Genomic DNA, 288,358 nt, shown 5'->3' with positions numbered 1-288,358 from the left:
AATCACTGCCAAATTCAAAAAAATTTTCTTTTAGCACCATGGTCAGACAATCTCTAATGAATGTTTTACAGCACGGAATCTGATGCAGGTCAATGAACCATAAGGTAGCTTCAATGGCTTCTGCTTGGGGTATATTACTATACAGAGACTCTATATCTAGTGTCACAAGTAAATCTCTGCCTGTATAGAATGACAAGTTCTCCACTCTTTTAATGATGTCGCCTGTATCCTTTACGTACGATGGGGACAAAGAGATATATGGCCTTAGGACTTGATCTAAGTATTTGGAGATTGCTTCAAGGGGGGTCCCAATTGTGGAGACAATTGGCCGGTAGGGCGGGTTTTCCTGGTCCTTGTGGATCTTTGGCAATCCATATATGCACGATGTTTTCCTTTCCGATTTATTTAAGTATTCAAATTCTTTTTTGTTTATTACTCCCTCACTTAACGCTTTTGTTGTTAATTTATTTATGTTTTTAGCTATTTTTTCTGTGGGGTTCGAGTGGATTCTTTTGTAAAAAGTGGTATCATTAAGCATCTTTTGCATATTTTCCTCATAAGTGGTGTAGTCCAGAAGGACTATTCCGCCACCCTTGTCACTACTTTTGACTACAATCGTGTTGTCATTCTTTAATCTCTCGAGAGAGTCATGTTCATCTTTTGATATATTGTATTTTGGTTTGGGGATGAATTTAAGGGCCTGTTCTAATCTTTTTATAATGACCTTTTCAAAAACAGCTACTTCGGGACCTAGTTGTTGTAGAGTCGGAGTAAAATTAGAGGGTAAAGATACAATGTTATTACCTATATTGTCCAGTTCTAATGGATCATTCATGCTAAAAAACTTTTTTAATCTAATTTTCCGTAAGAAAGAATGAATGTCACGATAGAGTTCAAAAATGTTTACTTGTGCATGGGGGACGAAGGTTAAGCCTTTAGATAAGAGGGACACATCAGAGGGTTCAAGGACATGGGAGGATAAGTTGAAAATAGGGATCACATCCCGTTCCTCCAGTATTGCTTGTTCCTTGTCTCCAAATATCTCTGAGGTTCCGGGGTGTATTGGGCTGGCTGGTACTGAACTGACTGATAATTGCCTCTCGAATGGGTTTGAAACCTGACTCTCTGGCGGTTCCCCCTCCCCCCTCGATGACCTAAAAAAGGACGACGGTTGTTTCGTTGTCCATTTCTAGGGTCATACGGTCTATCGTCCTGATAACCCATGCTCCCTTCTTCCTCTGAGTCTATTTCTGACCCTGAAGAAACTGAGAAGTTATGCACTTTATGTTGGTAAGTCTGTGTTTGATTCCCTGTAGCTGGGTCACAATTAAAAAAACCTTCTACAAGGTAAGGGTAAGTTTTCTCAACAGAATAAAACCTTTTATCTTTTGCAAACTTGTCTTCTTTCCTTTTCTTTAAATAATCAGAGAAGGACAGTATATCTTTTTTGATGGAATCCAACTGTTTCTCCGCCTCATCTAAAGTGGTGGACTTTTTTAGTTTATCCTCCAGGACCTCTATTTCCTTCCTTATATCAGCTGCCAATTCTTTTGAAGTGGAGATGATTAACATCATAAGATCTCTCGAGCAGCGGCTCGCTATCATACTCCACTTTTTAAGAAAGGATTTGATGTCCACAAACAGGCCTGGGATAATACGAATCCTTAAGCCCATGGGGATTATGCCGTGCTTGAGGTAGTTCAGCATAAACTCCCCATGTGCTTCTATTCTGACTAACTTTTTTTGAAGATCTAGTAGTTTACTGTAGTCGCTATTATTCCGTTGGTTACTAGTTTGGTTTTCACCGAAATTCACATTTGTACCTACTAAAGTTTCAAAATCCTCATCCGAGAACCCGAAGGTTTGGAGATTTGCCATTATATATAAAAGGGATTAATTAAAGCGTGTCTATCCGAGGAAATGATTCACTAGATTATGGCTATTCTTAGTTTAATTGAAGCTGTATTTAGTTTTGATTGTCTAAATTGCTCACTACTAAGTTTCTTCGATTCTGTATATGTATGGAGATAAAGAGAAAGAGAAAGCCCCACACGGATCAACCGTGGGTAATCTTAGGTAAGTATCAGGGACCCCCTGTTAGGATCTACTCCTGGGTCAGGGAAACAATCATTTTTGAAACAGTATATACCCAGGCAGACTTAGGCTACAAGAGACTGGCTAAATCGCAACACATTTTTCAAGGGCAAAACATGGTAAACACACAAATAGTAAAAACAAATATTACAACAGACTGTTATGATATCAAAAAATATATACTTTTAATCTCGATTTCTTTCTTTAAAACATCGCATAATCAGTGGTTTTAGACAATATTACTGTGTATACATAATGAATATAATCAGTAAATTAATACATTGGTTCTGAATAGCAGTTCTGATATACTGTTAAAATAAAAACATAAAAGAAAACACAATAAAAATTGATTTCAAAATTATTCTTTCAAATTCTGTAAGGCTTGGGCTGTGTCAACGCGTTTCGACAATCTTTTGTCTTCATCAGGACTTTAGAATATCCAGCCACTTTTTTCTAGATAGAATAGAACAAATTTTAGATGGATATAAGGTCAACGTTTTCTAAGTTATATACAACAGCTATTGTTTCTGTTTAACCGAAGTTGACCAATAAATTACAACCATTTATAACAGTCTGTTGACAATTTTAAAAAGTTCTTGATAGACATATATCAGGCATTGGTTCAAAAAAACGGGAAACAATAAAAAGCAATACAAAACAGTTTTTTAGCCAGGCTTGTATGATGCATATAAGTGATGATACAGAATCGTAGAAACCGTAAAGGGTAGAGCAAATATGCACTACCTATATCTGAACTGAAGGGTAAATTTTTCTTGACAGAGAGGTTTTTAAATGTCTTGAAGGTGTTTATTCCAATAAATCTTTGTCTATTTATTGGTCTCTAAAAACCTGTACAATTTAGTGGTCAAGATCTAGTGGACTGTTTTAATAACTGCTAGCTACTTATATATCTAAGTTCTCTCTTAGTTTCTAAAAATCCTTCAAAGTATATCTTACCTATAGACAGAAGAATACTTTGCAGTGACCTTCCACTTTGCTTCTATTAGGAAGGCTATACAAGAAAGATATTGGGATAGAGGCACCTTTCCTATATCGGACGAGCAGTACGTGATATCTGTTGAGTTAAAAAAGAGAACACAAATATAGATATTTACGTCTTTCCATACTTTATTTCCTAGACTAGATTGTGAGACAGATTATTTAGTGTGACTCCTATTTTCTCTCCTAGTTGTTGTTACCTGAAAGAGCAGTATTCTTTGCACACTTTTCACTTCTACCTCTGTTTCCTTCTTGTCCCTTCTAAATCAGAGAAAATGGCCAAGGGTTGATTTCATATGTGCAACGGCCACAGAGCGGTCCACTAAAATAATTTCAAGTGGTACATTCCTGTATGTATAAGAGGGGAAAAAAGGATTCAAATCTATTTGTCTATCGACCATGATGTCAGAACATATTCAGGCAGTATTGTCAAATGATTATTCTTGTTATAACCTGATTTACCTTATCTAGTGAGCAAGATAGCTCTAGATCAGATGGTGAACGATAAAACAACCCGGAAATGAGGCGAGGTGTGGTCTATCAGGTGTGTCTTTCAGATCTTAGCGGTCCCTATGTTGAGACGATGGATGGTGGTAAAACCTCGTAATAATACACAAAAGGAAACTTAAATTCACCCTGCAAATGAGAGGAAACCACCATTCTGTGTTATATCCCTTTAAAAAGTTAGAAAATAAAAAAGGGAATAAAGTTATTCCGATTTGTTTGCAGATTCACATACCAATCTTTTAACGTTTGTTTACCTTTTAGATTAGAAGCGGCATGAAGATAACGGGTTTGTTAGAGAAAGTATTAATCTCCTGGCGGTTAGATTAACACGGTTCCCTTGTGTAGATATAGATAGCGTCGGTCAGGGTGCCCAAGGCGGTGCAACAATGACTCGAAATCTAGGGAAGATGAAAGACTTAATGACTAAGGCAAAAACGAGTATTGCCTCAAAAAACGCATGCAGCTTGCGGCTCGTAATTAAGCCTGCAAAGAGTCAAGCAGACAGGGAGCGGAGTGTGTTGGGCTCTTACCGATTCTTAAGGGCAGCAACGTCGTACGTCTCCTTTCGTCTTGGTTCCAGAGAAGCAAATGGACGATCACAGAAAGTCCTTCTTCCATTGCCTTATATATGCTTCCAAAGAAGGAGGCGGGGTTCGCTTCTTAAAGGGGCCTTACCTATTTTGTGATGATGCCTAGGTCACGGCGGAGGTGGGGCTAAAGTCTTAAAGTTTAAAGAAGTACTGCTTAAATTTATACCCGAAAAGTATTTCTTGTTTAAAATCGGGGAAGGTCAGACTCATTTTATTAAGGGCGACGCAAAAACATGACAGATTATGTGTTCATATTATTGCGTTCTCCCAGGGGAGATCCTGATTCAGACCCTGCTCAAAAGTCCCAAGGGTAAATATCCAATAGACTTCACGCTTCTTCCGTATTGCATTACCACCTTGATTCTCTTGCACATGAATCTTTTCCAGAATGCGCCATCTAATATCCTCTGGTTTATGTTTATATTCTGAAAAGTGATTCACAAGGGGGGCTGTTAGTCGTTTCGTCTTGATTGCCGACCTATGCTCTGTGAGTCTAGTTTTAATCATGCGTGATGTTTCTCCCACATAGCCCAGATTGCAGGGGCATATGATCAAATATATCACGTTTTTCGTTCTGCAATTCCATAGCTCCTTAGCTCGAATAGTTGTTGTTTTGAATTGCATGCTTTCACCAGTAATGATACCATCACATGAGTGGCATGACCCGCATCTAGAGGTACCTTTGACCGCGTTTGTTCCAGTGATTGACTTCTGGATGAATGCGGTATTCACGGTCTTTGGTTTATGGCGCGAATGGACTATTTGATCTTTTAAGTTCCTATTTCGTCTATGTGCGAACATAGGTTTCTGAATTTTTTCTTGGTCATCTGTGGTGTTTAAAAGATGCCAATTGGAGTTGATGATTTGTCTTATTGTTGAATCCATCGTAGAGTGTTTTGTTATACACACTAGTTTGGAATCATTTTTCTGTTTTTGGGAATTCAGTAACATGTCACGATCGTAAAAACGAGCTCTTTTATACGCTGTTCTTACCAATCGGTGCGGGTAGCCTCTCTGGATGAATTTTTCTTTCATTTTGACTGCTTGTATATCGAAATCTTTGATATTTGTGCAGTTCCGTCTGACTCTCAAAAATTGAGAGAACGGTATACTATCCTTTTGGCACCGCGGGTGGTAACTGCTGAAGTGTAAAAGCGTGTTACGTGCAGTAGGTTTTGAATATAGGTCCACTTCAAGGGAGCCCTCATTGTTTTGTATGTAAACATCCAAAAACTCAACTTTTGATTCATTTATATGAGCCGTAAAGTGCAAATTTGCATCAGTCAGGTTCAACCAGAGCAAGAATTCCTTCAGAGTCTGTTCCCCATCGGTCCATACAAAGAAAATGTCATCTATGTACCGGTACCAATGGGAAACAGACTCGAAGAACGGTGCTATTTCATTGTAAATAAACTTGCTCTCAAAAAATATCATATAAATATTTGCTATGGAAGGCGCCATGGAAGCGCCCATGCTTACGCCCTTGATTTGTAAAAACAAATCACTGCCAAATTCAAAAAAATTTTCTTTTAGCACCATGGTCAGACAATCTCTAATGAATGTTTTACAGCACGGAATCTGATGCAGGTCAATGAACCATAAGGTAGCTTCAATGGCTTCTGCTTGGGGTATATTACTATACAGAGACTCTATATCTAGTGTCACAAGTAAATCTCTGCCTGTATAGAATGACAAGTTCTCCACTCTTTTAATGATGTCGCCTGTATCCTTTACGTACGATGGGGACAAAGAGATATATGGCCTTAGGACTTGATCTAAGTATTTGGAGATTGCTTCAAGGGGGGTCCCAATTGTGGAGACAATTGGCCGGTAGGGCGGGTTTTCCTGGTCCTTGTGGATCTTTGGCAATCCATATATGCACGATGTTTTCCTTTCCGATTTATTTAAGTATTCAAATTCTTTTTTGTTTATTACTCCCTCACTTAACGCTTTTGTTGTTAATTTATTTATGTTTTTAGCTATTTTTTCTGTGGGGTTCGAGTGGATTCTTTTGTAAAAAGTGGTATCATTAAGCATCTTTTGCATATTTTCCTCATAAGTGGTGTAGTCCAGAAGGACTATTCCGCCACCCTTGTCACTACTTTTGACTACAATCGTGTTGTCATTCTTTAATCTCTCGAGAGAGTCATGTTCATCTTTTGATATATTGTATTTTGGTTTGGGGATGAATTTAAGGGCCTGTTCTAATCTTTTTATAATGACCTTTTCAAAAACAGCTACTTCGGGACCTAGTTGTTGTAGAGTCGGAGTAAAATTAGAGGGTAAAGATACAATGTTATTACCTATATTGTCCAGTTCTAATGGATCATTCATGCTAAAAAACTTTTTTAATCTAATTTTCCGTAAGAAAGAATGAATGTCACGATAGAGTTCAAAAATGTTTACTTGTGCATGGGGGACGAAGGTTAAGCCTTTAGATAAGAGGGACACATCAGAGGGTTCAAGGACATGGGAGGATAAGTTGAAAATAGGGATCACATCCCGTTCCTCCAGTATTGCTTGTTCCTTGTCTCCAAATATCTCTGAGGTTCCGGGGTGTATTGGGCTGGCTGGTACTGAACTGACTGATAATTGCCTCTCGAATGGGTTTGAAACCTGACTCTCTGGCGGTTCCCCCTCCCCCCTCGATGACCTAAAAAAGGACGACGGTTGTTTCGTTGTCCATTTCTAGGGTCATACGGTCTATCGTCCTGATAACCCATGCTCCCTTCTTCCTCTGAGTCTATTTCTGACCCTGAAGAAACTGAGAAGTTATGCACTTTATGTTGGTAAGTCTGTGTTTGATTCCCTGTAGCTGGGTCACAATTAAAAAAACCTTCTACAAGGTAAGGGTAAGTTTTCTCAACAGAATAAAACCTTTTATCTTTTGCAAACTTGTCTTCTTTCCTTTTCTTTAAATAATCAGAGAAGGACAGTATATCTTTTTTGATGGAATCCAACTGTTTCTCCGCCTCATCTAAAGTGGTGGACTTTTTTAGTTTATCCTCCAGGACCTCTATTTCCTTCCTTATATCAGCTGCCAATTCTTTTGAAGTGGAGATGATTAACATCATAAGATCTCTCGAGCAGCGGCTCGCTATCATACTCCACTTTTTAAGAAAGGATTTGATGTCCACAAACAGGCCTGGGATAATACGAATCCTTAAGCCCATGGGGATTATGCCGTGCTTGAGGTAGTTCAGCATAAACTCCCCATGTGCTTCTATTCTGACTAACTTTTTTTGAAGATCTAGTAGTTTACTGTAGTCGCTATTATTCCGTTGGTTACTAGTTTGGTTTTCACCGAAATTCACATTTGTACCTACTAAAGTTTCAAAATCCTCATCCGAGAACCCGAAGGTTTGGAGATTTGCCATTATATATAAAAGGGATTAATTAAAGCGTGTCTATCCGAGGAAATGATTCACTAGATTATGGCTATTCTTAGTTTAATTGAAGCTGTATTTAGTTTTGATTGTCTAAATTGCTCACTACTAAGTTTCTTCGATTCTGTATATGTATGGAGATAAAGAGAAAGAGAAAGCCCCACACGGATCAACCGTGGGTAATCTTAGGTAAGTATCAGGGACCCCCTGTTAGGATCTACTCCTGGGTCAGGGAAACAATCATTTTTGAAACAGTATATACCCAGGCAGACTTAGGCTACAAGAGACTGGCTAAATCGCAACACATTTTTCAAGGGCAAAACATGGTAAACACACAAATAGTAAAAACAAATATTACAACAGACTGTTATGATATCAAAAAATATATACTTTTAATCTCGATTTCTTTCTTTAAAACATCGCATAATCAGTGGTTTTAGACAATATTACTGTGTATACATAATGAATATAATCAGTAAATTAATACATTGGTTCTGAATAGCAGTTCTGATATACTGTTAAAATAAAAACATAAAAGAAAACACAATAAAAATTGATTTCAAAATTATTCTTTCAAATTCTGTAAGGCTTGGGCTGTGTCAACGCGTTTCGACAATCTTTTGTCTTCATCAGGACTTTAGAATATCCAGCCACTTTTTTCTAGATAGAATAGAACAAATTTTAGATGGATATAAGGTCAACGTTTTCTAAGTTATATACAACAGCTATTGTTTCTGTTTAACCGAAGTTGACCAATAAATTACAACCATTTATAACAGTCTGTTGACAATTTTAAAAAGTTCTTGATAGACATATATCAGGCATTGGTTCAAAAAAACGGGAAACAATAAAAAGCAATACAAAACAGTTTTTTAGCCAGGCTTGTATGATGCATATAAGTGATGATACAGAATCGTAGAAACCGTAAAGGGTAGAGCAAATATGCACTACCTATATCTGAACTGAAGGGTAAATTTTTCTTGACAGAGAGGTTTTTAAATGTCTTGAAGGTGTTTATTCCAATAAATCTTTGTCTATTTATTGGTCTCTAAAAACCTGTACAATTTAGTGGTCAAGATCTAGTGGACTGTTTTAATAACTGCTAGCTACTTATATATCTAAGTTCTCTCTTAGTTTCTAAAAATCCTTCAAAGTATATCTTACCTATAGACAGAAGAATACTTTGCAGTGACCTTCCACTTTGCTTCTATTAGGAAGGCTATACAAGAAAGATATTGGGATAGAGGCACCTTTCCTATATCGGACGAGCAGTACGTGATATCTGTTGAGTTAAAAAAGAGAACACAAATATAGATATTTACGTCTTTCCATACTTTATTTCCTAGACTAGATTGTGAGACAGATTATTTAGTGTGACTCCTATTTTCTCTCCTAGTTGTTGTTACCTGAAAGAGCAGTATTCTTTGCACACTTTTCACTTCTACCTCTGTTTCCTTCTTGTCCCTTCTAAATCAGAGAAAATGGCCAAGGGTTGATTTCATATGTGCAACGGCCACAGAGCGGTCCACTAAAATAATTTCAAGTGGTACATTCCTGTATGTATAAGAGGGGAAAAAAGGATTCAAATCTATTTGTCTATCGACCATGATGTCAGAACATATTCAGGCAGTATTGTCAAATGATTATTCTTGTTATAACCTGATTTACCTTATCTAGTGAGCAAGATAGCTCTAGATCAGATGGTGAACGATAAAACAACCCGGAAATGAGGCGAGGTGTGGTCTATCAGGTGTGTCTTTCAGATCTTAGCGGTCCCTATGTTGAGACGATGGATGGTGGTAAAACCTCGTAATAATACACAAAAGGAAACTTAAATTCACCCTGCAAATGAGAGGAAACCACCATTCTGTGTTATATCCCTTTAAAAAGTTAGAAAATAAAAAAGGGAATAAAGTTATTCCGATTTGTTTGCAGATTCACATACCAATCTTTTAACGTTTGTTTACCTTTTAGATTAGAAGCGGCATGAAGATAACGGGTTTGTTAGAGAAAGTATTAATCTCCTGGCGGTTAGATTAACACGGTTCCCTTGTGTAGATATAGATAGCGTCGGTCAGGGTGCCCAAGGCGGTGCAACAATGACTCGAAATCTAGGGAAGATGAAAGACTTAATGACTAAGGCAAAAACGAGTATTGCCTCAAAAAACGCATGCAGCTTGCGGCTCGTAATTAAGCCTGCAAAGAGTCAAGCAGACAGGGAGCGGAGTTTGTTGGGCTCTTACCGATTCTTAAGGGCAGCAACGTCGTACGTCTCCTTTCGTCTTGGTTCCAGAGAAGCAAATGGACGATCACAGAAAGTCCTTCTTCCATTGCCTTATATATGCTTCCAAAGAAGGAGGCGGGGTTCGCTTCTTAAAGGGGCCTTACCTATTTTGTGATGATGCCTAGGTCACGGCGGAGGTGGGGCTAAAGTCTTAAAGTTTAAAGAAGTACTGCTTAAATTTATACCCGAAAAGTATTTCTTGTTTAAAATCGGGGAAGGTCAGACTCATTTTATTAAGGGCGACGCAAAAACATGACAGATTATGTGTTCATATTATTGCGTTCTCCCAGGGGAGATCCTGATTCAGACCCTGCTCAAAAGTCCCAAGGGTAAATATCCAATAGACTTCACGCTTCTTCCGTATTGCATTACCACCTTGATTCTCTTGCACATGAATCTTTTCCAGAATGCGCCATCTAATATCCTCTGGTTTATGTTTATATTCTGAAAAGTGATTCACAAGGGGGGCTGTTAGTCGTTTCGTCTTGATTGCCGACCTATGCTCTGTGAGTCTAGTTTTAATCATGCGTGATGTTTCTCCCACATAGCCCAGATTGCAGGGGCATATGATCAAATATATCACGTTTTTCGTTCTGCAATTCCATAGCTCCTTAGCTCGAATAGTTGTTGTTTTGAATTGCATGCTTTCACCAGTAATGATACCATCACATGAGTGGCATGACCCGCATCTAGAGGTACCTTTGACCGCGTTTGTTCCAGTGATTGACTTCTGGATGAATGCGGTATTCACGGTCTTTGGTTTATGGCGCGAATGGACTATTTGATCTTTTAAGTTCCTATTTCGTCTATGTGCGAACATAGGTTTCTGAATTTTTTCTTGGTCATCTGTGGTGTTTAAAAGATGCCAATTGGAGTTGATGATTTGTCTTATTGTTGAATCCATCGTAGAGTGTTTTGTTATACACACTAGTTTGGAATCATTTTTCTGTTTTTGGGAATTCAGTAACATGTCACGATCGTAAAAACGAGCTCTTTTATACGCTGTTCTTACCAATCGGTGCGGGTAGCCTCTCTGGATGAATTTTTCTTTCATTTTGACTGCTTGTATATCGAAATCTTTGATATTTGTGCAGTTCCGTCTGACTCTCAAAAATTGAGAGAACGGTATACTATCCTTTTGGCACCGCGGGTGGTAACTGCTGAAGTGTAAAAGCGTGTTACGTGCAGTAGGTTTTGAATATAGGTCCACTTCAAGGGAGCCCTCATTGTTTTGTATGTAAACATCCAAAAACTCAACTTTTGATTCATTTATATGAGCCGTAAAGTGCAAATTTGCATCAGTCAGGTTCAACCAGAGCAAGAATTCCTTCAGAGTCTGTTCCCCATCGGTCCATACAAAGAAAATGTCATCTATGTACCGGTACCAATGGGAAACAGACTCGAAGAACGGTGCTATTTCATTGTAAATAAACTTGCTCTCAAAAAATATCATATAAATATTTGCTATGGAAGGCGCCATGGAAGCGCCCATGCTTACGCCCTTGATTTGTAAAAACAAATCACTGCCAAATTCAAAAAAATTTTCTTTTAGCACCATGGTCAGACAATCTCTAATGAATGTTTTACAGCACGGAATCTGATGCAGGTCAATGAACCATAAGGTAGCTTCAATGGCTTCTGCTTGGGGTATATTACTATACAGAGACTCTATATCTAGTGTCACAAGTAAATCTCTGCCTGTATAGAATGACAAGTTCTCCACTCTTTTAATGATGTCGCCTGTATCCTTTACGTACGATGGGGACAAAGAGATATATGGCCTTAGGACTTGATCTAAGTATTTGGAGATTGCTTCAAGGGGGGTCCCAATTGTGGAGACAATTGGCCGGTAGGGCGGGTTTTCCTGGTCCTTGTGGATCTTTGGCAATCCATATATGCACGATGTTTTCCTTTCCGATTTATTTAAGTATTCAAATTCTTTTTTGTTTATTACTCCCTCACTTAACGCTTTTGTTGTTAATTTATTTATGTTTTTAGCTATTTTTTCTGTGGGGTTCGAGTGGATTCTTTTGTAAAAAGTGGTATCATTAAGCATCTTTTGCATATTTTCCTCATAAGTGGTGTAGTCCAGAAGGACTATTCCGCCACCCTTGTCACTACTTTTGACTACAATCGTGTTGTCATTCTTTAATCTCTCGAGAGAGTCATGTTCATCTTTTGATATATTGTATTTTGGTTTGGGGATGAATTTAAGGGCCTGTTCTAATCTTTTTATAATGACCTTTTCAAAAACAGCTACTTCGGGACCTAGTTGTTGTAGAGTCGGAGTAAAATTAGAGGGTAAAGATACAATGTTATTACCTATATTGTCCAGTTCTAATGGATCATTCATGCTAAAAAACTTTTTTAATCTAATTTTCCGTAAGAAAGAATGAATGTCACGATAGAGTTCAAAAATGTTTACTTGTGCATGGGGGACGAAGGTTAAGCCTTTAGATAAGAGGGACACATCAGAGGGTTCAAGGACATGGGAGGATAAGTTGAAAATAGGGATCACATCCCGTTCCTCCAGTATTGCTTGTTCCTTGTCTCCAAATATCTCTGAGGTTCCGGGGTGTATTGGGCTGGCTGGTACTGAACTGACTGATAATTGCCTCTCGAATGGGTTTGAAACCTGACTCTCTGGCGGTTCCCCCTCCCCCCTCGATGACCTAAAAAAGGACGACGGTTGTTTCGTTGTCCATTTCTAGGGTCATACGGTCTATCGTCCTGATAACCCATGCTCCCTTCTTCCTCTGAGTCTATTTCTGACCCTGAAGAAACTGAGAAGTTATGCACTTTATGTTGGTAAGTCTGTGTTTGATTCCCTGTAGCTGGGTCACAATTAAAAAAACCTTCTACAAGGTAAGGGTAAGTTTTCTCAACAGAATAAAACCTTTTATCTTTTGCAAACTTGTCTTCTTTCCTTTTCTTTAAATAATCAGAGAAGGACAGTATATCTTTTTTGATGGAATCCAACTGTTTCTCCGCCTCATCTAAAGTGGTGGACTTTTTTAGTTTATCCTCCAGGACCTCTATTTCCTTCCTTATATCAGCTGCCAATTCTTTTGAAGTGGAGATGATTAACATCATAAGATCTCTCGAGCAGCGGCTCGCTATCATACTCCACTTTTTAAGAAAGGATTTGATGTCCACAAACAGGCCTGGGATAATACGAATCCTTAAGCCCATGGGGATTATGCCGTGCTTGAGGTAGTTCAGCATAAACTCCCCATGTGCTTCTATTCTGACTAACTTTTTTTGAAGATCTAGTAGTTTACTGTAGTCGCTATTATTCCGTTGGTTACTAGTTTGGTTTTCACCGAAATTCACATTTGTACCTACTAAAGTTTCAAAATCCTCATCCGAGAACCCGAAGGTTTGGAGATTTGCCATTATATATAAAAGGGATTAATTAAAGCGTGTCTATCCGAGGAAATGATTCACTAGATTATGGCTATTCTTAGTTTAATTGAAGCTGTATTTAGTTTTGATTGTCTAAATTGCTCACTACTAAGTTTCTTCGATTCTGTATATGTATGGAGATAAAGAGAAAGAGAAAGCCCCACACGGATCAACCGTGGGTAATCTTAGGTAAGTATCAGGGACCCCCTGTTAGGATCTACTCCTGGGTCAGGGAAACAATCATTTTTGAAACAGTATATACCCAGGCAGACTTAGGCTACAAGAGACTGGCTAAATCGCAACACATTTTTCAAGGGCAAAACATGGTAAACACACAAATAGTAAAAACAAATATTACAACAGACTGTTATGATATCAAAAAATATATACTTTTAATCTCGATTTCTTTCTTTAAAACATCGCATAATCAGTGGTTTTAGACAATATTACTGTGTATACATAATGAATATAATCAGTAAATTAATACATTGGTTCTGAATAGCAGTTCTGATATACTGTTAAAATAAAAACATAAAAGAAAACACAATAAAAATTGATTTCAAAATTATTCTTTCAAATTCTGTAAGGCTTGGGCTGTGTCAACGCGTTTCGACAATCTTTTGTCTTCATCAGGACTTTAGAATATCCAGCCACTTTTTTCTAGATAGAATAGAACAAATTTTAGATGGATATAAGGTCAACGTTTTCTAAGTTATATACAACAGCTATTGTTTCTGTTTAACCGAAGTTGACCAATAAATTACAACCATTTATAACAGTCTGTTGACAATTTTAAAAAGTTCTTGATAGACATATATCAGGCATTGGTTCAAAAAAACGGGAAACAATAAAAAGCAATACAAAACAGTTTTTTAGCCAGGCTTGTATGATGCATATAAGTGATGATACAGAATCGTAGAAACCGTAAAGGGTAGAGCAAATATGCACTACCTATATCTGAACTGAAGGGTAAATTTTTCTTGACAGAGAGGTTTTTAAATGTCTTGAAGGTGTTTATTCCAATAAATCTTTGTCTATTTATTGGTCTCTAAAAACCTGTACAATTTAGTGGTCAAGATCTAGTGGACTGTTTTAATAACTGCTAGCTACTTATATATCTAAGTTCTCTCTTAGTTTCTAAAAATCCTTCAAAGTATATCTTACCTATAGACAGAAGAATACTTTGCAGTGACCTTCCACTTTGCTTCTATTAGGAAGGCTATACAAGAAAGATATTGGGATAGAGGCACCTTTCCTATATCGGACGAGCAGTACGTGATATCTGTTGAGTTAAAAAAGAGAACACAAATATAGATATTTACGTCTTTCCATACTTTATTTCCTAGACTAGATTGTGAGACAGATTATTTAGTGTGACTCCTATTTTCTCTCCTAGTTGTTGTTACCTGAAAGAGCAGTATTCTTTGCACACTTTTCACTTCTACCTCTGTTTCCTTCTTGTCCCTTCTAAATCAGAGAAAATGGCCAAGGGTTGATTTCATATGTGCAACGGCCACAGAGCGGTCCACTAAAATAATTTCAAGTGGTACATTCCTGTATGTATAAGAGGGGAAAAAAGGATTCAAATCTATTTGTCTATCGACCATGATGTCAGAACATATTCAGGCAGTATTGTCAAATGATTATTCTTGTTATAACCTGATTTACCTTATCTAGTGAGCAAGATAGCTCTAGATCAGATGGTGAACGATAAAACAACCCGGAAAATTAGATTAAAAAAGTTTTTTAGCATGAATGATCCATTAGAACTGGACAATATAGGTAATAACATTGTATCTTTACCCTCTAATTTTACTCCGACTCTACAACAACTAGGTCCCGAAGTAGCTGTTTTTGAAAAGGTCATTATAAAAAGATTAGAACAGGCCCTTAAATTCATCCCCAAACCAAAATACAATATATCAAAAGATGAACATGACTCTCTCGAGAGATTAAAGAATGACAACACGATTGTAGTCAAAAGTAGTGACAAGGGTGGCGGAATAGTCCTTCTGGACTACACCACTTATGAGGAAAATATGCAAAAGATGCTTAATGATACCACTTTTTACAAAAGAATCCACTCGAACCCCACAGAAAAAATAGCTAAAAACATAAATAAATTAACAACAAAAGCGTTAAGTGAGGGAGTAATAAACAAAAAAGAATTTGAATACTTAAATAAATCGGAAAGGAAAACATCGTGCATATATGGATTGCCAAAGATCCACAAGGACCAGGAAAACCCGCCCTACCGGCCAATTGTCTCCACAATTGGGACCCCCCTTGAAGCAATCTCCAAATACTTAGATCAAGTCCTAAGGCCATATATCTCTTTGTCCCCATCGTACGTAAAGGATACAGGCGACATCATTAAAAGAGTGGAGAACTTGTCATTCTATACAGGCAGAGATTTACTTGTGACACTAGATATAGAGTCTCTGTATAGTAATATACCCCAAGCAGAAGCCATTGAAGCTACCTTATGGTTCATTGACCTGCATCAGATTCCGTGCTGTAAAACATTCATTAGAGATTGTCTGACCATGGTGCTAAAAGAAAATTTTTTTGAATTTGGCAGTGATTTGTTTTTACAAATCAAGGGCGTAAGCATGGGCGCTTCCATGGCGCCTTCCATAGCAAATATTTATATGATATTTTTTGAGAGCAAGTTTATTTACAATGAAATAGCACCGTTCTTCGAGTCTGTTTCCCATTGGTACCGGTACATAGATGACATTTTCTTTGTATGGACCGATGGGGAACAGACTCTGAAGGAATTCTTGCTCTGGTTGAACCTGACTGATGCAAATTTGCACTTTACGGCTCATATAAATGAATCAAAAGTTGAGTTTTTGGATGTTTACATACAAAACAATGAGGGCTCCCTTGAAGTGGACCTATATTCAAAACCTACTGCACGTAACACGCTTTTACACTTCAGCAGTTACCACCCGCGGTGCCAAAAGGATAGTATACCGTTCTCTCAATTTTTGAGAGTCAGACGGAACTGCACAAATATCAAAGATTTCGATATACAAGCAGTCAAAATGAAAGAAAAATTCATCCAGAGAGGCTACCCGCACCGATTGGTAAGAACAGCGTATAAAAGAGCTCGTTTTTACGATCGTGACATGTTACTGAATTCCCAAAAACAGAAAAATGATTCCAAACTAGTGTGTATAACAAAACACTCTACGATGGATTCAACAATAAGACAAATCATCAACTCCAATTGGCATCTTTTAAACACCACAGATGACCAAGAAAAAATTCAGAAACCTATGTTCGCACATAGACGAAATAGGAACTTAAAAGATCAAATAGTCCATTCGCGCCATAAACCAAAGACCGTGAATACCGCATTCATCCAGAAGTCAATCACTGGAACAAACGCGGTCAAAGGTACCTCTAGATGCGGGTCATGCCACTCATGTGATGGTATCATTACTGGTGAAAGCATGCAATTCAAAACAACAACTATTCGAGCTAAGGAGCTATGGAATTGCAGAACGAAAAACGTGATATATTTGATCATATGCCCCTGCAATCTGGGCTATGTGGGAGAAACATCACGCATGATTAAAACTAGACTCACAGAGCATAGGTCGGCAATCAAGACGAAACGACTAACAGCCCCCCTTGTGAATCACTTTTCAGAATATAAACATAAACCAGAGGATATTAGATGGCGCATTCTGGAAAAGATTCATGTGCAAGAGAATCAAGGTGGTAATGCAATACGGAAGAAGCGTGAAGTCTATTGGATATTTACCCTTGGGACTTTTGAGCAGGGTCTGAATCAGGATCTCCCCTGGGAGAACGCAATAATATGAACACATAATCTGTCATGTTTTTGCGTCGCCCTTAATAAAATGAGTCTGACCTTCCCCGATTTTAAACAAGAAATACTTTTCGGGTATAAATTTAAGCAGTACTTCTTTAAACTTTAAGACTTTAGCCCCACCTCCGCCGTGACCTAGGCATCATCACAAAATAGGTAAGGCCCCTTTAAGAAGCGAACCCCGCCTCCTTCTTTGGAAGCATATATAAGGCAATGGAAGAAGGACTTTCTGTGATCGTCCATTTGCTTCTCTGGAACCAAGACGAAAGGAGACGTACGACGTTGCTGCCCTTAAGAATCGGTAAGAGCCCAACAAACTCCGCTCCCTGTCTGCTTGACTCTTTGCAGGCTTAATTACGAGCCGCAAGCTGCATGCGTTTTTTGAGGCAATACTCGTTTTTGCCTTAGTCATTAAGTCTTTCATCTTCCCTAGATTTCGAGTCATTGTTGCACCGCCTTGGGCACCCTGACCGACGCTATCTATATCTACACAAGGGAACCGTGTTAATCTAACCGCCAGGAGATTAATACTTTCTCTAACAAACCCGTTATCTTCATGCCGCTTCTAATCTAAAAGGTAAACAAACGTTAAAAGATTGGTATGTGAATCTGCAAACAAATCGGAATAACTTTATTCCCTTTTTTATTTTCTAACTTTTTAAAGGGATATAACACAGAATGGTGGTTTCCTCTCATTTGCAGGGTGAATTTAAGTTTCCTTTTGTGTATTATTACGAGGTTTTACCACCATCCATCGTCTCAACATAGGGACCGCTAAGATCTGAAAGACACACCTGATAGACCACACCTCGCCTCATTTCCGGGTTGTTTTATCGTTCACCATCTGATCTAGAGCTATCTTGCTCACTAGATAAGGTAAATCAGGTTATAACAAGAATAATCATTTGACAATACTGCCTGAATATGTTCTGACATCATGGTCGATAGACAAATAGATTTGAATCCTTTTTTCCCCTCTTATACATACAGGAATGTACCACTTGAAATTATTTTAGTGGACCGCTCTGTGGCCGTTGCACATATGAAATCAACCCTTGGCCATTTTCTCTGATTTAGAAGGGACAAGAAGGAAACAGAGGTAGAAGTGAAAAGTGTGCAAAGAATACTGCTCTTTCAGGTAACAACAACTAGGAGAGAAAATAGGAGTCACACTAAATAATCTGTCTCACAATCTAGTCTAGGAAATAAAGTATGGAAAGACGTAAATATCTATATTTGTGTTCTCTTTTTTAACTCAACAGATATCACGTACTGCTCGTCCGATATAGGAAAGGTGCCTCTATCCCAATATCTTTCTTGTATAGCCTTCCTAATAGAAGCAAAGTGGAAGGTCACTGCAAAGTATTCTTCTGTCTATAGGTAAGATATACTTTGAAGGATTTTTAGAAACTAAGAGAGAACTTAGATATATAAGTAGCTAGCAGTTATTAAAACAGTCCACTAGATCTTGACCACTAAATTGTACAGGTTTTTAGAGACCAATAAATAGACAAAGATTTATTGGAATAAACACCTTCAAGACATTTAAAAACCTCTCTGTCAAGAAAAATTTACCCTTCAGTTCAGATATAGGTAGTGCATATTTGCTCTACCCTTTACGGTTTCTACGATTCTGTATCATCACTTATATGCATCATACAAGCCTGGCTAAAAAACTGTTTTGTATTGCTTTTTATTGTTTCCCGTTTTTTTGAACCAATGCCTGATATATGTCTATCAAGAACTTTTTAAAATTGTCAACAGACTGTTATAAATGGTTGTAATTTATTGGTCAACTTCGGTTAAACAGAAACAATAGCTGTTGTATATAACTTAGAAAACGTTGACCTTATATCCATCTAAAATTTGTTCTATTCTATCTAGAAAAAAGTGGCTGGATATTCTAAAGTCCTGATGAAGACAAAAGATTGTCGAAACGCGTTGACACAGCCCAAGCCTTACAGAATTTGAAAGAATAATTTTGAAATCAATTTTTATTGTGTTTTCTTTTATGTTTTTATTTTAACAGTATATCAGAACTGCTATTCAGAACCAATGTATTAATTTACTGATTATATTCATTATGTATACACAGTAATATTGTCTAAAACCACTGATTATGCGATGTTTTAAAGAAAGAAATCGAGATTAAAAGTATATATTTTTTGATATCATAACAGTCTGTTGTAATATTTGTTTTTACTATTTGTGTGTTTACCATGTTTTGCCCTTGAAAAATGTGTTGCGATTTAGCCAGTCTCTTGTAGCCTAAGTCTGCCTGGGTATATACTGTTTCAAAAATGATTGTTTCCCTGACCCAGGAGTAGATCCTAACAGGGGGTCCCTGATACTTACCTAAGATTACCCACGGTTGATCCGTGTGGGGCTTTCTCTTTCTCTTTATCTCCATACATATACAGAATCGAAGAAACTTAGTAGTGAGCAATTTAGACAATCAAAACTAAATACAGCTTCAATTAAACTAAGAATAGCCATAATCTAGTGAATCATTTCCTCGGATAGACACGCTTTAATTAATCCCTTTTATATATAATGGCAAATCTCCAAACCTTCGGGTTCTCGGATGAGGATTTTGAAACTTTAGTAGGTACAAATGTGAATTTCGGTGAAAACCAAACTAGTAACCAACGGAATAATAGCGACTACAGTAAACTACTAGATCTTCAAAAAAAGTTAGTCAGAATAGAAGCACATGGGGAGTTTATGCTGAACTACCTCAAGCACGGCATAATCCCCATGGGCTTAAGGATTCGTATTATCCCAGGCCTGTTTGTGGACATCAAATCCTTTCTTAAAAAGTGGAGTATGATAGCGAGCCGCTGCTCGAGAGATCTTATGATGTTAATCATCTCCACTTCAAAAGAATTGGCAGCTGATATAAGGAAGGAAATAGAGGTCCTGGAGGATAAACTAAAAAAGTCCACCACTTTAGATGAGGCGGAGAAACAGTTGGATTCCATCAAAAAAGATATACTGTCCTTCTCTGATTATTTAAAGAAAAGGAAAGAAGACAAGTTTGCAAAAGATAAAAGGTTTTATTCTGTTGAGAAAACTTACCCTTACCTTGTAGAAGGTTTTTTTAATTGTGACCCAGCTACAGGGAATCAAACACAGACTTACCAACATAAAGTGCATAACTTCTCAGTTTCTTCAGGGTCAGAAATAGACTCAGAGGAAGAAGGGAGCATGGGTTATCAGGACGATAGACCGTATGACCCTAGAAATGGACAACGAAACAACCGTCGTCCTTTTTTAGGTCATCGAGGGGGGAGGGGGAACCGCCAGAGAGTCAGGTTTCAAACCCATTCGAGAGGCAATTATCAGTCAGTTCAGTACCAGCCAGCCCAATACACCCCGGAACCTCAGAGATATTTGGAGACAAGGAACAAGCAATACTGGAGGAACGGGATGTGATCCCTATTTTCAACTTATCCTCCCATGTCCTTGAACCCTCTGATGTGTCCCTCTTATCTAAAGGCTTAACCTTCGTCCCCCATGCACAAGTAAACATTTTTGAACTCTATCGTGACATTCATTCTTTCTTACGGAAAATTAGATTAAAAAAGTTTTTTAGCATGAATGATCCATTAGAACTGGACAATATAGGTAATAACATTGTATCTTTACCCTCTAATTTTACTCCGACTCTACAACAACTAGGTCCCGAAGTAGCTGTTTTTGAAAAGGTCATTATAAAAAGATTAGAACAGGCCCTTAAATTCATCCCCAAACCAAAATACAATATATCAAAAGATGAACATGACTCTCTCGAGAGATTAAAGAATGACAACACGATTGTAGTCAAAAGTAGTGACAAGGGTGGCGGAATAGTCCTTCTGGACTACACCACTTATGAGGAAAATATGCAAAAGATGCTTAATGATACCACTTTTTACAAAAGAATCCACTCGAACCCCACAGAAAAAATAGCTAAAAACATAAATAAATTAACAACAAAAGCGTTAAGTGAGGGAGTAATAAACAAAAAAGAATTTGAATACTTAAATAAATCGGAAAGGAAAACATCGTGCATATATGGATTGCCAAAGATCCACAAGGACCAGGAAAACCCGCCCTACCGGCCAATTGTCTCCACAATTGGGACCCCCCTTGAAGCAATCTCCAAATACTTAGATCAAGTCCTAAGGCCATATATCTCTTTGTCCCCATCGTACGTAAAGGATACAGGCGACATCATTAAAAGAGTGGAGAACTTGTCATTCTATACAGGCAGAGATTTACTTGTGACACTAGATATAGAGTCTCTGTATAGTAATATACCCCAAGCAGAAGCCATTGAAGCTACCTTATGGTTCATTGACCTGCATCAGATTCCGTGCTGTAAAACATTCATTAGAGATTGTCTGACCATGGTGCTAAAAGAAAATTTTTTTGAATTTGGCAGTGATTTGTTTTTACAAATCAAGGGCGTAAGCATGGGCGCTTCCATGGCGCCTTCCATAGCAAATATTTATATGATATTTTTTGAGAGCAAGTTTATTTACAATGAAATAGCACCGTTCTTCGAGTCTGTTTCCCATTGGTACCGGTACATAGATGACATTTTCTTTGTATGGACCGATGGGGAACAGACTCTGAAGGAATTCTTGCTCTGGTTGAACCTGACTGATGCAAATTTGCACTTTACGGCTCATATAAATGAATCAAAAGTTGAGTTTTTGGATGTTTACATACAAAACAATGAGGGCTCCCTTGAAGTGGACCTATATTCAAAACCTACTGCACGTAACACGCTTTTACACTTCAGCAGTTACCACCCGCGGTGCCAAAAGGATAGTATACCGTTCTCTCAATTTTTGAGAGTCAGACGGAACTGCACAAATATCAAAGATTTCGATATACAAGCAGTCAAAATGAAAGAAAAATTCATCCAGAGAGGCTACCCGCACCGATTGGTAAGAACAGCGTATAAAAGAGCTCGTTTTTACGATCGTGACATGTTACTGAATTCCCAAAAACAGAAAAATGATTCCAAACTAGTGTGTATAACAAAACACTCTACGATGGATTCAACAATAAGACAAATCATCAACTCCAATTGGCATCTTTTAAACACCACAGATGACCAAGAAAAAATTCAGAAACCTATGTTCGCACATAGACGAAATAGGAACTTAAAAGATCAAATAGTCCATTCGCGCCATAAACCAAAGACCGTGAATACCGCATTCATCCAGAAGTCAATCACTGGAACAAACGCGGTCAAAGGTACCTCTAGATGCGGGTCATGCCACTCATGTGATGGTATCATTACTGGTGAAAGCATGCAATTCAAAACAACAACTATTCGAGCTAAGGAGCTATGGAATTGCAGAACGAAAAACGTGATATATTTGATCATATGCCCCTGCAATCTGGGCTATGTGGGAGAAACATCACGCATGATTAAAACTAGACTCACAGAGCATAGGTCGGCAATCAAGACGAAACGACTAACAGCCCCCCTTGTGAATCACTTTTCAGAATATAAACATAAACCAGAGGATATTAGATGGCGCATTCTGGAAAAGATTCATGTGCAAGAGAATCAAGGTGGTAATGCAATACGGAAGAAGCGTGAAGTCTATTGGATATTTACCCTTGGGACTTTTGAGCAGGGTCTGAATCAGGATCTCCCCTGGGAGAACGCAATAATATGAACACATAATCTGTCATGTTTTTGCGTCGCCCTTAATAAAATGAGTCTGACCTTCCCCGATTTTAAACAAGAAATACTTTTCGGGTATAAATTTAAGCAGTACTTCTTTAAACTTTAAGACTTTAGCCCCACCTCCGCCGTGACCTAGGCATCATCACAAAATAGGTAAGGCCCCTTTAAGAAGCGAACCCCGCCTCCTTCTTTGGAAGCATATATAAGGCAATGGAAGAAGGACTTTCTGTGATCGTCCATTTGCTTCTCTGGAACCAAGACGAAAGGAGACGTACGACGTTACTGCCCTTAAGAATCGGTAAGAGCCCAACAAACTCCGCTCCCTGTCTGCTTGACTCTTTGCAGGCTTAATTACGAGCCGCAAGCTGCATGCGTTTTTTGAGGCAATACTCGTTTTTGCCTTAGTCATTAAGTCTTTCATCTTCCCTAGATTTCGAGTCATTGTTGCACCGCCTTGGGCACCCTGACCGACGCTATCTATATCTACACAAGGGAACCGTGTTAATCTAACCGCCAGGAGATTAATACTTTCTCTAACAAACCCGTTATCTTCATGCCGCTTCTAATCTAAAAGGTAAACAAACGTTAAAAGATTGGTATGTGAATCTGCAAACAAATCGGAATAACTTTATTCCCTTTTTTATTTTCTAACTTTTTAAAGGGATATAACACAGAATGGTGGTTTCCTCTCATTTGCAGGGTGAATTTAAGTTTCCTTTTGTGTATTATTACGAGGTTTTACCACCATCCATCGTCTCAACATAGGGACCGCTAAGATCTGAAAGACACACCTGATAGACCACACCTCGCCTCATTTCCGGGTTGTTTTATCGTTCACCATCTGATCTAGAGCTATCTTGCTCACTAGATAAGGTAAATCAGGTTATAACAAGAATAATCATTTGACAATACTGCCTGAATATGTTCTGACATCATGGTCGATAGACAAATAGATTTGAATCCTTTTTTCCCCTCTTATACATACAGGAATGTACCACTTGAAATTATTTTAGTGGACCGCTCTGTGGCCGTTGCACATATGAAATCAACCCTTGGCCATTTTCTCTGATTTAGAAGGGACAAGAAGGAAACAGAGGTAGAAGTGAAAAGTGTGCAAAGAATACTGCTCTTTCAGGTAACAACAACTAGGAGAGAAAATAGGAGTCACACTAAATAATCTGTCTCACAATCTAGTCTAGGAAATAAAGTATGGAAAGACGTAAATATCTATATTTGTGTTCTCTTTTTTAACTCAACAGATATCACGTACTGCTCGTCCGATATAGGAAAGGTGCCTCTATCCCAATATCTTTCTTGTATAGCCTTCCTAATAGAAGCAAAGTGGAAGGTCACTGCAAAGTATTCTTCTGTCTATAGGTAAGATATACTTTGAAGGATTTTTAGAAACTAAGAGAGAACTTAGATATATAAGTAGCTAGCAGTTATTAAAACAGTCCACTAGATCTTGACCACTAAATTGTACAGGTTTTTAGAGACCAATAAATAGACAAAGATTTATTGGAATAAACACCTTCAAGACATTTAAAAACCTCTCTGTCAAGAAAAATTTACCCTTCAGTTCAGATATAGGTAGTGCATATTTGCTCTACCCTTTACGGTTTCTACGATTCTGTATCATCACTTATATGCATCATACAAGCCTGGCTAAAAAACTGTTTTGTATTGCTTTTTATTGTTTCCCGTTTTTTTGAACCAATGCCTGATATATGTCTATCAAGAACTTTTTAAAATTGTCAACAGACTGTTATAAATGGTTGTAATTTATTGGTCAACTTCGGTTAAACAGAAACAATAGCTGTTGTATATAACTTAGAAAACGTTGACCTTATATCCATCTAAAATTTGTTCTATTCTATCTAGAAAAAAGTGGCTGGATATTCTAAAGTCCTGATGAAGACAAAAGATTGTCGAAACGCGTTGACACAGCCCAAGCCTTACAGAATTTGAAAGAATAATTTTGAAATCAATTTTTATTGTGTTTTCTTTTATGTTTTTATTTTAACAGTATATCAGAACTGCTATTCAGAACCAATGTATTAATTTACTGATTATATTCATTATGTATACACAGTAATATTGTCTAAAACCACTGATTATGCGATGTTTTAAAGAAAGAAATCGAGATTAAAAGTATATATTTTTTGATATCATAACAGTCTGTTGTAATATTTGTTTTTACTATTTGTGTGTTTACCATGTTTTGCCCTTGAAAAATGTGTTGCGATTTAGCCAGTCTCTTGTAGCCTAAGTCTGCCTGGGTATATACTGTTTCAAAAATGATTGTTTCCCTGACCCAGGAGTAGATCCTAACAGGGGGTCCCTGATACTTACCTAAGACGCATTGCGTGTGGATACACAAGAGCACCTTTGATCCTCTTATCACCAAATTTCACTGGGCGTCATAAGAAACTGACGATCCCTGACCCCAGTCCCGTGCTAATTAGGGAGCATTCCCAATTATGGCTGACAACGAGGTCGCAAAAAAAAGCAATGCACTATACTGCTCACAAGTTGTCTAATTCAGTCTGATTATGCATCATGCTCAGGAATAATTATGCTATCGGTACCTGCATAGAGACATGTACAGTATGTCGGTGTGACACTTTTAACCTAGCAGAGGTGCATCCTATTTAAGACTTTTTGTAATTGTTTTCCACTCTACTGCGTCATCCTTCCATAGCTGAGGAAATATAATTATTTTTTCTTCATCTTGCGTCGCATCTCATTATCAGGACTAATTCCCTTCCTGCCACTCTGTTCAGCTCATGGATCACTGTCCCCTTTGACTCACACCCTTTTTCAGACTCTTTTTTACCAGCTTGTAAGGCATGCTCTCTTTTACAGGGGAGAGAGAATCAGAGAAATCCCCTCCTCCAGGGAGCTCTGCATTGTGGCAAGAAGGTAAACATCAGTGAATTTCAGCCCCACTCCCAGCCACTGTACATACCGTCCTCTATGTGCTCCACCTGGATCTTCAGGTGCACCACTGATGAGATTTTGCAGTCCCTAAACTCACAGTGTGACGTCCTGTCAGCGATCAATCCCATCGTCAAGGAAACTACATTGGAAACTGTGATGGGTTCAGCACTGCTATCAATCACAGGTCTGAGTTCTTAATGTTAACTCCTTCGACGCTCATGACGAGCTTAGCTCGTCATGATGTACACCTCCATACACTCATGACGAGCTGAGCTCGCCATGAACAATGGGAAAACCAAAAGCTCAGCACAGGAGGAAAATAGCACTAGCATCGATGGTGTTAAAGGATTCATGATGGCCACCAACAGATTGGCATTCTACCAACTGACTTTCAGGTCTTCTATGAAATCACATAGGATATGCCACCCATGTATAACCCAACTGGTGGAGGCTGTCACCTCTACTCAATGCAGCTCAGCTTCCTCCACAGAATTCTTCACTGCAGCAAACTCTGTTGGGGAGGGCACAAACCATGCCTCCTCTGAGCTCTTCCCTCCATGGACTGGGAGTTCGTCATGCACCATCTTGAAATGCCACGTCTCAGGGAGATGTCTGTCTGACTGTCTGTGCTCTTGCAGTTTTGATAAACTATGAAATCGTGGGCAACTTCAAACCTTCTTCACAAAGGGAGGTCTGCTGGTTCTGTGTTTACGTTATCTGTGCAGTCCAAGTGCAGCAAACATGCTTCCCTTTGAAGGACCTGTCTAGAGAATAATGCTATGGTACTTGCTAAGTATCGCAACGCCGTTCCATTAAAGGGTGTGTCAAGAGATGTTCAGATTTTTGACTAAGTTGTGCAAAGTCGGAACCGCCTCCGTATTTCGCCTAAAGGGTCTGTTTGCTGATGTTCACGTGTTAGGGTGTTCTCTGCATGGCACAATACACGTTGACCCTTCCATTTAAATTGTCTGTCTCATTATGCTAATTTATTCTCTAAACTGTGAAATATACGATCAACACCCCGCCTTATGCTTGCATGACTTGTTTCATTTTTTCAGAGGTTAGCTAAATTGTGCAAGGTGGTATGCACCCCCATGCTTCCATTTTAAAGATAGACAACAAAACACAATACACTTGAAACAATACACTTGCCAGTGCTGAGGAACTTACTTTTCAAATCCAATTAAAGAAAACAGCATGCATGAATATAACATGGACACTTGCTTTTTGAATTGCAACTTTTGCTTTTAATTTCTTCTGAAGATTATCTTAGTTTTTTAGTCAACTTTTGTTTTGTGCATGGGAATACAAAAAAGGTCTATATACATTTATATACAAACATGAAAAATACAAATGGGTATGTACAATAAATCAAACAAACTCACAAAAAACACATTCTTGGCCATCCATTCATACTACTCCACATCCATGCTGGTCCCGGTGTCAAAAGAACCTATATACACAAAGCTTAAAGAGTCTTTTTTGGTCGTTTTTTGCAATTGTTTGTAAAATTGAAAGAAAAGCAAACAGTCTTTATGTAGATTGCCGTGAAAATTTCAATATGAATTCAAAAGGATGACCCGGGACCGGGTCGGTCGACGCGTTTCGAACCCTGTTAGTGCCAGGGTTCTCCTCAGGACCAAAAGTAACTCTACTCCTGGGTCATGGCTCCAACCGTAAAAACCAAGGCAATTGTATTCCAAGTGAAGGGGAGAGGGAGGTGCTGTGCGGTTGTGCGTAATTACTAAGGATTGTATCTCAAATGGATCGGGCTCTGTCGTGATGTTTCCACGTGAAACGCGTGGCTGTGTACCACGTCGGTTTTCGAAGTCTGCAGCAATTCGTACTCTCCCACTCCTTCAGTCTGTATTGTTTCTCCATTTTAAAGATGTCAGGAGACCTCCATGTGTTTTCAACAAGCACTGCCATCTGTGATGTACCTTCATTGTTCCTTTAAAAGTGTATGTCTTGAAATGTGTTTGTGTGCTTCAGCTAAACGCTGCAATAGAAACATCACTTCGCTCCCCCCTGTCCTGTCCAGTGATGTATGTTATTAAATGAAAGTGTGCCCTTCATGAACCATAGTCATGCTTCCTTTTGTAGGGCCTGTTTAGGAGCCATGCTGCCCATGCATCGAGCATAAACAATCACCCCTTAAAGGGCCTTTATCATGATGTGTAGCTAAATTATGCAACGCAGCAGCCAAGACTCACATTATCTTTAAATGAATTCTCCAGTGTTGTTGAAGTTTTTATTTAAACCGTAGACTGCAGAAACCACACTACCTGAAAGTCTATCAAGTGATGTTTGTCTTTGTGGCAAAATTCAGCTAACCCTTTGCTTCCCAATCAAAGAGCCTTGACTGATGTATATGTTTATCTAACTGAGATTCAGGGAACGGCTCCAGCATTCCCTGTTTGGCGATGCTCATGTATTTCAAACGTACGGAGAAGTGTTTTACAATAGGACATAGAAAGAGCCACGAATAAGGCAAACTGTTCACGATAGTTACTTTATTGTTCATTATTTGGATTAAACTGGAATAGCGTGGATACAGAGGTGCAAATGTAGTACATGAAGGATAAATGTAAATGTATTTGTCATTTGTGATCGAGCGGGATTGGTGTCGGGTACCGGTATGGCGCTGCTAACATGTTAGCTGTACTTTTAAAATAAGAAGCGATAAAGTTTCTACAAACAGGATATTGGCGCTGCTTCAAACGTCTTGTTCTGTGGCTCTGGGTGTGTGGGTGTGTGTGGCTCTGGGTGTGTGGCTCTGAGTGTGTGTGTGGCTCTGGGTGTGTGGGTGTGTGTGTGGCTCTGGGTGTGTGGGTGTGTGTGTAGCTCTGGGTGTGTGGGTGTGGCTCTGGGTGTGGGTGTGTGTGGCTCTTAGTGTGTGGGTGTGTGTGTGGCTCTGAGTGTGTGGGTGTGTGTATGGCTCTGGGTGTGTGGGTGGCTCTGGGTGTGTGGGTGGCTCTGGGTGTGTGGGTGTGTGTGTGGCTCTGGGTGTGTGTGGGGGGCTCTGGGTGTGTGTGTCTGTGGCTCTGGGTGTGTGTGTGGCTTTGGGTGTGTGTGTGTGTGGCTCTGGGTGTGTGTGTGTGTGGCTCTGGGTGTGTGTGTGTGGTAGTAATTGCTGTCTGCTGAGCTCGTCCGTAGGGTACAATAGGTCTCACATTTGCGAGAGATTAAGCTAATGGCAATGTAAATGACAATGCCATTTATTTATCTGTTTTCAAAACCAACACATAAATACAAAATTTGTCATTTACAATTCCAATAGCTCTAACTTTTCCAAAGGCGAAACCATTGCATTGTAAATGCTTGTTTAAAAATGTTAATCAAATAGGCACAGGGGATTGGGTCAGATTGTGTAAACGAGCATCTGAGTTTGGGTGAAGATAAAAATATCTCCTCATACTAATCCAATATACCATACCAATTATATATAAAAAAAGTTGATGAGAGTGCCTAGCAGTGCCAGTTCTTTGTTGTTTGAATGTATGATGATTGGAGGGTGATCTGGCACGAAATTCCCTCTTTAGCTCCTAGTTGAGAACAAACTCAAATCCCAGCTGGCAAATTTACCCAAACTGTGGGATCCTGGGCATATCCCATGCCTCATGTTCTTTAAGCACAACATTTGGAACACCTGATGCATTTGAGAGAGAGTGTGCTATACCAAAATTATTCCATATGTGGTTAATTGACTACATGCAATTTCGGCCGGTGTTCTGGATGAGCGGCGGGGCGGGCGGAGGGGGGCATATGGGTCGTGGGGGGGGATAAAAAATTAATTTTAAAAACGTACATGCAATCTGCCATGTCATGCTCTTCTGCTCCTCTTCACCAGGCAGCACAGGCTCCCATAATGCTCTGTGGCCAATCCTGAAGCTACTCTCAGATATGAGAGCAGCTTCAAGATTGGCCTGAGCGCCCTTGATTTTCACTCCAGGACAGACTGGGGGTCTGTACCTACTCTCAGCTGCGCTGCTGGGTTGGAGAGAGCTTTTACTGCGCATGACGGTTTGGCCGGCCTGAGACGGCCGGCCAAACCATCTTGTGCAGTGAAGGGAGTCCGCCTACCACTCTCTTCAGTGCTTGTCACCCGCCGGCCGCCCCAAGACTTGGCAGGAAAGGAAAAATAAAACAAGTGTTTATTATCGTTTTATTTTTCCTTTCCAGCCGTTTTTGGAGGGGGTGACTCTCCTCCGCCATAGTGGGGGAGCCGCCTCTGACTATATGTTGTTCCCTATATAATTATAAGAATATTGACTAATTTTATAGTGTCATTGTCTGCTGGCTCACTTATAACAATTTTCTCTGTACAAGCTTTCTTAAAACTTCACACGTTTATATTAGTTATGAAATTAATGAAATACTCAATGCTGTAATGTAATCTAATGTAGAAATACTGGAACTACAAACATAATCAACCGTTTTTCAGTTTCAAATAGTACTATAAAATGCTGCACATCACACATCAGAAATCATATTAAACATTGTGCCCTGTGGCTGCATTAGGCGAGTGGGCCTGTTTTGGGCGCCCCTGGGGCAATATGATATTTCAGAAGGGGCCAGAGATGCTTATTTGCCCCCTTCTGTAATACTGATAGCACTGATACACATGTAGCGGTAGCGCTCTCATGAGAGGGTGGAAAATAGGGTGTGGATGTGTTTGGGAGCCTCTTCTCCTTCTGGCATTGATTTCCCATTTTCTTCCTTAGTCAGCTGGGCCAACCCTGTTGCCTTATTCTCGCCATCGAATCACGTGGGACTGGGGCCCTCACCCTCACCAGTATCACTGTCCAGACCTGCTATGAATATCACTGTCACTTGGGTGTGTTCACCTGACCCGGTGGGGGAGCGCCTTCTTCATATCTCTGAGGGTTTGGTGGCCTGAATGCAATGGATGGGGAGGGTGGAGCTTTGGGGAACTCTAGCACTGGGCTGGGGTGGTGCTGGGATTGTCTGTTTAAGAAAAGGGCCCCCTGCAACTGGGCATGATTTTCTCTAGACAGAGAAATTAAATCTGTTATACCAGAGGCAACTCTCATATAGTCATATGGACCAAAATTTTAAAAATACATAAATGGCAGCGGTAAGGAGGTCAACAAAGAAAATATACATATGAATAACTATCAATGCAACAATGATGTTTATTCAAATGTCACTAAAAGATATAAAAATCGGAGGACGATCTCATCATTTCACATCCACACTGCATTCATGTTTACAATCGCACCAATATCATTCAACTTCTAAAAGCAAGGTACACAAGCAAACCATTATTCGAAGAGTTGTGCCCTCCTTACTCCTGCCATATATGTATGTTTGGAATTTTGATCTATATGAATAAATGAGAGTTGCCTCAGGTTTTTGTTCGCTGGCTGGGATTGCCCTGACTTTCTGCCCTGTTCGATTTTCACGCCTTGATCTAATGTTCTGTTGTTCGGTAGGGGACGCTTCAGCTCCCTCAGCTGGCTGGTTGGTGTATCCTAATGCGGGAATAGCCAGCATTGGCGAGACCACCTCCATACTTGCATATGGCGGGGGATATGTGGACACTTTGTCTATTATCTGTATCACAGGATTGTTGGTCTGGGTCTGCTTGAAGATGACCCGCAGCTCTAATAGCACCTCTCTCCTGTACTTTTTCTGTCCTGTGTATTTTGTCCATATGTGTGTTCTCATGTGTTCGAATATGTTGGTGTCCCCTGGCCAAGAAAACACATGTACCTTAGTGTGTGCGTGCCATTTGTGGCAATACTTGTTAAGTGTATTAGTCTGTGTGGGGAACCTCGTGTGCATGTGCTTTAGTGGAGACTCCGTGACAAGCTGGGTACTTTTTAGGGGACAGATTATTATACACAGGGATGGCTGGTTCTAACTACTTACTATGAACTCAATGGAATTTACAGATGCATAAATACAAACATTTCACAAACACAAATAGCAATGCACATGAAGGGCCACAACCAAGAAGAAAGTGCAATTATTAAAACGTCATGAAATTTGGCAGAAATATAGCAGACTTTACTGTGATATGAAATAACGATTGTGAAAATAGAAACACCTTCATATAGCACATTGAGACCAGTTGGATTAATTTACCAGCACTACAGCATCAAATCAAATAACCTAACCACAACATCAAATATACCTTGCATCAATTTCAATACTTCAATAAGAAAAAACTTGACAGAGAAAAAAATTATGACTTTGTCAAAAATACCTTGGCTTCCTCCTAGCACATTCTATCCTGTGACCAGGGGAAGCCCTGTGTGGTACACAGGACTAAATGAGCTCAATAGTATGTTAACCTCATGCGCGCTAGCGGAATTCCGCTCGCACGCTGAGATTTTCTAAAACGCATGTTACGTGACGAGCTGAGCTCGTCATCAGCGTGCGAGGAGGCTACGCCATGACGAGCCCAGCTCGTCATCAGCGTGGAAGGGGTTAATATCAGCTTCGGGATAAAGAAAATGAAAACATTTTCACAGAGAAAAGGACTAACCTGAAGAACAACAGGCCCCTCTTGGCCAAACACAAGCTACACCTGATCTCCTAGATCCAAATATTTCCCTAACCTCCAAATCCCACCCTGTTTCACACCCAGGGGCTTAGTGCACCATCTGTATCATGCCCAGCAGTCCAAGTGAACTACACCTCTCACTTTTTAGGTTTCGACTGGGGAACGGAGCTTTTAGCTCCGCCCCCAGAGAAATCTGTAGTTTCCAGTATGGGTGCCTTGAATACGCCCCTCTGTTTCATTGGCTAGCTCCATAAATGGAGGCTAGCCATTGGAACAGAGAGGCGTCCGTCATGGCCGGACCAGATTCGGGGGCGTTCCCGAGAATTTTTGGCTTTTGGCTACGTCATGCTACGTCAGCCAAAAGCCGGGAACGCCCCCGAATCTGGTCCGGCCGGGCCGTGCTTGCTGCTGTCCTGCCTTCCTCCGTGTCCCTCCTCCCGCCGTCCCCCGTCCCCCCTCCTCGCTGTCCTGTGCACGTTTCCCGCCTCCCTCCCACCGTCCGTGTCCTCCTCTCCGCCCCCCCCGTGTCCTCGTAGGTGCTTGTTACATCCATGCCGAGCTCCACTGCGCGCGCCGTCCTCGGCTCACCTGCACTTTAAGAGACAGATTGTGGCCAGGTTTGATGAGCGGCAGAAACTCATAAACAGCCTTCAGAGGTGGAGGCTGCGGTTTATTAAACGTTCACTTTAGTAAGATTGATATCTGATGCGGTGGGTATTTTTAATGTGCCGAGAGCCACAGGCACTCCAGGTTTCTGGATCTGTAATGTCTTCCGGCTCCTCCTTGAGTCTGGGCGGACGCTTCATGCTGTCAGACCTAGGCGCGGTTTCAAACCAGCCCCCTTTGCGGATTGCGACGGGTCGGGTGTCTGGGGTGCTGGAGCGAGATGTGCAGCTCTGGGGTCAAACACAAGATTGACAGGCTACTTCACAAAGAAGCGGTCACATGGAAGTAACAGAAAAGCCGAAGGATGGGTGGGCTACAAGCCCCTCTATGTTCTTGATAAGCAACAAGATGCAGGAGAAGCTGTTCGAACCAGTGAAATGCGAGGACGTCCCCGGGTGGCAGGCAGGGAGTGTGAGGGTAGGGGGGGGGGGAGGGGAGGGGAGGCGTCCCAAAAATTACGCAGGCACATGCTAACTTACAGTATACGACAAGTAGAGGGTGCACGGGAGTGGCTTAGGGGCAGCGGAAAGGGAGAGGAGCGCGGATTGGTAGGGACGCTAGGCGAGATGATTGATGTACGTGTCGGTGTCCCGACAGCACCCCTCGGGACTTTGTGCCCCCCTCGGTCATACAATCCGAGCTTCTCGCTTCTACATTGGCCACAAAAGGACTCGTTCGTCGTTGTATTTGTTGTTCTGCCATACTATGGGGTATATAATAACTAGTGAGTGGCGTGGATATATATGGTCACCAGCTCTTCCCCTTTGGTGCGTCCTTCTGAAGTTCACATGGTGGCGGGAGGCATGCTTGCGTATAGACCTACCAGTGCCAGCCGCTGCGGGTAACTTGTAACTCTCGTTTCCCCCTCTGTGCCTCTCCACCGAGGCCTCTGGGGCATCGCAGTGCTCCCGTGCCGCGCCTGGGAGGGTCAACCCGGCTCCTGGCTGTGCGGCCCTGCTTGCAAAGGAGGCGGGCGTTGCAGGCGTTCATTAGCCCTGCGGCTTGCAGCCCCTGGGCTCTGGCTTTGCCTACTTAGCCTTCTGGGAAGGGCCTGGCCTGACTGAGCGGGTTGTGTCAGCAGCATGTTATCGCACCAATAAGCCTGCGTCCCCACTGGATTTTGATACCGCGGCTGTTAGGCAGCCGATACATAATATATGGGATGTGTGAGGGTAATGGCTCGTAAACAATTGTCGTGCTAACATATTACTGGCATGCGGAAATGTGTACGCTACCCCTCCTGGCTACATGGAGCACCTGCTCTCTTCCAGGCTGCCGCCTGCCAGGGTCTGGGGGTGCCACACTGGTGGGAAACGGATTCTTGTTTTCATTGCAAGTTTATCGAACGCGTGACTAACAGTACAATTACAGTTGCAGTGAATTCAGAATTCTTTTTCCCTAATACATTTGGAATCATAATTTGCCATAACATTTTATACGTTTTCCTTATTATGCAGCGCAGGTGCGATCATTAATCCGCAGTTTTTCTCTGGACCCTCATGAGTGTGAACAGGGTCAACTGTGGTGCGGAGTAGCTGAACTCCCCTGTGTCCTCTGATTGTGCATCATTGGCACACTTCACTACAGACCGCAGACACCTACGCTCAGCAGCTGTGATAAATACCAAGAAGGCTGTCCAGCGCCGCAGATGGTGATGCATGGGGTTCATTCAGTTTCGGCTCCACCGTGCTGTTTACACGTGTGTGCATGCTGACGATATGTTGCTTCTGTTGCAAGAGGAGCCCTCACTGGCCAGTCTAATCTCGGATACCTCGAATCTTCCCTTCCTTGTCAACTAAGTAAGTGAACCTTGTCAAAGCCAGTGGGTCTTGCCTTTCCTACCAGGCGTTGTACTGTGATTTATTATTTTTATTTTTTTTGCAGTTTTGTGTAGTGCGAACTCGACCCGGAGGTATTGAAGCCCATTAAAAGAGCACCAGTTACATTATATTAAGGTGACATACATTTGAGAGGCGCAGTGTTTGTGTCCAGAATCACTGGATGTTGAGCCGATATTGAAAGTTGAACTTCTCTTCACATTTCCAGAGTCTGCAGCTGGGTCCGAAACGCCATATCCTCTCCAATGCTTGACTGTCCGTGCGTGTTTTCTTGTGTGTACTGCTCTGCATTGTGCAGGAGGCAAAAAATGGCAAAATCAATAGATCAAGCACCCAGTAGCAAAGGCGAGACCTAGTGGCTTTCCCAATCCTTATTCTCAATAGCAATTGAACGAAAACTAAATGGACCCTGTGCCCTTCAAATTTATGTGGACGTTTTTGACCAAACATAATTTCTACGTCATTCTAAATTAGCGAGAGAGTGTTTTTGAGGTGAATGCGTATGTCCTTTTATTTAGTCAGGAACGCAGTAGTGCCTGAGGTCCGAGGTCTACTTATAAATCCTCAACTTGATATTCGTTTCTTTATTTAACATGTTTTTCACACAAGAGGTGAAAATTGCTTGCTGCACACGTCATTATTTGCTTTAAAAAGCGTCGTTAGGCGAGGGTTGTCGAAGATCGGCCCTTCCAGGCCTCGTGCCTGACTCTTTAATTTGATTGGTATTAACACCAACTTAACATAAGCACTATGCCATCTAATATAATAGTTAAAAAAATCTTTTTATTAACGATACAAAAAAGCATTCAGCTGCAAACACACCAAGGTAGACGAGGATAGCAACAGGGTATACAACATGCAGATTCAGATTTCCACTATTAGGCAGGACTCCCCCGCCCTGTCCCATCAACATGATCGTCAAAGTTATCAAGTCTAAGGCTTTCAGCACTAATCAGTACTATTGAGGAGGCCATACAAGGATTCCCCGATAGAAATTCCACTTGCCCTAGACCTGTTCCCACTTTCTGGGACAACCTCTACTTTCGTAGACCACTTTAACGGCCACCATGCATCAATCCATATATTTTTTCCAATCTAGAAGGGATGATGCTGTGGGTTCCTCCCAAGCCAGGGCAAGCACCACCAGCCCCAACGTGGTGCACAGCGGGCCCAGGCACCATCAGAGAAGGAGCAGCAGCAGCGGGAAGCCCAGCCAGCACCACATCTTGAACAGCGAGCAGAGGATGCTGGGGTTCACGTTACACGGCAGCAGACAGTACCAACCCCGCAGAAGTGCCTGGCTCCAACTCCGCGCAGAAGTAGCAGCACTCCGCACAAACAACACAGTGGTTGGTATTTCTGTACAAGCCCAGGATGCCCCGAGCTGGATTCATCGTGCCCTGGCTGGCCCTGGCAGCGCCCAGGGCTCTGAGCAACGATAATTGCGGGATGTGCAGGGGTTCGTCAGTGTGGGGAAACTCCTCTGAAACACTGTGAATCAATTCCTATGATGCTTTTTCTACTCTGGTACAATAAGTGTTTAACAGGCCGCCAGGCAATGGTAGGAAATCTGTTGAGTCTGCCTTTTCTGTGCGGTCACCCCAGATTTTTCACCTTTATCGTGCTCCTATGGGTGCTGATCTAATCACTGTGTCCATTTTGTGACACTGTTGTTCAGTGCCACTGTGCGCGTTCTCTGGTTCTAAAATGGTACGGTCAAAATTGCTTTCACCCCATTGGTGTATTTAACTTTCCCATAAGGTCATGGTAGGTGGTGCAGAAAATACACCAATGGCTCTGGGTGTGTGTGTGTGTGTGTGGCTCTGGGTGTGTGGGTGTGTGGCTCTGGGTGTGTGTGTGTGTGTGTGGCTCTGGGTGTGTGGCTCCGGGTGTGTGTGTGTGTGTGTGTGGCTCTGGGTGTGTGTGTGTGTGCCTCTGTGTGTGTGTGTGTGTGGCTGGCTCTGGGTGTGTTTGTGTGGCTCTGTGTGTGGTAGTAATTACTGTCTGCTGAGCTCGTCCGTAGGGTACAATAGGTCTCACATTTGCGAGAGATTAAGCTAATGGCAATGTAAATGACAATGCCATTTATTTATCTGTTTTCAAAACCAACACATAAATACAAATTTTGTCATTTACAATGCCAATAGCTCAAACTTTTCCAAAGGCGAAACCATTGCATTGTAAATGCTTGTTTCAGATACCACCAGTGTTAAGAAACTGGTAGCACTGAGAAAACCCTTTAGACTAAAAAATAAGAATGAGGTGCTGGCTCTATATCACACCCGGGGCTCATGCGTACCATATGTATAATGCCCAGCGGTCCAAGAAATAACCACTTTCACCCTTCCTAGCGTGCTGACTATCGAACAAAGGTGACCTCTGTGGAATGCCTCGGAGACCGCCTTGCGACTTCTGAGTTCAGATACATAAAATTGGTAACATGGCAGATTTTTATTAGTGGCACGGTGCTCAGGTCAAATTTTTGCGCTTCTACCTAGTTAGCCATACGCCAAATGCTGGGGACTATGGATCAAATATGGTCTCATATCCTTTGACGGCAGCTGCACGATAGAGTAGACCTCTGCCCCACTGATACAGCAGAACTTTCAATTAATTGTAGCGTCTGCTCACCTTTTTTGCTGCACAGATGTGAATCCGTCTCGGCTTCAGTCCGGTCCAAGATACAAATCTCTCCTGGCTGGCTCCCCAAAATGGTGCGCAAGTATGAATTTATCTTAAGAAAAAACAAAAGACAAGAGCAGTTTGGCAAAACAGGAACAGTTGCTTTAATTAAAAACTTCAGCCGGAGCACAGTTACAGAAGCGTGTCTAAGGACTGTCTCAAAGTATAATTAATTGGAGTGAGTTTTTATACAGTTTTTGAATATCATAAAAATACTTTTGGAGCACCTTGTTTGGTAAAGGAATGCAGACCTTGTCTGCGGAGTCATAAGGACCCTAATAACAAATGCAGGTGGGCCTCAAATTTGCATTGTCACAATGTGGGCCAGTGGGTAACATGTCCAGATTTCCGGCATGAGGGGCATGTGATCACTGGGTGTACTGTGTGTGCTGTTTCCTGCTAGGCTATTTATTCCTAACTCTGTGTGGCATCTGACTTTATGATGTTTTGGGTATGTGTGCCTCGCTCCGGCCATGTGTGCTTTATTGGGACTAATCTCCCTGGACCATGGTGGGGTTTCTGTGCTTATCAGGGGGGATGGGCCTCAGTTTCCTGTTCACGCGTTTGTTTGCCGGCTATGTGCTACCACACCTTTGATGTGCTAATCAGTAACCTCAAGCCTATGTTGCAGAGCCTACCTGATCACGTATTTGAGTCAGAGTTGACGGGTGAATTTGTGAATAGTGATGCAATTTCGCTTGTATATGCAAGAGTATCATTCTAAACATTGACATCGATTTTATCAATATTAACATTACCATTTAGGAAACAAACTTGTGGGCATCTTTCTTCGTCTTAATAGTGTTAAAGGGGGGACGCTAGTGGTGCTGTGTGATGCAATATCGTAATTTCAGATCTTGGTATTAGCAAACTCTTTCACATCCTGCCCTGATGAAAGTGCTGTGTGAATTCCCTCTTTCACTATTCTGTTCGCTCTCTCAACTAAACCATTTGAGGATGGGGTGTTATTAACCCCAATGTACCCCAATATAGACCTAGGTATTTACACAACCTTTTACCTACATCTGTCCCACCATTGTTCCACATAACGAGTCTGACGCTGACTTTTTACATAGTTAGGTGCTACATGCCTGTCGTGTGGTTTTCCCCGAAAACTAGCCTCATGTATTATGCATAAGGATTCTCAGTATCACAGCAGGATTACCATATTCTGCATAATAACTCTCTATGAGGGTCACCGCTATTGTCATCCTTGCCCAACATGCTCACAGTACACTTTTAGGTAGAACCCCTGAGGGTACCTTTCGGTATATAAGCACTGCATCCTTGCTGGGCAAGGTAGAGGAGACAAAAGACTTCCATATTTTCACGCCGACGCGAGACGCTGAGGTTCCTGTACGCAGACACTCCAGCACGCAGTGGTCTGACATCCATCGCGGGGTGTCTTTCTTGAGACCAAGACGGGGTCCTTCACTCCCGCACATCAGGTAATGGGGTTGGCTTATCCTAAGAGAATTCTTGGCTATACACTTACATATAAGGAGAAGTGTGGCTCAATGGTTAGAGTGGCAGACCCTGATGCAGAGGTCTAGCCCGGGACCAGGGTTCAATTACCCGCCGCGGCGGGTCTTGGGCTCAAAATTCCACGGACCTGATAATTCTTGCCTCGGTGCCTATTCCATTCATGGAGTCCCACTCTGCAACTCTGGGCAATAGCTTGCTTAATCTCCACAACGGCCCCCACAATGCTAAGGATGCCTGGCCTCCACCTTGGGGGTTCCCAGGAGTGGACGCCTCACAGGGAAAGCCAGGAGGGGTTCCACAGCGGTATTCGTACAAGCGCCTTGAGACCCTTGCGGGTGAGTAGTGCGCTATACAAATATCAATTTACATTTTTTACATTTTTACATGCTAGGTACACTTAGGTACATCTATTTAGGGGTTGCACATTAGGAGTACGCATTATTACTGGCATGTATCCATATGCCTGCAAATATTCATTGTATTAGCACTATGGTAGAATTCTATCTTTTCTTTACTCTGTTGGTGCTAATAACCATGTATATTTGTTTCTGTCTCATGGTGGTTGCAGCACATGTATTTTACGCTAAAATGATGCTGGTTCAATAAATGCTTATTGAAAATGTCCCCACCGTTTATTCTGTGTATCTTTCTAAGATAAAGTGAGCATGAGTGACTGAGCAAAAAGTCCTGTACTGTTTACACTATCCCTTAGGGGTCAGGGTTGTCATGTTCGATAGTTGCCAGAAGCTATTTGCTCCTTAGTAAGAAAAGCTCATAGTGGCCCTGTGAGCTAGCAGGACTAACAGACTAGCATATCCTTTGGGGGTGTCTGGAATCAGTCTGGACAGCAAACCCTTAGTTAATGTTTTCTAAACATGCAGATCTTATATAGATTTGTAGGAAATACACAAATATAAAGCATGCCGTACATCATTAAGACAAAAATATTTGCACATTTTGCAGGACAAGAAATGTATTCCATTGTCGGTAACAATATTTCTCGGTGAACCTTCAACTGCAAACACCTGTTTCAAAAATGTAATGGCATTTCCAGCACTAGGGGCAACACAAAACATATGATACAACTATTTGAAGTGATAATCTATTAGCAAAATCAAATACCTGATGTTGCTAGGTAGGACCTCATAGGGTCCAGAGAAATCCATCCCAACTTTATCCTTTGGTCTTTCTGCATACGGAACAGGATGGAGAGGTGTATCTATCATGTTCCACTTTTTATAGGATACAAGACACTCAGCACAGGTATCAACCAAGGAATCGACTTGTGACTCTAGGGAAGGCCGCCAATCATACAATTTGAATATCTTAGTGGACCCCTAAGTGCCCATAGTGTGCAGCTATTATTATTTCCTTCCTTAAACTTTCCGGCAGAATGAAGAAATCATGACCATGTCATTACCAAAAGACAACTCAGTGGCCACCTGAAAAAAACGTTTTAACTCACCAGACAATGTTCTGCCCTCAGGCCAACTTCCTGTTATAAAGTCCTTGACCTGACTGAGCTTAGAATCCTTTGTGTAAGCTTCCAGCCATGCTTGTTCAGTGACAGGAACACATTCCTCAATAGCATCTAATGCAGTCACCACAGATTTAGTGTCCTCGAGTTCATCCAGATCATGCTCTTCACTCAAGGCCATACATGACAGGTAATCCACCCTGAACTTTTTTCCTCCCAGTAAATGTTTGATGCTGCAATGGTACTCTTGTAGTTTTGACAACAAAGGCACCAGTGTTGCTGAGGCCTTTCCTCGAACACTTCTTTCTAACATATGCATTAGGGGTTTGTCCCCTAATGTAGGCTCTAAATTTGTTGATAGCCAACACACAGGCAAGAGCCTCATGATCTATTGTGCTGTAATGTGTTTCTGATGGTCTCAGCAATCTGGATTTGAATGCTATGGTGTGTTCCTTGCCTGACACTCACTGCCTCAGTACCGCCCCCAACCCAGTTCGGTTTAAATCAACAGTGATGAAGCACTTATAGTCGTCCTGAAATGGATGTAACGCAGGGGCCCCAACAATCAAATCTTAACTCTGTTAAAAGTATGGAAGAGTTCACTTGTCCATGCAAACTTTGCACCTTTCCTCAGCAGGGCTCATAAGGGCTTCACATTTTGTGGGTTCCCATGCACAAACAGGGTATAATACTCTGCTAAGCCTAAAAAAGACCATATAGCATCTCGGTCTTTCAGAGGAACTGTTGTGATATGCCAAAATTGCATTTGTCCTTACTTATCGTCATGCCTGCCTTGGCTAGAACAGACAACACCTCGTACAGGGTCATGTTGTGTGCTTCCCAATCACTAGCGAAAAACAATATGTCATCTTGATAGGGTTAACCCCTGAGATTTCCTTCAAGAGACTGTCCATGAGTTTTTGGCTGACGCTAGCTGCGGAAGCTAGGCCAGAGGGCAATTAGGGATACTTAAATACTCCAACAGGGGTGACAAAGGAAGTAAGGTCTTGCAAATTGGTTGTGAGGGGTATATGGTGATACACCAAGTGCAAGCCTATGATGGAAAACAATTTGCTCCCACCCCTCCAACTTGGAAAGCAAGTTTTGTATCTTGGGGAGGGGGTGGCAATAAACCCGGTTTTTCTTGTTCAAGGAGCGCAAGTTGGCGCAAAGCCTAACCCCCCAGATTTTCGCTACAACAGTGGGAGAAACCCTTTCTTACGAGTGAAGGCACTATGGCCCCCTCAGCACATAGATTTTTAAGTACTCATTTAAGTTGATCTCTTGCACCCAGTGGAAGAGGACGTACTTTGTGAACAATTAGCTGAGCGTCTGACTTGGGACAAATTTGGTGTTCAAAGCCTTTGAGAGAATACACTCTGGCTTGATTAAATTTTTTTCGACATCTAAAGCATGTTGACCACTAGCAACACACGCCACATGGAGGCCCTCCTATGGGTAACGTGCTGAAATGTCACCTAAAACTAAGGGGTTCTCAGATCCCTGCACCAGGTGTAAGCCTATCCTGGCTTAGTCTTGCCATCTGATGATGTTCCGTCCCATGATGGCTACATATACCTTTGTAACAATGCACATACCCAAACACTCCAGATTGGACATGAAGTGCCCCAGCATGTCAATATCAGACTTATCAAATGCTTTGGAGTCCACATCTGTCTGCTCTAGCTTGACTTTGTCACTCCATTTATCAAGATTTGGTTTGACAGTATTTTAATAAGATTAAAAAATACACTCAGTAACCCTAATCCTGCTAATTTAGGTTTTTCTAGTCTTCCCGTTACGGCTGTACCTTCCGCGCCCTCCCTTCCTGTCTCCCCTCCAGTCAACCCTATCATCAACCCTAAACCTGCCAGGCCAAAACATCTTAATCTCCCTATTACTACTGAACTACCTGCTCCCTGAATATATGTTGTTGCCCCCTCCACCTCCACTTCTCTCAGTTGATCCATTCTGAGACCTCCCTCAACACAATTGAGTATAATATTCCCAATACCAACCTTGACATTACATGCTTTCCATCTCCTAGTACCAGTAGCTCTAATCTGATTTTATCTCCTACCCTGCTCACAACTTTAAACCCCAGAACCTTTGCTTTGAACCCTCTAAGAACTTCCTCCTCTTCTATCTCTACACCCATTGCACTGGATACTACCTCAGGGCCCCCTTTCCTTTGAACCCTCCTCGTCCTTCCTCCTCTTGTATCTCTACATCCATTGCACAGGATACTACCACAGGGCCCCTCTCCTTGCAACCTGAAAGATTTTCTCCTTAACCTCTTGCTCAGAACCCTGACACCATCAATGGCAATCCTACCCCCCTCAATAGATTCCATAACTGAGCTCAAGCGAGGGTCTATCTCCCCTTGCAAGCTCTGTGAAGAGAAGGGGTCTCACCCATCATCTTATTCTGGGCAGGTACCTGACAATGACAGCATTCGCCTGATTGAGGAGAAACTGGCTGAACTAAAGCTCGACCTCCTTACTGTAAAGGATAACCTCCAGCCCCTCCTACACTGCTCATTAAAGAATGAGAAGTTGTGAAAACTCTATCCTCCCCCAGGGAATGATCTTCCTACTCCTCCAGCAAGTATTATACGTGGTGGAATGGAAAGGTCTGCTGTCACTTACCCTAGCAACCCATGCTGGCCCTCTCAACCTCTTCCCAAACTTCAATCTAGACCCCTTAGGTTCCAGCCTCAGCTGTCAGATGATAACACGCTCGCACTGTTACTATCGTATGATGACTATGCTGTCTCTCCTAGCATCATACCCACTATTTCATCTGATCTGGATAGAGATCCTAGTGTTAACTTTAGATCCATGAATAAGGATAATGTACTTCAGGTCGCCACGTCTCACCTAGTGCAAGCAACTACAAACTCTCATATTAAATCAATGATTTTTAACTGCAGATCAGCAGTGAAACACGCATCGGATATCTCCGAACTCATCATCTCACAAGAATTGGACATCCTGATTCTTATGGAAACGTAGCTCAATGACTCCTCCTCCCCATTACTCGACATCTTAATTCCCCCTGACTATGACATAATCAGATGCAATAGAGCTATCAAATCAGGGGGGCGGGGGGGGGTATTGCCTGCATCCATCGTTCTAGCTTAGTTTTTTTAGTGTACTAGAATTAGAATAGTAGGCATACGATAAGAATGTTTAGAGAACAACTGTGATAACAAGAATGTTATGATTCATTCTCCAGCTAGCTCCTTCTGAGCTGCTTGCATTTGTTGTACCAAGCTTCTTGAATAAAGCATTAATTCAATTTCCTGCATTAAGTGTAATTTCTACACTTAATTTGGCGAAGAGCGGGCGAGCAAACACCCTTTTAGACTACAAGAGGTTTAACGCGCATCTCCTGACGGATTTACGATCTACAAGGAGAAAGTGGGACGACGTTTAGGAGATCAATTATTTCTTTAAGTGTGGATCGGAGTGTCAACGCTTTAATCCTGTGCATTAGAAGGGAGAAGATGGCTTTTTGGACTCATTTGGATCTGCTTTGACGTTGTAGTAACTGTATTCTCTTTATAATATTAATACGCTTACCGACCAACGGCAATAGGCAATTTTTAAATGACGCGCTGCAGCTCCGTCATTTCAAGGAATCTTTGCTCGTCATCATTCTCTCTCAACTGAGCGTCACAAGCAACGCCGGATCACCGCTGTGAACAAAGGAAGAGGACTACATGTCCCTACGTAATCACTCTATTCTTCACGCATAGGGACCATTTTGAGGGTATTTTATGCATTACCTCTGAGATAAAAGCTCCGTGGTGAAAGGATTAAGCGTTTTACAAGTGTGTGAATAAACTACCTGCAATTTTTGGTAATTCGCCCAGCAGGAAGCCCTACATTACGGTATTTAATTGTGACTTAATATTTTCTAAGGTACATTTACAAGTGCATGCAGTACTATTCACGTGAGGTTATGTATGTATATATATATATATATATATATATATATATATATATATCTATACTACTATTGTAAAGGAAGAAATTTGAACCTTTGAGGCGGGTAAACTCGGGAACCACAGCGCCAATCCACACACCTGATACATCGTTGTAATCGTCAGGGTGTGCAGATGGACATAGGCTATATAAACGTAATAAATATACGTTATTTAAAAAATTTACCGAAAAAAAGTAGTCCCTTGGAAGAAGCGCCGGCCGCGACTTGTGTGCCACGACGTGAGGAGCGCGCGGAGGAGCGGCGTTCAGGAGAGCGAGGAGGACCGGCGGACATGGCACGGGCGGAGCGGTGAGGAGTGGCGGACAGGTGGTGAGGCGCGGCGGACAGGCGGGGAGGAGCAGTGAGCGGCGGATGAGGTAGGTTATTTATTTAGGAGTGGTGAGCGGCGGAAAAATGAAGCAAAAATGAAAATCGTGAGCAAGAGGAAGCAAACGGAGCATTACAAAAGTGAGCCAAACGGTGCATTACTGGAGGAAAAAGTTACGTGTGCAGGTTACAAAAGTGTACATCGTGAACAAGAGGAAGCAAACGGAGCATTACAAAAGTGAGCCAAAAGTGCATTACTGGAGGAAAAAGTTACGTGTGCAGGTTACAAAAGCGTACATCGTGAGCAAGAGGAAGCAAACGGAGCATTACAAAAGTGACCCAAACGGTGCATTACAGGAGGAAAAAGTTATGTGTGCAGGTTACAAAAGCGTAGAAAGTAAACATAGAGGTATAGGAGGAAAAAGTGACGTGTGCAGGTAGCAAAAGGAAGCAAACAGAGCATTAAAAAGTGAGCCAAATGGTGCATTACAGGAGGAAAAAGTTAAGTGTGCAGGTTACAAAAGCGTACAAAGTAAACATAGAGGTATAATACTGCAATATATGGAGGAAGGCTCCGGGGGACCCACGGACAACGTCGGGGCGGGCGGGGGCCCTGAAGCCTAATTGCTCCCGGACAACGTCGGGACGGGCTGCTAGTATATATATAAAACTTGAAGTTTTGTGCCATTCATCTTGGTTTGAGCTACCAGGACAGCGCTATTTACTTGAAGTTAAATACTCATTTGAAGTTAAATACTGGAACTTTGGGCCATTCATTTTTGAACTTCCTGGTACTGTTTTCACTTGGATTTCTTACGCTTTAAAGCGGGATCCACTGGGGTTCTGTTTATTTCTAGTACTTTTATGGAATCTCATTTTACTTTTCTCTAATCATGCCTACTAATTCTTCTAACACAACACCATCAAGAACAAATGCTGCAGGAGATCTCAATGTGTCAAACTCACACATCAATTCTCCAAAGGAATTTTTACCAACACCTGGAGACCTGTAGTAGCGTGGTTAGACTGGAAAGAGTATTTTCTCAATTATATTGCAAACTTGGAAGATGTTAGTGGACTTTTCTCACCTGAAAGAAAAAAAAAGCATGTTGTTGTATTCACTAGGTCCTGAAGGGTTGCGCATATTTAATGAATTACACAAGCATGAGAGAACTGAGGGTGATATGGATGTGTTCAAAATGCCTATTTTGGACCTTGATGACCACTTTTCTCCTTCAGTTTGTATTGCTGTCACGAGACACACTTTCTTTCATAGGAAGCAGACAATTGAGGAATATGTGTCATCTTTAAAAAAATTGGCAAGTAAGTGTAGGTTTGCACAACTACACGACGAGTTCATTCGTGACCAGGTTGTCGTGTATCCTAAAAATAAGAGCTTACAGGATAAGTTATGGGTGGAAGTCGAAGGATGTTTAAAATATATTATTGCGATGGTAAAAAAAGCTGAACTCTCTGAACATTGTGTAAAAGCTACACTTTCTCAAGATAGGAAAAATTCTGAAGAAATTGTGGGGAAGGTCGTAGAAAAAAAGACAACCTACAAAAGTTACAGAGGTGCGAAGACTGATAGAAGAAATTTCAGATAATATTGAGCAAAAGAAACATGGTAATTTGATTTGTAACAGATGTGGTAGTTACTCACACTCTGCAGCATTCAAAGAAATGTCCTGCTAAGTCAAAGTGTTTGAAATGTGGCTTAATTGGACACTTCTCTAGAGTTTGCAGACGCAAGCTTAAAAAAAAGTCTAAAGAAAAAGTTGCCTGCGTAGAAGAGGGAGATGAAGATAGTTCTGCAAGCTCAAGTGATGATGATGTACAAGTCAATTGTGTTCAGAAGAAAAAAGTGGTTCCAAATATCACTAGTAATTCTTCTTCAAAGCCCTTGTGTCTTGTCTCTCTGGGGGGAATTACAGTCCAATTAGCTGCAAACTCAGGATCCCCCTTTACCATTGTTTCCCAAGATGTATGGAAAAGTCAATTTATCAATAATATTGGGGAATGGTTAGAACCAAATGACATTTCTGCTGAGAGTTTCACAGGGGAAAAAATTGACATGTTAGGTTTTAGAACCTTAATATTTAGTTTTAAGGAAAGACAATCTGTTGGGAAACTTTATATAGCTAAGGAAAGACCATCGGTTTTGGGGTGGAAAGACCAGAAGTTGTTAAACATCATTCTTGATCCGAATAGTAAGGAGCAAGTTTTAGTGTCTTGTGAGGGTGAGGACACTAGGAAGTGTTTACGAATGGTATGGGGAAACTAAAGGGTTTTACCCATCAAATTCGCTTAAAGGAGGGAGCTATTCCTAAAGTGCATAAAGCAAGAAATATTCCCTTTATAGTTATGGAGGAAGTTAAAGGAGAGTTGGAGAAAATGCTAAGTAATAACGTAATTGAACCAGTGGAAGCAGCCGAATGGGTTTCTCCATTGGTCGTTGCCCGAAAATCCAATGGAAAGGCCCGTTTATGTGTCGACTTAAGATATCTTAATAACAATATTTTGACTGACCAGTTTCCACTTTCCAGGATTGATGAAATGTTATCCTTGACATGAAATGCTAAATGGTTTTCAACATTGGACCTTTCTGCTGCATATCACCAAGTGGTGTTAGACAAAAGCAGCAGATTACCAGTTCTGCACACCATTTGGTTGTTACAGATTTAAACGAATGCCTTTTGGTTTGGCATCAGCCGCTGCTGTATTTCAGAGGCTGATGTCGAACTTGTTCAGCCACATTCGGGAGGTTGTATTTTGTCAAGATGACATTTTAATAATGGGAAAGGACAGATTAAAGCATGATCCCATCCTTAGAGAGGTTTTAACCATTCTTAAAGACAATGGTTTGATTGCTGAAGGCAGCAAATCCAAATTTGCGGAACAATCTGTTACATATTTGGGTCATTAAATTGGTGGTACAGGCATTAAACCTATGAGCAATTTGGTGGAGACCATCCTCAGTGCCCTTTCACCCAAATCTAAAGACGAACTTCAAGCTTTCCTTGGGTTAACAACTTCTCACAGAAGACTTATGATATGCGATTATAAACGAAAAACAAAGCCACTTTTGCATGGAATGACGCTTGTCAAAGGTCATTTAATAGCATCAAGGAAGCTATTGCCTATGCACCTACATTACAAGAATTTAATCCACTTGAAGGACATCCAGGTGTTTCTTGTGCTAAGAGAAATATTAAGGCATTGTATTGGTGGCCAAGTATTGATTTAGACATAGAAAGATTTGTACGTGCTTGTGTAAGTTGTGAGAATTCAGATAAAGCACAAAAGACACTCAACCCTCCTATGTCGTCACTGTCATGTCCCAATTTACCATGGGAAAACGTCGCTTTAGATATAATGGGACCCATAGTTTGGCAAGATAGAATTTCCAAGTATATTTTAGTACTTATTGACCTTTTTTCAAGTTGGTTGGAGATTGATGTTGTCACGAAGGTAGACACAGAGAGTGTTATTGGTTTCTGAGAAAAAAAAAATTAAGAGAGGGTTTTCCGGCTTCCATATTGACTGACAATGGAGTTCAATTTAAGTCAGATTTGATGAAAAAATTCATGGATAATACTGGTATTGAACAGAAATGTACTGCTTTGTATCATCCCTGGGGTAACTCTATAGTGGAGAGAGCTAATAGCGTTTTGAAAGGTGTCTTACAGTTAGCAAAGAAAGGTAACAAAAATTGGGATGATGAACTCAACAAGCTGATCTGGTCATACAGAATTACAGTCCACGATACTGTGGGAGAGAGTCCTTTTGGATTAATGGGTGGAAGGTTTCCTCATTGCAAAATTAATCCCGGATGGTTGGGTATAAGCAAAAGGTACGACTGGGATTGCGAACAGGTGAAGGAATCCATTATAAACTCTCAGTGCAAAAATAAACTTTATTTTGATGGCAAACATGATACCAAAGAAGTGCGTGTAAAGGTTGGACAAAGTGTGGGAGTTAAGTGTGGAAAAAAGTCTGGCAAGTTACAGCCTAAGTTTTCTGATCCTAGGATTGTAACTAAAGTCATGCGTAATACTGTGGAACTTGATGACGGTAGTATACATCACGAGTCATATTTCTATTTCAGGTGATACTTTGGTTAAAAAAAAGACACATGTTTTGGAAGGAAAAAAAGATTATTGGTGGATGGAAGTTTTGCCTTTTATTGAAAAGGGAGAAGATGTGACTAAAAATTCTGAGTCTGGTTTCCTTGCTGGAGTTCAGAATTATAATTCCCATTTGTTGGATGTTCCACGGGTTACGTCAAGAGCTGATGGTGTTGTGAGTTTTGAAGTTCCTCAGGAGAGATGTAATAGTGAATGTGAGCTGGGCATTAATTCCAAATAGATTGAACCTCTCAATCTTATGAGTGTTGGGGAATCTGGTGTGCAGAATGGTGTCGAAAACAAATCCAGCAAATTTGGAAGACGTATTATAACTCCAAAGAAATTTGAGGAGTTTGTTCATTTTTGAAATTTCTTCTTATTGTATTTTATCTTATTTTTATTTTTTTATTAAGAAGGGAGATGTGTAGTAATTGGCATATCTCTTTAAAGTGTACTAGTATTAGAATAGTAGGCATGCAATAAGAATGTTTAGAGAACAACTGTGATAACAAGAATGTTATGATTCATTCTCCAGCTAGCTCCTTCTGAGCTGCATGCATTTGTTGTACCAAACTTCTTGAATAAAGCATTAATTCAATTTCCTGCATTAAGTGTAATTACTACACAGACTCATAATGATCTGCTGGCCGCCAGGGAGCACCTAGACCCGGGGTCTCCAACCGGTCGATCGCGAGCTACTGGTAGCTCGCGGAGACCCCAGGAGTAGCTTGTGTAGCCCTTCAGTAGTATTTGGTGGTATTTTGGGCGATTAACCTTCCCGGCTCCATTTGCCCGCCCTCACCCAAACAAGCAGCTCGGATTGGAGCTAAGCTGGGGTGGGGGCGGGCGAAGAGGATGATGCTCCTCTCCTGGAGCTGCAGACTCCTCTTGTGAGAGTCTGACTCTTGTGACGTCATCATGTACTGAAAACAGGCTGGCATTGCACTGTCTGCCATTGTGCCAGCGCGGAGCAGTAGGAGACGTGACTTCCACCGCCAGAAGCAGCCAGGAGACGTGCCTTCCAATGCCAGGAGACGTGCCTTCCACCGCAGGTAAGCTCAATGGTGGAATTAGGGATCCCGTGGGAGGGTTGGCTGACAAGGCGTCAGAGAGCACCGGTGGAACAGAAGGCAGAAAGGCACAAAAACAAGTGGAACAGAGGGCAGAAGGGCACAAAAAATGAGTGGAACAGAGGGCAGAAGAGCACAAAAAACGAAGCAAAAACGAGTGGAACAGAGGGCAGAAAGGCACAAAAAACGAGTGGAACAGAGGGCAGAAAGGCACAAACAACGAGTGGAACAGAGGGCAGAAGGGCCCAAAAAACAAGGGGAAAACGATTGGAACAGAGAGCAGAAAGGCACAAAAAAGGGAAAAGGAGTGGAACAGAGGGCAGAAAGGCACAAAAAACGAGGGAAAAGCGAGTGGAACAGAGGGCAGAAAGGCACAAAAATCGAGTGGAACAGAGGGTAGAAAGGCAAAAAACACAAGTGGAACACAGGGCAGAAGGGCACTAAAAACAAGGGGAAAACGAGTGAAACAGAGGGCAGAAAGGTACAAAAAACGAGGGAAAAACGAGTGGCACAGAGGGCAGAAAGGCACAAAAAACAAGGGAAAAACTAGTGGAACAGAAGGCAGAAAGGCACAAAAAACGAGTGGAACAGAGGGCAGAAAGGCACAAAAAATGAGGGAAAAACAAGTGGAACAGAAGGCAAAAGGGGCACAAAAACAAGGGAAAAACGAGTGGCACAGAGGGCAGACTGGCACAAAAAACGAATGGCATAGAGGCAAAATACAGAATACAGAAATATAGGGGCAGCTAAGAACAGAAGGCAGAACGGGCTGAGAGGCACGGGGGCAGCGAGGGGAACAGAAGGGAAAACCGGGCAGAGACACAGGGCAGCGAGGGATACAGAAGGAAAGACCGGGCAGAGAGAGCATGGGGACAGCGAGGGGAACAGAGGGGAGAAAAAGGGGCACGGACCACGTACAGGCAGCGGGGGAAGACAGACAACAACAGTCACAGACACAACAATGATAATACAGGCAATACAATAAAAGCAATAAAACGTTGAGCACCTTTCCAAATGATTATTTGCAGCATAAAAACAAATCAGTTCCACATTGAAGGTAAGATCGCTTTCCATGTATGTTTGTTAATTGAGCTGCATTACAATGATTATTTCAATTACAACTATTACTGAAAGGTCTTAATTTTGGACCTTAATTTTGGACCTATTAATTGAAATGTCTTGAAGCGTCACAAATCCAAAGTCATTCCTTTTGGTGTTCTAGGGAACTCTTAAGTCAGGCCTGTCTTAGGTATTTTGTTCAAACCGCAGTATGGGCTCTGATGAAATTAGGCTTAAAGTCAATGAAAATGGGCGTGGGGGGTCTCTCCGAAAAATGCGCAAGTTGCTTCGGGTTCAGTAGCTCATGACAATTTTCACTGGCCAGAAGTAGCTCTGACTACACAAAAGGTTGGAGACCCCTGACCTAGACACTGAACTTTGGAACAAGGACAAGATTGTTTGTGTGCTTCACATGATCTATCATCCCCCTGGGGATAACTTGCGTTTCTTAGAGCAATTGATGGAATCTATCTCTGCTTGCTCAGACCTCCACCCTAACGATATCTTCCTCAGTGACTTCAACCTTCACTGGAATGACACAAAGTATCTGCTAGTTTGCTCTTTAAGGCTTTCCTCTCCGACCTCAACTTCATTCAGGCCTGCAATGGACCTACCCACTACAAGGGCGCTACCCTTGACCTTATCATAGCTAGAGACCACATCATTCAACTTGTTGACATTGTACCCTGTGATTGGTCGAATCATTACCAAATCTCCTTTCACATTCTGGAAAAGGTTTTGCTCAGACAAGGTCAATCGCTCAAAAACAAACAGCTGGCTCGTAATCTGAGAGACAGCAACATCTCTAATCAATCCAACTTGAGCAAGAATCTGCTGGAACCTCCCCCTAACATGAACAATTTGGAAGAATTGCGTGATCATTACATCAACTCTATGTCAAGTATTCTGGACTCTGCTGCAACCCAAAAGGATTCTGTGCAAACAATCCAAACCCTGGTTCAATGGAACCCTTAATGATGAGCATCGCAAACTAACGCTCTCTGAGAGAAGTTGGAGAAATGCTCCCTCCACCTATTGTCTCAAGCAGTTAAGGAAGATGAGAAGCTCATATAACAAACACATTCACATTGCTAAAACAGATCACTTCATGACTCAGCTAGACAGTGCTAAAAACCGACCGAAGAAACTGTTTGATATCATCAAACAACAGGCTAACCAATATACCAATCACATCCCGGCAAACAAGACGTCTGGCCCCAGTGAGGAGTACTTTTCAGTGCACTTTTCTGAAAAGTCTAAGGGGCATATCATCAACAAACTGCGATAAATATCACAAGGCACGCTTAGCATGATTATTTCTATCGCTGGCTATCGTTGGATTGCATCGCCATGTTAGCGCGTTATTAACAACGCTTAGCACCTTGGCGATATGAAATCCAGCAATAGCGGCGAAAACCCACAACAGCGCTGCAAATCCAGCGATAATTTTGTGAGATAAAGTATAAACTTGCTAATACAGCCCTGTGGCCTTAACCATGCAATCCACCTCCCATTATACATATGGCTAAGTCCGAAATTTAGCAGACGTTAAATACCTGCGATAAAGGGTGCATAGTGCAATTTTTCTAGTCGCTTCGCGGGTCTGCTGCAGGCTTTTTAATATCGCGAAGCCGCGTTAGCGACTATTTCCATGTTGTTTTGCTCTGGAATCCCTACTTTGCATGTCATTAGCGATGGCAAGCAGGGCGATAAAAAAACGGCAGCTAACTCGCGGAAATTAGCGCTAACACGAGTTAGCGCAAGCTTGTAAATAAGGTGATAAAAAATTACCACGTCAGCTGCATGAAAGTGTCGCAAACGCTGCGATATTGGCCTTGATAATATGCCCCTAGGACTACTGATCTGGAGCTTCAATGTGCCGCTGCTAACTTGATGTCTATGAAAGCCCTGGGTTTGGCAGTACCTACAGAAGTGTGTGCTCCTCTATACCCCACAGAGTACACTCCCAAAAACAATGCCTCTTGGAATTCCTTCCTGCTTCCGGATGGGGAGGAATTGTTGCATTACTTGGCGTCTCTTAAACCATCCAACTATTACAGTGATCCACTTCCCGCTAAGTTTCTCAAATATCTCAACGCAGCCATTCTCCCTCTCTGGACCAGGATCATCCATCAATCTCTCATACAGGGAGGATTCCTGACTGCCTTAACCCCTTCACTGCGGCGGCTATTCCACCGCAGTGCTAAGGGGCAGGGCGGCCGCGCGGCGGCCGCATGCTGGTGACGGAACCGCTCCGTCATCAGCCGCCGTTGGGCTGTGCTCATGAAGGAGCGGTTCCGTCATGGCCCCGCCCGCTCAATAGAATGCCCAGCGCAGGCGCGGAATCCACGCCGCGCAGGCGCGGCGGCAGGGCCATGACGGAACCGCTCCGTCATCAGCACACCGCCACCGCAGCTGATGACGGAGCGGTTCCGTCATCAGCATACAAAGGGTTAAGATGGGGCAAGTCACACCCATCCCCAAGAAGCCTAATGCAGACTTAGCGGGTCCCAATAACTTCCGTCCTATCACTAGCATCATGTCTTTAGTGAAATTGCTCGAGAAATGCGTTCACACACAGCTTTGTGACCACATCGAGAAATTTCAGCTCCTAAACCGACACCAGTCAGGCTTTAGAACAGGTCACAGTACAGAAACAGCTCTAACTCACATTGTTGATAATGCCTGTGGGGGCTCTTGACCAAGATGCTCCTTATCTTCTGATCCTTCTTGACTTGTCCTCTGCTTTTGACACTATCAAACATGATAACTTGATTACTCTTCTTCAACATAGGATAGGGTTATCTGGCTCTGTCTTAAATTGATTTTCCTCTTTCCTTCATAACCGAACCCAAAGAATCAAAGTCAACGAATCTCTGGCTGCCTGTACCCCGGTCTCTATTGGGGTACCTCAAGGATCTGCACTCTCGGCCACGCTCTTTAATCTCTTCATGGAACCTCTAACTGCTATTCTGAACTGTGCTAGCATTCAATATCATATGTACATGGATTACACTCAACTGTATTTGAAGATCTCATCTCCAGATGACATTGAAACTCTTAATGGGGTCCTGAAAAAAACTCAACAATGGCTAATGCATAATCATCTGTTACTAAATACATTCAAAACAGAATTTCTTCTGATTACCCCCGTAACCACTCGGCCCCTACGCAAAACTGGATCAAAAAATCCCAGCACTCAACTGAACCCCTCATATGGTGGACTCCGCTCGTTCTTTAGGCGTCACCCTGGACAAATTCCTAAACATGCAAGGGCACATCAGTAGCACCATTAAGAGTTCCACTCATCAGCTCAACACTCTTAGGAAAATCAAACCTTTCCTACCTCCTGAGGACATCCAGTCAGCAGTCCAATCCCTAGTTATCTCACCATTGGAATATGGTTTGGTGACCCTAGCTTGGCATCCAAAGACTAGGTTAGCTCTGCTAGGAGCTACTCTGAATGCCTAGGACAGACTCATCACAGACTCCAGAAAGTATGATCATATTACACCTGACTTAAATTCAACTAAACTGGCTTTCCATTGAAGCAAGGATCCGCTTCAAGATAGCTTGTCTGACACATAAACCTATTTAGTCAATACCCCCATTTGCCTGCCAAAAAAACTCGAGCTCTCCGGTTCCAGTCGGAACTTAAGAAGCTCCAATACTCTACTACTGAAACCTCATTAATTCAACAAAAGAAGAAATTACAACCGCTCCTTCTCAGGGCTGGCTCCAAGAATTTGGAATGCCCTTCCGACAGAGATCAAAGCCAACCCCTCGACAGGTCAAATGGCTACTCTTGGATGAACTTCATCAGCAATAGTCCTGATGACATTTTCTAGTCACTTCCTTCTCTTGCTTGACAATCGTTTTACTTTGTGTTTCGAAATGTATTTTGTTGTCCTTATGACTTAGTGCTTGTTGGACTTGCCCCTTCTGGCAGGTTCACCCCGAAACTTTTTGCTTTGTGAATGTGAATTGGAGGTAGTGATTTTTGGTTTATGCGCACTTTCACTGTGTCCCAGTGGAAAGTGCGTGGCGGTAAGGTTGGCCTGCCCTCCCATGAATGCATGGGGAATGTATGTGTACCTGGTAGTTCCTGATGCGTGGGGTGTGCATGCTCGAGTTTGGTATGTGCAAACTCGTGTGATTGAATGCTTCGCAATGATGTATGTGGCATGATTGTGTCTTGTGCGGAAGTGCCACTTCTAGGAGTTGTACCTATGCCTCCGGGATGTATTACTAAATCACTCAGTAAGACAATAGATAAAGCTAAATGAATTAGTTTTACCAAGACAATTTATTTTGTAAGTATCTTTAGAATCAGTTTTTTTAGATGATTATTTTTTAGGCAAGAGAATCTTGAACATTCATATTAAATGTATTAATAAGAATTTTATGCGAACTAGTGCCGTAGCCGACGCGTTTCGAGTCCTGTTAAGAAAGTCACAGGGCTCTCATCAGGGCAGCATTAAATGGATTCCACGGGGAACTGTTATCAATGAAAAAAATGAAGGATCTATGTTTAGTAAGGGTTCCTCCAAATCCATTAAAAACCAACAACACTAAGCTAAAAAAGCATCCACTGGATGCGTCGTACCTGATTGAGGGCTTGAGTGCGACCTTTTATTAATAGTAGTGTGGCCGCCACTGTGTGTCTCACACTGCAACAGAGAAGGAATATATTCAAATGATTGTCCTTTAAAAAGAAGGTGCCCGCACGCACGCCGTGCTACAAAATAGGGAGTGAAATTACCTTCAGTGAAAGCCTCAAGGGTGGTCTCTTGTCACACAATGAATGTTCAAGTTTAAAAGGAATGTTTAAACTTTGACTCATGTGTTTCTAAAAAGAAATAGTGCACCACATTGTGGAAACTGAATGCATATTTAATATTGGCAAATTCTTTCTGTCCATGATTAACTGTTTTTTGATCATTGAAATGAAATTATATTTATTTATTTATTTATTTATTTGGCTTATAGAGCGCGACAGATACCCAAAAAGGGTTTCCCGGCGCTAAGCAGAATAATGAACTAGCAGAGTAGGAAAGGAATGTTAGTGGGAGGACAGGCAAGTCATTGATTAAAAAGCCAGGTCTTAATGGCTTTACGAAAGTACACATACCTGCTTTCAAGGCGCAGTGGTTGGGGAAGGGAATTCCAGAGTTTTGGGCCAAGGTGGGAGAAAGATCTGCCTCCCATCCTTGCCCGACGTATCTTGGGGACACAGAAGAGACCTTGGGTGGCAGATCTTAGGCAGCGGGCAGGCATATATGTGTGCACAAGGGTCTGGAGGTATTTAGGTGCCTTGCCCCATTTTATCCTGTGCATAAAGCTGAGAGTCTTAAATTTGACCCTGTTTTCAATTTTTAGCCAGTGGAGTGTCTTAAGGTGGCTGGACATACGGTCTCTCTTGTTGCATTTGCAGAGCAGCCTGGCTGCCGCATTCTGGACCAGTTGGAGGCGCTTTGTAGTTGCCTGAAATGCCCCTAAATAAAGGACATTCCCGTAGTCCAAGCGGGAGGTAATTAATGCATTTATCACTGTCTTTTGAGTGTCGTCAGGGAGCATCCATATGATCTTTCTGAGCCATCTTAAGATTGTAAAGCAGATGGCTGAGAGGGCGTTCACTTGAGGCTCCATAGTTAGTTCTCTGTCAATAAAGATGCCCAGGTTGCGAACCTGGTGAGATGGTATTGGCAGAGGGCCCATTTCAGGTGGCCAATGTCTGGAGTTCCAGAGGTTCTGGTCGGGGCCTACTATCAGGACCTCAGTTTTACTGCCGTTAAGTTTAAGCAGGTTTTTATTCATCCACGATGAGATGTCCCTAAGGCCTGCCTGAAGACGTGAAGTAGTTTCCGGGTTGTCGTTAGACAGAGAAAAAACTATTTGGGAATCGTCAGCATATGTATACATGGTAAGGCCAGCAGCTTCAGCGATCTGGGCCAACGGGGCTACATAAAGGTTGAAAAGCAGGGGGCTCAGTATTGAACCCTGTGGGACCCCGTGTGGGGAGAAATGGACCTTGGATGTCGCATTGCTGGACGAGATTTGGAATGTCCTGAGCTTCAAGAAGGATGCAATCCATTCTAACGCTTTTCCTTTTATGCCTATCTTGGAGAGAGAAGTAAGTAATGTTTGATGTGAGATGGTGTCAAACGCCGCGCTGAGGTCCAGAAGGATCAGCGCGGCCGTATTACCCGAGTCGACCAGTTGTCGAAGGTTTTCCACCACTCCGAGTAGGGTGGTTTCCGTCGAGAATCCCGCACGGAAACCAGATTGGGAGGGGTGCAAGATGTTGTTGGCCTCAGTATATTTGGAGAGATGTTCATGGACATGCCTTTCCAGTATCTTGGAGAGTGCAGGCAAAAGGGAGATTGGGCGAAAATTAGCCAAAATCTTGGGATCAGCCCCTGGTTTCTTAAGAAGGGGAGAAACCATGGCGTGTTTCCAAGATGAGGGGACCGTTGCTGTGGAAAGGGATAGGTTTAAAATTTGACATAGCACAGCAAGGAGAGGAGTGTCCAAGAGTCTAAGAATGGAGATCGGAAGGGGGTCAACTGGAGACCCAGATTTGACCTTTTCTAAGATGTCCCGTAGCCCTTGGACGTTTATCTCAGGCCATGAGTTGAGGGGCATGTGGGACAAATGAGTTTGGGTCGGGATGACCTCTACATCAGAGGTGGGGTTATGCATATTTGTGGACTGGGTTTGCTGTTGTATAGTTATGTCTTGATGAATGGTCTTAATCTTAGAAGTGAAGTAATTCGCCAGTTCCTCACATTTCACACTGTCAAGGGGAGGGGGTTTGGAGGTGGTATTTGCGCCTGCAAGCTCTTTTACAAGATTGAAAAGAGTTTTGGATTTGTTAGAGGCTTCAGTTATGGATTTAGTAATGTAGGTGGACCTTGTAAGCTTACAGGCTTTATGGTAGAGCTTGAGCTCACCTTTGTAAAGTAGATTGGCAGCCGGGGAATAGTCCTTCCTCCACAGGCGTTCCAATCGTTTGCTGCTCATTATACCACGGGGCAGGTGGTTTGTGGGAAGTGGTTTTTTTGTAGGTTAGAGGCAGGCAGGTGTCTAAGGCGTCTGTAAGCCAGTTATTGACGTTGGTGGCTGCCAATTCGATGTCTCCAGTGTTGAAGGCTTCCTCTGGAGTAGTCAGGCTTAGAGTGGACATAAGGCGTTCAATGTCCAGATTTTTCCAATTTCTTTTCAGTGATTTAATGGTTCCAACGGTAGAGCTAACGGCTAAGTGGTGGTTACCCAGATGAAATTTTATTAGGAAATGGTCTGACCAATCTAAGGGCAAAGCTTGTTGGCATTGCAGCTGGGGGAAACTAGAAAAAATGGGGTCCAGAAGGTGTCCTTTATTGTGAGTGGGACCAGAGTTCAATAATACGAGATTCATGGCGGCGAGATCATGCATTAAATTAGCGCCTGGTTTGTTGGTGGGATCGTCCAGGTGAATATTTAGGTCACCGATAACGGATAGATGGTTATAGTTCACCCTTACCGATGCAATCCAGTCTACTAGTTGAATGGCCCAAGGTAGACTGGGGCCCGGTGGGCGGTAGATCAGAAGGCCAGTAAAGGTGAATGTCGGTAGAAGTTGAAGCTTAAAGAGAGCCGCCTCACTTGCGAGCAGATGAATAGGCTCCAAAAGGCATTGCAGCGTTTTCCTAAAGATGACTGCAATTCCGCCTCTGGTACCGGAAGGTCGGTCTTGTCGAACGATGGCGTAGTTGGACGGTAGGGCTTCGGCGATATCTGGGCCAGAACTAGCATGAAGCCATGTCTCGGTGAGAAAGAGTGCGTCAAGGGAACTGTCGGATAATAAATCGAAGAGTTCTCTTTTGTGTTTGCAGAGCGACCTACAGTTAAGACTGCCGAATTGCCAGGGGCGAGTTGTCTGGAGATTTTTGAGTCTGGGTCGCTGGCCACATAGTTGCGGGGAATCAAGATAGAAATTACACGCACGACAGACGATGTTATGATCTCTGTAGTTGGTTAAGGTTTCGCAGGTTTGTTTGACAGGAGGACATAGGGAGCGTAAGAGGTCGGGCGTGTAGGAGATCATTCCACCAGCATTTGAGGGCCCTGGGCCCGGCCTGGCGCGGACGGGCGCAGACGGGCTTGCCTTAGGCGCTCCCGCTGCGCTCGTCCGCTGCGCTTCCTAAAGATACACATATTATCTCGAAGTGAGGGGCCGGAGGGGGTGTGGCCTCAGGAAGGGGGCGTGGCCAGTGGTTTCGCCAGTAATGTCGGCAAAGGACTTTCACTTCCCGCGTCAGCGTTAAGCTCCGCTGTGCGGGTGTCGGGGAGGAGTATCAGAGCCACTAAAGTAGAGTGCAGATTAAAACAATACAGCAGGTAAAGTGACACTCAAAAGTTTAAAATAACGTGACAAAATTATCCACTCCCGGCTTTCCGCCTCAGGAGTTCAAGGTATCTGATGACGCTAGTGGGTCAGCGCCTTAAATACACTCGTCGGGGGGCGTGGCCTCAGGAAGGGGGCGTGGCCAGTGGTTTCGCCAGTAATGTCGGCAAAGGACTTTCACTTCCCGCGTCAGCGTTAAGCTCCGCTGTGCGGGTGTCGGGGAGGAGTATCAGAGCCACTAAAGTAGAGTGCAGATTAAAACAATACAGCAGGTAAAGTGACACTCAAAAGTTTCAAATAACGTGACAAAATTATCCACTCCCGGCTTTCCGCCTCAGGAGTTCAAGGTATCTGATGAAGCTAGTGGGTCAGCGCCTTAAATACACTCGTCGGGGGGCGTGGCCTCAGGAAGGGGGCGTGGCCAGTGGTTTCGCCAGTAATGTCGGCAAAGGACTTTCACTTCCCGCGTCAGCGTTAAGCTCCGCTGTGCGGGTGTCGGGGAGGAGTATCAGAGCCACTAAAGTAGAGTGCAGATTAAAACAATACAGCAGGTAAAGTGACACTCAAAAGTTTAAAATAACGTGACAAAATTATCCACTCCCGGCTTTCCGCCTCATATATATGTTGATTTAATGTTCTTTGTATGTCACATGTACATTAGTCCTTTTTTGTTAAGGTCTATTGATGATTAATTCAATGTTTTTTGTATGTTATTTGTACATTAGTCTTTTGTGAAAATTCAGTCGCTAGAGGTTGAGTTGATAATGTTGATTCTCTTGCCTAAAAAATAATCATCTAAAAAACTGATTCTAAAGATACTGACAAAATAAATTGTCTTGGTAAAACTAATTCATTTAGCTTTATCTATTGTCTTACTGAGTGATTTAGTAATACATCCCGGAGGCATAGGTACAATCCCCTTGTTTTATATTATTATTGTGGCCCTACCTACCCTCCGTCCCCTAAGGGCCCACCCCTTACTTTCAATTGCACTTCTAGGAGTTGGCATATTAGTGTAAAATGTGTCTGGCGTGTGATTGGCTGGGGCTGGCTGGGATGCCAGGCTCCATGAGTAATGATGGGTCTGCCCGGTGGTGAGTGTGAGATTAGCATGCTGATGGCTGGGAAGGAGTGCACCTGGGTCCTGAAGAGGGCTGGGCTTTCCCCACACAATGCTGGCTCCGCCCCCTGTGGTGCGTCTAATGACCCTAGCCCCCCAAGTGAATAGAGTGAGGGGCTGAGCACATCAAGGGTGCTCCAAAACCAGCTGCGACTGGTTTCTCCCCCCACCCTGCACCCTGGGACAAAGGGATTTCATGTATAAGAAGGGGCTGTGTCCCCTTACAATTTGTTCTGTTCCAGGATCCTAACTGATGGGGGGCTGCTGCTGCTGGCACCAGGAGGAACCGCCACTTGGGACTGCCTTCCTGCCTGGAGGGCCGAGTGAGCTGGCCCTTGGCCCAGCCTTGACCCCCCCCCCCAACCTTGCTCTGCTGAAGGACCTTTTGCTGGAGCTCTATTTTGCTTTATTTTCCTCTAAAGCACCTGGGAGCACTTTTGATTGCCTTTGGCGCTTGAGAGCGCTTTATTTTGACCCAGCGCTTAAGAGCACTTTATTTTGCGTACAGCGCTTGGGGAGCACTTTATCTGCCTAGAGCGCCTGGGAGCGCTTTATTTTCCTTGCACGGCTGCCCACGCCGCTTTCTGCCATGTGCCAGCCCCGTACTTTTGCTGAAGACCACCGCGCCGCCATTCCCCAGCGCGTCCCGGAGTCAGGGGGCCTGTCCCCAGGACCGCGCGCCATTGGCGGCCCCAAGGAAGCATCGCCGCGCTGTGATTGGTCCCTAGTCGCAGGGACTCCCTTGCATCATTCTTGGGCCGCGCAGGGATTGGCCAAGCCCCGAGGGCTTCCCCGTGCTCACCCAGGAAACCGGCCGGCCCCCCAGAGAAGTGAGGGAGGCATGCGCAGGGCTCTCGGAGCCCCACGGCCCCGGAGAAGAGCTGCAGAGCCGAGGAGCCACACCGGGAGCAAAGAGGAGTGCTGCGGAAAGAGCCCCAAGGAGCGGGAGCTCTCGTGTAGGCCCCGCCCGCCGAGCCCGGTGAGTGTTGTCAGGTGGGGGGGAGAGCTCCGGACCTTGCCACAGGGCCACCGAGCGGCCCCACCTGGTCAGCAGGGCCGCTCCAACGAGACCCCCAGCAAGGCTCCACCTTGGAGGGGGCATTTGTTTAGAGGCGGAGAGGCTCTACCTTGTAAAGGGCCATTGTCGTTTTGAGTCCCCAGGAGGGGGACTCCAGCAAAGCAGGGGCATTCTTTCTCCGAGTCCCCAAGGGGGGACTCCTCCGATTTCCCCACATCTTTGTGCCAGAGCCCTGAGAGGCTCTAGGCGCCCCATTTGGTCTGAGAGCCACGAGGGCTCAGGGGGCACATTTGTGATTTAGAGCCCACGGGAGGCTCTGGGCTCACTTTGTTTGTGTCAAGTCCACGAGGGACTCAGAGAACCATATTTGTGTTCGAGCCGCAAAGGCTCCCCGGGGGCACCATTGTTCTAGGTGTGTTTTCAGAGCCCAGCGAGGCTCCAAAAAGGGGACAAGTACATGTTCAGAGCCTGCGAGGCTCCCAAGTTTGCCCCCCATTCCCTGCACCTGCTGCCCAGCACTTTGTGGGCAGCTGCCACGTTTAGGCCCCTGACTTTGGGACACAGGGCGTCCTAGCCCCCACAAGGCCAGTTGGCCTATGGACAGTCACAGGTGGTGACTTATGTGAGTTTGGCGCAATTGTTCTTTTGCTGCACCTCTGAATGTGTTTTTATGCGTCAAGTGCCTTGTTCTTACACCTCTGAATGTGTTGTTGATGCATCATGTGTTTTCCTTCCTTACACCGCTGAATGTATGTTTATGCATCATATGTTTTGTTCCCAGGCTTATACCCCTACAGGTATTGTGATACTTAGGTGGTTGTTCTTGCTAGTACAGGTGGTGCTAGTGAGGTCCTGGTTCCCTGCGTGACCAGTTCCTAAGGTGGTTAGGGTTGCGTAGGTGGTACTTACCTGTTACCAGTGATAACTGGGTGTGTGCTTTATGTTCTATTTTTTGCTACAGTGATTTATATATTATGTTCTAAGTGCTAATTCTACCAAGTGCTAAGTTCTAAAAGTGCTGATTCCTGACAGTGGTCCAGGTGGCCCTGTCTTGTACATATCCCCTGTAAATTCTGCCCGTGCCTGTTGGCACATTGTAAAGTGTGTGTTTTTATCTAATGTGTTTTGGTATAATACAAAGGCTATTTTTATATATAACCTTGTGTGGAGTTTCCTTTGTGTTGGGCCTTGGGTGTTGTTGCTTGGTGCGCGCGCAAACACTTAACTCACATAGCCTCCAAGTTTAGCCTTGCTGCTCGCGCCGCGTTACCTAGAGGGTAAGCAGGGGTTATCTTGGCGTGTAACTCCCTTGCCCTGACTTAGGAGTGGTGGTCTCTGACTGACTTTGGCGCAAGCCCAGGCCAGCCAGGGATCCCATTTCTAACAGTGCTCTGCTAAAACCACGCCCCCTTCTAGTAGGGCCGTTACCTGTTGATCACTTGCTACTTCGTCTTACCCTGGCACCCCATTTACTTTTTATATTTCAGGTACCTCTTATGTTTCCTTATTGTATTGTACTCATGCTGTTCCTCATGTCAACGTTAGTTATTTTGTACAGCGTTCTGATACCCGTCTGGGTCTTGTTCGCGCTTTACAAAACTTTGCAAATAAAATAAACAAGAAAGATGATTTCTGACAGGATGGTACTTTGGTGATCCCGAATCAGCCATGACCTGAATCTTAACTTCACTAATTACTGCAGAGCCCAATAGTCCATTAACCTTGTTGGAATCAAAGACAGCATTGTCATATAGTTGGTATGACACTATTAAGCTTTTCTGTACACACGTCTACTGAATCTGAAACCTCTATGCTGTTGACTCAGGTGGATCTTTTGCCCGATCTGCACACTACCTGGAAGTTGCCAATCTTTTCACATTATTACCATCTTTAGTCAGTTGCAGTGCAGTTGGCACTGGGTGCTAAGGTGAGTTTTTGAGCTGCATCTAAAGGAAATTGTATTACCATTTTTAAAAGGTTGTTTCCCAGCTCTCCCTACATTTACAGTACTAACAGTACTATCTGCCAAATCATATCCAGTAACATTTAAAGCACTGACCGAGTGTTTGCTATGAATTGATTTTGTTGAAATAATTAAGCGCTCAATTCCCTTTGCTATGTCAATAGACTCCATCAGCGTGGGTTTCCTGCAGCTGAGCAGCTGTTCCCAGATTTTATTTAGAGAAGAAGGCAAACACAAACTAGTCTCTAATATATATGTCAGTATGTGCCTTAAACCTACACATAGCTGCTAGGACCCTTAAGGCAGAAATGTATTCCTCTACACTTTCACCCTTTACGCCGGAACCACAGCCAAACTACAGAAAAAACTCCAATGCATCCAAAACGCCTCAGCCAGACTCATACTAGACATCCCCCGCCAAGCTCACATTTCCGGTCACCTGAAAGACCTCCACTGGCTCCCCGTCAACAAGAGGATAACGTTCCGACTCCTCACCCACGCACACAAAGCCCTCTACGACCTAGGACCCGAATGCCTCAACACGCGCCTGTCCTTTTACACCCCCACCCGCCAACCGCGATCGTCCAATCAGGCCCTCGCCGCAATTCCGCGCATCCATAGATCCACCATGGGGGGAAGATCCTTCTCCTACTTAGCGGCCAAAACCTGGAATTCTCTCCCGAACCCACCACCGCCTTACACAGAACCACCTCTCCTTCAGAAAGCAACTTAAAACGTGGATATTCGATAAGTAAAGTACCCCCCCTCCCACAAGCGCCTTGAGACCCTCTGGGTGAGTAGTGCGCTATACAAATTTTGAACTTGAACTTCATCAGCGCACTGCTTCCTCAAAAAAAAGTTATGTCTCTTAAGCACTATGATTTGTTCTTCAGCATAATGCTTGCTCATGTGTGCCAATGCCTCTTTGTAGAAATCCCAATCCTCACCATCACCAGAACTGACTTGTGGTGGAGGAATAGTGGGAGATTTTCAAGTACCTGCTGTCCCGCAAAGCCAATATAACTGTACCAAATTGCCACTTTGCGTTCAGGCGAAAGCTTGATTGCATCAATGGCTACTAGATAGTTCTCAAAAACTTGCACCCATTAGCGCCATTTAATACTCGGTTTACCTGGTTGCTGTTGAAAGAAAGGCAGTTGCATGAAATGCTGTGCTGGGGCCATTGCAAGAGTAGCATGAAGACACTTAAAATGCCTCAAAATGTGCCTATAACCAAGTGATTTTAATAAAGTACCACAGGTGTGCCTGTCACCTTATGTGCAGGCGGTTAAGAAGAGTCTTACTTGTTCTGTGATAATGATCAGGTGTACCTGTCACCATAAGTGCAGACAAACAAATTGTTTCCTTGATTCTCGCACCGCAGTGACTTTAAAGAAATAACTCTGCAAATTTGGGCCTAACAACCTGCCCAATCAAAGATGTCCACTGAAACATCATGAGGCAGGCTTCTGTCGATACAAAGAGCCTAATAGGCTTCCCAGACATAGATGGCCGCTGGAGCATCACGGGCGTTATGATGTGCATCCTGATATGTGCCCACAGCTCCTCATGTGCACCAGCTTAGCAATGCCCTTAAAGCCAGACCCTCAAATACAAAACACTTGCTGGGATTTCAGCAGCAACACGCATGAAATTACTCACAGCAGAGTCCAACCCAGATGAATGGGTAATGGGATGTGTGCCACACCTCCAAGCAGGCATGGGGCAGAGGGCCACAGGAGTTCCGGAGGGTCAGAGACACCACAAAATGCAAGCTTGGTGTGTGTTTGGCAATCATTCCGCTTGTCGCCTAGTTGTTAGAAAGGGATCACGGAAGCAGTACTGACGTTTTGCAGCTTTATTGTTAAATAACATACACCCACAACCAGGAGTGTCCAGTATCTGCGAAGTACATCCGGCAACTGAATAACGTTGTGGTGAACCAGGCAGGAACCATTCCATTTCAGAGTGTGGAATCAATTATGAATCATAACAAGGTATTTTCGTGCTACAGAGTCGTATGAGGATTCTCCATACTACGCACTGGCTCTTTGGATAAGATCTGGAGGTGTTTGGCAAGGTCTGTTGGGTCCAGTTGCACTCTGAAGTTGCTGTGAATGGCAGTTAGTTTGTTGCTGAACAATTGGGAGACATTGTTGCAGAGGTCCTGTAAGTGGGTGATCGAGTTGGCTGTGGCCATTGGTGAGGTGAAATCCTTCACAATGCGAAGATTTCTTTGCTTCTGTTGGTGCAGGCATCAATGCGATCCACCGGAGTAGCATGTTTTGTGGTCTAGATTATTTGGTCATAGTGTCTCAGGGTGGTTTTGAACGTGCTTCTGTATGTATTGTCCTGCCTCATTCTCCATTTGCACTCCAGTTTGTAGTGGTGTTTCATCAGTCTGAGTTCTTCTGTGTACCAATTGGCCTGGGGTCTAGATCTTGTTGTATTGCTGTGTTTGAGGGCGATCAGGGAGTCAGCACAGGAGGTGAACTAATTGTTGAAATTATTATAGATTTTGGAGGCGGTTGTTGTGTTGTAGTGTTGCAGTAAGTGATGAGAGCCGTGTTTCTGCCCTTGTTAGTGATGCTTTTCCAGTTTTGGTGGGCTGGTCTGGCTGTGGTACATGTGCATTGGACAGGGACGGGTATGCTGAACTTGATGAGGTCATGCTCTGTTCGGGAGACTGGTGTGAGCTTGTCGACTCTGATGTTGTCGAAGGTGGTGAAAATAAGGTCTAGGAGGTGTCCAGCAAGAATTTTGTCAAATCTTCGGTGGGCAATAATATGCAAAATCATCCTTGTCCCCAGGGGTGGCTCTTCCATGTGGGTGGAGGAGTGTCCCCCTAATGCTTTCTCGCACTGCAGGAAGCAGAAACATAAAATTGTATTATGAATACCGTTTGATGTTTCTGCTTCTCGCAGTTGGGGGCGGGCGGGTAGACGGTCCTGCTCTACGACAGGGGAGGAGCGGCTTGCCCACTCCGAGGACGCTGACTGTCAGGCTGACCAAACCAGTCATACGCACTCTCCCTTTACTCCATGTAGGCTGCATGCAGCCTGCATGGAGAAAATGGCCTCGCCATAGACGCCTGCGTGGTCGGCGTACCAGCCAATCTCAACCCTTCCATTGCAGCATTATTATTGGCTTAGGGGAGGGAGGCTGCCTGCGGCTGCTTTCTGTTTCAGCGAGACGACACAGGACCTCCCCCCACGGCCTGATCCCCTCCCCACGCTACCCCACTGCTACTCCACCTGCTAGTCATACATGCTGCGACTGCTGGTCGCCAAAATATGTTGAAGTCTCAGATCCATAGCAGGAGGAAAGCCGATGAGAAAGTTCCAGGAGGAGTTTATTTCCAAGAGTAAGTTATATTCATTAAAGTTGCCCACGATGAGCAGGCAGGAGCCGCTGGCAATGCTGTCGTCCAGTTGTGCTGTCCAGATGGAATGCCCAGAACCAGGGCAACAGAACAGAAGTACATAATAGTAAAAAATACACAAACACTTTTAAAGCAATATACATAAATGCATACCATATACCATGAGCACAATATAATTGCAAAAAAGAATATAAACCACAATACAACAGCCATTTTATTCATTGGGTGATGCCCAGATTCCCTAGGTCTTCGACGCATACACAATCTACGCTGTGGGTATGCTTCTTCCTTCAACAAAGTGGGTGCTGCGAGGGGCTATTAAGAAAAGTAGCAATTTTATTATGCGACTTTTTGGGACTCAAAACTTTATTTTAGTAACTGGCCCATAACTGCACAGTATAACCACTGCAGGGCGTGCCCTCGGAAAACTGAATTCGGCACCTTGGATAGAATTGCGGCCTGAGGGGCTGAAAAAACAGAGTGGATTCCTGCAAGAAAAGACGGAATTCGACGGAATTTATACAAGAAAAGACGGCATTAAAATAGCGAATTACCTCAAGAAAGGGGTGCATTACTGTAAGAAAATAGACGGTATTAAAAGACCTCGGCCTTCATCACAAGAAGAAGACGCCATTAAAGCTGCTTGTGCAGGGTATATTAATAAGTGTATCGTATGTCAGTGAGCTCGTTGCGTCATTTAATATTGTGCTCCTATATTATAGCCCCTGGCTCGTCCCCCGCCCAGCCGAGAGTTGGTCCTGTCCTTCGCCCTCGCTTCCAAGGACGAGTCCTGCTTCTTGGCCTCTACGGACTCGCAGCTGTCACGCAGGATGGGGAGGGAGCGCCGACGTTTCAGACTTCAGTCAGCCTGGATCTGTTCTCTCTCTTCAGACCAGTGGGAGACCGACAGGGTCAACACACCCCCATATCACTGGAGGAGGCTGCGGAGAAGCGACAGCCTTGCGCCCTTCCTGCCCACAGACCACCACTCCTGAATCTCAGGGTGATGATGGTACTGTCTGTGGCCCCACCCCTAGTTGGATTTAATGGTACAGCCCTCTGAGGCCGTTTACTTCTAGAGCTGGTGTGACTTTACTGCCCTGTAGCCATTCACTCCTAGAGCCCCTTCACCCCCGGAGCTAGGGGGGATGATGTTACTGCATGTGCCCCCCGCCACTGGAGTGGGGTTTGATGATGATGCTGCTAAGGGAGGCTCCTCCCCTAAACCTGAGGCAATAATATTTCTGCTCAGGCGCCATTCACCCCTGGAGCTCAGGTAACATCACGGCCCTGAGAGACTCTTCACCTCTAGCACTCGGGTAACCTCCCCTGCCCTGAGAAACCCTTCTTCCCTGGACTGGTGAGGTAAGAATATTACTCTTTGTGCCCCTGCCTCCAGGGGGCACTGCTCTCTGAGCCCCTTCCCCCCTAGAGATGAGTTAACAGCACTGTCCAACCATTCCCTTCACTTATACAATTGTGGTAATGGCTGCACTGTGAGTTCCTTCTCCCGCGGAGCTGGGGTGGCAGTACTGTTCTCTCCCTCTCCATCCCTAGAGTTGGAGTAACATTACCAGCTGATAATATCTTCACCACTGGAGGTTGGATAACCTTACTGCCCTGAGAGATCCTTCACCCTTGGACTGAGGGCGATACTATTACTCTACATGCCCCCACCCCTAGAGGTGGTTTTAATAATACTGCCCTCTGATGCCCTTTATTCCTAGAGGTATTGTAACACCAGGAGCCTGTGAGTCATTCAGCCCAAGAGCCGGGGTAACATTAATGTCCTGTGAGTCCTTCACTCCTAAAGTTCATGTAACCACACTACCAGGTGCACTATTCACCCCTAGTACTGGAGTAACATTACTGTCCTGTGAGCCCTTTACCCCGAGGTCTAATGTAACATTACTGCAATGTGTCTTTCAACTCTTAGAGCCAGAGTAACATTTGGGCCTTGGAAGACCCTTCACCTCCTGGAGCTGGGCTGCCATTACTGTCCTGTGAGCCCTTCCCTCGAAGTGCTGGGGCCTATTACTGCACTGTGAGCCCTTCACCCCCAGATCTGATGTAACATTACTGCCATGTGTGCATTTCATCACTTAGAGCCAGAGTAAAATGTCGGCCTTGGAAGGCACTTCACCTCCTGGAGCTGGGGTACAGTTACCTCTCTCTGAGCCCTTCACCCCTAAATCTGAAGCTACATTACTTCCCTGTGATCTCTTCCCTCCAAGTGCTAGAAACCATTACTGCCCTCTGGGCCCTTCACTATTAGTGTTAAGGACCATTACTGCCTTGTAAGCCTTTCACTTCGAGTGTTACGGACTATTAGTGCCCTATGAGCCCTTCACCCCCAGATCTGATGTAACATTACTGCCATGTGTGCTATTCTCCCCTGCAGTTGTAGTAACATAACTGCTTCATGAACCCATTACTCCTAGATCTGATGTAACATTACTGCCCGTGAGCTCCTTATGTCTTGATCTGATGGAATATTACTGCCCTGTGAGCCCTTCATCCCTAAATCTGATGTAGCATTACTGCCATGTGTGCTCTTCACCCCTCCTGCTGTGGTAACATCACTGCCTTTTGAGCCCTTTACCCCTACATCTGATGTAACATTACTGCCCGGGAGCCCTTCATCCCTAGATATGATTTCATGTCCGTCTTTTATCCTTAAGGCATAGGCGCTGGAAGTGAGCGAGAGGGGATGCTGCAGAACTCCTAGAATTAATCATGCTGCAGTTCAATAGATTTCTTTAAATTGTGTGTTTATCTTGTCACATTTGATTCCAGTTCGAAAACACAGGTGAAATGTTAGGCATCTGACAAAGTGCCGCTTATCCAGAAACTGGTGTATAATTTAATTTCTCTGCTTCTAAGCTTGTTTCTGGTCCAGGGAGGACCTGGCCTGGCAGTTCGGGCTGGACTGTTCCCATGAGGCGCAGGGTCAAGACTGATTTGCATATGGCTGGGTCCAAGCTGGGCTGGCATGGTGAGCAAAAGAACAATGGATTACACCAAGATCTCTTGGCTGGGGGCGAGTGGTTGAAAAGTTTCAGCACTGTCCATAATCTTGAGGTGTTTGCTGGTATTTGCAAAGCTCTGTATTCCCTCCCATGACCTGCCCCAAGGTATAGTTCAAGTTCAAGTTTATTTCAAGTTTATTCGGACCGTTGGTTCACAAACAATACATGTCGCTAAAAAATTCATCCAACAAGTTAAGCAAAACATTTCATTAACACACATAAAACCACCTAAAACATATTTGATCTAAAAGCCCACAATTATCTGATCTAAAAATAGCTATTTGTTAAAACGTGTTAAAAAGATATAAAACTGCCTTCACTTTTTGCATATATTTCCCCATAGCCACAGCAATATCTAAGTGGGCCATTTCTGTCATCAGTATCACAGCCTGGTTCCTAGTTTTAATCTCATATTTCATAAAAATTGGTTTTTAAAAATGTAATACGTAAATCCCAAAACTTCAGACAATCAAACAAGATGTGCAGCATATCACATTTGGACCCGAAAGAGCAAATGCAGCTTCCCTTCTCATTGATCATAGCCCGCTTTACAGAGTTGTTCATATAACAAGGGTTTACCCCAATTCTTACCCTCAGAACCTCATTTCGCAAGGTATTAATAATGCACTGTGGGATGCTCCAACTTCTCTGGAGGTTGGTTAATAATGCCCTGTATGCTCTGAAGGTGGTTTAATAATGCCCAATGTCCCATGCACGCCTCACCTCCTTCTCTACTAGTGTATCAGCATTGCCTTATGTGTCCTACCATCTTCTCCGTTGCGGGTATTAATAATGCTCCATGTGCTCTCTCATCGCCGCCTCTACTGGAGTAATAATACTGCCTTCTGTGTTCCGTCATTTCCTCCACAACAGATATTAATAATGCCCTGCGTGCTCTGCTCCTTCACCTTCTCCTCTACTGCGGTGTTAATATGGCTTATGTGTTCTATCATCTCCTCTGCAGCGAGTATTAATAATGTCCTGTGTGTTTCCGCACTGCTGACGCTGGAGTATTAATGCTGTCTTATGTGTTCTCTCATCTCCTCTCAGTGGGTATGTTTAATGCCCTGCATGCTCCCTCGCCTCCTCCTCTCCTGGGGTATTAATGCTGCATTATGTGTTCTGTCGTATCTTCTGCAGCAGGGATTAATAATGCCCTGCGTGCTCCCTGGCCTCCTCTTCTATTGGGGCATTAACAGTGCCTTATGTGTATTGTCATCTCCTCTGCAGAGGGTATTAATAATGCCCAGGATGCTCCCTTGCCTTCTCCTCTACTGGGGTATTAATACTGCCTATGTGTTCTGTCATCGCCTCTGCAGTGGGTATTAATAGTGCCTAGTGTACTCCGTGGCCGCCTCCTCTACTTGGATAGCGATACTGCCTTAAGTATTCTGTCATCTCCTCTGTAATGGTAATTGATCGTCTTCTGTGTGTTCTCTGGCCTCCGCCTCGACTGAGGTATTAATACTCCCTTACATGTTCTGTCTTCTCTGCGTCCTCCCTTGCCACATATTCTACTGAAGTATGAATACTGCCTTGTATGTTCTGCCATCTCCTCTGCAGCGAGTATTAATCATGCCTTACGTGCTCCCTCGCCTCCGCCTCTCTTGGGGTATTAATACTGCCTTATGTGTTCTGTCATCTCTTCTGCAGGGGTATTAATGCCCTGTGTGCTCCCTTGCGCCTACACTGGGGTATTAATACTGCCTTATGTGTTTTGTCATCTCCTCTTCAGGGGTATTTATGCCCTGTGTGCTCCCTTGCGCCTACACTGGGGTATTAATACTGCCTTATGTGTTCTGTCATCTCCTCTGCAGGGGTATTAATGCCCTGTGTGCTCCCTCGCCGCCTACACTGGGGTATTAATACTGCCTTATGTGTTCTGTCATCTCCTCTGCAGGGGTATTAATGCCCTCTGTGCTCCCCCGCCGCCTACACTGGGGTATTAATTCTGCCTTATGTGTTCTGTCATCTCCTCTGCAGGGGTATTAATGCCCTCTGTGCTCCCTCGCCGCCTACACTGGGGTATTAATGCTGCCTTATGTGTTCTGTCATCTCCTCTGCAGAGGTAATAATGCCCTGTGTGCTCCCTCGCGCCTACTCTGGGGTATTAATGCTGCCTTATGTGTTCTGTCATCTCCTCTGCAGGGGTATTAATGCCCTCTGTGCTCCCTCGCCGCCTACACTGGGGTATTAATGCTGCCTTATGTGTTCTGTCATCTCCTCTGCAGGGGTATTATTGCCCTCTGTGCTTCCTCGCCGCCTACACCGGGGTATTACTACTGCCTTATGTGTTCTGTCATCTCCTCTGCAGGGGTATTAATGCCCTGTGTGCTCCCTCGCGCCTACACTGGGGTATTAATACTGCCTTATGTGTTTTGTCATCTCCTCTTCAGGGGTATTTATGCCCTGTGTGCTCCCTCGCGCCTACACTGGGGTATTAATACTGCCTTATGTGTTCTGTCATCTCCTCTGCAGGGGTATTAATGCCCTGTGTGCTCCCTCGCCGCCTACACTGGGGTATTAATACTGCCTTATGTGTTCTGTCATCTCCTCTGCAGGGGTATTAATGCCCTCTGTGCTCCCCCGCCACCTACACTGGGGTATTAATGCTGCCTTATGTGTTCTGTCATCTCCTCTGCAGGGGTATTAATGCCCTCTGTGCTCCCTCACCGCCTACACTGGGGTATTAATGCTGCCTTATGTGTTCTGTCATCTCCTCAGCAGGGGTATTAATGCCCTGTGTGCTCCCTCATGCCTACACTGGGGTATGATGGAGAACGCCATTGCTCTCTTCTTGTGTGGGGGACTTTTCAGTCAGGACTTACCCGCATACTAATTAGCTGGCACCCACATTTGCTGGGAAAGAGGGATAGCAGGGGGCTCTTCAGGATCTCGCCGCTTTTGGCCGCCATATTGGGTTGGGACCACGAAAGATCATTACTATCTTTAGGCGCCATCTTGCGTGAGGGGCCAGTGGCTTGCCCTCACAGGAATCTCGCGATACCTTGGTATATAAGATGGCCACCTCCTTAGCGCGCAGCGTTGGCGCGCTGGAGGTTCGCCAGAGATAAGCCCGTTTGCACCCGTTTGCGCAACGGACGCGCCTAGGACCGCTCACTCTGTCTCGTCGCCTAGCCCACGCATAGTATTCTCCAGGAATGATCTCTTGCAGCTCAGACCCCAGCAGGCTGCTCCTGTGGCTAAACCAGAGCAACTGCTATGTGGCCTACTGAACGTCCGCTCTCTATGTAAGCACCATATAGAGATTGCCATCCTTATTGAGTCCTGTGGGCTTGACGTGCTCTTCCTTACGGAAACATGGACTCGTGCGGACTGTGAGGTAGAACTGGGTCTGGCATGCCCCCAGGGCTATAAAATCAGGCACACCTCTCGTGCGAATAACAGAGGTGGTGGTATAGGTTTCATTTTTAGGGAAACTCTGGCTCTATCTCAGCTGCATATTAAGGAGGTGCAGGGCTTTGAGCTCATGGGTTTTTCCCTTAAAGGACAGGAGAAAACGCTATATTCAGGGGTGCTTTGCTATAGACCACCGGGCAATGCCCCCTCTACTCTTCCGGCTTTTATTGATCTTATCTATGATCTTTCCAACTCCCACAATAGACTGATAGTTCTGGGAGATTTTAATTTGTGGCCAAATGGGCCTTTGGATTCTGCCTACCATGACCTCTGTCAGGCCTGTAATAACATCCAGCTGCAGCAGCTGGTCTGCTCTGCGACCCATCAGAAAGGCCATGCTCTGGACCTGGTGTTTGCTGACGCCCAACATGTAGTGGTGAATGACATCATGCCCCAATGCTGGACGGATCATGCGCTGGTTCTATTTCATCTTTGCCTTCCTGTAGCCACGGGTGACACAGGGAAGAGCAACACTAAAATAGGTAGACCTTGGTCCCGACTTCCTAGATCCTCGGCCTTGCCCATCCTTCTTCCCGAAGGTTTTGCATTGGGAAACAATGTCGACGAAAGCTATGCCAGTTTTTGTCGGCAGATTTCTGATTTCCTGGATAAGGCAGCTCCATTGCGTTGATCAGGGAACAGACAGAATCGCGCTATGCCCTGGTACACCTCCGACCTTTTGCAGCTAAGGTTGAGATGCAGGCGGGCAGAGAGGGTTTGGAGGAGGCACTATCTAGAAGCGGATAAAACTGTTTTCAAATCAACACTACAGGAATACAAAGCACAGATTAAGTGTGCTAAGGCACTCTATCTGGAGGATATGCTAAACCAGTCAACCAATAAATCTCAATCCCTATTTAAGATTGTGAATGATCTTTCCCATCCGGTTGGTGCCATGAATACTATCCCAGTCTCACAGATTTTATGTGATTCCCTGGCAGCTTTCTTTGAGGATAAGATCTCCACTATTTTGAATGGACTTGCGGAGGAGCCTTTATCTCTATCGACTCCCTTGGACGGTTTATCTAGTTATTCTACAATGGAAAATACGACAGAATCTTCCAGTCGACCCCAGCCGAGTTGCTCGTCTCTCGACTTGGGAGCTCCGGAAGAATGCTCCAGTCGACTCCGGTCAAGTCGTCTGATTCTTGGCCTGGAAGCTCCGGAGGTGACCTACACTCGACCCCAGATGAGCCACCCTTTTTCTGGCCCGGGAGCTCCGGATGAGTCTTCCAGTCGACCCCCTCCGAGAAACTCTTTTCTCGCTGTGGGAGCTCCGGAAGAGTCTTCCAGCCGACCTCGGGAGAGTTACCGGTATCTCAGTCAGGGAGCTCTGGAGGAACCTCCTAGCTCTAGCCATCTTTGTCGGGGATTTCTGGCTGACCCTCCTAATCATCCTCAGTTGAGTTGCTTTCCTTTGCCCTCTTTTGAGGAGTTCTGTAAATTGGCACAGACGGTATCCTCTGGTTCGCCGCTAGATCCCCTTCCACATAAAATCTGGAAAGCACTCCAGGATGAACTCTTTCACCCTCTGTATTCCATCTGTCAGCAGTCGCTTGCTTTAGCAACCGTCCCGGAGAGTTGTAAATTAGCGGTAGTCTCTCCCCCCCTCCTGAAAAAAACCCCACTTGATCTCACCTGTTTGTCTAATTATAGACCTATTTCCCTGCTCCCTTTTCCGGCTAAAATCCTGGAGAAGTTGGCCACCCGCTCTCTATCTTGTTTTCTCGAGGATAACGAATGGTTGGATGTGGCCCAGTTTGGGTTTCGGCCAGCGCATGGGACAGAATCAGCCCTGGTAGCCGTGTTAGACAATCTTCGTTCGCGGGCCGACACAGGTCGGGCAGCCTTTCTAGTGCTGCTCGACATGTCGGCCGCGTTCGACGCGGTCAGGAGACTGGAGGAGAGCGAGGTTACGGGGTTGGCCAGGGACTGGTTAGTCTCCTATCTTGACAACAGACAGCAGGTAGTGGCTCTGCCGCCTTTTAAGTCGGATGTGCGGAAAGTTGGGCAGGGGGTACCACAGGGCTCGGCCATCAGCCCCATACTTTTCAACTTGTACCTCCGCCCTCTGATCCAACTGATAAAATCTTTCGGCATATCGGTGTTTAATTACGCCGACGACACTCAGTTGGTTTTCTCATTGGAGGGCAAAGATGCCGTCTCTCTAGAGACTTTCCACCGCTGCTTGACTGCCACTTCGAACTGGTTGCGTTCCAACTCCCTCCAGTTCAACGGATCTAAGACGGAGGTTCTCTACTGCTCCAATGATCGTGTACCACGTGCTCTACCGGATGAGTTCTGGCCTCCTTCTTTCTCTGGGACGGTGACGGCCGCAGAGTCTGCTCGTAATCTGGGGGTCATGTTTGGCCCCAACCTCCAACTGGATCTTTTCGTAAATAAGTCCGTGGCCACTTGCATGATGCTGCTTCGGATGTTGCGGAAGGTCCTACCACTTCTTCCAGCTCAGGCTAGGCCTGAGGTAGTGCAAGGTCTGATCCTAAGCAGATTGGACTATTGCAACGCACTACTTCTGGAGGCGCCTAAAACGCTGGTGGGCAGGCTGCAGCGGGTCCAGAACATGGCAGCCAAGCTGGCACTATCTCGACCACGCGCTGCCTCGTCCACTCTGGCATTACAAGTTCTACATTGGCTGCCGGTTCACCAGCGGATCCATTTCAAAGCATCCTGTCTGGTCTTTAAAGCTTTACATAGACAGGGCCCAGTGCTGTTACAGAACCTTTTCTCCTGGTATACCACATCTCGGAGCCTGCGCTCCTCGTCGGCGTACTTGGTGTCGGTTCCTAGAGTGCAGAAAGTAAGGATGGGTGGACGGTCGTTTAGTTTTGCGGCCGCCAGACTCTGGAACTCCCTTCCACTCTCGTTAAGAAGCCAGGGTGAATTCCTAGCCTTTAAAAAAGGGCTGAAAACCCATCTGTTTCCCAGAATAGCTTAACTTTGCATCTGTTTTTTAGAGCAGCCTAATTCCGCATCGATGGTTGTGGCTTATCTAGTCAAAGCGCCAGGATGCCCTTTGGGTGACAGATTAGCGCTATATAAGTATGCCAAATAAATAAATGCCAAATAAATAAATTAATACTGCCGTATGTGTTCTGTCATCTCCTCTGCAGGGGTATTATTGCCCTCTGTGCTCCCTCGCCGCCCACACCGGGGTATTACTACTGCCTTATGTGTTCTGTCATCTCCTCTGCAGGGGTATTAATGCCCTGTGTGCCCCCTCGCGCCTACACTGGGGTATTAACACTGCCTCATGTGTTCTGTCATCTCCTCTGCCGCGGGTATTAATGCCCTGTGTTCTCACTTGCGCCTACACTGGGGTATTAAAACTGCCTTATGTGTTCTGTCATCTCCTCTGCAGGGGTATTAATGCCCTGTGTGCTCCCTCGCTCCTACACTGGGTTATTAACCCTGCCTCATGTGTTCTGTCATCTCCTCTGCAGCAGGTATTAATGCCCTGTGTGCTCCCTCGCGCCTACAATGGGGTATTAATACTGCCTTATATGTTCTGTCATCTCCTCTGCAGCGGGTATTAATGTCCTGTGTGCTCCCTCGCGCCTACACTGGGGTATTAATACTGCCTTATGTGTTCTGTCATCTCCTCTGCAGCGGGTATTAATGCCCTGTGTGCTCCCTCGCGCCTACACTGGGGTATTAATACAGCCTTATGTGTCCTGTCATCTCCTCTGCAGCGGGTATTAATGCCCTGTGTGCTCCGTCGCGCCTACAGTGGGGTATTAATACTGCCTTATGTGTTCTGTCATCTCCTCTGCAGCGGGTATTAATGCCCTCTGTGCTCCGCCGCCGTCTACACTGGGGTATTAATACTGTCTTATGTGTTCTGTCATCTCCTCTGCAGCGGGTATTAATGCCCTCTGTGCTCCCCCGCCGCCTACACTGGGGTATTAATACTGCCTTATGTGTTCTGTCATCTCCTCTGCAGCGGGTATTAATGCCCTCTGTGCTCCCCGCCGCCTACACTGGGGTATTAATACTGCCTTATGTGTTCTGTCATCGCCTCTGCAGGGGTATTAATGCTGCCCCATGTGCTCCCTCGCTGCCTACTTTGGGGTATTAGTAACGGCACTCTCTCTGTGTTACAACAACTCTTCTCCACGGTGTTAAAGATGCCCCGTGGGCGCCCTAATTCCCTTCACTCGTTTATTATTGACGCGTTTTGTGCCCCCTAACCTCCTGCGCGGGGGTCGTGTGAATGCGCCGCGTGCTCCTTAACTTCGTCCTCCGGGTATTAGCAACGCCCTGCGTGCTCACTCATCACCACCGCCGGGGAATTAACAGTGCAATGTGTGATCCTCGCCTCCCGAGCAGGTGCAATAATAAAGCGCCATGTACGCTTCACTTCTTTGTGCCAACGCCCCAACTCGTGGCGATGTGGTAGCTAGCCGCCCGTGTAACCACAAGTGAACCCCAACACTCTCGCTCCCGGCCAGGGTATTAAAACTGCCCCTGGGTCCTTCCCTCCTCAGCATGCTCTGTGGGGACAACTTACTCCCTTCGCCGCCCCACCACCCCCACGCCAGGCTCCACCACCCCAGCCCCTCCCCACACACGCAGAGACACCCTAAGACCCTCGGATGCCTCCTCCTCAGACCGTCTTTCATCTCAACTCCTCCCCCCTCAATGTGCACCCTCCGCCCGCCTTACGACGCTTCCCCACCCTCCTACCCCGCGCACGAGGCTTTATTCCGAAGCTGGCTTCAGAGGCGGAGGAGCTGCCGACAGGTAGGGACGGAGCACATGCACTTTACCCCCCCCCCCCCCCCCCCCCCTCTGGCCCCCGGGCCGTCCCCATGTAGTGTGCAGTGTGGACCCGGGGGTAATGTGGAGACGGCCTGCACCGACTGCGCCCCCGACCTTTCCAGAGCACCACACTTTTTCCGTTCCCCACCATTTCACCACTGCCCCATAATTGCCCCTTAAGGTCTCTGATAACTGCCCTCCCTCGTCTGCGTGGTTTTGCCCCCTCGCAAGTCCACTGCTTCGGAACTGAGGGGGGTGACGATTCCGAACAAAGTATTGGTGCAGTGAGGGGGGAGGGGGGGGGGGGGTTACTGGCAATAAAGTATAGGGCGGCGGATTAAGGGGCAGTGAATACAGGGGTCTCTGAACGTGAGTGAGAGAGGACCTGGGGCAGGGAGGGAGTGACTGCCGCTGAATGAGGACGGGTGCGAACATTGAAGGATGTGTCGGGTAGGTAATGAGTGACATGACATCGCGACATGAAGGAGGCGGTGTCAGACCTCGGGCACTGGATTATCGGCTGTACATTGTTCGTATCGGGATATTGAAGTGATTGGGTGTCGTAAAGTGAACAATGAGGTGTTTCGGAAAGGACACGAGGGTTTTCTGGACTGTAAAAGACGGGTTTCTTGATAAAGTTTTTGGGGTAGTTAAAAAGAGGGCTCTAAGGCAGTAAAGCAGGGGGCGTATGGGTTGAAGGCGTTATCGAGGACAGTGAATGAAGTTGTGGATGGGGTTCTTGAGGTAGAGAGTGTGGGGGCATTTGAAGAAGTAAATGCGGAGGGCATTAGGCGGTGAAGTAGGGGTAGCTGGGTCACTGGATGATGGTGTGTCTGGGGCAGGGAACGATCTGAGCGGTGAAATGTGGACTGCCCATGGTAGTGAATGTGGGTATATCTGGGTAGTGAAGGAGGATGTGATATCTAGGATAGTGAATGAGAGGAGGTTCGAGGCAGTAAATGGGGCGTATGTAGGGCAGGTAAAGGGAGTGTATCTCGGGCAGAGAATGAGGGATATCTAAAGGAGTGACTGGGGAAGTCTCCGGGCCCGGGGTAGTGATGAGGGGGTGTCTATTGCAGTGAATGAGGGTAACTGAGGTAGTGAACGAGGGGCATTTGGGACCGAGAATGGCGGGGTATCAGAGGAAGTGAACGAGGATGGATATGAGGCAGTGAAGTGGGGGGTGTCTGGGTCATGAATGTGAGGGTCTCGAGGTTGGTCAATGAGGGTGTAGCTCAGACAGACAGACAGACTGTCAGACGCAGACATTGAGCGGGTATTTGGGGCAGTGAATTAGATGGTCTCTGGGTAGTGAAGAGTGGATATCTGGGGCAGTGAATGATGGGTGTCTGGAGGCGGTACATCAGATGGGAGCTTAAGGTAGCAAATCAGGCATTTGCGGGGCAGTGAACGACGGGGGATCTAAAGCAGCAACTTGGATTAGTAAGTGAGGCGTATCTCTGGCAGTGACTGCGGGTGAGGTGAGGTAAGTGAATGAGCGGTATTTGGGACAGAGAATGACAGGGTATGAGAGGCAGGGAATGAGAGGGTCTCTGAAGCAGTGAATGAAGGGGTATCCGGTACAGTGAATTTGGGTGTATCTGGTACAGTGAATTCGGGTGTATCTGGTACAGTGAATTCGGGGGTATCTGGCACAGTGAGTGAGGGGGTATCTGGTACAGTGAATTCGGGTGTATCTGGTACAGTGAATTCGGGGGTATCTGGTACAGTGAATTCGGGTGTATCTGGTACAGTGAATTCGGGGGTATCTGGTACAGTGAATTCGGGTGTATCTGGTACAGTGAATTCGGGGGTATCTGGTACAGTGAGTGAGGGGGTATCTGGTACAGTGAATTCGGGGTTATCTGGTACAGTGAGTGAGGGGGTATCTGGTACAGTGAATGAGGGGGTATCTGGTACAGTGAATTCGGGGTTATCTGGTACAGTGAGTGAGGGGGTATCTGGTACAGTAAATGAGGGGGTATCTGGTACAGTGAGTGAAGGTTTATCTGGTACAGTGAATTCGGGGTTATCTGGTACAGTGAGTGAGGGGGTATCTGGTACAGTGAATGAGGGGATATCTGGTACAGTGGATGAGGGGGTATTTGGTACAGTGACTGATGGCGTATCTGGTACAGTGAATTCGGGTGTATCTGGTACAGTGAATTAGGGGGTATCTGGTACAGTGAGTGAGGGGGTATCTGGTACAGTGAATTCGGGGTTATCTGGTACAGGGAGTGAGGGGGTATCTGGTACAGTGAATTCGGGGGAATCTGGTACAGTGAATTCGGGGTTATCTGGTACAGCGAGTGAGGGGGTATCTGGTACAGTGAATGAGGGGGTATCTGGTACAGTGAGTGAAGGTGTATCTGGTACAGTGAGTGAAGTGTATCTGGTACAGTGAATTCGGGGTTATCTGGTACAGTGAGTGAGGGGGTATCTGGTATTGTGAGTGAGGGGTATCCGGTACAGTGAATTCGGGGGTATCTGGTACAGTGAATTCGGGGGTATCTGGTACAGTGAGTGAGGGGATATCTGGTACAGTGGATGAGGGGGTATTTGGTACAGTGAGTGATGGCGTATCTGGTACAGTGAATTCGGGTGTATCTGGTACAGTGAGTGAGGGGGTATCTGGTACAGTGAATTTGGGGTTATCTGGTACAGTGAGTGAGGGGGTATCTGGTACAGTGAATGAGGGGGTATCTGGTACAGTGAATTTGGGGTTATCTGGTACAGTGAGTGAGGGGGTATCTGGTACGGTGAATGAGGGGGTATCTGGTACAGTGAATTCGGGGTTATCTGGTACAGTGAGTGAGGGGGTATCTGGTACAGTGAATTCGGGGGTATCTGGTACAGTGAGTGAGGGGATATCTGGTACAGTGGATGAGGGGGTATTTGGTACAGTGAGTGATGGCGTATCTGGTACAGTGAATTCGGGTGTATCTGGTACAGTGAATTCGGGTGTATCTGGTACAGTGAATTCAGGGTTATCTGGTACAGCGAGTGAGGGGGTATCTGGTACAGTGAATGAGGGGGTATCTGGTACAGTGAGTGAAGGTGTATCTGGTACAGTGAGTGAAGTGTATCTGGTACAGTGAATTCGGGGTTATCTGGTACAGTGAGTGAGGGGGTATCTGGTATTGTGAGTGAGGGGTATCCGGTACAGTGAATTCGGGGGTATCTGGTACAGTGAATTCGGGGGTATCTGGTACAGTGAGTGAGGGGATATCTGGTACAGTGGATGAGGGGGTATTTGGTACAGTGAGTGATGGCGTATCTGGTACAGTGAATTCGGGTGTATCTGGTACAGTGAGTGAGGGGGTATCTGGTACAGTGAATTTGGGGTTATCTGGTACAGTGAGTGAGGGGGTATCTGGCACAGTGAATGAGGGGGTATCTGGTACAGTGAATTTGGGGTTATCTGGTACAGTGAGTGAGGGGGTATCTGGTACGGTGAATGAGGGGGTATCTGGTACAGTGAATTCGGGGTTATCTGGTACAGTGAGTGAGGGGGTATCTGGTACAGTGAATTCGGGGGTATCTGGTACAGTGAGTGAGGGGATATCTGGTACAGTGGATGAGGGGGTATTTGGTACAGTGAGTGATGGCGTATCTGGTACAGTGAATTCGGGTGTATCTGGTACAGTGAATTCGGGTGTATCTGGTACAGTGAGTGAGGGGGTATCTGGTACAGTGAATTCGGGGGTATCTGGTACAGTGAATTCGGGGTTATCTGGTACAGTGAGTGAGGGGGTATCTGGTACAGTGAATGAGGGGGTATCTGGTACAGTGAATTTGGGGTTATCTGGTACAGTGAGTGAGGGGGTATCTAGTACAGTGAATGAGGGGGTATCTGGTACAGTGAGTGAAGGTGTATCTGGTACAGTGAATTCTGGGTTATCTGGTACAGTGAGTGAGGGGGTATCTGGTACTGTGCATGAGGGGGTATCTGGTACAGTGAGTGATGGCGTATCTGGTACAGGGAATTCTGAGGTATCTGGTACAGTGAATTCGGGGTTATCTGGTACAGTGAGTGAGGGGGTATCTGGTACAGTGAATGAGGGGGTATCTGGTACAGTGAGTGAAGGTGTATCTGGAACAGTGAATTCGGGGGTATCTGGTACAGTGAATTCGGGGATGTCTGGTACAGTGGATGAGGGGGTATCTGGTACAGTGAGTGAGGGCGTACCTGGTACAGTGAATTCGGGGGTATCTGGTACAGTGAATTCGGGGATGTCTGGGTAAGTGGATGAGGGGGTATCTGGTACAGTGAGCAAGGGCGTATCTGGTACAGTGAATGAGGGGATATCTGGTACAGTGAGTGAGGGCGTATCTGGTACAGTGAATTCTGAGGTATCTGGTACAGTGAATTTGGGGTTATCTGGTACAGTGAGTGAGGGGGTATCTGGCATAGTGAATGAGGGGGTATCTGATACAGTGAGTGAGGGTGTATCTGGTACAGTGAATTCAGGGGTGTCTGGAACAGTGGATGAGGGGGTATCTGGTACAGTGAGTGAGGGCGAATCTGGTACAGTGAATTCAGGGGTGTCTTTTACAGTGAGTGAGGGGGTATCTGGTACAGTGAATTCGGGGTTATCTGGTACAGTGAAGGAGGGGGTATCTGGTACAGTGAATGAGGGGGTATCTGGTAAAGTGCGTGAGGGGGGTATCTGATACAGTGAGTGAGGGGGTATCTGGTACAGTGAGTGAGGGGGTATCTGGTGCAGTGAGTGAGGGGGTATCTGGTGCAGTGAGTGAGGGGTTATCTGATACAGTGAGTGAGGGGGTATCTGATACAGTGAGTGAGGGGGTATCTGATACAGTGAGTGAGGGGGTATCTGGTACAGTGAGTGAGGGGGTATCTGGTGCAGTGAGTGAGGGGTTATCTGATACAGTGAGTGAGGGGGTATCTGATACAGTGAGTGAGGGGGTATCTGATACAGTGAGTGAGGGGGTATCTGGTGCAGTGATTGGGGGGTTATCTGGTGGTGCAGTGATGGGCGTGCGTCTGTGGGTCAATGAGGGTGCATCTTGTAGGGGCAGAGAACGCGTTTAAGGCAGTACTGAGGTGCACCTGATACATTAAATGGTTGTGTGTCTAGGAGGGTGAATGGGGGTATCTGAGGCAGTAACTGTAAGATGGCGTGCCACCCTGGCGCGGGTTCAAGTCTGTGTTCGCTCCTGTCCCAGGCTCGAGCGGTTCCCACCCCCTCTCAGGCCGGCATTGTTCCCCGCTTCCCCATCTCCTGTCCTGTGTGGCGTGTTTTCTGCTCAAGGTCCTCGTGTCAGATGCTCGGCCCCTCATCCCGTGAGTTGATTCCATCATTAATTGGCCGTTGAGATGCCCTTTTCAAGGTGTGAGATGCGACCTACTAGAGTACGTGCGCGAAACGCTCTCTTGTTCCTGTCCCAGGTGTGGAAAGCTCCCTGCCTGTCAGAGGAGAGACGGGCTCTCTGCTTCCTCCTGACCCTTTAGATGCTCTGACCCCCAGGTCCCACGTGGTTTGTCCTAAATCTTAGCCTTTCTCCTCTTTCGACGTGTGAGATGCTGGCAGTCCTTGCTCGAGGTGCGAGATGCGCTCTATTCCTGCGCTTCTTGTGAGATGCCACCTGTCTCTCTTCCAAGAAGATGCTCTTTGTTCCTGTCCCAGGACTGAGATGCTTTTTTTTCTGACGTAGTGTGACGTGCTCCCTGTTTCTTCCCCCGGTGTGAAATGGATTTTGTTCCTGTCCCAGGTGTGAGTGAATCTGTCACTGTCACCTCCAATCTTTTCAATAAATTATTTAAGGATTCGGTCTCTCCAGTCTAGTCCGAGAGGACGCGCGCTCGCGCTGTGCACGATGGGAGCTGCGCGGTCAGCAGTATATGATATGTGTGGATAATGATACCCTTTTGTCCTGTACCCGCTCAAGCTTCTAAAATACGACATTCTACTGGCGGGGAAGGGCAGGAACCGACAGCCCTCTCCTTACCTCAGTTCCTGCGGTGTGTCTATCGGTAGAGACATCCAACACAGGGCGAAGCTCTTTGAAAAGCCCCCGAAGTTCTCCCAGACTGGCCTTTTAGGAGGCATGTTTTGCACCAGCATTTGCACCGATCGACCGTGCAAAATTATATTTGGGCCGTCTGATCAGTGCGAGAACGAATCCACACTCATAGAAAATATACATTTGCACTGTTTAATCAGTCAGTCACCAGTAGAGCTGGAATAGAAAAAAATAATGTACTCCGTGAACCCATTATTTGGCGGTCCAAGTGTGGTGGAGGAAAGAGGGTGGAGTCACGAGGGGCAGAGCTACAAAACCAGAGTTCGAGGGTCAACGTACATTTGTTTTTAAAAAAATCTTCTGCAAAGAAATTGGTAAACAACGATAAATGTGACAGCAAATCTGTTGTAGCTTACTTATCTTGTTACAAAGAGGATGATTTTAACACATCTTCTTACATGGTTAATTTTAGGCTTGGGCGGTAAACCCGGCTTGCAGAGTTTTTATTTATTTATTTATTTATTTATTTATTTATTTTTCCCCACTCGGCGTAGAATGCAGAGTTCCCAAAAACTCTGCGGAGTGGCGCAGCTTGGAGTTTCTCCTCTCCCGCGGTTTGTCAACGCTAAGTTGATTGAGCAAGGAAAATCCAATGCTCGACGGCGAGATTTCTCAACGCGGGCAGTAGTGGCAGGTCGCTACCGTTCATGTTGAGAAACCTTCCGTTCGCTTTGTGGAAGCTGTTGCTCGAGCAGAACATCTACTTGAGCGGCAGAAAGAAGCCGCGCCCTCTTGCGCTGCACATGGTGCAGTTCATGCGGATGCCTGGCGCTAAAAACTCAGGGTGGTTTACCTCACTCCACCGTTTGTGTAACTCAGTGTGGAATGCAGCAGTTTTTTGTGAAATTCCGAGAACTCCGCCCAGGCCTAGTTACGACACCTGTTGGTCAGCAGTTTTGAGGGCATTATAATAGCGGGACGATAACTCTGGTGGTTAATGCAGTTCAAAGAGAGTTCTGTGTTTTGTCCAATCCGAGTTTTGACTCATAAAGTAGTTTAGAGGGTTAATGTCCCTACTGAAAAGCAAATTGTGCAATATGTAGATTACAGATTTGTATTTTATGTAGATAGGTAGGTGGGCTACTGCTTTTGACACAAAGATCATTTTGTTACTACCAGTTCCTAAGTTGCATTCCTTCTCATATAGAACAACAATCTATATATCGGCTTCAAGGAGCTGCATGCAACTGTAATCCATAGGTTTAGATCCCTATTGTATTTTTCTCAATATGTAGTTATTCTAATACTCCAAATAAGGTCTCCTCTTGGAATTACTAAAGTCTTGCTATTACAGACATCCGCAATCACTGTGTTATGTTTTATATCCTGACATTATATTCCTCCCAACGGTTCACTCCTAACATATAATGTCTATAAGTATGGATGATATGTGATTTTTACAGCTTGTTATAACCATCATTGTCTTAGGTAACATTTCCTGTACATTGATTTACTCACTTGTGTGATTTATTGGGTCTCTGTGTGTGATGTAAAGCGTTGTGTCACTGTACACTGGGATGAGTAGCGCTATAAAAGAACAAAAGAAAAAATACATTGGTATGTGCCATTAAAATATTTTTTAGTGTAATTACTAATCCACGCACAAACATTTTGTATTTTTAAAGGGCATGCACATCTCCTACATAGGGGGCCTGAGCAATGTAAAAAACCTGCTTTCAAGTTATCGCTTCTCCAAAGTAATTGTGAACTGGTAAGCTGTGTGCCTTTGTCTCCCTCCATTGAATTGGCATCTAGGTGTTAGCTTGCAGATGGCTTTCATCCTGGATGATAATTATACAAAAGAAGGGCTGATGATGCTTTAAATCAGGCCTTTGTTTGTGCCCGGTAGGAAGAGAAATAAGAAATCCCCCTCGTTGCCTGCTGCACTGAACGGAACAACATGCAGCCATTGCTGAATTGTGTTCCAGTGTAGGAAAATGACACCAGGACAAATTCAGCATATTTCCCTGGGTAGGCCGGATCCCAGATCTGGCCCATAAATAGCTGCTAGAATTGAGATCCCATGCGATACCCCTAATGCCCAGCACTGGTTGCAGAGCTAAATAGCTCAGTCAGCTGCAAAATGCATGTAACCTGGTCCCAGGACAGTATCTGAATTCACAACAGGGATGCCCTGTCCTTTTGCCCTTGGTTATCACTGGGCTCTACTGTCGCTTCTCCCCTATTGATTTCCCTTCTGTAATATCAACTGTGCAACAAAATTCTTCTCCAGAACCCAATCAGCAGTGGCGACTCCTGTAACAAATATTCTTTCTTTTCTAATATTCAACCTTTCAAATACGAAACAGCTCCTTCAGTCAAGCCATGTCTTAATTTACATTAAAGCAAAAGCCATTCAACAATACAGATCAGACTATCCACTAAGTCACAATGTTTGGAACTGGGGAACCAGGTTTGATTCTCGGCGTCGGCTCAACATCCTGTGATTCTGGGCTAATCACTAAGGGCCTCGTTTATGAAAAGTGTTGCATCGCTGCATGAAAACAGCGATGCATCACTTTTTATTCCTTCTTGGAACACCATGGATGCGCCATATTTACTGTACTGCGCTCCATGTGGCAAGGATTTAAAGATACTTCAGTATTCCTGATGCATTTCTATGCGCAAAATTGACACATTGCTGAAGTGTGTCTGAAAACAGACACCACTCCAGCAATATGTCCTGTCCTTTCACATGGGGCAATTCCGATGTGAAAGGGCCTGCGTCAGTCTTATGACTGCTGTGAGGCAGGCATAAGGATTTGAAGCAGTGGTGACCTAGAAGTGGTGTAGTAAAATCTGATAAATTTCACTGTGCCACTTCTACAACCCTTTTTTGCATGGGAACGCCCAACCTGCACTTGATTATACCTGACGCAGGTATAATGTAGCGCAGGGGTTTACAATGTGACGCATCTGCTTGGATGCGTCACTTTGTAAATATGTCGCAGTGTGGCGCATATTTTACGCAGGTGTTGCGTCACAAAAAGCCCATTCATCTTCCCTTGCCTAACTAAAAAAAAGAATATATCGTTGTGTAAAGTAAATAATGCTCATGCAAAGCGCTCCAATACCTTCAGGTCTAGTTCGTGCTATATAAAAACCGAGAAAAAAAACTGCATCACATGATCCTCGTTTTGTTCATTTCCCACGGGTTATCTTTCAATTGTTATGATATTTCAGGACTAGAGGCTGTTAGCAGGCTTTGTGGCTTTCTGCAGTCTGCCAACTTAAGCAGAAAATGTTTCTTAAAAACATTTTCCCCTGCATGGCTCTTAAAGCCACAGTGTTTCTGTTTCTATTCGTCGTAATGCTTCCCTGATGAGGGACCCCCACCAGCCCGGAGACTCAAATGATGCAAATAGAATTGATTGGCGGGGCAGGTCTTCCAGTGACTTTGCTGCCGGCGTCTTTCCTCTCTGGGACCAATATCTAAATCATATTGGTCCCGGAACTAAAAGTTACACAAATGCTAGTCACGTGCTGGCAGGAAGCACCCAGCGTGTGTGGGATATTTGCTCTTTTTTCCTGGAAAAAAGCCTTCTTTGAGAATGTCTTTTAAAAGAAAGTCTGCTAATGTATGTGTTGGGACATGTGGTTGCTGTGCTTTTTTGTTGCAGAAGCATGAAGGTGGGAACTGCTTCAGTGGAAAAAGAGGGGATTGGTAGGGCAGTTGAATTTTGAGGTCTGTCCGCCCGGGCTGTTTGGGGCAGTTTTGCAGTCCAGGTGACTGTGCTGCCCTATTGGTAGTTTTGCAGAAGTGTAGAGGTTTAGGGTTAAGACAGGGTGCCTAATGGGGTGGGGTGCCACTTAAGTGTAGGAAGAGAGAGACTGTGGTTGGAGCTAAGCCAGATAGGTTTTGTCCCCGCCCTTCCATCCCTATTGTTAAGGGTTGAAGATGGGGTCATATGTGGGCAAAAGGTTGGCGGTAATGGGTCAGGTGTGCAAGGAAGGTTACTATTGTATACGGGTTGTCACTGATGAGAAGGTGCTTATGCAGGGTTGATCGAAGTTTCAATGTAGAAGCAGTTTTATTAAAAGTTCAAGGAGTCAAGACGGCTCCTCCCTGAGTCCCACACTATTTAATGTGTACATGGAACCCTTGGCAGGAATCGTACACCCATTTGGGTTTGAAATCATAACCTATGCCGACGACACACAATTAGTAGTGTCCCTGAATCATCCAGACAGCACTCCCCACAATCTGAGTGGCTGCCTAGAAGCCATAACAAAATGGATGACTTTGTCCCACCTGAAATTAAATGGGGATAAAACAGAGTTAATGTTCCTCGGGAACACAGCAGTACCAAGGTCTACCATTGATTGGACTATCTGCATGGACACCCCACCAGAACCAAAGGATCGGATTAAAAGCCTAAGTGTATGGTTGGACGATACACTTAGCTTCAATCAACAGGCACCAATATTGTCTGCCATATGTTTTGGCCTACTGAGGATGCTAAGGAAGGTCCTTCCTCTCCTCCCGTTTCAAGCCCGAAGAATAATGGTCCAGGCCATTGTCCTGTCCGTCTTGATTATGGGAATGCCCTCTATTTGGGCGCCCCCTCCAGCACAATAAAAAAACTCCAAGTAACTCAGAACGCAGCAGCCCGCCTTCTCCTTGGACTCCCCCGAAGACATTCAGGAGCCACCGCCCTGAGAAAATTACACTGGCTGCCCATCCAAGCCAGAGTAAAATTCAAGGCGATGTGCATTATGCACAAGGCCATGTGGAAGAAAGGCCCTGCAATGATCTGTTCCCTCGCCACCCCCTACCATCCGTCGAGATCACTTCGCTCTAGCACAGCTTTTCTGGCCACAACCAAGAAAATCAAACGGGCCAGATGGGGTGGACGCTCCTTCTCACTGAATGCAGCCCTAGCCTGGAACTCCCTGCCACCCACACTGCGTTGTGAACCCGCCCTACAAAAGTTCAAGAAAAACGTAAAAACTCTTCTCTTCCATTAAGGTAGACAGCAACCTCCAACAAAACCTACCGTTCTACAGCGCTACGAGGCCTCCGGGTAGTAACGCGCTCTACAAAACACAATTTCATTTCATTTCATTTCAAAGAAGGTGCATGGGGTGGGGTAGGGTTGTCACATCAGTTATACGCCGTAGGTTCAGGTTTGCAGGAGTTTAAGCATAGTTGTGTGTGAGAGCTTTGGTTATTTAGGGGAGGTGGGAAATGAGGTAAGTGATATGCAATATTTAGTGTGACCTATAAGGCTGAGAGCCAAGGGTGATGTCGTCGTAATGCACACCTGCTTCATTGAAGCAGTCTTTTCCACACATTTTGGTGTCAGGGTTTTTTTGGGACTGCACCATTTCGCCCAAAGGCTACCGCAGCGACGGCAGGCACTCTTTTTGGTGCCCCCACCCCTCCCCTCCTTTTATATCAAACATTAAACGAGCCCCTGAGGCCCAGAGATCTCTTCATCTTAAAGCACACTGCTCTGCACTTTTGTGCCACCTGTTTGACCTTCTGCATAAGGTGTTTCTCAGAACTCCCAGGGCCTCTTTGTTGTTTATACCCCGCTGACGAGTGGCCTCAGCGGTTGAAAGTAAATAGAAGGTGGACCCATACAGGGTCATCCATAGGGGAAGGTGGGTTTGTTATCAGGGGCTTTGTGCCAGGGGTTGTGTGGGGGTCATGTGAGGAGAGTCTTGGACCCATCTTACAGAGCATGGCCCCTGCCTTTGTTTGTGATTTGCTCTTCCCCTTGTAAAGGCTCCTTGTCAATGGCTGGCTGTGTTGGGAGCCCAAATGTAGGCCCAATGTGTACCAAAGCTGCGAGTCAGTACTTCTTCCCCCCTACTCATTGTATATGAATCTGGTTTGGGTAATGAATGTCCCATATGTGATTCAGCCTATATTGTGGCCAAGATTAGGCGAAACCTGACTTTCTGCAGGAATTCTGGGTCTTTTCCACCATAATATGTACATACGGTGCAGTGCAGGGTTTTGAATTTGATTATTGGTCTGTGGGGAGGCAGTAAAGCTCTTTCAGTGCTGGGTTTATTAGAGATAAACAAGTAAATAACTGTTGGTTTTAGACAATGGCTACTTCCTACAATCGGAAGAAGTCCCACTGTGCCCTAGCTAGGCTGCTCGGAGCTTTCACACAAAATAAACATTGTTACAAAACGAAATTAGTCATCGTTCTTTAAGTTTCAATTGTGTTTGAATTCAACACGTTTTCACATTTTGGGTAACCTTTGATCTGTTTGAGCTTGGAACAAAATGTGTATGTTAATTCTGCAGCATATGCAGCAGATGACACATTATGTGGCACGTGTGAATCCCACAATTATGCAAAAAAATGATATGGGTGCAAAATCACCTAATTCCAGTAATCCCGCTGAAAAGTACTCCACTGTGCATATTACTACGGAAAACAGGCGAGCGGAATTGATATTAATACCATCACACTAGAATCATTTTTTTTGTTTAAAAAAATCCACTTGCCCTCTGTTCACAACTAACATGCTATCTGCTCATGTTCCAGGTGAGATGGCTTTTGCTCCTGTCTCCAATGAGCAGTACTCTATGTTCACACCTTAGGAGTAAAATTCTTTAAGCTCAGTTTCTTGATTTGTGTTACTCTACTCCTCTGTGTCGGCTGTGAAATAGTCAATCCAGGAATCTCATGTATGAAATTATTTAGGCTCTTGTCCATAGTATAACACATTCTATCCTGCTCGTCCAGGCGTGAGATTTTCTCTGTTCCGATCTCAAGATAAGATGTTTTCTGCTGCCTGGGTGTGAGATGCTCCCTGCCTCTTCTGTCCCAGATCTGAGGCTCCCTATCATCTTCTCCCAAGTGTGTGATTCTCTCTACTTCTATCTCAGGTGTGAACTGCTCTCTGCTCAAGTCATTTGTGGAAGACGTTCTCAGCTCATTTTTGTGTGCGCCTCGTTCTGTCCTCCTTCTCCAAGTGTGAGATGGTCACCTCCTCTCTCATGGGTGTTCAAGTTCCTAGTTTAATATGCGTTGCCTGATGTGGAATATCCTGTCCTTCTGGCCCTATGTGGGATACTCTTGTCTTGTCGCATCTTGAATGAGAGATACTTTCTGTCCTACTTCTATCACAGATATGAGATGCTGTCTGCTCATGTATTAGGTGCTGTTCGCTGCGTCCCAGGCGTGAGATCTGCTCTGCACCGCTCGCCCCAGGTGTGAGATCCATTCTCCTATAACAGATGTAAGATGACTTCTCGTAGCTCTGGTTTGAAATGTTATCCGTTCGTGTCCCATGTGACAGTTGCTGTCCACCCCACATTTCTCTAGTGCAAGATGTCCTCTGTTCCTGTCCTGCGCTGAGATGATCTCCTTATCTCAGGTGTGAGACACTCTCTTCAATCTCTTGTTTGCAAAGCTCTCTGTTCATTTCCTAGGTGCAGTGCTAGAATGAAGGATGATCACACCGGATCCCGGATCCAGCAGCTATTATTGAGCCAGATCAGGGATCTGTCTTGACCCAGAGAAATATGCTGAATTTTTCCCCATGGAATTGGCCGGCACAGGACACAATTCAGCAGCTCCCGTATTGTCCCCTACATTTTTATTTGCAACAGTAATGTACAGTTGGAGAGGGGGCTTTCTTATTTTCGATTCTAGTGGGTTCCAAAACAAAGGCCGCATTTAAAGAGCCACCAGCCCCCCTTTTGTTCGAATATAATCCTAGCAGGGAACTATCCGGAGCCTAACACCTAGATGTCAATGCAAAGGAGGGAAATAAAAGCACACAGCTTGTTATCAATTCACATGTACTTAACGGAAACTATGATTTGGAGACAATCATTTGGCTTTGTTTATTCCCTGTACAGAAGAGATATATATGCATGCACTCCAAAAATGTCATATGTATGAGTAGTTACACAAAGTACAATTTTAATAACATTCTGTTTTTATTTCGTTTTTTATAGCTTTACTCATCCCAGTCTAGGGTGTCAGAGCGTTTTACATTATATGAACACATTATACATTAACAATCAATCATACAAGTGTGTTAGTCAATCTTTAGAATGTTGCAGAAAACAATGAGAGTTTCATGGTGTAGTAGTCACCCACCGTCTGAAGTGGTAGGGATCAAGGGGCTCATTATGATTTCAGGCAGAATTACTTTCACCCAACAAAGTCTTGAGACCGACTGCCACCCAGTCGGCGGTACCAACCGCCTCATTAGGATGCTACCGAACACTGTTTGGTCGCATTCCTATATTGCACTATGGAGTGTGCATTACAACCGTAAACCAGCCGTAATGCACATAGTGAAATTGGAAGTGCGGTTCATCCCTGCGCATCGTGGCAGGAACCTCAAGGTGCCTGCCACAAGGTGCAAGGATCAACATGGGGGCACCACAGGTGCCCCCGGCCTCTAACTAGAGGTGGTGCACCGAAGACGACCCTGCTGTGGGCCCCCAAAAATGCTTTCTGACATCGGGCAGACCTGCATGGAAACCATGTCGGAAACGGTGATCATAATCTCAAGGGCGGGAAGACCCGTTCCTGAGATTACTTGCCGGATACCGACTGGTGGACGGGCTCTACGAGCCCATCGGATGCCAGCCAGATTGACTGGCCAGTTTCTCTTCCAACCGCCTCCAACATAATGAGGCAGTCGGAAAGGACACCGAGCAGCCGATTACGATGCTGCCCTAAAGACTGCGACCGCAGGGAGAAACAAAGTCAGGCTATAAATGGGGTCTTTACTAATAAGACTTTATTACTACCCAAAGAAACAAAAGAAACTCATTTTAGGAGCCTTATAATAACAACAATAGGCAAATTCTTGATGCTGGTTAATAGCTCACTGTGCTATATTAGTAGGTTCGCAATTTTTGAACTGCAAGTAATAAGGGGATTTCTGTGCCCAAAAGAGTAACCACATACCTGTCTACATAAAATAAAAAGCATGTGATCTACATGTTGCACGATATGCTTTGCAGGGGACACCTTAACCCTCTAAACTACTTCATATGGCAATACTGTGATTAGATAAAACACATATCTAAAGCAAGTACATTAACCATCAGAGTTATCTTACCATTAGTATTATTCCCTGGGATTTACTGGGTGCACAAAGCTCTCTGCAGCAGGTGTCTTCAACTCATAAGATATTTTAAAATGCAGCGGAGGCAACACATTATGCCTGAACACATTTACAGTCATATTTCTCATTGGTGCCAATTTCTGTGTTGCAGAGTTTACAAAAAATAAATGTATACATTGAAGACCAGACTGCACTTTTCTTGGCTCTGCCCTCGTAACTCCACCACTTTTTTTGTAGCCACAGCTTGAGGCCGAATTCATAGGGTCCTAGTGTTGATTTTTTCCAGTTCCAGCACTGCCTGGGTGTGAGCTGCTTTCCGCTCTTCCCTCAGATGTGAGATGTTATTTTGTCCTAGTCCATGTGAAATGCTACCTGCTCTTATCTCATGTGAGATGTTGTCTTGTTCTATTCATCCGCGATGTGCCATCTCCTACCTCAGGTGTGAGATGCCTTCTGTCCTGCTCCTGTGATGACCTTTGCTTACCTACCATATGCGAGCCGCTGATTCTCACACCCTGAGGTGTGTGAGATGCCTTTAGCACCAGCTCTGGTTTCAGAGACTCTCCCCTGTCTCAGGTGGGAGGTAATTTATTCTATCACGTTTGAAATGTTCTTTGTTCACGTGCCTTGTGTGAAATGCTCTGTCCTATCTAGATTTGCAATGACTTATTATACTTCCTGCTGCCCCTCCAGCCAGTGCTGGCCACAACCCCCCCCTCCCCCGGTGCCACGTATCCCTCCTCCACCTGGACTGCACCCACGGGGCTCCGATCCCTCCTCTGCTCTCCCTATATATATACTTATTATACATTTACACTACTGTCCTGTTCCAGGTGTCAGCTATCCTCTGGCGTGTGTCCCGGGTGTGAGGCGCGTTCTGCTATAGATAAAGTTCATATGTTAAGCCTTCTCATTTGCCACAGAAAGCACCCCTACCCCCCCCCCCCCACCGCACACACCCACCCACACACCCAGAGTGTAACCTGTATTCCATCATTGTCACTTCTGTTGGAGCCATCTGTGTGAAATTAAACACATCTCCTCCGCTGTCTCGATATTCTACCAATTTGACCCCCCCCCCTCAATTTATGAGCGTCCAGCCTTCAGCCCCGCGCGGGTGGGCGTGTCAGCTCGGGCGCGCGGCTGAGCGTGTGTCAGGGAATACGCGCGCGCAAGCACGGGAGGGGGCTTGTCTTAAAACACAGACTTCATGGGGGAGAACTCGCCGTCTGATGTGGAACTGACTGGCACTTTGGGACAGTTTTAATGAGATTACCCGCCCTCCACCCCCAACATCTCGCCAGCACCGTCTTTGGTGTGTAGCAGGCCATGCTGCTTTTCTTAATGAGACCTCCAGGGAGGAACCCCACTCCTCCCCCAGCTGGGAGGCTCATTACGCGGCGCTATCACTCGGTGACAGCATTTTCATCCCAAAATTCAGCTGAAAAGTCTGATCAAGCATACGAACATTAAAACAAAGATGATAGTGAGTGTGTCTGCGTGGTGTGTGTATAATGTGCAGTGCACCGACAGTATTATGCTGAGAGTACGGACCCAGTTTTTCTTTGTTAAAGTGATTGTAACATGGAATCTGTAAGTAGCAAATCTGTGCGTGTAGCTGCAATCGGAGGGTCTGTACCCAGCACACGTCTAGCACATTCCCAAGGAGAACTGGAGTGTGTGGTACTGAGCACACGGCATGGCTGAAAGCCAAACCCTCTGTACACCAAGTGCAGTAATAATAAGAAAATAATTTCACATTTGCAAACTAAGAACTCATCACCCCGGAAGCATCCAGGCACTGGGGGGGCGTTGGGGAGATTAGGTGAGCTATTGTCCAGTGTCACATGTAGGGTGACCAACTGGCATGGGTACAAATTCAGGACTGTGAGTGTAAAAATTCAGGACAAAGGGTCAAAATTCAGGAGAGAAATTCAGGACAGGAGGTCGAAATTCAGGACAAAAGGTACGTTTTAAAGACACATCAGAGGAGGTTGCGCAATAGTATATAAGTAAGTAAATAGACAACCACTTAAGTACAAGTGAACTTAAGTTTATATTAGATTGAGCAAATTGGGCCCTTCATGGTTTTTCAGTATGCGTGCAGCTTTGAGTAAATGTGCAGGTCTTTTTGTGGTAACAAAACCGCCCCCACCCCACCTTTCCAGCCTCCCAAGAAAACGCCTGATATCCAGTCTGGCCAGTTCGGCCTTGCAACCACCCTCCAGTGGTGTCCCTCATCTTCACAAATACCCTCTCTCATGTGTTTTTAATGTCTTTTATAGTGCTACTCATCCCAAGTAAGTTGGACAGGGTGTCGGAGTGCGTTACATCACACACATCTTATATAGAGACAATGACCCATATCATGTGAAAGTCAATGTATAGGAAATGTTACTTAAGATAATGGGGGTTACGATGTGTAATCATTCTTTCATCCATTATTCAATCTTTCACCATTCATTCTGCCCTTTTATCTGTGTGCCATCCATAACAATATTCAACCATATGCAAACCTATCCATCATCTATCCTTGTATCCATCCATCCATCATTCCACTCATCTATCCCTCCATCCACCCTTTCACTCATACATCCCTCCATTCATACTTTCACCCCACCCATTCATCCACTCATCCATTCACTCTTCCACTCATCCATCCATTCACTTAACCATCCAGCCATTTCAACTTTCACCGATCCAAACATCCTTTCACTTACTCATTCATCCACCCAGTCACTCATCCTTCCACCCTTTCAGTCAACCATCCTCCCTTTCGCTCTCCATCCCCCTTACACTTAGTCATCCATCCTTCCATCCACCCATCCATCTACTCATCCACTCATGAATCCATCCATTGACCCTATCACTCATCAGTCTATCCTTTCTCTCTTCCATCTACCCTTTTACTCCTTCACCCATCTATCCACCCTTTTGTCCATTTACCCTGCCTTTCACTCACTTATCCATCCATACATTCATCCTTTCACGTATCAATTCATCAATCCTTCCATCAGTTCACTCGCCATCCCCCATTCACTCAGCTATCATCCACCCTTTCACTAATCCATCCACCCATGCATCCATTTACCTGTCCATCTACCCTTCCACCCATACATCCATGTATTTACCTTCTCTCATCCATCCATCCGTCCACTCACTCATCCGTCCATCTTTTCTCTCATTATTCATCCAGTTACCCTTTCATTCATCCATTCATCCTTTCACTAATCCATCCAGCCATCCACCCATCCCTTCACTTACTCAATTTTTCACATTAATTATGAGCTGATCCTTTGTCTACAGAGTTGCAGACAGAAGAGGCCCATCAAGGATTTCACCCCTGCTGTATATCCTAAAGCAAGGGGTGGCACGGGGGAGGGCTCACTATGCCCCTGTACATAAGAAATCTGAAAAAGTGGAAGTCATGAGTCGTGCATGAAGCACTGTGCCACTGACATGGTGTTGTTTCCAAGGTTTTAAGTGGGATGAAAAAACTGGGGGGAGGGGGGTTCTCCAAAGGGGGTGTTCGATGTTATCAAGGGCATACCTAAGCTAAAAGTCTGTGTTCAGCATATTGTGCCACACGACTGGTAATTTGCTGCTTCTTTCATTGCATCCAAATATATATAACACAACAAGTAGTGTTACACCTACAAGCCAGAACTATTGGCTTTGTCAATGGTTGTCAGTTGCATACAATAAAAAAAGCAGCAACTATGGCTTTTTTGAATATGGCAATGAAAATGCGGCCGTTCTATGATGAGACAGTGAACGTTTTTTTTTTTTTTTTACTTGTTTAACCACCTTTTTTCGTGAACTGGATTCTCCTGTAGCAGCATTGGCGTTTTTGTGTATTTCACCTCCTGACTGAATGCCCTGCCCTAGACCGAGGCTGCAGGAGGCCCACCGCATGCATTAAAAGTACACACTGTCCCATTGTCATTCTGAATGTGGCAATCAGCCCCATACAGAATGACAATGGGCGGATGGGGCTTGTCCTGGGTTCAGAGGCTGAGTGAGTGGCAGGGCCATCAGGGAGCAGAAGCTTCAGGCAGGGGAACAGTGATGTTCCCCAATACCAAAAAAATACGGACAAAAGGCGTCCGTAAAAGGGTTCCTCACGGACAACGGACGTGAGGCCCAAATTACGGACGGTCCGTGAAATTTACGGACGGTTGGTCACCCTAGTCACATGATGCTAAGCTGCTGCCGGGGATCGAACGATGAGCCCCACACTCTGGAGTCAGCCGCTGTGGCCGCTGCACCACACCTCTAGGCTGGGCTACTTGGCATGACCATCAGCCATTCCCTTTGTTGATGAGTGCCAGGGTTTGGGTTACTGACATCTGGTGGTGGCATTCATTTATTCCTTGTGCCCAGTGACTGATGGCCGTGGCCTCAGGTTGAACTAAGGGTACTGGGGCACTGGGTACGGTTAAATATGCCCAGTCCTTAGCGTGTGCAGCTGGTGGGATGGTGGGCACTGGATGTCACTGAAGGGTGATCCTTTAGCCAAGTATCCATTGTGTTCAGCTAGAGACGGTGCCCGGCAGCTTCTGAGTGATGGTTCACTAGGCAGAAGGTACGACTAAAGGTCACATTCTGTGTCCTGAAAGAGGGCAGAAGGGTTGTATGTGAATTTATTTATTTATTTAATGCAATTTTATATAGCGCGGACTCTACCCAAAGGAGTCGGCGCGCTTCACAATAGAACCAAGTACGTTTCATGAGTAAATTTACATACTTACACGTTACAGATACAAACGAGATAGATGAAGAAGTAAAATAACCATAGGTGGCAGTCACACAAAAATCAAAAACACAATAGGATTAGGATCATACAGGCATAGATTACATATTTACAACATTGTAAGAACTTCCTTGAGGGATGTGAAAAGGGATGTATTAATTCTGAAAGTGTCTTTGGAAGAGAAGAGAAGAGATGAGAATTTGAATTCAGGGAAAAGCAAACCAGGTGAACCCAGTTCTGACAATTTCCTTCCCTCAAATCAGTTTCCTTGAAATTTTCATCTTAAATGGTATTCCCAAAGCTGACAAACCTAATCTGAAAAATTCCCTTCCTAGTGGAAATTCACTGGGTTGGCTGGTTGGTTTCCCACACATTTGTTTTTGCTTTGTCTCTTTTGTTGGGGGGCTCATACTTGACATGGCTCCTCCTTTTCGTCTCTGTTTACACAGTTTTATTTTCCAATCTAGCCCCTCTTTTCTTGAACTCCCATCTACTTTTCTCCTCATCTGCCACTTTTTAGATGCCATGGGTCCTCCTTGTGGTTTTTGTGTTTCATAACACTTAAACCAACAATAAAGAGGCAAGTTATGGAACCAACCTCTCAGTTTAACACTCAATCAGAACAATCAGTATTGCAACATTGATTTGCCCTCCCTCTTTTACATGCAGTAGAGCTACACTGTATTCTTAGCTGGGGCTTTTGTGTGCCAATACCAGTTTTGGTTGTCACCTGCCATCTTTAAGTTGGGGGCTTCTTGCCCTCCAAAAGATGAATGCCTTCAAAGAACTGGCATACGTGTCACGGCCCCTCCACCATGTCTCCAGTAAAGTCTCTACAGTCTAGAGAATGAATGGCCTTCACAGTTAATGCACTTCGAGAGTCTGGTACTAGCAAGTGCCACAGTAATCATAATCTTTAGCACATCCTAGGAGGACCCTAACAGTTCCTAAACATGCCCAACAGTCTGAGAAATTTGATTCCACTGCAGCTGACACAGAAATAATTCTAGGTTTGAGACACATATCAGATGCAGAGAGGGCAATGGGTGGTGCCATGGCCAATAGAGGAGGGGCGGAATGGGGAGGTTTGCCAGAAGGCGCCCAATACTGGAGCCAGACCTCACTGGACTATTCTGTGAACTCCCATACTTGCTCTCCCATCTCAGCAAAGTAAGGACATGTCCAATTCTACCACTATAGGCAAGGTGGTGGGTAGTGCAGCACACCATGAGGTTATAGAAAATATCCGCATGAACGAGGAACTACACACTGTCCAGCCTCTTATCCCTGACTCTGATTGTAGTGCGGGAGGTATGCTGAGATGGGCCCTCAGCAACTGGATCAGGAGTAGGAGCCTGCCTGCATTGACTGTACAACATTTATACACCTCATGTAAATGTATCAGGCACCAACCTGGGGCGTAGTACTTAATGATCACTCCCTCATATATAATAGAGAGTGAACCCTCTGGTCAGTCATGATCAGGAACGTCTTGCTTATCAAAACACAAACATTAAGATAGTCACCACCTCTCAAACCATTACCTAGAGCTCACTTTAATCCTAATTTTTTTTAATTATTGGAGTCTTTATGAATTTCAGCTGACCCATGTTTCGCAAACTATCACCTCCTCAGTACTGCAATTTTATCACTTAGAATAAATCAATGTAAGGCAAAAAGGTTATAACTAAAAATAAATAACAACAAAGGAGATACCTATTGTTCCAATAGAAATAGTAAAATATATGATGCTCAAATATTTTCTTTATTTCAAGTCTTCATACATTTAAGTGTCATATGTTTCAGGAACATTCTCCTGTTCAGGGCTACTGAACCATATAGTGTGAAACTTCTAACAAAAAATTAGCTGTGCTTTAAGTAAAATATTTTATGACATATCCAACTTGTCAGTGGACAGGCAAATATGAGTTACTTAAGTGTTGTGAGAATTAGGTGGGCCAGCAGACTGTGTGCAAAGAGTGAAGCTTGAGAGATATGGATTCTGTTTGAGATCACAATTAGCCACAAAAAAGAGAAGTTTGCTCTTTAACTATAGAGCAAGAGCCGAATAAGCAGATGGAAGTGCTTTTTCAAGTTATTCTGATTAGCGTAAAGTGATAAATGGCACAGTGGGAGGAATTGGCATCTGAATTATGATGAGCAAAACAACATTCGATATAGAACCGTTAGCACAAAGTAGCTAGGAGGATGGGAGAGACAGAGAACTGCTTACTGCTCAAAAAGGTTGAACAAGAGTTTTCGGATTTGAGTACAGTCTCCGCTGACCAATACCAAAAACTGGTACAATAAGTAAGGTCTCCTGTTCTCAAGCCTTTGGGGTGCTGACAAGACTGTTTAAAGAGCCAGCGACTTATAAGGGAAATAATTAACATTTCCTTAGTAGAAAATAAGCTTCTGAGTAGTAGGAAGGAGCCAATACTAATTCCTCTACCTAAATGAAGTCACTTAGAAGTCTTGGCCAGCTATTGCACAGTGTTCATCTTCACTGTTCAGCAACACTGCTAGGATAGCCCATAATGGCACAAATCTGGCCATTTGTTAATGGCCATGGGATTCTGGATAAAACCCTGGTGGGGATTTGATCAGAGCACAGCACAAAGTCAGTTAATATTGCAATAGGATGGTAAGTCCTGATGCTTTGAGATCTGTCAGCAGCATTTGACGTCATGTATCATGCCATTCTGATCAAGAGGCTGAATGACAAAAGAGCTAGTGGTCTGGCACAAGAGAGAATAAAGACTGTTCTACATTGAAGAACGCAGACACTAACCCCCACGCCTATTTTCATTTCCCCCAAAACAACTGAAATGTGGGGTGCCACAAGCTCCATGCTGTCATCTGTGTGGTTCAGTAAATACATATTGATTGAGCGTATCCACTCCTTTGGCATTTAATTGTAGAACTTACAGATGACTCTCAGATGGAGCTAAAATGATATTCATCGCAACCAGGCACCCTGTGCAAACCTGGGCAACAGTTTGAAATGCCGGGAAATGGAGGTCTGGGTACACGTTCAAAAGGCAGCTACATTTAAATCCAGCCATGTCTGATGTGCGAACTGTGCCGTTGAATAGTGGTCAAAAGACCTACGGCTGATGTTGATGGGGTCAAGTCCTTCTCCATTCCATGGGTCTCTGCAAACAAGAATTTGTCTCTAAAATCCCAGGGATCGTGGGTAATTCAGTCAAGATCTTCCACTTGAAGACAGTCAGGAGATTATTCCCATTCGTGTCCATCCAGTTTTGGACCTAGGACACTTTGACACGGATTCAATCTCGGCTGTGCTTTGCAAATGGTGCCTATTCGGGGATCAACGCGTGTCATAACAAGGCGGCAATTTTTGCTATTAAAAATATATAAATTTACCATTCCAAGGCAGTAGGTGCCCATTTTGCATCGGTATATTTAAAAAAAGGACGCAACAGTGTATGCAGAAAAGATCAAATTGAAGATACTGGCTCATCTAAAAAGTTCGAAAAAATGTAAATAAAAAAGGATAGTAGTTGAGGTGTAATGGAGGAATAGGATATTTCGGTAGCAAGCAAACACCACCAACGAGCAGCGAAGCAACTCAAGGCTGTACTTAACAAAAAGTGAGTAGATCAGGGCAGCACGAGGAAAGCAGGGGTCAAGCTTGGTGTAGGAGAGGAGCATACAGAGTGCAGGTGGCTAAGGGTGTGAAGGGGCAGTAGCACACATGTGCTAATTGAATGGGAAGCAGCACATGGGAGAAAACAAGAAAATACATTCACTTCCATGGAGTGCTTAAAGCAAAAGAATACAAAGTATTTCCTGAAATATAAGCAGTGGAAGGATACAAGTCATCCAGTAAAAAAGATGTTAAAGAAACCATGCTCCAGGGTCATAAACATAAGAAGAGGTAGGAAAGTAATTGAATAAAATAAGTAAATTAAATTCATATTAACGCTGCACCTAAGCCCACTATATGTAATGGTTTTGTCCACAGTAGGTGTTTTGACAACAAAGATCTAAAGCCATAGCTGTCTACAGACGAGACATAAAAATAAACCTTTCCAAAAGTTGATTGTCAATGTAATGGTTGCTAACATAATCATAAATACTGCACAGATTTACAGCAAAGTACAATAGGGAGATATATTTTTAATTATCTCTATCTGCGATAAACGTGACATCAATCTGCCCTGTATTCTGTGTTGTACTAGGGAGCAAAAATGAACTTATTTGTTTTGTATGGACACCCCAAAAAGGATTTTACCAGCACTACTATTGCCCCTCAATCTATGTCCTCCAAATTTGGAGCAAAGAACTCACAGTAAATGAATCAAGCTTATAGGTGATTTGGTGAGGGCACATCAAATAGCTCTGAAGTGATTCAAAAACCAAGGAAGTATTTCCAATGTAAAGCACAGCTCAGCCAAAACATCAGAGCTTAGTACTTTAACAGTTCCCACGCCTGTTTCAATGAATCTTTCAACTGTCGGTAAGGTATATTTTATTGGTACCCCATTCCACCCCTTGGGGGGAGGGGGGGGGGGGTAACTGCAATTTCCTATGAGGTACACTAAGAGTGGGGTAAGCATCATCCCTTGGCGAGACTTCTTCCCTGAGGGTCTGAGTGGATACACTCAGGGGTTTGAGGAGGCAATAAGCAAAGTATAGTTGGGCACTAAAGATCACGAGCCTTAATAAGATGTGATGTGAACTTTTGTACCCCATTCTAACCTGCGGGTTATATAAGCACTTTTGCTATGCAGATGAATCAGTTGGCATTCTTGAAGCAAAGTTAAGGGAAATCGCCTTGAATCAATTAATAACAGCTGCTGTTATTCCTCTAATTCAAAGTATTCCTTTTTTGATTTCATAAGGAAGTAAAGTAGGTCCTAGTGAAATTTAGTTTTACATATTCTTGTGTAATTTACTGTATTTTGCATCCCACTTGTTAAGCAAAATGCCGAAATTATGTCACATTAAGTTATTGAGCTTCAGTTCGGGTAAAAATCCTATGCAGAAACAAATTGACAACTAGAACAAGCAGTTTACAAATGCCTTTGGTTCGTGTCATGCATGATTTAGCACTTTTTTTTTAGAACAAATTATGTCCAAAAAACCACTACGACATATAATGTGCCAAAAATGTGCAAAAAATGCTGAACCTGTGTTTTGCGTAATTTTGCTTACTTTTTCAGGAATTTGACATAGTTGCTTCAAAGGAAATTATGCACAGTTTTCATAAACCCAATGCAAGGTTCAGTACTGATATTTCAGTATACGCTGCAAGTTAAAACGTGGTTCATTGTGTGAGCTGCGTCGATCTGTTGGTTCCGAGGTAACAACATGTACAGCATATCAGGAGTGAGGTGCTTTGTGAGCGCTGTGCCGATTGGGCAGAGGTGTATATTGAAAGCTTTGCAGATGTCTCAGTATTCTGATACCAGGTGTCTTGCAAATTAGGATGATACCTGGTGAGGGTTCTGTGGATGTCCCATCCCCGGAGTAGAAATTCACATTGTGGGTCATCATAGAGTTCTGTATAAAAAATGGTCTGAGCACTGGGAAAGCAGAGCATAATGCATAATCTGGAAATGTGTAGGGTTGGGGTTCTCTAGGCGTCCTTGTTGTGTTATGGCTTTGCTGTGGTAGAAGACTAAGGGGCCGATTAGGATGGCAGGCGGAGCGGTGCTGGGACCGGCCACCAGTGGTGCGGCGGTCCTTCACCTGCAATTAGGATGCCACCGCGGCGGTGGCAACATCTATTCCCAGCATTGTGGCGGGCGGTGCTCACAGCACCGCACATCACAATGCTGGGAATGCACTGTGTGCATTGTCATCCACAAGGTGACAGGTGCCTGCCACCTTGTCCATGACAATGTATGGGGTACCCCCCATGTGCATCCCCCACTCCCAAAACCTGGGGACCCGCAACAGGCACACAACAGCAAAATCTGCATGCCTTTCGGCACTCATGCTAATATGGATGGCGATGTCTAGCAGACACCGCCACCATATCTAGCCCCTTTTCCACCCGGTCGACTGCGGAAAACCGGCAGATGGTCTTTCCATCCGCCGAGGTCCCCCCGCCATACTAATATGGCGGGGGAAATGGGTGGCGGACAAGGGAAATGTAGGGGCGGATTGCCACCGCCATGCGGGTGGTGGCCATCCGCCCTACATCTTAATCAGCCCCTTAATGTTCTCATTGCTAGCTGGCAACTTTTCACGCCTCTCAGCAAGTGGCACCATGAATGGAGGCCTACCTGTTCTACGCCAGGAGATGACTCCCACAGCCACATTTAAAGGCCACATTATGGTCAGGCCTAACTTCCTATTGCACCTTCCTGTACAGACCTAGTAATTTTAGCAACACTAATTATTGCGGGGAGAAGGGGGGCTGGAGACATCATATTATTTTTGCAGCTACTCCAAAGGGAAAACATTCTGATTATATACAAATGTTAAGGATGTGGTGATACTGCCAGCAGAGAAAACAATACTCTGTATTAGTGATACTTTCTCATGTGGTAAGAAGGCCGGATTGGGGAACCAAAAGCAGCTCTTGCCAAATGGTCAAACCAGCCCCACTTTGCCCTCCATGCTCTATTTCACTCTTTCCATCTCTCCCCTTTTCTTCTCCTTCTCTCCTCCCTATCTGATCTCTTTCTCTCCATCTCCCTCCCTCACGCTATCTCTTTCTCTCGCTCTTGTAGTCCCCCTGTGCCTTCTGCTATCAATTTCGGGGAGCTGGGGAAATGGAACTAAGATTTTTAGGTCTCGCGACCTATCAATGCGCGCAAGCGCATTGAGCGGAGCGAGAATTCATGTCGGCAAAATCCTCTTCAAACCACGGGCTTTCAGCCGCGGTTTTCTTTAAGTTCACGTGAATCACGTGATTAAACATGCACGCGCATCGGCAGCATTTCTCCTGCACAAGGCTCGCAAAAGGCTCTCCTCCCTCCCCACATCAAAGGCATCAATCACCCTCCCATAGGCTTCCCCAGCGCCGCCCCGCCCCCTGCTTCACAGCCAGGCCATCTGTTCCCTGCCAGACCTCTCACACCTCCGTCACAGCATGCCTGTGTACTCCAAAGGCTTATCACTTCACACGGCCGTAGGCCGTGCAACCAGAGCACTTCAGTTGGTGCGCAGCCCCCCTCCCAGCACTGCCTTGTTACTCTCGGCAGCCGTGACTCCCTAAACACTTTTTATATTTAATTAGCAGCAGCAGCATTTCTCCTGCGACAGGCCACATCAAAGGCTCTGTGCCACTTTCACCCACACAGCACCACTTTCTGACACGCAACGCCACTCACACCCACGCAAGCCCACTATCACCCACGCAACACCACACTCACCCACGCAACGCCACTCACCCAAGCAACACCACTCACACACGCAACGCAACTCGTCCACGCAACGCCACTCACCCACGCAACGCCACTCACCCACGCAACGCCACTCACCCACGCAACGTCACTCACACACGCAATGTAACGTCACTCACACACGCAACGCCACTCACTCACGCAACCCCACTCACTCACGCAACCCCACTCACTCACGCAGCCCCACACACTCACGCAACCCCACTCATCCACGCAACCCCACTCATCCACGCAACCCCACTCATCCAAGCAACCCCACTCATCCACGCAACGCCACTCACACATGCAACGCCACTCACACATGCAACACCACTCACACACGCAACGCCACTCACACACGCAACGCCACTCACACACGCAATGCCACTCACTCACGCACATCCACTCACACCCACGCAGTGCCACTTTCAGACACACAACGCCACTCACACCCACGCAAGCCCACTCTCACACGCAACGCAACTCACACACGCAACGCCACTCACACACGCAACGCCACTCACACACGCAACGCCACTCACACACGCAACGCCACTCACACATACAACGCCACTCACAAATGCAACGCCACTCACACATGCAACGCCACTCACACATGCAACGCCACTCACACACGCAACTCCACTCACACACGCAACACCACTCACCCACGCAACCCCACTCATCCACGCAACGCCACTCACACATGCAACTCCACTCACACATGCAACGCCACTCACACACGCAAAGCCACTCACTCACGCAAATCCACTCACTCACGCAAATCCACTCACACCCACGCAGTGCCACTTTTTCCCACACAGCACCACTTTCAGACACACAACGCCACTCACACCCACGCAAGCCCACTCTCACACACGCAACGCCACACTCACCCATGCAATGCCACTCACCCACGCAACGCCACTCACCCACGCAACGCCACTCACCCACGCAACGCCACTCATCCACGCAACGCCACTCATCCACGCAACAACACTCACCCACGCAACAACACTCACCCACGCAACAACACTCACACATGCAACGCCACTCACCCATGCAACGCCACTCACTCAAAGCCACTCACACCCACGCAGTGCCACTTTCACCCACACTGTGCAGTGCACAATAGGTCTCGCAGTAGGAAAGTTGGAGCCATTACAATTGCAAATAACAATGCCTTTTATTTTTGTTTTCATTTTAAAAACATAAAGGGCTTTGTCATTTACGAAACCAATAGCTCCAACTTTCCTACTGCGAGACCTATTGGCAACGCCATTGCTTGTTAAACCAGCCTCGAATGGTACCCTGTTTCACACAATTTGGCAGTGTGCGATGCTTGAAAGGTTCTGGCGGGGGTTTTGGCCTGTCTTGCTGAGGTCATGGGGTGGGAGCTCCCTTATTCCCCAAAGTTGGTGTTGCTACACATAATGGAGTGGGTGGGGGGAAATATTTATGAGCACCATCTGATGCTACTGGGCTTTACGCTGGCTAAACAAGACATTGATAGTAAGTGGAAGGCAGGGGCTCCGCCATTGCTCTCGGTATGGAAAAATGGTTTGGATTTCAATATGGGTTTGGAGGTTCCTATTTTTAAAGTTCGAGGTTCCTATTTTTAAAGCTCGAGGGTGCCCATTGAAGCATTTTAAGATTTGGAAGAGGTGGGCGACCTATAGAGGTTTGGACCTAAAGCCCCCAGGATGAGGCAGTTGAGGGTTAAATTGGGCGGGAATTGTGGTTTGGGACCTATAGTTTCTGGCAGACTATGTCATTTGTGTGCGGGCGACTATATGTTATTAATTGTGTGGTGCAAGGACAGTGCATGTTTTTTTTTGTTTTTTTATTATTTCAGTTTTGCATAATGTATATACTAAAAGTCAACGCAATACTGCTTTTGTATCATATGGCAGTCTGTCTCTGGGTTACAGAGCTCTGCATTGTATTTGACATAATAAAAACTGTTGTTAAACAAATATATATATAAATGTTAAAAAAATAACACTACTCATCAAAACCCCAATATACTGTACAACCCATTCGAAATACATAAAATATGTTTAAAATACATATAAGCAAATAATTAAATATTTACCAAATTATCTCTGCATATGAAAAATCGCATAATTAATGCATTCATCAGTTATCATCAATGTACATTTTTTATTTAATCACTACCCAGCCAGGTCCCAAAAAAAACCAGAACCCAAAATTAAAATGTATTAACTATTGTAAAACGTTATTAACAGTTAAATAAATAACTATTTTTAAAAAGTAACATATAAATCAATGAACATTAATTATTTAATATCCTCTAAAAGATGGTACCCACCCACATCCCCAATACATCGCACAAACCAACAATAAAATGCAATAAACAATTAAAAACGTTATTAAACATGTAAACCAGTAAATAAATAATTGTGTAACTAATCAATTACAATTAATATATAACTAGAATGCTACCCACCCAAACCCAGTTTCCAAAAACTCAATTTTTTTTTATAAATTACTATAATATTATTTAAAAAGTAAGGAAACTATATTTCACATAATGAAATAACATATGACACTACAATAGCATAATGAAAAATAATATAGTCAACTATACTTTACAGTTGATGTTTAGATGGGATGCCACTTAGAAGCAACTCAACAGTATATGGAGAGCCCAGCTTAGGAATTCTGCCAGTGGTTAATTTGTAAAAAAAAAATAAGTGCCAGGGCTCTCGTTAGGAGACAGCTTGCACTAGCTCATTTCTCCTGTTAGGTCCGCCTAAACCAGAACCAACTACTAACCATAAAAGTGAGGGGAGGAGTAATGGGCAGAGCTCCCGACTTAGAAGCTGGGAACCAGGTTTGAGTCTCTCGTCAGCTCAACATCCTGTGATTCTAGGTAGATCTTTACACCCCCCATTAATGAATGTGTCCTTAACTGGTGCTCATGAAAAGCTCCAGTGTTGATGATTAGGTTCGGAGCACCGGAAAGCACAGGCTCAAATTAAGCACTGAATTCAATGCATCAATTGAGAGAACACTGGGGACTGAGTCCTTCGCTGAAGTTCGATCTTGTAGTACTTTTCAGACCGCTTCTTCCCTGAAGCAAGAGCCTGGTTTTCTTCTAATGTATTCATTGCTCTGATTGCTCCCAGAGCTGGAGCTTAGATGGGACCGCTTGGACAGAGGATAATTGCTCCTGTTGAATCAGAAAAGATATGTAATTGGGAATAAGTTATTGCAGTACAGTTGAGATGTCGTTTTCCCTGTAGCAGGCACATTCTCCTTCAATAATGTAATAAATGATGCCCTGCATGTCTCACGTGTCCCTAAGAATTATTAAGTGTGGGACAAATTGCTTGCTGAGGCAACCGATTTTTACTCTCAGGTCAATTGACCATAATTCACCATCAGTAGATACCTGGTCCCTCGCCTACAAAGAGGGTGTTAAATAGGATCTCTGCTTCTCAGGGAAGAGGTGCGTGCTCTGGAGCACATTACATTTAAATTAATCCTGCCCCCTTTTCTCAATTATTTACTTGTGCCATTTTCTTTTCTCTTTTCCCAATGTTCTTGTACTTTTTGAGTTGAATGTATTCCATTTTTAAAAGAAAAGGGGTTTTATTAATTTGGGAATTCTCCTAACTGAAGTTTCACCTGCCTCGTGTGGCCAGGTTGGTGTTTCTGTTTTTGGATTTTCTCTGCAATTAGTTCTATCCATTGAGAGCTCAGTGATTGGTTATCTGTGCTGTGCTAGATGAAGTATGCAAGTAAATCATCTCATTTGTTCAGTTTACAACAAAAATGGTAAGGGCATTAGCGCAGGAATTTACCCTTATTTTCTGCTATGACTGGAGTGGTGTTATGAGCCTACCGCTCATGAAAACAAAAGGCAGTGCTTAATTTGTAAAAAATTAAGTTCCAGGGCTCTCGTCAGGAACCCACTGCAGCTTGTGCCACACATTGCCCCTGCCAGCGCTGCCAATGATGGTAACAACACAAATACTAACAATCACACTCCTACAGGTGTGACAATTTGGACTACTTCAGGCCCCAGTTATAACAAGCATTGACATAGCCAATTGGTCTCGCCTTTGGGACCACATAAGTGTTTAGACAGAGCTATAAGCTATATGCTTTACCAATGTAAAGCGGAATGTAATGTAATTCTCAAGCGGAAACTCAGCGATTGTCCCTGATGACTGCTCACCAGAACTGTGTGACAAAATTGCAGACTTTTTCTCAGAAAAAATAACAAAAATCTACTCAGCATTCCCTACGCAGCCCAAAACCGGGGCAGACTTTGTCGAAAGTCCTAGGGAGTGGGGAGATAAACCTAGACTTACCAACTTTGTTACCCCTCCCACGGAAGATCTTCTAAAAATCTGTAGATTGGTGAAGTCGGGCTCTCCTCGAGACCCAACCACTCCCAAACGCCTGACGGATAGTCTAAGGGTACTAGAACCATACATCCGACATCTACTTGATGTATCTTTTAGCACCAAGACAGTACCCAGGGATTGGAAAAGGGCGGTTGTTCTGCCCCTCAGGAAGAAACCTACCATCAGTTTTGAGAAACTAGACAATCTCCGCCCAATCTCACTCCTGCCCTACCTGGCCAAGGTGGCTGAAAAAACGGTCAATATACAACTCATGGACTTCGTGGAAAAGGCGGCCCTATTGCACGAAACCCAATTCGGTTTCCGCCCCCGCCACTCTACAGAGTCCGCACTGCTAACAGCAGTTGAGACCCTACGTCAGGTGGTGGACGAGGGACACACCATGGCCCTCATCCTATTGGACCTGAGTGCAGCATTCGACACTGTGGCGCACGACAACTTGCTACAGTGTCTGAACAACGGAGGAGTATCTGAAGCTGCACTCCAATGGCTACAATCCTTCCTGACAGGAAGAAGCTTCCAGGTTCGCCAAGGCGACCACTACTCGAGAGACATAGGCTTGGGACAGGGCGTTCCCCAGGGTTCGTCCCTGAGCCCAACTTTGTTTAATCTATATGTCTCTCCAGTGGCCTCAATTGCCGTGAGTCACGGATTGAGCATCGTGTCATACGCCGATGACACGCAGCTGGCTATCTCCCTATCGCGTGCACCCGGTCTTGCGATGGACAGTTTCAGGGATTGCATGCAAGAACTTGCAACCTGGATGTCCACCAACTGCCTCAAATTAAATGGCAACAAGACAGAGGTGCTCGTTGTGGGGAGGGACCCATCTGCTTGGTCATCGGCGTGGTGGCCTCCATGCCTGGGTGAAGCCCCCATACCCCGCCAGGGAGTCAAAAACCTTGGTGTATGGCTCGACGCTGACCTATCTTTTGGACCCCAAATAGACCGAGTTGCAGGTATCTGTTTTGGCGTCCTAAAAACCATAAGGAAGGTCCTCAACCTCCTTCCTATGTCAGCGCGGAAAACACTGGTACACGCCCTTGTAACAGCACGCCTAGACTACGGCAACCTACTCTACCTAGGTACTACCTGCAAAGCTATGAATCGCCTTCAGGTAATACAAAACGCGGCAGCCCGTCTCATCCTAAAAATCCCCAAACGATCAGACACCAAAGCCGCTCTCAAAACCCTCCACTGGCTGCCAGTAAAAAGCAGAGTGGAATTTAAAGCCCTCTGCACATGCCACCGAATCCTGGCTAAGAAATCACCTGTTCCACTCCAGAACCTAGTGACAAGGTACACACCTGCACGCGATCTGCGCTCCTCATATGGGGGCCTACTTCAGATTCCTAGGGTCAAAAGGGCCCGTATGGGCGGACGCTCCTTCCGTCATCTGGCAGCGAAAAGCTGGAATTCCCTTCCTCTCCATCTCCGTCTTGATCCATCCGAATCCAGCTTCTGCAAAAACTTAAAAACATACCTGTTTTCCAGATAACTGATCTTCGGTCTCCAGCCTCGCACAGAGTTTTCAGTTGTAGCGCGGGGACACGCTGCTGCGTAACCAAGCGCTTTATAAGCTACCCTTATTATATTATTATTATTATTATTAATGTGTAGTAACCAGGTCCACGCGACTTCAACTAAAGAGTGTTCTACAGGTGGTGGAGTGGAAAGCATGCAATACATAATAACCAGGATATTACACAATCTCTTCAAGCTGTGTTGTAGAGCATCGTGGCTGCTGCGCAGTATGTTGAAAAGTTATAATAAAAAAAGTATAAGCCTCACCTTATATATAACCAAGAAGACATTATGTTTAACTGAACAACCCTATTAAAAAAAGAATCAACACAAAAAATGTGTTCTACTTTTTTTTGTCCTTGCAATATTGGCAACTTTTTCATGCCTGTTAAAATGCTTGTTTGTTATAGCCTTTTTTATTATGAGGGAGGGGGTCATAAACAATGGGAGGGTGGAGGCTGGGAAATAGTACCTGAATTACACAACACAACCAGTGGATGGACACTTAATGAGAATCAGCAGATGCCGGATTCCAAGGGCAGACTCAGTTGGTGATGGGCGATGCTGAGGTGGTGGTGTGCTGGTGTGAAGGTAATGCTCAAGTTATGCTGAGTGATACTTAGGTGGTGCTGAGCGATGCTGTGGTGCTGAGTCATGCAGAGGTGGTGCTGCTGCATTGGTGCTGAAGTGGTGCTGAGCTGGTGCTGAGTGAGGCTGAGTTGGTGCTGAGCTGAGGGGCATTGGTGGAAAATTGCTGCCAAGCTAGGGCTGTGCTGGTGCTGAGGTGGGGTTGTGCTGGTGCTGACGTGGGACTGCACTGGCGTCTGCACTGGTGGTGATGCATTGATGCAGAGGTGGTGCTGTAAATTGTACAATTCTAACGCATTTTAGTTCAATAATTAAGTTACTTCTGTTTTACGATTGACCCTTCCAAGGTAGTGATAGCAAGTAGAGAAGGCTTACCCCAATGTGCAGTAGAGGGATTGCGACTCAGATATAGCATAACAAAATGCTTGACTGCCACCATGCAGGTATCAATGCAGCCCTCGGGTACACCACAGCCCATACTTTGTGTCCCCTGGGAAACGTTTTGCGAGTACCCTTGGTGTAGTTCATCCAAAACAGGGATTTTCTTTGTTTTCTGGGACATGAAGTTCTGGTTTTATGGGTAAATTGGGATTACAATTCCTCTAAGCAGGCAACAAAAAGTACCTGGACTTGAGCTATTCATCCATGGAACTGGGTAACCGGAACGCAGGTCACTGGCACCATCCTAGACCCGTTGGCACCTCAAGCCCAACTCTAGTCTATATGAAAATCCCCCATTGCAGCATACATTTACCACCCTTTGACAAACACCACCTGGGAATAAAGTAATACTCCACTAAAATGAACACATTAGCGTCTAGGAGTGTGGGTCATATTTTTTCAATGACGTTCCCATCACCCCTATACGCCTCCCTATTCGTGCCCTTAAGGGGATCAAACTTGGACCCTCTGAGACCTTACTGTCCATTCCGTCTATGCCTCACTCGTGCATCAGTAAACCCTAGGTCACCCACTGCACCACTTCAGCCTCTTTGTAACTCTCTCTTCAGCTCCTTGCCCACTGCACATCTCATGCGCTGCAATGCCCTCTCCATCCCCTTCACTGGGTGTGCAACCAGCGGCCCTGCTCTTTCCTCTGCTGTGCTACAGCACCTGACACTGATGCCAACCTGCAAGTATCCCCCAGCAGTAACCCTGGGCGAAGGACTTCGCTACGCCCACGGAGTGGGCGTACTGTTGCCTACTTCGCCCTTTGCAAAGTAGGCGTAGCAGACAACACTACGCCCACTCCGTGGATGTAGCGAAGTTGCCCGCCACCCGCCTCCCTCCCACCCTCCCCTACATACCTAAGTTGTGTTAGATAGTCTTAGAAAAGTAAATAAAAAGCACTTACCTTGTCCGCTGCGTCCCGGGGCTCCCTCTTCTAATGGCGCCACAGTCTTGGATACCAATGCGCATACGCGGCCGCCGGCGCATGCGCATTGGTATCCAAGACGGCGGCGCGATTAGAAGAAGGAGCCCCGGGATGCGGCGGACAAGGTAAGTGTTTTTTATTTACTTTTCTAAGACTATTTAACACAAATTAGGCATGTAGGGGAGGGGGGCAGGCGGCATGTAGTGGGGCTACGCGAAGTGCGTAGGTGGCCATAGCCGTAGTTTCTCGACCACTTTGCGTAGCTTCACGTAGCCCCACTACGCATACTACGCCCAGGGTTACCCAGCAGTACCTGACCGTGCCCCCGATGCTGCTAGACGTGGGCCAAGATGGTGAGTGAGATAAGCCATCACTGTTATCTTGTTTATGACCTACAGGTGAAGAGTTCGAATCCGGGCAAAATCAGTTTGGCAGAAAAATGAAGTACATTAAATTGGCTAACAAGGACTGCGGATAGTTACAGCACCTAGAGCCAGTATTAACTTTTGTATGAAGCTCTAAATGAAAACAAGTTAGAAATATGTTGGACAGGACTCATCTGCTTAAATCAGTGACTTGAGGGCATTAATGCAATAAAGGAACTTCGCCCCCGCTGTTTGAATTATAAAGTACAACAATAATCAGGGTTCAACGGGCCCCTCAAGCCTCTGTGCCCGGTACCACTGCACCTGCTGCACCAATTGAAACACTACACTGCTGTTTTAACCATGAGCTGAACCAAGTTTCCAATGTATTATTTTATTTTCGGAACCTTACACTGCAGGGCTGCTACAAGACAGGGGGAGACTAGCTCATTCGGACATGGGAATAGCTTTTCTCGCTGTAAAATACCAACAGATTGCCTTTGTCAAATCTAGGAGTCAGAAACAGTGTCCTGTGAGCGAGTTTTCAACGACAAATTAACCACTACATTCCATGGGGTTTTCTCTTCAGAAATAAGTACAGAAAGACATTGTTTAGGGCGTTTTATGTGGTTTCATAATTACTGTTTAGAGTATTATGCGCGTGACCCCCTTCTGAGACTGCCAGCAATGAGCGAAGAGAGTTTCTAGTCCTGCTGGTTCGTGGTTCCTGGTGTAGTTGAGCTCTTTGACAATGGTGGGGGTCTGGACAAGCTCCACCCCTCCTCGCCCAACAAAAAATCTTTTATAACTCAAGCTTATGGGGTGCAAAGATCACAAAAGCCCACGGGGTCGCCGGTGGCTTGAGCTCTGCACAGACTGACATGTTCAGGTGAGGTCTCTAATGTGGTTCGGGAAGCACTAGCCCAGGGACTCATGCAAAGTGCTTGTGGGAAGTTGTGTTCATGCCACAGCAAAATGAGGCTGGGTGGGAGAGGGCGGGGGGTGCAGTGAATTTAGGTAATGGGGTGTGTGGAGCCCAGCTACATGGAGGGTAGGGGGCGGAGCGCAGTCAGGCAAGGGGCGCAGCCAGGCAAGGGGTGCAGCGCAGCCAGGCAAGGGGCGCAGCGCAGCCAGGCAAGGGGCGCAGCGCAGCCAGGCAAGGGGCGCAGCGCAGCCAGGCAAGGGGTGCAGCGCAGCCAGGCAAGGAGTGCAGAGTATGGTGAAGACTAAGTGAAAGATCACAGCGACCCATGTATAGCGCTCAGAATCCCACCTCCTCGGCAGCTCCCTGCAGCCCATCTCCGTGGCTTCTGTCACAGGGCCTCCGGGGTGTCAGGGCGCCCTGCAGCAGCCCCCTCCACTCTTTTGGTTGGTTCGGAATCCTCTCAGGTCACACCTGCAGTCAGCAAGAGAGCAGAGATCACCCACACAGGGTCCTTTAACACTCGGGTGAGGGGGCACCAAGGATCCGCTTTATAAGGGGGTTCTAAGCCACCACCTTCACATGAAGGCATTTTTGTTGTGCGTGCATCCACACTGCACCCACCGAAAGGATTAGCCATTGGCACCAGCCAGTAGGCCAGCAGCGATGACGTTGTGATGTGAACACACTGCAGAGGGGCTCAAGGCAGCTTCGGAGTCTCCACAGAGCTCAGAAGCCACTCTCTGGGGCCCTGGTTACATTAGGGGTCACCAGAACATGCCCAAAACTAAGAGTAGGGAGAAAAGCCACAACAAGGTTGGAGAGCTGCTCCATTCGGCTGAGGACTTCCTTGAAACTATGTGTGCAGAGCAAATACAACTGCCACACAACCAGCAATACCGCTTCATGAAATCACATAGCACTGACAACATCAGGGCCACCAGAAGGCAATCGAGGCCGGGTGTAACTCTGCCGGAAGTGTACGTGCCAGGGGTGTATTAAACCCTGACCGATGCCAACGGGGTTCACATATGAAGGCGGGCACGAGGGTGCCAGCCTCAAGTAGGAATCACGCCTGTCTTGTAAAATCTCAAAATACACTCGCCCTCGAGGGAATCTGCGCTGATGGGGCCTTATTTTACTTTTATTGGGGCACTTACATACCACAAACCTAGCGCCGAAGGGCAGCTGTGGGGTTTATGAGGCACTAGGGTTATGTATCTGTACGTGTGGTAGAAGATGCGCTCAAATGTACAACTGTTGGGGTACTGTTAAGGAGTGGGGAGACCCTATGGTCAGAGTCCGAAAGTGCAGTGAATGGGGATTCTGGAGAAATGTTTCTGCTTCTTTCTGGAAAGGCAGAGTAGGGTCCCAGCCTCGGATGTAGGCACAGTGTGCACAGTAGGGGCTTTCTTTCTCGGCACAGGGGGACCTCCAGTCGCATCAGGTGTGTAGGTGTGTAGGTGTGTAGGTGTGTGTGTGTTGAGGGACGCGGCAGGAGAGGGGTTGTTCAGCGAGTTTGTTTCTGGTCTGTACCCCGCTGTAAAAGATGCAAAGAGTTAAACTTGGGCGGGCACAGAAGAACCCGGGCAGAGATGGGAAGTGGGGATACCTGAGTTCACTAGCGCCAAGGCTGGCGGGAGCATGCAAGCGGCCTTGATCGGGTTGAGCAGAGGGCAGGGGCTCAAGTGAGGGCACCTGTGACTGAGCACCGTCAATGTGGGAGGGGTGAGACCTCGGAGGGCACCGACACCATCAATGTGCGAGAGGAGAGACCTCGGAGGGTACAGTCATCGTCAGTGTGCAAGAGGAGACCACGGAGGGCACTGCCACCATCAATGTGCGAGAGGAGAGACCTCGGAGGCCACTGTCATCGTCAGTGTGCGAGGAGCGAGACCTCGGAGGGCACTACCACCATCCATTGGCGGGGAGGCATGAGAGGGCACTAACATCACTGTGCGACATGGAGGCCTGGCATTCCAGAGGGGAGAGGGTTCCACCCTTCATGTTTACAACTGCTACCACCCACGCTGACCCGGTGCCTTCCGTTGTATTTTACTGAAAGGCCCGGTGACGGTCAGTGTCTACAAGGGGGGGGGGTCTGGATTTGGCACTACTAAAGGGGATGTGAGGGGGGAGGAAAACCCATGAACACATCCTTCCAGGACTGATGCCAAACCCGTACAGTAAGCGAACACTGTGACTTGCTTGCATGTCACAGGCCACGTCACACCAAATCCAAACCACCGGATACCATGCAAGCGCGCGCCTCAACCCATCTTCATCAAATCTACGTGCAGAACTGCAGGTGCCAAACCACGAACAGGAAGACCAATTAACGGATTGATTCTATCCATCGTTGTCAATCCCATCTCACTCAGCCTGGGGTCCTCGAGTGACATCTGCATAAATCAATATCTACCGCCCCCTAAACATCTCTGGTCTGACAACATCAAAACACCTCTGACATCCTCGAAGCCTCTCTGCGCCTGTGATCGACGCCTGCCCAAAACTTGGTGATGAGGAACGAACACACGTACACACACACACGCACACACTAGAACACACTCGAACACACACACACGAACACCTGCCCCCCAATGCTACAAGTACCAGTCCAACAGACAGGGACAAGTCCATTATGCCTCCAAAACATCCAGGATGTATACAAGCAAAACGCCAACTTCGTGCGGGCGGGCGATTCACTCGCGGGAACGATAATTGCTGCCAGATGGTGGCACGTGCTCCCGCGAGTGAATCTCCTGACGTGCACGCGTTGCCATTGAAGGCAATGGAACGTGTGCATGTGCTTGGCTGAAACGCCTTAGGGATCGGAAAAGGTATTTTTCCTTTGCAACACACTCGCGTTGCAAAGGCAAGACCTAAAAATGAGATGGGCGGCATGTAATAGTCACATTTTATATATATTGAATTGATAATTAACTGTTGTAGTGGTCATCTCTAAATTGACCAGATAGCACCATTTTGTGTCACAGTGAGACAAGCGCTGGTGCTGACAATTAAGTGGCCGGGCCAAGCACCGGAAACCACTAGCGCAGATTAACCACTTCGACGTGGCTGGAATTCCCCCACGGTGCAGAAGAATTCCACACGTGCCCCCGGGCGTCCTCCGCACACACCCACCATGAGGTCGGATGGCAGGGGGCAGTCCAACGCATCGAAGAGGTTAAGCACTGACAAAAGAACAACAAATCCTCACCCACAAAGTGGCGTGCAAAAAAAATGGATTTTACTCATCTGTGACTGCGGTTGAATGTTTGATTGGTTCAGCATTCTATCCATCATCTATTCTTTTTGCATTTTGTCTCCCTAAGTGGGAAGGGTATGCCCAGATGTGGGTCTTGTGCTTGCTACGCCACCAGATTCAAGCTAGCCTGGCTGATGAGGGATGAAACCCCAAAACCAGTCCTGTGATACTTGTTTCTAGTCCAGAGAAGGCCTGGCAGTTCGGACTTGACTGTTCCATGGGGAGGAGGGTCAAGACTGATTTGCATAAGGCTGGGTCTGAACTGGAATGACGTGGCGTGCAAATAAATGATGGATTTAACCCAGATATGTGACGGTGGGTGAATGTTTGATTGGTTTAGCATTCTGTCTATCATCTGTTGTTTTTGCATTTTGTCACCCTAAGCGGGAAGGGTATGCCCAGATGTGGCTCCCATGCTTGCTACGCCACCAGATTCTAGGTGGCCTGGCTGATGAAGGGTGAAATCTCGAAAAGAGTCCTAGGATATTTGTTTCTGGCCTGGCAGTTCGGTCTGGACTGTTCCCATGGGGGGCATGGTCAAGACTGATTTGCATAAGGCTGGGTCTAAACTGGCATGGCGTGGCATGCAAAAAAAACCTGATAGATTTAAGTCAGATCTGTGACTGGGGTGAATGTTCGATTGGTTCAGTATTCCCTCCATCATCTGTTCTTTTTGCATTTCACCCACATCGTGTGGCATGCTTTATCGTGGGTCCATTCTTCCTGGAGCCAACCATCAGTCAGGAGCACGTAGATCATACCCCTGTAGCTAACGGATAATGAATAGGAAAGGATGAGCCACCCCAATGTTGTCCCCGTCAATTCCTGCTTTGTTGATCTGTTCCTTACCTCGCTGTTGTAGATGCCTAATCTCTTGGTATAGGAATTGACCAAATGAGAATGTAGTAGCCACTCGTGCATGAATGAAAACTTGGGTCTCTCTATCACAAGTTTAAAAGACTTTAGGGAACATTTGGAATACCCCATGAACAGTCTCTTTAATATATATATATTCTACTCTCTTCTCTTGAATAAAGTAGTTTTGCAAACATCACCCTTGAAAAGAGTCCTTCTGCCTCAGATGTATGAGCCCTGCCCTTCAGAGGAGATTTTGCTATGAATGTATCCTCTTGGAGATGACCCCTTTCATCATTCCTCTTGGGTTTGGAAGAATTGGCCATCATCTTTCAATGCTTATCCAGACATCAGTGATAACTGAAAGCCCTCTAGGGCCTGGAGGAAGGGCTGAATATGAACAGAACACACCGGCTATTTTCCTATGCTATCCCTACAATGGAGGAACATTATCTGGTGGATGCTTCTCTGTAATTATCATTACATCCCAAATTATAGGATTTTCAATACTCACCGAACTCTAAAAATGTCCCTCAGAAATGAGAAGGTTTTTGATGCATGGCACAAACACAAGTGATCCCCTAAGAAGGCGTTAAAATGGCGTGGCACAGCCCCTAAAGCATATGTTTGCACCACAGGAGGGTGGCAACCAAAACGAGTGGCCTATTCAGTATACCCAATATAACAAATGTGTACCAATTGGTTCACCAACTGGTGGCTCACATCACAACTTTATTTCAGTCCCATGAGCGACTGCCACAGATAGAACTGTCCAATGGACCAAACAGCTTTGACAATGTGTTATTTTCACAGTGTGATATTTTTAAGGCACTTTAAGAACTATTTTAAATATCTACTTCTGGATAATTCAATTCATTTAACATAGTACTATTGCTTTATACATTATCTCAGTTCATCCCATTACCTTCTGCAAAGATGTGCTTTTGTTTTTTGACTGCGACACTAAAAGTGAACCAAGGGGTCGTGGTGGGACGTACATTGGTCGATTTAGCATCTTGTCTACTGAAAGTCAGATAGGGCTCCTTCAGCATCAGACTCCCACTTTGCTACTATGGGCTGAAATCTCACCGGGCTTCCCTTCACCTGCAGCCAAGAACCCAGGGCCCAATTATGACCTTTTTGATCCCACCGCCAGCACGCAGCAGTTGCGGTCGAGAGAACGCGACAAGCCGGAGGCATTCTAACCACTGCATTCTGAAATGAGTGATGGGCTGGCGGTGGGACTGGTGGCGGCATGCCTCGGCTCATAGAGAGAGCCTGAAGCAAATACTGCCACAGTGCAGCGCCACTTGCACAGCGGGTGCACTGTGTACCATGCACCATGTTGTGCATGGCACACAGTGCACGCACAAAAGTGCAGAGGGGGCACTTCATGTCCCCTACGCACAGTCCCCAATGGGTTAAATTGCTGTAGGGTCCTGTTTGGGGCCCCTTCCCTGCCTTTTTGCTGACCTTGTCATGGCGGGTTCCCTGCCATAAAAGGTCAGTGGAAAGGAAGGTCGTGATCAGCACGGCAGTACCGGCCTCGGAACCTCCTCCATGGCCCACCACTTTCCCCACCGCTCCTACTGCGGAATCCAAGATCCTGGTGATGGTGGCGGTCTTGTGGCAGTCCAGCTGCCATGTTCGTAATCGGGCGGACAGACCGCCGAGGAGGCGGCCGTTAGACCGCCACCAACGCTACTGCGGACTTGGGACTGCTCTACTCATAATCAGCCCCTCAGTCTGTGCTGTATTTCTTTACATTACTCGTTTTATACCATCTACTCATGAACTGTCCCCTCTCCTTCCTGCCCTCTCTGCTCATACACTGCCACTCCGGCTCATGCTCTGCTCCCTTTCGTAACTGCCCAGTTTGCTCCTGGCCCCTGGCTCACCGTCCCATCAGTTCTCACATGTTCGACCCTCTTTTCACACTCTTGCTTCTGCTCACACACTGTCCCATTCACTCACTCCTATATCTGACACATACCAGCCTTTGTCTCACTGCACCCTTGAGTATACACTGCCCCCTCTGATTGCATACTGTCCACTTGCTCACACATGATGGGACTCTGTTCCCTCCTCTCCTCACACATCATCCCCTCTTGTCACTGCTCCCTTTGCTCACACACTAAGCCATTTGCTCACACACTGCCCCTCTGTTGACACCCACATCCGTTCATGTACTAAATCCACTTCTTGCTGCCCCAATTCTCACTGCCCCTCTTCTCACACCATGTGCCCTCAGTATGTTCCCAACTCTGCTCACTCCCACCTCTGCTTACACAATATATCCTCACTGCGCCGCTGCTCACACTCTGCCTGCTCAGCTCACACACTGTTCTATCTGATAACACTCTGTCCCCAGTTCTCCCAGGCTGTCTCTCTCCTGGCTTTGCCCTTTGCTCACACACTTTCCGCTCTGCCTCTCCCACCTCTACTGCATCACTGTCGTCTCTCCTCTAGGCCTAGGCAGCAAACTCTGCTCCGTTCGCGGAGTTTACAGTTTCCTACACTCTGCAAAGCTCGCAGAGTTACGAAAAACTACGTTCCACTATGCAGAGTGGAGTTTTTCCCCGCTCACCAGGCGACCGCGAGCAAGGAAAATCCAATACTAGACAGCTTCCCAGTGAGATTTCTCAATGATGATCGCTACCGCTTGCGTTGAGAAACCTTTCATTTGCGTTGAAGAACTGCTGCTCGAGTAAAACTTCGACTCGAGCGGCAGAAAGAAGCTGCGCCCTCTTGCGCTGTGCATGGTGCAGTTTGTGCTAATTTTACAGTGCGGGACAAACACCCGCCACTAAATATCAGCGCATACGGCACGGGGTAATGCATCCTTCCGCTCGCAGACCTCTGCGTAACTTGGCAGATTTTTTTTCTCATTTCGCGGAGTTCCACATAGCGCTTAACGTAACTCTGCGAACTCCTCTCAGGCCTACTTTCCTCATACGCTGTGCACTGTTCTCACTCCCGCTGTTAGGAAAATGCTGGCCTCTCTCCTGGCACCCACCTCTGCGCACTCACTGTCCACTCTCCTCACTCCCATTTCGGTTCACTTTCTGTCGACTCGCCTCATACACTCTCAGCCCAGCTCACACAGTATCTGCTCACGCGCTATTGCCTTTGCTCAGACACTGCCCCCTCGGCTCACACATTCTGTTCTCGGATTACACACTGTGCCCTCTCCTCACTGCCCCTCTTCCCACACATTTGCCCCTCACTGCTCCCTCTGCTCACACACTAGGAGCTCTGGTCACACACTGTCCCTTCTTCTCATTGCCCTCTGCTCACACACTATGCTCTTTAGTCACACACTGTCCTCTCTTCTCGCTGTCCCCTCTCGTCACACACTATGCTCTTTTGTCACACACTGTCCTCTCTGCCCCCTCTGCTCACACACTAGGAGCTCTGGTCACACACTGTCCCTTCTTCTCACTGCCCTCTGCTCACACACTACACTCTCTTGTCACACACTGTCCTCTCTTGTCCCTGCCCCATCTGCTCACACACTATGCTCTCTGGTCACACACTGTCCTATCTTCTGCCCTCTCTGCTCACACACTATGCTCTCTGGTCACACACTGTCCCCTCTTCTCGCTGCTGCCCCTCTCCCCGGGCTCCGCACTGGCCCCTCTGCTCCCACACTACCCCTCTGCCCACACACTGCCCCTCGTCTCGCAGCTCCCATGCTCAGACTCTGCCCTCTCTTTCTTTCCTCGTGCAGTGCCTTCTCTCATTATGTTTTCTGCAGAGGCGCTGGTTTCAGCCGCAGCTTCCAGCTGACTGTGCAGCTTAGAAATGGAGCTTTAGTCCGGAGGCCGCAGGGGTCCTAAGCAGGGACTTTAATACGAGCGAGGTGTGTGGCCCCCTGCGGGAGACTTTTGTGCCGCCTCATCAGAGAAAGTGCCTGGCGCATGAATCTGCGCACACAAAGCAGCCGCATCGAACGAGCTCTATAGAGACCCCAGCCCGTGCAGCAACGCTGCACAGACCGCCACCCTCACCCGCCAGCTCTTTACAGACAACCTCAAATCCACCATTTGGCAGCTAGGCATAGACACTCCCTAGGCAAGAAACCAACAGGAAAGTCTCTAAAAGACGGTATACGCTCGAGACAACTCTGCGCAGACACCCCAAACACCACGAGCCACCTGCCCGCGCGAACCTGCTTTACTGTGCCATCCATACCCCCGCTCCCGCCGACCCTTTGTCAAGGCTTGTTATCCTCCGCAAATATCCCGTCTCTTCCGCACATCATTGAACGGCCTTCTATTCTCTGCTTTTCTACGACCCCTCACTTTGTCTGCCCTTCTTCCTTTTATGTGCCCTATAAACACCCTGTCTGTTTTACAGGCCTTCTGCTTCTCCGGGGCGTAAATGCTAAAATTGCAGCGGGTGCCTTAGCACCAGGCCTGGAAGCGCCAGAACCATGCTTGTATTTTCCTACCAGAACAGGGGGTGGGGGTGTCCATTTATTTGCGTGTAATAGGGCCGGCAGTATCCTTGCCACGTCACTGCCCTTCACATCGGCCTCCCGCCCTGCACTCATTCTCTTTCCAGAGAGTCCTCCCTCTCACTATCACTCCTTATCACCCTGTATTCGGCATGCTTCACCTCCTACCCCCTCCAATCCCCCCGCCCCGCACCGAATACTGGAACCACGACCCTCACCTCGTCCTTCCCCCTCTTGACTCCTGTCCCTTGCGTCCATCATGATCTGCCCCCTTCAGCCTCATTTCTCCACCGCACTGCCCCCGGTCTTCCCCTCCCCCGCAGACACCTGACCCCGCGTCTGTTTCTGTCCGGTCCGTGCTCTGACCACAATTGACTGACATTTTTAATCAGCGCCAAACACCTGCCTCTGGGATTCACCCTTTGACCTCTGTTCACACCCACCTGCGCCCTCTAGAAGAATCACGGAGGCTTAATTAGGATTCAAGGAAGTGCGAGGTCACATCTTCAAGGTTCCAGCTATCGACACGGTAGAAGACAAGAATATTGCTCCAAAAATATCAAGTTTTGAGACTATTGTGTCAAAAATGTCGACAAATCAAAATATATTGAGGAAAAGAATAGAAAAGAAAATAAGATTGTTTTTTAAAAAGTATGTATTATTGTTTTTTCTTTCAAATAATGCTGTATATAATATAGTTTATGTTAATATGGGTTTAAATATTATATTTTAAATTAATGTAATATATGAGTTTTATTAATGTTATGTGTTAATTTTAATATAATAGTTTTAAATTTATTAGCACAGTTTCTAAGCTTTAGTGTGTAATTATTTTTTACATTTAATTGGTAATTTATAATTTAGTGGCAGGTTGTTGGGTCTGTAGCGGAATAGGGTGGGAAGTTATTTAATCCATACATATTTTTAATTACATTTTTATGCTAAATATTTAAATGGTAATTATGTGAATTATTTAATTGATTATTTGTTATGTCATTAATTTTTATTTTAACGAACTGTTAATTTATTCGTAATTCTATGTATTATTAAACTGTTATCAATTAATTTTATATTTATTTGTATTTATTTATTTATTTATTATTTTCTTGTTATTATCGCTTCATTTATAATTTATTTGAATGTTTTTTGTTGGTATTTTTGGGGAATTCGGGAGAGAAGTGCATTTATTTTAAATGTATTTATTATGTTTCATATTTGTTAAATTATTTGAGATTTTTAATGTTTTTAATTAGTTTAAATTTAATTTATTAAAAATGCTTATATATTTTATTTTGAATATATTTTAGTATTTTGTTTGTTTGTTAGGTATTTAAATGTTTTAAAAAAGGATTAGCAATTGGAATGATATATTTAACCCATTCGAATTCCAACACTTTTTACCTGCTTTTGGCAACATAGGAGTGCGAATAGTAAATCTAACCTTTCCACGGTCTAACATTTTCCCTACTGTTGTTTAGAGTCGATTGTCAATAGTAAATTGAACTCCAGAGGTTAAAAATGTTCCTGATTTTCATTGTAATTGCATTTATATAGTGCTTATTACCCCTGACAAGGCACTGAAGCACTTTATGGCTAGTAGCACACTACTCTGGAACCCAAAGTTATTGGTTAATCTAGTGGTTAAATGTTGGTTATTGTCATTAGCCATGTGCTGGCAAGAAAAAAAACATAGCATGCATTTACTCCTGTTACTTTGTGGTGGAATATATTAATACCAGTTAGGTATGATCATCAATGGAGGCTAGGTGGTTTCAGGTGAATGGTTGGTGAGATAGATAGGCAGGGGGAGATTAGGTAATGTTCGGTTGCAGGGCTAGGATTTTGAAGCAGGAGAGGTTGTGATCTATGAAATGAGCTATCAGCCTTTTGCAGAATTACCATAAGAGGGAATAAGGCAGATAGGCATGAGACTGAGAGAAGCCTATACTCAGAAATAGAAAGCATGCAGAGGACTGAAGGTAAGAGGAGGCTCACACCGAAGAAAGGAGAGGAATCAAGCCTATTGGAATTAAGCCAAGTTCAGTTTTTTTACGCAAGGTTTTTAAAAGTACAGTTTAAGGTGACTTTCTGAGATGCAATCTAAGGATGTAAACTGCGGAAAGCAATCTGAGGATGTAAGCTGTAAAAAGAAAACTTTATACATAGTGCTACATGTCCAGGGCAGTCTGCTTAAAACATGCAAGTTCGAGAGTTTACTTCACAAAGTGTGTGGGTTGGTCTAGACAGAGTCATAGTGTCAAAAGGGCATGTTTACCCCTACCGTAAACTGCATTCTCTAACCCTAGTTGACAGTCATAGATGGAAACTAATGCAGAGTGGGAATATCCTCCCTTTTTTAGGCTCGCCTGTACAGCGCATGCGCTGTCCTTGAGTCTTTTGTCCCCCAAAAAACCCTTTAACCCCTTGCATGCGCCGCGATTTTTCACGCTGTGCGGGCGATTTTAAAAGTGGGTGGGATTCGGATGGCCATCCTCCGCACACGCCCACCGTGACGCATGACGGCCCTGGGCCGTTATGAGCATGCAAGGGGTTAAAAGGGCTTACAGCCCGCCTGTTTTGCTTACATTGGAGTGGAAATAGTCGTTCTAACCCCTCTAAAGTCCAACACCTTTCCTACTGTCAATTAGATTGGAGTGCAATAGTAAATCTAACCCCACCAAAGTCCAAAACTCACTACTGTTGCAGGAAACTCCAGTCTGTAAAATCGCTTTAGACTTCTGCTGCAAGTACAGCTGGGACCGGCCACATTCTGGGGCACACACACAGGAACATGGCAAGGTGCTGGAGGCAAAGGGAGCCAATAAATCAGGGCAGACGAATCCCAGGCTTCCGGGGCAGAGTATCCAAGTAAAAAGCAATGCCACTGGTATAATGCAACTGGGGAGGACCAAATCATGAGGAAGTGTTGACTAAATTATGTGACAAGAAAAGGCAAATAATGCAGCCGAAATTGGCACATTGTGTGCAAGTATTACCTCACTATTTTGGCATTTTACACCTGTCAACACTCTCTGGGCAAAGGATTCCCATGATTAGTACCACTGTGACACCCAAATGTTATATTACGTGGATTTGTAGAGCATGGCTAATTGCCCTTGAGGGTATCCAGGTGCTGTTTTTATTGTAAATGCAGCTATAAGCAACAGAAAGCTGACTAGACAACTTTTGCTAAGGGCATTCCATTGCGCAGTAAAATGTGTTGCTGTGTTTTTAGTAACTTTTGAAGCTTCTGAGCCAGAAACACTTTTTTTGCTAAAATGTGCAGTTTATGCACCAGATGATGGATTTTGTGGCAAATATAACATATCAACAACTATGCAGAAAATGCAGCAGACAGAAAATCACATAATTCCAGTCGCCCTGGTTATGCCTAAAGTGCAGTCTTTTCCACAGACCCAGACGGCTCCCCTGAGGATTCTAGTCAAAGTCCGCACTGCCAAAAGTATGGTCTGCTCGATCCAGCTCAGGGTCTTCCATGCCTAAGGGGCATTTTTCTCCATAGCCACCAGGGGCTCTTCGAAGGCTTTCAGGAGGGCTCCTAAGGATATTGAGGGTGTGGCTTCCGTCAGTGCCCCTGAGACCTCTTTCCAGACTCGCATGTGGGGTCCAAAAGGTTTAACACTCCAGTGTGCACTTACAGCACAGTCTCTGCTACCTCCACTGCCCCAAAACAGGGTAAGCACTACAGTTTTTGGCCAGGCTGTGGGAGGGGGCAACTCTTGGAAAGTCCTGTCTGCATGGAGATTCTCCTTTTTTAGGGGGACATTGATTTTATATAGCGCAAACTCGACCTAAAGGTATCAGGACATTTTACATTAGCACCAGTTGCGTTACAGACGATACCTTCATTTTGGTAGGCATGGGGAGATTAAGTAATTTGCCTATAATCACAGGATGTTGAGTGTCCCTGCCTGCTGTCATACTAATGAAACGCCACTGCAAACAACTGGAGCACAAATAGAGAATGGCAGGGGATGGGGGTGGCGGGGAGGGGGGGAGCAGGAAGACAATAAAAAAATCCACTTATCTTTTGCTTCTGGCCAGCTGTCTCTCCCCTTCGGTCCCTTCAGCTGCCTTCTCCTCTGCTTCCATAGCAGATGGTGTAACTGCAACAAATGATGGATGGAATGCTGAATAATTCAAATACTCTCCCCCAGTCAAGAGATCTGGGTTAAATCTGTCGTTATTTTGCCCACTACGCCACCCCAGTTTGGTCCCAGCCATATGCAAATCAGTCTTGCCCCTGTTCCTCATGGGAACAGTCTAGCCCCAACTGCCAAGCCAGGTCCTCCCTGGATTGGAAACAAGCATCATGTGACCGGTTTTGGGGTATCACCCATTATCAGCCAAGCTAGCTTGAATCCAGTGGCACAGCGAGCAAGGGGCCCACGCCTGAGCATACCCATCCCACATAGGGTCCAAAATGCCTTGGCAACAAATGATGGACAGAATGCTGAATAATTCAGACATTAACCCCCAGTCAAGAGATCTGAGTTAAAGCCATCATCTATTGCTCACTACGCTGCCCCAGTTTGGACCCAGCCATAGTGGGCAAAAGAACAATGGATTTAACCAAGATCTCTTGACTGGGGATGAATGTTTGAATCAATTATCATTTCGTCCATCATTTGTTGCAGTTACACTTTTCGCCCTAAGTGGGACGGGTATGCCCAGACTTGGGTCCCCTGCTCACTGCGCCTCTAGATTCAAGCTAGTCTGGCTGATGAAACAGTGGGATAATGAAAGTTGAGGGGGCCCCCCTGCCAGGTACACTGAGGGGCCCGCTCCGGGTTTAATCCGGAGCTCTCAGGCCTGAGTTCTGTGATGAAGGGGACAATCGCAGTTCGGGGGCCCCCTTGCACCACAGGGGCTATGGGGCCTGTGTTTCGCCCCTGTGATGAAGGTGAAATACCCTGCAACCGGTCCCAGGAAGCTTGTTTCCATCCAGGGAGGACCTGGCTTGGCAGTTCGGTCTGGACTGTTCCCATGAAGCAGAGGGTCAAGACTGATTTGTATATGGCTGGGTACAAACTGGGGAGGCGTAGTGGGCAAAAGAATGATGAATTTAACCCAGATCTCTTGACTGGGGGAGAATGTTTGAATCATTCAGCATTTCGTCCATCATTTGTTGCAGTTACACTTTTCGCACTAAGTGAAATGGGCATGCCCAGACGTGGGTTCCTTGTTCACTGTGTCACTGGATTCGAGCTAGCCTGGCTGATGACGAGTGAAATACCCCGAAACCGGTCCCAGGATGCTTGTTTCCATCCAGGGAGGACCTGGCTTGGCTGTTCGGTCTGGACTGTTCCCATGAGGCACAGGGTCAGGACAGATTTACATATGGCTGGGTCCAAACTGGGGTGGCGCAGTGGGCAAAAGAACAATGGATTTAACCCAGATCTCTTGACTGGGGGATAATGTTTGAATCATTCAGCATTCCGCCCATCATTTGTTGCAGTTACACGTTTCGCCCTAAGTGGGACGGGTATGCCCAGATGTGGGCCCCTTGCTCACTGTGCCACTGGATTCAAGCTAGCCTGGCTGATGAAGGGTGAAATACCATGAAACTGGTCCCAGGATGCTTGTTTCTATCCAGGGAGGACCTGGCTTTGCAGTTCGGTCTGGACTGTTCCCATGAGGCCCAGGGTCAAGGCTGATTTGCATATAGCTGGGTCAAAACTGGTGTGGCATAGTGGGCAAAAGAACGATGGATTCAACCTTTATCTCTTGGCTGGGGTAGAATGTTTGAATCATTCAACATTCAGCCCATCATTTGTTGCAGTTACACTTTTTGCCCTAAGTGACATGGGTATGCCCAGACGTGGGACCCTTGCTCACTGTGCCAATGGATTCACGCTAGCCTGGCTGATGAAGGGTGAAATACCCCGAAACTGGTCCCAGAATGCTTTTTTCCGTGCTGGGAGGACCTGGTTTGGCAGTTCAGTCTGGAATGTTCCCATGAGGCACATGATCAAGACTGATTTGCATATGGCTGGGTCCATACAGGGGAGACGTAGTGGGCCAAAGAACAATGGATTTAACCGAGATCTCTTGACTGGGGGAGAATATTTGAATTATTCAGCATTCCGTCCATCATTTGTTCCAGTTACATCCATAAGATCGGAAGCAGGAAGCACACAGGCTCCCTCCTCTAAGCCAATCAGAATGCTGCAATACAGCATTGTGCTTGTTCTCAGCACCGTGGTGCAGCGCTCAGATGGGTACTGTGAGGTTTTGCATGTTCCTCACCTGGCTGTGTAAAGCAAGCCTGGTGGGGAAGATGCAAAGTGCGCAGGACTGTTTGGCCAGCCCAAGAAGGCCGGCCAAACAGTAATACGCACTTGGAGTGGGCAAACCACTCCTCCCCCGTAACCACGGCCTGCTCCAACCCAGCCAGTAGTGAAAAATAAAATGATAATAACCAGGTTATTAGCATTTTATGTTTCCACTGCACTGCTCTTAAAGCAGTTGGGCGACGCTCCTCTGCCTTAGCCTTAACTGGAAGAAACCCTCTTTTGCCCGCTTCAATGTTCGCCAACTACAGACTGATCTCTCTGTTACTATTCCCTGCCAATGTCTTAGAGAAAATCATCAATAGACACACCACAAACACCCCCACACCACCAGCTCCTCAACACCACTCAGTCTGGGTATAGACCCAACCGCAGTACGAAAACTGCTCAGATCGCTGCCACAGGTGACATCCACATGGCTTTGGAAGGGAGAGGCATGGTGGCCCTGATTCCCCTGGACCTCTCGACAGCATCTGACACAGTCTCCCGCCCCATCCTCATCCACGCCCACATGATATCAGAATTCAAGGACATGCATTCCAATGAATCTTCTCCTTACTGGCAGGAAGGAGCCAGTCAGTCAGCCTGGCACCGTACAACCCGGACGCTGGCGACTTTATCTGCGAAGTTCCACAAGTAGCCTTACTGAGCATGATCATCTTCAACTCCTACACAATCCCTCTAGCCAGCAGCATCCACTCTGACAACATCAACATCCTCTCTTACGCCAACATGTACCTCATTCTCTTCGTTATGGTCAAGACGCCCAGTACCAGGATTACGTTCAGTGCCTACATGACTGAAATGGCCTACTAGAGGAACACCAACTGCCTACAGCTGAACATTGAGAAGACCAAAATCGTGATTTTTAGGAAAAGTATATCACTGTGAAACTTCACCTGCCGGCCAACAGAGCTAGGACTGACACCCACCACCATCAAGAATCTCAAAATTATCATTGACAGCAACCGCGACATGACCGACCAAGTCAATGCGTCACCGCCTCATACATCCATACCATGAAGATGCTGAGGAAGATTTTCAAATGGCTCCGAATCAGCACCCAGAAAACCTTCACACATGCCCTGGTCACAAGAAAGCTGGACTACAAGAACACCCTCTATCAGAATCAACAAAAATACTCACCAGAATGCTACAGTCTATTCAGAACTTGGCGATTTCTTAGCACCCTTGGGGATTTTTGACCCTTAGTAGGAGTTTGGAGCCTCTGTGTAGACTTCTGGGCCTCTTTGAGAGTCTCTGAGCATCCATGGGGACTTTGTAACATCCCTGCCGACTTCTGGGCCTCCTTGATGGCTTTTCACCCTTCTTGGGGACTTCGGGGACTCTTTGCTTCAGTTTTGCTTGCATGCTCGAACCACGAGGCCAAAGCTCTGCAGGAGTTGGCAGAGATACAATATAACACGGCAGCACAAGATCGGATAAATCAAGGCTTGTCCTACCACGGCCATTACTGTAAATTAAGTAGCGCTTTAATTATTTTAAAACAAAGGCAAAGTGAAAATAACAAAAAAGTTCAAACTGGGTTTAAATCTCAGTTTAAATTGTTCACGAGTCAAAGACAGAACCAATGCAGCAAAGGGGGAGAGGCGTTCTTTATTTTACCGATTTGATGTAACACGTCGAAGAACACTTACAAGAAGACATTTTGGAGTAGTGGGCATCTCGATCAGGAGGCGTTTTACACAGATCAGCAGAGCGATCCTGTAATTATAAATACATCGGCGCTTCTGTAGGCTGTTTTTGTATTGTATCGGATATAATTTGGCGTGTTATGTGTTGTATTTGAGATTGTTGTGTTTGTACTGAAATTAACATTTCATTAAGTTGGGAGCAGGTGAGAGTCTGTTGGGTGAGACCAGATTGCAGAAACCAGTCGTGATTAGGAAACTGCAGGTGTCTTTTTAGACCTGTTAACTTTCAGACTCTGAGAGATAAGTGACTTACACAGAATTGTTCTATTCTTTTTTCAAAAGCTGTCCAAAATCCAGAAGTCTGTTGGTTGACGGACATCCTGACCACAATGCGCGCTGGGCACAAAAAACTGAGTGACTGCTTAAAAAAATATGTGAAATGAGCAGCAATTAATTTGTGCCGGTGTGGGCACCTATTTATAAACACCAGCACGTAATTATGACTGTCCCCTACATGGTGGCGCTGTCTGTCTGTTTTCTAAGACTAGCAATTTTCTTAAAACCCATAATAAACTAGTGTGTCTAGTCCATCCTTAGGCAAACATAGCAGGGGCAGTGTGTGGGTTGTGAGCCCTAATGGTCTCCTGACCATTTTGTTTGTTTGTTTGTTTGTTTGTTTGTTTGTTTGTTTGTTTGTTTGTTTGTTTGTTTGTTTGTTTGTTTCTTTCTTTCTTTCTTTCTTTCTTCTTTTTTACAAATTAACCACTGAAAAATCCTGTGTTTGGGAGTTACGCTAAGTAACACTGGTATAATGATACACTTGCTGGCTTACAAAAAAACAGTTGTGCAGCTTGGAAGAGATGTTTTCTGAAGGGGGATGTCATTCAATTAGAACACACGCACACAAAGGCAGCTTTGCCACACTTTACCATGTAATCTAAGACACGTCACTCCTTGTCCATGCAAAAAAGTCAGATTTGGCTATATTGTGACTCTGAATATATGCAGGCTGCCAGGAACTGAAGACAGTTCACACCTTTGCACACAGGTGTACCCAAAAATGCAGCTGGAATCAATCACAGTTATAAGCAGCCATGCGGGACAAATTACTTTCCCTCACCAATCAATAGAAATTTTAAAAGCTTCTAAGTCTTAGGGGCATATGTACTAGAAAATGATGCAGCACAGCGCTGCACACAATCTTAGTGTGTGGAGCTGTGTCATTAGTAAAGTACAAGGATGCGTCGTATTAACATCAATACGACGCATCATGGTGGTTTTCTCTGTGCTGGTGCACAATTGGCTGCCTAGCGTCAAAGCATACACCCTTGCATCATGGTTCAAGGGTGCCTGTGTTGCAGAGATGATTGTTTTTGTGCAGGAAGGGACACCTTCCTGCACAAACACAATAATTGATGGAATTTTCCTCCTTCTGCAGCACACACAAGAAAGAGCAGAAAACGAGGAGAAATTAAGGTCTTTCTTCTTGTTGAGCCACTTTAATGCCTCCCCTGGGGAGGCGTTAGACTCTGACGCATTCCCAGGGAACACCCACAGCAACACCCATGGAACACCTATTTCACGCAGAGTAATGCGTGAAAGGGGGCCATATTTACAAGGCCTTGAAAAGTCACTCAGGGGGGCATTACGTGGTCTAGTAAATATGGGCCAGCACTCTGTGCCTCCTGAGTGTCACAAATGTATGGTCTGGTGGCGTAAAAATGCAGCAGGGGCCTTGCATATTTACCAGGCCCCTGCTCCACCTGAGCATCACTTTTTTGGATGCTTCAGTGGTGCACAATGCAGCGCCATATTTACAAGGCCGCGCAAAGCCACCCTTGTTGGCATTTCATGGCCTTGTAAATATGGCCCCCTTTCACACACTACTCTGCGTGAAAGCGCCATTCCATGGGTGTTGCTAGTCGTAGTCTGATGCAACACCCATGGATTCTGACACATTCCCAGATTTACAAGTTTTCATACACCTGGGAATGGGTCAGATTGTAACGCCCCCCTAGGGGAGGCGTAAAGTGGCATAAGGAGGAGAAATACCTATATTTCTCCTCGCTTTTTGGTCTTTCTATAGAAGCATGAAAACACCAGCAATGATTGTTTTTGTGCAGGAAGGCGTCCCTTTCTGCATAAAAACAATTATCCCGGCAACACAGGTACCAGGCAGGCAATTGTGCACCAGCACAGAGGAAAGCACAGGGATGTGTTGTATTGCTGTACATGCAAAGCCTCCCTGCACTTTCCTAATGACGCAGCCTGGCACAGCAAGATGGCCTGAAGCGTGACGCTGTCATTTTCTAGTAAATATACCCCTTAATACTGAAGCCCAAATCATGATTCACTGTGCAGGACAGTAAACATGCTACCCAGGAAAAAATACTGAAAATAGAATTTAGACGTTAAGGACACAATACAATACCCTGAAATAAAAAAAAAATGCACCCTAAGGCAAGAACATCAGTTCTTCATTCTCTTCAACTTTCTGCAAAAGATTAAAAACCGTGGAGATGGGAAGAAATAACAGAGAGGAAATAATGGAACAAAGAGTGCGCTGATAAAAGAAATTAGACGAAAGCACCAGCAGGGACAAATAATAGGCAGAAGGCCCTTGGAGGATGGTCTTACAGGACACAACAAAGAAACACACATTATACAGAGAAGCTACAAAACGGCTAACCACATCACATCCTACACAGATGGCTCTGCCCCAGGGAGCAAGGGAAATTACAGAGAATATCAAAATGACCCCAAACTGAGAGGCCCCAGGCCTAGAAGCCTGCCAAATAGCTGGTTGAAAAAAGTGGCATCTCTACAGAAAGACTAGAAAATTATCAAAGCCACCTTTACAAAACCAACGAATGAATACCAACGAGATTACAGACAAAAAACAGAAGCTGTTGCACACTTTTCCAAAACACTACACACCAGTTACTTTTCTCCCTTTAACTTTGGGCCCCTGGCTAGATTATACTGAATCTATCCAGTATATAAACACAAGCACCAGGACAACTTCAAGCACCACTTCAAAAGAATAACGAGAGAAATTCACCCACGTGGTCGAATACCAACTACAGCTGCTTAAATTTAGCAGGGACAACCGCAAACCTAGGTTGTAATTTTCGAAGCAGATAGATGGCTGCTTAAAACACACATTGCACAAATATACATGTTTGGGTACTGACCTGCTATACATTGTATTATAATGCTCCATCATTCATAAAATCAAATCAATCAAAATAAAAAATGACTGATGGGTTACCCTACAGCCCCAATACCAAACAGTACACAATATAATCCTAGCTGTAATTGCCTCTTGGTGCTTGAATAATTAATGTTATCACTGCTGTTTGCAGTGACCCCTGCATTATCGGCTCTGGAAGGGTGAAAGACGGAGTCAGCCCTCAACAGGTTTCCTCAATTTGACTTCACATTCCCCACCAGCTGGAAGCTGGACCTGGTAGAATATGAGAGGGCAAAATATGAGCAAACACAATCTGGCCTTTTCTCAAAAAAGGCCCTAGCGCAAAAACAAGCACAAATACTAATGGTGTGTGCATGTGCATGCCACCAGCGATAGTTATAACCTACTGGAAGGAAATGAGCACCTAGAGATGTTACAAATTTATGAGGTGCCATTTTGCCGTTGGTACAGCCTCGCAGCGCCAATGAAGTATGGTACCTACGCACCCTGATTTCGAGGATTTCCTCTCTGTTTATGGGTTTACATAAATTGTAACTTGCAGTTATTAGGCATTCATTGTTTTTTTTGTTGGTAGTTCGATGTGTTAGAAGTTTGCTGGCTACCACTCGAGGTGTTGCTTAAAATGCTGATGCATTAACTGGGTTATTTGGCTTGCGCCTGGCACTGCCAGTTGGTATGTGGGTGTATTAATTGGAGGTAGTGGGTTGTGCTAGCGACCTCTGATACCCGTCAGTTCTATGGCACAAGCTAAAAAAAACCGACAATAGAGGAAACTATAACAAAAAATAGAAGTGAAACAGATGGACATGCAAACACTTTGGAGCTGAAGGGGCGGGGCTGTCAAATGGAGGCAAGAGAGATTACCGCAGACTAAAATTAGTGTGAAAAATGCAAAAGAGCAGGCGGCAAAGGCACAAGCTATAAATCATGTTCCCTTGCCTATGCTGTCAAACCTATTGAAAGTCATTGGCTAGCCTCAAAATGATTTATTCTTATTGGATTAAATCTCGAACGTCTCACTCAGATGATTCAGGATAGCCCATTACTTAATGAGCATGATCCCATAGCAGCGTCAGATACTTATACGGAGATTGTGATTGAAGCCTGCAACAAATTAGCACCTTCCAAAACTTCCTACCGGACTAGAAAACGCCCATCAGCCCCCTGGTTCTCTGAGCCGCTCAGACTTCAGCGCCAGCACTGCAGAAACCTTGAACGGCAGTGGCGCCGTAACTTTAACACATCTGACAAGATTAGTTACAAAAGCGCTCTCACTAACTATAAAAAACTCATAAAAACAGAAAAAACCACATACTATACAAGCCAAATTAATGAGGCGAAAAACTCCTCAGGGAAACTATTTCAAGTAGTAACCTACCTGTCCAACCCATCTGTTCCTCAGTCAGAAGGGTCTCAAGCCCTTTCTGATGCATTAGCCAAATTTTTCGAGGACAAGGTTAGAGCCATTTTTTAACACATTTACACCTGAGGTAGCGACCATTCCCTCTCATTCCACAGCTGACACCGGCCCCTTATTCGCAGGTTTTGAACCTACCTCCTGTGAACTCATTCAACCACTGATCGCTCGAACCAAATCCGGCTCTCCTCTGGACCCTTGCCCTCCAAATATCCTCAACCTCATCTCGGAGGTTATTGCCCCTCCTCTAACCACCATCTGTAATGCAATGTTTGAATCCGGTGTATACCCCCCGCAGTGGAAAAAAGCAATAATTAAACCGCTACTTAAAAAACCTAGTCTCGACCCTCTCCTTCCTGCTAGTTATAGGCCCATTGCCTGTCTCCCATTCCCTGCAAAGATCTTCGAAAAGATCATGAATACCCAGTTGTCAAATTACATTCATCACAATAATCTACTGGACGACACCCAATTTGGGTTCCGACAGGGCCACGGAACAGAGACGGCACTGCTGAAAGCAGCAGATGAGATTAGGTCTACGATGGATAATGGAGGAGCCACAGTTCTAGTACTTCTGGACCTATCTGCGGCCTTCGACACGGTCGACCATGCCACCTTGATCGACCGTGTCGAAGCCATAGGAATCACATGCAAAGCAAAAAACCTCCTGGCCTCATTCCTGTCAAACCGTCCACAAACAGTGAAACTAGGCAATTTCACATCCCAGACCTTCTCCTTGCCATGTGGAGTACCACAGGGATCCTCGCTAAGTCCGACACTATTTAATATCTATGTGTCGGACTTGGCGAGGGTCATAAAGTCCTGTGGAATCTCCCTCACTACCTACGCTGACGACACCCAATTGGTGTTGTCGATATACAATGACGGAATCTCTGTAGCAGCCAATTTCCAAATGGGAATGAAGGCAATAAGCTCCTGGATGTCATCCAACTGTCTTAAACTCAACTCTGATAAGACAGAAGTGATGACATTCGGGAGGCTTCAACCCACCTGGTCCCCTCAATGGTGGCCTCACCAGTTGGGACAACCTCCAGAACCTGTGACGAAGGTACGCAACTTGGGCGTTATCTTCGATAACAAGCTGACATTCCAGCAACATGTCAATGCTGTGGTTTCCTCTTCCTTCCACGTACTAAAAAGGATAAAAAAACTAATCCCATACCTTCCGCCACATGCAGGCAAAACCTTGGTCAGTACATTAGTATTCTCCAAAACTGATTACTGCAACGCATTGTTACTCAATACACAACAAAAGGTTCTTAATAAACTGCAAACTGTCCAGAATGCAGCAGCCAGAACACTGCTATCTATCCCTAGATTTGCATCGGTTTCCCCCTACATCCGACATTTACATTGGCTACCGGTGAGGAGCCGCATCAAGTTTAAGGCTTTATGCATTGCATATAAGGCTATTCACGACCAAGGACCTCTATTCTTAAGAAGAGCCTTCCGACCGCTTGAACATACAAGAACTCTGCGGTCATCCTCAGCGCACCTACTCATGGTCCCCCGTACAAGAAGGGCCAACTGGGGCGACAAACGCTTTTCTGTGGCCACAGCCATACTGTGGAACGCACTTCCTCTAAACATCAAGTGCGCTCCGACCCTTCTTAACTTTAGAAAACAACTAAAGACATGGTTGTTCCCTGCCTAATCCTCCCCTTCCTCCGGAGAGTTCTGCAACCACAGCGCCGAGACACCCCAGGGTATTTGCGCGCTCTAAAAATCGCCAAAATAAATAAAATAAATAAATAAGGCAAATACTCTATTCAGAGCCTTTAGAATTAAAATAAAAACAGACTATGAACTGAATAAAGTACCCCCACTGAAGAGAAGTACTAAGCATGGAGCAGCCCTCTGAGGTGACCTGAAATGTTATTAAAATGTCTTAGTTCCCGATTAAGATTGCGGGCAGTCAGACTGCCGCCCACTAACATGGCGGTCAGGAGACTGGTCGACAAGCAGGCGGCGGTCTGACTGCCCAATTACAATGCAACTGACGGACTGGCAGTCGCAAGTGCTCATTTACTGGCGTGTAAAGGAGCACCTCCTGCACATCCATGCACCGTGTGCCATGCACCATGTGGTGCATGGCACACGATGCATGGAGGTGTGTGTGGGCACTACATATGCCCCCTGCGCAACTTTACAGTGGCCCACGATGGACAGCGACCCTGTTTGGGGCCCCCACAATCAGTTTCCGACACCCTTTTCATGGCCGTCTTTCTGACATGAAAAGGCTGTCGGAAAGGGATATCGTAATCCTGACTGCAGTGCCTACCTCTGCACCCCCTGCATTTGGAATTATGATTCCGACCGCCGCCCTGACAGGACCACTGATCCTGTAAGAGGTGGCAGTCTTCCCTCCGACAGCCTGGGTGCGACTGCCAGGATTGTAATCCAACGGTCGGCCCGAAGGGATGTCAGTGGTCGGACCGCCACCGAAGAACTGTTGGTGTGTGGTCCGACTGGCATCAAAACCAGTCCCTTAGTGGGCAGACACTCAGTCCAGAAGCTAAGCTGCTGGTTTTCTAACCCCACAATCAACTGGAAAAAATATTTCATGACCCTCTGCTGCAAACGGTAAAAATGTTCACTGTGAATATGCATGATTGTGTTATTATGCATGCTTTCATGTACAGTAAACAAGAACTTCACAGCATACTCTTGAACTTCAAAATGTATGCAAAACCCTTCCAATCAAACTAACAGGGTCTGTGATTTAGTCTTAATGGCCACCCCTCCATACACCACTGTTCTGTAATATGCACCTGATGAGGCAGGCTTAAGTTTTAATAGCAAATGTAGGAGGGGCATGGGGGAGTCATTAGAAAATATGGCATACCTACTGTAACGTAGTCAGCAGTCTAGTGGTTGGGTGGGTGGAGTCAGCCGGGGACCAGGGGAAGAGGAGGAGTGTAGGCAGGAAAGGGGCAGATAGGATAGGGACAGGGACAGAGAAGGATGCAGTGAATAAAGCTCCTTGAAATATAAAGAAGTGTGTCTGTCTTTCTTGGGTCAGGACACAACAACTGGCGACGAGGGTGGGATGAGCAGCCTGCTCTCCCTGAACCCTGGAAACAGCGTCCTGTCCCTGGGGCATCGTCTGAAGAACCGTCGCGGTCGCGACATATGTGCCCCGAGGAAATTGCCGCCTAAAAGAAGAGGCCAGCAGCCAGTGTGCCAGCTCCGCGATTCAGAGATCGTGTGGAGCCATGTGAGAGGAGCGCGGTCGAGCGCTAAATGAAATTTTAAACCCGGCGCTGTTTCGCGCCCAAAAGTGAAGGTGAGCCCGGGAGCCGTGCGAGGCTAATGAAGAAACTGGGAGCCCACCCCAGACTTCCTGAAGAGCCCTGAAGATTGAGACCGTCTGGAGAGGTGTGGAGAGCCGAGTGGAAGTTTAGCAACCCCGTGCCGAGATTGTCGAAAGTTGGAGCTCACCCCCGATACGTGAGGAACGGCATACAGACAATTGAAAGAAATCGGGAGCTGACCCCGAGCCTACCTGAGGGTGCAAGTGGACAAGATGCACAAGAGAGACTGAGGGAGACCTGTTGCCTGCCAGGAAAGCTGCCGGTGAGTGCTGTGTGAGCCCGGTGAGCCTGGAAGTCGACTGCAGCCCCAAACCTCGTGGTGTATGGGAGTTTCAAGTGAGTGGCCATCTTGGAGTCAGAAAAGGGGGTGGTGATGAACAGAGTGTCTGAATTAAGCAGACCACTCTTACCCAGTCCAAAGATCAGGGCTTGATCCATCACCGTTTTTTAGCTCACTGCACCATCCCAGCTCAGAACTTGGCTATATGCAAATTAGTCTGACCCTGGCCCAGTGCATCATGGGAACAGGGCAGACCAAACTACCAAGCCAATTCTTATACTGGGAAGGAAACAAGCTACCGGGGACCGGTTTCTGGCATTTCAGCCGTCTTCGGCCCGGCTTGCTTAAATCCTGATGGTGCAATGAGCTAGGGACTCACATCTGAGTATACCCTTCCACGCTTATGGTGGACAAAAATGATTCAGAAAAGGGGGTGGTGATGAACAGAGTGTCTGAATTAAGCAGACCACTCTTACCCAGTCCAAAGATCAGGGCTTGATCCATCACCGTTTTTTAGCTCACTGCACCATCCCAGCTCAGAACTTGGCTATATGCAAATTAGTCTGACCCTGGCCCAGTGCATCATGGGAACAGGGCAGACCAAACTACCAAGCCAATTCTTATACTGGGAAGGAAACAAGCTACCGGGGACCGGTTTCTGGCATTTCAGCCGTCTTCGGCCCGGCTTGCTTGAATCCTGATGGTGCAATGAGCTAGGGACTCACATCTGAGTATACCCTTCCACGCTTATGGTGCACAAAAATGATTCAGAAAAGGGGGTGGTGATGAACAGAGTGTCTGAATTAAGCAGACCACTCTTACCCAGTCCAAAGATCAGGGCTTGATCCATCACCGTTTTTTAGCTCACTGCACCATCCCAGCTCAGAACTTGGCTATATGCAAATTAGTCTGACCCTGGCCCAGTGCATCATGAGAACAGGGCAGACCAAACTACCAAGCCAATTCTTATACTGGGAAGGAAACAAGCTACCGGGGACCGGTTTCTGGCATTTCAGCCGTCTTCGGCCCACTTGCTTGAATCCTGATGGTGCAATGAGCTAGGGACTCACATCTGAGTATACCCTTCCACGCTTATGGTGGACAAAAATGATTCAGAAAAGGGGGTGGTGATGAACAGAGTGTCTGAATTAAGCAGACCACTCTTACCCAGTCCAAAGATCAGGGCTTGATCCATCACCGTTTTTTAGCTCACTGCACCATCCCAGCTCAGAACTTGGCTATATGCAAATTAGTCTGACCCTGGCCCAGTGCATCATGGGAACAGGGCAGACCAAACTACCAAGCCAATTCTTAATCGTTTTTGGCCACTATAGGTGTGGCAGGGTATACTCAGACATGAGTCCCTTTCTCACTGCACCATCAGGATTCAAGCAAGCCGGGCCGAAGACGGCTGAAATGCCAGAAACCGGTCCCCGGTAGCTTGTCTCCTTTCTGGTGAAGAATTGGTTTGGTAGTTTAGTCTGCCCTGTTCCCATGATGCACTGGGCCAGGGACAGACTGATTTGCATATAGCCAGGTTCTGAACTGGGATGGTGCAGTGAGATAAATAACGGTGATGGATCAAGCCCTGATCTTTGGACTGGGTAAGAGTGGTCTGCTTAATTCAGACACTCTGTTCATCACCACCCCCTTTTCTGAATCGTTTTTGGCCACTATAGGTGTGGCAGGGTATACTCAGACATGAGTCCCTTTCTCACTGCACCATCAGGATTCAAGCAAGCCGGGCCGAAGACGGCTGAAATGCCAGAAACCGGTCCCCGGTAGCTTGTCTCCTTTCTGGTGAAGAATTGGCTTGGTAGTTTAGTCTGCCCTGTTCCCATGATGCACTGGGCCAGGGACAGACTGATTTGCATATAGCCTGGTTCTGAACTGGGATGGTGCAGTGAGATAAATAACGGTGATGGATCAAGCCCTGATCTTTGGACTGGGTAAGAGTGGTCTGCTTAATTCAGACACTCTGTTCATCACCACCCCCTTTTCTGAATCATCTTGGAGTCAGGCAGCCTAAAGGGACATCCCGGTGCAATTCGGGAACGGCCATTTTGAAGTCAGGCGCTCCAGTGTCAAACAAGCATTGGTGCACATGAACAGTTGAAAATAAACAAACACAAGTTAATGCAAGCAACAAATGATAAACAAGCACGAGCAAAAGCGAATGTGATATTACAAACAAGCACAAGTCAATGTAACCAAGAAATAATAAACAAGCATAAGTCAAAGCAAGTAAGGAATAACAAACAAGCACGAGTACCTGCAAATAAGAAACAATAAATCAGCACAAGCCAAAAGAAAAAAAAGGAGGAAAGGACGTGCTATTACAATGGTGACCCCGAACACCTCCCAACTACGAAACGAAGTCAAACCAATCATCACGGGGGTGTCACATCTGCGGCCTCCAGAACCCCTAACTCTGACCACTGGAGGGAGCATGGGCCCCAGATGGCAGGAGTGGTTTGAGGATTTTGAGGACTACATTAAGGGATCGAAGGAGACAGCAGATGAGGAAAAATTGATTGCCCTCCGCAATCTGGCGGTCCTAGAAATTAGTAAAATAATCAAAGACCTTCCTCCTGCAGACGCAGGAACCTATGACAAGGTGCGTGAAGCCCTGAACAAGAAATTTCTCCACAAAAGGAATGTCGATTATGAACGACATGCGTTTCATCAGGCACGTCAAGGAAAAGAAGAAGCAATGAGCACATTCATTACCAGACTGGGGCGATTATCGAGACACTGTGAGTTTGACACTTCTTCAACAGATGCTGCCATTAAATTACAGATATTCGATGGATGCCCCTCTGAGACACTTCGGAGGCGGCTGCTGAGAAAACATCATGAGTTAGATGATATTGAAGAAATGACTCGCGTCTATGACCAGGCGGAAGAACATGCTAAAAGCATTGAGACTGGACGGAATGTAAGCCGAGAACAGGTGTGTTGAGTACAGGCCATCAGCAGCAGTCGTCGAAGGGAGAAACAATGGAGGCCTCGGCCGTCGTCCCGACAACGACACACGGAGCATAGGAGGCGTGACCCTGGTCGAAGGGAAAGGAAGCCAGAGAGAACAAAAAGGTGCTATAGATGCGGATACGACTATCCACACATCGATGCATGCCCTGCCATGGGTCAGCGATGCCGGAGATGTGGGCGGACAAATCACTTCGAAGCGATGTGTGGGGAATATCAAAAGGAGAGACGGAGTGGAACAACAAGGCCATCTCGCTCTGACGCCAGAAAACATCACATAAGAGCAGTCCAGGACAGACGAAGTTGTCCTCGGGCTCGTCACATTCCAGTCGGGAATCACGAAGGTCTCAGTGGGAGCGGAGATCGCCATCCCGAGACTCTAGATCAACATCCAGAGATTATGAATACACAGTGGAACATGCGAACATGATTGCAGATCATGACCAGCTCAAGAAATATCCACGTCTAGACATCAGTGTGGGGAACCATGAAACCAAATTTGTGCTAGACAGCGGAGCGTCACTAAATTACATTCCGGTCACTGAATATGGGAGGATGAAGCCTCAGCCACCATTGACTCCTGCACACGTCCGGGTATTCACCTGGATGTCCATGAAGCCACTTCCCTGCTTGGGGAAGTTTCCAACAACACTCAGGCATAAAACCATATCCATACCAGCGTTCATCCATGTTATTGAAGGCCCGGAGGCCGACTGTCTTCTCAGTCTACCAACTGCAGAGCGCCTCCGACTTGTCGAGATTCTTTATAGGGTCAGTGATGATCCGGACATTATCAATAAATTTCCCAAATTATTCCACGGATTAGGGAAAACGAAGGGTGCCAAATCCATCTTCACATAAATGAACAGATCAGACCTGTGGCACAACACCCCCGACGTGTACCGTTTCACCTCCAGCAAGCTGTAGAGGATGAACTTCAAGAACTTTTATCAGCAGACATCATTGAAAGAACCGACGGTCCAACTCCATGGGTGTCGCCGGTAGTCATCGTACCAAAGAAAGGTACTCCTGGCAAAGTGAGGTTGTGTGTCGACATGCGGCTCCCCAACACAGCTATTGAGAGGGAGCATCACCCTGGGCCACATCTCAGCGACATGATCTCTGCACTAAATGGAGCTAGAGTGTTCTCAAAGCTTGACTTAAACAAGGGGTACCACCAGTTGGAGTTGCATGCCAAATCTCACTACATCACAACATTCGCAACCCACCTTGGACTATTCACGTACAAACGACTGAGCTTTGGCGTTTCCTCGGCTGCAGAAATCTTTCAGGAGGCAATTCGACAGATCATTCACCATATCCCCAACACTTTAAATTACAGTGACGACATCCTTGTATATGGATCTAACATTCAAGAGCATGTCAGGGCTCTAGATCGGGTGTGCCATGCCCTGCTAGAAGCCAATTTGACACTCAACAAAGACAAGTGTGAGTTCCACCAATCCACTCTAAAGTTTTTCGGTCACATATTCTCTGGTGCCGGGATGAAACCTGACCTGGAAAAGATAACTGCTCTGAATGAGACCAAGAGCCCTCAAGATTTTAGCGAATTGAGGTCATTCCTGGGCATGGCCAGCTATTGTGCTCGCTACATAAAAGTCTATGCAACTATTAGCCATCCGCTTCGGACTCTCACAAAACAAGGTCAACCTTTTGCTTGGTCCCCCCAGTGTGAACAGGCTTTCAGAGAAATCAAACAGGCGGTGGAGTCTGCTGATAATCTCTCATACTTTAGTCCCCACAGGAAAACAGAGATAACAGTGGATGCCAGCCCCGTGGGCTTGGGTGCGATTCTGGCGCAGTACAAAAATGACTCTGATCAGAGACGCATTGTTGCCTATGCCAGTCGCAGCCTTTCAGATCCTGAAAAAGCATATTCTCAACTCGAGAAGGAAAGTCTTGCGGTGGTATGGGCGTGTGAACATTTTCATGTCTTTATTTATGGCAAGCACTTTACCATGATCACTGATCACCAGGCGCTGGTCACAATATTTGGTAACGCAAGATCCAAGATGCCACCGAGGATTGAGCAATGGGGTCTGAGATTACAAGAATATACGTTTACAATCATACATAAGCCCGGGAAATCAGAGAACCCAGCGGACTACATGTCGCGACACCCGCAAGCATCGTCTGAGTCCAAGCCTTCCATTGCGGAGGAGTATATCCACTTCGTGGTAGATAAAGCACAGCCACCCGCCATTCCAGTGGAAGCCATTCAGGAAGCCACTGCACATGACGTTTACAGAAGGTGCTACGTCAGCTCCAGATGAACCGGTGGAGACATGAAAGTGAAGAAGAAGCTAGTGATCTGACTGTCAAGCAAGAAATGCAAGCTTTCCGGCATGTCTGTGATGAACTTTCTGCTACCACAGATGGGTTGGTACTGCGAGGTCAGCGGATTGTTATCCCCAGGCAACTACGACAGGGTGTTGTCAACCTTGCTCATGAAGGCCACAGAGGAGTGGTGTCAACAAAACGAGCTCTCCGGGAACGGGTGTGGTTTCCCCTCCTTGATCAGATGGTAGAGCTAACCCTGAAGGACTGCCCCCAGTGTCAGCTGGTCAACCGTGGAGATCCTCCTGCTCCATTGCAAATGACCACGCTACCCAGTGGGGTGTGGCAAGAACTCGCCATGGATTTTTATGGAGCTCTGCAATCAGGCAAATATGTCTTGGCCATAATTGAGGAATACTCCCGGTTCCCCAATTGCTCAATTTGTGACATCAACAAGTGCTTCCAGCACCCTCACTGTGTTGGATGAAGTGTTTGCGGCATGGGGTGTTCCCAAAGAACTGAAAACAGATAACGGACCTCCTTTCAATGGACAGGAGTTCAGTGCCTTTGCAAAGCATTTGAACTACAAACATAGGAGAGTCACACCTCTATGGCCGCAGGCAAACGGCACCATTGAACAGTTTATGGCCACACTTAAAAAGACTTTTCAACAAGCCACCACTGAGAAAAAGGACTTGCAAGTGGCTCTGAACGAGGTCCTCAGGGCATACAGAACAACCCCTCATGCCACCACTGGAAAATGTCCTGCCACGTTGATGCTAGGGCGACCCATAAGGACCCGCATACCGACCTGGGAAGGAGCCCTGCGAGTGGTGTCGCCTCTCCGTATTCACCAAGAGGTGAGGGCGGCAGGCAGTCGCAGCAAAGACAAAATGAAATCATATGCAGACGCAAGGAGGAGAGCGAGATCACCATCTCTACATGAAGGAGACTGTGTAATTGTCAAACAAGACCAACAAAGAAAGACTGATTGCCGCTTCCGAGCTGAACCTTTACTGATCACCCAACAGAAGGGCACCATGATAACGGCGGAGTCCAATCATCGATGAATCACCAGGAATGTATCACATTTTAAGATGTGCCCTCCGGACATGAGAGAAGCTCTCAAAAAGAGAACTGGAGCGTCGGTCAGTGAAGGACATGATCGATCAGACCAAGAGAGTGGGAGTCAGACAAGAGATCCTCCAGTGGACTCTGGGACTGATACTGGAATCATGTCTCTGCGACCCCGCCGAGACATTCAACGACCAAGATGACTCATTGAAGAAATTTGAGCCAGTCTATTACTTTGTTTGTTTGTTAAGAAAGGGGGAGATGTAACGTAGTCAGCAGTCTAGTGGTTGGGTGGGTGGAGTCAGCCGGGGACCAGGGGAAGAGGAGGAGTGTAGGCAGGAAAGGGGCAGATAGGATAGGGACAGGGACAGAGAAGGATGCAGTGAATAAAGCTCCTTGAAATATAAAGAAGTGTGTCTGTATTTCTTGGGTCAGGACACAACACCTACTACTAAATGGGAGTGGTTTAGGGAAATTTAATGCAGGTTTTTGGAGGGACCTCCTAAAGCAAAAAACACACACAAAAAAGTAATACAAACGAAAATCGCAAAATTGTCTTACTACAGCCATAAAGCTGTTCAAAAAACAAATAATTGCACTACAGCCGAGCCTTGCAGTAAGTCAAGGACCGCACATAACCAGCCACTGGTGCTGCAACACACTCACATAGAAAGCAATGGAGGCAGGGAATTAAAACAGCACCCAACAGAACTAATGGAAAATGAATTAAATTAGCTCATCAAAATTATATACATATGTATTTTAAATGATTAAAGCATCTGTGTGTGTATATATATACATATATGTGTGTGTGTATATATTTTTTGCACTTTGCTTAAAAGAGAAGGAAAAAAGAGGCTTCATAAACAATCACCATTTAAAATTCTCATGGCTGCCATCTCTCTGTATTGCTCAAACTGGAAGAGACTGGGAAACGAAGGAGGGTGGTATCCAGAAACGTACTCCATATATAAACAGGTCTCCCCGTACAGCTGGCATGCAACATGAATGTCAAGGTGCTCGTGAAATGCTCAGGTGTATTTACATACAGCTACTTCCATCGCCATTAACAAGAGAACGGCACTCCGGGCGATACTTCGAATAGTCTGACGCCGTAATGGTGATCTGCCAAGTTTGCTGCAATCTTAAAATTGGAAATAAATATAATTTGAAGCATCACCCGGAGTGCTGTTCTGTTGTTATTGGCGACAGAAGTAGCTGTGTATATCTATCTATATAACACTGGATTAAATAAAAGCGCAAGAAAATCATTATGAGTCATATTCTGGTGGTGGGATCTAATTTCTTTCAGATGATTTGGAACCAGAACAAATTTATATATATAAGGAGGTTTCGACGGCAGAGGTCGACAAAGGAGCACAAGGAGACGCGGCAGAGAGAGTCACGCGCAACCAGAAGAAGAAAGCAGGCAAATAATTATTAACAATAACTAATAACAACATAACTGTCTGTTGTTAACCTTAGCACTGCCAACCTGACGTACAAAGACTTGAGAAGACTGGAACTGGGATTGTCCTATTGTCATACCCCAGTATGATTACCCCAGTTCTAGACTTGATCTCTACAAGCTCACGAGAAAAATAAAACTCAACAAAACACATATGTTACGCAAGCGATCTAGTAGATCCTTCAATTCTGCTTTGCTGGACACAAATGTGCAACAGATAGACAATGACATGTCGGAAGATGAGGTTTTAGGGACTCTATTGGCCCTATAAGAGGAAGGGAGGCAGAACATGAAAAAGGCAACTAATGGAACTGAAGAAAGGACCTTTGAATTTATTAAAGGAGCAGGCATTACCCCATTTAACCCTTTCGATGCTCATGACGAGCTCAGCTCGTCATGAGGCACAGTGGAGCTGTGCTGATGACGAGCTGAGCTCGTCATAAATAATGTCAAATCGCAATTTCCAGCACAGGCTGGAAATTGCCTTAGCAGCCAAGGTGTTAAACCCAGATCTAGATTCATTCCGAATATACCAAGGGACAATGTAGATATATTCTTTGATATTATGACCAAAGAATTGCGACGCATTAATGTCTCAACGAAACGGAATCTCAACACACTGAACCATTGTGGAAAGACACAGGTCATCTCAGTTGGGATGAGTATCGCTTCCTGAGTTAAGACTGCCCTGTGGTACCCATGTTCTACATGATTCCTAAAGTGCACAGACAGACTTATCATAGCGGCCTACGACAGTATATTTGAAAATACCTCAAGGTATATCGATTTTTTTCCTTTATCCAATTGTCAGTTCATTATCTTCCTATATCAGGGACACTTCCGATTTCCTGAAGCATATCTATGATGTGAAATGGGAAAGCAATATGTTGTTAACCCCTTCGATGCTCATGACGGAACGGTTCCGTCATGAGCGTCGGTTGGCCTGTGCTCATGATGGAACCGTTCCGTCATGAGCCCGTTGGCTCATTAGAACGTTCAGCACAGCGCAGGAATCTGCTCCGTGCTGATGTGGTTAATAACTCTGGATGTTTCCACCCCATATACTAGTATCCAACAACATGCTCCTAGAAATGACTGAATGGTGCCTCACTAATAATATTTTCATTTTTGACAAACAACTGTACCAACAGCAGAGAGGCACTGCGATGGGCACCTGCTTCGCCCACATATATGCAAATCTTCACATGGGCTGGTGGGAGGAGCAGGTGCTCGCCCTAAAGAAATGGAACATTGGCTACTGCATACTGTTTTATGGCTAAGATATAATGACGACCTATTTGTGCTGTTGCAGGGCACAGAGAGGGAGGTAAAGAGTTTGTTAGGGAGCTTAATGTGAATAACTTGAATCTTAAATTCACTGCTAGCATCAGCTCCACAACAGTGGACTTTCTGGATGTCTGCATCAACGTCTGATCCAATGGGTTGGAGACCTCTGTATTCAGAAAGCCCACTGCTGGAAACACAATATTGCATGCCAATAGTTTCCATCCAGCACCACTCATCAGAAGCGTCCCCTTTGGGGAATTATCCAGAGCTAAAAAAAATTGTAGCAGCTTTGAATCTTATGATGTAATTGAAAATGAAATGGTGGAAAGATTTAAGCAAAGAGGATATTTTGACAATATCCTAGATACAGCCTGTAGGAGAACAAGACCCATAAACAGGGAAAGAGCAATGTTTGATCCTACAAGAACTAGTGCAAAAAGAATGAACACCCCAGGTACTCCTAGATTCATAACCACATACAATCAGGTCATGTCACAACATTGGCATCTCCTGAGAGAAGACCCTTTCATACATCCACTAGTCCCCAGATGCCCTATAATTACCTATAGGAAATTATTGGAACCGGCCCTTTAGGCAGGTTCACCCCAAGACTTTTTGCTTTTTCCTAGCCTGTTTCTGAAACCTGGTGGTGGTGATTTTAGGCCTCTGCGCACTTTTTCACTGTGGTACAGTGTAAAGTGCTTGAGCTCTCTGTGTATGTGTGGTGAGTGACCTGCCCTCCCATAGGAATGAATGGGAAATATGTATGCCCATGGTAGTTCCTGATTTATGGGGAGTGCAGGGGCGAGTTTGTTATGAGAGAACTCGTGAGATTGAATGCTGCTTAATGGTATATGCGGCATGATTGTGTCTAGTCTAGAAGTGCCACTTTTAGAAGTTGGCATATTTGTGTAATTTGTGTCTGGCGTGTGATTGGCTGGTGAGCCTGGTCCAGGAGTGCCTGGGCCTGCTTGTGGATTGACTGTCTGGTTTGAGGGTGACAGGGGCTGGAGAGCCCAGGAGGTTGTCTGAGTCAGCCCATGGATGAAAGGCAGCATCTGCTGCCAGGGAAGTGGGAGGAGATGGCACCTGATAGTGAAGGGCTGTGCCTGCCTGACCACAATGCTGGCTCCACCCCCCCCGCTGGGCGACTGCCACCTCTGTCCCTGATACTGAAGGGACTTCCCTATAACCAGTTCTAGCTGGTTCTCACACTGCCTGCACAAAGACTTCAAAGACTTTTTTCTGTATAAGAAGGGGCTGTGTCCCCTTCCAATTTGTTCTTGTTTTCTGGACTTGAATCTGCCAGGGGCGTGCTGCTGCTTGGGCTCAGGGGAAGGCTTGCCTCCCTGAGCCCTGCCCAGCCCCTGGATGCCCTGATGAACTGCTGGGGGGACTCTTCCTGACTGTCCCCCTGCCTGCTGCATTTTTTGGAGGACTTTTCTTGCTGGGGGCTATGCTGCTCCCTCTTTATGATTTCAGAACTGCCTGGAAGGACCTCGTTGCTGGACTGTGTGTCCTACTTTGCTGGGGACCTTTTGGCGCTATTTTTCCCCTGAAGAACTGTGCTGGACCTTTCTTTAAACTTACAGTGCCTGGGAGCACTGCATTTCATTGCTAGCGCTGGTAGCGCTTTATTTTTCCCTTCTAGCGCTGGAGAGTGCTGCTCTGGTCCATTAGCGCTGTGGAGCGCTGTATTTCGCCCCTAGCGCTTTAGAGCGCTTCATTGTCCTTGTAGCGCTTGGAAGAGCTTTTTGATGCCAATTCACGAGAGCCGACCTCGCTTTATTATTTACTTTGATCGAGAGCCCACCTCGATTTCGTCCCCGTGATCGCCGCCCGCCTGCCTGTCTGAATCGGGCCGCCGCGCTGCCCGCGGCGACCCGGAAGTGATTGACCGGCCGGCCAATCCTGTCGCGCCCGGCCGGAAGTCCCGCCCCCGCAGCTCGGGGAAAGGAAGAAGATGTCGGGCCTGTGCGGGGCTCCCGTGGCCTGGAGGGAGCTCCGAGGAGAGAGAGACATCCGGCGAGGGAAAGAAGAGTGAGGCTGACCCCGCAGCGGAGGAAGGAGCCTGCCCGGGTCCCGACGCCGGAGAACAGGAACAGCAGCCGGTGAGTTGGGGCCGGCTGGGCCAAATGGGGCCGGTGTGGTTATGGCAGAGGGGGGCGTCGGGCACATTGCCGGTGCCCGCCCCTCCCCCATGGGCTGCTAGCATGTCGGGCGGCCCCAGATGGTAGCGGGCTGCCCCACCATCGAGATCATTGTTGCTTGAGCCCTGAGAGAGGCTCGTGGGGCATTTTGTTCTGAGTCCCCCGAGAGGGACTCCCCGCCCGCATTTTTGTGTTGTGAGCCCAGAGAGGCTCGGGGGCCAGGTTCTTGATGTCGAGCCCCCGAGGGAGGGCTCCAACGACCCCTTATTTGTGTTAAGAGCCTGCTAGGCTCAGGGGGGGGTATTTTGCTGAGGAGCCAGAGGGCTCCAGAGAGAGGATTTGCTGCAGAGCCTGTGTGGCTCCACCATTTGTGGCGGAATTCGCCAGAGGGGCTACTGAAGGCCCTGACACAGTTTTTCATGATTCTCCAGCTGCCCAGCAATTAGTGGGCAGCTGCACCGTTTAGGCGCAATTTAAGGAGAGAGTCCCTGTGTGGGACAGAGAGGGCACAGTGGTGCCAGGCCTTCACAGCTGCGCAGCACTTAGTGCCAGCTGCTACGTTTAGGCTTTCTTTTCTTGAGACTGGCGCTGCATGGCAGCGCGCCCTGACATTTGGACCCAGGGCATCGTTGCCTCAACAAGGCCAGTTGGCCTAGGGACTGCCACAGGTGGTGGCTTATGTAAGTTGTGCGCAATGTGGTTATCTGCTATGTCCAGGATGGTAACTGCCTACTGTGTGTTTTTGCGCTATTGGGTTGTCCTTACTACTCCTCTGAATATATATTTATGCATCATGGGTAATGTGTTCCTTCTTAGACCCCTAAACGCTGTGTGATACTTAGGTGGTTGTCCTTACACCTCTGAATGTTTTTAATGGATTGGTGACGTTACAACGCAGGCTATTACAACGCCTGCTGTTACAACGCGGTTTTTACATCGCATACCACTACAACGCATAGTGCTTTTAAGCGCTGGATAGTGATTTATTTAATTTACTATTCCAACTCCAGTCCCCGTGGATAGTAGGGAAGGTGTTGGATAGTAAATTAAATATATTCCCTATCCTAGAGCGCCCCCCAGCGCAATGCGTTGTAATGGTTTGCGTTGTAATGGTTGCTTTGTAATGGTAGTGCGTTGTAATAAATGCGTTGTAAGTGATGTTTCCCGTTTTTAATGCATCATGTGTCTTCCTTAATTTTACACCTCTGAATGTTTTTATGCATCATGTGCCTTTCTTTCCCTGCGCTGCACCTCTGAATGTTTTAGGCATCATGTGTCTTCTTGCGCTGCACCTCTGAATGTATTTTATTGCACCATGTGCTTTGTTCTGACCCTGCGCTGCACCTCTGAATGTTTTAGGCATCATGTGTCTTCTTGCGCTGCACCTCTGAATGTATTTTATTGCATCATGTGCTTTGTTCTGAACACCGCTGAATGTGTAGGTTTATGCATCATGTGTTTCCCTTGTCTTACACCTCTGAATGTTTTTAGGCATCATGTGTTTTTCCTTTACTACTCCTCTGAATGTGTTTCATGCATCATGGGTAATGTGTTCTTGTGTATACCCCTAAATGTATTTTACTCTTAGGTGGTGGTGTTTTGCCTAGTATAGTTATACTAGAGAGGTTATGTGTCCATGCGTGATCTAGGCCTATGGTTATTAGTATTGCGTAGTGTGTACCTACCTTTCCCAGTAGTTACTGGATGTGATCTATAATTGCTAGTTTGTGCTATACTGATTCTATTTCTAAAAGTGTTGATTCTGACAGTGGCCCACGTGGCCCTGTCTTGTGTACATAATCCCTTGTGAATATTACCCGTGCCAGTTGGCACCATGTATTTTGTGTGATCCTATCTGATGTGTTTTTACAATACAAAAGTTATTTTATAATAACCTTGTGTGGAGTTCCTTTTGTGGTGTGCCTAGTATGTTGTTGCTGTTGTGTGCTGGCGCAAATGCTTTACACATTGCCTCCGAGTTTAGCCTTACTGCTCGTGCCAAGCTACCAGGCGGTGAGCAGGGGTTATCTTGGCGTGTGACTCCCTTGCCCTGACTAGAATGGTGGTTTCTGCCTAGCTTTGGCGTCAGCCTTAGCCAACCAGAAATAGCCAGTTCTAACAGAAATCCAAATGAATGAGAGACTATCTAGTCAGAAGCGATTTTGAAAGAAAAGCTAGACCACAATCATGGTTGATGAAATATGATGGATTTAGGAAGTCCTTTAATCAGGCTTGTTCTAAAGTTTCTAAAATTGACAGAGCATCAACTTTGCTAAACAAACCTAAGACTAAAAACGATGATGAGTCTTTAAGGTTCATTACTTCCTACAATAGTCAATCTTGGGAATTGCAAAAATGTTTCAAGAAATACTGGCGTGTCTTAAATACCGACTCTACATTAAGCAAATTTGTGGGGGGACAACCTAAAATCACCAACAGAAAATGTGATGCATTATGGAATTTGTATGTAGTAATATGATACCTGATGACAAAAGTTTGAATCCTGTACACGGCTTTTTTCCATGTACATCATGTAAAGCCTGTAAGATCAGTCCTAAATGCAAAGAAATGACATTATCTATCAACTACAAACCATTCACCATTACTAAACATCTGACATGCAAATCAGATTTAGGTGCTTTAAGCTGTCCTTGTCCGTTTGTGTACATTGGAAGTACCAATCCTCCCGTTAAAAACCGGATACTAGAACACATTCGGGCAATTGTAAAAGAAGACAGACTGTATCCAGTGGCCAGGCATTTAAAAAAAAACATGATAAGAATGTGGCCCTGTTACCATATTGTGCACTTGACAGAATTCCTAAATCTGAACGTGGCGGTAATAGAGTGAAGGAACTCCGATGTTTAGAGTCAAAATTGATTATCAAATACGACACAGTACATCCACGGGGGTTGAATAAGGATGAAGAGATGTGGGTGCATTTAGGATAAACTGATGGAAAGTGACTCTGTTAATAATGTTCTGTTTAATGTGTACATATATTTATAAGTCGAAGCTATGTTTGTCTTTTTTAAGTTAATTTTAATACACATTATTGGCACATTTTCAATTTTTGTAGGAGACAAAAGTGTCAGCAACTCAGGTTGAAGAAAAGGCAACTAGACTGTTTGTGAAGCCGTCACGTGAGGTTAAAGTCATCAAGGGAGTAACTGGGTGTGATTCAAGCAAGAATTATACAGTGAAATACCAAACTGTGTATTGTCTTTTAGAAAAAGCCCACTGGGGCAAAATAGAAAATTATTGATGGACAATACATTTGTGCCAAATATGACTATGCCACCATGTATTACATTGAATACAAACTACAAGGGAATAGTGAGTGTCATAAGCCCACTGGGGCAAAACATCAGAAGCTAGAATTTCCCACATGATTATCAAGCTGGGTTCAGTGTGTACATATAGTGGCTGTATTGGTCATTCATCATGTTAATTATCACTGTGTTCAATTTTTTACTTGCAAACGATATTATTTTGCGACATTTTGTACTATGTACTGATTCAGTACTTTACTATTATGTATATTTAAGTACTGCAAAACTTGCTCTCTTTGTATAATTATATAAAAACTTTATGACATTGTACTGCGTTTGGTAACACAAGCTGAGCGTAAAGACACAGTAGTCCTACTTCTATTATTATGGATTTGCACTATATGTATTGTTACTTTGCAAACGGTTCCCTGACCCGTGAACAAGGTGCTCAGGCACAGAAACGCGTTGGGCGTTTACTTGCTGCATGGTTAATTAAATTGCATAGGATTAGCACAGCTACAATTTATGCGTCACTCTATGCCTGAAAGGGTTTTGTTTTGACTTAATACTGGGTGCTCCCTTGTGTCTGGACAAAGCTATACCTCTCTGAAGAGCTCTAATTAGAACGAAACACTGTGTCAGGGGTTGCTTTTACTCATTTCAGTAAAATTGTTTTTCGTCTTATTTCCTTTTAGGCTACAAGGGTGTATATTGTTTAGGCATTATCAATGTCCTGATGATGATCCCCATGATTAGATAGTGGGATCGAAACGCCGTCGACTTTTCTGTACACCATATACCTATAACGTACACCATGTGTTATATGTCTGTAATGGTGTGACTGGAATTTCTGTTGCATTATTATCTACAGGAATCTGAAGTTTTTGCCTAAAAGCCTTGTGCTTTCTGTTTGCGACACTCTTCACCATGCCAATCTGTATGTGTTAGGGTACAGTCTTGTGCCCCACTACAAAGAATTGTTGAAGGAAATTCTTGTTGATTTTTGTGAAAAAGTAAAAAGATTGAGACCTCTGTCCGGTTGGACATGTCCAAAACCAATATAATATCCACTGTGTCTATATTGATTATTGTCTGAATTTTGATGCATGGGACCACTGTTGTTTTCATAAATACATTCCCCGAGGTCCCTTGCTGACTCATATGGGTGCCCTTGTTGACTTTTAAATATATTATGTCATTTTACAGCTCGGCAAGGATAGCACTGTGCTAATCCTAAGCTTGAAAACTTTGATAGAAAAACAGACATTTGAGGTGAGCAGATCTAGAGTGTTGCTGGTGTTGAGAGTGTGCTAACAGGAGTTGCTTTCCACCTAAACTTGAGAACTACCCAGAGTTCTCTCCTTCTTTTTTGCATATATATATATATATATATATTAATTTCGATTTATATAGCGCCAAATCACCGACAGGTCTCTTAGTGCTTGCTTTGGGACCCCGTCCTGGCTTTCCCTGCGAGATAACCCCTACTGGGCTTCCCCAAGGTGAAGCTCAGGCATCCCATTGCGGTGGGGCCGTAGTGGAGATTAAGCAAGCTGTTGCCCAGAGTTGCAGAGTGTGAACCCATGATTCGAGTAGGCACCGAGGCGAGAATTATCGAGTCCGTGGACATTTGAGCTCAATACCCGGCCGCGTCGGGAATTGAACCCTGGTCCCGGGTCTGACCTCTGCATCAGGGTCTGCCTCCTCTAACTAGTGAGCCACACTTCTCCACTTGCTATATATATATAGCTAGTAGTATTAAATTGGATACATGTATATACCCAGTAGAAGGCAGAACGCTGAAACGCGTAGGTCTTTATTATACTTAGAAGGACCATGAAATGTGAAAGAAATCTATGCCAAAAATATAGAAGAGAAACTAACCTGAAGAGAGAACTGGTGTTTGTTTTATTGTGCCACCGAAGTGGATGTTTTTGCGAAGGAACATCAATGGACGGATATATATATATATGCATCTATATATATATATATACTTTCCATAGATAGATAGACAATTTCTTACACTTTTTCATAGGGAGCTCTCATTCTCTGCAGTGAAGGTCTCTGCCCCGATGGCAGAAATGTTCGCCAATTTGGCAGAACATAAAATAATATTACAAAGTTACTTGCAAATTCCATAGTGCGAGGCTCCACAACATCATTGGAGGGGATGCAGACATGTAAGTTTACACCTCGGTGCAAATCTCCGCTCGGAAGTGATAAATAAAAAATAAAGTTTTGCGTTACACATAGGTGTAGGAGTAAACATATACATGAATAAAATGCACATGTAAATGTACCTCTTGACTCAGAGGCTACTGTTGCAACTGTTTGAGACCAAAAACACAGCACATTTCACAAAAGCAGAAAGCAGTAACAAAACAAAGCAAGCAATAGCAAAGCCAAAAGACTGGTAGTCAATGCCAGAGCTTATAGCTTTGCCAATGCTTGTTTAGTTCCTACTCACAGTCTAGTAGGTGGCAGCGCATCAACTGAGTTTTGAGGACGAAAGGGAACCTATCAGGAACGTATCTGAAGAGCAATGGCATAAGGCAATGGGGAGGCAGTTTCATTTGAAAAAGAGGTGTCTTCTCTGTGCCCTTTTTGGGTCAGAGAATGGCCTTTTAAGTGTAGTACATTCTGCCAAAGTTGTGCCTGGCAGGTGTATTATGTAGTAGAATTTATATAGGTCATCATACCCCGGATAAGGCAATAGAGCACTGTGATTGACATCGGGCACCTTGGAGGCACTTTCAAAGTGCATGGAATAGGGGGTACAAACTATGTAGAAAGTGATCATTGCGGTGTGTGATTGGAGTCCAATAGCACTGTGGCCTTTGGGACCCTGTGATAAATGACATTAACTGTATCATTTGATGCCCATTAACCTCTGACTGCTGATGGGCCCCAGGAAAAGGTCTCAAGACACAGTGATGAAATGTGATGCATAGATAGAAAACACAAATTCAAGCTAAGCAATGGACAACCCACCCAGAGAAAGAGAAAAACAAAAAAAAGTCCCTTTGGCACACTCATCAATGAGGTAAAATACTGCAAAGGGCCTTCCAAAACTGAACTCACAATATTATCATTCAAACCTAAAGAAACCAATGAAAACTTAACACTTAACTAACTCTCTTCTAACCACATAAATATTTACACTGTCAACCAATGGTTCATCCACTTTGAAGCAGGGAATTAAAATAACACCGCTTAGGAACTACTGTAAAATTAGATTAATTCAATATGGACTATTACATTCTCATTTACTTTTGTGTGATTTTATATATATTATATATATTCACTTAAAAAAACAACTGGTACAGGGATTTTATGGTTAGGGAATACAATTTAAAAATCCTTAGAAATTCACAGAAAAAAACAAAGGTTCCAAGAACCTTATAATTAGGAAAAAAATGTCTTTAAAACATTCAAATACATTCGTCAAACTAAAAGTTACAGGGACGTTCTAGTTAGGCTCAGATTTCACTCATACAAAACCTTTGAAATTCAGCAGTTATAGTTACTTGAGCTAACTATAACTTATGCCCCTGCAATGCACTGCCTATGACTTCATATATTACAAATGTTTTTTTTCCTGGTGGGGTCCTTCTGGTACCCACCTTCCCCCTCTCCCAAGAGGCATAGGCGGTTGGGGAATTCCTACCATGGCCCCTTTTCTAATTTTTTTCAGAGCTCGGCTGAAGCCAAGTCCCAAGATGGCTGCCAACACTTTTTGGTTGAATTGTTAGCATCCAATCAGATTTGAGCAAAGGCCCTCAGAGGCTCTGTGTCCTTGGATATACAAATTTGGATTTTCCTTATTATTTCCCAAACTACTGAATGGATTTATGCCAATTTACAAAAAGTTTGCCTTCTGGACCAACAGCTACCTTTCTGCCAAATTTTGTGTAATTCTGTTCAGCAGTTCGGGCTGTAGTCGTGTCTAAAATTCCCTATGAGAATTAATATGGAAGACACACATTTTTTGACCTTCCTTTTTTCTCGGCCCGCTTGACTGATTTAATTAACTTAATTTAATTAATTTAATTTGATCAGCCCAAAACTTTCCATGTGCAACAAGAATCACCAGGGCACTTTTTTTTGGGGGGGGGGGGGGGGATTTCCAAAAAATGCTTTTGCTATGGAATCTAGGTCCTAACTATAACTATCTACTGGCGACAGACAGGACGTTTGTGCTGTGATACCATAATAATGGTGCTTGGCGCTATGTAAATGCAAATAACATAACATGACAACAAATATACCGACCCATAGTGCAGCAAATCTGCCGTGGTATTTAAGAAGAGGTGTAGCAGAAAAGCATAAGTGTATACTCATAAGGAGTGCTTGGGGTGTGAAATCACAACTGTTTATGTATTTTGTAATTGGACAGTTGTGGAGTCATAGAAGCGCTTTGGTACCATCCTGATGGTAGAAGGCGCTACGTGGATGCTGATAAAATTATATAGGGAGTGACTAGTGGTTTCTTAGGTGCAGTTGCATTGCTTGCGCGTGACAGACTGTAGGCAGCCTAAGTTAACAGGCCATTGTTTCAGGAACCAGAGAGGCACCCGGGATTGCGAGACAAATTGACAGAGAAAGATGAACTATGAACGTCTGCCATATTCCAATAACTTCTAATAATGCATTCGTTGCTAGGAAACCGGACTCGGAAGTAAAGGGAAAATACGGGTCTGGCTTCAGTTCCGAATTGGGCGGTTCCCAGTGAGAATTGAGTCTGCCTCGGGGAGGGACAGAGTACTATGAAATATTATTAAGAGATGCTGTTCAGGGCAGTTTGAATATGGATTAAAAACGCTGGTCGCCAGAAGGAGGCTCTGTACCCTTCCTAAGTAATGAGATGGACTTCTTCCATCTCTGGAAGCATAGCTCACTTGTGACTTAGACTGCGCCTCTCAGATCTCAGCGTAACCTGCACCCTCAGGATCAAATCTAGCTGGGTGGGTTCATCCTTCTGAAATCGATGCAACGAGGGCCATTCACCTGGGTAACAATAACGTGTTGCTTAAGATACTTCTGGTCGAATGGTTAGATAAGAAAAACTAAAAACAAATAAAAGTACCCACACTTACTTACAAAAATCGTGACGTCTAAGCAAGCATTTTCAAAGCCAACAGGTTTGGCAATGAGTGCTAGACATTTGGCTTTGGGAATGTTTGTTTTGTAATGGTTTTTGTAAAATGTTATCGTTGAAGGAGCTGCCTGACCCTTACCAATATAAAGAAAATGCTAAAAACAAATATTTTTGGTCTCAAAAAGCACACCAAAAGTAATTCCAGGCTCTGCGTGTGTGGAAATGCAGATCACTCAAAGTGTGATTAGCCAATGGCTGAATTGCCCTGCCCTATTGTCCCATGCAGTGTGCACTAGTGGGTGGAAGAAAGATGAGAATTCTACTCGAAGACCGGTCAATGGATAAAGAGGAAGCCCCTATCATAAGCAGCGTATAGATCCACTTTTAGTAAAATCAGAAGGTCTTGCCTAACGCCATACACCAAATATTACCGCACTGGTGTGCATCTTCAGTATCGAAGCCAGACTATCCAGGGGGCAAATATCGGGGACAAAATATTTAAAAGTGAGTAAGTATAGATTTTCTACATCTACCTCCACGAATAGGCGCCCTGAGGATATATCTTCAAGGCGCGTCGATCTGGAGGTAGGAATAGTAAATCTATGCGTCCTCTATATGCAGTTACATTTCGATATTTTGTCAAACTCCAGGATGTTCTTGTACCGTGATTTTTATAGCCTCGAAATTCAGCAGCGCAGTGTGTTGCGCTATTAAATCAGTACATTGTCATTTAAATAAAAAAAATATATTGGTATTTTACAGTACAACATATATCACAAATAACATGAAATAGCAGCTCGCTGAGTGTTCGACGGGGTTTTTCATTGCGTTGCTGATTGATGAACGGTTGCCCTATAGTTTATAAACATTTAAGACAGAGACATCGGGGTGATTGCAGTAGTGCAAGCAACCAAAATGGGCTGCCAACCCTTCCTGCTATGTAGTAAAACCATCCATATTTGGAGTTCAGAAGAACCCTCACGGACAAGGGCTCGGGGCCACCGCACCTACTGCACTATTGATAACTACGCCTGGGAACCTGGGAAGTTTGCCTACAAAGACCTATCTGTGAGTTGCCTGCATTTCACCCCTTTCAGTGCCGCGCCTGGGCCTAACACACTACCTTTCTGTACAGCTCCTGCCCGAGAGGCCTGACTGAACACCCCTCTGCAGCACCGGGGCCAGAGAGGCCTATCTGCGCGACACTTGGCCTAAGAGGCCTGCCTGTCCAGCGCCTGGTCAGAGAGGACTGGACTGCCTATGTAGCGCTTGGACTCAGAGGCCTGTCTGTGCGGCGCCTAGTCCGAGAGGACTGCCTAGGTAGTGCTTTGCCTAAGAGGCCTGTCTGCGCAGCGCCTGGTCCGAGAGGACTGCCTATGTAGCGCTTGGCCTCAGAGGAGGCCTGGCTGCGCAGCGCCTCTTCCGAGAGGACTGCCTATGTAGCCTTAGACTCAGAGGCCTGTCTGTGCGGCGCCTGATCCGAGAGGACTGCCTATGTAGCGCTTGGCCTAGAGGCCTGTATGTGCAGCGCCTGTTCTGAGAGGATTGTCTATGGAGCGCTTACCCTCAGAGGCCTGTATGCGCAGCGCCTTGTCCAAGAGGACAGCCTATGCAGCGCTTGGCTTCCGGGAGATCGGTCTCTGCGCGAGCCTGGCAGTCCCTTGTGGCCTTCTGGGCCTGACAGGCTGGTGTCTCAGCAGTGCCAGCGCATGGCAGAGGCATCAGAGTGGTGCCTGGGAAGCCCGCATTAGGCCGTCTGTGTGTTCCTTCTGTGCGCCAGCAGCTGCTGTGCTGTTGTACAAAGCGCCTCAGGAGTCTGGCAGGCGCTAAGAGGGATGCCTGTGTGCCCAGCCCGAGACAGCAGGGAGCAGAGACGCGACTGCACGACATGAAAAGGGACATCACAAGTGATTAATGAGCTGCTTTCGGGCCCGAAACTTAAAATTCACGTCTCATATCGGGCCGTCTGTGACACCTGCCCAAGGCAGGAGCAGGTGGGAAGGAAAGGACAGGAGATAGTGGGGCTGTCTGTCCCATGTGAGCAGGAGAGACTAGAAAAACAAGGGTGAACAGGGCAAAAGGGGAGGGGGCGGGAAAAGAAGTGTAATAAGGGGAAGAAGAGGGAGGGCAGGAAAGCGGACGTAAGGGATGGGTAATAAGGGCGAGAGGGGCAGAAAAGAAAGGGAACACACATGGGCAGAAGGAGAGGGGTAAGAAGGGCAAAAGGAGATGGAACGGGAAAGAGAGGGGTAACAGAAGGGCAGGAGGAGAGGGGGTATGAGGCAAGGGAAGGAGAAGAGGATAAATAAAGGCAAGAGGGAGTGGAAAAGAGAGGAGTAAGAGAAGGGCAGGAGGAGAGAGGTAATAGGGGCAAGAGGAGAGGGGACAGAAAAGAGAGGCGTAAAAGGGGCAAGAGGAGAGGGGCGGGAAAGAGAGGAGTAAAAGGGGCAAGAGGAGAGGGGCGGGAAAGAGAGGAGTAAAAGGGGCAAGAGGAGAGGGGCGGGAAAGAGAGGAGTAAAAGAAGGGCAGCAGAAGAGGGATAATAAGAGCAAGAGGAAAGGGGGCTGAAACTAGGAGTAATAAGGGCAGCAGGAGAGGGGCAAGAGGAGAGGTGCCTGGAAATAGAGGGGTGAGCGATGGGCAGTTTGTAAGGGTGGGGGTCACGGAACTGCCTACCCTCTTTAGGGAATGGGCGGGAGAAAAGGAGCGGTCAAGAAAAGGACAAGAAATAGAAGGGGAGGAAAAGATTGAGAGATGGAAAGGGTGTGAGGGAGAAGGGAGAGCCTCAGCTCTAAGGGGATGAGGCAGAGGGCGAGAGACAGAGAGTGGTGTGAGAAGGAGAAGGACAGGAGGGAGAGGATACACCTGCAGCACCGGCGGTGCACTCAGCCCCCCCCCCCCCTTCAGTTCAGCCTAAATCCCATGGATATATGCGAGATGTGGCAGTGACGGGTTTTTTACTTGAATTTGCAGTGATTTGGACACATTCTTTGTGGCATCTGGGACTAACCCAGGCAAGGCTGATGGCGCGTTCACGAGGCGCCTCGAAGCAGATTGCAGAAAGCACATAACCAAAGAGTGAGTTGGTTCAATGATGGAAAAGTGAGCCAGCTCTCTCAGCATTTGACCCCAAATATATACTGCCAAGAGCAGTCCGTTTAGGGTTGGATCACCTTAATGCCAAGGAAGAGGGCATATATCAGATTTTACTGGTTGTTTGAGGTCTTCGTACATGGGCGGTCATTTTGCCTGAGCGGTGCCATCCACAGCCAGTCAGTTACTGGCCACACTAAGGTATTCCATCCCTTCATTTGACCCAGTGGTTTCCGGTGCTCGGGACCAGCATCTAATTGTCAGCACCGGCACTTATGACAGTCTGTACATGGTGGCACTGTCAGTCGAATTTAGAGATAAGGACAACAACTGTTTATTAATTCGATACACAATTAAAAATGACTTATACCTACCACCAATTACGTTTTCATGGCTTTAGGGGCCTGAAATCGTCACACTTGTTAGAGTGTGATGATTAGTAGCGCGGTGGGGCTGTCATTGGCACCTCTGGCAGAGGCAAACGGCAGTACAAGCTGCAGTGGCATCCTGACGAGGGCACTGGCACATTTTTTTTTCCTACAAATTAAGCACTGACGTTTTTACAAAAATAATAAATCTCTTATTCACTGAGTACTTTTTTTTAACAAACTTTATTAGTGACCATGACATTAAATCCAATGCAAGGAATATTATAAAGAGATAGTCTTTTTGTACTTACAATAGGTACAGCATATACGTTGCATGAAACTACCATACATTTTCGTACTATTCGACAGGAAATGAAGAACAGATGGTAAATGGCGACAACGTGAATATCAGATCATTGCAGCTATGACAGATAAATATGCAGCATGGAGTTTTTACATATCCAGGTTAGGTGTGGGCGGAAAATCCGTTCCGCTCGTGGATTTTGCGGATTTTCGGGAAATCCGCAATCCGCGAGATTTGCGAATTTCCCGCAAAATCCGCAAATCCGCGAGCAGCGGATTTTGCTCGCGCTGCTCGCACTGTTAGCGTGAGTTCGCGCCCCGCGAATAAGTGCGAAATTGCAGAAATACGATCTTGGCAAAACTGAAAGTAACTACTTACCAGGTTCAAAAGTTCAGGCACATCATTAGTAGCCATTTCCTGTAGGGCTTCCTGAGGGGCCCCTCCAGAGTTCAGTTGCCAGTTGAAACTATTATGTGACCCTGCTCTGAACCTCAGAATAGTTACACATATGCCACAAAGGTCCTGAATTACAGCTAAGGGAGACAAGCAGGAGCCAGGCTGGAAGTTAAAATCCATTAATCAGCCCCTAATTCATTATTGTCAGTTGGGGCAGGGCAGGTGTTGTAACTAATTTTGCAACAATGAAAGCACTTAGCAAGTGCAAAAGATCACTAATCAGGGCGCACTAAGGAAGCAGGTGCCAGCTAAAAAAATATTCTGTGACACATTAATCAGCCCCAAATTAATTCAGGTCACTTGAGGCAGGGAAGGTGTGCTTTGCTTTGCCGAAAATAATGTACACTGGACAACCAGAGGGTGTAGTGATGAAACAGAGGGTGGCATGGGTGGGCCAGAGGGTGGCATGAGTAGTCAGAGAGTGGCAGTGGTGACAGAGAGTGGCAGTGATGAAGAAGAGTGTCCCAAACAGGCTGGACACGTAGAAACAACAAGTTCGCAAAACTTGCGACCCGACAGGTAAGTTCGCAAATTGCGAAATTGTAAAAACCCTCGCGAACTGGCAGAAACACGGGCGAACACAAAAAAAAAAAAAATCCGCAAATTCGCGGGAATTCGCGGATTTTGCGGATTGCGAATCCGCAAATCCGCAAAATTCGCGGATTGCCAATCCGCAAAATCCGCTCATGCTTAATCCAGGTAACGTGAATCACAGCTTCAACCAAATCCCCTCCCTCCCTAACCCTCCCAACCCACACTCCTGGTCGGCCGGTGTCCACAGTGTCCATTGTAACCTAAAGGGGATGTTAGTAGTGCAATTCTGGAGGGTCCGCAGTGACCGCGGAATATACAGTATGGGTCCGAGTCCTGAAACCTACTGTGAAGGAGTCCCATCGTGACTCTGTGTGTTATGGGGTTGGGGTACCCCCTGCGGGTAGTATGTCAAGTGATTTGATTTCATGTTGCATGATCTCCCATTCCATCGAAATGGGTTGCTTTCAGAGCCCCCTCTCTTCTTCCCTCCGAAGGGCTGCACCTTCGGCCTTTCCCCATTGAATCATGTCATCTTGCCAGCTGGATATCGCTGGGCATCTGGGGGATGCCACCTCATGGTGAGGGCTTTTATTGCCAATATGAGGGCCAAGTCTAGGAATCTCAGTCGTACCTTCTTTTTTGAGCATCTACGAAGACCCATGAGGCAGTTCAGGGCATCGTCCGAGACAGGGATTTGTGTGACTTCACTCAGGGATTGACGAACTCCCTCTGAGTAGTCCCAAAGGCGGGGGCAGGACAACAGCATATGAAGGAAGCCCGCCTCGTCCCCTTTACAGCGGGGGTAGCAATGCGAAGCGTCCAGTGCAAGAACGAACAGCAAGAGAGAAAACGGACACCCCTGTTGCGTGCCCCTGTGGATGTTATATTGGTCAGAAATGTAACTACCTGTATGGGCTCGGGCTGTGGGAGAGGTATAGAAGGAGGCGTACCCATCTAAGATATGTGTCTGGGAACCCAAAGCTTTGAAGAGTAGCGAACATAAATTCCCAGAAGAGAGAATCAAAGGCCTGTCGGAGGTCTAGTGCTATGCATCCAGCGGACTGATAAGCATGCGGAGTGGCCTTCATTACGTAATGTAATCTTCTGGTGTTGAGAGACGTACTACGGTCGGCAGGAATCTCTATTGGTCACTATGTATGAGTGTATTAAGGTAGGGCTGGATACGATTGGCGAGGGCTTTACTTAGGATTTTGTATTCAGTCGCTAGCAGGGAGAGGGGTCTATAATTGAGCAAGCCCAGGCTATCCTGTCCTTGGTAATGAAGTGACTAGAGCTTGCATGGTGGAGTGTGGTAAATGGCCAGCCTCGAAGGCAGCTTTATATACCGACTCCAGTGTAGGTACTAGGGCCTCTGAGTATATATGGTAAAATTCAATAGGTAGCCTGTCGATCCCAGGTGCTTTGCTACGATTCAGACCTTTTATCGCAGCCCGAATTTCTTGTTGGGTTATGAGGCCATCTATTTCCTTTTGTATCTCTTCGGAAAGTACCAGAATGGGTAAATCCTGCAAGAATTCTACAATAGAGGAGTTTTCCACAGGTGTGGGTGTGGTGTAAAGCGTAGTAAGGTAATCATGAAAGGCTGAGTTTATTTCTCTTTGGGTATGGGCTATTTGTCCATTAGGTGTACGGATATAGGTTGACCGGTGGATCGGGCCTATCCCGTACTATGCGGGCTTATAGTGTGCCAGACCTGTCTGCCTCTGTGTGTTTGCGTTGCAGGAATGCCCTATGATCGATTATCCGTAGTGTTTCTAGTGTTTCCGCGTGTTCTATACGGGCAGTATGTAACTCCTCTTTTTTATCAGGGTCTGTCACTGCTTCCTGTTCCAGCGTGGTCATCCATTGTTGGACCCTGAGTAATCATTGGTATGTTTCCTGTCAGGTCCCCACTTACTGCCCTATCGATGCCCCGCACCACCACCTTTAGTGCGTCCCATTCAATTAAGTTAGAAGAGGCTGTGTTCCAATTTTCAGCTAGATAATTAGTGATGGTGTTAGAAAGGGCTGTTCGAAATGGGGTGTCCTCTAGTAGTTGCAGGTGTAACTTCCAGGTGGGCACTGGAGTGGGCACATTACCCCAGTTAAGTGTAAGCTCTAGGGAGTTGTGGTCTGAGAAGGTTTTAGCTAGGTATGTGGATTGGAAGGCCGGGGTAAAACTGGATCTAGGGCAGAGGAATCTATCAATTCTGGTATGAAGACTATGTACCTGAGAATAAAATCAGTATTCCTTGTGAGCAGAGTCATGCGTCGGAAAGCGCCCAACCGTCAGCCCAGGTAGCAAACAGGTCAGCCAGTTTGTTCGTACCGTGAAGGGGAGGGTGAGATCTATCTAGGGTAACGTCTAACACAGCATTCCAATCTCCTCCCAGCACCCAGGGGATATCATCCTAGTCAGCCAGTGCCGCACCCAGACGGTACAGGAAGCAGTCCTGTTCAAAGTTAGGGGGTGTAAACACGGCCTAGGATTACCAGGGATCCGTCTAGTGTGCCTTTCAATAGTATGTATCTCCCGTGGTCATCAACTCGGCGTTCCAGTTCAACAAATGGGACCCCGTGGCGTACCCAAATAGTTGCTCCCCTGGCGAATGCCAAGTAGTTAGTGGAGTATATCTGTCCCTTCCATTTTTTGCGTGTTTTTTGTGTTTTGGATTCGGTTAGGTGGGACTCTTGTAGGAACACTATATGGGCTTTGCGCCTGAGAAGATACACATGTACACAATGTCGCTTCTGAATCACCCTCAACCCACATACATTCCATGTGATTAGGTTGTAAGACCCCAAAGTGGTAACTAATGTGGACATGCCATTGTATATAGGATGATGCTCCAGTGTGTATGGAGCCAATAGATCGAGATCGACCAGGAGTCCCATTCTCCATGAACATTAACAAAACATGGGTCAGCGCCCGAGCTACGCTGGGCCCAACAACACTTCACAATAAGTACATAACAGATAATGGTGCATATGGTTTTAGGGGGGCTGCCGTCATTGGTCATGGCTGTGTTTACCGTAAGGTCGGCTTCCTGGTGGCTCTACGCGACACAGCAGAGGGGGGTTGTAATTAGACATGTCAGAGACAGTATTTCTGCAGTAAATAGTCATACTTAAGCTAGAGCAGGAGTCCCTGCAAAACAAAGCCTAATTTGTCTGCAGATAGAGGCATTCTAATTATGCATAGCTAGCAACAATCCCAACCCTCTATATTGATATACGAGTTATAACATGATAACAATGTTCAAATGTAGGATTGCGAAAAAGGATACGATGGATGCCGGGAGTTGTAGTCTATGTTATCTGCATAAGCGCTTGCCTAACAGCAGTTCAAGAGGTATACCAAGCTCGTCGAGTGATCTCCTCAGCGTTCAATTATCAATTATGTCGTCTGCTGCCCTAGGAGTAATTGTGGGGAACAGAGTTATACTGTGCTCGGAATCCGAATTCAGGGTGCTGTCCTCCGAGTCTGTGGGGATTTTATTGGAGTTTTCACGAAAAGCCCTGGTGACAGCAAGAGCCCCCTCCTGGTCACAACGTTGTTGTTTACGCGATGGTCCTGTGCCACCCTTGCCCTGCTTGGAAGTCTGGGACCGGCGAGATCCCCGTTTCAGGAGTTTGCCGGAGCCCTGTGAGGAGAGATCCGAGTGGTTGAACTGTCTAGAACCAAGGCACATAACTTCGAGCCATTTTTCGGTGTCTGCGGGGCTCTTGAAGAAGTGAGTTTTTTTGTTGTAAATAACTTTCAGCCTGGCAGGGTACAGAAGTGCGTATTTGAGTTGCGCTTTCTGGAGTTTCTTTTTTACAGCTTGGTATTTATTTATTTATTTATTTACGTAATTTTTATAGCGCAACAAATACCCTGGGGTGTCTGTGGTAGGACGATCTCTGCCTCTGCACTATGAGGGTGTAATCGGGGTACAACGAATTTGGTGGTTTTCAAACTGAATCAGTGTTTTCTCCCTCGCTTTCTGTAACAACATATTGCGGTCCCTATAATTCCGGATTTTCACAATTAGTGGGCGAGGTGGTGCGCCTGGCTTTGGTGGTCTGTTTGGTATTCTATGGGATCCGTTCGACGCAGAAGTATGGGGAGAGTCCCTACGGCGCTATATGGTCCCTGAACCATGCCTCCATAAATTTTGCAGCCTTGGCACCCTCGCTGCGTTCTGGTAGGCCAATGACGCGGATGTTGTTGCGTCTATTTCTGCCCTCTGCATCTTCCACCCGATCTAGGAGGCCTATCATCTGTTGCTGTAGCTGTCGTAAAGTTGTGGAATTTGCTGTGACTCGAGGGACCAGATCCTTGAGGGATTGTCCGTGGTCCTTGACGGTGTCAGACAATTTTCCGTGGTCCACCCTGAGTAATGTAAGGCCTTTGGTGAGCGTGCCAATCTGTAGTTCGAGTGCTGCCCTGGAATCTTGGATTTCCTTGAGGATATGGCCCTTGGTGAGGAAGGCCGGCTGGAGAGCTCCGCCGTGGTGGAGGGGGTCCCGTTCCCTGTTGTCCATCTAGAGTCTTCAACCTGTTTCTGCCCATGATGCGGGTTCACCGTGCTGGCGTAGAGTGGTCTCTTTCAAGTGGGTGACTAGAAGAGTTGGTGGCTGAGCTCTGTGTGGTTGTAGGGGAAGGCCCCAACTATCCCTTGGTGGGCTGTATGCCACTGACAGAATTGCGCCGTCTGAAAAGTCAGTTGACTGGGAGGGTCACTTGGAGGAATCGGTGAAAGCACTCTCCTCGCAGATTTACCGGCAGAGTTGTCAGACAAAAGGACCGTACTATAGCTGGCAAGGTCATGCCAACCAGTGCAGGTCCTAGAGCCAGGTACATAGAGCTATTAGTTCTGGAAAAGGCTGCTTGTTGATGGCACTTATTAAGTTTATCTGGTCGTGCCCCATCCCACACGTTCACGGCACCGCAGAGCCTCCTCAGGTCGCTCCGGCCGGTATAATGGCCCCGTGTTGGCGATGCAGGCCCCACCTCGGGGTGAGCGCGTGAGCGACCGCGGCATTGACAAGGACAACGCAGGGCCTCCGCTGAGGTGTCCCTCGCCGCGGGGGGGAGAAGCCTTCAATAGTCGTGGGGTGAGATCAGGTAAATGCTACGTCACTCCGAAGGGGCCTCCGGTCCACGTTTAACTCCTCGGAGCTACCCCAGGCCCAGACTGCGAGGGAGGAACACAGCGGCATGCTTTGACAAGGAAAACGGGCATGGGGCAAAATGTCCGGGCCAATGCAGGCCGATGCAGGCATTGCAACTCACCGCCTATCTCCTGACGGGTCCTCCAGGTGCAATGGTGCGGTTCTCTCCGCTGTCGAGTGTTTCAGGGGCGGCACAGGTTTCAGGCCGCACGGCCAGCTGCAATTGCCTCGCGGGGGTCACCGTGCAGCATGCCTCCCCACCCATGGCTTTTCTAGGAGTTGAAGCGGGCCACACAGGGTATTTGGTGCTGTTTTGGGGCAAGGGGCATACAGCCATGAACAGTGCTCGGCCAGGGCCCACAGCACTTCGGATGTCTCTAATCTCCGAAGGCCCAGGCCTCCGCCCGTTCACAGAGGCAAGTAGGCCCGAGCTCCAAACCCTTCTGCGTCACTGTCAGGAGAGTCACTCAAGGCACACAGCAAGGCAGGGGACTCCAGCGCATCGATATTGGTATCCCCGGTCGTCTGATGGCCGGGGAAAGCGGCACAGAAGAAGTTAAGCCCCCCGAGGGACCCGAGCTCTACCAGGACTCGACCGCCTATCTTAGGTGGCTAGCCACGCCCCCCATTCACTGAGTGCTTACAAACCCTCACTGGATACTGCAAATAAATCACCTTGTCTACAAATTTGGTTATTATCCAATGAGAACATTTGTGCTGAAAGGGGTTCCTATCCTCAAATGGCCTCTCTTCCACTGAGGTTTTAGGCGAGCCAGGTGACAGGCACAGCCTTGGATACGTTGAGGGTTGACGAGGAATAGCCAGGACCATGGGGATCCCCTGGGATCTCTCTCCCACCACTGAGGAGGTGGATCTTCGAGCTTGGGTAAGTACAGCGTCTCATTTTCCATGGATGTCTACTGGACTTGCCATTAAGAGGGCCACTTGCGCCGGGATGCCCCCGGGTAAGCTGAGCGCATTATAAATTTCATATTATTATTATTATTATTTGTTTGGTCTGTTTCACCTCAGCAGTCATAGAGAGAGCCCTGATCGCTTATTTTCTACTAGCTTTAAAGTGATACGTAGAGTCCACAGGGGTCCCCACCGTCGCCATGTTTTCTGTTGTGTTGCTCGTGCAGGGTCTCAACCTGATATTTCTTTCTTGGTACGAAGGAGACACTAAAATGTATTGAAAGGCTGCAGCGGCCTCTGACTGCTCATCCTTGGGCACAATGTGTCAGAAGTCAAATTGTGGATGTCACAGCTCAATGCTGTTCAGAGCAAAGTCGGTTATTGTGGTAAACGTTTTACTTTCATTTCCAACAGCTTCCTGGAAAGATTGAAGCTTGTTGCAGAGACAATTATGAATATGTGCCTGGACTAGAAACCTGCGGTGGTATTAGATGCAGGGGGGCAGCTATCAAAATACTGAAGTCGTAACTATTGTCTGACATAAATATTATGTCCTAAATATTATTGACAACATATTGTCACACTGGGTGTTGATTTTCTACTTGTCACTCCTAAGTGGCTATATTTTTGTATGCAATGTTTAGGACACAGTATTATGTCAAACAATATTCTGACTACAGAGTTCTAGTACCACACCATGCAGACATCACACCATCAGCAAACAGGTGCATGATAGAGGCATGCACGGCTAAACTACGGAGCCTGAACCACGAATACGTCTTAACCACGCATTCCTTTACCCAGTGGTTGAAGTGGGCGGGATCGGCAGGGCACGGCGTGCCCCTACTTCTTAAATTCCAAAGATTCAGTTCCCCTACTTATTTATTTTGAAAATGCGTCCCAGGACGCAAGAAATCGCCATCGCCAATAAATAAAGCTGGGCGTTTTTATTTATTTATTTATAGAGTTTTATATAGCGTGAACATGACCCGAGGGTATCAGAGCGCTTCACAGTTACATGTTGTCAATTGTTTAGATTACAACGTGTATGTCAATACTAATATACATACAGTTCCGGTTTGTGCCTTTCTTATTAGTTTCATCAGCAACAGAATTAATATTGGTTAAATTTACAAATGAATATCAGTATTAATTTTACATAGGATCCGATGTGTACTTTCGTATCTTTTACAACATTACAAATAATATCCCAAAGTTGTAATCATGGATAGTCTAAGCAGTCTTTTGTAACTTTCGTCTTTAGTGTGAAGAGCAATCCATGTTTAGGGTAGGAATTTGCTCATTAGGAAGATTTTTGCTTCCCACTTGAAAGATGACGTGTTTGGAATTTTTCTAATATGTGGCAGGACTGAGTTCCAGATTCTGGGGGCCGCTCCGGAGAATGCTCTTTCATATGTTTTCTTCTTCTGAAAGATGGGAGGTTTCAGCAGCAGGTCTCTGGCATTCCGGGATTGTCTTCTTCCACCTGATAGGTCGATTTTCTTGGCTAAGAATGTTGGCTTTTGTAGTGGATCACTTTGTGGGTGATACATGCCAGTTTAAGTTGAATCCTGGCTTCATATGGAAGCCAGTTTAATGCCTTCAGATGTGGGGAAATGTGATCATATTTTCTTGATCCTGTAATGTGTCTTGCGGCCGCATTAAGACAGGCCTTTAGTGGTGCTGTGGAGATTTTTGGAAGACCTGTTAATGTTGTACATCCATCTTCAATCCTTGACATGATTAAGGACTGAACTGCCACTTTGAGGTCCGACGAAGTAATGAGTTGTTTCACTTTTCAGAGATAGTTCAGGAAACCTGGCATTTTTTGCCATTGAGTTGATGTGGGCTTTCATGTCTAGGTTCTTATCAAGTGTGATTCCTAGTGATTTGGCCGAGTCAACTAGGATAGGGGTGCAGTTTAGTGATGTGATCAGTTTGGTCCATTCCTTCACATCTGCAGAATTGTTTGGAGGGGATATTAATAGGAATTCAGTTTTTTGTGCATTCACTTTCAGATGATTGCTAGTTAGCCAATGTAATGACACTTTCAAGGCTTTATTCATTGTCTTGATCTCTTCTAGTGACAAGATCTTAATGTAGATCTGCGTACTTGTGATAGGAGATGTTTGCGTCCCTGAGAATTTCTATAAGGGGTTCGACATATACTTTGAATAGTGATGGGGATAATGTTGATCCTTGTGGAACTCCAATCGAGTTAGGACTAGGTTGGGATAATCTCTGGTTGACCAAGAATCTTTGTGTTCTATTCTGTAGGAAGGATTTAAACAATTTCAGTACAATTCCAGTTATCCCCATCCAGTTTTCAATCCGGGCTAGTAGTTTTTCATGATTTACCGTGCCAAACCCAGATGACAGGTGTAGAAGAACTAGTAGACATGTTTCATTGCGATCCAGGGCCTGTAGAGCATCATCCACTATATGTAATATCACTGTTTCTATACAGTGCCCATGTCTGGTCTTTTCCTTCTTGCCCAGAGAAGATAAAGCCTGTGTCCACTTGTTCTCTGCCGCTTCCGCTGCCCCCTCACTCTTTCCCTCTTCCCTCTCTTTCTGTCTAGCAGTTCCTCTCTGATTGAAAACCGTGACTTCAAGAAGGGGCTCTCACTCTCTTTCCTCTCCTTTCTTTTATTTGCTCCCCTGTGAAATGGATCCAAAAAAGAAAAACACTTTTTGCTGGAAGTGTGGTATTCTTTTGACATTTTAATTCCAATGTAAGTACCGGGAATAAAAGGTTAAAAATATGAAAAATAAATAAAGTAGGACAGAGTGGTAGCAAACTAGCCAGATTGATTTTATTCACATCCAAACACATTAGTGCTACTTTTACAAAGTTTGCTAGTGAAGCGCTATTTTCTTTCTTCTTGTATTCGTTTTCCCCGGGCTTGGAACTAGTGCACCAATCCTGGAAGTACTGCAATGCATGGATTGGAAAACAAAATGTGTACTGCGGCTCTGCGTTCAGGGATGTGGAGTAGAGAATGTTAGCTAAAGGTTCGAGGTGGAGATTGAAGAGGGTAGGGGATAGAGTGAAGCCTTGCGGCACACCGATGGAGATCGGGCATTGAGCAGACAGGTTGTTGTTGACAAGAAATCTCTGTGTGCGAATATGGAGGAAGCAACCAAACCATTTGATGACAGTACCTCCTAAGCCCATCCTGTGTTCGAGGCGTTCAAGGAGTTTCTCGTGGTTGACCATGTCGAATGCCGAGGAGAGATCCAGAAGGATCAGAAGACATGTTTTGCCTTGGTCAAGGGCTAGGAGAGCATCATCAACGATGTAAAGAATAGTAGTTTCAGTGTGGTGCCCAGGCCTGTTTCCAGATTGGATTTCGTCGAGTAGATTGAAATTGTATGGTTGCCATGTGACTCCTACACCTTGTATTTCTTAGTCTTATGTAACATTTTCTATACCGTTATTTACACACATATTGATTGTCTCTGTGTAATGTGTGTGATGTTAAGTGCTCTGGTACCCTACAATGGTATGAGTGGAGCTGTAAAATGTTGCAAAGAGTGTTCTTTTGGATAGAAATCAATTCTGATTATTAAAGAGAACCCCCAACCATGGTATTACGCTTTAAATTATGAGTTTGTGTTTCTCCAGACCAATCACTATTAAACTAGACAGCCTACTAGTATGGTTGTCATGTGACTCCAACACCTTGTAGCCTTGTAGCCTTTAGTCTTATGTAACATTTTCTATACAGTGATTTACACACATATTGATTGTGTAATGTGTGTGATGTAAAGTGCTCTGACACCCTACAATAGTATGAGTGGCATTGTAAATCATATTAAATGCAACTGAGAGAGAGTGTGGTTATGAAGACTTGAGGGGCACTGTTAAAAGGTGGTAGTGAGGGAAACCGTGGCGGAGATGGTCATGGGGGGCACCAACAAACATTAATGCATGGGGCGCCACCAGTGCTATGGCTGGCCCTGCCCTTGAGGCCAGTCTGCCTCACCCATAGGTAACTCCATTGGCCTTGTTTCAGCAGTAGTAGCTGCAACTCACCATGGATTGGCAACACAGGAGTTGCACTCACACCAAACTAAGTTTGCAAATTTTACAATCTCTCTGCTTCATTCACAAGCACTTTTAACATGTGCTGCCTGCTGTAAGGCCGCTGAAATTAATTATGCAGCAAAGGAGGACAAAATTATGCCGCAGTGTTGACAAAATTATGCATTAAAAAAAGGCTGAAGCGTGATGCAGTATATTTTCTGATATTTTATTATTTTGACATGTGCACCCACGCTAACCGTCTCTGGAAAGATTTTGCCTTGTTAGTAACAATGTAACATACAAATGTAGCAGTGAGAAAGGTGATCAGTCAACTTTTGCAATAGGCCATTGTTGGAACTGGGGTCACCAGTCCCCTAGAGTAGCATGGCACGAGCGGGTAGGCATCCGAAAGCTTATGTGTAAAGCGACCATACAGCACACGCAACCACTGAGACAGAAACATGAGCACGCAATTAGGGACGCCACTCCAGTGAGCTTGTGTAAAAACTCAAGTCAACTTTATTAAGATAGAGCAGGATCAGGGTATTAGGAATTCATCATAAAATTAGCTTCTTAGCTCTCTTTTCAGATACCTGTGTGTCAACACTTGGCATTAGACTTCCGTTGAATAAATATTAGATATTCCATAAATATTAAAGATTGGATAAATACATTTTTAGCAGAACACAAGCCTGACCTATGCCTTGCCCCTGGTCAGCACCTGCATCAGTTACATTAAGGAGACAATCAAAATGATAGGTCATCTTATTAGCCCTGTGGGCTTTTTACCCACCTGTCACCAAGCAAGGGTGAGTGTTTTACAACAGAAACATGTAACTAAATCACTGTAGGCTTCTAATAAATATAGCACTACGTGGAAGTAAACATTTCATTAGGAATAAACAACCTCGTGAGTAGGTATAACCATTTTAGGAATCACTCCTAGTAGGAATGAGCATTACGCAGGTAAACAGTTGAAGGAAAACTTTTCACTAGTTATGCATCAACCTTTTCAATCAATATGCATTTCACCATATTATGCATCAACACATTTCATTAGCGGCCAAGCATTTTCTTAGCAGTAACCTCTTTACCCTACAGATTAAATTATCATCTAAGAGGGCATCAGCAGACCCCTAACTAGGGTAGAATAACCATCCTACTAGGTACGAACTAACATCTCACCACCCCCCCTGACTAAACAGGCCATTAACACTCAGGCCGGAAGAACCATCCCCTAAGCGTAGGTAAAACATTTCCTTAGTCAGGAATAAACATTTCAGGGAATAGGAGTAACCCTTCCTCTGAAACAAAAATTGAGCTTTCGTTGCCATTCAACAACTTCCCTATTTCATTAGGTATACTCTTATTTGCAGGTGAGAATCAACATTCCATAGCCCACCTCTGCAAGAATTTCATTGGATTCATTTAGGCATGTTTCATGTAGAGCTACACCTAATTACCTGTAGGCATTCTGGGGGTGTAACATTGAACAGGAGCCACCCTATTTCATTAAAGGTAGAACATTCAATGCTCTCTTATGCACATTTCATTAGTGTATTACGCACATTTCTTTTAAATACAAAGCATTTCATTAAGCTACAAATACACTATGCGAAAGGGCCTACATTTCAATCATCCCAAACAAGCCATGCATAAGGCTTCAGTAATTGGCATTTAACAGTACCCCAGGCAGGGGTTAATTCTCACCAAATAATGCCCTCACGGTGTTTAGGGGTCCTGGCCCAGGTCAGGAGACTCTCCTGGGCTAATTAGGGCCAACATGGACCAGTCACCAGTTTTCCCCAGGGAGAGGCGAACTCGGGGCCTTCCGGGGCCTTCCGCCCTCCTCCCTGGGGGTTTGCTGACTCTTCGCCGTTAATCTGGGCCAACGGGGCCCAACAACAATCTTCCCCAGGGGAGGGGCGAACTCGAGGTCTCATGCGACCTTCGGCCCTCCTCCCCGGGGGTTACCTGCCTTCTTCGACCCTTCCCGGGCCCTTGCGTAGGCTTCTGGTGGGTTTGAGGGCTCTGGCTCCTCTTGGAGCCCTGGCGGCGCTGTCCGGGAAAGCGGGGTAGGGGGGGGGCTCTCACTCCTCCGTGAGCCCCTCCGATATGCCCCGCGCTTCAATGGAACCGGTCCCGGCTCCTCAGGCCTCGGGACCGATCAGGGACACCGCCATCAACAGCGGAAGCAGGATGGCCCCGGCCTCAGAACGCACCACTGGAGGCGGAGGGAAGGTGTGCCCGCGGCCGCCGATTGCAGCGCGGCCCGCGGGGGAACTGGAGGCGGGGCGCGGCCTCTGATGCGGCGCTCCCCCCTCGTCACGTGAGTAGGGTGGGCGGTGGCTTCAGGGCCTATGCGGCCTTCGGATGGGATGCGGCGGCCCTCTCCTGGCTCCGAGGGCCGCCGAGGACACTCCTCACTCTTCGGCTGGGCTGCGGCGGTGAGAGCGGCTCCAGGGTGAGCCGAGGAAAGGCATCTTCTCCGCCCACTCCTCCGGACGTGGTACGGCCCACATCACGTGGCGGCGGCCCTCTCCTCACACCGAGGGCCGCCGAGGGGGTCAGATGTCAGCACAAAGGCTCCCGCGATGTAGCGGTAGGTCAAGCAGCGCTTCTGGTCCCAGCGCTGAGGGGAGCAAGTACAGCACTCGGGGGCACAGCGCGCAGAGGCTTCGGCGCTTAGCAATCACGGCGCTAGGAAGGCCACATCAATTCTTAGCACCTGAAGGATGTAGCGCTCCTCAGGGCTCAGCCATTCTGGTAGTTTACAGCGCTGGGCAGTTTCAGCAATAGCGCTTAGGGCAGTGAGCTGGATACAGCGCTTCACAGCAGGTTCCACAGCAGGCATTCACCACAGCGCTGAGCAGGCACAAAAGTCTCCAGGACCACAGCGCTTCGCAAGGAGGCTAATCACAGCAGTCCAGGCACAGGTCACAGTGCTTTATAGGCACAGGCAATCTTTAGCGCTTTGTAAGGGTTCTGGCTAGGAATGCAGCAGGACAGCAGTCCCAATAATGATTCAGTTCAGCGCCTGGCAGTGCAGGTAGTTTAGTCAGGGAGAACTAAACACAGCTCAGGCAGAACATGTAGTTCAGTAGAACCAACAGGACAGACCACACGTCCGTGGCAAACCAAACAGATGAATCCCAGATGGTGTCAGGGGGCACAGGGAGCAACACCGCGCCAATACCTGGATGGTTCTTCAAATATCCTGTGGTGATTCAGTCTTCTCTTGGCGCTTTATGTTCCTTGCGCCTGGTTTCTTCTTAGCGCTTTATGTTTCTTGCGCCCTTGTAAGTTTCAGTTGGTTTCTTGTTTCCTTGAAGGGGGTTAAGTTGGTGGCTGGTGTTAGATCTCCTCAGCCAGTTCCCTTCAAGCAGACTGGGGGTTCCCCTTCCGCCGGGCCAGGTCAGAGGGGCAAATCCAGGATACCTCAACACTTGATAGGCAGCACCTAGGCCCTGTCTCTACCAGTGTCATAGGCCCCTGTCTAGGCCCCACCGCCTAAAGCTCCTGCATAGGTTCTCCCCCAGGTCTGCGCTCCCTCAGTCTCCTCAGAAAGGTTCCCTCCCTTTCCTTTTATAGTGCCAGTTGACAGTTGGTAATGGCAGTTGGTGTCACCTCACCTGTTCCAGAAGGTTCCAGGAGGTTCTAGGTGGTTCCACCATTCTACCTATGGGCAGGCTGGCAGGCTAAGATGGATACATTGCCTGAGGGTTCCAGCCAGCCCCTGGCTACTAGAATGCGCCAACGTAGACCACGCTGCAGCAGCAGAGGTCAGTGGCGGCCATGTTAGGGGTAGGAAGTACCTGTACTTTAACACTAGTTTTTCACTACACAGGCCCTTCTCCACCACACAAGGCCTACACACTGTTGTTTCAATAGGGGCATTCTAAATTAAAAGGGGATAAAAAGCGAAAAATTTCTGGGGAAAGGACCAAGTCTCACAGCCATCCACTCCGCAGCAACACACGTAATATTTTTTTATTAACTTTTGATATGTTTGAGCTACAAACAATTTAGCAGATCTTGCATTGTGAGGCAAATATGGCAACGTCATAATTATATAGAAAACATTTACAAACAAGGATATTTTGCCATTCATGTTTGAACTGATGTTGTGGAAAAAGGGAGGAGTGCTGATAACAGAAATTCCATGACTCGGAGACAAATGGCTTGTGCTTCCACATTTTGTCATATTTAGAACATTCCGTGATTAGAAGTATATCCCACTTTCTGAATGTATTTTAATGTCAATAACTCATTATAACCTTAAATAATCATGTGTATCAATTGGTTGATTAAACTGGGCAGTGTAATGCCAAATAAATACTAAAAATTGGGATAGTTGCGAATTCTGGCCACACCTCTGGCTCCGCCCACTGATCCAATCCTTGGGTTATTCCCGCCCTCTGATTCTCCGCCCACAGTTCCCCTACTTTTTTTCCGCCACTTCTACCACTGCCTTTACCACGCACATTTGTTGTAAAGGCATGAATGGTTAGGGGGCATGCGTGGTTAACTTTGCCACTATTTCAACTTGCCGTCCTAAGCCCTAAATTACGATCCCTGTACTTGCCCACCCACCTGAGTCCCAAAGCCTGCCCTGAAAACCACCCTTTACCCTCCCCCTGCCCTGAGACAGAAAACCTTGCCCCTTAACATACACTATGAGCTGCATTCTAGAGAAGGAGGGTGACAGGACATAGACTACAAATTCAGCCTTTTCAGGGTCCTTTAGACCATTGCTGCTCCCCATTTAATGCACACATTGAAAGTTGAATGTCACAGACTTTGCAAACAGACACCACCCCATTTGCGCAGCCGGTATTTCATCAACGGCTTGCGACCACAAACGTAGTGGTTGCAAACCCCAGACACAGTCTGGACAGAACAAGCTAGTAGGCACCTCTTTCCTGCCCACACTCCCATATGATTCAGAAGGACCTGCACTTTGGACATAATAAGTTGTAAAGTCAGTGGGAATGAAATTCTCCTTTTTAGGGCTCGCGCCTGCGTTGCAGTGCGCAGGCTTGCTCGCGCAGCGAGAGCCCTTTTGTATGGGTTTCGAAAGCAGACCACGTGCTCTTGCGTGTGATCAGGTTTTCGCCGTCAGGCATTGGCTTTCGCGTGTTTTAAAACCAAAAAAAAAGGCACACGATTGGGCAAGGACGGACGCATGTCCCGCCTTTGCAACACCCATTCCCGACGGTGGCTAGCACGCACAGCTGTGCTTGTTCGCCTCGCTGCCTCTGCTGCGCACCCTCCCCCGCTTCTCTGTGGTGCGTGCGCACCACTAGTTGCAATTCCAGGGGCCACCTCACACATTTATTATATGCAACAGTCGAAGAGGATCCTTCTGTAGTGCAGGACACACGCGCAAACACCATTTGCGAGCACATACACAGAGTAGGATTCCTTTATTCGGGGGTAAGCACTTTCCCATGCACCAGGGGTTAGTGGTTCTGTGAGGGCAAGCGCAGATTGTAGAACCACCCAAGTGGCATTTTATAAATTGCTACCACCCAGGGCCTTTCTCAAGGGGCTAGGAATGGGATGCGAATGCTCTTGGACTCCCTACTTCCCCTTGTGTGATGAACTCACTGCTTAAACCCATTGTAATGTTGGTGCATCCCTTAATTTGACTCTTCCACGTCGACTGAGGACCACATTGAATATCTAGCGCTATCAGTCCATTCCAATACTACTTTATCCTGCCCGCCTTTCCAACATTAAACCCTGTCATAAAAAAGATCCTTTGTTTAAAACGATACATTTGACCACAATTGAAAAAAGCATTTGCAATACGGGGGGGGGGAGGGTCTCTCAAAGGGGAGTGGTCGATGTAATTGAGGGCGTGGCTTAAACACATAAGCTGCATCCAGATATATAAAACAACAAGAAACATTACAACTACAGCAAGCCAGAACTATTGCCTTTGTCAATGGTTGTTAGTTATATAAGATAAATTAGCAACACCTATGGCTTCATTGTATATAATATTGAAAATGCGTTAGTTTTTGTGGGAGAGGTTGTGGCATTATGACTAAAGCTACTGACTCTGAAGCTGAGGAAGCAGCTTCGAGTCTTAACTTCCTCTCAATAACTTCTGATTCTAGTCAAATCACTCAAACACCCATAGTCTACCAACAAAAACATAAAATGAATATGTACCTGGTGCTCATGTAATGTGTCCTTCCACCAGTTTGCGCAATTTAAAACTGCAACAAAAGAAAGTGACGTGCTGCAGAGTTAAGATTCTTTTTCTCGCACCCTGAGGCTGAGGGCAAGAATGGAGGGCCCCATTAGCACCCGTCTCAGCACCTGCTTTTCAGAATTGCCGGTGCTAAGCACCGGCAGGACCCGGCCCACTTAAAGCCCTGTGTATAGTCACAAAGTAAAGTGTAGGGGCCTTCAAAATAAACGATTTTACTGTCTCATTAAAAGTACTGAGGCTTTGCTGAGGAGAGCAGTGAAGACAATGGAGACGTAATGTACACTAAAGGCAATGTCGCACTGAACTATGTTTTGTATTTGTTTTTTTTAATGCTGGTACTGTCCGAATTATGTTATTGCACCCTTTTTGAGAATTGCCAGTTGTCACTCTAAAATAAACAAAAAATGTGCTGCATTCAGAGCCACTCAACACATCTTTAACATCAGCTTTTTTACACAGGGACAAAATATTTAATCCTGACATGGATCTCCAAGTCAACGGGCATTCCCTTGTCCCTGTACTTCCCTACCTGCTCCCAATAACAAAGGCAAACAGTGTTGGCCAGATAGAATCATATCACAACAAGCCGCTAGGTGTCACTGCTGTGCTTGGGCCAGTGCATTTGTTAGACTCCGTCCTCATCTTCCAAGTATTGTAAAGATCAGATCAGCGCTTTGACTCTTCTCTTCTGTCCTTCAGTGCAGTGTGATACGCAGCACTCTACCCAGTACCTGGTGACATTGCATATGTTATTATTTTATAAAGCGCACAATGTTGTGGTTGAGCGGCTTTAAGTGCTTTTGAATTAGATACAGAACAGAAATGCAAAATAACGGTTCAAGATCACATTACTTCCGTTAAGAGAGCAAGCGAAGATTAGACGCCGGTTATCAGCCTGTTGCCACCTTTAGGGTATTTTTTCCATGTGGGTTTCTATGTTTTTTGGTACAGCGTACTTCATTTACTACCCATATTTCTATGTTACGAAGGGCCAGACAAGTAGCTATTTTGCTTGTATTTTGTTTCACCTGCCTTAAGCAACACTTCATACTTTGTTTGTTTCCTCGTTAGAATCTGCTGTCTGGCTCCTGAGGCCAGCATTCCAAACTTTTATTCCATGTTAGTGGTAGGATTATGCTTAATCTGTGTTAAATTCTAGCCGCATGTAGGTTATGATATGTCTTTGTGGTTTGCTGTATAGGATTTCTAGCTTATGTTAAGGTGTTTGAAGTTTTGAAGTTTTATTACTTTAGCACAGTTACTTAAAACCATTGCTATAAAAGTCAGCATTAACACATTTATCGTATTAAAAAGGACAAAGCTGAAAAACAACACTCCAAGCTTAATAACCGTTACACTTATAAAGGAAACAGTCTTGTAATTACCAAAATAAACATATTATTGTGCTAGACCTAAAATAAAAGATGAAAAAATGACAAAGGATACTAAACCGAGGGACAGAAGAAGTCTGTAATGAGTTTTTGAGGGGGAGGGGGTGGGAACACAGGAATCAAAGAAGGTAAAAAAAGATTGTCCAAAAATCTCACAAATTTTCCAGACCTTGCAAGTACTTGAGTGTCTGTGGACGTGAAGCACAGGGCCGATGCATCCCAGCATGTCCTGATGCCCCATTTTAAATACAAAGGTTTTAAGAGAGACCTTCTAGGGGCAGCCAGGGCGTGGCAGCAGCACAAGAGATGCAGCCATGATTCAGAATGGTAGTTGCACAGTCTGCAAGCCCCCCCTCACTTGTTGGGGCCCATCTGTTAAAGGCTGTTGAACGCAGGCCTAGAAGTCTCATAAACATTATGTTCTTCCGTGCCGCTGCATTTAAATTTTCCTGGAGATAAGATTGCAGTTTCCTGGGAAGGTACGAGGAGTTCAAGGGAAGCAAAATGGTAGATGTTTTTACAGTCTGAAGGTCCATACGATGGGAGATTAGTTTAACCTGCTTATTGATAAGTTTTTTTCCAGACTGAGTATGGAATGCTGTCTGAGAGAAGAGATACATTGTCAATCTCTAGCACCGTTATGGCCTTTACACTCTGAGTGTTAAGGTGTGATGCTGTACATACAGTGTCGGGCTTCACTCTACACATACAGGTGTAGTGCAGCACTGAGGTTATGGGTACTGTATGCAACAGGTGTCAGACTGTGTATACATACAATAATCGGGCTGTTCTTGCAGGTATAGGGCTGCTGTTCTAGACGGCGTGGAGTCAGTTTGTGCCAGTGTGGGGCTGTACATGGAGGTGTATGTGTGAACCTACAGGTGCTGGACTACCGGTGTCTGGCTACACAGATGTCAAGCAGGACATGCATTTTCATGGTATTGTATGCCGTCACACAACAGCACATGTAGTAGTCAGGCTGCACATGCAGGGGTGTGTGCTGGCTATACAGATACAAGTGTCTGTGCAGTTTTCATGCTGGTGTGTTTGCGTGTGTGGGCGTCTGGCAACACATGTGATTGTTCAGAAGGGCATGCTGCTGTCAAGCTGTACATTCAGAGCTTGCGCTGCACATGCAGGTATGAGCTGTCTGTTCAGGAGTCTGACCACACCAGCAGATGTTCTACAATATATGCATTTGCATGGCACCACATGCAGTTATTTGACAGCACACTGAGTTGTTGGGCTGGACACACTTGGGTGTGTGCTACATGTGTAGTTACAGCTGTTTGTGCAGCTGCCGAGCTGTATTTGCATACATAGATGTTTGGCATTAGATGCAGATGTATGGCAAAGCTTGCTGTTGTTCACGACATGCAGCTGTCAGTCTGCTTGTGCAGAAATCAGGCTGCATGTGCAGGTACAGCTGTCTTTGCAGGTGTCTGGCTGCATTTGCAGGTCTCTGATGCATGATGAAGTTGTCTTGCAATGTATGTGATATTTCAGAAGGACATGCAACTGTCCAACTGCACATGCAGAGGTCGGGTTGCATATGCAGGCACTGGGCTCTCTGTGGAGGTGTCTAGTTCTTAGGATGAGCCTGGGCAGCGCATGCGCTGCTCTGGGAGGCATCCTGTATTCATGTAGGGGCGTGAAGCTCCGCCCACTCTCTGCCCATATTTTTCATTGGCTTGTGTGATTGTTCACTGTAAACATTGGCTGTTTATTGGTCAATAGGCTAAGTAGTCCCTCCTTAGTACCGTCTTGTCTAATTTTGTAACCTCCCATGGCGACACCCCCTTTTACTTGTGTTGTTACTAGGTAGACTTTAATTACAGCCTTCGAGCACTATTTTCTCAAATAGCTTTTTTCTGACTGCTGGTGCAGACATGACATGCTCTCTTCTAACGCTTTAAAAAGGTCTCGCATTTGCGAGGATTTAAGCTATTGACATTGTAAATGACAATGCCTTTGTTTTATCTGTTTTAAAAACAACACATAAATAAAAGGCATTGTCATTTTACAATGCCAATAGCTCAAACTCTCGTAAATGCGAGACCTATTGCATTGCAAATGCTTGTTGTTCATTGTAATTGTGGTTCTTGGATGCCAAAAGCCGGTAATGTTGAATACCAGAGGCTTTGCAAGTGAAAAAGCTTTGCTATATATGACCCTCCTTGATTATCGCTCTAGTCTATTGTTTAAGGTTTGTCAGAATTACAGTTTCTCCTTTTTGCTGTTATAAAGTAGACTTCTGACATCTTGTGTTTTTTTTTTTAATCTCAGGTTATGCGTTGAGAATGCTGGTGCTCGCGCCCCACGCAGTCTTCCAGGTCACAGTGCTGCTTGTGCCTTTGCTGAAGACCTTTCACCCCGTGTCTTCGCTTGAGGCCGGGGTCAAATCCAGAAGGATACCAGATGCCTCGATCTATGAGGCGCAGAACCAGGAGCTGTGGGGGCAGCCGGCCCGCGAGGGGCGACACCGCAAACATGGAGTGACCAGAGCCCGTGGGCCCTCTCGAGGCAGAGGGTCCCAAGACACACCCTCCAGAGCCCGAGGATCTGGGGAGATCCCCCGAATGGGGAGCACCTGGGGAGAGGAAGAGAGCCCCGCCCCGCTGAGGCAGAACAAGGGAGTGTTTTTGGGCTTTGAGTATCCATACGGTGAAAAGGAGAACCAATCGCCGGGTTCTGGGCCCAAAGGGAAGAAACTGAACCGAGAGCAGAAACGGCAAAACCGCCAGGAGCGCCTGAAGCAGCAGGGAGGTGCGTCCTTGATTCTGATTGGATGGGTGAAGGAGCGGAGCTGGAAACTTTCCTGGTTGAGAGCGGTTAATTTCAGTGTCAGAGAGTCAACATAAATATAAACCCCTGGCACACGCTAAATCATATCACAATTATTGAACACAATTAGTGCACAAAAGTTCTTTTCATAGTCTTTATTTTCTTAACTCTTTTGCCATCCAACACGTGTTTCGACATATAGGGAGTTCCCCACGACTTCTTCAGGGCTAAAAGATATAATAACCACATGGTTGCAGTGTGCAGACAACACATCACGCAATAAAACCCCAGTAATTATGGTGCTACATTGTTCTGAATACGGAATATGAAGAACTGGGTGTCTAGCAGGTTAAAAAAACCATGCACAATAATTTAGACCACCATTCCGATCCATGTCGTATGCATTTAAACTAATATACCACATTAACACAAACAGTTTATATCTTTAAAATAAAGATCTTAAAACGTGGGACGTGGTGCAATCCTGGGAATAATTTAAAGTGCATTTTCTCTGTCAGAAATTAATATGCCATCAAGCCTATGTGTTGTTGTCAAAGCCCTATGCAAGAGATACTGCCCTCGTAAACAGAGAGCACATACCTGTCATCATTTATGCCAACTGGCAAGTCCAACCTGTAGCAAAATGATAAAAGAAAAAAGCTCTACCAATTGATGTGCTGGTTAAAGTTGCAAGGGTCCCAATAATCCACATAAAAACACCTCCTATGTCAAAACCGGTTTTAATTCCGTCCTGGCAATCCAATCTGTGTTTTCACAGTTTAACAAATCTCGGTATTAACAGTAAAGTGTATCAATGAACAAGGTTATATAGAGCCAATCGTGATATAATTACCTTAAAATTGACTTGTATGTCCAAATCAAATATTCTCACCCGTGTCGTATGTAACTTCATATCCTCTACATATTAATCCATCACTTCATATATCAGGTCCATTACCCCTCCAGACAAATTAAAAAGTCCTTCAATACCTATGAGTATAAACACCAATCACTGTCTTTATAATTCTATACAGTCCAGATACCTTGCTGCTCCATTAGTATAAACCAGGAAACCAACCTGAAAGCGAATATGCTACAGAAATTCATCCAGCGTCTGTCAGCCATGCCATCTGTGTTCACTCTTGTGGAAACAATACCTTTGACCCCTCTGGGATTTAATTGGACCTGCCGGACCATACGACTCCAGCACACCCTATCAGTTCCAATTCTTAACCATAATCAGTTGCCATATTGGAAAGGCATATGTATATCCTTCCCCCAGCCAATACTCATAGTCTAGCTACTGTGGGTATCAAAATTAAATCAGTGGCCCAGGTGTCACAGCTGATAAAAACATTCTGTCAATACCCGACCTCTCTGGTGGGAAAATTCATAATTCTTGTTTGCTGGAAATGTGGGACTTCAATCGCTACCCAAGGTGTGTTTGCTGCATATATCCGGCTGAATCAATCACGTTTCAATGTAACACTTCTCCCTTACGGATAATGCGTATTAAGGCTGTTGAGCAAGGCCTTAACATCGATCCTGAACTACAATACTTTCTAGGAGATTAGGTTACACAAATATGAATAGATTTTGTCATTGGTCCTTATAAATGATGTGTGAGGATATACTGAAACGTAGATGTAATTGATGCTTTACATGTCAATGGTATGAAAATACATTAGTACTTGTGATCCATGACCGTCCCAAAAGCAACAACATTTGTGAACATTGCTAAGAAGAACTTCATGTAAAGTATTTTGCAGGTTTGTTGTATTATATTTTTTCATCTTATGTGAACAAATGACTTAATAGCCATGGGAGAATTGTGAGATCTGGACGAGAGACGTGATGCCTTCTGGTAAGAAAAAGGTGTCCAGATGAAAGTTAGTTTATATCTGAACGAGCAATAGTGTTCCCATTTGTATTCAAAGTACACATTGATTGGTTCCTGTACCTGGGACTAAATGATTGTATATAGAGCTGGGTGGGAATAAATGGAGGATAGTTGTGTTCTAAGTATACATTGGAGTAATGAATGGAGGTCCGTAGGGGAGGCATGGTATATTGAAACGTGATTGATTCAGCCGGATATATGAGCAAACACACCTTGGGTAGCGATTACAGTCCCACATTTCCAGCAAAAACGTTTAATGAATTTTCCCACTAGAGAGTTTGGTTATTGATAGAATGTTTTTATGAGCTGTGATACCTGGGGAACGGATTTAATTTTGATATCCACACTAGCTACACTATGAGTATTGGCTGGGGGAAGGATATACAGGTGCCTTTCCAAGGTGCCAACTCATTATGGTTAAGAATTGAAACTGATGGGAAGCGCTTGAGGCCGGCAGGTCTAGTTAATTCCCGGAGTGGTCCAAGGTATTGTTTCTGCGAGAGTGAACACAGACGGTGCGGCTGACGGACGCCGGAAGAATTTCTGTAGCGTACTCATTTTCAGGTTGGTTTCCTGGTTTGTACTAATGGAACAGCAAGGTATCTGGAATGTATAGAAATATAAAGATAGTGACGGGTGTTTCTACTAATAGGTATTAAAGGACTTTTGAATTTATCTGGAGGGGTATTGGACCTGATATATAAATTGATGAATTAAGAATTAGAGGATATGAAGTTACATACGACACGGGTGAGAATGTTTGATTTGTACATGGAAGTGACTTTTAAGATAGTTATATTACGATTGGTTCTATATAATCTCTTTCATTTTACACTTTACTGTTAACACACAGATTCATTAAACTGTGAAAACACTGATTGGATTGCTGGGACGGGATTAAAAATGGTTTTGAGGTAGGAGGTGTTCTTAAGTGGATTATTGGGACCCTTGCAAAGTCAAACAGCATGTCAATTGGTAGAGCTTTTTTCTTTTATCATTTTACTAAAGGTTGGATTTGTCATTTGGCATAAAGGAAGACAGGTATGTGCTCTTTAGTTACGATGGTAGTAGCTTTTGCGTGGGGCTTTGACAACCACACATAGTCTTGATGGCAAAATCATTTCTGACAGAGAAAGTGCACTTCAAATTATTCCCAGAATTGCACCGCATCCCGTATTTTAAAATCTTTATTTTAAAGATTTCAATTTTATGTGTCAATGTGGTATATTGGTTTAGATACATACAACATAGATCGGAATGGTGGTATACACTTTTGTGCATGGGTTTCCACCTGCTAGACACCCCGTTCGTCATATTCTGTACTCAGAATGATGTAGCACCATAATCACGGGGGTTTTGTTATGTGATATGTTATCTGCAAAATGCAAACAAGTGTTTATTATATCTTTTTAGCCCTGAGGAAGTTGTGGGGAACTCCCTATATGACGAAACACGTGTTGGCTGGGCAAAAGAAGTTAAGAAAATAAAGACAATCAAATGAACCTTTGTGCACTAATTATTTGCATTAATTGTGATATGATTTTGCTTGTGCTCGGGTTTATGTTTATATAATCATAGGGACCTTAGTGATTTAATTTTGAGGGGGCAGGGTGATCCCTCCGTTCCTTTGAAGCACTGTGACATACATTATGGTCTTTCTTATTAGCACGTGAACTGTGAGCGCCACAACTAACCCGGTGTGTATTCACCCCATTTTACTTAGTTTCAGAGAGTCTGCAGGTGAAGTTCGGAGAGCTGTCAACATCCCCCCTTTAGGGAGCAGTACAATGAAAGGTCCACCCTCCCTTCTCTGGAATCTGTTTATATGCTAACACCACAGATTGAAGCGAGTCACACATCTGAGGTTCTGGCACTCTTTGTAAATTGTTAAATTGTTTCAGTAATTCCAAAATGATCTCTTTACTGATTTGCACAGTCCTGGTAGTTTTCCATTTCAATTAAGACATGCCTTTTAATTTGACATGTGCATTTAATAGTGTTTTTAATGCATTTGGGGCCAGGCATACACTTTTTATATCGGCCGTGACTGTGAATTCCATTTTGCTCTTGAAAATATTGGGACGTTCGTATTTCCACGCGCGGAAGTCTTTTCACCTCTCCTCCCCTTTGTTTATGGGATGTGCTCTGTTCTTTTCCTACTCTGGAAATTGATTTGCTTTTGTCTTTAACAGAAGCAAAGCTTCGACCTTTTCAAGGGTTTGAGGGGTCGGAGGTGAATTTCTCATGAGGTGGCGCCCTTTGTTTATGGGATGTGCTCTGTTCCTTTCCTACTCTGGAAATTATTTGCTTTTGTCTTTACCAGAAGCAAAGCTTCGACCTTTTCAAGGGTTTGAGGGGTCGGAGGTGAATTTCTCATGAGGTGGCGCCATATGCTGGAATTCCCTCAAACTATGTCTCCGGACATTGTTTTTATTTTCAATGCGATGATCATGTTACCAGAGAGGGGCCGCACATGAAGTTTGTGATCCGGGCTCTGACAAACCCTTCTGACAGGGCTGCTGTAACCCCATAGGGTGATTGAAGACTAGTGTTGAATTATCAAGGTGCCTAGTACTAGTTCAGGTGATGCTGCAGCTGAACCCTGCTGTAGATTGTCTGCAATGTCACTTCTGCTACGCCAGAGATAGTGGCCAATCCACAGCCGTGTTGGTGATACTAAATGTCACGATGGATTTAATTTCTAGTTCAGGAACTTTTGTAGTTTTAAGCAATTTAGAAATTTTGATCCAGCATTTCCATATTAACACTGATTGAATGTGAAGCAGTAAGCTGGCATGAACTTTAGCTGAGAAGAGAATGTAACACTGGCTAACACAACACTAGCATAGGAGATTGTACTAGGTCTGACTTGCTGTGATCTTATATCACATACAGTGTTTTAAGCGCTATGAGTATTTTCAGAACTAAAGGCAAAATTGCACGTCACTTGCTAGAAAGCTGCCTATGCATTCATAAAAATAGGCAAGGTCAATAGGCATGCGTTTAACGTGATACCACTTGCAAACACAATAATGCAGAAATTATGCTCCCATGCAATAACAATTTATAGCCAGAACTAATAGTTTATTGGTGGTGGTAGTGGTTTTGGTGGTGTAGTGTTGGTGGTGATGGTGGTATCACTGGTGTTGATGATAGTGGTGGTGTTGATGGTGGCATATTTGGTAAAATGGAGGTGTTTATGGTGGCAAAGGTATTGCATTTTTAGTGGTATTAGTGGTGGTACTGTTGATGATGGTGGCCTTGGTGGTGGTATTATTGAATTCATATTATTGGTGGTAGTATCGAGTGTATTAGAGGTATTATTGGTGTGTGGTGGTGGTGGCATTGGTGGAAGTGGTGCTACTGATGTTAATGTTGCTGAGGTGGAATTGATGGTGATATTAAAATTGGTGATGTGGTGGTGCTATTATTGGTCGCTATATGGACAGTGGTATTGGGGAGGTGATACTGGTGTTATTGTTGGTGGCATTGTGGTGATACTGGTAAGGATGATGTGTTATTGGTAGTGGCACTGGTTTGGTGGCACTGTAGTTATTGTGATGAGCTGTATTCATGGCAGTTGTGGTGTCTTAGTATTGATAGTGATATTGTGTTATTGTTGGCACGTGATATTGATGGTGACATTGCAGTTGGGGGTATTGGTGGGATTATTGGTAGCAGTGGTTGTATGTTACTAATGGTTCTGGTATTAGTGGTGACATTGGTGATAGTATTAAAGGTGGAATTGGGCTTGTGGTATTGGAAATGTTGGTATTGCAGGCAGTAGTATTGTTAATAGAATTGGTGGTGGAATTTTAACTGTGCTTTTATTGGAGGTGGTATTGATACTGATGTTTTTAATGGATTTGATGAAGGTAGTTCTGATGGTAGTGGTGGTGTATTGTTGGTGTGCTATATATATATATATATATATATATATATATATATATATATATATATATATATATATATATATATAGTTGTGTTGTGGTATTGGTCTTGGTGGTAGAAATGGTGGTGGTTTTGGTGGTGTTTGGACTTGGTAGTGCGTTGGTGGGATAGGCAGTAATGGTATTGATGGTATTGGTCGACATTTTTAGTTATGATGGTATGGGTTGTGGTATTGGTACAATTGGAAGTAAGTGGTACTGGTGAAGCTGAGGTTGGTGGTATAGGTGCCATTGACCTTTATTAGCGCTATTGCTGGTAGTATTAGTGGTGGTAGTAAAAGTGATGATATTGTATGTATCTGGTAGTTGTTGTATGTCGCTATTGTTGATGATATTGTTGGTATCTTTCCGTGGGATTCCTGGTTGGACTGGTGGTGATATTGGAAGTAGTGGTTTTATTATTGGTGGTATTGGTAGTGATACAATTGATTGTATTTCTGAAAGGTTCATTGATGGTATTTGTGGTGGTATCCTTAGTACGATGTTGGTGATGGTATTGGTGGTAATGATTGCTGTGGTGGTATGTGGTGTTCATGGGATATTGGGCGTATTCATGGTGGGGATCGTATTAGTGGTATTGGTGGTTTAGGTGGTGGTGGTACCAAGGATGGTATTGGGGTGTTGGTATTGGTGGTTGTGGTGGTATTTGTAGTGGTGTTGGCAGTGCGTGTATTAGTGGTATGATGATTGGTATTTTTTGTGTCTGGTGGTGTTGCTGATAGTGACATTGGTGATATTGGTGGTGGTGGTGGAAATGATAGTGTTGGTGTGATACTGGTCGTATCGAATTATGTTAGTGGTTGCATTAGTATTGGAACTGGTGATGGTGGTACTCTTGGTGGTGTTGATGGTGTTATTGAAATTGTCAAAACACAAAGGAGCCCTCGGGTCTAGAAAAAGAGACGTGTTGGCTGATGAACAAGGTGTCCCTTTAAAGGACAGTTTCCCTCACCCACCAGAGCTGGCAGGCTTCACCACTGGGGAACCTCGTTGCACCATGAAGCCTAGTCATGGTGCGGGCTACAACCCCCTCACTGAGAAGGAGGAGCTCAGGGATGTTCTGTATGTCAGTGGGGTTATTACTAAACCCCAACGCAGGCTTACAAGATGTGGGGAGAGATGCAGTGCAAGTGATTGAGTGAATTAAAACTAGCTACAGAGTTTACCACATATCTTTATTCAGGCTACAATGTGCTAGGATTAAAAAACAGAGGACATGACGGGAACCATTAGACCTAGTTGTACTACGCTAAGATTTATACGTTTCAGCCAGAGACCTAGTAAGTGTTGTGGCTTTCTTAAGGATCCAAAGTGAGTTACTGCTGTGAAAGTGATGTATACAAAAGCACGTGCAAAAATACGGTATAATAACCAGATACAAAACCAGTGATCCAAGGGTGGTGGATTCACTGGTGATGCCTGTAGGGAAACACAAAAGACATACCATACAATATTGGGAAATCAACTCAGCTAACTACTAAGATATTGCAAGTACAATGTATCAAAAACAGTTATTTCATCTATACTACTATTATAAAGAGAGAACTGTGTTCTTTGAGGCAAGGTAAACTCGAAAAGTACACCACCAATCCAAACACCCAATACATCTTTGAAAACATCAGGGCAAGCAGATGGACGTAGGCTATATAAGAAAAAAATATATCTATACTACTATTATAAAGAGAGAACTGTGTCCTTTGAGGCAAGGTAAGCTCGAAAAGTACACCACCAATCCAAACACCCAATACATCTTTGAAAACGTCAGGGCAAGTAGATGGACATAGGCTATATAAGAAAAAAATATATATGTTAGAAGGGAAAAGTAATTTTTAAGGAAAAGTAGTCCCTTCGAAGTAGTGCCAGCTAACGACGTGCGTGCTGACATCACGGGTCGGCGGCCAGGAGCGCGGAAACAACACCCTGCGAGGGCCGGAGCGCGGAAGTGACACCCTGCGAGGAGCGGACAGGAGCGCCGAAGCAACACCCTGCAAGGTTCGGAGTGCAGAAGACACACTTTGCGAGGAGCGCCCAGGAGAAAGAAAGCAACACCCTGCGAGGTCCGGAGCGCATAGGAGCGGCCAGGAGCGCGGTGAGGACCGTCGACATCGACATGCCCAGGGGAGCGCGGAGTAAAAGCGGACAGGAGCGTGGGCAGAAGCGGCCAGGAGCAAGAAAACGGAAGCAAGGAAACAACACCTGCGCACGTGATGCTGGTGAGTACGCTGTGCTGCTCCCGCTGCTGGCCGCTCTGCTGCGCGTCTCCTGCTGCGGTGCTGCCCCCAGCCCCCTTCTGCCCCGGACAACGTCGGGACGGGCTGCTAGTACATGTGTATAGGGGAAAGAAAAAATCTTCCAACGACCACCCTGTTGAAACCCTGTTGGTGGGGGCTTCAAGACATTGAAAACCAGTTCACAATGCATCATAATACAAGAATGTCTTAAAAGGAGCACTTACCTGCAATAGTCAGGTCTAGTGCCTCAGCAGACGCTTCGCCAGCCTGTCTGATAAAAGTGGGGACATTCACAACATTTCTAAATTTAGTGTGTAGCAACAAGCGTGGTTAAAATAGAGACCAAATCGTCATTTAATATAGTTAGAAGCAGAAAAGTAAATTAATCAGTATTAATAGAGAGAGATCTCTCCATTAGATTTTGGGAGGTAGTTTCAATCGTATGCAATGTAGGGTGAATATACCTATACATGCCTAGTGAATACACCACCCTGAAAACCTTGGATCACTGGTTTTGTATCTAGTTATTATACCGTATTTTCGCACTTGCTTTTGTATGTATAACTTTCACAGCATTAGCTCACTTTGGATCCTGAAGAAAGCCACACCACTCACTAGGACTCTGGTTGAAACAGGTCGATCTTAGCGTAGTACAACTGGGTCTAATGGTTTCCTTTGTGTCCTCTGCTTTTTAATCCTAGCACATTAGCCTAAATAAAGATTTGTGGTAAACCCTGTAGCTAGTTTTGATTCACTTAATAATTTGCACTGTGTCCCTCAACACATCTTGCAAATTTGCGTTGGGTTTTAGTAATAACCCTTTTGCCATACAAAACATCCCCGAGCTCATCCCTTTCCGTGAGGGGGTTGTAGCCTGCACCATGACTAGGCTTCATGGTGCGAGGAGGTTCACCAATGATAAAGCATGCCACCTCTGGTGGGTGAGGGAAACCGTCCGTTAAAGGGATGCCTTCTTCGTCGGCCGACACGTCTCTCTTTCTAGACCCAAGGGCCCCTTTGTGTCTAGGGGAGTTCACCCTCTCTGGTCTTTAAACTTACTCTAGCCCCCTTTCTTGTGTTTCTGTTATTGATATTGTGGCTTTGGTTATTGGTTATTGGTGGTATTGGTAGTGTCTGCTCTAATGAAAAAAGAAGATTGCTTTCTGTAAACAATGCATATGTGAAATACAACATGAATTGTGACAAAGAGTGGGATGGATAAGTGTACTTTTTACATATGAAATATCCCCTCACATGTTGCAGTGGAAACATTCCATAGGATATGAATGATACACCAAACAGTCAATAGCATGAGGTGAGAAGTAAATACGCATCTTGCTTGATCTAAGATGTGATTGGCAATCTCTCAAGCCAGAGGTTGAAAGAGGCTACGTCAAATAAGCCAGTAGTTGAAGGGGGCCGATCCATGTAAATTGCATGCAGTAGGTATAGCAGCTAGCTGTATTGTCAATACAGATCTAACAAGCATTGGCAACACCAACATTTATTTTCTAGGAATGTGTTATTTTTCTTCACGATTATTGCAAGCATAGGCCACATAAATAAAAAGGAAAAAAGGAAAATATGCACTGCCTAACCGTGGTGGTCATATGCTTGACATAAACATGTACATTTAAAATATTATATAACTAAAGCATCTGAATAGAGATGTATGGGTGCTTCCTACCAGGTAGATGTACTTAGAGCAAGTAAGGAAACTCTTTTTAAGGATTTCACAGGGAAATATGATTCATAATGTGCAAAAGAGTTACTATTGGCTTTGAATTACAGTTACATAAAACAGTTTAAACACAGACGATAAAAAAAAAAACTGGTTTAGAATGGAAAGAAAATACATTACTCAAGAGCACTAGCCTTCCTGTTAAAGTGTACTCCTTTTTAGTAATTTGTGCACATGCGATCAGGCAAAATACCCTTACTTACAGTGCTAGGGAGCCAATGGTTGAAGTGGGCTGGCACATTGCCTCATGCTGTGGCGGGTGGAAGCAAAATCTGAATGGCAGTTGAACAGACCATAGGGCAGACCCAAACAGATCCTCGAGGATTTTGCAATTTGCACCTGAAGTTTTGTAAAAAGGCTTACAAAATCTGGAGAATATGCAATCTGATATATTTTTGTTAAGGAAGCTGAGAAAGTCTTGTGAAAACATAATTGACAGATATTTTCATACCCCATATTCACAAATTTTGGGAAAACGAGGACATCTTGTGGCCATATTGGACCAAATGAATGAGTCCTGTATTTACCTAGGTGGGTTTCGAACATTCCTTTCATTTATTTGTTTTAATATTCAGGGGCTTATTTGCAAGCGCCTTGCACCACATTTGCATCATTTTTAACATGGGAAAAGTGAGGCACGGGTGGCACATGGGGCTTGTAAATATGCCCCTCAAAATGCAACCACTACCACAATCCAGTGATTAGTGTCACCGCACATTGTGGCTGTCCTGAAACAAGAGTAGACCAATGACTGGTCAGGTATTTACCGTTGACATAAAGAGTAGGTAGGTGGAGGCACATGGACAAAATGGCCATTTATTCCCTTCAATTGACTTTGAGCAACTGCTGCTCCTGAGTCACCCTCATAATGTAGATAACATCATCTCACATACACATATTAACAGGACTAGGGTAATCTCTGTCGCATGGGACCTGGAAAACAACCCATCAGACCACCATGAATGGCACCAAGACCCCCATTAAGGAGACATTTCTCAGCTACTTTAGTGAATATAAATATATATTTGGATATGTAAGAGTTTTCTTTCAGGGCTATCATTATGCATTCCTTTGTGATGACTGGGACAGAGTTGTGATTTCTGGTCAGCCCATATCTAAGTAATATTGGAATAAGATTAAGTTTATGCCTACGTGACTGTGGAAAACAAACTCCACTACCACACATTTCCCCACCCACAACAATCCTGTGCCTAGGGTGCTTGAGGAGGAGGTGTCAAGCCTCACTGAGATGGGAGGTGGCAGTGTCCAGCAGGGGTGCATACATGGGCGCTAGAACATTCCAGGGAGAAATACGGTCCTCCCACGAGGTTAGTATTGTAGCTGTATTTCCGTAGAGCAGCAGAAACTTTAAACAATGCCTTTGTCAAAGTGGAATACTCTTCTAAAACAGGTTCCATTGATTTAAGACTAAAAAGGAATGATACAGAGTAAAATAAAGTGCTGCAATCATGCAGCATAATGTTAATTTTTGTGCCGCAAAATTTGCAAATCGAAGCCACAATATCCTCAGGCGTCTGCTCAAAGGTCCTATGTGTATGCGTTTTTGCTATGTGTATATGTATGTTTTCTGTTTGCAATGTTTTTATTACATGAAAATTGCAATCAGCTAAAGCTTTCTGTAGACCAGAAACCGGAACAAAAACCTTCTGGCCTTTATGCAATTTAGCAGAACAATTAGTGGCATCAAAAGGCTTTTTTAATGAAAATGTCAACAACTTTATTTAATACTTTATTGGATACTTTCCATCTTAAGTGGATCAAGGGCACTACCTGCTATCTTTGCTATCTCAAACTGGGCTTATAGTAACCCTGATCTACTTGTTCCAGCAGATATGACGAGATTATGTTGTTCTCTCAGTTGCCTATTCACAATCTGCATATTGTAGCACGTAAAGTAGTACTACTCACATACTACAAAATGGCATTCCCAAATCTACGTGTGCAGACCTCCGCCTCTCCTTTCTTTTCTGTGCGGAGATCTCCACAATGGGGGTGGTGATTTCTCCCACTTCGGTGAACATTTCAGTAGTCAATGGGGGTAGGACAAGGGGGATAGCTAGAAAATGGGGACCACTTACTACTAAATTAGAGGGCTTTAGGGAGATTTAAGGAGGAAAAGCGTATACAAGCACCCACAAAAGAGTAAAACCATTGCTAGCCATAAAAAGCCTTTCTAATGTTACTACCGTGCTAAAGGTGTCAAAGGAGGCCAGCCTTGCAATAAGTCAAGTGCCACACATGGCCAATCATGGTACTACAACACTTGCTGTGTGAAGATGTCTTGATGGAATAACTGGAACAACAAAATGCTGGTCAGGTAGCATGCTGTGTCAAACACAGAATTTTAGATCAAATGTTTCAAACCACACCTTAATTACATTAGACACACCTCTGGAAATCAATTCCAGTTACCCTTCTTTGGCCATGCCCCCTCCACTGCCCCCACCCACACCTTTTCATCCTACTTGATACTTTCTCATAGAAAATAATATAATAAATTGTTAGATAATGTTGACATTCAGATAATATATTAGGACCGGGCAAAATATCCATTAAGCAGGCGTATTCTAGCATAATTTCCATAATTTTGCATTGTGTTTGTTACATGTAATTCCTCCAATTGCACTATTACACCATGTCGTGTAATCAGGTGCAGTTCACTGCAAATATTTAGCCTGAGCGCACGGGTACAACAAGTATGTTTAGAATGTAAGCTTCTGCTATTTGTGGCGCTTGTATTTAAAAAAACATGTTTTAGATAAAAATAATTCTTACATCTAAAAAGGAGCGTGAAAAAGCATTTCACGCTAACATATAGCTAAATGTACTTTTGCATTTTATTTACTTCCGTATAATTCCACACAATTTTCCCCAAATTTCACATATTTACACAAAAGCAAATTATGCGAATATTAATGTTAAAATAAATATTACATTTATTAAATACACATTTTACTGTTGCTATAGTCAATAATAAACATGATGAAAAATATATTAAACGTTTAAATATTTATGAGATTTTTTTAATGAAATACATAATATTTAACAAATTTTACTGCATATTAAATATAAATAAAAATGTTAGTGAAGGCAGAATATTTTTGGTTTATAAATGAATTATTTTTTATATATTTAAATTAAATATTTCGTGCATTTTTAATTTGAGTTTATATTCTATAAACGTTTTTTAGTTCTTTGTCAAAAAATGCATGTTTGTAATTAATTTTCATTTATACTTTACATTAAAATATACATATATTTTAAAGAATGATGAACTTTAATAATTTCCTAACATTTTTCCCAACATGTGGAAGATGACGAGTAATAAATGTACACTCATAAAACCTGTTGTAGGAAACAGGACCCCCTGATTTGAGGTGGTGGAGACATGTAAGTATACAATAAGGGGCAGATTTTCAAAGGTCGAGTAGAATTTGCGCTGCTCCAGAAATCCTTAGAGCTGTGCTGCATGCGTGAAAGTAAATAGTGCTGCGTCATATTTGCAAGCAAGGTGTCGCAATTTAGTGCATGCACAAAAATAGTCTTCCGTCGCAGCTCAAAAAGCATGTGCGCATGCAGGTCCTTAAAATGTTTTTGCAAAAGGATGCAACGTATTTTGGTGAAAGTCCAACACAAGAAATGGCAGAGAACCTTGCCCTACAACTCATTCCTGTAATGCAGCAGTCAGAAGAGGATCCAGCTACCAGTATCTCCATGTGGATGAGTGATATTCTCTGCTTGTAGATTCTTTCCTTCCTCTGTGTTTTCTATTTCCCCAAGGCAACTATCCGCTGATGGTGACGGACAATAACAATCTCCATGGTTGCCACAGCCAGTAGATATTTGTTGTGCTACTGCTGGTACATCTCCCAATAAATGGCTCCAGCTCTTTTTGCGCTTGTTTTATACCCATGCAATTTTTTCTGCACAATTTTTATTTTTGCGCTGCTTCATGTCACTCTGCATGACTCTTGTAAAATACCTGTGTCTACAGGGTTTTGGAGCTTTTTGTGTGGGTAACACCCTGACGCACCCACTCTGCGTACATTAAATCGACTTTGGCGCAGAGTGAGATAAAACCGTTTTTGCGTCACTCTAACTTTAAAATATGGTGCAAATACTTACTTGCGCCTATCTGAAAATGTGTGCGAGGTTTTGCACCACTTTGTGTCATGCGTGCGCCAGCGCAAACTCTTTCAAAATCTACCCCTTAGTGTAAATCTACACTTGAAAATGGTGAACACCAAACATGTGTAGCATTACACCTTAGTATAGTGATAAATCTTCATGAGTACATGTGTTTATTGACCTTTGGGTATAGGCCCCTTATTGTTTAATTTCCCTTCTTTAAAAGCATCAGAAAATGTATTTTCTTCTTCTCCTGAACTACCTAAATTTCTCGAAATCTTCGTCCTTTTCCCAATGGGCGCAGATTCTGTGATTCCCACAACATTTGTATTTTCCACTTCATGTCTTTTAAACATACACAGGTGCTAATTTGACGCCATAAACCACATATTCTGTGGCCTTCACAATGGTTGGCAGAGGGAGCATAGGCACTTGATCCTGAACTTTTAATGTCCCTCGCTCCTGCTGCATCTATAAACAGAGCAAGCCTACACTGGTTAATGATGTGGTAACTAACAAAGGCTACCACTAGATGCTCCTGATGCGGGAGCTGCCCTGCTTTCTTCTTTGACATAGGACATATTTTTTAGTTCTTAGAAGCACCCAAAAGGGCACCACAAGACATTTTTTACCCAGGTCCCATAAAAACCTTCGGACTAGCCTGATATGTGCAGCCTATCCAATATCATGTGTTTTTTCCTACTCAATTTCTGCGATCCCTACTTTGCATACTGGCTAACTGTGCACTGAAACAGTCTAACACAGAGATGATATCTCAATATTAACATATACAAACAAGGTAACTCACCAATGATACAACAAACGAGGTATCACCCTTCGACAACAACATTGCACAGGTCTGCTCACCAGTTCCAGTGCCATCACTGGCCTAAGAAGAGGCAAGCTATTTCACCAATGGCTCAGTGAAACATGTGGGTGAGATCACTGAAAACAACTGGTATCTGGCAGAGCATCATTGTCGATGAGAAGGCCATATATGTTACTGGACTTAAATGTTCCAAACATACTGAAGTTAGATCTCAGACTGTAGAACACAGGGGCGGCTGGCAGGGAACAGTGGTGGAGCAGAGAGGGGGTTTTAGAAAAACAAAAGACGACTTACCTTGTTGTTGCCGGTCACCAGTCACAGCCTCTTCTCCGTCCTCTCTGTTCTCCGGCTCCCGGCAGCACCCAGGCTCTCCAAAGCCAGTATAATGATTGTCCTGATTGCCATGGTTCGGAGCTCAGACGGAGACTGGGAGGCTGTGCATGTTCTCCACCCAGGCTGTATAATACACCCTGTTGGAGAACATGCTAAGTGCACATGACGGTTTTGCTGGCTCAAGACAGCTGGCCAAACCGTCATGCGTGCTTGGTGCAGCAGCAACTCCTCCTCCTTCTACCACAAGCCCAGCCCCACCCCAACCTGGTTCGCTCCTTACAGAAGAAGAAAATGATAAAGTAACAATATTAACGGTGCGTTATTATTATTTTCTTTTTCTTTTTACACTTAGTGAGGACCCCGGCCCCCTCACAACTTCCACAGAGCATCCACGGCCATCGCTCCAAAGCTGGCCCGCGCCGTCAACTCCTCCCTGGCCTCAGGCACCTGCCCCATGGACTGGAAACGCACAGAAGTGAAGCCCCTCCTCAAAAAACCATCGGCCGACCCAACTGACCTCAAGAACTACTGGCCCATCTCCCTCCTCTCCTTCGCTGCCAAAGTCACTGAAAGACTCGAGAACGCCCAGCTGACAACTTGCATCCTGGACCCATCCCAATCCGCTTCCACATCAACCACAGCACCGAGACAGCCCTGATCGCCGCCACCGACGACATCCATATGCTGCTCGACCAGGGCAATACCGCAGCCCTCCTCCTCCTGGACCTCACCACAGCTTTTGACACAGTCTCAAACCGCACACTAATCACCAGGCTCCATACCTCGGGAATTCATGGAAACGCACTCAACTGGATCCACTCCTTCCTCTCCAACCGAATACAGAGAGTCAGGCCCCCCCCCTTTCTCTCCGAACCCGCCGACATAATCTGCGGAGTTCCCCAAGGATCCTCTCTGAGCCCTACTCTATTCAACATCTATATGGCCCCGATCGCCGCCATCGTCAGAAGGCATGGAATCAGCATCGTGTCCTACGCTGACGAGACCCAGCTCATCCTCTCCTGCACCACCAACCCAGAAGACGCCAGACTCCGTTTCCAGGAAGGAATGAGGAACGTGGCCACCTGGATGAAGGACAGCTGCCTCAAACTCAACTCCGAAAAGGCTGAGGTTCTCATCTTCGGACCCCCCCCCTCCGCCTGGAGCGACTCATGGTGGCCCCCCGCCCTCGGCCCCCCACCCACCCCTAAGGACCACGCTCGGAACCTCAGCATAATCCTGGACTCCTCCCTCTCCATGAACTGACAAATCAACGCTATCTCCTCCACCTGTTTCAACTGCCTCCAGATCCTATGTAAGATTTTCAAATGGATCCCCCTGGACTGCAGAAAGACCATCACCCACGCACTCATCACCAGCAGGCTCAACTACGGCAACGCCCTCTATGCAGGAATCAACAAATCCCTACTACGCAAACTCCAAACCATCTAGAACACGGCCGCCAGGCTCTTCTTAGGAATACCGCGCATCGAACACATGACCCCACACCTGCGAGAACTCCACTGGCTCCCCGTCGAGGAGAGGGTCACCTACAAACTACTCACGCACGCCTACAAATCACTTAACAACACCAGACCCAAATAACTCAACAACAGAATGAGCTTCCACGCACCCAAAAGGAACCTCCGTTCAGCCGACCTCGCCCTGGCAGAGGTCCCCTGGGTTCGCCGAAGCAGATATGGAGGGAGAGCCTTTTCCTACACCGCAGCCACAGCATGGATCACTCATCACCAGCAGGCTCAACTACGGCAACGCCCTCTACGCAGGAATCAACAAATCCCTACAACGCAAACTCCAAACCATCCAGAACACGGCCGCCAGGCTCTTCTTAGGAATACCGCGCACCGAACACATGACCCCACACCTGCGAGAACTCCACTGGCTCCCCGTCGAGAAGAGGGTCACCTACAAACTACTCACGCACGCCTACAAATCACTTAACAACATCAGACCCAAATACCTCAACAACAGAATGAGCTTCCACGCACCCAAAAGGAACCTCCATTCAGCCGACCTCACCCTTTCAGAGGTCCCCTGGGTCCGCCGAAGCAGATTGGGAGGGAGAGCCTTTTCCTACACCGCAGCCACAGCATGGAACACTCTCCCAGTAGAAATGACACACTCGCCAACCCTGCACACCTTCATACGGGCTCTCAAAACCTGGCTTTTTGACTGACCGGAGCTGCCCTACCTTTCCCCTACCTTCCCCCCCCAGAGCCTTGAGACCCTCAAGGGTGAGTAGTGCACTTTACCAACCTCTGATTGATTGATTGATTGATTGAGGTGATGCTCCTCCGCCTTAGTGGATGAGCCGCCTCTGGTAAAACACCATCTGCAGATTGCTGAGCATATACCCATAAGTGACTGGTTTGAATCCTGGCAGGACTGACTCAACCTTTCACCCTTCTGTTTTTATGAAACGAGCTCTGCTGTTTTAGGAATAATAATGCTTATTCCTCATCTTCATCATAAAAGTGTTTATTTTGGAAATCAATCTATAAAATATAATACAAACATACATTCAATAGACATAGATAGTAAAAAAATATTTTAATATTTTAAATATTTCCCCCCCAAAATATTCTTGTTATAATTTCAAACAAAATAATAGTCCTATATTTTACCTAAACACAATATATATATATATATATATATATATATATATATATATATATATATATATATATATATATATTTCAGCTCCAACTCCACTCTTGTCGGCAGTGGACACCCGCTAAATATAAACGCTCCAATTCTTAAATTAAATAGGCTAAGGAAGCTCAGGCGCTTAGAGTCTAGATATATAATAGATCTAATGACAAAATTCCCCGAGGGTTTAAATAGCGGAGAAGAGCTGGCGGTACCCCTGGGGAAATGATAGAAAGTACATCTCCTTTTAGAGTGTTTAATCGTTCTGAGTAAACCTAGGCCCATTCCAAGTAGGGATACCGTTGTGACTCTGAGATTTGAGAAATACTACTCTGAAACTAGGAAATAAGGTACACCATTGGTGATATGGGAGTTTTTAGAATGATTTTTGTAAATTAGGATTGCTGTTGTATTCTTTGGATTTATGAAACTTTATGAAACTTTGAAATGTTGAAATTTCGAATTTTGAATTTGAAATAATGAGTGGAACTGATGACCTTCTAATTTTGGAACTCTGAAGGTTTGAATTTTGAGTTTTTGTAATTGCTATTTTTCGAATCTCTCTCTGCATTATCTTTGATCTAGACAAGGAATTCAAGAATTCTCAGAACTTTGAACCACAGGTTGCATTTGACTGCCAATATTGTTTCTTTTGGAATTGAATCATGTATAGGGGTTAATTGCCGATACACGGCTTGAGTTGAATATGACATTGTACACTAGGAATGTGCGGGGAGATAAAAGAACTCTTGATGAAGTATGACATTTGGACGATAGAATCATCGGATCGCAGGTATATTAATATGTGTGATAATGAAGCGCAACATTCCTAATGGTCTTCCCCTACAGATGTATATTGTGGGGAGAATAGCCGATACACGGCTATACATTGAGAATGTGATCATTCTCGGGGAGAAAAGGTTAAAGAATTTGATTATCTGCCATGATATCATTGAAGGATATAATTGTATTTTTATGGTTATATGTTCATAATAACGCGCAGCAAGAAATGTGAGGTCATTTTAAGATGGCGGATCTTTTTCGCAGTAAATTGTGAGGAAGTTCAAAGATGGCGGTTCGCGAGCGGAAAGCTGATTGGCTCTCGGGTGTCTGTCAACATTCCAAACAGTCCGGAGCGGCCGCCATCTTGTGTCTCTGTAGGATCGAGACACAAGAGGTGGCAAAAACAAAGGGGGAAATGACCAAAAGGGGGCAGGGTAGACCCCCTGATCCCCTAGGTTTTATGTGGGGGCCATAAAAGGGCCCCGCGGGGCAAAAAAAATATGGTTTTTTTCTGTCGATTTGCGCGGGGGGAGCGCCCGGTACGCGCACCGGGGAGCGAACCGGGGAGCGTACCATGGGGAAAAAAGAATGACAGATTTTTTTTTAAATGTAGCATTTTTTTATAAATTGGAGGTAGTTCTAAAAAAAACTGTTTTTTTATTCTTTTTGTTGTTTTATATTATTTTATTATTTTTTGGAACAATTTGTACTTTTTTTTGGCTTTTATGAACAATTTTATATTTTTGGGGGAGTTTTTATGGGGACAAACAAAAAACAGGGAATTGTAAACGGCTCAACTGGAGCAAAAAAAATCAGGAAAAAATTAAGGTTTTTTTGGGCAATTGTCACCAGTACGGTTGATGAGTTTAATGCTTTGCTCACCATAGGTAATTGTATTTCCACAAAATATACAAACGATTTTGTATTGTCCAAACTGGGTTTGGATGTTTGGGACCATCTCCCTTGTCTCTGGACCCGATGGAGTGGGTTGCTTACTTTGGGAGGTGCTGGGAAAAGATTGGGGAGGGTTTCTGGTCAGTTCTCTGACCTCTGCCGCAGCATAGTTGTTAGGGTGCCGGCGTTGCATGTGGCGAATCATGGTGTTATTGCCAAAAGAGTACTTTTTGTTAGGGTTCCCCCTGGAAAGTACATTGCCACAGATTAGACAAGTAACCTTTGGCGCATTTACTTTCTTGAGGTCCTTTGGGATTGAAAAAAACTCCCAGATAATGTGCTCCTTTGGCTTATATGGGGTAGTATCTTCAGACAGGAACCTTCTCCTCTCCTCCTCCTTCTCCTCCTCCTCTTCTTCATCTCCACCACTGTGGTGTTGTGGTGGTCCTTGTGGTGTTGGTGGTGGTGGTGGTGGTGGCTGAGATGCTCCTGCTGCTGCTGCTACTGTAGCCATTTTTCAGTACAAATAGGTACAAACAGGTCTTCCTCACTCAAAGTACAAAGTGAGAATGAGGAAAATAGGTGGGGGCTTTCATCATTTGGAAAACAAAACTGTCCTGAACCAATGAAAAGTGTTATTTTCAGGTCATATGACTCGGGCTTTCATCATTTGGAAACCAAAACTGTTCTAGACCAATGAAAAGTGTTATTTTCAGGTCACATGACCTGAGGCGCTTACGCTATGCGACCCAGGGCGCGCCCCGGGGCGCTTACATAGCACGTTCGTATGCGCATGGGTGCTTCCGGGTGCGCTCACGCCGTGCATATCACGCGGACGCGGCTACGCGATACGTCACGAAGATGTTTTCGTTTGCGGCAATAGCGCTAACGGACCTCTCACCGGTACGCGCACCGGGGCGCGCCGCAAGACTGCGCTGACCGGCGCGCTCACCGGTACGCGCACCGGGAGCGCCCCAAGGAAAAAAAATGAAGAATATACATATAAAAAATAGTATTACATAAATATACAATATAGGATTCATTATAAAAAATATTATATTTGATAGCAATAGAAATTTGCGATTAAAAAACCTTTGAAATTCACTGAAAAAAACATAGGTTTGAGGCCCTATATATAGTTAGGAATTATCATTTCAAAAAACTATGAAATTCACTGAAAAAACCATAGGTTTCACATCAGTTATAGTTAGGAATTATCATTTAAAATACCTATGAAATTCACTGAAAAAACCATAGGTTTCACACCAGTTATAGTTGGGAATTAGCATTTAAAAAACCTATTAAATTCACTGAAAAAACCATAGGTTTCACACCAGTTTTTTTTTTTTAAATCTGTTTATTAGCATAGTAATCGGAGCAAACACATACAGATATGACCGCAGCAACAATCAGGATGTAACTTGCGTCTGCTTGCCCAGAATGTACAGGTACATAGTATTACTGATTTTGTTTTTTTCCATAACCAAATTAACATAACAATCCCTTACTGTCCCAAAACCCTCCCCCCACCCTCAGGAATCCCTCCCGACACTCCTTTAGCATGCATATAATCATAGGATGTAAATCTGAGGCACCCATGTCACCGTACAATGCAGTAGAGTCCATACACACAGTCAGGCAGGGGTAGAGTCAATGATGGTACGGGGTTTCTCGTACCGTCTCTCAGTGCACCACAGTCCATGACGGTACATGAAACGTTAAGGAAGGTTGGACGTGTTCATCACATGTGCAACGAGTCATTTGTGTCCCCATCATCCCCATCATCCCCAGCTTCGAACATTCCCACAATGGCAAACCAATCCAGTGAAATCAGTGTTTTCCTGAGGCCTCTGCGTTCCTCCCGCTGAAGTGCTTCACCCTCCGCCTTGCGCCACCGTATTACCTCCGCTTTCCATAGATCGGGGTCAGGCAGCCTAGAGGACTTCCACCTCATCGTGAGTGCTCGTTTCGCTAGCAATAGGGCCATGTCAGTAAAACATGTTGCTACGCTTCTTGTACGTGCCGATGGTCCCAGCCCTAATAATGTATATTCTAGAGTGAGTGGTTGGGGCAGGGCGCCAGTTCCCTCAAGCATGTCATTGATAGTGGTCCAGTAATAACCCAGTTTGGGGCATTGCCATAGCATATGTATCAGTGATGCGTTGTCAGTGTCACACCTGGGGCACCTGCCGTCTGCATCAGGGAACATCATGTGTATGCGGTGTGGGGTCAGGTAGGCTCTATGTAGCAGCATCAGCTGAATAAACTTAAACTTGGGGTTCCTAGCTACCTTCTTGGGAAACTGGAGGACACGCTCCCATTCTTTGTCTCTCAGCGGTCTCCCAATATCCCCTTCCCATTTCGCCCTGAGAGGTGACAGAGGGATCGCCCTCCCTGTTTTGATGCTAGCAGTGAGCCATTTAGTCAGGTGTCCGCCCATTCCCATGAGGTAGTGCATTGTTATCAAGGGGTTTATATGTGGTTCCCGCCCCTCAGGTGCCCACTTATGTGTTATGTAATGGCGAAGGCCTGCGTGCAGAAGGAATGAGCCCCCAGGAACACCATGTGCGGCTCTGAAGTCTTCAAAGGACAGTAGGCGCCCCTCAGCAAACAGGTCACCCACATGCGACACTCCAGCGTCATGCCAGGACATTAGTTTGTTCGTCGTAAGCGTTCCTGATTCCAGTGGGATACCTAAAAGCGGAATCGTAGGGGCGTAAGATGTCGTGGGGGACGTGTACTTCAATGCCTTCCGCCAGTATGACACTGCCAGACGGAGAAGCGGTGGGGCATCTCCCGGCAAATCCGATCAGGGTAAAAGCAATATGTGTATTCCCCCTTTGGCATGATCATCCCCCGACATGTTGATCTTGTGAAGGTTGCGACCCGCTACCCAGTAAGCCAGCCATTGCAGCTGGCACGCGTAGTTGTAAGCCCTAAAGTCCGGCAGTCCCATACCACCGGATCCGGAGGGGAGCTGTAGTTTAGCGAGGCCTATGCGCCTGCGCCCGGGCCCCCACACAAGTTCCGTGAGTAGTGTGTCGAGAGTTTTAAAGGTCGCTGCAGGGATCAGGAAAGGTAGGTTAGTGAAGTAGTAAATGAGGCGGGGAAGCATCTCCATTTTAGAGATGGCCACTCTGCCGGCTACCGAAAGGGGCAGTGATAGCCAGAATTGAATTTACGATTTCAGCGCTCGTATGGCCCTCCCAAGGTTGCCATCTATCATCGTGTCGGCTTCCCTGTAGATGTGTATCCCAAGGTATCGGAAGGTGGTTCCCGCCATCTGAAATTCGTGCGGGGCGAAGGGTAGGGGAGTGGACAAGCCCGCATCCCGAAAGGTGAATCCATAAGACTTAGGTTCGCTTATGGTGAGGCCTGAGATCGACCTGAAGTCCTCAAACATTTGGGGTATAGGGCCCAGGTCGCCCGGAGGTCCTGAAGATATAAAATGATATCATCAGCGTAAGCGGACACAATGTGTACCGTCCCGTGCCTCTGAATACCACAGCGGGGGGCCACCGTCCTAAGCTTACAGAGCAGTGGTTCGAGGGCCAGGATAAATAGGAGCGGGGAGAGTGGGCAGCCCTGTCGGGTGCCCCTCGCTATAGCTATGGGTCCTGAAATGTGCCTGGAGGTACGCACCCTTGCCGTGGGGTGGGTGTATAGCAGCTTGACCCAGGCAATGTATTCGGGTGGTATCCCGAATTTCAAAAGTGTGGCGAACATGTAGTCCCATCTAAGGGAATCGAACGCTTGCTTCAGATCCAGCAAGATGCAGCCCTCTGAGCCCGCGTCCGCCTGGTTCCCGAGCATCAGCTGGGCCAAGTGCCTAAGATTCATGGCCGTGCTGCGGCCCGGCACAAAACCACATTGGTCGGGATGGATCAGCTGTGGTATGTATTGCGCTAGTCTCGTCGCCAGTACCTTGCTCAAAATCTTGTAATCGGTGTTGAGGAGGGACAGGGGTCTGTAGTCGACCAGCTGCAGTCCGTCTTTGCCTGGTTTTAAGAGGGATGTGATTAACGCCTGCATGGATGATTGTGGTAGGGAGGCTGTCCGTAATGCTTCCAAGTAGATAGTGTGTAAACGTGGGGCTAGGAGATCAAGGAACGTTGCATAGAATTCAGCCGGAAGGCCATCCGTTCCGGGGGCCTTGCTCTTCGGGAGAGCTCGTATTGCCTGCCTAATCTCCGCCACCGAAATGCTGCGCTTCAGGTCTTTGCATTGCCTGTCAGTGAGTCGGGCTAGGTCCAAATCCCTCATGAAGTCCTCGAAGGCGGCCTCTGAGAGGGGTCGGGGGGCCGTACAGTGTGGTGTAGTAGTCTGTGAATGCAGTATTGATCCCTACTTGGGTTGAGTTCAACTTCCCTGTTTGGTCCAGTATTTCCAAAATCGTGTGGCAGATTGGGGAGTCACGTATAAGACGGGCCAGTAGGGGGCCAGCTCTATCTGCTTGCGTATGCTGCCTATTCGTGTATTCTCTATAATCTAATAGCCTCAGGTCTTCCAGTAGCTCTGCATGTTTTATGTGAGCGTCCTGTAGCAGTGTGAAGTGTGCATTCGTGCCTGCGGCTTCACTCTACAGTGATGCTAGTGTACCCTCCACTTCCCTCAAATAACCAATTACCTCCCGCCTCCTGCCCACTCGAGTGGCCTTCGCTTCCCCCCAGAGATAGACTTTGAAGGTGTCCCATTCTATCTAACGGGTGCTGGCTGTGTTCGTGTTCGTGGTGAAGTAGGCTTCAATAGTGTCGGATAGGGTTGACCGGAAGACCGTGTCCTCAAGTAGATCTGTGGGTAGTCTCCAAGTCGGGATGGGGGTCAGCAATCTGCCCCACTGCCAAGTGAGCTCAACGGGGTTGTGGTCTGACAGGGTTTTCCCCATGTGTTGGGTCTGAACAATCGAATCTGTTAGGGAGCGGGAGCAGAATACATGGTCGATTCTGGTGTGGAGCTGGTGAGGTGGGGAAAAAAAGGTATATTCCCTTTCTTGTGTATGCGTGCTGCGCCATGCGTCTGCCATATCCCACTCCTCAGCCCATTGTGCCAGAGCGTCTGCCTGTTTCCTGCTTTCAGTGGCCTGCAAGGGGGGGTGTGACCTATCCAGTGCAACATCAAGAACAGCGTTGAAATCCCCCCCAATTATCCAGTGATGATCGGCCCAATCTGCTAGGATCCCGTTTACAGTTATCAGAACCTCCGACTGACCTGTGTTTGGTGAGTACACACAACCAAATACAATGGCATCCCCGTCCAATAAACCCCTTACAAATACATATCGTCCCTCCTTATCAATTCTCTGCTCTAACATCTTGAAGGGAACAGAGTTGCGAAGCCAAATAGCCGCCCCCCTAGAGAACGCGGAATAGGAGGTAGCGAAGAGCTGCCCTCTCCATTTTTTGCGTAATTTCACATTTTCAGCACTGTTCAAGTGTGTCTCTTGTAGGCAAGCTATCTGTATCCCTCTGCGGTTGAGTTGGGCTAGAATTCTGTGGCGTTTGTGAACCGAGCCCATGCCCCGCACGGTCCAGGTGCACAATTGGTAAACATTAAGAGGCCCCATGACCAGCTGTGTGGAACAGTAGAGTGGAGCACATGGGTGACCATGTCAGATCTGTCTTGCTACGAGGTAGGAGTGTCTTGCGAACATGTAACCCATTAACAATAAGGTCCCCAGGCCAACGGGCTCGGGAGCCGAACCAAGGTGCCCAACGTGGGCACAAGACTGTTAGGTCCATGTGCATACCGGGGGTAGTAGACCACCGGTGCCTGTCTCTTAATGGCCTGTGATGGCATGGTAGCCCTCCACAAGGTGGGCCCTCGTGCAACCCACCGTATAGGAAGAAGAGGATCAGTTATACATTACCACCCGGAGAGGATCAAGCGTGCTGCCGATCAGAACTCTGCTGCCATCTGGGCTGTGATCTTAGGGAACAGTTGCAGGCTGTCCACCGATCCGGATACCTCAGTGTGGGTGTCGGTGGAAACGGTGATCCTGCCTCCGGTTGCTCCCGCGTCGTGTGCGGCTAGCGCCTCCTCCGTTTGCCGCATCAATGGTGATGACTGACCTGCTGTCTGATCTCCTGTAGGTTGAGCTTTCGTCAGTGCCCCTGCTGAGGGGGAATGTCCGGTGTTGGTAGTGGTGTCCCTCGCTGCGATTGTCTGCAAATGGGTCTTGCGAGGTTGGCGGGGTTAGTGTGACCTCCATCCATTCCTCCGCCTCCTCCGGCGAGTCGAAGAAGTGAGATTTGTTGTCATGCAGTATCTTGAGTCTTGCGGGGAACAAAAGCGCATATTTCATGTCTCTGTCTCTCAATTTGCGTTTCACACCCATGAAAGTGGACCTGGCTCGTTGCACTGTGGGCGTGAAGTCGGGGTGCACCAAGATATTTTTGTCCTCAAAGCGTATTGGCGCCTTCTCTCGAGCCGCTCTTAGCACAGTGTCGCGATCCTTGTAGTGGAGAAGGCGCGCAATCAAGGGACGAGGGGGTGCTCCCGGTTGTGGGGGCCGCGATGGCATTCTGTGTGCCCGCTCCACACTGTATAGGGCAGTAAGATCCTCCGGGCCCACTAGTTTCCGCAGCCAATCTTCCAGGTTTCACACCAGTTATGGTTAGCTGGAAATTTTACTGACATAAAACCATTGAAATTCCCACATTATAGTTAGTTGGACTCACTATAACTTGCGCGCCTGCAATGCACTGCTGATGACGTCACATATTACATCACTCATGACATGGTCAGGGACATCACTCATGACATCACTGATGACACCATCCTTGTGACAGAGTGACAGACCTCCTTTCAGTGTAATGTAACCCTTGAAACACATATTCAAAAATAGAAACTAAAATTTTCAAAAAAATGGAGATACCCATACCAGTTACAACAACCAATTCAGTAATTCCACCATCTATATACACATCCACTCATTCACCAACAGTTCTATATAGTCACTCATACATATACTCACTCATCATATGTAGTGATACACCTATACATCCTGTTACACACCGACAGTCATCCAAAAGTTACTCACACACATACTCACACATGCAAATAAACTATTGAACATCCATTTATTTGCATATACAACTATACACACACTAGCACATTACTTCTAAGGAAACTTACACATACTTACTCTCATAAACAATCACTTATAGAAACACATACTTATTTAAACAGGAACTCTTACAATCTCTCACTCTCACATATACTTACCTATATACATCAATACTCACCTATACTAGATTAAAACATATGTTGGTACTAATAAAGACACTAGTGAGACAGTCATTCACTCACTAACACAGACATATACACACCCATCCACCCTTACAATCCTACACATATGCTGTCTTCAAAACACATACAAACAGTGAGTCAGTCACCAACCCATTCAGCCACTTATACACAAAGTGAAACACTGATACATATATTTAAATATTTAAAAATTACTCGCTAATATATGTATTCACTAAGATACACTTAATAAGCCAGTTAACCAATAATTTTTTTTTTTAAAAAACATCCATTTACACACTTATTTAACCATTTATTCTTCCAGCGACCTTTACAAATACATATATAAAACATATTTATTTTTCAGAAAGACACACATTCACTGGATGGTGTCATCAGTGATGTCATGAGTGATGTCACTGACCATGTCATGAGTGATGTAATATGTGACGTCATCAGCAGTGCATTGCAGGCGCGCAAGTTATAGTGAGTCCAACTAACTATAACGTGGGAATTTCAATGGTTTTATGTCAGTAAAATTTCCAGCTAACTATAACTGGTGTGAAACCTATGGTTTTTACAGTGAATTTAATAGGTTTTTTTAAATGCTAATTCCTAACTATAACTGGTGTGAAACCTATGTTTTTTTCAGTGAATATATATATATATATATATATATATTCACTAAAAAAACCATAGGTTTTAGGCCTTATATAGTTAGGAATTAACATATAAAAAACCATTGAAATTCCTCCTATATAGTTAGCTGGACATTTTATTGATATAAAACCAATGAAATTCGACATATAGTTAGTTGCACTAACTATATATTTCGCGCATCCGCAATCCAATGCTGATGATGTCACATATTACATCATTCATGACATGGTCAGTGACATCACTGATGACATCACTGATGACAGCTCATTTAACATCAATAATCACACCACTGATGATATACTTCATGCGATAATACAATGCACCTCCTTACACTCTAATACACCTATTGTAAAATACAGAGTATCATTTTTGAAACTATTGACACCCCAATACCATTTACTACATACCCACTCACTGATTCCTACGTCTACATGCACATTCATTCATTCACCCATAAGGTCATTCGTACATACTGTCACTCATCATTGCAACACTATCATATGCACTCATACACCTATGCAGACACTCACACACTGCCACTCATCCATGGAGTTACTCACACACCTACTCAGTCCTGTAAAGAATCAATCACACTTTGATTTCTTCATCTATACAGTTAAACACAGAACAGCTTACATTTTCACAGATATACTAAGACATACTTACTCACTTATACAAGCAAATCCTTCATCCATACTCTTATACATCCTCTCATTCTTCAATATGTAAAACATATTTAAACTTTACAAAAACACACAGACACTGGATGATGTCATCAGTGATGTCACTGACCATGTCATGAATGATGTAATATGTGACATCATCAGCATTGGATTGCGGATGCGCGAAATATATAGTTAGTGCAACTAACTATATGTCGAATTTCATTGGTTTTATATCAATAAAATGTCCAGCTAACTATATAGGAGGAATTTCAATGGTTTTTTATATGTTAATTCCTAACTATATAAGGCATAAAACCTATGTTTTTTTTAGTGAATTTCATTGGTTTTTTAAAGGCTAATTCCTAACTATATATAGTGTATAACCTATGGTTTTTTCCGTGAATTTCATTGGTTTTTTAAAAGCTAATATATATATATATAAGGCCAGAAACCTATGTTTTTTTCAGTGAATTTGCAAGGTTTTGAAAATGCTAATTCTATTAGCGGATAACGTTTAAATATGTTAATATCTTTATGGGACCACCTGAGCAGCCCTAGGGATCCGATTTTTGATGCATGAACGATGGTTGGATGCATGATGGATGAATGATTGTTGGGTGGATGCATGGATGGATGCATGCATGATAGATGGGTGAATGGATGCATGAATGATGGATGGCTGCAGGATGGATGGATGGGTGGGTGGATGGATGGGGTGCATGAATGGTAGGTTGGAGGGTGGCTGGGTGTTGGATGGATGCATGATTGTTGGCTGGAAGATGGATGGATGGCTGGTGGATGCATGATGCATGAATGATTGTTGGGTGGATGCATGATGGGTGAATGCATGATGGTTGGGTGGATGAATGAATGCTGGGTGGATGCATGATGGTTGGATGCAGGGTGGATGGATGGATGCATGGGTGGATGCATGTTGGGTGGATAGCTGGATGGATGGGTGGATGCATGCATGCTTGAATGAATAAATAATGGATGGATGTATGATGGCTGGATGGGTGGCTAGATGGGTGGCTGGATGGATGGTGGTTGGATGGGTGGCTGGATGGTGGACTGTGTGAGTGGTGGGTGAGCAGTATCAGACTGCCTGCACAATGTCAGGGTGACTGTGCGTAGTAAATGGTGGGTGAGTGTTATACTCCTATCTGGCTAGCTCTATTTCTCCACCTCTGCACCTTTTTCCCATCATCACCTCCTCTAATGCTGTCTCTCTTTTTCACTCATATATATACACGTATCTCTCATAGGACTTTATACAACTATGAGGCATAGGTTTAGCCCCAAACCAGTGCACTGCAAGATTGCGCCAACATGGCTCTTAGGTTCGAATGTTAGTCCATCATTTAATCAATGTTTTCAAATTACTCCATTTTGTACTCATTTCTGTTCATTTACTTCAACAATATTCCACATCCGGTGATCAAGTGACTTTTTTCATGTTTCTCATGTAGAAACTGTGCCCATCCGAGCCTCTTGTTAATACACGACAGATGCCAAGGTTCGTTCCAAGCAGTATTTATTATGACCCAAAGCATTTCGGGCGGGATACGCCCTTCGTCAGGGGACACTATAAAGTAACAATAAAAACGGAAGTATTACTTGTCTGCATGTTTTTAACATTCTCGTGAAGTAAAATATAACATTTAATCAGATACTGAATGTATAAAATCCATTGTTGCTGTTGTACCGTTAAATGTATGCCAACAAACAAACAACCAGCTCTGTTCAATTAATGTTAATTACTGATTCACAATGTGCACCTCTCATTCTGTTTTACAACTTGCTTTGCGGACTAATACATCTAACTTGTTATTAACCTCATGTTCTAAAGCCCTTATTAAAACCTGTAGTTCACAGAGCACTGTTACAAAACACGCTGTAAAGCTCCTTTCCCCCTTTACACCTCCTCGGGCTGATCCAATTACCCTTTTCCACCTCTCTCTCCTAGATGCCTGTTCTCCCCCATCATGCGCTCAAAAACCTACTCTGCTTTTCAGACGTGGCTGCGAAGTGCAACCTACACAGACCCCTGCAGCATTAATGTCCAAATATGCTGTGCAAAACCTCCGTGAAAGAAATGTTTCTAAAATGCCTCACACTTATGAAAAACATCCCTTAGCCCAACCGATGCTCTCATACCTGCTGCTGGAGTGAAAAACGTTCCGTTTTCTGGTCTCGAGTAAGGTGACTAACTCGTGGTTTTATTTTCTGCACTTTTATTTCCTGCTCATGTGACCTTCTATAGCCTCATTGGTGCTGCGTCACTACTCCTCCCACCTTAGTGCAGCTGAACAGTTTTATCTATATGCAGCACAGCAAAGGCTTCCCCCAGGCAGGAAACCACGTCCTCCCGGCCCCGCCCACAACCAGGCGGCGGCCATCTTAAGGCAGCTCGGGCGGCGGCGGTGATCTCGGGGGGCAAAACGAGGGGTGGGCACCCTCGAAATTAAATAAAAAACAATATCTATATCTATATCTATATCTATATATATAAATAATTGGTCCCCTATAGTCCTATGGAACAAGGTCCTAACTATATATACCTACTGGCTACCGCCAGTAGGTAATATATATATATATATATATATATATATATATATATATATATATATATATATATATATAAATAATTGGTCCCCTATAGTCAGAAAGATATAAAAAGTTACTATCTAAAGTGCTAGTGAAGACTTTCCATGAGATGAACCAAGCAAGGTTTACTATATATTGTCCCATTTATCAGAGCGCAGTTAAATATACTGCAATATGACAAAATCCAAAACCCACATATGTTGCAATAGGCTTAGTTCATAAGCGCTCTGCAACCTTAAATATTAATATATAAGGATGCTCATTTAGAGGCGGGTGATAACGTGGCCTCTTCAAAAAATTCGCATATTTCCAGTCTAGCCACATCTCTATTCCTTCCATTGTTAAGAGGTGAGGAGGGTGTTTTCTTTCTCACTATGGACTCTCAGCTGGATGTATGGAATTTCATAGAAAAAACATTTCACCTAAACTGTTTAATGGAAACTTTCAGAATGAATAGTATTTACAATTTCATAGAAACACATTTACACAATGTATTTTTATGCGATTTGGGGTTTTATGCTTAGTGTCCTTCCACTGGCTGCAGGTTCCTGTAATACTTTTCTTTTGTTGCTTTTTTTCATTTTAGTGCAGTTCCTCTTCTTCGCCACCCACCCTCCTCCTGCTGTTACGGATCCCTTTAACTTTTTTTTCGCTGTCTACCCAGCACCGCTCCCCTCCCCCCTCCCCGCCCTTCTCTCTCAACTTGCTTCCCAGCTTAGAAATTATCATATTTACAGGAAATGTGGCAGGGCAAGTGTCAGAAACACATTTGCTCTGACAGAATGTTTTTTTTTCACACTTGATGTAGAAAACGAACCACACGAAATAAATAACATGCTTCAGAGATGTGGTTCGCTTTACACTCCACTCTCATCTGCTTGACAAACAATCGATCCGAGATGAAGCAGTCAGCATTGAGAGGAGATGATGTGGCGTAACAGGCAGAACTGATGCCTTGGAGCTGGGAACCAAGTTCTAGTCTCGATGTCAACACAATAGAATCTGGGCAAATCACTCAATGCCCCGATGCATATAATCATACCATGTATGTGTCCTTGTAATGTAACTGTATTTATATAGCGCTTACTTCTTCTGACGAGGCATTGAATGAAGTGCTTTATGGCGAGTAGCACGCTACTCCGGAACCGAAAGGATTAGGGGTGAATTAGTATAGGAAAATGTAAGTTGTTCATTTCAGCTATGTGTAATTTAACATTTGCTCACATAAGTGCTCTAATACCTTTGTGCTCCCGTTTTGTAAATGATGACTATATTGACAGTTTGCATCTAGGCTTTAGTATGACAGCTCTTCCTTGACGTGTCTCTTGTTGTAAAACCACCAAAGCATAGAAATGAGAATTATATTAAGGAACGTGGAGTTCAGAGGAGAAGTGTAGAAGTGTGTAATGCGCGACAATAATTAATAAGCAAGGAAAGCTCTTCCCCCACGCGCTCCTATAATTAACTTTTACATGTATAACAGTTATCCTGTTTTGTTCCCAATTTTACCAAGTAAAAGATTGTGACATTGTCTATCATCATAAAAATGTAGTGCCTCTTTAAATAAGATCTTTCCATTCAGAGGAAATATATTAACAGAATAATTGTGAATGATATGATTATTATTGTGCACCGCCTGGGGGAAAAACATAATTGTCATGATTATGTAACATTTATCGAAGAGAAAAAAACCTCTTCAGATTGGGGCTTTCGTTACAATTTTTAGAAATAGATGTCTGTAGAGACCTCTTGTAAAGTGCTCCATTACCCTCTTGGGTTATGTTCACGCGATATAAAACTTTATAAATAAATAAATAAGTAAGATTAATCTGAATTAACAAGCACTTGAGAAACCAGAGATTTCTAAAAGGCACAAAAGAAAAAGGCTAAGGGCCTTATTTTGACTTTGTCGGTGTGGGGTTGGGGCCACCACACTGCTGCCCTGTCCCACACCACCAAAGCCAAAATAGACCGCCCGCCAGATTAAAATGCTTTTTAGGTATCGCCTGAGCCAGTGCATGCGCTGCTCTGGTGAGACATTTAGTAGCTGCTTTAAAAGTGCTACCTTGCCGGCCACCAGCTTGCTATTAAGCGCACAAGCGCTTGAGACGTGCACAGCACTTTTTCCCGTCGCGCGCGCGCGTGCGTGCACCACTCACGTCACTACTCGGGGTTAAAAAAAAAGCATTTCATGATCGCGCCCAATGCTTGCACTTTTTCCTGCGTGCTGAGCACAGAGCGCGTCATCGCGATCACTTTCGCTTTCACAGTGATCGGGATCGCAATGACTTTCCCCACTTGGGATCAGGTTACTGTGACCGCATTATTAAACACCATTACTGGAATGGGGTAACCCAATATGGTTCAGGGACCTGGGTGAAACGTTATATAGAAAACAATGGTCCCAACCAAATGATTTCTTGCAAACAACAAAATCTGTACTAAGTAAATTGTTTAAATGAGCTTCTTCAAATGATAACGCTCTATTGAATCAATCAATTTTAGCGAAAAAGCAATTTTCAACACATTAATTATTGTCGAAAAACCTGACACAAACCAAAGTATTATTCGAAACAGTTCGGAGTTTAATGTTTCACTCCATTAAAACTCAATAATTAAATATATATACATTTTTCATTTATATACAATTCGGACTAACGGTAAAAAGAAGAGCAATCAGCTTCTGAAAGAGGTGCAGAAAAAAGAAAGAAATAGTGATTGTGATGAGAAGGGTGCAAGCCTCAAAAGAAAAATAGTGACAAGTGAAAATAGAAATTCGGATTTGTTTATGCTGTACTCAGAATCCAGCTAGTTATTTTCTGAATAGGCCACAGATAGTTGTTATTATCTCCACTCATTTATACAGTCACAAGTGACATGTATAATGGTTTCCAGCGTGGTCCTATTTGTATAGCTTAAAGAAAGGCGTCGACGTTTCGACCCGTCTTTTGGTGCGTGGGCAAGTTGGAGCCTCGACCTGCGGGTCTTCCTCAGGACGGATGTTGCACCTGCGTTTTTACCGTAGACTTCACACAACAGTATCCTAAGTTAAAATTCATAAAAAGATTGGTGGTCAGGATTTTTGGTAGCGTATATGGATTTTAACTTTCCATAACGGATCTGTTTCTTACCCACCGCAGCCCATAAATAACCAGTGGGTAAGAAACAGATCCGTTATGGAAAGTTAAAATCCATATACGCTACCAAAAATCCTGACCACCAATCTTTTTATGAATTTTAACTTAGGATACTGTTGTGTGAAGTCTACGGTAAAAACGCAGGTGCAACATCCGTCCTGAGGAAGACCCGCAGGTCGAGGCTCCAACTTGCCCACGCCCCAAAAGACGGGTCGAAACGTCGACGCCTTTCTTTAAGCTATACAAATAGGACCACGCTGGAAACCATTATACATGTCACTTGTGACTGTATAAATGAGTGGAGATAATAACAACTATCTGTGGCCTATTCAGAAAATAACTAGCTGGATTCTGAGTACAGCATAAACAAATCCGAATTTCTATTTTCACTTGTCACTATTTTTCTTTTGAGGCTTGCACCCTTCTCATCACAATCACTATTTCTTTCTTTTTTCTGCACCTCTTTCAGAAGCTGATTGCTCTTCTTTTTACCGTTAGTCCGAATTGTATATAAATGAAAAATGTATATATATTCAATTATTGAGTTTTAATGGAGTGAAACATTAAACTCCGAACTGTTTCGAATAATACTTTGGTTTGTGTCAGGTTTTTCGACAATAATTAATGTGTTGAAAATTGCTTTTTCGCTAAAATTGATTGATTCAATAGAGCGTTATCATTTGAAGAAGCTCATTTAAACAATTTACTTAGTACAGATTTTGTTGTTTGCAAGAAATCATTTGGTTGGCATTATTAAACACAGCGCATATTGGTATGTATGCGTTTATTCTAACAATTGACTCTCAAATTTCTATTGTATTGTTATTATATTCCAATACTGATGTGTTGCGCTGTTCGAAATGGGATGCAGAAAAATACGAGCTACATTTGGAGATCTGTCCCTTGCTAATAACGCGATGCAAAGTTTTCTTTTTAAGTGATGAACGCCTAGTGTAATCCTCCTGATATGTGTTTGGAACAAACAAGACTGCAGAAAGTGATACGCACTTTCTTCTCTTGAGCTGTCAGAGGAGTGCGACGATACCATGGTAACTACTGGGCGTCTCCTGTGCTCGCGCCACAAACCTCTTGAAAACAGGGAGGAGCGAACATTCGAGGACCAGCCCTTTGTCTGGGCCTGCACCCGTTAAGTTTTTGTAGTTTTTCTCCTTCAACCAAAGCGTACACACAAATTTCTGCAGGATTTGCACTACGCTGAAAGACAGCACCCAAGATCTCAAGACCCTGCACATCACAGTGTGAAGTGCAATACACTAAGTCATCGGAATTTATAAATTCTCCCCATCAGGTTCTCAAAAAAAGTCACAGTTGAACTCCACCCCTTGCATGTACATGTGCTTGTCACTGTGCGTTTAAATACACCTCCCCAGAACGTAGTTGACCATGCGCCCTTCAGTGGCCAAAATAAAGCTTTGGTATTGAATTGCTGTACCGTTGAAATGTTTAACCAGAAAAAAGGAGAGCACACAATCGTTTTGAAGCATGCCAAGTCTTCTTTTACATTGTAAACGGAAGACACCACATCATAATGCGCTGCCCGTAACAAGTTTTAAATGTCAAAATATTTTAGATGGAGGCACACCGAACACTCCATAAACCAACCAAAAAGTACATTACCAATTGTTTTTTCACCAAAATACCCATAAAGCATTTTATTTCATGAACGTTCTTCACATCAAATACGAAAATTGAGCACTTCAAAATGGCTGCATGCATACCTTGTAGCGGATGCGACCCGGCAGGGCCAGCCACTGCCACCAATTTACAGAGCCCCTCGTCCTTCCTCGCCCAGGAGTGGCCACCTGGTTAGATTTTAATATTGTGTTTTAATTACACTGATAAGATGACGAACTGTCCAACTCGTGACACATTTTTATTATGTTGGTTGCATATATGTATTCACATTTTATAGATCTGCGGGGAGAAGATGTGGTCTCATGGCTAGAGTGCCGACCCTGGGTTGGGAAATCAACGTTCGAGCCCTGGGTCGACTGCACAACCTGTGATTCTGTGCAAATCACTTAGTCTCCCTGTGCCTACCAAAACAAGTATTGGCATAGCCAATAGTTCTCGCCTTTGGGACCTTATAAGTATTTAGTTATGCAGCACAATATCCTTGGTGAAGCAATATAGGCTGTTGCAGGGTTAAACACTTGTAAGGTCCCAAATGCGTGACCTATTGGCTATGCCAATGCTTGTTGCTTCTGGCGCGTGGTTCTTTGCCATCTGCACTGCAGAACCTATGAAAAAGACTCCGCAATGGAAGTGTCAAAAGCAGTTGCTGAGGGCATGGACTGTCAAGTCCATGCCCTGCAGGAACTGGGGTACATGTCTACCAGGTTGCACAACATGTGCCCCATGCACCCACCCATAGCCCTGAGGCAACAAGGGGCCCTATAGGGCCCCCTTTGTTGCCTCCTGCCACATTTTACATGGCGGGCTCACTGCCATGAAAAGTGTGGAAGTGAGGAAACTAGTAATATGCTTGGTGGTGCCGCAGCTCCACCGCCAGCATATTACTAGTCTCACACCACTGCAAGACTGCCAGGGATCAGCAGCAGTGGCTCTGTAGCGGTCCGACCGCCATAGTCAGAATATGGCAGGTGGACCGCCACCACGACCGCCGTAGTCGTAATAAGGCCCTAAGTGTTGAATTATAAAATCAAATCAAAATAACAACCTAAAAAGGAGCACCTTGGCAAGGTTTCTAAATGGACTCCTTCCCTGATGTGAAGTGTGGCTACATTGAAACAAAAGAAGCTCTGGCAATGCCAATAGGATTTGCCTATGTGAGACCTATTGGGTTAGGCAATGATTTTTTTGACATGGTGCAGAGCAGCATTGGTTGCTGTGCAACATGGCTTACAATGAATAAAAACAAAGCACTATGGTGTGGCCAGCATTGACCATGTCATAACGCTTTTATTTTGTTTACTATAAGGTATGTTCCACAGCAGCCCGTGCTGCTCTGCAATATGTCAGACAAAACATTGACGACTCCAATACGTCTTGTGTAGGAAAAACCTATTGGATATGCCAATGCTTGTTTTATTTTGTATAGCACTTGCCAATCAGCATCAGAGCTGTCCACCCTTAAGCCCAGAAAGCAGAAACAAACCCTTCAATAGCTATAGCTGAAGGACGAATTAGAATATATAATGTGTAACTATATCACTTTCTTACAGGAAGAAAAGTCACAACCCTATCCTAATTCTCACCCCCACCAGAAAAAAATGGTCTAGTTTCTAAAGCAGAGAGCACAGGCATCAACTTTCTTAGATTTATGCATGAAAATATATGTACTGTATTCAGTGCGCCTTATCATACTCACAGCAAAGTCATGCAAAGCCATGTCTATCAACCTGTTTATCTTTCACTGGTAGGCAGCAGTGAATGTTTGTGTCAATGCATAAGCCTATATTTATTTATTTATCCATTTATGATTCATTTATTAATTTTCGTATTCATAAAGCACAAAACTAACTGTAAAAACGCATTTTATAGAAAACAAAATTGGTCATACAGCAAAAACATAATGGTTAACAGTGTGGTCAGAAGTCAATTTAGAGATAGGAGGGGGAAGATCAGACAACTACAAGGAGTAGAAGGGACTAGACCGGCTTAGATGTTGCTTTGAGGTTATTCCTGAAGGACAGGAGGGTTGGATTTCACTTGATGGCACCAGGGAAGGAATTCCAGATTTCAGGGGTCAGCCATAATGCCTGTGTTGATAAATATTCAATTATATTTACCATGTAATAAAACAAGCCCTTATGGGATGCAAAATTAGCTTTAACAAGTCATGCACTCTGAAGCTATCATCCTTTATATATGGATCTCATCAACATACTAACAGAGATCATGTCTTATATAGAATGAATGTATCTGTGATACATTGAAGAAAGCGTGCCATGACAGAGGAGGGCAGTTTTCTATTAAGGAACTGCACAAAGGAGTGATCATGGTTTGCTTTTTCAGTGCTCTGAAGCAGCCTCAAAAACAATAATAGAACTAGATATCAACACACACAAAAAAGTGAAATGATCTATTAGAGACAAGTTTACTTGTTATAAATCCACATATTAAAAGTTAATTGAGTTTGTAAATAACCCAAAAGTACAACACTTTAAAACAAATTGGAGATACGATTGTTTGATAGATTTTAAATTGGTTGTTTTCAGTGATTAAAAGAGATCTTCTGGGAGCATTTGTTCCAAGTAATAATGTTCTGGTATCTAAGCTCTGACAAGGGCAACATATGTTTTTGAATTATACCTACACCCTTGTATCTTTTGGACCTTTAAACATGTTGCTCCATCTATTCAAAAACTTTTTAAATGATGCTCATGTCACATGGGACACCAACACCTGGTGTGTTTGCTGCACTGTCTTTGATGTCAGATGGCCCGCCACATTTAGGGTGGGGCTTCTGACTCTGTCTTGTCCTGCGCGAGATTGCCATGCCCAACATGGTAGTCCAGGACAAGAAAATATTATTAACGTCTCCCATGTGTTTAGAGCAAACTCTCAACATGTCAAGGCATCTGATTTTATATTTTTCAGGAACAACCCACCACTTTGGGATATGTTGTTGGAAAAATTAAAAAAAAATCTTTGTCTTGTCCACCACAGTTATATTGCCAAATTTGCTATAACGTGCTTACTTGATTTCAGTAGAAGCACTTTGACAAAAATTGTCCACCAACTGTGCAGAGAATCTTTTGTGAGCTGGCCGGCAAACCACACAAGCAGTTTGGTGAGCCTCTAGATATTTATATTGTCCCTTTAGTATATTTAACAAGTGAAAACACCCCTTTCTTCTTAATTTGAGATAGTAGACCATAGGTTTCTTTATAAATGTAAAGACAAAAAAATACAAGTTTTCCTCAAGTGGTTTACGTCATATAAGCAAAGACTATTTGCATCATTATTCCATTTTGTTGTAAAGTCTCTAAATGTCAACATACCTAACTTAAATTTGATATACCCCGGCTATTGTGATGGGCTGCATTAGTCATTCTAGACGGGATTACTTTATTCTTATAAAACTGTGTTGCAGACATCTTTTAACCAACGTGTTCCTGGGAATCAAACCAATTTCATCAAGTTCTACCTGAGTCCAGTATTTACTTTTTACTATCATCAGGCCTTTTTTAAGAGGATCTCCAGTTCTTCCCTTACCTGATTTAATCCTAGTATCAACAGAGTACAACACGTGAGGGCAACCAAGGTAGATGCATGGCTTGATCCTATTTCAGTAAAGACCTTAGGACCGTCACATAATCTCTTGCTGCGAGATTCAACCTCAGTCTCTCTGAGAATGGAATCTCCCTCTAAGCCACTTTAACCACAATAGATCGTGATCCCAACTCACTCATGGGTATAAGAGGGTAATCCATTGTAAAATACCAATTCATCACAAAAATTATTCTGGGTCAATGGTAGATGGTTTATGTTTGCTGAGCCCCACAGTCCAACCTGGAAGGTGATAAGAGGCAGCAATGTAGGCCCTCCAGACATAAATATGTGTTAACATGGTATGTGAACAGTGGTCATTATCATATGATTGTATTATCATATGATATTCTGGGGCATATGTACAAACCCCTGTCGCCATCACAGCATCACTAAAAGTGACATTGTGGTGGCGATGGGGGGCTTGCCTTATTTACAAGGCAGCGTTTAGCCACTTGACGTGACTTAACGCTGCTTTGTAAATAAGGCACCCTTTCACGTAATGCTTAGTGTGAAAGGGGTGGGCAGTGGGTGTTGTGGTGGGTGTTCCACCGCAACACCCATTGTTTTTCATGCTGCCTCCTATTTACAAGGGCAGAGTAAATAGGAGGCAGCGCCAAAATTAAGACCAGGAAAACCCCGGTCTTAAGTTGGCAAAATGACGAGAAATGCTTTATATCTCCTCGTGTTTGCTTTTTCCATGTGTGCTGCCCTGTGTAGCACACATGGAAAAAGCAAAACGCCTTGGATTGTTTATGTGTCGGAAGGTGACCCTTTTCGCACATGAACAATCCGTAAAAAAATGACATTTAGTAACTTCCATGTGTGCTGCATTAAGCAGGGAAAATGCAAGGCTGCACCATATCCTTGTAAATATGATGCAGCCTTGAGTTTCTGAAGTAGCAGAGTGAGGCGTTAAGCCATAACGGCTAACGCCTCACTCCGCCACTTCCTTGTACATATGCCCCTCTGTCTGGAAAGACCAGGTGCCTCAATTGTTGGACCTCAGATCAAGACAATAAAAATATCGATTGTTTAAGGGATTAAAGAATTCCTGCACTATGTCCTATGTACACTGATATTGATCATATAATTGTCTAATAGCAGAGCTGACTCAGTATGCACTAAAAGAATTAATGAAATTGAGTGTAGAGCACCTGAATATACAACAGTTAAAAAGGCAGTAAAATCTATTCTTTGCACCTGTACTTATGGTCAATTATATAGACCAGTACCTTGCGAGAGGTTAGTAGTATAGAGCACTATATGAGAGTCCTTGCACGCTCTCCTTAAATTCGAGGATGATTGAGTGAGTTATTTTAATTAATGCAATGTTGTTTTGTAACTCCACAGGGACAGATCATGACCCTGAACCCAGCTCTCTCTTCATGGAACCCCAACCATTTCCAGAGCCAACAGAGAACTTGCAGCCGGAGGAGACCCCCACGAGCGCAGCCCCCAGCACATTGCTTCCCAGCACTGTATGGACAGTGGCGCCCACCGAAGCATCACCCACGCCAGCCACGTCGCCACGTCAACGGGTAAGAGCATAGCCATGCCTGATACCGAGTTGGCCCTGTGCTGATCACCGAGGGCCGATTTTTGAGACACCAAAAATACCATTACATTATTCTGTATTGAGTTTAATTTTACAACTCCTAATATCTGTGATGTTTATTAACCTATAAACAGGGACTTGCATTCTGTAATTGAGTTGACCCAGGTTCATAGCCCAAACGAGGTATCTGTAAGAGCGAAGCCTGGTACGTTGTCCCTCGTACCTTGGAATGTGTCCCGACTTGGGTCTAAGGTAGCTCTACCTGATTGGAACCAACTCATTGAGGATTATGATTTTTGTTTGTTTCAAGAGACCCCGTCTGTGGATTCTGTCCACAGGCCAAGCGATATTAATTATTTTATTCCCGTAATCACTAGTCACATGGGAGGAGCTTCTGGTGGCCTAACCACATGGGTCAGAGCTTCGCTTGATTGCCAAATCCACCAGCTTATATTTGATTTGCTGGACATTCTGGGCATTCAGCTCAAAAGTGTGAATAACCATGGGGTCGTCATTTTCAATGTTTACATAAAAGAGGTCAGAGGAGAGTTGCCATCTTGCACTCTTCAAGTTCCCAAAAACGATCTCGACACTACCGTATCCTGGCGGGTGATTCTTTTTCTTCTTTTTTATTGACATTTTGTTAAAGATACAAAACACTTCAACAACACAACAGGCCAATTTGTTGATACAGCAATGCGGAATGTAGCTTAGTCACAGTCCATGCATTGATACATAATTCAATAGCTGGTCACGTCGCACTTGCACCTACGGCTCATGAGAACATTGGGGCACACCAGTAGGTGAGGGGGGGGGAAGCACTGACACAGACAACTGAAATGTGTGACAAAGGCCGCTTTATTGGAATCAGGTGCACCTACCACAAACATCCCACCTGGCCTGTGCCGAACAAAACTACTGCTCACTAAATAAGAACTGCCTGACCCCCCCCCCCACCCCCACCCCTAACATGTTACCCCCAAACATTGCAATTGTAAACAACACATCCGCTCTGCAACCTACCCTCCTACAGCATGCCCCAATGACCTCCATGACCTCACCCCCGCTACCACGAGTCCCCAGGCCTGCAGCAAAACCCCCCTATCTCCTTAGGACAGCGCCCCCAAAAACAGCACCTGTTCCAGCGACAACACCACGAAGCCCTAACCAGTGCACCATCATCCAACAAAACCCTTCCAATGGATACCCTGACCAACCCCCCAAGGACCCCGGGACAGAAACCCCAAATTCCCCCGACTATACCACAGGGAGGGTGGGTGGGACACGAAGGATCACCCCTGGCTGCTGTGTCACCGCACCACGAAAAGTGTGCGGTGACATAAAATGGCCGGTTTTAACCCCAACCAGCCCAAACTTACCAACCCACCCAAACAGCCCAAAATGCGCCGGCTACGGCGCGCCCTGAGAGCCAAACTTCCTCCCCCCTCTACGGTGCCCCAAAATTCCCCGGGGGGGCGAGCCTCCCTCCGGTCGGCCACCCCCCCAAATCCCCATTGGGGCACACCAGTAGGTGAGGGGGGGGGAAGCACTGACACAGACAACTGAAATGTGTGACAAAGGCCGCTTTATTGGAATCAGGTGCACCTACCACAAACATCCCACCTGGCCTGTGCCGAACAAAACTACTGCTCACTAAATAAGAACTGCCTGACCCCCCCCCACCCTCACCCCTAACATGTTACCCCCAAACATTGCAATTGTAAACAACACATTCGCTCCGCAACCTACCCTCCTACAGCATGCCCCAATGACCTCCATGACCTCACCCCCGCTACCACGAGTCCCCAGGCCTGCAGCAAAACCCCCCTATCTCCTTAGGACAGCGCCACTCGAAAGCCTTTTACGACTTTCGACCCCCCCCCCCACTAGGACTCCTGTCTCCTGGGATACCTGATCACCCCCAGCGCCCCATCCAACGCCTCCTTCAGCTGGACTATATAAAGCTCCATTCCATACCTGGACAGGTGAACCCCATCCTCCCGGAAAAAATATAATACGCCATAGCGCAACTCCGGGTGCTCCATTCTCCCCACCCCTTCCCTGTCACAGAAGTCCCGCATCTCCCGATTGATCTTCCTTCGTGCTCTGTCAATGGCTGCTGGGCGCTCAGCCCCCCTCCACACCCGGCTAGGAATGAACTCCGACCATATCACATGGCAGCCCACCACTGCTCCTTGATTTCCTTCAAGTCCCGCTTCATTTGCTTGAGTAGTGCTAACCCCTTGCACTGTACCAGGTCATTCTCCCCCAGGTGAATCACTACCACATCAGGGCACACCCCCCCTCTCACCATCGAGTTCAACAAAGGAAATAACTCATGCCACCGCCTACCCCCTTTTCCCCTCCAATGGCACCTGTACAACCCCGTATACAATCCCAAATTGAGTGTCCGATGCCTGTCCCACTCCGCTTGTTCCGCCCTTTTGACGAACGAATGGCCCACAATATATACATTCAGCACAGCCACCTCTGGCCCCGCCACAGCACCTGTAAAGACACACATGTCAGAATTGGGAATCACTGCGGCATCAACCCTTCCACCTCCCTCAACCACACATACGTCCTGTAACAATCAGACTTCCACCGCCCCAGCCTCTGTATCTCTTCCTTCCCCCAACCCCTTCGAGCCGCCTCCGTCGCCGCCCCGATTCGAAAGGAATGCGCCCCGAAAACCAGGGGATCCTCCCCCATGTACCGCAGAGCGCTCCGCAGGACCCACAACGCCTGTGACGCGGTGACTCCCCCCACCTCGACCAAAAACCTCCCCCTGCTTCTCGCCCCCGTTCGCCATCAACCGCCTACCCCACGCCGCCGGGCACACCCCCTCCCGGCCGCCCGGACCCAGTACCACCCAGGTTCCAACCCCCCGCTGGTCCGTCTTTGATCGTTGCAAACGCACGGCCACCTCCTGCTCCCGCACCTCTACGTCCCCCCACAACAACCCCCCCCTCCCCCTACCCCCCAGCAGCTCCGACACCCGGAACGCCCCAAAGAAAAGCCAGGACATCAATGTAGAAAACCGCACCCCCTCGCCTTCATCCCGGCACACTTTCGGGAGCGCCCGACCACTCCTTCCAGCAGGTCCACCGTGATGGGACGGCGCAGCCGCACCGCCGACCCCCTCTCTCTCGCCCACCCCTCCAGCAACCTGGTCCCCAGCTCACCCGCCGACGGGGGGTACCCCCACCACATCTTGCCCATGAATGCCACCGCCGACAACTTGCCCGCAATCGAGACCCTCGACAAACCTTTTTCCAATGCACGCCAGCATGAACCTTACCACTTGTTCTTCGCGCCGCCACCGGTCCCCGATGCGCACCGCACCTGACTGCAGGAATTCCTCCCAAGCTAGCTCGTACGTCTTCCATGTAGACACTGCCACCGACGCCTTCACCAACTGAAAGACCCGGCCTCGCCCACCGACCACAGTTCCTCCGGCACCGGCGTCCTGACCTCCTCCGCTGTCGTGGCTAGCCCATGGAACCTCTCCCACTGTGAACGAGACAAAGCATCCGCAATGTCATTGTCCACACCCGGGACGTGGCGCGCCTGAAACAGTATGTCGTTCTCCAAACAGCGCAGCACAAACACCCTCATTAGTTTCAGCACTTGCGGGTCCCTGGCCGACTGTCTGTTTACCACCTGCCCAAGTGGAGAAGTGTGGCTCAATGGTTAGAGCGGCAGACCTTGATGCAGAGCGCTGGCCAGGGACCAGGGTTCGATTCCCACCTCGGCGGGATCGGGCTTAAATTCCTCTGACTGGATATTCTCGCCTCAGTGCCGAATCTAAGCATGGGCCCCACGCTGCAACTCTGGGCAATAGCTTGCTTAGTCTCCACAACAGCCCCCGATACACAAGGGATGCCTGGTTTCACCATGGGATGCCCAGGAGTGGACACCTCACAAGGAAAAGCCAGGAGGGGTTCCCTTGTGGTAGGAGTACAAGCGCCGGGATGCTTACGGGTTACTGTTCGCGCTATACAAATACAACACATTTACATTTACATTTACAACGGCCATGTTGGACACCCGGAAAAACACCCTTTTGTGGGCCAATGCCCCCGCCCACACCGTGACCGCCACCACCAACGGGAACAACTCCAGGAACGCAATGCTCCTCCCTCCCGCCTGCCACTGCTCCGGCCATTGCTCCGCGCACCACTTTCCGTCCCAGTACAGCCCGAAGCCGCTGACGCCCACCGCATCCGAGAACATGGTGACGTCCCACTCCCAGTCCTCCGCCGGCGCCATCGGAACCCTGTTGAAACGCTCCAGGAACGCCCGCCACATGCGCAGATCCTCCTTCATTCCCGCGGAAAGGCGCACGTGATGATGAGGCAAAGGCAAACCGGACAACGCCAAACCCAACCGCCGGCAGAAAGTTCGGCCCGCCCGCACCACGCGGCAGGCAAAGTTCAAATGTCAGAGCAACACCTGCACCTCCCGGACCGTCACCTTCTTCTTTGACAACATTCCATCCACCAAACCCCGCATGGCAGACCTCTTGTCTTCCGGTAGGCGTGCTTCCATGGCGACCGAGTCGAGCTCGATACCGAGAAAGGACAACACCGTACTGGGACTGCGCGTCTTCTCGGGCACCAGGGGAACCCCAAAATCCCCCATCAACCCGGCCAAACCATCCAGCAGCCGCTGACAGTCCGCCGCACCGGGCCGCCCCACCAGGAAAAAGTCATCCAGATAGTGCGTCACTGACTCCGAGCCTGTGCGCCTGGAAAAAACCCACTGCAGGAATGAGCTGAAACGCTCAAACAGCGAGCATGAAATGGAACACCCCATTGGCAGCGCCTTATCCACAAAGATGAGACCTTGGAACTGGATCCCCAGCAACTGGTGATCTGCCGGGTGCACTGGAAGAAGCCGGAACGCCGACTTGATATCGCACTTTGCCATCAACGCGCCCCTGCCCTCCGCTGCGACCAGCCTCCGCGCCACGTCCACAGACGAGTATGTCACCATCGCCAAGTCCGCCGCAATGTATGCATTGACTGATTCCCCCTCTGGCCACGACAAGTGCTGTATCAATCGGAACTGCCCCTCCTCCTTCTTGGGCACCACCCCGATGGGGGATATTATCAGGCCCGGCAACGGCGGCGCCGTAAAGGGGCCCGCCATCCTCCCTTCCCTGACTTCTTTGAAAAGCTTCTCGCGTACAATGCCCTTGTGTGCGTTCACCGACTTCAGATTGTCCGCCCAGCGAGCAATCCGAGGGCCCTCGTACCCCAGCCTGAAACCCTCTCGAAAACCCCGACGTAGCACGGCCGCATCCTCCGCCCGCGGATAAGCCGCCAACCAGGGCTCCATCCGTTCGATCCTAACCGGCGTACGAGCCTTTTCCCAAGGCCCCCGCTCCCCCCCCTCTGCCCCCACCCCGTCCCCCCCACGTTCCTCCTCTGGCTGGGGTCCCCCCTTGGGCAGGCTGTTGCCCCGGCGGGCCCCCGGGCCCCCAGCAACGCAACGCTGGGTGTTTCCGGCCGCATGACGAGCACTCGTGCCGGAATTTGCACGCTGCCCTCCCGCAGGCTCCCCTGTTGAAGTCCCAGCAGGCTCCCACTGCCGCCTGACTTCCCGAGTCTCCCTGACCCACCCCCCCACGGGTGGGGCGGGCCACAAAGGGGGGCGACGCCAGTGGCCGTCCGCTCGCTGTATAGATGGTGCGGCCAAACTTCGCCCCTCCCATCGTCTGCTGGTACAAATCCGAATCCAGCTCCCCCCATTGCGCTTCCGGGTCCGCCGCCATGCGCGCCCGGAACTCCTCGTCGTAGTGTGACCATGCATACCCGCCATAGGTCACCTGCGCCCTCCGCACGACATCCATGTATTTGAACAACGCGACGCACCGGTCTGGGAACTTCTCGCAGTACACACTCGCATAAATGAGAAAAGCCGCCGACCAGTTGTCTAAAGTCAGGGGAACCTTCGGGCGCCTAGCTAACTCCTGCTCCTCCTCCTTAGACCCCTCTTTGGACGTCAATTACCTGTGCAAGAGTTTCAGAATGTCTACGTATTCTCCTTTCCAGATCTTCTCCTTCGTCGCCGCCGACAGGTGGGCTCCCAACGGCTTGGTAAGTCCCATGTACGGAAGCTTTCGCACTGGCACCACGCAACTCTCTTCCCCCCCCCCCGCCGTCTCCTTTTCCCCCGCCGCCGGCGAAACGCTGCCCGCGCTCAGCCCGTCGCCCTGCGCCGCCCCGTCCGTGCCCACGCCCGCATCCTGCACATACCGTCCCCGTACCAGTCGCCACCCATCCTCCCCGTCGCCCCCCGTCCCCACTGAAACCTCCACACATCGCCGCTTGCCACCCCCGCGCCATCACCTGTCTTACCTGGCGTCAAGGTCGGCGTCCATGCTGGATCCCGCCGCCTAACCAGTGGAGCTGGGGGGGCCGTCACCCTTGGCGACTCTTGCCTTGCTGGCACTTCTCGCCTTGCTGGCACCTGCAACACACTGTCAACAACGTTACCAGCCCCCCCGTCCTCCCTAAGCTCCCCTTCCTCTTCCGACTCCTCATCACCCGGTTCCACACCACTCCGGCCCCCCACCTGGGGTTCCAGCCGGCTCAAACCCGCTTTCTCCCGACACACTCGCATCAACTCCATCCAATCCGCACTCACTCTTCCATCCACCCCCGCATTCAAATCAGTGTCAGTCATATCCTTCCTCGCTCCCCTACCCCCGGCGGCCGTAGTAACCCTTCGGGGAGGGGCCGGCGGAGACGCATCCCGCCTCCATTCGCCATGCTCACGAAGTAGGTCCCTCGCTGGAGCTCGGCCGTCCGCACCAAACAGAGCCGGCCCATCCACTCGGTGGGTGGGAGCCGCATGCTGCTCCCCCGAGCGCCTCGCAAACAGCTCCTGCCAAGGAAAAAAGGTGGAGTCCAGCATGCCAGGGAAACAGCCACTCCCCCCCCCACGCACTGCCCCCTGTCCCACCCCCCCACCCCATCGCCGCTCCCCTCCCCCATCTGGCTGAGTGACCTCCGCGCCACGACGGGACCCCCCCGCCCCCCATGTCCGAACCCCCTTCCCCGCTCCACCCCCCCACCCCCCGAAACCCCAACTCGGCCCTGCCCCTCCCCCGCCGCCCCATGCACCCCCCCAGGGCACCCCCAGACTCCCCTCCCCTCCCCCGAACCTCCCCCAGTGGCCGCCACTTCCCCCCACCCACTCACTCTCCCTCCCCACTCCTCCCCTGTCTCCCCCGACTCACCCCGCCATCCCCGACCGACCTCTCTCGCCCGGCGCACCGCCACCACCGCCCCACGCCTCGCGCCCGCCCTGGCCCTCCGCCTGGCCCCTCCCCCCACCCCCTTCTCCTCGCCCCGGCAGCGCCACACCTCCCCGTCTCCCCACGCCCCCCCTTCCTCTGCCGACGACGAACTCCAGTCCAATTCCGTATCTGCCCCCCCTCCACCCCCTTCCCCATCCCCCTCCAAGTCCGTGTCTTCAATCAGCAAGGGGGAAACCGCCCCCCCACTTGCCCCCGTCCTCTGGCCCCCCTTTTTCCCCTTGATCTGGCCCCTCCCCCCCCTTGCCCCGCCTCCCCCCACCACCTCAGGCTCCCCACCCCCCCGGCCTCCCACTACACCGTCCCCCCCTCCCCTCGCGGCCCCACCGTTCCCAGGCCACCGTCCCCCCTCTCCCCCCGCCCCCCTCGCTCCTCCGATGTCTCACGCGTCCCTCCCCCCGCCCCCCTCGTTCCTCCGCCGTCACACTCGCTCCTCCCCCCCCTCCTCCCACCACCTCCTCGACAAACTGCAGGGGCCTTTTCTTCCCCCTCCGCCCTCCACTCTTGGCGCTCTTCCTCGCCTTGCCCCGCGGAGCTGCCTCGGCGCGTTGTCCACCGTCCCCTGCTCCTCCGCCCCCCCGCCCGCCCCGCTGAGCCGTCTTTGGCCGCGACCGCGGCGGATCGCACGCATCCACAGCCGCAGCGGCGCTGTCAGCAGCGCGCCGCTGCGGCCTTACCTTAATGCCGGGCCGCAGGACATCTAAGCGGCCCGCTTCCCCCAGCAGCCGTATCGCTTCGGCCACACGCGGGTCATCTCCCTCGGACATTGCCACAGTCACCCGTCAACCGCCGCTCAAACCACACGCCCACAGCCGACAGGCACTCCTCCGTAATCCCGGGCACTGAAACACCAGCAACGCCCCATCACAACGCCACGCGCCCTCAACCGTACAGGCCCCGACACGGACACGAAGGATCACCCCTGGCTGCTGTGTCACCGCACCACGAAAAGTGTGCGGTGACACAAAATGGCCGGTTTTAACCCTAACCAGCCCAAACTTACCAACCCACCCAAACAGCCCAAAATGCGCCGGCTACGGCGCGCCCTGAGAGCCAAACTTCCTCCCCCCCCCTCTACGGTGCCCCAAAATTCCCGGGGGGGGCGAGCCTCCCTCCGGTCGGCCACCCCCCCAAATCCCCATTAACCACATAAACCCAATGCTCTCTGACAGCAGTATAAGAAAATAAAAGATTAAAAACACAGAATAACACAATATATCACAGGGTTTGTCCAGATCTTATCAGTCACATGCAATTACCACCACTGTTTCCAAGAAATTAGAAGTGGGGATCTGCCACAGAACAAGTGATACCCAGTAACACTTCATATCTATTCCGCATTCTGCATGTTTTCTGTTTGCTCTGCCCCAGCAAAGTCGTTCTGCCTCTGAACCCAGGTCAGGAATGGTTCCCAAATGTTTCGGGCCGGGAAGTGGGGGGCAGAAGTTCTCAGAATGTATTTAACTGTGTGGGGCCATAGGTGACATCAGCAATCCACCCCTTAAGCGATGATGCCCTTCTCTTACACCAATGTACTGCAATTTGGCGCTTGGCGAATAATAGAAGCAGTGCGTGCAACTTGCGCAGCTTAGGCGGGGTATCTTTAACATATCCTAATGGACCTAGGATGGGAGATGGAGCATCCGACACTCCAACAACTAGGCTCACTGAGGTAAAAATCCTGGACCAATATTCCGCAATTATTGGACAATCCCATGCTACGTGTAGAAACGAAGCAGGAGAATATTTGCAACGCCAACAACTATCCTCTTTTCTAAGTCCCATATGATACGGACCTATAGGTGTTCTATAAAATCTGTGCAGATATTTAAAGTTGATCAATCGAAGCCTGTAATTGGGTGAGAGCTCTTTAAGTTGCCCACAGCAGAAGTCCCACTGTGCTTCGGTTAATTGGGTGTGAAGATCTTCGTTCCAGTACTGAAGGAATTTAGGCTTTACCAATGGAGCAGTGTTTTGCATGTGCGTGTAGAGATGCGTGACAAGTTTACGGGGAGATGGGGATCTCAATAGGTTTTCCAACGCGGGCAAAGCCGGGGAAGGTGCCAGGAAGTCCTCTTCTGTTCTAGTCTCTTACCAACCCCATCCCCGATACAGGGCATCATTGGGTTCTGTGCCAGCGGGATTGAGGGGGCATACAACACCCGGATACCCGCTTGTTTGCGCAGCTCATTCCACGCTCATTGCAATGTTCAGGTGGTGTCTATGTCTCTACGAGGTGGCGTGACAGGTTATAAATAGCCACTTTAAGTGGGATAGGCGCAACTGCATCGAGCTCTACCGCCACACAGGGTTGGAAGGGCATCGGGTGGACCCAAAAATGCAAGAATTGGGCCTAGGCGCAAAGCGCATAAAGGTGCATGTCCGGAACACCCAATCATCCCTGACGTAACAGGAGCGTCAACATGTCCCAGGATGCCCTAGCCTGCCCACCCGCCCAAGCCCACCCGACCATCTCCACCCGCCCATGCCAGGGAGATCAGAAGCGACCTGGAGTGTTAAAAAAAGTGCAGTGTGCGCCAGATCAGAACGTTTACAAATAAATACAGAAATTTGGGCAGAACGACCATTTTAGCCAATGCTATCCTCCCAGCCAGGGACAACGACAGCCTAGACCATATCTTAACCTTCTCCTCCAACGACATGACAGCTCGCCCATAATTTAGATTCCAAAACTCCTGTGTATCCCGACTGATCCATATGCCCAAGTACTTGACCCCCTCGGCCTCCCACTTCAGAGGAAATTCAGAAGTTACCTGCGGCGTGAATTCTGTCAGGGGAAAAATCACCGACTTTGGCCAATTTAGAAAATTTCCAGCCAGACCGCCAAAACGAATAAATTCCCTCAAGAGTGGGTCCAGGTTCTCCTCTGGGTTAACAAGATAAAGAGTCACGTCGTCTGCATACAATGATATGAGTAGGCTCCTGGAGCTGAACCCTATACCACGTGCCGTGTGGTGTTGCCTGATACGGGCAGCCAGGGGCTCCATTGCTATTGCGAAAAGTAGTGGGGAAAGGGGACAGCCTTGCCTTGTACCGCGCAATATAGGGAAGGGATCAGACAGTAACCCGTTTACCCTGATCCGAGCACTGGGCAAGGCATATAATAGCCGTATGCGATAGAGGAAGAGCGGGCTGAACCCCATACGGCCCAATATGGCATACAAGTAAGGCCACTCAAGTGTGTCGAATGCCTTCGTGCCGTCTAAAAAAAACACTGCGGCATGTACCTCTGGGTGCAGATAATGCAGAGCTGAGAAGATAGTACGTAAATTATGAGAGGTCGATCTCCCCGGGATGAACCCTGACTGATCCAGGAGCGCAACCATAGGGTGCAGTGGCTGTACCCCTATTTACAATCAGATTAGCCAGGATTTTAACATCCACATTTATCATTGATAATGGTCTATATGAATCCACCTCCGTTTCTGGATTCCCGGGCTTTAACAAAGTAAAAATTATAGCTTCCCTCATGGAATAGGCAGTACCCCTTCCTCGAGAGCCTCCTCATATACCGCCAGCAGCCTAGGCACCAATTCCTCAGCATATGTTTTGTAAAAAGATGTGGTCAATCCATCAGGCCCGGGGTCCTTATCAAGCGGCAAGCCTTTTATAACCTGGGGCACATCTTCGGCAGTGAATGGGAGATCCATAAACTTTTTATGGGTGTTATTGAACCAAACCAATGCAATCGAGTCAAGAAAGGATTGCAGCCCCTCGGGGCATGTTTCCTGGGTTGCAGTGTAGAGGTGGGAATAAAGTGTGGAGAACGCATTTAGAATTTCTACCTGACCCCTGACAGTGGTATCTGGTGCTGTGTGTATTTCATGAATGAACGTGGTGGACTTGGGCAATCTAATCGTACCAGCCAACGGGCGGCCTGGCCTATCCCCCTCCCCGTACCGCCTCACCTCTGCATACTTCCCAAGGAACTTAACCTTCCGCTGTGCCTCCTCAGAAAAGTCCAGCAGCTTGGCCTTCAGGAGGGCGACAGTGTCAGGGTCACCAGTAGAATAAAACCTCTCCTCGAGCTCCCTTGTGTGAACCTCCAGGGAAACGATCGTGCCCCTAATAGCCTTCAACACTCCTGCCTGTCTGGCGATGCACTGACCTCTAATGAGAACCTTAAATGCCTCCCAGAGTGAAGCCTCAGTGGCTACTGAACCTCTGTTCAAAGTGAAATACTCAGTGATATCTGTCTGTATCTCCTCTTTAAAGGCTCATCAAGTAGGGCATATGGTGGGAGGCGTCAGGTGAAGGCGCATGGAGGGGATCCCTGAATCAACAACTTCAGCAAGCATGGAGCGTGATCCGATAGGGAGCATGGCAAGTGCACTACATCTAAAGTCCAAGTGGCTATATCACGGGAAACTAGCCAAAAGTCAAAGCGGGACCAGGCGCTGTGGTGATCAGAGATGCATGTATCCTCCCTGACCAAGGGGTGTCTACTACGCCATATATCGAGCAAGTCTCCATCAGAAATTATAGCCCTAAGGGCAGCGCTAGCTGCCGGGTGCAAGGATCGGGCAGCTCCCCACCTGTCCAAGTCATCATCTAGGATAGCATTAAAATCGCCTCCCCACAGTATCGTACAGCAGCCTGTTGCACTAACCTTTGTCCAAACATCTCTAAAAAACTCTGGGGAGTCTCTACATTAGGGCCGTAAACGGCCACAATAACCATGGAGTAGCCGCGCAAAATCCCTTGTATAAGGACGTATCTTCCCTCTGGATCCACATGCACCGAACCCTCCCTCCAGTCTAACCCTCGCTTGACCAGCACAGCTACCCCGCGTGCATAAAGTGTGGAGAAGTGTGGCTCACTGGTTAGAGCAGGAAGACCCTGAAGCAGAGATCAGACCCGGGACCAGGGTTCAATTCCAGACGCGGCAGGGTCTTGAGCTCAAATGTCCATGGACTCGATAATTCTCGCTTCGGTGCCTGACCTAATCATGGGTTCACACTCTGTAACTCTGGGCATTAAGCTTGCTTAATCTCCACAACGGCCCCCCCGCGGCGGGATGCCTGGCTTTCACCTTGGGGATGCCCTGTAGGGGCTATCTCACAGGGAAAAACCAGGACGGGTTCCCAAGGCAAGCGCGGAGATACCCCTTCGGGGGTCGATTCTGGCGCTATATAAGAAACATAAAAATAATTGGAATAGATAGAAGAGTAAACATTTCCCCACCAGTCATGTTGGAGCTTCTGCGATCGCATAATATTTAGATGCGTCTCCTGCAATAGAAAGACATCTATATCATGTTGGGATAAGTAAGCATGTAAAAGTCTGGATTTTCTAGTGTCATTGAGCCCTCCAATGTTCCAAGTGAGGCAATTTAGTGTATAAGCGTGAGTGTGTGTAATGTGCTCCAACAGATCCCACGCTGGCAGGGATGACGAGGCTTCCTCCAATCATGGACTGCACAGTCAAGCCATCAAGTCACATCTATACTGGCAATGAACAATAAAACAAGCCCACCCACCTCCCACTCCAACCCCCCAATCAGGTTGCAGAATAACCACCCTAAAGAAAGAAACCACAAAGGTATACACAGCAAAACAGGGAATCTTTCCATGGGGGCGCAGTGGCACTGGCAAACTACCTTGTTCACACAAGGTGGCCGGGAGTACTATGGACAGTGCTATATGCCCAAGACCCCGGCATCCCACTCTAAAGAAGAACTTCATATTAGAGAACACCCGGACCCATAGTAACAGCTTAAAAAACACTCCTCTGGGCCAACGCCCCATCTTCTCAGATTAGCAGGCTAGCAAACAATACAATACCCATATCATTCATGGTCACTGAGGTGGTCTCCTGTAGACTTCTCGGCCTCACAGAGGCCTTTGTTCTTCTTGCCCCAACATGTTTAGCAAATTTCAATACGTACTTCAAATCTGTAGAAAAGTGGGCACTTCCGTCAAAGGATACTTTCAACTTGGCTTGGTACAGCAGGGAATATGGTATCTGTGGCTTCAAAAGGATGCATTTGGCCCGGAGGAATTCTCGCCGCGCCGCCTGCACAGCCGGGGTGACCTTTCTCCTTGGCTAAACAAAGGACGAGGTCCCTATCCTGGTAATTCAAGAGCTTCGCTATGATGGGCCTGGGTGATGCACCAACAGGGGGCTTTTGCCCCAATGAACGATGGGCTCTCTCTACCACAATTACCGAGGAGAAGTGGGGATCAAAAAGTTCGAGGAGCAAATCAGTGATGAATGTCTCCATTTTAGAAATGGCGGTCGTCTCCAGAATTCCAATAATGCGAAGATTGTTGCGGCGTGACCTCACCTCCAAATCATCATTCTTAGCACGGATAATCCCCAGCAGTTTATCCATATGTAGAAGCTGCTCCTTCGTCTCCACCTGAAATTTGGTATGGAGGTTCTCCACTGCATCTAGGGGTGTCTCATGTACCGATACCTGTGATTTAACCGAGTCCAGCTGCGAAGTCAGGGTATCCACTATATTGTCTATGTTGCATAGGCTAGAACGCATTTCTAACATAAGGGTCCTCAGATCCTCACCTTGATCTTCTGCATGTGTTTCATGCTGGTTGTCCACCTGTGCCTCAGGCTCCGACTTCGACTCCGTATGACTTATGGCAGGTTTATTTTCGAAGGTTATCTTCGGTTGTTTAGCGTCCTGTTTACCCATGGTTACAGAGGCGCTGGAAGTGCAACAAGGGGGCTCTGTCTGGTGTCCTACTGTCCAAACTGCGTGTGAATGTGACACCGCGTCCTTCCGCGCCACCACTACACCGCTCCTCTGCGATATAGCGCCGCTACGCCTCACACCCCTCAGCAGCCCCGTGTAGCTCTCGCAGATCACAAGCGGACCGAATCAGGGCCGCTCCACTGATGTTCCCCGCCGCTCTGTAGACACTAACGAGCACATGCATCATTGTCAATTGCATTCGCAAATGGTGCGAATCGCAATTTTCGGCCGTTTGCGAATGCAATTGACAAAATTGGGATGCATCATGTTTTTCGCAATTTTAGAAATCGCAATCACGTTGCGATTTCTAAAATTGCGATTGCAATCCCTAAAAGCTGTTACATGGGGCAGGGCTGCGGGGCCGGATGGCGTCCCTGCCTATATATTTTTAACTGATATGGAGGCTTGGTCACAATATATTTTAATTATTGTCAACGCTATCGCTGAGGGGGATCCTATCCCTGATTCCCGGTAGGGTGCTGTAGTCTTGCAGATCCATTAAAAAGGAGACAGATCCCAACCAAGCAACTATAGACCTATTAGTTTAGTAGATTGTGTTCAAAAAGCTTTTTGTCGTTGCGTTCTGTCTAAAAATCAGGAATGGATCCTTGAGAAAGATGTTTTAAGCTCCTTCCAAGCTGGCTTTCGTGATTAGGCCTTCAACTTTTTGTTGTTATACTTTAGGACCAACAAAAGAAGGAGAAATGTCCGGTCTAGAAAGAGTGTGTACTGTACTGGATACTAAAGAAAACTGGAAATCATACAGCAACCAGAAGAGGTAACACCCGGCTGAGAAATTCCCATCAGCCCACCCTCATGGCGGAGCATCATCATGTGGGATTTAAATGATAAATCCAAACCTCGCCCAATCCATCAGTTGATGGTGCAGAGATAGATATCAGTAAGTTGACTCTAGCCAAGGTGTGTCTCAAGTGGTGCTAATGAAGTGCAGTGCTGTGAAAAGATGTGAGTGAAAATCTAAAAATGACTACTAGGGGAAAAAATAAAGTTTCATCAGGATTGTCCTAGTGTCATGATTAAAACAACGCCCGGTAGTTTGAAATTATAACTACACAATGGCGTAGTGCAGAGAGGTCAACATGTTTCAGCCAAAACGGAAACTACTGTCTGGCTTTCTTCAGGACTAGAAGAATGGAAAAACTACTGAAAAAGTGAAAAAGAGTTGTGTAATAGTGCATTTATTAAAGTTCACTTTATCCTACCAGGAACTTGGATCCCCAATGTACTCTGGTGATAATGAATATGTTGTCCTTTCCCAGCATTGTGTGGGAGATAACCTCACCTCACCCGGCAACCGCTCGTGAATATGAGGCCCCGCTCAATCCGTCGGTACCCCTCTCTGGCGTCCGAGAGGGGTCTACTTCCTCTCGGACCCCAGAGAGGGGTACCGACGGATAGAGCGGTACCCCACTCCCACACAATGCTGGGAAAGGACAACATATTCATTATCACCAGAGTACAATGTCAGAAGTCTGGCAGCCAACAGCCAACACCAGACTTTGCCAATGCTTTTTTTTCTACTGGTGCTTTGTCTCTGTTTTCCTTTTAATTGTGTTGTTTTTGTGACTCTTGGCTCCCGTTGGTCAAACTAGTTCTGCATCTGCGTGATGTGTTTGCGAATCTGTGGCACCACTGAACGCCACAGCATCACTCAGCACCACAGCATCACTCAACGACACAGCATCACTCAATGCTACATCATCACTCAGTACCACTGAATGCCACAGCACCACTCAACGCCACAGAACCACTCAACGCCACAGAACCACTCAACACCACAACACAATTCAACATCACAGCACCACTCAATGCCACAGCACCACTCAATGCCACAGCACCACTCAACGCCACAGCACCACTCAGCACCACAGCACCACTCAGCGCACAGCATCCCTCAATACCACAGCATTACTTAATGCCACAGCATCACTCAACGCCACAGCATCACTCAACGCCACAGCATCGCTCAGCACCACTCAATGCCACAGCACCACTCAACCCCACAGAACCACTCAACACCACAGCACCACTCAACACCACAGCACCACTCAATACCACAGCACCACTCAATGCTACAACATCACTCAACGACACAGCATCACTCAACGACACAGCATCACTCAACGCCACAGCATCATTCAGTACCACTGAATGCCACAGCACCACTCAAGGCCACAGCACCACTCAACACCCCAGCACCACGCCACAGCACCACTCAACGCCACAACTCAACGCCACAGCATCACTCAGCACCACTCAATGCCACAGCACCACTCAATGCCACAGCACCACTCAACACCACAGCACCACTCAACACCACAGCATCACTCACCACGACTCAATGCCACAGTACACTCAACGACACAGCATCACTCAACACAACAGCATCACTCAGTACCACTGAATGCAACAGCACCACTCAACACCACAGCACCACTCAACGCCACAGCACCACTGAATGCCACAGAATCACTCCGCACCACTGAATGCCACAGCACCCCTCAACCCCACAGCACCACTCAAAGCCACAGCACCACTCAACGCCACAGCACCACTCAATGCCACAGCATCCCTCAATGCCACAGCATCACTCAACACCACAGCATCACTCAACGCCACAGCATCACTCAACGCCACAGCATCACTCAGCACTACTCAACGCCACAGCACCACTTAACACCAAAGAACCACTCAACACCACAGCACCACTCAACACCACAGCACCACTCAACACCACATCACCACTCAACACCACATCACCACTCAACGCCACAGCATCACTCAACGCCACAGCATCACTCAATGCCACAGCATCACTCAACGCCACAGCACCACTCAACACCACAGCACCACTCAACACCACAGCACCACTCAACACCACATCACCACTCAACACCACATCACCACTCAACGCCACAGCATCACTCAACGCCACAGCATCACTCAATGCCACAGCATCACTCAACGCCACAGCACCACTCAACACCACAGCACCACTCAGCACACAGCATCCCTCAATGCCACAGCATCACTTAACGCCACACCATCACTCAATGCCACAGCATCACTCAACGCCACAGCATCACTCAGCACCACTCAACCCCACAGCACCACTCAATGCCACAGAACCACTCAGTACCACAGCACCACTCAACACCACAACACCACTCAACTCCACAGCATCACTCAGCGCCACAGCATCACTCAGCGCCACTCAATGCCACAGCACCATTAAACGCCACAGAACCACTCAACACCACAGCACCACTCAACACCACAGCACCACTCAATACCACAGCACCACTCATTGCCACAGCACCACTCAATGCCACAGAACCACTCAGTACCACAGCACCACTCAACACCACAACACCACTCAACTCCACAGCATCACTCAGCGCCACAGCATCACTCAGCGCCACTCAATGCCACAGCACCATTAAACGCCACAGAACCACTCAACACCACAGCACCACTCAACACCACAGCACCACTCAATACCACAGCACCACTCATTGCCACAGCATCACTCAATGCAACAGCATCACTCAACGCCACAGCATCACTCAGCACCACTGAATGCCACAGCACCCCTCAACGCCACAGCACCCCTCAACGCCACAGCACCACTCAATGCCACAGCACCACTCAATGGCACAGCACCACTCGGCGCACAGCATCCCTCAATGCCACAGCATCACTCAACGTCACAGCATTACTCAACACCACAGCATCACTCAATGCCACAGCATCACTCAATGCCACAGCATCACTCAACGCCACAGCATCACTCAGCACCACTCAACGCCACAGCACCACTGAACACCACAGCATCACTCAGGACCACTGAAGGCCACAGCATCACTCAGCATCACTGAAGCCCACAGCATCACTCAGCACCACTGAACGCCACAGCATCACTCTGTGCAACCATTCAACAACAACTGGTTCTAATATGTTCTCTCAATGTTTCAAGCTTTATTACAAATGTCACAAAAAAATGTTAATATTTCACTTCTGTTCTTGGATTTTCATCACAATAAAATACACTGAACATACTCTTCCCAAAAGTTATTTACAAAAGTTTAAGCTAGTGCCATTATAAATTACAATAACTTTTATTTAAGTATTCATTATTAAAAAAAAATAAAAGCCATTGTTATTTGTAATATTAATACATCTAAGTCATGTAAATACAACACATATTGCATTACAAATGCTATAGGTGTCACGTTTGTGAAAGTTAAAACTATTGGCATTGTAAATGACAAAGCTATTAATTTCGCTATTTTCAAAACCAACACATAAATAAAAAATGTGTTATTTACAATACCTATAGCTCAAACTTTCCTAATGCGAGACCTATTGCATTGCAAATGCTTGTTAGGTTTGGGTTCATCCAGCCGAAGATCCAATATACAGGGGTAAAGGGTACCTGGACATGGTGTATAAGAGTTAGGAAGACAGTATCCTGTATTCCTAAACAAAAAATCTCCCTCTTTCTACCAGAACAACAGGAACTCCCTGGAAAAACAGTGCATGGGTTAAAATGTAGGTGGCTGGGAAAAGGAGCTGCTGGTTACAGAAGGGTAGTATGGATAATGGTAATAAGCGGGCGTGGAAAAGGAGATTCTTTAGGATTCCGGCAGGGAGAGCTGGTGATTTGTAGGGTCTGGAAAAGTAAGCTGCAGTTTGGAATGAAGATCTGTAGAACACCGGGGGAGTCAGCTGCAGAGTGCTGTGAGAGAGAGCTGCAGGGAATGATGTTATCTGCAGTGAGCTCAGAGGGCGAGTTGTACAGTGAAGTTTTGCTGGATGGATGAAGTACAAGGCATGCAAACTAGATAGTAAAATAAAATAATTTAAACTAACTGGCAGGCAACAAGATGAATATTTAAACATGGAGAGGATGGTGAATACAATATTGGCATGAAACAGAAACAAACATGCGAGTGAGAATTAAGATCCCTTTTAAGAGGCACAAACTGCAGGCACCTCACCCTGGTCCCTCGAATGCCCAATCAGATCAGGTGGGATATGGTCTGGTTTGCATTGGCAGTGCTTTGGGAGGGCTGGGTAATGCCCTCGCTCTTGCTGTACCTGCTTGAGTCAGTGATCGCTCACAGGTGTAGGTAGGTGCAGCAGCAGGAATGTGATTTGCATCATACAGATTTTTGGTGCAAATCCAAGCTGTACTTGCGTGGATGGACCTTTAATCCTGGCTGAGGTATAACATCAAAAAATCAACAATGCATCAATGACAGTGAAGAACATTAGGCCTTACACTGTTGACAGAGAGTAGTAGATCTGCATAACCATGAAGTTTATTATCAGATTAGTTAAATTACAACTCAAAACTTTCAAAATGAGTCATAAATCAATGATCCTATAAGTGCATGCGCCAGTATAATTCAAAGTACTAAATACAAAGACAGACTGTTTAAAGTTGTCATAAGCAAATCAAGTAAATTCAGCATCCTTGAAGGGAAGATTCCCTAATATGCTGGGTCAGGAAAGTCCATGCGATAAATAAAGTTACCTTTTAGTTTAGTATTTATCTTGGCACATTTGCTGTGCTTCAGAGACAGAGGTCAAATGTCAGGCTATGTTTCCACTCCTCATTTTTAGGTCTTGTGGCATAACAGCACGTAAGCGCTGTCTCGCCAGAGATCTTTTGTCACTGGGTGTGCTTCCCAGGAGACAGCACCTGGCCGCGCGCATTGCCTCTTCAAGGAGGCGATCTGAGCGGGCCACGCGCTCAGCTGCTGTCTCCTGGGAAGCTCCAAACACCACACACGCATGCGCATACACGCAGACACACACACGCATGCGCATACATACACACAGACACACACACATCCACCTTTTGTCTCCACCCGAGTCCTTCCTCCGAAAACAGAGCCCCACCAATTCGAGAGCCGCCCCCCCCCCCCGCCGACAGATGCGCACCTCTCAAAAACTCTCCTGGAAACGGGCCCCTTGTGCCGTTGCTACTCCGCTAATCTTGTGGGAATTGACTAACACACTTCTTCTCCCTTCCGCCACAGCCATGCTCAGTCTTTGCTAGGCCCCCCATTCTTTTAAAATTTTACCAGCATTACCCACTCTGCGCGCTTCCCGTTCTTCGCCTGTTCCTTTGCCCCATCAGCTAGCAGGACCCATGCTAATGTCCCGAAGCCGATCCCCCCTCTTCCTGCGCATCACTCTCCGCACACTCGGCCTCCGCAACCCCCTCCCCCTGCTCCCCCTGCATAACGAAGGTAATTTTAAAAAATGAAGCCACCAATAGCGTAATTAAACCCCCCCACCCCGCCCCGCCGAAGCCAGTGTTAATGCACCATTGTGCTGCTCCGCGATCACCCGACAGCGCTTAACCCCCTGCAGCTGCCCCTCTATCTCCCCCCCTGGACCCAACTCCCAATAGCGCCATGTCTGCCCCCCACCGTCCTGGGCAAGCAATCCAAGGATCCCAGCGCCCCCTCCCATCTTTTGAAGCCCCTTTCTGCCATTTTCATGTCCCTTCCGCAGCAGCCCTGCTCAGCACTCGCTATGCCACCCCACTCTTCACCTCGCTGATGTTCTTCAATTGCCCACTATCCCGGCACTCTTGCCCCCCTTCGCATGCCGCCCAGTGCCTCACCCTCACCCGCTCTCTCCTTTGCCCACTATACTGTACCCACCCCAGACCCACCCCTCCCCCACCTCGCCTCACACTCTGTCTACGCCGCACCTCTTCTCCTGACAATTCCCCCGAGCGCCCGCACATCCCTGGACACATACACACACACACACACGCACATACACAAACACACACACGCGCGCACACACACACACACACACGAGTGCACCAAGGCCCCCGCCGTCGCACACATACATACATACACACACACACACACACACACACACACACACACACACACACACGAGCGCACCCCCCCCCTGCCGGCCCCCCTACAAGTAAGGCCACTTACCGCCACTCCAGAGATCTGCAGCCTCCGCGGGGCTCTCCCTCGGGCATGGGAGCCCCGCTTCACCACTGCTCCTTGGGCCAGGCATTTGTGGGTGTGGGCTTCGCGCACAAGATGGAAGTCCCGCCCCCATCATAGGTTTCGTTTTCAGGAGTGCGCGCGCCGTAGCGTCCTCCTCCGTGTCAGCAACTCTGGGCTTCTCCCGTCTCGTTCCGCCGTCCTCTCTGTCCAGATAGGAGCTCAGATGCAAACTCAGAACAGCTTGTGGCCCCTCGGAGCTTGGTGCCTTGCTGTGACACAACGGCGCTCATTACCGGCGTCCACAGACACCTCCTGCTCCACTCACAGACAAAAAACGGAATCGGGCGAAAATTACCATGGCCGGCTCGATTCCTCACAGCAAAAACTCTGTGACCGCAGTAAGAGCTCAGGATTTTACTGGCACTTTAAGAAGGCTATTTCAAGCGCTTCCTTTGCAGAAAATTTTAGTTCCCTATTCATTCCTGCTATTGATATTGCATTTTTAACAAATAGAATGGTTTCAGTTCCCCAAACTTGAACATTGCGTGGCACTTCAATGTTTAAGGGCCTTGGCCTAATCTATTGTGAAAGGGAGTGGATCTAACTGCATGTATGTAGTATATATTGGGGACTCAACCACTTACTGTAGTACGTGCACCGCTTTAAATTGGCATTTCTATTTCTGTCAAGATGTCATCAGGTTTGTAACTCTGTTCTGCTATAGTCTGTCCTCTGCTGGTCCTCTGATTGTATTCCCTGTGTCCGAACCCTGTTGTGTCTCTATTCTGAGTGTCTACTCTCTGCCAGTCTGTATACCAAGATGTCCCTGTCTCTTCTTCGTCACTTTTACCATGTGTGTCCCATGTCGCATTGTGTTCTCTTCTGCACCACCGTATGATCTCCCTCTCTCTGACCCCTTCTGTCTCTTTGCGTCTATTGTAGGTCTCCTGGTGTAGCTGTACTTTTGGACGCCCCCCCCCCACACACACACACAACTACACACGCTCAACAACACACACACACACAACAACACACACCACCACAAACACAACACACATAACCACACACACTCAACTACACACACAACCACAACAACACACATAACCACACACACAACCACACACACACACACACAACAACACATACAGCCACACACAGAACCACATCATCAGTGCACACTTTCACCAACCACAGACACCATCAGTCATCAGTGCACGCTTTCACCGGGCACAAACACCACCAGCGCACAATTTCACCAAGCACACATACATACCACCAGCCGTCAATGCACGCATTCATCCGACACACGCCACCAGCCACAAGTGCACGCTTTTACCATGCACACACACCACCAGCCGTCAGTGCACGCTTCCACCAGGCACACAGAACTTTACCAAGACTCAAGTTTAAACAGCTGACAAATTAATGGTGCCTTAGGCGATGTTCGCAAATAATCCTCGCAGCATACTTAACTAGGGGTATATTTGCAAAGAGTTCATGCAGCGCAGCAAGCGAAGATGCTGCACTGCCTTGGCACTGCGTCAGCCCTGTGCGTGAGGTGCATCATCACAGCTGTGTGAATAATAACAGCTGTGAGCCCATGCGTGAGGTGCATCATCAGAGCTGTGTGAATAATAACTGCGTCAGCCCCGTGCGTGAGGTGCATCATCAGACCTGTGTGAATAATAACAGCTGTGAGCCCGTGCCTGAGGTGCATCATCAGAGCTTTGTGAATAATAACTGTGTCAGCCCCGTGCGTGAGTTGCATCATTAGAGCTGCGTGAATAATAACAGATGTTAACACGTCCATAAGGTGCATCATCAGAGCTTTGTGAATAATAACTGCGTCAGCCCCGTGCGTGAGGTGCATCATTAGAGCTGTGTTAATAATAACAGCTGTGAGCCCGTGCCTAAGGTGCATCATCAGAGCTGTGTGAATAATGACAGCTGTGAGCCCGTGCTGGAGGTGCATCATCAGAGCTGTGTGAATAATAACAGCTGTGAGCCCGTGCCTGAGGTGCATCATCAGAGCTGTGTGAATAATAACTGCGTTAGCTCCGTGCGTGAGGTGCATCATCAGACCTGTGTGAATAATAACAGCTGTGAGCCCGTGCCTGAGGTGCATCATCAGAGCTTTGTGAATAATAACTGCGTCAGCCCTGTGGTGAGGTGCATCATTAGAGCTGTGTGAATAATAACAGCTGTGAGCAACAGCATACTCTTGCACACACTCAAACTGCTCACCAATTCAAAGTTTGCTAAAAATGTTATGCAACGCATTGTCATACACAATGCCAATACCTCAAACTTTAATGCTGCGAGACCTATTGCATTGCAAATGCTTGTTTAAGATGGGGATTAGTGTTCAAAAGCTCCTCTCACTTTGCAGTTTAGTGAAAGAAAATTAAGTGAATTACGTGGCAATTTTGCTGGGGTACATGAAGTGTGAAAGAAAAGGCCGTAGGATGTCATTTGGTCATAACACACAGCAAAATGTAAGTACCTGGAAATGAACTGCACACATTCAGCAGTTTGAAAGCAAAAATGAAGCACATCTTTTTTGTAGTTCTGATATGTGATGGAAAAAAAGATTTTAATTGTCTCACAACAAATCCAAACACTTTACTTGGTGATGCACAAATGGATATTCACTTAACCCAAATTTACACACATTACCATTTGTGTGCAGTATAGGCTTATTGTTAAAACTATATTTCTGTGCAAATTTGCTGAGCATTTCAATGGAAAATGTGCTGTCTGTAAATGGCATGCACTACCACACAATGCTTTAGTTACATTGAATCTAGGTGGGTCACAAACGTGTGTTGGGCTAAAGAGTGGGTTGTGGTTCTAAAAAGCTTGGGAAGCACTGTACTAGGCTAAAGCACATCAGGAAAATGTGTGACTGCAGTAAAGCAGGAGGCGTCAGCAGGTACAGCCTCAAAAAAGGGAGAACCAAATGAAGATTCAGTCAAGTAAGTAAGAATGGATTGGCTCAGGAGTCTAATTCTTTGAGTAGAAGCAAATAATGTCTCTAGCTTCAAGAGAATGGAAAAGGGCATCAGAATTTTACTAGCTCAGCAATGCAAAATTAACTCACACAATTCTCTAAAAGATGCAACACTCCTCACAGTTTCCATAGAAAGGAGACCAATCAGGATTGAACATTTTACAGTAAAGCAGTTTCAGCCTCATTCCCAGACATCACACAATGGACATTTTCTCCTGCGTGGCCTTCAGGAGATATCTCATAGCAAGATGATAGTTTGCAGTCAGCATGTCCCAGGCACAGGTGTGGAAATTCAGTATTCCTTCTCTGTGGAACGCACACAGCTAACGATTCTCTCAGAAACAAAAACATTTGTAACATTTGTAATTAACTCAATCTACTGCAGCTTGGCTCCTGAAATGAGAGAAAGAACAAAGGGGCATATAACCAAGCAATAGCGATAATTCTCGCTATTGCTTGGTTAGCGCAAAAAAATTATCGCCGAGCTGCGGCGATTTTTATCGCAGATAAACCTTGGTATTACCAAGGTTTATCGCAAATGCGATAAAAATCGGCCGCAATGCATGAATATCGCTGAAAAATCAGCAATATTCAGGCATTACCGAGCTAATGCTTTTAGCCATGTTATCCACCTCCCATTGGATAACATGGCTAAGAACTGCTCCTGGGCAGGTGTTAGCTTTTGGAGATATTAACGCTTAGCGCGAATATCTCCAAAAGTTGGTAATAGGAGATAGCGATTTTAGCGACTGTTTCCAGTCGCTGACATCTTGGCACGCCCACTTTGCATGTCATTAGTGATACATTTTTCTGACATGCAAAGCGGGGCCCAAGATGGTCGCTATCTCCTACTAGCTGTCGCTAACTGGTGTTAGCAACAGCTAGGTAATAGGGAGATCATTTTATCTCCGCTTTCTTGGCTTTTAAAGCCAAAAAAGCGGAGATAAATCCCTTGATAATATGCCCCATAGAGAGTTATTTAAACTGAGGCCTACATTAACTATGGCTAGCTTAACATGAACATCACTCTTCATAGATTTGTATTTGCAATGCAAAATAGTATCACAGCATCACCAGAGGCATGCTGTTAGGAAGATGGATTCCTTCCATGTTCCCACAGACACGCCTAGGCACCCTCTGACACTCCTATTTATTCCATGCAGGTTCGCACAAAGCACGGTGAAGTGATGCCCACTCTGGATATGATGTTATTCGACTGGACAGATTATGAAGACATGAAGCCCGATGTTTGGCCCTCAGCAAAGAGGAAAGGTAATTTAGAAAGATCCCTAAATTCGTCATTACTGGTACCAGGGCGATTGGGTTACTGGACATTATTACCTCTGTGACATGGATCATCCTTCACATCTCAGCCTCTGCCTCATGCCTCTCTGTGCCATCTGCCCATCCGTCAACCTTGACCAAACTGTAACTTAACTGTGACCCATTTTCTCTAGATAAAAACAATTTTAAAAACTTTGAAGGTGGGAATGGGACAACAGTGCCTGAGGATGAGCCGTGTGACCATCACCTTGACTGCCTCCAAGGTAAGCAGATACAGTTTTAAGAAGACTGTTTTTCAAAAGCTTATTTGTGTTGTTGATGTTTTAGTACAAAAAAACAGTAGCGCTTACCTGGGAACGGCCAGCCGCCACCTCTCCCTGTCCTCTTTATCTTCTTTTTTCCTGTCGCCAGTCCCAGCAGCTGGAAGCAGCAGGTAGCACCCGGGCTCCCGGGCTCCCCTAAGCCAATCACAATGATGCACTGCAGCGTTGTGATTGGTCTGAGTGCCGTGGTGCGGCGCTCAAGTTTTTAAAGAAAACAAGGGGGACCCTAAAGGTAGCTGTGGACCAAGGGTAAAAGTCAATTACGGAAAACAAAGGTCCTAAGCAGTTTCAAAGATATAAGACAATGATATATAGACCATAGTAGGCTGCTATACATTTATCCATGTCCAGCCAGACAAGGGGTTTATTTTGAAAACAATCATGGAATTATAACTTCTCAATACATGAACAACAATTCATAAACGTAGGGCACAGTCCTGTACCATACTCGAAAAGGAAACACAGTGGAGAAGGAAAAATAGTTTGGTGAGAAGGAAGGAAAATTTTCTGGCAAAAGAGGAGTGAGCAAACTGGACACTTTTTAGATCAGTGTTGAAGTGTTTGCCAGTGTAGTCCATACAGAAAATAATACACATTGGTTAGCTGTATGACTACTTTAAAAAGGTCGACGTTTCGATCCCGCGCTCTGATTACAATGGGATCATCATCAGGACTGAACAAGATTATGCCTGAGTAAAACAATAGTACGCCTCGGATGAGCGGGCTCTATAGCTCAGAGTAGGTTACGTGTCCACTATAAGTTGTCCGCGTTCTCAGATCGGGCTCGGGGCTCTTGATGGTGCAGTGAATTGAGCAACCATCATACATTAATTGTGGAGTTACAGGATTTAGATGGAAACTGCACGGATTGCAGGCAGGATTTAGTAGTCCCACGTGTAGCCTGCAGTCTTTGTCGATATTTGGATCCGCAGGGCAATAGAGCAATGTCAAGGAGTGCTGGGCGAGCGGGAGCTTGGAGCCACTACCGGTCAGTTGCGCTCAGATGGTGACAGGAGCCAGTCCATGTGCCCTACCAGGCTGTGCATTAGAACCTAGTGAGGAACATACAAAGTGCGCATGAACTGTTTGGCCGGCCCAAGAGTGCCAGCCAAACAGTCATGCGCACTTAGGGAGTGCAAACCACTCCTCCCCTGCTCTGGCCAGCCTTGCACACATGAAACAGAGCCACTGACTGCAATAGGAAAAATAAAATGATAATAACGATACGTTATTGTCATTATTTTTTTATTTGAGTAGTGGGGCGATGCTCCTCCGCCTTAGCAGAGGAGCCGCCACTGCAAAAACCGTTAAAGACAACATCCAGCACTACACTATACTCCCTTATAAAATTCTGCTGCTGAGCTTCTGCATATCTGAGTCCCTCCACCGCTATGGAAGCCAACACATGATTCATAGCACAGACAGTACCCAGCCATGGAGGTATATTGCACACTTCCTGATGTCCCACTGTATGTTTCTGACAATGTTAAAGGCAACTTTCTTATGCAATCCCACAAAACATGGTATGGTATGGTATGGTAAGGTGATTTGTATTGCACTTTGTGAAGAATTGGTGTGGCCTTGCAGCGTTTTTGGCGTTTGGGTTACTTGTGGCTTTTTTTTGTGAATTCTATTAGAGACCAACGTCTGTTTTCTGATTGTTTGAATTTAGTCATCAGTATCATAATGCTTTGTGATATTAATTTGGTTGTGTGTGTGTGTGTGTGTGTGCTTGTTGTAATGGTTATATCAAAGTCCGCATTTATTAGTAAATGCAGAAATCTAGCATGCAGTCTAACAAAAAGAACCCAGGCAAAGGAATTTCAGATAAACCTACATTGACCAGTTTGACCAGTTATACATTCCAAGCAATTTGCTGAGTGAGGTCATTTTGCTGGAAATGTGCTCTCCGGCAGGTACTCGTGCAAAGACATTCCAACACTTGGATGATGAGTGAGCTTGTGTTCCTGGGTTTTTCCGTGGTAGACTTACCTTGGTTTGTAAGACCTCAGGCGTGAGTGCCACTAAGCCTTTGTTAATGTATATTACACTCTTGCTTGGTGATAAACATTACGTTGTTCGCCCATTCCTTCTAAATAGGGGGCTCCTATGGGCTTAAAAGCTAAAGCTGTATCCCCTTATTGTGCTAATTTTGTCAGGCCAATAAAACACTGCAGTGATTGCAACATACAGCATCTTTTCTTGAACTGACACTGCTACACAGTGCGTATCCTCCTAAAGCAGTACCTATTGATCATCTGGCCCGAAGTCCCGGATGTATTACTTTTCTAAAGTCACGTATCTGTTCTTCCTTGAACACTAGTGCAATGTTCTTTGTTTCCTTCACAGGCTTTTGCTGTGACTTGCGGGAACACATCTGCAAACCACACAACCGAGGCCTGAACAACAAGTGCTATGATGATTGCATGTGCGCCGAAGGTGAGTTACCCCTCACAACAAATGCCCTTTAGGTTCTTTCCACACATTTCAACTGGGGGCTGTGCGTAACTCGCTTAATTTTCTCAAGCGTAAATACATGTAATTAACAGGAAATTATGCAGAATTACGTGGAAGGAGCATAATCCAGCATTTAGTGCTACTTTCTTAGTGCAATGTGCACCCTCTCATCCAAAATGGACGCGAGACTGCATTTTCCGCTGAGCAAATAGCTCTAAATGCGACAGAACACAAAGAGTAGCAGCCAGCAGCCGCTCGCGACTTCTCAGCGTGTTGTCCTGTGCTCCTACGGAAGGATTTTTGCAAAAAAATTACTCCGAATACTCCAGCATAATTAAAATTTCACCCAGGCCTAATTTTAACACCAGTTGTGTTTATTATTTCCAAAAGACTTCAGTGGGTCATGGCCAGTTAAAGAAGTGAAGAGTCTTTCAATTAATCAAACTAATGACTAACCGTATGATTGAAAGATATAGAAGATGCAGGGGCGCTCCTCTTCAGAACTTACTAGTGCGACCAAAGGAAGGGCTGAAGTCAGGGGCATCTTAGCGGCTGGATGTGGGGATGTGACAGGAAAGGGACTCAGGAGGTAGGAATGAGTGGAAAGGCGATAAAGATCTAAAAGGGAGTGCGGATTAGTGGAAATAGCATAGATTTCTTCCAATCACCCAGTGTTAGAGATAATAGCATAGGCTGTGATAATCCTTCTGGTGCAACATAACATAAAGGCCAAGGTTTCCATATTAAACAACCAAATAGGTTATTTTGGGGGAAAGAGGCAACAGTAACTAAAATTAGGCTATCTGTTTTTTGGTTTGAACTGATAGCAGTAAACACTCCACATGGTAGAAAATCTAATTTTGGAGGTTAGTGGAAAACAGGTTTTCACTGCATTTACCCTGCTCATGCTTCCTCTAACGCTTCAGTCCATGCTTCATCCACAGTCCCGATACACGCCACCGCCCACAATGGCGGCGCTCAGGCTGGGACCAGAAGTAGTCGAGGCACAGATTCACGTCGAGTTCAAACTTTTAAATGGTCATTTTGAATGTTCCCTTCTCCTCCGCAGCTTCCCACAGGCCAGGGGAAAAGAGTGATTGAACCACACTGAGCAGAGCAACACTTCAGATTTCAGAAATAGCCTTTTCTCTGGTTCTGCTCTGAGAGGAGAGGGTTTCTGTTGTAATTGCCAAATATCTTTTCTTTGGTGGGAGGGTGTCAGCTGGGGTCAAGTGTGCAGTCAGGATCACTTATGTTGTGTTTTTGATATGGTTTGGCGTGGGAAAGTCGAACACCAGTATAGGACAGCCCTCTGTACTTTTATATTTTTTTAAGAGAATGTAAGGATTGTGCTTAGAGTCCTCCATTTTTCAGTTCATACTTTCCTGCCACCGCTTTTATCTTGATGGACCTGACTATCAGACATCATTTTGGGAAATGTGTCTGCATTTACTTACATTTTCGTTAAAAAAATATTATGCCAGTTCTCTGTCATTGCTTTAACTACCAGTACTTCCTCATGCCATCACTACATCACAATCATTTTGACCTACCACTACTTCAGCCCACTGTCCCCAACACGGTAATGACTTTTCATTTGATCCATCACTACAACATAAAATTACTTCAACACGGATCCCTAATCCTAATGCTAAACATAACATCAACCCAACATTAAATCATTTTATTTAAAAAAAGAAGCTAAGTAGCCTTGGTTTAATCCCAATCAAAATCCCAAAACGATATAATAAAGACATCAATCAAATGACATCAATACTAACATTAGATATAAAGGGAAATAAATCAATGTAAATTCAATTTTGCTAAAAAAAGTAAGCAACTTCATGCTACCTCTCATGCTAACACTAATGTAACCCTAAATGAAATTCTATTACATTCAGTTAAACTAAGGGTCTGATTTAGATCTTGATGGACAGGTTACTCCGTCACAATGGTTATGGATATCATGTCCGCCGAAATATAAATCTAATAGAATATATGCTATTTATATTTTGTCCATAAATGTATATGTACTCTAATACATATACATTTGTATAGCAAATTACATGTAATTCTAAATTAAAATTAACCTTATCCTGGCCCAATGTCAACTTTAAACCTACCCCTAAACTAAATTAAAGCGATACACACCTACCCTAATTGAAGCCTAAATGAAACAAAAGCAATTAAATACATAATTAACTTGTTTAACCATATTGCTAAGTTACGCTTACATTAATACTCAGCGAGCAGATACTTTAGTCCAAGTGATGGGGTGTCTCAGTGATGCCATTTGAAGTAGTGGCAGTGAAATATGATCAGTTAAAGTAATGGGGTGGAACCAATGAAAGTTGAGTAGTCTGTTGAATGTTGGAAGGCCCATTTCTCTATTGGACAAGGGAATAGAAGTACAGGTAGCATATGATTCACTGACATACCTGCATCCTTTATCGCAATATGAGATGCAGCTTTTAATCTTTCTTTTTTCAAATGTACTCACTTTGATCTTGATAGCTGCAGACCTAGGTTCCAATACCACTAACCAAACTTGACAAAAATTGACTTATTGTTTGAAAATTACTGCAGCTCCCCACATCCCAGCTTGTAAATAAGTGTAATGAAAATGGTGTAAAGTAAAAACTAATCATAGAGTGTGCGGTCTAGTAGGGTCCCACTTACATGTTTGCCATCCACCTCCATCATATTCTACCCCTACGTACTCAAGTAGGGCCTACGTCAAGAGCCAAGACTGCTTTCCTACAGAAGGACCAGTACCTTAGATGCCTCATCTCCCCCTCAATGTGATGGACACAGTGTTCACAAGCTTTACATAAGGGAGTGGAGGGTTTTCACCCCAGCTGTTACTGTTTCCCTTTTGTAATCTACATTACCAGCAATCCCACGGAAGGGCTTTTCTACTTTAGTGTGTCAGCACCCTCACTTTTCAATATCGCTGTCATACCTGGAGCAGGCACAGCCAGTGCCTCTCTGCAGAACTGTCATACCTTTATTAGGTCTGTGTTGACCGTGCAGCTGTTGCAAGACTTTATTTAATCAAAAAGAAAAGACATTTAAAAAGCATTACTGAGAGACTTTGGCTCCTTCCAGATGTTGATTTCCTTGAGCACAGATTTTGATTGGGCTGAACCTGTGTGCTTCTGCTGAAAAAGAGTAATGAATGTGTGGCACTGTGGAAACACATATGTCAATACTGCAGGGCTCAGTTGGTTATGGTGCTAAGCCAGTGATCAAAGCAATAAGACTGATCTTTTCATTATGAAAAGTCACCATAAATGCAGTAGGTCTGGTGTATTTATTGTGAAAACATGTTAAAGACAGTAGGCATGTTAGTGTGGTCATTACACTGCATTAACACTTAGAATGCCTCAAGTACCATAGTAGGCAAGGGTTTTTGTGCTGGTTACACCATTTGATAAACCCTTGTTGTATAAGATGTGACCATTGAGAATCCTTGTTGTGTAGTTTTAAGAAGGGCTGTATATTGTTTTGGTTACTAGCCAATGATCAAAGTAGAGGCCTAATCATTTTAATATAAACTTTTACGACAAATGAAGTTGATCTGGCTTCATTATTGTAGACTTACATATTAAAGTCAATAGTCCTTCAAGGGTGGATTGTTGTTATAATGTGTTAAAGCCTGCAGACAGTTTTTGTGTTGCTTGGTTTTTTACTGATTACTGTAGTAGTCAAGGGTGTTCAGCTTGTTTTCCCCTATGGTTTATCTCTCTCACAAACCCAGTGGGTAGACGTTTTGCACTCTGGTGATCGTTGTCAACCCTCTAATGAGTGGTTGATTATTACAATGTATATTGTTTTGCCAACTGTCATTTTGTGTATATTTCACTTCTGCCTGCATTCCTGCGGGTTGCCTTGAAAGAAAGTGTCTGTAGATTTCAGGATTGCCTGAGTTGGTTATGATGACAAACCAATAATAAAGCCTATGTGACTGCTTCATTCATTGGCAAAAATGTCAGATACCATAGATGTGATCAGTGTATTATGAATGGTTATGGCAGAGGCAGTAGGCCTGACCAATTTACTGTGAAGAGCATTTGTTAAAGCTATAGTCATTTACGGGTGGATCGTCATTACACTGTGTTAAATCCTGTTGAAAGATATGTTGTAATATGGAATCTCTCAGATTTCTGTAATAGGCAAGGGTTTTGATGTTGGTTATTTCCTCTGACAGACACTTGGAGTTAAAGATATGCAATGTGATAATTCTTCTTAGATTCTATTTAGACGGGTTATATATTGTTTGGTCAAATGTAATTGTGCATATATTTGTGAATTTATGTATGTCTGATAGTTGCCATCCTATACACAATACAGAATGACTCAGTTGCTTATGGTGACAAGTTAGTGGCAAATGCAGTGGGCTTGATTGGTTCATTGGAAAAGGTATGTCAGATGCAACAGGCTTGATCTGTGTTAGACGGACCGGGAGGGTCAGCCGAGGACAAGGGGAGAGGTCTCCGGGGAGAGCCGTCTCCAGCGATCGTACAGACAAGTAACTTCCCCCCCACAGACGGACACCACACCAGGACAAGGTTCAACGATACTTTATCAGCAATTCTTTAGTTACGGTAAAATTATACAAGGAGGTCTGGACTCAGGGGTCCCCTCGATTCTGGTCTCTGGATTGGGAAAAGGGTAGCGGGACAGTCTTGTTACCAATAGATGAAAATAGCTCTCAATCCTCGAGCTCGGCGTTCTAGATGATCGGGCCGCGGCGGAGCCAGCAGGTCCCGAGATGGATGAAGGAAGCGACGGTCCGCGGCGGAGCCAGCAGGTCCCGATGAAGATGGTGGTTACAAACGGTCCGCGGCCACGCCAGCAGGTCCCGACGACGATGATGATTACGAAGGTTTCGGCAGCGCCAACAGGCAGGACGATGGTTCGCAAGGCAGGGCTACGGCAGCGCCAGTAGTCCGTCAAGGATGAGTTCTTCACTGCGTCTCTCGACTCCAGGATACAACTGCCTTCCTGCTCTGGAGCTGCCCCAGTTATAGGGCTGATCCTCTTTGATGTCCGGACCCTCGCCCTTGGAGGTTGGGGGGGTCCGGGATGAAGGGGTCCAGACACCCAGCAGGGGGGTGGAGCCAGCGCCCGGGGAGATGGTGGGCGAGCGGCACCTGGCGAGGGAGAACCATCGACACCTCTTTCTCCCATTGACCTGCCAAGTAGTCCGCTCACCTCCTGGGTGGATGATGGTGCCGGGATGTCTGAGGCCTGGCCAGGCCCAGGGTTGGGGTCGTTCGGGGGCCACGCGGCCTCGTGGCGGAGTGTCCAAGATGGCGCCCAGGCTGGGCGCGCGGGCCAGTGAGGGATCGGGCCCACGAGGTCGATATGTTCAGAGGCAAGGGTCCCGGAGGGGACGGAAAGCGTGAAGTGGTGGTGTGTGACACTTGAGGGACCGGGCTCGGGCCTGGTCGGGCAGAGGGGGAGCGGCCCTTCACGTGGCCTGTCCAACATGCGTCCCCCCCAGCTGAAGGCGGGGAGAGTCACCCATCCTCTTGGGGACTCTCCTCGTCGAGGCGGAAAAACCGGGACAGGCCATCTGCGTTGGCGTGGTCTGGCCCAGGCCGGTGTTCAACAGTGAAGTCCATCCCTTGTAGGGAGGTGGACCAACGTAGTAGCTTTGGGTTTTCCCCCCGCATCTGCATCAGCCACTGCAGGGGTCGATGGTCGGTCTGCACCCGGAAGTGGGTGCCAAAGAGGTAGGGCCGGAGCTTTTTGAGGGCCCATACCACGGCGAAGGCCTCCCTCTCGATGGTGCTCCATCGTTGTTCTCGAGGCAGGAGTCGCCTGCTGATGAAGGCCACTGGCTGATCAAGGCCTTCGGTGTTCAATTGAGACAGGACCGCCCCAATGCCGTGGTCGGAGGCATCCGTCTGTACGACGAATTCCCGGCTGTAGTCGGGGGCCTGGAGCGCAGGGGCGGAGCACATGGCGGCCTTCAGTTGTTCGAAGGCTGTTTGACAATCTGGGGTCCAGTTGACCTTCTTGGGTTGATTTTTGGACGTGAGCTCCGTGAGGGGCCCCACTATGGTACCATAGTCTTTCACGAACCGTCTGTAATAGCCCGTGAGTCCCAAAAAGGCGCGGACCTCGGTCTGGGTGATGGGGGGCTGCCAGGACTGGATGGCGGCAATCTTAAGCTGCAGGGGGGCCACCAGGCCGCTTCCCACCTGGTGTCCGAGGTAGGTTACGGACCCCTGACCAATTTGGCATTTGCTGGCCTTGATCGTGAGGCCAGCTTGCTGAAGGGCCTGTAGCACCGCTCGGAGGTGGTGGAGGTGGTCGGACCAGTGGTGGCTGTACACAGCGATGTCGTCTAGGTAGGCGGCGCTGAATCCTTCGAGCCCGGCCAAGACCTGGTTGACTAGCCGCTGAAATGTTGCGGGGGCATTCTTCATGCCGAAGGGCATGACCTTGAAATGATAATGGCCATCAGGAGTGGAAAATGCAGATCGTTCTTGGGCCCGGGGTGTGAGGCCGATCTGCCAGTAGCCCGCCGTCAGGTCGAAAATGCTGAGGTAGCGGGCAGCTCCCATGCGGTCGATTAGTTCATCTGCCCGGGGGATGGGGTGTGCGTCCGTCCTGGTGACCGCATTCAAGCCCTGGTAGTCGACGCAGAACCGGAGTTCCGGTGTGGTGCCGGGAGCGGCTGCTTTGGGGACCAGTACTACTGGGCTGGCCCAGGGGCTGTCTGAGGGCTCAATGACCCCGAGGGTGAGCATTTTGGTCACTTCTTCCTGGATGCAAGCCCGTACCCGATCTGGTACGCGGTAGGCCCGGTGGCGGATAGGGGGGCTGTCCCCCGTGTCCACATCGTGCACACACCAGGAAGTGACACCTGGGGTGAGGGAAAACAGGTCGGTGAACTGCAACAGAAGGTCCCGACATTCCTGGCGTTGGTCCAGGGTGAGGGCTCCCGAGAGTCGGACCCCATCCACGGAGCCATCTTTCTCCCGAGTCCGTAGGAGGTCAGGAAGGGGTTCGGAGTCTTCTTCGGCTCCATTGTCTGTGGCCATCAGGAGGCTGAGTTCTGAACGCACAAAGTGGGGTTTCAGCCTATTAGCGTGGAGGACTCGGAGGGGGTTCCGTGAAGATTCCATGTCGATGAGATAGGTGACAGGACCCTTACGTTCGACTACTTTGAAGGGCCCCGTCCACTTGTCTTGCAGGGCGCAGGGCTCGGTGGGGGACATCACCCATACCTGTTGTCCGGGTTCAAATTCGATGGAGGAGGCATTTTGGTCATACCACTTTTTCATGTCCTCTTGACTGGCCTCCAGGTTTGCTTTTGCCAGTTCTCTGAACCGTCGGGTCTGGTTGCGGAGGGTCAGGAGGTATTTGAAGACATCCGGGGGGTTCTTTAGAGGGGGCATTTCCCAGCCTTCCTTGACTAGACTGAGAGGCCCCCGTACGGGGTGTCCATACAACAACTCAAACGGGCTGAAGCCGAGGGACTTCTGGGGGACCTCTCGATATGCGAAGAGGAGGCACGGCAGCAGCACATCCCACTGGCGACGGAGGGGCTCTTCCAACCCCCCAATCATTCCTTTGAGCGTGCGGTTGAACCGCTCAACGAGTCCGTTTCCTTGAGGGTGATAGGGGGTCGTGAATCGGTAGGTGACCCCACACTGTTGCCAGAGGGACTTCATATATTTGGAAATAAAGTTTGTGCCCCTGTCGCTGACGACTTCTCTGGGGAAGCCCACACGGGAGAAGATCCCCATCAGGGCCCGACCGACCACCGGGGCTGTCACAGTTCGCAGGGGAATAGCCTCAGGGTAGCGGGTGGCGTGGTCCACTAGTATCAGGATGAACCGATGTCCTTGTTTTGTACGGGGGTCCAGGGGCCCCACAATGTCTATCCCGACCCTCTCGAACGGGGTGGTGACCACGGGAAATGGTTGCAGGGGGGCTTTTAGTTTGCGGCCGCTCTTTCCACTGGCTTGGCACGTGGGGCAAGATCGGCAATGCTGGAGAACATCATTCCTCATTTTGGGCCAGAAGAAGTGGGTTACTAGGCGGCTGTAGGTTTTATCCTGACCCAGGTGTCCCGCCAGGGGGACATCGTGGGCTAGGTTTAGCAAGAAGTCTCTAAAACGGAGGGGCACCACTAGCACTCGGCTGGCCCCCAACTCCGCGATCCTTTGTTCACTGTATAGCAGATCATTGTCCCAGTAGACCCAATGTGTTCCGGAGGTATCCCCTGCGCTCTGGGCGAGGGCTTGTTGGCGGAGTCCCTCGAGGGAGGGACAGGTCTTTTGCTCTTGGCGAAACTGTTCCTGTGTGGGTCCCCCCTCTTGATGCCACTGGTCGAGGCCAGCGAGGTCCGGAGGTTGAGCTGGTTCTGGGGGGACGGCACGGTCGGTGTCTTCGACTGGGGCGACCGGGGGAGGAGGTGCCGGCCATTCGGGTTCCTCTTGTCGGGGATTGGCACGGGCGGCCATGGACCGGGTGGTGACGCACGCCCAGTCCGGGACGCCCAACATCCCCAGGTGTTCTCTTCGTTCTACGGCTGCCCAGGGCGAGCTTTCAAGGTCATTTCCCAGGAGACAGTCTACGGGAGCATCATCTCGGACCGTTACTTTCAACATGCCGGAGACCCCTCCCCATTCGAAAGGGACGCAGGCCATCCGACACAGACTTTCTGAGTTATCGGCTGAACGGACAGGGCAGAGAATGTTTGGTATGAACTGTTCTGGGGTCACCAGGTGACAGCGGACGGCTGTTACACTGGCCCCGGTGTCACGGAGGGCTTCGGCCCGGCGTCCATTGATGCTCACCCATTGGCTGTACTTCCGGGTGTTAGCGGGTAGGGGGACCCGCGGGACCATGTCTTTCCCCCCTAAGCATGCTAAAGTCATGGCGGCTGGCTCCCATTCTTGATGCTCTTGTTCGTATTCTTCCTGCTCCTCGGAGATCTGTTCTTCCCCTAGGGCAGCAGCGGCCACTTGGCGGGGTCTTGGGCTCTGGTACTGCAGGCAATTTGGGTCGTTTGCATAGTGGCCGACTCGTTGGCACCGGTGACACGTGACATTGGCTCTGTATCCCGGTCGCGCCGGGGTGCTGCCCCGGTTGGCCGGGGGGGTGGAGCTGGTAGCGGGGGCGACCGGAGCGTTGTCTCTTCCTCGCCCTTGGCCCCCTCCTCCTCCTCGGGGACGGTGCTGACCTTTGTTGTTCCGGTTCTGTTCATAGGATCCATTTCGGCCCACTCTGGTGATTTCCCACCGGTCAGCCTCGGCTGCGAGCTGCCGTGGATCAGTCAATTTGCTGTCGAGGAGGTGCTGCCGGAGCTCAATGAAGCAATTGTTTGATAGATGCTCCCACACCATGAGGTTGAAGAGTTGTTCGTACGTTGTGACATTGCTTCCTTTGATCCAGCCCTCGAAGGCTCGGCTAAAATAGTTCACGTAGTCCACCCAAGTTGTACCCGGGATGCGGGTGCAGTCTCGGAACCTCTGACGGTACATCTCGGGTGTGAGCCCATAGCGGGTGAGGAGGGCAGCTTTCATGTGGTCATAGGAGGTCATCTGATGGTCCGGGAGCTGTAGCAGGGCATCGCGGCCCTCATTGAGGAATCTCCCCCAGAGACCGGCTCCCCAATCGCTTCGATCGATCCGGTGGGCGGTCATAGCGATTTCGTAGGCCTTGAACCATTGCTGGATGTCGTCCTCTCGGAAGTATTCTCGGACGACATCCTTGGGGATGTGTACCTTTTTCTCTGTTGCCCCTGGGTCGCGGGGTTGCTCGGGCACCCCTAATTCTCTGTTCTGCTTGCGTAAGTCTATCTCCGCTAGTTTGCGCTCATGTTCATACGCCAGCCTCTTTTCCTCGAGCTCCCTTTGTCTCTGTTTTTCCTCTCTTTCTTCTCGGAGACGCAGGTGCTCTAAGCTTATTTTTTGTTCGGCCAGTTTAAGTTCAACCTCCATTTTAAGCCGGGCCATTTCTAGTTCGTGTAGTCGTGTTTTCTCTCGTTCCTGGATCTCGTCTTGCGAGAGACCCGTTCTTTGCTCCTCGGGTGCCGTGGTGTTTTTTTCTACTGCTGCGATATTTTGGTCGGTGGTTTCCACGGCCCCGGTTTCTGCCCAGGACTCTAAGGCCTGCTTAAAATCGTCTTTGGTACTTAGACCGGTGGTAGCGATACCTAGTTCGATGCAGAATTGTTTTAGTTCACGATGGCTGTACTCGTTCAATTTCTCCATTTGAAATTTCTCGGTGGATCCGCTGTCTTTAGTTGTCATCGTGATTTCGTCGTGGGGTGAGCTACTCTCTGTACGATTATGCGGTGATTCGGATCGCGCCGCTGGCCACCAATGTTAGACGGACCGGGAGGGTCGGCCAAGGACAAGGGGAGAGGTCTCCGGGGAGAGCCGTCTCCAGCGATCGTACAGACAAGTAACTTCCCCCCCACAGACGGACACCACACCAGGACAAGGTTCAACGATACTTTATCAGCAATTCTTTAGTTACGGTAAAATTATACAAGGAGGTCTGGACTCAGGGGTCCCCTCGATTCTGGTCTCTGGATTGGGAAAAGGGTAGCGGGACAGTCTTGTTACCAATAGATGAAAATAGCTCTCAATCCTCGAGCTCGGCGTTCTAGATGATCGGGCCGCGGCGGAGCCAGCAGGTCCCGAGATGGATGAAGGAAGCGACGGTCCGCGGCGGAGCCAGCAGGTCCCGATGAAGATGGTGGTTACAAACGGTCCGCGGCCACGCCAGCAGGTCCCGACGACGATGATGATTACGAAGGTTTCGGCAGCGCCAACAGGCAGGACGATGGTTCGCAAGGCAGGGCTACGGCAGCGCCAGTAGTCCGTCAAGGATGAGTTCTTCACTGCGTCTCTCGACTCCAGGATACAACTGCCTTCCTGCTCTGGAGCTGCCCCAGTTATAGGGCTGATCCTCTTTGATGTCCGGACCCTCGCCCTTGGAGGTTGGGGGGGTCCGGGATGAAGGGGTCCAGACACCCAGCAGGGGGGTGGAGCCAGCGCCCGGGGAGATGGTGGGCGAGCGGCACCTGGCGAGGGAGAACCATCGACACCTCTTTCTCCCATTGACCTGCCAAGTAGTCCGCTCACCTCCTGGGTGGATGATGGTGCCGGGATGTCTGAGGCCTGGCCAGGCCCAGGGTTGGGGTCGTTCGGGGGCCACGCGGCCTCGTGGCGGAGTGTCCAAGATGGCGCCCAGGCTGGGCGCGCAGGCCAGTGAGGGATCGGGCCCACGAGGTCGATATGTTCAGAGGCAAGGGTCCCGGAGGGGACGGAAAGCGTGAAGTGGTGGTGTGTGACACTTGAGGGACCGGGCTCGGGCCTGGTCGGGCAGAGGGGGAGCGGCCCTTCACGTGGCCTGTCCAACAATCTGGTTATTATGAAAAGTTACAACAAAGGAATTAGGCCTGCCTTTATTTAAATTGATACGCCTGTGATTACACTGTCTTAAAACGTGTAAACAAATAGTTTGTTACATAATAGTTTTGCGTTACTTGGTTTCTCCCAGATAATTGTAGTAGGCAAGGATTTTATTGTAGGTTGGCAAACCCTTGAGGTTGAAGATTTGCACTGTTATAGCCCTTCTACACACTATTAGGAAGGCCTAGGAGATGTGTTTGTCTGCCAGCCCTTGTAGTAACAAATATAGAAAAAACATTCTATACGCCTTCATGTATACTTTGAGTACCTTTTGGTCAGTCATCTTATATCTCTTTGAATATTATTCACGTTTTGCTTTTCCACGTAACATCATAGTATATGAGGCAATGGGTTGGCCCATTTCTGCCATTGGCTCTTGTGCCATGTGAGTCACAGCATTTTACCAAGTAGAATGTGGACAATCGCCTAAAAATAATTGCCCTTCAATGCATGGGATGATGAGCTAGTTATTTGGTTTTCCATTTTGTCCTTTTAATTTATTTCCTTCCTCATTTCCTTTTTTAGAGCAATCTACAGCTTCCCAAGTAGTCCAACCTGGCCACTCGCTTTACTTTTATTCTTTTATTTCATCCTGCATATGTTCACTCAGTTTGTGTGTCTGTTTTACTGTAGATGAGTAGAGTAAGTGGTTGAATGCTAGAATGAGTAAGCGGTGGATGAATAAATCTATGAATGCAAGCATGAGTGTAATAGTACATGTATGATGACTTATTGAGGGCTTAAAGTCATCAGTACTGAAGAGTCACTTTTAGTTTATAAACCAGGCCTAATAACATTGCCAGTGCTTGTTGATAAAGTGCAGCATCTCCCAAGGGTTATGGAGTATAGTAAATGCAGGGCACTGCATATAAGGCTGTGCTTTGAGGGTAGCAAGATGCAAGGTGTGGGTTCTTTTGGGTGCAGTACTACTTTTCCAAATAATCTTTTATTTTACTTTTGGCTGTTTTAGTGTAAATATAAAAATATATTACTTAAAAAACTAAACAGAAAATGCATATTATAATCAGAGATTTGGAAAGATAGTGCTATACAATCCACATGCATTGCATACATACAATATTGCAGGTGATACACCCAATGAAGTTCATTTCTGCACAAATAACACATAAATCTGACGTGGGTTTAGTATGCCCTTGGTTATCGTGATATGGCAGGCTACATTTGACTATTAATGTCTTGACCATTGAAGACATACCTTGATCCTTTGGCCTGGAAGCTCCCAAGTGCACTCTAATATTGCACGGCATACCTGGGGGTTGTAAAAGGGACATTCATTGAGAGCACTTCTTTTTAAACGTTGCAGATATTTTCAACTTCAGACTTAGTGAGCTAGACCAATTCACCTGGAAGCAGACAATTATTTTCTACTGCCTAATCCAGGATTAGAGCCTAGGTCTCTGGGTTTCAAAGCCAGCACCTCAGCCACTAGGTCACATCTCTTTATAGCTCTAATTATAAATTACATAGGCAGTGCTAGAGAGACCAGGAGCCGTATCACAGACACAGAGTATTTTCCTTGTTTGCACCCGGGGCACGTTTTAAAATGTGCTATATTAGGATGAATGCACTGCCCCCAGACCAGCTGCAAACTCGTGCTGCTCTGGGGACAGCGCATTCATGTGAAAAACGAAACTGCTGCTTTGAAGCCGCTCCGTGTTTCACAGTGCAGGCGGGAATATTGAAGGGGAATTAGATATCTCCTTGCAGGTCAGTGCAGTGAGCAACTGCACCCGCCTGCATTGGGATGTCTGGGGAGTCAATGGGACTCCCTCCCCCTTCCAGAGGGCTGCCATCAGGGGGGCAGAGGCAAAGGGATTCCCTCATTTGCATCGGGCCATGCCCCCATGCATATGAGGGAACGCCCTCTGATGATAGTGCTGACGCTTTTTGTGTACCAGCGCTATTGGTATTACAGAAGGGGACGCACAGCATCTGCAACTTCTTCTAAAATACAAAAGTGCCCTGGGGGCATGCAAAGCGGGTGCAAACGCCCATTGCGCCTCCGCGGCACTTCTATAATATGGCACCGGGAAGCAAAGTGTGGTGAGTTAAAAAGCCAGGACAGTTCAAGTATCTCGGATCGTACACATTACCACTTGAGAACCATGCTAACAGTGCGCACAAAAGAAAACTTTAACATTACTCTAGCAAATGTATTGAAATATATGTGCTTATATTTAGAGATCTGATACTTGCTTTCTCATGATTCTGCTCTCTCTTTCTATCTTAGGACTTCGATGTTATGCCAAGTTTCACCGGAACAGAAGAGTGACACGGAGAAAAGGGCGATGTGTTGAGCCAGATTCTATCGACAGCGACCGGGGATCTTTTATTAGTGTCTAGAAAGTGTGCATTTTTAGAGACTTCTTTTCCAGCTGCCACTATCTCCTTTGACTATAGAAAAGCTGATTCCCAATTTTATCAGGTTTATGGGCTGGGAGGGAACCAGTAGTAGCCAAATGATTCTTTGTCATCCTCTGGTGTAACCTGGCAACAGGTTATCCAACAAACATCAAAGGAGGCCACAGAACACAGGAAAATTGAACAGCAATCCAGAACGTGCTGGCGGCCACCTTTATCCTACAGTCTTTGGCTTACTCTCTGGAAAATGTAGAAACTATTTTTAGGAGTAGGTGGTAAATTGCTTTAAGATAGGAAATCTGTTTCTTGAGGAGAACATGGACAATATTGGTAAAAAAGGTGCCAGGTAAGAGGATGTTAGGTGTACATCAAGCAGTAGAATGCTAATAAAGGGATTTAGATCTTGTTTGTGGTTGTATTTCTTGAATTCTGTGTTACTTGGTCACATTGCTGCTGACATGGGTTAATTGGGTGTTGAATGCTGTCAAAGCTAATCCAGCCACTGTTTGCAGGCGCTGATCCCATAATATTCTGGAGCTGGGTGCATTTCTGTTTATTGCCAGTCACAGAGTATTTAGGAACAAAAGCTGGGTACCAAACTTATAGAAGAGTCAGGGAAATTCTGTAAAATTCTCCTTTCTTTACCCTCTTAATCCAAGCTCGGTATCCCCTGTGGCCACACTATAAGGCTGCACACCCTTCACCTTACTCTACTACAGCATGGCTTCTCTCACCCCTTTATGCTGCTTTCCTCTTCACCCCAGTCTTACTCAGCTCTTCCTCTCTCCCAACCCTGTCTTGGTCACTCTGTGTCAGTGCCTCCTATGACCATGTTCCCCTTGTGTCGAACCTTCTCCCCTTCACTGGTGGTGTTTACAAACCCACCTCAAGCTCTTTTGTGCCAAATAAAGAGAGGCAGCTTCATCATGTTCCATTTCCTACGAGGCCTTAGGATCCACCCTCTGACTGAGCACATTCTGACTGCTGTCATTTCTACATCAGGTGAAGCAAAGCGACGCAAGGTCGTGTGGTTAGGCACAACCTCACCTTTACTACAAACAGCAATCTAGTTTTCCTAAAACGTTTTAGGGCCTGGTTAGGATCTTGGTGGATGGGATGCTCCATCACAAATGTGATTGATATCTCATTCACCGTATTACAAGTTCATTAGGATATAATGGAACTTGTAATGCGGCGAATAGGATATTAGTCAGGTTTGTGACAGAGCATGCCATCAGCCGAAATCCTAATCACGCCCTTAGTCAAGAAACTGTAACCTGGCCGTTCTCTTTAACACCAGGTACAACTAATGGACAGAACAAAGAGAAAGAAAAACAGCCTACATACATACACACACACACACACACACATACATACAAACACACATGCAAGCACACACACAATTTTAACTTTCATCAAAACATTCACAATTGTTTAGGGCTCATACCTATTTCATGACATTCATTGAGCAATAATTCACTAAATGATGTTTCCTTCTACATTGATATGACAATTTTAGGTGCTTCTCTAACTCATAACAACCCTACAGTGTAGACCGTCAATTATGCTGGCATCTTTCACTCTGAACTCAGGTCCTGGCACTATAGCCTGGCTGGCCAGGTCCTTCCCAAGAAACACCCAGTCACACCGAAACTGGATGCATACTTGAGTTATAGGGTTCCCAATAAGACTCATCACCACCTCTGCCTAACTTGCCCTGGCCACCATCCCACGGGTTCACAAGTCCAGAACCAGAGGCAGATCCTTCTCCTACCTTGCCGCCAAGACCTGGAACACCATGCCGACCCACCTCAGACAATCCCCATCGCTGACCCAATTCAGGAAGGACCTCAAGAACTGGCTCTTCGAATGAACCTTCACACCCAGGGTTAACATGCCCTTGGCCGATAGCTACCTACAGTGGGAGCCATCATACACTTACACAGTGTAGGCAGATTACCATGGCAGTAGCTGAAGGGTGCTGTATGCATCCTCCAGTTGCTATTTGTGTCCATGGTCTCCGAATTCGGTATGGGAGTGTCTGTGTTGGATTTCATATCATCAGCACCACTGGAGTTGTAGAAGCAAGTCTGTCTACATATTTGAAATGTTCATTTAGATCAATCTTTCCTGCCCCTACACCTTAGCACACACTCACAGAAAGCACTCAGTGTAATGTCACAAAATAATGCTATCACCCCCCTCCTCATTGAATGTGCCTGTTCTATAGGAAAATGTGTATATCTACACCCTAAGGTTTATGGCTGTTAATGGGTGTACATTATCTAACTTCCAAGATTTTCAAACCATTTCCAGGAAACCAATCCATTCATTTTTTATACACATTTTATTGGGTTTTCCATTTTATAAACAAGTATAACAACAGTTGTCACAAATACACGTGTCTCATCTAGCCGTGATACACCTTTACCTTTCTCTCGATGGGATATAGCTAGGGATTCCTTTCTTCACCCCTCCTCACACCTCTCCAAGTCAACCTCAGATAATATGTTAAAGTTCCATAAGTCACCCTTTTGATCTCTCCATGCCCCCACACCTTTTCGAATTTCTTGGGGCAGCCTTAACCCTCATAGGCCACCTTTTCAGCCATCATGCACCAGCCCATGCCCTGTGTTCATTCTGCAATGGATTGTAGTGTCCCCCCCCCCCCCCCCCCCATCGTCTGGCCACGTTTCACTTCTCCACCACAAAAACCCAGTGGAGGCCACAACAGCAGACATTTGGGCCAATATTTGGGCATTGTCTCAATGTCTCCTCTCCCCATATTTCGAAGAGAAAGCATTTGGCAGCTCTTTTTATTGGAAGTCTTGTTACTTGTGCCATAACTTTCTCTATTGTCTCCCAATAGCTCTGGATTTTCGGGCAACCCCTATGGAAGAAAGAAACCTCTGACATTCATGAGTTACCAAGCTTACTCCTGGAAAGCTTTTGCGATTTCAGCCTGATAGCTCTGCAAGGCCACCTGGGAGAAACAGTTCCTGGCAAAATCTCCAAGGTTCTGCAACGCTCTGCTTTGTAAACATGGCAGATGCAACAGGTGGTTCTAGGAAATCCAGGACACCATGATAATCTGAAGTATTACCTTTTCTTCTTCCCCTGATAAAGGGGAGTCTTGGGATTCCTTTGTAGATGCTGCACATGCACACTCTATCGGGAAAGGCACCCCAAGGATTCTCCTTTTGTCGCGCTGCTTACGATTGTAACTTTGGCTACTTGGATAAAAGGAGACATCTCCCCTTCCAGTGCTATGGACTCCCTGCTGATACACTCTGGCATCCTAAGCATGCGGGGAAGCTGGAGCATGGAGGTGGAAATCCTCGGGAATTCCTAGAGGCCTGAGCTGATGGGCAACACCCCCATCCTTCCACCAGACCATGTAAATATCATATGCTGAATACCACCTCCTGATTCTTTCAAGCTGGAATGTTGCAGGCAGCTCACAATGGGGGAGGTTGGAATTCTAGTATATGACAGCAGTATGAGCACCTGTGCCACCGCCTTGTAATTAATAGTAGTCAGTGGTACTCAGGCAGAGGGAGGCTGGATACTGGCCCACCCTCCAAGATTAAAATCGTGACCAAAGCTTTAGTAGCAGATTTAATTTCTCACACTCTTTTTTTAATGTACACATAACTCAAATCTCAATTCTTGGATAGATTTAAAAGACTTAAAAAATTATATTTATTTTTCAAACCATTGTTTTTTCCACTTGACACTGCTAAAACTTCTCCAACCTTCTAACCTCCTGGAAAACTGAGAAAATCATAAGAGATGGGATATTATGAAGATGGGATAGAACTAACATCAGCCGAGATATGGCAAGCTATCAAGAAGTCAATCTCCGCTCTAGCAAGCATAATTGACACTATTACAACAGAAGTCAACCTATTCTGAACAGATCTCAGGAATGTTAAGGAGATATCCAGAGAAATGGTAGAACATACTCAGATTGAAATGGGGGAGAATCGGACAACAGTCAAGACCTTGACAGACAAGATGTACATACTAGAAAATAGATTTAAAGACTCAGAGGGAAGATTAAAGTGGAATAATCTCTATTTCCTAAGATTCCCAGAGCAGTTGGAAGAGGCCTCAAAAGATCAGTTGCTGAGGCAGTGGATCATGGAGTTCCTGTAGTTCTAGGGGCTTTCAAATTTCTTCTCTGTTGAACGAGCACAAAGGCCGCTGACTGCGACCCCACCATCTGGGTGCTGCCAAGAGTAGCCCCGGGTGGAGACCCCCGCTCTGCCCGCGGAGTGTGCAGAGATTCGCATTCTCCGCGTTCCGAGGAGAATGCGGACAAGGCAAATCTCTGCAAACTCCACAGCGGAGCGGAGTCGGACAGCCACCGCCTCCACCCCCATTATAAAAAGTAATTTAACATTATTAAAAAATACATTTAAAATTACTTACCTGGCATGTGGTGCTCCCGGGCTGCCCTCCTCCTCTTCTTCGCTCTATCGGTAAACCTTGTGAAAATCACGCTTGCATGCTCACCCGCGCATGTGCAGTTCTCACAAGGATTAGCGAGACGGCGAAGAAGAGGAGGAGGGCAGCCCGGGGACGCTGCATGCCAGGCAAGTGGTTTTAAATGTATTGTTTCATAATGTTTACTTACTTTTTATGATGGGGGGTGGAGGTGGGTGGTGTAGCGGAGTGGAGCGTAGTTCCTCGGAGTTTGTTTGCAACTCTGTGGACCTCTGTGTAGCCCCTCTACGCACACTATGCCGGGTTTAGCCAAGAGCCCTTATTGAAAGCTAATTCAATTATTGAGATAGAAGCGTAATTCTACAGCACACAAGGAGCAATGAGGAGCCATGTTTTGAAGGACAACAATAAGACTTTCCGAAGAGTACACAAATAAAGTGCAGAACCTGACTGAAGCATTTCAGAAGGTTAAGCAGAAACTAAAATCAATGAACATTACATATATGCTGCTGTATCAAGCCAGACTACAAGCATTATATACCAAGTCAATTTCACTTCTTCAACACTCCAGAGAAATTGTTGGTCTGGCTAGAGAAGGGAGACAAGGCGAGAATGGCTGGAAGACCAGGGGTACAGCGAAAGACTCGCAGTAAGATCTACAACAAAAGACAATCAGAATCAGGTAATTCAGATGACAAATACCCCCAGATTTGTCGTCAGAGAGGATGGTATGCTGCCAAAGGTGAAAACACAGGGGGAGACCATACAAACTGGGACTCTAATGGAATGCTACGGAAGGAACACACAGGGATCAAAAGCAGAGCCTGGGGGGGGGGGGGGGGGGGGGTGGAATGAAACCCACCTGCACAGGTGAACATGATTAGGGGTTAGAATATGTAGGGGCTAGTAGATGTCAGGGAGAAATGGAAGTGAACAAGAAACCACCAATAGCAGACACTGCAGGCAACAGAGGAGAGGGGGGGAAGAGAAAGGTGGAAATAACATGAAAAGTGAACAAGCATTATTGGCACAAATGGAGGAAAACAGAAGTCGACATCAATGAGTGGATGAATAACCTTCAACTTACCCCCAAGTTATGGGGAGGAATAGCTGGGTGGATAATACCTTGGCCTGCGACCCATGCACTTAAAGTTGCTGGGAAAGCAGACACTCTAGGTGGAACGGGAGACATCCATTACAACGTGGTATTTATACCGCAATACGTCTACAACGTGGTCATTACAACGCCAGTCATTACAATGACGTGCGCTGGATGGCGCTATACACTAAGGAATAGTATGATTCACTATTCCAACACTTCCCTACTGTTATGTAGGCTGGAGTTGGAATAGTAAATCATAGTATTCCTAAGTCCAGCGCCTCTAGCGCAAGTCGTTTTAACGACTTGCGTTCTAATGACTGAGTTGCAAACGTATCGCGGTGTAAAGACCGCGTTGTAACGTCATACATTCAGGTGAAACCCACCATCCCGCGAATAGGAAGACACAAGGTTAGATTATGCTGACAAGTTATGTATCTTAAAGTTGGATGTTTCTAAGAAATTGTATCAATGTTAAGAAGGGGATGTTACACACCACAATGGTGTACATAGCTGCAAGTATGGGCGTTGTACACAAGTTACCATCAGGAGTGAACACCTGAGGGCGGGAGGGCATTAAAGTAGGTTTTAGACATGAAAGATCATCACAAACTGGGAAACACAGGGGGGCACCAAGCAAAGAACAGGTCAGCAATGAATTAACATATACTGCAGAAAAGGGTCACTGTCCGAGGCAAACAGTGGGGGAGTATAGACATCAACCCCTATGAGTAGATCCTAGAAAAGATTATGACAACATTACTTACCTGGAATGTCCGAGGTGTTAATGACTATGGTAAACAATATGGATTCTACTCTCACTTCAAAAGACATGGAGTTGGAATAACCTGCATACAATTAACACACCTGACAGATGTTAAGAAGGAAAACCACAGGAAATGTGGGGGTAAGCACTCTGCTTTCTCCCAGAGTGCCATGCAGTGCATAAGCGGTAGAAAAGGGGGTGGTGATGGGCGGAGCATCTGAATCAATCAAACACTCACACCCAGTCAAAAGATCTGGGTTTAATCCATCACCGTTCTTTAGCCCACTCTGCCACCCCAGTTCAGACATGGCTATATGCAAATCAGTCTGACCCTGTGCCTCATGGGAACAGTCCAGCCCGAACTGCCAAGCCATGTCTTCCCTGGACCGGAAACAAGCTTCCGAGGACCGGTTTCTGGCATTCCAGCCGTCTTCAGCCCGGCTTGCTTGAATCCATAGACATATGGCCATGTCTGAACTGGGGTGGCAGAGTGGGCTAAAGAACCACCCCCTTTTATGCAGTGCATAAGGGCAGTCTTATATGAGATGTATATTCTATTTTATGGCACCTTTGATGGAACAAGGATGTGTATAGTGAACATCTACTATCCCAATATAGATGCTTAGGGTTTATTTGAGTCAGTCCTGGAGTTCTACAGCCTGTTTTTAGATGTTTCAATGCTTTAGATAGCCAACAGAAGGTGCCAAACAAAATGTTTTTGTTTTTTAGGTATGTGGGAAAACTGGAAAATACAGGGAGCTATGCGGAAGGGGTCCACTCTCCTCCATTCTACCCACATTCAGTCACTCACCACACCTCACTCTTCACATCGGCAAAAAAGAGAAGAACTCCGGGCTGGTTGGGCATTGCCGCACAGGCCCAAAGAGCAGCAGCCCGATGATGAAGCATGACACCCTTCGGGTGTGTGAGGGCCCTTGCTCCTAAAAGGAACACTCCCCTGACTCGAACCTCTGGCAAACTTAGAATTGCACAAAGGAACTGCATACCTCTTGTCTTTAAAGTGCATTGGAGGGGCATGTATTCTGGACCTATTATAATCCCAGTCCATCAGTCTTTATTTCGATAATCTGGGTGTTACACATAAATATGCATTGAGGAAAGGAATCCAATTAGATATGGAAGTTTATGCTTAGGATTGCAAAATCTACAATAAAGGTAAAGTAAATTTCAAAGCAACGACAAGATTAATTCGGTTTGCTTGTCAGCATATTGTTAGAAAAGATGCTGTCTGACAGAAACATTGTGTCCTAAATATAGTGTCCCACTGGATGCTGTTTTTCTCTTAATAACCCCAATGGGGTGATATTTTTGTAAACAAAATTTATAATATGATATTTCTGTTATATGATATTTTGGTTACAATATTTTGGTAGCATCATTTAATCCTTCCATTACAGTAACTCAGAGCCCATTATACTCCTTTTGGGAGGTTCCTATAACAGAATCCTGTTAAATTGAGGTTTGCACTTCTTGACTTATTGCCAGCCATGCAGAGGTAGTCAGACAGAATAAACAAATTTCAGAGCGAAGCATACCTGCAATGTTAATTACGCGTGCGAAACAGAATGAGTGGAGCTGGTGTAGTTAGCTGAATTTCAATGTAACAATTCTTGGCTCTCTGCTAAGAAGATGGTTCCATGCTTTAGCCACATGGGCTGTTGTTTACAAATCTTGCTATTTACAATGCCAGCCTTGCCCGCAGTTCTCTTGGCGTTGTTGCAAACCATTAAATACTTGATTAATTTTACTCCTTTGAGTTCTAATCCAATTAAAGTTCAAGACAGTTGAAAAGAGCACAAGAGCAAGTCGGGGAAAACCTGAACGCTTTTCAGAGGTTACGAGGTAGTGATGAAATGAAAATGTTTTCTGTGCTTTGTTCCATGTAAGTTAATATTCATGGCACCGTTTTATGTTTAGATGCTATTTTGACTCATGCTGTTAACTGCTTCTTGTCTCCTTGAAACCATGGGTTGTGGAAAGTTTGATTTCCACAAGGTCGGGCCTTGCTTTGCTAATGAATACACTGTTCTTATTAGGACATGCCTTTCCCACTAGATAGAGGCCTTCTCCCACCAGTCTAGAAGCAGGCACGGACAGAATAACCTTCAGATAGAGATAGTGTGTGCCCGGCCTCAGAATCGAAACTCATCTTACTGTACTTCTTTGTCTAGCTGCACCTGCTTGGAAAATTCCATTATGGGCGTGCCTTCCTTGGTTCTGAAATGTCATAATGTATCTCTATGTTTGCTGAAGTCAGTCCTCTCTGTAGCGCCCCCCCTCTCCATACGACTGGGCAGACAGGCCTCCACTCGAGTGTATCTGAATAAATAAATACTTGGTTTTTATTCGCTACTGCCTGACAGACTCCTCATTTGGTATGGAAGGTGATTGGGAGTGGCTCGGTGACCCTAAACGGGCCACTTCCTTCAGTGGCACTTGAAGGTCTTTCCTAGAAACACACGGCAATGCCTGCCCAACCTCAAGCTCGGTGTTTGACCATCAACAAACACCATTCCAAGACAAGCGCAATCCCAAAAAGACTAATGGTCCTATCCCAAGGCAAGCTGATGTACAAACCACTTCTGGGAAAAAAGATCACCAGTAAGTGATATCGGCCCCAACCCAGTACTAAAAGGTTATGGAGGAAAATATAGGGTCCTCATAACTTCTCAGGTTGTGAGTCTGAGATCATAGTGGTGCTGTGTGACCTTCCTCCAGCTCTTCGTTCCTGCCCAGAACTAGATTCTGAGAAGATCTGTTGAATCGCCTTCTTGATTTATTTATTTATTAACTTGAGTTTTATATAGCGCTGGCTAACCGGAGGTATCAGAGCGCTTTACATAAGGACACAGCGAGTTACAAGTTAGAAAAGTTTCACAGCAGTTACATAATGGATAAATAAACAATACTGGAGTAAATTAGCAAACACGAAAATCAGGATAGGAAAGACCAGGGAGAGCAGGTAATCCACAGGGAGGAGACAGCAGCGGGGAAGAAAACGAGATAAATGTCCGTTATCCAGCTGGGTAGGTGCCGGCCATAGCCAATCACCCCTTTAGCTGTCGGTGCAGCTCCAATGGGATGCGGCCATGTATGCATTTAGGGAAACAGGAACAGGAGTGAACCTGTTAACCCAGTTAAGCATCTCAACACGCGAGACGCTGACCTCGTTACCACGGCCCCTCGCCACCGGACTTATCCCGGCCCCTTGTCCTGGACTGCCACCATCACCTTTTACAGCCAGACCTCAACCCCATGAGCCTTCCGTCCTACGCCGCAGAGCGCTGCCAATTCGTTCACACGCCACAGTTCCCCGACGCAAGAACTAGCGGCTGCTCTGTGCAACCTGATTGCACTCTCCGTGTGACGCTGTGTAACTTGACTGCACTCTCCATGTGACGCCGCCTCACGCCTACCTACAAAGCACCTTTGAACCGAGTAACCATTGTCCTGATGATGACCTCAAACTATAGAGGTTGAAACGCCGTCGACTCTACAACGCCAATTGCGGCATCCAAAGGGTCACTCACAAATACTGAAACTATGTTTGTGATTGTAAATACTTCTGTTTGACCCCCACTGTATATTGTTTCTTCGCCGCTCCATGTTGTTGCTTAATCACGTGAGACTGCGCCGTTCACTAATCACGACACTCCCAGTGCACATCTGGTTGTTATGGTTACGGCAAATTTAGTTGTATATTGAGCTTCTATTTGCAAATAACAACCCTTCCACCCCGCCTTGGTCTCCCTTGTCCCTTTCCTGTGCTATAAGATTAATACTTGCACTCATTTGTCCTCCTACTTGATCTACCAGTTGACACATTGTCCATTTGTTGCTATGTATGCGCTTAGGGCTCGCCAGAGAAGAGTGAGGATCAGGAGGGGATCAGAAGACTAGAAATTAAAGACGGGTGGTAGGAGCTGGTGAGGATGGAAAGGTAGGAGAAGGGGTGTGGTTTTGGCAGCCATCTTAGAGTCAGACACGTTGAGTCTATTAGTCTCCATGGCTCAGTGGCTAGCTCTAGTTGCCATCAGTTCTAAAGTTGTTTAAAAAGCACAGTGCCAAAAATCCTGGAAGAAACATCAGGACCCTTGTCTCAGAGAGGCGGCTAGAGGGGAGCCAGTGTAGCATTCTCAGGCAGCAGCAATGATCTGGGATTACAAGACACTTCTGTGAGGCTCTGTGTGTGTGCTGTTCTTTGTTCTGCCGGTGAGAACCAGCAGCTCTGGAAACCCAGCTCAGAGTCACCTTGGAGTGGGTGGATCAACAGAAATGCACCGGGCCACAGGAGATAGCATGGGGAGCAGCAGCGTGTCTGGCAGCATTTGAGGGGTTCTTCGTCGTGCAGTGGAGCAGCCCACAGCCAGTGTCCGTGTACTTCCAGGCCGTGTGCACGATCACCACAATTGGTCCGGCCGCAAGGGAAACCACAAAGCAAATGTGAGGGCCCTTCCCCCTCCCTAGCCGCACCCGTACCTCTCAAATGGCGCTGGCAGGCGGGGTCTGAAAAGCAGAGTTTTTCTCCATCAGGGAGTCTATTGGAAAGTCGGTGATTCGGGAAAATGGGCAGAGGGGGTGATGCGGAAGCCATTAGCTTGAAGATTGGAGGGTGGCAACAACGTGGCTCGTCACTCTCAGCCTCTAGGTGCATTCCCGTAGTTCTTGGGGCGCCATCTTGGCTCCTTAGCCCACGGGGACAAAGCAGCACATATCTCAGCCACTCAGGGTCGGGGAGAGGCGATTGTTGGATCCAATTTATCCGCCTGCATTCCGATTGCGGGCCAGTTATTTTCGGTGGGAATACAATGGTGCGAAGCGCTGCTCCGGGAGCTGGTGTGCAGGTTCAACATAGAGCTTCAGCTCCGAGCGGCCATCATGGCCGCAGGCCCCACCCACTTTTGATCAAGGCTACTTGCACAAGTGACAATATTCCTGCCTTATCATTGCCTCTCTCGAGGGCCTCACATACCTTGACTTCGAACCTCCACCCATGGGACCCGCTTTAAGCGGGCTTGATGGCACCGAGACCGAAGACTGCGCTAAAGACAGGGCGTCTAGTCCCTCAGCCATCCCACCACTGAGGTGGACCACTAGACAGCCAGGCGAGGGATCCTGCTCTTTCTACCTGAGGATGCCTTCGCTGCTGAGTGCAGCTGGAGGCTGGTGGACAACCAGTGGCTATCCCTGCTGGGCCCTGCCTTGGAGGCTCCCGCCTCCTTCATCTTCAGGGGACTGCCATCTTTTTACTTCTTCATGCTCCTTTATTTAAATCAAGGCCCACCTCTTCTAGATACTGTCATATTGTTGGAAATAAGGCCCACCCCTTTCTAGGCTGCCTTCCAAAGCAACAGAAATTAAAGTAGGACTCCTCTGGGGGTGCAACCATTGGGATAAAAGGATCTGTTTAGGGCATAGGTCTTCAAAGTGGGAGAGGTGCACTCTACCTCATCATTTGAGCTTCCATTGTAGTTTTTCACATTGAATGTATATTTCCTTAGGTGTTTTGTGCCTTATATCCAATGGTGCTCTCTGATTAGAGTAATCAAGCAGACCAGCCAATCAGCATGTGGCACCGTCAGCACTGACGTTCCCCCAATCAAAAGGACAGCAGCAAAGATGCAGGAATTGCCGCATATTTCGGTGCATAAAGCTCATAAATGCTTTTGCTTTGGCTGGCAGATCAGCGCTTCTTCACTGCTGAATTTACCTTCGTCATTGCTGCCTCTGCTTCCTGGTTGCTGCACTTCGCTTCTTGGTTGCTGCCTTCTCCCTTGAGGTTACCCTGGATTGTGCTTTAACGTCACCCCTTCTGTTTTTCACTGCCTCACTGTGCAGGAATTTCCATTGGATGCAGCCTGCCTCTGACGTTCCCCGTCTGTGTCTTCAGAGCACTGAAGATTCTAATCACTGGCAGGTAAGCGCCAAGAGCAATTTTTAAAAGTCTTCCTTCCTTCCTCCCACTACTAGTAGGAATGTTTGAGGTTTAGAGTAGGCCCTCATATCAGTTCCCCCTACAACAGTTCTCCTATCTAGCTTGCCCGAAGTCAGCTACCCTCTGCTGCTTGTCTACCTGCTGCCCTCTATTTGTGCCTCCTCTGCTTGTTTCTTGCTCTGTTTTGCATTTTCTGCTCATTTTTCTGCACTCTGTTTTGCCCTCTTCTGCTCTGTTTTGCCTTTTTCTGCTCATTTGTCTGTCCTCCGTTTGCCTTTCTACATGTTTTCTACCCTGTGGCCATTTCTGCTTGTTGTTCTGCCCTCTGCTTTGCCCTCTTCTGCTCTTTTTTGCCTTTATCTGCTAATTTTCTGCCCTCTGTTGTGCCTTTTCTGCTTGCTTGTTTCTCTGGCCTCTGTTTTACCTTTTTCTGCTTGTTTCTTCCCTCTTGCAGCCATTTCCCCAAGACCTCATTTTTCGATGGAGACCTCGCACCCCAGCACCCAGATACCCAAAGGAGTGACAGTGCCATGCTCTACCAATGCTGAATGATTGATTGATTGATTTGGTAGATCAGAGGATGTTGTGTTACAAAAACCATCTCAGTTAAACCTTGTTGTATTGTGTCTTGAATCCTACAACATAATTTGTTTAATTGCCAAATATGTGTTGCTGTCATTATGTTAAAGACATATGCAAAGTATGCCTTACAATGTTTGTGATATATGGTGTGCGGCTGGCATTGCTACTCTAGAGGTGCTATTGATGGGTATATTCAACCCGTGCCCATACGTATGGATTGCGGTACAAAAGGGGGTGGTGATGGACGGAGCATCTGAATCAATCAAACACTCACACCCAGTCAAAAGATCTGGGTTTAATCCATCACCGTTCTTTAGCCCACTCTGCCACCCCAGTTCAGACATGGCTATATGCAAATCAGTCTGACCCTGTGCCTCATGGGAACAGTCCAGCCCGAACTGCAAAGCCATGTCTTCCTTGGACCGGAAACAAGCTTCCGAGGACCGGTTTCTGGCTTTCCAGCCGTCTTCAGCCCGGCTTGCTTGAATCCAGTGGCAAAGTGAGCAAGGGACTCACATCTGAGCATACCCTGCCACACTTATGGCGGCCAAAAGCGGTACAAAAGGGGGTGGTGATGGATGGAGCATCTGAATTAATCAAACACTCACACCCAGTCAAAAGATCTGGGTTTAATCCATCACCGTTCTTTAGCCCACTCTGCCACCCCAGTTCAGACATGGCTATATGCAAATCAGTCTGACCCTGTGCCTCATGGGAACAGTCCAGCACGAACTGCCAAGCCATGTCTTCCTTGGACCGGACACAAGCTTCCGAGGACCGGTTTCTGGCATTCCAGCTGTCTTCAGCCCGGCTTGCTTGAATCCAGTGGCAAAGTGAGCAAGACTCACGTCTGAGCATACCCTGCCACACTTATGGCGGCCAAAAGCGGTACAAAAGGGGGTGGTGATGGACGGAGCATCTGAATCAATCAAACACTCACACCCAGTCAAAAGATCTGGGTTTAATCCATCACCGTTCTTTAGCCCACTCTGCCACCCCAGTTCAGACATGGCTATATGCAAATCAGTCTGACCCTGTGCCTCATGGGAACAGTCCAGCCCGAACTGCCAAGCCATGTCTTCCTTGGACCGGAAACAAGCTTCCGAGGACCGGTTTCTGGCATTCCAGCCATCTTCAGCCCGGCTTGCTTGAATCCAGTGGCAAAGTGAGCAAGGGACTCATGTCTGAGCATACCCTGCCACACTTATGGCGGCCAAAAGCGGTACAAAAGGGGGTGGTGATAGACGGAGCATCTGAATCAATCAAACACTCACACCCAGTCAAAAGATCTGGGTTTAATCCATCACCGTTCTTTAGCCCACTCTGCCACCCCAGTTCAGACATGGCTATATGCAAATAAGTCTGACCCTGAGCCTCATGGGAACAGTCCAGCCCGAACTGCCAAGCCATGTCTTCCTTGGACCGGAAACAAGCTTCCGAGGACCGGTTTCTGGCATTCCAGCCGTCTTCAGCCCGGCTTGCTTGAATCCAGTGGCAAAGTGAGCAAGGGACTCACGTGTGAGCATACCCTGCCACACTTATGGCGGCCAAAAGCGGTACAAAAGGGGGTGGTGATGGACGGAGCATCTGAATCAATCAAACACTCACACCCAGTCAAAAGATCTGGGTTTAATCCATCACCGTTCTTTAGCCCACTCTGCCACCCCAGTTCAGACATGGCTATATGCAAATCAGTCTGACCCTGTGCCTCATGGGAACAGTCCAGCCCGAACTGCCAAGCCATGTCTTCCTTGGACCGGAAACAAGCTTCCGAGGACCGGTTTCTGGCATTCCAGCCGTCTTCAGCCCGGCTTGCTTGAATCCAGTGGCAAAGTGAGCAAGGGACTCACGTCTGAGCATACCCTGCCACACTTATGGCGGCCAAAAGCGGTACAAAAGGGGGTGGTGATGGACGGAGCATCTGACTTAATCAAACACTCACACCCAGTCAAAAGATCTGGGTTTAATCCATCACCGTTCTTTAGCCCACTCTGCCACCCCACTTCAGACATGGCTATATGCAAATCAGTCTGACCCTGTGCCTCACGGGAACAGTCCAGCCCGAACTGCCAAGCCATGTGGATTAAACCCAGATATTTTGACTAGTGTGAGTGTTTGATTGATTCAGATGCTCAGAAACCGGTCCTCGGAAGCTTGTTTCCGGTCCAAGGAAGACATGGCTTGGCAGTTCGGGCTGGACTGTTCCCATGAGGCACATAAAATCGCTTACCTTGCGCTTGTCGCATCGCAGACTTCATCAATGCAGCGAATGCAAGGTAAATGTTTTTATTTATTCATTTTGTTAGTTTTCACATTGCCATCGTAAGTCCGATTCCACTACCCCCCACCCCGCCCCTCCCTCGCCCCGCCTCACCGCCCCACAGCATTTACCTTTGGAAGATGCAGCTGGCTGTAGTACCTATAAGTCAAGGCCCTCAGACTGACCCTGGAGCTCTTCAGAGAAAGGGGAGGGGGTATATATATATATATATATATATATATATATATATATATATATATATATATATATATATATATACATTGGTTGTATTGGTGATATTATTACACGCGCCAGTATGTAAATTAGCCAACATATCAGGGGTAAACAATTCTAGTTTGTCCATTTGATAAAGTTTGGCCTTTCAAATGAACCGTTAAAAAATTGCCCATGAATTGTGAACAGTACTGTGGTAGGATATATGTACATGCAAGGACTCGATTTCAATTTCTTTGTTGTATATATATGAAATGCATAAGTTAGTTATTACGTATTTGTACGTTTTTAATAATTTTGCGTATTTGCACGGTGATTGTTTACAACAGATCAGGCAGCTAAGCATTTGCACTTTATTATGTACATACATTTATTATTTTATTGTGTAAACTACTGTATTTGTACAGTTATTATGTGACGTATTTGCACAATGAACAAGTTTTGCGTATTTGCACGTGTAATATGTTTACATGAATATACTCCTTGCATAATTTGTTAAAAACTACACCACAGGTGTTGAAAATATGGGTGGATTCTCTGTTGTATATATTTTCCAATGTATGTGTACAACTACTATGAATTTGGTTCCGTTGCAACATGGCCGAACTATTGATCGTATTTAACGTATAAATAGGTCACAGCTATAGTCCTCTCTTTAGTTCTATGTCACTGGTTGAGGCTTTTTGGCGCGTTTTAAACAATCAACCAATGTATATAAACCTTGTATATACCGCTTACCCGCTGACAGTGAGCAAGGGCGTTCACGCCCGAAACGCGTCTGTTTGGCAGTGTGTTGCACCTCTGCACGTTGATGAAATAAAGGACGAAGAAAATACCTTTAAAAAGTCTGGCTGTGGATTTATCCATCTGTGTCTGCGCACTGGGTTTGTTGTGGAAGCGCCGCAACCTCCGGTTGGAATCTATATATCACAGGACGTGGTCGGCTCCTGTTTGCGCAGACCCTTCCTTTGGAATCAAGTAGGCTGGGAAAGACGGACCGTCGAGGAGATTGTTGCTGGGAAGCAAAATACACCAGCCCCCTGCATCGAGGCAACTCTCACGGAATTGTTCATTCCAGTGTCCGGGTTTTTGGTGTGCTGAAGGAACCGTCGGAAGTCGGAGCCGTCTGGCACGGAAGCCCGGGCGCGTTGGACGACTACGGAAGTGAGAAACCGAGGCAGGTCGAGGAAGTATCCAAGCAGCCAGCGGTAAGGAGACGCACTAGGCAAGAGCAGTCTCTTTTATTTTCTATATATCGCATGTGCATATCCATTGAGGAGCAACCATGTCAGAGGAGCGGGATCGGGAGGAGGCTTTCGAGCAACTGTTTTCTAATTTGCCCGCAGTCAAACAAAGCGGCAATGTGAGCAAAAACACCATGGGGGCCAAAGACAGCGATGTGAGGAAACTTTTGCGTGAGTTAGAAAAACGCATGAGAAGCGAACTCACAAAATGGTGGGAGATTCGCTCATTGGAGAAGTACCGAGAAGTGAACCGGGTGCCTAGGGGCCTTAGAATTATGCTGGTCCCCAGCTTCGAAAATCCGAACCCATTACTGCTGAAAGATTGGGCAGAGAGTAACCTGGAAGCATCTATGAGGCTTTTGTGCTTGTTGGTAAAATATGCGAGAATCGACAGGGACAGCGACTTGTTGGAAATAACGAGGATCAATGAAGAGTTGGCCAAAGACGTGTTTGCCAATGATAGAGTCCTTATCGAGCAAACGCGAAAGGAAATAAAGGAGCGTTTGAGCAAGCACGAAAGCACAATTAAACAGAGAAAAGTGTACAAATTTGCAAGAGATGAGCAGGACTACAAATTGGGGCAAATTTACACGTTTGCAAAAAAATACGACCATCTACGCAAACAAAGAGCTACAGGGAATAAACAATCTAAAACTGTGCCAGCACCCCCTCAAGCCCAATCCAATGAAGCAGGAGCAGGCTGCCTCACTGCCTCAAGCTCAGCAGAGAGCCTTGTACCAAGTAGTGAAGAGTCGGATGGGGGAGCCCAAGGTTCAGAAGAAGGGGATTTGGGGCAACTCACCCTGGAAGAAGAGATGGAGTTCGTGAGGACTCAAAGGAAAGGTACTCTGCGCTCAAGAAACGCGAAACCAAACATCGCAGAAACCAAAGACGCAGGGAACGTCGGAAATGCGCAAAAAAACAAAGGGAGGCCGCAAAGGAAGAAGAACGCTGCGAACAAGTAGCAGCGATCGAGAAATCCATTATTAATTTGACCGATGTACAACTTGATCAAGCAGAAAAGCAACTGTTGGCTTTAGGTCTGTCCTTTTGTCCTGAGAGCAATTTTGACTATGGAAATACGCGAGTGGATGTCTTCAAGTTCATCAGAAAACTCAAATTGCGAAAATACTATGCTATCAAGGGGGACTCAATTCAGAACAAAAAAACCGGCCCTTCTATATCCAATCCAGACAGAAGTGGGTTGCAGGCCAGGGACATACCTCTTTTAAAATCGATGCAAGGGTTGCGCAATGAGCTGACTTCCACCCCCTGCACTCAGGACATGGCCAATGAAGAAAATCTTGACATTGGCCAAAGTGAACCCAGTGGCTTTAAACCTGCTTCCACTTTCATTCCGTCTATGCCCAAGGATGCCATAGACACCTATGCAGATTTATTAACGGATGAATTGAAGAAATTACATACCCAAGTCTGTAGACAAAAAAGTGTCACCAATGCTAAGACCAAACCATACAATGACTTGATGAAAAAACTGCAATCTGACAATACCATCATAATCAATCAGTCAGACAAAGGTGGGAATGTGGTCCTTTGGAGCAGAGCCGAGTATATGGAAGAGGCATTTCGCCACCTTAATGACCCTGTCTGTTATGAACCTTGTGATTCTAAAACGGTCAAGAACATTCAAACATCTTATTGGAAGCAATTGAATGGATGGAAACGGGATGGTCTTCTAACCAAGGAAGAAATGAAATATCTTTATAAAGATCATCCTGTTATACCCAATTTATATTTCATTCCAAAGGTTCATAAAGGGGTGAGACCAGTTCCTGGAAGACCAATAGTATCTGCCATCCACAGTCTGTTTGAGAATACATCTAAATACATCGATCATTATTTGCAAGGCTTTGTGACCACCTTACCAGCTTATATCAGAGACAGTACAGATTTTTTGAGAAATTTGGAACAATGTGAATGGTCCGCTGACTGTTTATTGATCACCATGGACATTGCTAGCCTATATACCAGCATATCCCACCACGATGGCTTGAAGGCTTTAAATCATTTCCTCGCCAAAAGACCAGTGGAACTCCACAAGCATAACGCAATGTTATTAACCATGGTTGAGTTGTGCCTCAATAACAATGTATTTTTGTTCGACGACAAATTGTACAGGCAGCTAAGGGGGGTTGCCATGGGGGCATGTTTCTCCCCGACCTACGCGGGGCTCCACGTGGGTTGGTGGGAGGAGCATGTCCTCAGGACACAATTTGCAACCATTTGGCAAGAAAATATCATTAAATATATGCGTTACATTGATGATATTTTCATCATTTGGCGAGGGAGTAAAGAAGATGCTAGCAAGTTTGTGAATGCCATTAACATTAATGATGCCAACCTCATTTTTAGCGCTGACATAAGTGAGACCAACATTAGCTTTCTGGATGTCGAAGTCAGTATAGTTAATGGTGGTATAACAACAGGCCTTTTTAGGAAGAGTACAGCTGGCAACACCATTCTGCACGCGCAGAGTTTCCATCCAGGTCACACTATTAGATCCATCCCCTATGGGGAGTTCCTCAGAATTCATAGAACTTGTAGTTCATTAGAGCTAAGGAACCTCCACCAAATGGAAGCGATGAAAAGGATGGAAGCGAGGGGCTATAAACCCTGCGCCCTTAGAGCGGCAATGGATAAAGCAAACAAAGTGGACAGATCCAAACTTTTGCAAGCCCCCAGCCAGTCCACTTTTGCTATTGACAACTCAGTTGGCAATAGCAATTCCATTAGATTGATTACAGGTTTCAGTCGACAGGCCAACCAAATTTCCAAAATGGTCAGGAAACAGTGGTCAGTTATTCTTACAGACCCAGTTTTGAAACAGATTATGCCCAACAAGCCTGAAATTACCTATAGGCGAGCTTACAGCATGAGGAATGCTTTGGTCTCTAGTTCCCCCGAGACTGCTAGCAAGGCAGATTGGCTGTCATCACGGAAGGGTTTCTTCCGTTGTATATCCTGTAGGGCGTGCAAATTCGGAGTAAACACCAAATCGTATATGACGCCTTTTGATGACAAACCTATCAACCTAAGAGCCTATTTCAATTGTAAAACAGAGCTAGCTATTTATGTTCTCACGTGTACGTGTAATTTGAGGTACGTCGGGAGCACGAAGTTACCCGTGCACCAACGCATCCTTCAGCACCTGAGAGCTATAGTAAACTGTGACAAAAGCTATCCAGTAGCCCGCCATTTTGATCAATTCCATAATCGTAACCTTTCTCATCTCAGTTATTTTGTAATTGATGCAGTTAAGACCAGCAAGAAAGGGGGTGATTATGAAAAACGTCTAAGGCAGTTGGAGTCCCTATACATAGTTCGCCTCAACACCAAGACCCCGGGAGGGTTGAACATGGGGGAAGATCTGAGTACTTTTCTGTAATGCATTATCTGTATGTCATTGCTTTTCCTTTCATTCCTTGGTCCCCTCAGGCCTTTTGTATAACCACCTCATAAGCTGTCGCTTTGCTTGACTTGTGGACAAAGTAGCATTTGTATGTATTTGCATATTTTAAATTTCACTGAAACAGTTTTTTTGGAATTTTTTATTCCCTTCACATCCTGATGTCCTCTCTGTGATATATGTAGGACATCCTAGCACTCCCTCACCATTTAGTTATACTTTTTTGTATCTTTTTTGAGCGGTAGAGCAATACATTGGTTGTATTGGTGATATTATTACACGCGCCAGTATGTAAATTAGCCAACATATCAGGGGTAAACAATTCTAGTTTGTCCATTTGATAAAGTTTGGCCTTTCAAATGAACCGTTAAAAAATTGCCCATGAATTGTGAACAGTACTGTGGTAGGATATATGTACATGCAAGGACTCGATTTCAATTTCTTTGTTGTATATATATGAAATGCATAAGTTAGTTATTACGTATTTGTACGTTTTTAATAATTTTGCGTATTTGCACGGTGATTGTTTACAACAGATCAGGCAGCTAAGCATTTGCACTTTATTATGTACATACATTTATTATTTTATTGTGTAAACTACTGTATTTGTACAGTTATTATGTGACGTATTTGCACAATGAACAAGTTTTGCGTATTTGCACGTGTAATATGTTTACATGAATATACTCCTTGCATAATTTGTTAAAAACTACACCACAGGTGTTGAAAATATGGGTGGATTCTCTGTTGTATATATTTTCCAATGTATGTGTACAACTACTATGAATTTGGTTCCGTTGCAACATGGCCGAACTATTGATCGTATTTAACGTATAAATAGGTCACAGCTATAGTCCTCTCTTTAGTTCTATGTCACTGGTTGAGGCTTTTTGGCGCGTTTTAAACAATCAACCAATGTATATAAACCTTGTATATACCGCTTACCCGCTGACAGTGAGCAAGGGCGTTCACGCCCGAAACGCGTCTGTTTGGCAGTGTGTTGCACCTCTGCACGTTGATGAAATAAAGGACGAAGAAAATACCTTTAAAAAGTCTGGCTGTGGATTTATCCATCTGTGTCTGCGCACTGGGTTTGTTGTGGAAGCGCCGCAACCTCCGGTTGGAATCTATATATATATATATATATATATATATATATCGCTATTGATAATTTCCCCGCTATGCTGTACGTTCCAAAACGGGTGTGGCTGTGACGAGCTCAGCTCGTCATGAGTGCAGCTCCACAGCGCCTCATGACGAGCTGAGCTCATCATGGCCACGCGCGGCCCCACTACCACCACCCCCACCCCCGCACATGAGGAAAAAACGCCCCGCAGGGATGGGGTTAATTGGTAGTTTTTTCAATTTTATATACAACGAGCCATAGTTGCTGCTTATTTATCTTATGCAGTAACAACCATTGACAAAGCCAATATTCCTGACTTGTAGGTAGGATGTTACTTGTTTTATCATATATCTGGATGCAATGACAGAAACAGCAAAATACAAGTCGGGTGGCACACTATGCTAGGGACAGATTTTTAGTTTGTGTTTAAAGCCACGCCCTTAATTACATTGGCCACGATCTTTGA

The 288,358-nt window shown here is 45.9% G+C and overlaps 1 protein-coding gene across 1 annotated transcript; it reads left to right on the top strand.

The window, feature by feature from the left end:
- Window positions 1-78,023: 78,023 nt before the first annotated feature.
- On the top strand, window positions 78,024-267,155 carry DRAXIN (dorsal inhibitory axon guidance protein). Its single transcript, XM_086920039.1, has 7 exons — window positions 78,024-78,073; window positions 183,671-184,150; window positions 224,569-224,756; window positions 250,017-250,125; window positions 250,311-250,400; window positions 252,810-252,899; window positions 266,619-267,155. Exons 2-7 carry the CDS (start codon window positions 183,685-183,687, stop codon window positions 266,729-266,731), a joined length of 1,056 nt encoding a protein of 351 aa, XP_086776165.1. The 5' UTR covers window positions 78,024-78,073; window positions 183,671-183,684; the 3' UTR covers window positions 266,732-267,155.
- Window positions 267,156-288,358: the final 21,203 nt, after the last annotated feature.

This window comes from Lissotriton vulgaris, chromosome 5 (assembly GCF_964263255.1).
Source record: "Lissotriton vulgaris chromosome 5, aLisVul1.2, whole genome shotgun sequence".
NCBI lineage: Eukaryota > Metazoa > Chordata > Amphibia > Caudata > Salamandridae > Lissotriton > Lissotriton vulgaris.
The sequence above is the reverse complement of the archived record's forward strand: the minus strand, read 5'-3'. Positions and strand labels throughout refer to the sequence as shown.

Coding starts and splice junctions, on each gene's coding strand:
- DRAXIN (XM_086920039.1), top strand. CDS start 183,685: ATGCTGGTGCTCGCGCCCCACGCAGTCTTCCAGGTCACAGTGCTGCTT. Junction 250,126..250,310: donor GCCCTCAGCAAAGAGGAAAG/GTAATTTAGAAA, acceptor CATTTTCTCTAG/ATAAAAACAATTTTAAAAAC. Junction 252,900..266,618: donor TGATTGCATGTGCGCCGAAG/GTGAGTTACCCC, acceptor TTTCTATCTTAG/GACTTCGATGTTATGCCAAG.